The 264,250-nt window shown below is 39.0% G+C and overlaps 8 protein-coding genes, 1 long non-coding RNA gene and 1 pseudogene across 9 annotated transcripts; all 10 read right to left on the reverse strand.

The window, feature by feature from the left end:
• Positions 1-31,873: 31,873 nt before the first annotated feature.
• LOC127432963 (cell adhesion molecule DSCAM-like) lies at positions 31,874-154,459 on the reverse strand. Its single transcript, XM_051684509.1, has 33 exons — positions 153,839-154,459; positions 130,605-130,922; positions 129,960-130,106; positions 85,817-85,963; positions 85,326-85,604; positions 84,476-84,751; positions 83,472-83,768; positions 82,415-82,690; positions 80,958-81,236; positions 80,748-80,867; positions 77,686-77,865; positions 58,992-59,206; positions 58,554-58,650; positions 58,248-58,376; positions 54,751-54,918; positions 54,209-54,279; positions 53,133-53,373; positions 48,638-48,784; positions 46,588-46,743; positions 46,231-46,364; positions 44,899-45,052; positions 43,158-43,275; positions 42,537-42,697; positions 42,353-42,451; positions 40,860-41,048; positions 38,725-39,015; positions 38,414-38,590; positions 38,202-38,232; positions 37,449-37,564; positions 37,179-37,346; positions 36,218-36,415; positions 35,096-35,398; positions 31,874-33,581 (listed from the first exon to the last, which is right to left on the reverse strand). Exons 1-33 carry the CDS (start codon positions 153,879-153,881, stop codon positions 33,232-33,234), a joined length of 6,075 nt encoding a protein of 2,024 aa, XP_051540469.1. The 5' UTR covers positions 153,882-154,459; the 3' UTR covers positions 31,874-33,231.
• A 2,945-nt stretch (positions 154,460-157,404) lies between these two features.
• On the reverse strand, positions 157,405-165,320 carry LOC127432725 (uncharacterized). The gene is made up of 5 exons (XR_007895786.1): positions 165,027-165,320; positions 164,828-164,885; positions 164,294-164,635; positions 161,910-161,996; positions 157,405-158,785 (listed from the first exon to the last, which is right to left on the reverse strand). It is a non-coding gene; the product is annotated as an uncharacterized LOC127432725 (long non-coding RNA).
• A 7,007-nt stretch (positions 165,321-172,327) lies between these two features.
• On the reverse strand, positions 172,328-182,612 carry LOC127432997 (transmembrane protease serine 2-like). Its single transcript, XM_051684574.1, has 14 exons — positions 182,027-182,612; positions 181,094-181,148; positions 178,580-178,808; positions 177,880-177,972; positions 177,680-177,793; positions 177,355-177,484; positions 175,029-175,151; positions 174,739-174,782; positions 174,236-174,398; positions 173,983-174,152; positions 173,336-173,431; positions 173,061-173,203; positions 172,795-172,947; positions 172,328-172,634 (listed from the first exon to the last, which is right to left on the reverse strand). Exons 2-14 carry the CDS (start codon positions 181,106-181,108, stop codon positions 172,626-172,628), a joined length of 1,482 nt encoding a protein of 493 aa, XP_051540534.1. The 5' UTR covers positions 181,109-181,148; positions 182,027-182,612; the 3' UTR covers positions 172,328-172,625.
• Positions 182,613-185,764: 3,152 nt separating this feature from the next.
• Positions 185,765-194,667, reverse strand: LOC127432429 (acetyl-CoA acetyltransferase, mitochondrial). Its single transcript, XM_051683497.1, has 12 exons — positions 194,521-194,667; positions 194,205-194,252; positions 193,981-194,098; positions 193,518-193,613; positions 190,949-191,049; positions 190,701-190,844; positions 189,683-189,833; positions 188,807-188,902; positions 188,589-188,702; positions 186,544-186,608; positions 186,306-186,463; positions 185,765-186,203 (listed from the first exon to the last, which is right to left on the reverse strand). Exons 1-12 carry the CDS (start codon positions 194,569-194,571, stop codon positions 186,083-186,085), a joined length of 1,263 nt encoding a protein of 420 aa, XP_051539457.1. The 5' UTR covers positions 194,572-194,667; the 3' UTR covers positions 185,765-186,082.
• A 436-nt stretch (positions 194,668-195,103) lies between these two features.
• mmp30 (matrix metallopeptidase 30) lies at positions 195,104-199,262 on the reverse strand. Its single transcript, XM_051683495.1, has 10 exons — positions 198,762-199,262; positions 198,406-198,650; positions 197,926-198,074; positions 197,714-197,839; positions 197,439-197,600; positions 197,129-197,273; positions 196,604-196,731; positions 196,321-196,480; positions 196,116-196,219; positions 195,104-196,005 (listed from the first exon to the last, which is right to left on the reverse strand). The coding sequence occupies exons 1-10, from the start codon at positions 198,861-198,863 to the stop codon at positions 195,902-195,904; spliced, it is 1,425 nt and encodes a 474-aa protein (XP_051539455.1). The 5' UTR covers positions 198,864-199,262; the 3' UTR covers positions 195,104-195,901.
• Positions 199,263-199,397: 135 nt separating this feature from the next.
• On the reverse strand, positions 199,398-204,600 carry LOC127432428 (collagenase 3-like). Its single transcript, XM_051683496.1, has 10 exons — positions 204,436-204,600; positions 203,863-204,104; positions 203,616-203,764; positions 202,247-202,375; positions 201,989-202,150; positions 201,756-201,885; positions 201,503-201,630; positions 201,237-201,396; positions 201,021-201,124; positions 199,398-200,462 (listed from the first exon to the last, which is right to left on the reverse strand). The coding sequence occupies exons 1-10, from the start codon at positions 204,547-204,549 to the stop codon at positions 200,362-200,364; spliced, it is 1,419 nt and encodes a 472-aa protein (XP_051539456.1). The 5' UTR covers positions 204,550-204,600; the 3' UTR covers positions 199,398-200,361.
• Positions 204,601-205,760: 1,160 nt separating this feature from the next.
• Positions 205,761-209,434, reverse strand: mmp13a (matrix metallopeptidase 13a). The gene is made up of 10 exons (XM_051683494.1): positions 209,289-209,434; positions 208,923-209,164; positions 208,687-208,835; positions 208,140-208,268; positions 207,868-208,029; positions 207,565-207,694; positions 207,338-207,471; positions 206,557-206,716; positions 206,378-206,481; positions 205,761-206,269 (listed from the first exon to the last, which is right to left on the reverse strand). The coding sequence occupies exons 1-10, from the start codon at positions 209,391-209,393 to the stop codon at positions 206,157-206,159; spliced, it is 1,428 nt and encodes a 475-aa protein (XP_051539454.1). The 5' UTR covers positions 209,394-209,434; the 3' UTR covers positions 205,761-206,156.
• LOC127432270 (collagenase 3-like) lies at positions 209,396-227,191 on the reverse strand (annotated as a pseudogene).
• Positions 227,192-234,387: 7,196 nt separating this feature from the next.
• Positions 234,388-244,877, reverse strand: acer3 (alkaline ceramidase 3). Its single transcript, XM_051684289.1, has 11 exons — positions 244,749-244,877; positions 242,308-242,418; positions 240,870-240,922; positions 240,630-240,682; positions 240,258-240,339; positions 239,815-239,850; positions 238,440-238,498; positions 237,989-238,090; positions 237,791-237,895; positions 237,052-237,097; positions 234,388-236,960 (listed from the first exon to the last, which is right to left on the reverse strand). The coding sequence occupies exons 1-11, from the start codon at positions 244,849-244,851 to the stop codon at positions 236,907-236,909; spliced, it is 804 nt and encodes a 267-aa protein (XP_051540249.1). The 5' UTR covers positions 244,852-244,877; the 3' UTR covers positions 234,388-236,906.
• Positions 244,878-250,722: 5,845 nt separating this feature from the next.
• On the reverse strand, positions 250,723-258,107 carry LOC127433129 (serpin H1-like). Its single transcript, XM_051684804.1, has 5 exons — positions 257,996-258,107; positions 253,425-254,018; positions 253,241-253,339; positions 251,801-252,033; positions 250,723-251,716 (listed from the first exon to the last, which is right to left on the reverse strand). The coding sequence occupies exons 2-5, from the start codon at positions 253,999-254,001 to the stop codon at positions 251,414-251,416; spliced, it is 1,212 nt and encodes a 403-aa protein (XP_051540764.1). The 5' UTR covers positions 254,002-254,018; positions 257,996-258,107; the 3' UTR covers positions 250,723-251,413.
• Between the last annotated feature and the right edge of the window lie 6,143 nt (positions 258,108-264,250).

A 264,250-nucleotide genomic window follows, 5' to 3' on the forward strand; every position in this document is an offset into this window, starting at 1 on the left:
TGCCTTCATGTCCTCATGGGAGGTCTCTACTTATGAGTTCAGAAGTCGTAATTACAACAGGAATGTGCATGATTTTGGTCTGAATACAATGGATATGTTGGGCAAATTCATATTTCTTTCTCTCTTTTTTACTCTTTTTTTTTATGCTAATGAAACACAATGGACCCTTTTCACACTTCTAGGTTTTGGAACGTGGAAGTAAACGATTGCAGGGTAAACTTCGATAGCGCTGAATGGAAGTAAATGGGAGACCATGGCAAATACAATTTTTGCTTACACATTTGCTCTAACATCAAAAGAAAAATGCCACTACTACATTTTCTCAGTCAGAAGAGAGAAGATGGCAAATTTATTGTTTCTCTCTCAGCAGCTGTATTAGAAACCTGTGGTAGAAATCTGTGGTAACTCCTTTTTTTTTATTATTATTATTTTTTTTTTACTAATTCCAGGGTAAGATAATACAAAGTAAAATGTTTTAAATTTACACTAAATAATAAAAAAACATTTAGCTGCTTATAAGGCGAAAAAGCGTCATAACGGTCTGTGAAAATGGTCCATGAAGCACAAAGGATGCTGCTGCAGAAAATTTTGGAAGTGTAGAAAATTGTGGGAATTTTTTATAATTTTTTGGGATTGTTCAACCAAAAATGAAAATTCTGTCATCATTTACTCATCTTCATGTTGTTTTAAACTTAATTGACTTTCTTTCTTCCTTGGACTTCAAAAGTAAATGTTAGGCAGAATGTTTAATCTCAGTCACCATTCACTTTCATTGTATTGAAAAAACTTGCAATGGAAGTGAGTAGTGACTGAGGCTCTCAGTCCCCAACATTTTGCCTAACATTTTCTTTTTGTGTTCCATGGAAGAAAGAAAGTCATAAATGAGGGTAAGTTCATTTCCATTTTTGGGTGAACTAACCCCATACAACACAATAACTTGGTTACCCTTATCAGTCTAAATGCTGAGCTTGTGAACACCATCTGAGATAAACAGCTCCATGTGCTATGAACTTGATGGAGATCAAAAGCTACTTTTGGCCCTCGAGGTGCAAACACTGGATGTAATCAGGCCTGACAATTGATTTTTATACATTACGGCCCAGCGCGTCTGCATCTTCCACACGGATAAAGAGGAAATACACACTCGAATGTGTGCATGGGGGAACCAGACTGCAAGCGGACCACACGCATAAACAACATCCCCCCCGACTAGGGCACACAGTTCCTTTCCGTCTGCTCGTTTATGTCTTCATCCTTTTCTCGGCGCATTAAACATTTGGCAGTGCGGCATTAAATCTCAGATCCCGCATTGCACTGAGCAGATTTACTGTTTTATTTCCTTGGTCAGTTGCCCTCAGAAGACTCGACGCAAACTCGTTGGAGTTTCCTGCAACTCAGCACTGCCCTATTTCCCTGATGTATCAGCAATGTGTACACATTATTGAACCACCTGTCAGATCCTGAAGCTATGATCGACAGAAAGGATTTGTGCCACTCGCTACTCAGAAGTGTCTGAAGGGTTTGTTATTGATTTATGGGAAGTGGTGGTGTTCAAGAAAGCTCTATAAGAAAGAATGGTTGGCTGACTACGGCTATCTCAACGTTTTGATCCCCAGTCTCAAAACGTTGAGTCTATAGTAAATTACATCCAACCATGGAGAACAGCAATTTCCGGACGTAAAGACACATGCTAATTTGAGTTTTGGTTGGGACAAGAAGACAAACGAACAAGTTCTAAAAGGAATGTTTCGGGTTAAAGGGATACGTCACCCAAAAATGAAAATTCTGTCAACATTTAATCAGATGTTAGGTAGAATGTTAGTCTCAGTCACATTCACTTTCATTGCATATTTTTTTCCATACAGTGAAAGTGAATTGTGACTGTGGGTGATATTTTCTTCATATGTTGAACAATTATGTCAATTAGACTAAAGACTGAAAAATCATTGGAAAAATCTGTTAGTGGGGCACTAGCTTTAGTGACACCTCAAATGTCATTGCATGTGCCATCTTAGTGCAATGGGGTGTATAAGCACATCCCAACACTGTTAGACTGTATAGGCCGATTGTTAGATGTCATCTGTTCTGCTTTAAAACCCATGAAATTGTCCCTCTATCTTTATGCTGCTCTGTAATGGCAGGTGCATCACATGCATCCGCTCTGTGATGAATTACGTCCACTGCAATGTGCCTGCTGTTGATCACAGTCATGTTTGTGATTCATCCTCCTCTCAAACCATAATCATTCCGACAAACACACACAGATTCTGCTCGGATCTTCGGTAATCCTTCTAAACTGCCACAGCGAGTCTGACTCCAGTGCTCTGCCCAACCTCACCGGCTGAGCAGTAATCCCTGCAGCCGCTCTGAAAGGAAAATGTCACTGAACAGGATAGAAAGAGGGATGAATGAAAGAAAGAAGGCATATTAAGGCAAGAGGGGGATTAGATTGAGAGAAAATAGACCATTAAAGAGCCCATGAGGAAGATTTTACCCCACACATCTAATGATTTGACTCTAGACTCAAAGGAAAATTCGCTTTTGTGCAAGGTATTACAGTCTTATTTACTAACCAACCACACTCCAGTTTAACTGGACACTACCCATGCTGGTATAGTGCTGAACCATGCATATTTAAATTAAGCCATTGCCATTCTTTTTAGCACAAACACAGCACACTTTTGGCATTTTAAAGAGCCAATTCAAGCATCTCACATGTATCATTTGGAATTATCCGTCAGTGTTTTAAAAAAATAGGCAAATGACGGAGAATTATGTTAATGCAACCTCCGCTTATTGCATCTGGTGCGACTCAAAGTTTCAGGCATTGCCAGCTTTTGGGTGGGTTTATTGTTGTAACATTCATTTTCCAGTAATTTCTTAAGCCACCTATAGTTGTTATAACATCCTCTAACAGCACATATTCCTCAAGAGCCTCCGATGATTGGCATCACCAGTAACATTTGTCTAGCTGTAGCGTATAATAACAACAACTAAGCAAGAGCGGAGCATTCGAGAGGATGTAGCTCGCCGTAATGGCTGGATAAATGTGGATAGGAATAAATGCTGTACCTTTTCATATGAGGGTCATTGACAAATAAGGTTTTCTGAGGTGATACAAATTTGAAATCTTTCTAAAATCTAGTTTAAATGTGCACTCAGTAGTTTTTCTCCATTAAAAAAGTTTTACTCCTAAAATTGTAACTTTAAAACATGTATAAAAACATGACCACTCACATTATATGAAGACTTGAGTCATATCAGTAACCTTATAAAAGCTGTTTTATTCTACATGGAGAGGTTCCGCACATGGTGGCTGCCATTTTAGAATCACATGATCAGCTGAATACTACTCACTTAAACTCAGTGACCGTCTTGTTTTTGGACACTTTCACTCTTGGATTAAATTAATCATGGCTGATTGTAAATAGTGAATTTCTACAATGACATCTGTAACTGAAAACTATTGAATTCAAATGATGCTGCATCCACACCACTAGGTGTCACTGTAAGTCCAAGATGACATGAACAAAAAGGTACTGAATGCATCTTTAAAACACACACACACACACAAAATTTGTTTAATGACTTTAAAAATGTCATGTACTGTTACCATCAATTAAAAGGTATTAAAATACTTTCCTTGCTCCTTGAATACATGATAGTGTATACACAACTAAATAATTTATTTAAAAAAAGTTTTTAAACATATTTTTCAAGTTATTTTTTTTAACAAACATCATACATTTTTGAGTCAAGAAAATCAAGACATTTTCTCAGGGTTACTCTATAAGAACAGAACAAAATGTGCCTTGTCAAAATATCTGATATTTTTCTTAAGCAATCATGAGTTTGTGGTCACAAACCTACATGTTGGTTACACCACATTACTTTGATTTGATGGACAAAAGGTTTTTCTAATATTTGAAAATTTAAAACATTTTATTTTAACTGATTATTTTTGCTTTATAAATAATAATACTGCATTCTGCACTACTCATGACAACATTTCTTTTTTCAAGAATTATAGCTTTTAATGAGACTTTGATTTTTTTTTTCTGTCTCCAGAAGGTTACACCACATAATTTTTTTTAGTATAAGCCCCAGAAAAAATATGAAAATGACTCATTAATTGAAAACATCTTAATCGTAGAAAAGATGTATTCAAGTCATTGTTTTGTTTGAATTGAATTTTTTATGTTTTTTAAATAACTTAATAGATCCAGCCCAAAAAAAAATTAGTGTCATGTCATTGACCCATGAGCCAAGTCATTTGATATCTTACAATTTTGCCATCTCGTACGAATTATTACGAGTAGTCATGTTGGCCTATAGCACTTAAAACCAGCCTTGGGGATGGGGATTTGCAGCCCTTAAATTGCATAATTTTTTATTTGCATAATACATTTTGTGAATCAGGTGCTAAAACAACGCAGACAATGAGTGCAAATAAACCACGCAGTGACTTGTTTCTTAGTGAATTCCGCCCTCAATCTTTTCCAAACTTGTTCTCCAGGGTGAAAGAAGCTTACTGCCCACATGAAGCGTGATCTCTATGCATGAAGGGTGACCGGGGGGCTTTCATGTGTTGGTGGCAGAAGGAAATACCCCTGCAGTGGTGTCCTCCTCTGATGCAGGGAAAGGGAGGTGCGTGGTGGGAGGTGCCTGAAGGCAGGCTGCTGCCACCACTAATGTCATTAAATATTTGATGAGGAGTACATGCTCTCACTATCAGTCTTGCTTGGATTATCTCAGCAGGAAAAATAGACTAAAAAAAAAAAAAAAAACATGACGGGGGAAAAGGAAGTACGTTTATAAAACAGGATGTACATTAGGGCTGCACAATCATGACAAAAATCATAATTGTCAGACATGTCTTTTTTTTGTCTTTTTTTTTGGAATGGAAGTCAACCAAAATGGAATGTTGTAATCGGTACTTTCCATGATTAGTTAATCGTGGCAGTTGTGATCTTGATTATTTATTAGATTAACTGTGCAGCACTAATGTAGATTTAACAAGCTGGCCAATAAAGAGTCGATAAAAGCGTCTGTCTTTCATTTATACTCGTTTCCTTAAGTGTGATAAGATATTCCCCTTTCTGCGCTGTTTTCTCACTCTTTTTTTCTGTTAAAATGTTAATTTATAAGGTTTGTAGAACATAAATGAGGTGCAGCATTCTGGATCATTGTGTTACAGCAGCAAAAATTCCTGGAGATAATATTGTAAATCACTCAAATTCTTCGGCACTGTACAGTATATTATTTTAGTTGAGTCATAAATAACGTTCCAAAGAGGAAACAAGAATATCTGACCTTTCCGATATTAAATAAAGGAATTGTCATGAAAAATGGCCCTATCCTAAAAACAAAATAATAATAATAATAATAATAATAAAACAAAAAACAAACAGAATCTAGTACAAACTGTGATATTTGGCTGCTAGTTGAGGAAATGTGTGCTATTACTTTGTTAAGAGAATGGACTTACAACTTTTGTCATGGGAATGATAAAAAGGACAATAAATCCCATAGATTTACATGGATTAGGGCCATATCTAGGGGCTAGAATATCATCGAGACTTGGGGGTGGGGCTTTTTAACTTAGGGCCAGAAAGAAACACCCTAGCAACCACCCAGAAAACCCAGCTGTAGCAACTACATTAGCAGGGTGCTAAAAAATGCACAGAACAGCAACTGCATAACAATTCCCAGGAAACAACCCACAACACCATTCATGGCAAAAACTACTGAACGAGAATTGTATTTCTTTAGAATAGGTAAAAACGTTTATAAAGTCTATTCTAGAGTCCTATAGGATCCTTATGGAAATCGAATACTACATAAACTGAAATTCCTATTTTTCAGTTTAAGAATTTCAGTTTATTTAGTAAGATCTTTGATTATTGTAGGATCCTTTAGGATTGGTTTCAAATTATAATAAAAAATTCCCTTAGCAATACAATACACATTCCTTTAGGATTTTCTCGAGGTATGCATTTGATTATGAACGCTGAGCAATAAAAGAAATTTCTGCGGCATAAATATCTCACTATCTGATCCAACAGTGAGATCTGCCCGGAGATAATCATTTGTGGAATCATCCGCATGTGGTTTCACACTTTCATCAGTTCAGTATTTACGTCCTGCAGTGTTTTCTGGTGGTGTAGCGCTCAAATAAAAGCAGCCATTAGAGCTCCCATCCTCCTGTCTGTTTCCTACATTCAGCAGAGCATCTGTTAGCCTTCAAATATGACGCATGGAATCAGAGTTTTTTTCCCTTCTCTTTAGCCATCTGTGGCCTAGTTGTGTGTTTCTCCTTTAAATTCTTAATAGATGTTGAGAACAGCATGGAACACACTCAGAAAACTCGAGCTTCCAAAAAAAGAAACAAAAATAGCTCTCCAAATGGTTAAGAATAAAAAAGACAGAATACAGTATCTTTTTTCCCTAATAAGTCATTTAACACAACAGGATATTGAGGGAGGTGTAAAATTGTAATGCTGTTTTTTACGTGCCTGCGAGTAAATCATTGGTATGTGGGGTGTTGCATTTGCATTTTTACACAGCAAAAAATGATTTTCTTCAGTATTTTTGTCTTATTTTCCAGTAAAAATATACTGTATAAACATTCTTAAAACTATAGACACATTTACTTTAGAAGCAAAACTGCATAAAGATATGAATTAAATTTATTTTTCTTACTTCACTGAGAAATGGCCTTTTCTTGTTTTAAACATAAACCAGTAAAATATAGTAAAATGTGTAAAACAACAGTTTGCTTATTTTACACAATTCTGCTTCTCAAGTAAATTTATGCTGTTGTAACAGTGTTTAGATATATTTTTCTGGAAAACAAGACAAAAATACTTTATTTTTTGCAGTGTATTGATGAAAACTATGAGCTGCATGATTTGTACTTACTGTTGGTCTGAACCTCTCTGGATGTAAAGCTTTTTGGAGAAGATACTTTTTGGAAACCATGGGAATTTCCATAAATTAGCTTTATGGAAGCTGTCAGGTTTTAGTTCAATGATCTTCTCTAAATGGGTTTTAAATTCAGAAATAAAACATGCCACACGCTTCTGGTAATTAATGAATCCAGCTGTCAGTGCAGTAGAAAGTAATGCGGTTCTGCATTAGCATCTCAGCAGTGCATGCTCAAACTGCGAGACGCTGAGGATGTTGCTGTGGCATTGGATGGCAGTGCCAAACACTGCTCTGAAGGGCACTGGAGTGCTGAGCTCTGGGCATCTCTGTGGCATCAAGTTTAATGCACTGCATTGAACTGTAAAGCCTGGATCGGCATTGCATTTGCAGAAGTGAACAGGTCCAGAATGCATTGAAATAATACCTGAGTCATGGTTTGCATTGCCTCACATAGCCAGATTGTGACTATTGGTGTAAATTCTGGTCCACATTGCTGCTTATTCTTGCCAAGTACCACCCATTTAGATATCAAAAGACGGTCCGACTTGCATGTAAAGTGTCCAACCACAGTTTTTCCTGTTTTTACGTGCTGGTTAGGGGCGGGTAAATCTGAAAAAGATGACACCACAATAATAAACTGGGGCAGAAAAAACGGAAAATATTTCCTCCTGCCGTCACCATGTATAGAATAAGCGCAATTGAAGTCATGTGATTCGCAACTAGTCAACACTGGCCCAACTCGTCAGCTATTGCCAGACCTAATCGAGTAGTCGATGCAAGCCCTACAAGACACTCACTTGCTAGAGCTCAACTTGACAAAAGATTTCATCATACAAACTTGTGGCAGTCTGCCACATTAGAGAGCCAAGCAAAGGGGGATTTTTTTCCCCCACTTTCTGATGTGTTTGTGTTTTTATATGCTGCAGTTCTCTTCATCCTTTGCAGCCCTTTGGGTCTGAACGCTTCTGTCCACAGAGATACAGAAAACATCCTGTTCTCTTAAAATTTTAATTGCCCCGTGTTGTACACATGGGCTTCATTGCCAATCCTTGCAGCTAATGAAGTTTATGATTATGATCATCATTTTCATCATTGTTCATTATAAACACTCACAATATAAGGGAGACATATGGTGGAGGGACAGCGAGAGAAAGAGAGAGAGAATAAAGGGGATGAAAATGCTTAATCAAAACTGCTTATCTAAAAAAAAAAAAAAGCCAGCTTTAACCAGCCCAAACTGGCTTTAGATAGTTTTCCAACCTGGTCAGACTGTTATGGTTTGCTGGTTTTGAGCACTTGCCAGCTGGTCAGCCTGGGAGTCCAGCAAGACCAGCTGAAGGCCAGCTTGGCCAGATTGGGAGATCAGCTAGACCAGCTTAAACCAGCTGTGACCATCAAACCAACTTAGGCTGGTTTAAGCTTTTTAAGGGTTTTCTCTGCTTGCCACTTTGCCAGTCCTGAATGGATCCAGTGTTTGGACATAACTTATTAATGATTTTGCGTCCTTTCCTTTCTTTGTGAAATTGTCTTTTGCACTCTCACTGTACTGTCAGACAGTGGTCGAGTCTGAGAGTATTGTGACAGGAAGTGTGCATCCTGGCCCAGGGCTCATTTGGACCAACAAATTACTTCTGAGGTTGCTAATTTGATGTTCATTAAGGCATCATATCAAGGCTTTGATCAGAGTGAGAAAATCTAAATGGTTTTAGGTAGATGTTTGACTGTCCACGCCTGAAATCTAGTTAGGTAGTAGGGGTGGGAAAATGCATCGATGCGATTTTGATGCATCGATTATGAAATTTAAGAATCGATTATCATTATATATTAATACCCAATGTGACCGTCTCATATTACACGAACCTTCTCACAACAGACATGGAGTGGAGTATGCAAGATTAAAGGGAAAGAAAGTGCACTTTGAAATAAAGAAAGTTTATGCAGCCGAGTTTGCCCTGCGAACCTACATGTTTACATAAGATAGGATGGATGGATGGATGGATGCTTCCGAGTTCGGCTTTCTGTGTCATTATTCAAAATGGTTTGCATCCATTTGACCAACATAAGTTCATTTTTGTTGCCTTCTTCCCTGATTACGATATATATTATGTTAATATTGCTTTTGTATCTCCATAAAATGTGTCATTTCTCCATAAAACAGTTTAACCAAGAATAGAACTTGGCTTAAATAAATGTGACTGGTGGGCAGACATTGGCTGTGAATGAAAACACTCACTCGTTAATTCATTGTTTTTATAGTAAATGTTACAGAATAGGGAGCGATTTCAGACTGTTCTGAAGGGAACTAACCAGTTGATTACAGTCACCTGTGATTGGTCAATGACACATGGCAGCCGCGAAAAGATGATCATCTTTCTCAGTGTGTGCCGCAACAGTCCTGCATGAAAATGCGACTGCATTCTCTTGAATGGGCTTGACAAGTGGAGGCGTCTCTGTTTAGCCACCTGGCGCCTCTTTCCCTATCCCGAAATGAATAGGGAACTCACGGTTACTACATCCCATGTTACTGCCTTTACATGCTACTAACAGACAATTTTTCATTCTATGACCTAGCTGAGCCTGCTCGATCAAATCCTGGATCGTATCTGCCTGCACATGACATGTCATCTGTAATTACTGGTTTCAGATTTCAGATTTCAGATTTCATGATGCATCGTCATTTTTAGGTAGAGAATCGTAATCGAATCGAATCATTGTCAGAGCAAATCGTCCCACCCCTATTAGGTAGTGAAAGATATTGCTGTTCTCTAATAATCCTTGTTTTCACTCGAAATTATTCTGGGGCCTGGTACTAGGTTGGGGGATCCATAAGCTGGGGTTGGGGGCCCTTATTAGGGCTGTCGGTACACAAAAATAGCAGCCTGTGCTGTGACGTCATTATTTTCCGCATCATTGCTGGGATGGCTCACTTCGAGCGCTAATTTTTTACTGGAATACAAAGCAAAAATAATTTTTTTGCAGTGCACTGACTTAAGAGCCAAACGATGTTGTAAATGACAAAGTACAAAATTCTACGATAATAAAAACCTGCTTTGCAAATGTTTGCAGGTATAACAAGGGAAATTATGATTATTGTACAACTGCACAACAAATGCTAGCATTGTCCTTTTGTCTTTTTTCATCATCTTATACGCTTTGCACTACAGAACGCTATATATGATCAGAAGCTGGGGATACCAAGTAGAAATATCCCACATCCGACATTGATTGGAACACAGCATTATTGCTGGCTCTCTTAGGGGACTAATGGTCCATCGGATGAAGGATCGTTCTCCTCCACTTGCTGCTGTTTTCTGCTGATCGGGTGTTTCCTGGAGAATTATGACCTCATCTGCGACTTACTGCAGACCCCTGGCAGTCATAGCAGAACTGTCCCTGTCTTGCTCTCAGAGTGAGCTAAACAAACAGCCACACCTGCACAAGCCTTTGCCTTCACGATTCGCCATTGGCATCTCTTTGTAGTTTAGACATCATGTTCGCTATAATGCCAGAAATGTAGATGCAAATGCTTAGTCAGTGCATTGCAAGTGTGTGATTCCGTAAAATGTGCGTTCTTGCATTACTGTGACAGTAACATACAACAGTACTCAAGGAGGTGATAGAGTTACCTTCAAATGTCTGTCATTAAACCAGATGAGATATTATTCAAGTAGTTAGTTATAAACATGTCGACATTTTATCTAAGGCCAGAGACATACTTTATGCAACTAAGCAGGTTTTCAGTGCTGGCCGTTTTTGTGTTACTGTGGTGATAACAAACCTCAGTACTCAAGATGGCGATAGAGATACCTTCGAAAGTTTGTGGTATTATTCAGGTAAGTTGCTATAAATATATTTTAAATTACTTGCTCAGCAATATTCTCTTTAGACTGTTGCTCTGCCATTACAGTAGTTGACTTGAAAGAGAAAGCTCACCGTAGAAGTGGACAATTCACACCATTGTCTGCTATAGCACCCTTTGTGAAGACGTTGAAGATGCAACGCATACTTGCGTTGTGTTATGAATTGCGGTGTGACACATTTTGGAAAGCAACAAAACACGAAATTGAGCTTGTATAGCTAAAAGCATCTGAGTTCATGTACTTGCATAGAGTATGTTTTAGCCTTAAATTAGCTGTAAGCGATTTTAGCCATTCTAGAACTTTGTCCAGATTAGCCGTTGATTAGCCACGCCGCCTCTTTCCAAAACCTACACTCCAAATACACAAACAGATAGTATGCACACACACACACACACACAAACAGATCTTTGTGCTGAGTGTTTCACGGAAGCAGGACACTGTACCGGCACTTATAGAAGAAGAAGAAGAATCAGAAGAATCAGAAAGCGCTTTATTGCCAAGTATGCTTACACATACAAGGAATTTGTCTTGTGTACAACCATACAAAAACAATACAAAAACAGCAGCAAACCATAGATAATAATAAAAAACTAAAAACGAATTATACACATACGTACAGACACGCACACACATACACATGGGTAGTGCAAATCTAATACAATCTGTTATGTACAGTGGAAATGTTTTTTTTTTTTTTTTTCCAGAGGAATGAAATGGCAGAAGAGGTTGGATGTGTTGGATAAATATAAGAAGACTAAACTGTGTATTGCACATAGTTATTGCTCAGTGGGGCAATTTAACTGTTCATGAGATGGATAGCCTGAGGGAAAAAACTGTTCTCTGGTGCTCAGCGCTCTGAAGCGTCGGCCAGAAGGCAACAGTTCAAAAAGGTAGTGGGCAGGGTGAGTGGGGTCCAGAGTGATTTTTCCTCACTCTGGAAGTGTATAGTTCTTGAAGGGGGGGCAGGGGGCAACCAATAATCCTTTCAGCAGTCCGAACTGTCCTTTGTAGTCTTCTGATGTCTGATTTCGTAGCTGAACCAAACCAGACAGTTACTGAAGTGCAGAGGACAGACTCAATGACTGCTGAGTAGAACTGTATCAGCAGCACCTGTGGCAGGTTGAATTTCCTCAGCTTGCGAAGGAAGTACAACCTCTGCTGGGCCTCTCTGACTCAATGTGGGTCTCCCACTTCAGGTCCTGTGAGATGGTAGTGCCCAGGAACCTGAATGACACCACTGCTGCCACAGTGCTGTTTAGAATGGTGAGGGGGCTCAGTGTTGGGGTTGTTTTGACTGCACCAGACAGCCAGCTGTTTAACCTCCCTTCTGTATGCAGACTCATCGTCATCTCGGATGAGGCCGATGACAGTGGTGTCATCTGCAAACTTCAGGAGCTTGGCAGAGGGGTCCTTGGCGATGCAGTCATTGGTGTAGAGGGAGAAGAGTAGTGGGGAGAGCACACATCCCTGGGGGGCACCAGTGCTGATTGTACAGGTGCTGGAAGTGAGTTTCCCCTGTCTCACAAGCTGCTGCCTGTCCGTCAGAAAGCTGACAATCCACTGACAGATAGACAAGGGAACAGAGAGTTGGTGTAATTTATTCTGGAGTATAGCTGGGATGATGGTGTTGAAAGCCAAACTGAAGTCCACAAAAAGGATCCTTGCATATGTCCCTGGTCTGTCCAGATGTTGCAGGATATGATGCAATCCTGTGTTGACTGCATCATCCACAGACCTGTTTGCTCAATAAGCAAATTGAAGGGGATCTAAAAATGGTCCAGTGATGTTCTTCAGGTGGGCCAACACCAGTCTCTCAAATGATTTCATGACCACAAACGTCAGGGCGACAGGTCTGTAGTCATTAAGTCCTGTGATTTTTGGTGTCTTTGGGATGGGGATGATAGAGGAATGTTTGAAGCAGCATGGGACTTCACACTGCTCCAGTGATCTATTGAAGATCTGTGTGAAGATGGGGGCCAGCTGGTTAGCACAGGATCTAAGACATGCAGGTGAAACGCCATCTGGGCCCTGTGCTTTCCTTATCCTTTGTTGTCGAAAGACGCAGCTCACATCATCTTCACAAATCTTAAGTACAGGTTGACTAGCAGGAGGGGTGTGAGAATGGGCCTTTCAAATCTACAGTAGAACACATTCAGGTCGTCAGCCAGTTGTTGGTCCACCACAGGGTTGGGGGCTGGAGTCCTGTAATTTGTAAGTTGTTTCATGCCACTCCATACTGATGCAGGGTCATTAGCTGAAAACTTGTTTTTCAGCTTCTCAGAGTATCTTCTTTTAGCCAATCTGATTCCATTATTCAGTGTGTTCCTGGCCTGATTGTACAGGATTTTATCCCCACCCCTGTAAGCATCCTCTTTGGCCTGACGAAGCTGCCTGAGTTCCGCTGTAAACCATGGTTTGTCGTTGTTAAATGTTAAATAAGTCCTAGTAGGAATGCACATATCCTCACAAAAACTGATATATGATGTAACAGTATCTGTGAGCTCGTCCAGATTGGTGTCTGCAGCCTCAAAAACCCTCCAATCAGTGCAGTCAAAGCAGGCTTATAGTTCCAGCTCTGCTTTGTTGGTCCATCTCTTTACAGTCCTTAATACAGGCTTAGCAGATTCTGTCTGTAGGTTGGAAGAAGATGATCAGATAGTCCCAAAGCTGCTCTAGGGACAGAGGGATATGCACCCTTTATTGTTGTGTAGCAGTGATCCAGTATATTTCTGTCTCTGGTTGGGCATGTAATGTGCTGTTTGTATTTGGGCAGTTCACGTGTGAGGTTTGCTTTGTTAAAATCCCCAAGAATAATAATAACTGAGTCCGGGTATTGTTGTTCTGTGTCTGTGATTTGATCAGTCAGCTGTTGCAGCGCTGTGTTCAAACACGCGTTTGGCGCGATATACACACTCACCAGAATAAACGAGGAAAACTCCAGCGGCGAATAGAAAGGCTTACAGTTAATAAAGAGCGCTTCCAAATTAGGACAGCACATCCTCTTTAACGTTGTTACATCTGTTCACCAACTTTCATTGATGTAAAAGCATGTTCCACCGCCTCTCGTTTTCCCCGTTAACTCCGCGATGCGATCTGCTCTGAACAGCTGAAAGACCAGCAGATGTAACGTGCTGTCCGGAATGGCTTCACTCAGCCAGGTTTCTGTGAAGCACAAGGCAGCAGAGTTCTTGTTTGTGCGGGTGAGGAGATGTAGTTGAAAAGTCCTTGTTTGTGCGGGTGAGGAGATATAGTTCGTCCGTTTTGTTAGGGAGAGAGTGGAGATTTGCTAGATGAATGCTTGGTAGCGTTGTTCGAAAGCCGCGCCGATGGAGCCTGACCAGCGCGCCTGCTCATCTCCCTCGCCTGTGTCTCATAGCGCGTTTAAACAACACAGCCACGCCTCCGACTAGAATGTCAAACAAAACGTCCGAATATTCAAAATCCGGGAAAATATTGACTGGTGTATGCTGTCGAATGTTCAGCAGTTCTTCTCTGGTAAAACTGACTGAAAAAAGATTACTAAACACAGGACAAACAAACAAAAATTTTAAAACAATAGAAGCGCTCCACACCGAGGCGGCCTTCTGCGGCGCCATCATGATGTAATTTACAAGCATAAATGGGCTGCCCTCCTAACATGCACAATGATTGGCTAAACAAACGATCTAACCGTGGCCCACGGACACTTTCCCCCTGCTGTTTACCCAGCCCAGGGCTGTTACAGAGACGTGTGATCTTCATTTTAGAAAAAAATCACTTACACCTTTAACTATAAACTCTTGCACAGCAAGAAACTGTTCCTCTGCCATGACAGTATTTGACCTGACAGAGAAATGCTAATTATGCTAATTCCCCTATAGCGCCCCTTGTGGCAACCTTGCTTGAGTTGCACAATGAATTGCGTTCTGACACATTTCAGAATGACGCAAGATATTGTGCTTGTGTAGCTAAATAAACTGAATAAAATCTCTCTCTTACCCTTGTTTGTTTGACTAGAGTATGACAGCACACAACTCTTAACTCTAAGTGATGCTGCACAATTGACTGACGCTCCACTCCAATTAATGCATTTGTTTTTGCCTCCCTGGTGCCCAATATAGTTGTCTAAATTTAATGGCATTTGTTTTGAGGGTCTGTGGTTTGAGACTGACAGGATGCAAGGATGAAACAGTGCTGGTATTGATGCTGCTGGAAAACATCTCCCTCTGCTCTTCACTCTCGAGTTTCCTCACATAAACAAGATTAGAAACAGGAGAGCGTTCCTCTGCAGCGTGGCGATTTCTCTCATTTCACCCCTTTTCAAGCAGGAAGAGAGACGAGAAGGGTGTTTCTCTGTGGGTTAGTACCTTTAGTGAGGTTAGGTTTGTGTTAAAGGGATAGTTTACTCAAAAATGAAAATTTTGTCATCATTTATTCACCCTCATGTCATTTTTCTGTGTAACACAAAAGGTGAATTTTTGAAGAATATCCTGGCTACTCTTTTCCATAAAGTGAAAGGGGGATGTGGCTGTCAATCAGTGAATAATGACTTAAATTTTGGTCTTTCCCTAACAAAAATGTATCCTTTGGCTTCAGAAAATAGTGCATGATGGTGAGTAAATGATGACAGAATTTTCATTCTTGTGTAAACTTTTACTTGGAAAAAAATATATAGCTGCATAAAACGCCCTGGCATACATGAGTTTGTCCTGACCTATAGCCGCAGCATCTTTCATTTCACATCACATCCTTCCAAATGTCTTTTTTGCTTTTTTGAACTTTCTGTTGTTTCCTCTTGATTGGGAAAGTGCTTAAATTTGGTCTTGTGTTTTTAGCGTCTCAAGTAATTTGACAACGAGTGCTCTGTGCATTGGACTTTCCGCACTGTATGACATTTCAAATGACTGTAATTTATGCAGCAGCACCCTTCACCGTCCCCACGACACAAACTATATGCCACACAATCCAGCATGATGATTTCTTTGTGTCGCTTCTTAATGCGAAGCAATAACCGAGCGGTTTGTATATTAGACGCTTTGGCAACTCCGGCAACATGAAGCGCTCGCAGATTTTCCTCTGCCAAACATTCTTATGCAAATTACACAAGTTTATCAGAGCCTGTAAGACAAAGATAGAAGTGAATGCAAAAGAATTGATTGAGGTAGACAAAAAGAAAGAGAGAGAGAGACTAATATGATTAAATTGTGCCAGGGTATGTGTGGAATAATCCTCCTGCAAATTATGACACGCTTTCCACTGTAACCAGATACACACAGAGTGCCATCAGCAAAAAAAAAGCAGCACACACACACACACACACACACACACACACATGTGCACGGGGAGAGAAAGAGAGAGGAAGATTGCTTTAGTGTCAGAGCATCAAAGGTTTTCTAAAGTGTTTGAAATTCATTGAACACACTGAGTAGGTTGGCATGCTAAAATACTACTCATAATTAAAAGTAGTTAAACTATCATCAAGTTACTCTTTTGAAAATGTACTGTAGTTTGCTACAATAAAAGTAACTAACAAAAAGTAGCTAACTACTGTACATAGAATCTAATTAGATGGTATTGTCTTTTTATATATAGCTGTCCTTTGATATCATTAATAATTTCTTCAAAGCCTTATTTTTTTGCATAAAAATAAAGGGTTTTGAATGAATCAACTCAGGGTGACAGCTGACTACATTACACTTGATACATTTACAATAAATACAAAAAGAATTTGAACAATTAATCATGCCCCCAGACAGTAATAAGGAATTTTTATACCACTGGAGCTTGAAGTACTGTACCACCTTCATGTTTGATTGGTTGAGTCCCAGTCAGCAGGGGGCAGTAAGCACAACTGCAGCTGTACAGGCAACAAACCATACTTTACTGACAGCAGACAGGACAAGATGAGGACGCGCTTTTACGCTCAAATGCAGCTAGACGGAGCGCAACTCTAAATGCATGGGTCTCGAGATGTGTTTTTCTTAGATTCAAACTACGTTTGACTTGATACAGCATCCTAATAATGCTATTTATGATGCAACACCAAAGTGAGGCACTCCAAAAGCATCTGTCCGACACATAGACGCATTCTTAGAAGAGATTTATACCTCTGACATATTGATGATTTCAATGGCAAAATGATAGGCTTATGTTCAGTGATATGAATATAAACAACATATAGCCATCTAAAGCCACTTTTTGTATTGTCTTATTAAAGGTGCACTCAGTAACTTTTTGTTCGTGTCATCTTGGACTTACAGTGACACCTAGTGGTGTGGATGCAACATCATTCAAAATCAATAGTTTTCAGTTACAGATGCCATTGTAGAAATTCACTATTCACAATCAGCCATGATTAATTTAATCCAAGAGTGAAAGTGTCCAAAAACAAGATGGCTACTGAGATTAAGCAAGTAATATTCAGCTGGTCATGTGATTCTAAAATGTCAGCCCCCATGAGGGCACCCCTGCCCCATGTAGAATAAAACAGATTAAAAAAGGTTACTGAAATGACTAGTCCTCATCTCAAGTGAGTGGTCATGATTTTATACATATGTTTCAAAATAACAATTCATTTCTTTAGAAGTAAAACTTTTTTAATGGGGGAAAAATTACTGAGTGCACCTTTAAAGCTTTACTCATCTGCCACATTAATATAATGTATTTTAATTATTTAAATGATTGTATTTGTTAAAGATTATATTTAAAATTATTATTCTTTTTTCTTTTTTTCCCTTTTTCACCCAATTTGGAATGCCCAATTCCCAGTGCGCTTTTAAGTCCTCGTGGTTGTGTAGTGATTCGCCTCAGTCCGGGTGGCGGAGGATGAATCCCAGTTGCCTCCGTGTCTGAGACCATCAACCCGTGCATTTTATCACGTGGCTTGTTGAGCGTGTTGCCACTGAGACATAGTGCGTGTGGAGGCTTCACACCATCCACCGCGGCATCCGCGCTCAACTCACCACGCGCCCCACCAAGAACAAACCACATTATAGCAACCACGAAGAGGTTACCTCATGTGACACTACCCTCCCTAATAACTGGGCCAATTGGTTGCTTAGGAGACCTGGCTGGAGTCACTCAGCACGCCTTGGGATTCGAACTAGTGAACTCCAGGGGTGGTAGCCAGCGTCTCTTACCACTGAGCTACCCAAGCCCCCTATATTTAAAATTATTAAAATATAATTATATATAACAATTTTATATAATTATTTATAATATAATTATAAAATATTAATTAATAATTATATACTGAATTAGTTTTTTTGAATTAGGGGGCCTTTCTCAGCAAATTTTGATGTGTGCGAATAATTGCACTTAATTCTATAAATTAATCAGCATATCATGTAAATAACTCAATTAAAATTTTTTATTGATTTACAGCCCTACTAAAAATATATAATACACCCTATTTTAAATAACTAATTTGAAAACATTTAAATGCTACATATAAATGGGAAGAGAGTGTTTAGGAGAGCGTTTGATTATTGACTTAATTATGAACAATTCTGTAACGTTTTTTTTTGCGTTATAATGCTTATAAGTAGCTTGTTACTGGAAAATCTACACTGATTTGAAAACAGATTTACCAACACAGTCACATGACAATTCAACTCATTTGTAAGAGATTGTATGATATCAAGTCGTACAAAAACTCATGACTTTTAGACCAACCAATCACATATGCTTCTCTCTTCTCCTAAACCCTGATATTTCCTTTCTTTAGTTGTAAACAAAACATATTTTCCAATTAATATTATGGTAAGGGGCTTGACTTTATGGTAAGGTTTAGGTATGGGGTTTAGTTTAGGGGTTAAAATGAGGAAAAATCTCACAAACATGCATTCAAAACCTGGAAGTTTTTGTTTCTTCCATGGTAGACAACAGGGCTTTTTACATTATAATAATGGTTATTTTTACGGTCTGGGTAAGGTGTTAGACTTTATTGTTTGGTTTAGATTTGTACCCAAATACGTTTTGTACACCACGGAGGAAGTAAATTACTGTTCTTACTTTTTGTAAGATCAGATTTACTACTTTCATGCTTCTAAAAAAATGTGGGAAAGATAGTGTTGTAGTGCTACTAGTTACTGCTCAAAACTTGTATGCACAAATATTAATTTTCCATTTTTGTTTCTTTACAGAGACAAGAATCCGGATCAGCTGAAAACAGCAAACCCTCAGGTGGACAAGGTATTATTCACTACTTCACACTGCAATTGCACGAAGTATTTGAGTAGGTGGCACTTGGCTCTTTGTGCTGGTGACTTCCCGTTTGAAACATTTGAATGTGTGGGCACATTTCTATGATATTGAAACCTCAGGAAAAGACTCAACAGTAATCATTCACAGCTTTTTGTGCAATTAGATTTAGACTTCTATTCTAAAGTATTAGAAAAATGCTTGAGCTACAAGAGTCGCTGTGTCTGTATTTTTTTTTCCCTTTATACACAACTTTAAAGCAGAAGTTTATACACAAACTTAAAGCTTAAGCTGAACTTTTTTGGTGTTAAAATACTTCTCCTATCCCAGCTGAATTTGCAGAGACAACTACAAGTAAGCCAAAAGTAGGTTGATTTTCTTGAAAACTGTAAATACTGTGTATCTGTGGCGCTATAAAAATTCTTCTATTTTGAGCGACCTGTCCAGCTTGACAGAAGAACATTGACTCGACCGATAGCGTGTGTTTGGGGCGGGATTATCAGTTTGATCAACAGCAGATGGGCAGCATATTCAGAAAGCTGTTAAAAAACAATGTTTATTTTTGCAGTCCATTTGGTGGTGCAGCTTTAACGTGACACATTTTGCACACTTGTATTTCTCTTTTTTTTCTTTCTTTTACACAGTGAAAGTAATGTTTGTAGGCAATGCAATGATATGACTTTATGTTTGAAGGTAAGTGTAGATCAGTATAGAAAGCATGACCTAAAAAACACAGATTTGTTTAATGGAGAGCCCAATTAAAATAATAGTTCAATAAAAAATTATTGGTTAATGTTTGTTGACACTGACATCAAACGTGGTGCAACATGACTTGTGAATATGCGCAGGCATGAATGAGATTTGAGAGCTATGGCAGAGGGAAAGATTTTCAGCGAAAATAAATCCCTAACAGTATCTCCTTTTATGTTCCGTGAAAGAAAATCATACAGGTTTGAAACAATTTTTTTTGAAAAAGTGAGTAAATAATAACAAAATGTAAAATTTTGGGTGAACTATTCAATAAATTTTAGTAATGTACCTTTCTGTGTCATAAGGAGCACCAAAGGTTTAGCAATCAACCAAATAAAGTAGAAACAAGCCTGAAAAGTAGACATCTATATATAAAAAAACCAATTTGACTGAATTAATTTGGTTAAAACATTTCTCGATTCTGCCTCTTTGTACATTGTTTTATCAAAATGACAGTAACACAAATACATTGGCCAATTTCGTTTCAATACCCTGTGTCCTTCCTACAGACCCGTCCAAGAAGGACGTCCCCGCAGAGGACATCGACATCGACATGGGGGCCCCAGAGACAGAGAAGGCCGCCGTCGCCATCCAGTCTCAGTTCAGAAAGTTCCAGAAGAAGAAGCAAGTGGTGAAATCATAATAATGCCCATGCAGGGCAGCCCTGGCCCCACGTGGGCCCAATGGCACTATTAGGGCAGGGAGTTGCATGTCAGATAAACTGCACTGTTCTCGGGTGGGGTCATGGGGGTAGATTGGGGGTGGGGGAGGGGCCAGATGAGAGGCAAAGTGGCAAATTGTCTTTTGCCATCATCTGTCAGGAATAAAATGTGATCTTTTGGTGAATTGGTTCCCCTTAGTACATAGATTTTTTTCGATACAATACTCTTTCCTTTTAAAAGGCTTTTGTTATTTTTTTGATAAATACAAACAGATGTAAGAATTGTACCTCTCATCAACATTAAGGTGTTTGAAAATATCCACCCTGAAGTGTTAAACACTCGTGTGAACATATTTCCTGTGTTTAAGGCCAGATAACGGAGGTGTTTAATGTTTAATACAAATGCCATATAGAGAAGAATGTTGCTCAAGGAAAACATCCTGTTCGGCGCCATTAAGATACAAACCGCCTGCTTTTACCATTCACCCATGTTGAATTCCTCTATTGTCTAGATATATTCATTTATATTATGTTTGTGGATTATTGTTATCATTATATCCAAGTCAATGTTTTTGTCTGCAAACAGTGTTGTGTATTGTAATATTCCTGATAAACAGCTAGATATAATAATCATATGTGAACTGAATAAATATTGGGATGACCTAAACAATGCTGTCTCTAATATAATCTCTCCAGATTTTAATAGCACCTTCTTTTTTTACAATATTTTGCGTTGTTATCATTTAAAATGACTTTTAATCATTACTTTAATTGTATTATTATTTTTTTTTTTTTTTTACAGTTAATTGAATCAAGGCCATTTTTTTGCTTTTCAAATTATTTCTCAAATGGTCTCGCGGGCCTTATACGGCCCTGAGGCCTGATGTTCCCCACCCCTGTATTAAAGGAATATTCTGGGTTCAATACTAGTTAAAATCAATCAACAGGAAATGTGGCACAATGTTGATTACCAGAAAAAATCATATCAACCCGTCCCTCTTTTTCTTGTAAAAAAAGAGGAAGCAAAAATCAAGGTTACAGTAAGGCACTTACAATGGAATTGAATGGGGCCAATAGAAAAGTGAAGCTTGTAATTTTATTAAAGCACTTGCATGGATTTTTCTGTTAAAATCTGTGTATTATTTTGAGCTGCACACTTATTTAATTGCAGTTTTTACAGTCTTTTTAGGGTTGTGGTGTTACGTCGTCATGGCAATGAAGTTGTGTAAGCGATTTTATCACACTAAATTCATATTAATACAGTATGTATACAGTTTACATCTTGTGGCTATATTTTTGGAACAGCGAATTGGCCCCATTCACTTTCATTGAAAGAGACTCACTGTATTGTGCTTTTTTTTTTTTTAAAGAGGAGGGATGTGTCAATGTATTTTTGTGCTAACAACATTATGCCACAAATGCTATCATTTGTGCTAAACTTGTTTTGAAACCGGAATATTCCTTTAATTTATAAATGTCATTTTTTTTCCAGCGTTTCATTCTATTTCTATAGAAAAAAAATAAGCATTGTAGTCATTAAATATTTGCTTGGTTATATCTCATTCAAATTTTTTCTAATTCATTACACATGACCTTATGGTGCCTTAGAAGCCAGTCTACAACTAGTTTCCTTTTAGAGGTACCTTCATTCCAAATGCTGTCTGTTAAGTAATTAATTGGTTGCCTTTGGTTTCGAGCGCAGCCACTGCGATGAATTCACTCTGGATCCAGTCTTAGTATATTGATCTGTGAAAGAGATTTACTTAATTACTTTAATGAATTAACAAATACTAATTTAAAACAGAGAAAAGGTTCCAGACAGAAGCTCTCTAGTCGCAATAATCTGCTTCCAACCACAGCACCATCCCATTAAAAGATGCAGTATTTTACTGTATTTTGGTGTCATTGCATTTGCAGCATACCTTATACAGCAGACGCTGAGCTCTGTGAGTCTATAGTTTTCACAGAAGCTCAGAGAAAATCCCTCACATGGGTCTAATTATGGGATTTTCTGTACAGAACCACATGCTGAGCCCTGACAGGTTCAATAGGTCTCAGCTGGGTGGGGAATACAAAGAGACGTACCCAGTAAAGCAACAAAAACACTGAGGGATTCACATAGATCCACAAGCTATTGCTCACCAAAAGAAATCTGTGGAGGTATCTGTATTGCTCACTTTGCTAATCTCACACTTTGAAAATAACTTTTAGCATAGAAATGATGAAACATTCTGTGCATGCAAAAACAGATCACTATTTGCCACATCCAAATTCAAACAGTGGTCATGTTTGGAATAGCATACTACCATACTACTTTTACTAATTCTGTTTCTATTTCTTACGTTTTTACACAAAATTGGATGAAAAAATATGTGTTTTAATTAATTTCCAAGATAACAACTGGATGTCACTTGCTAAATAAAAGCCTTGAGGTCATGTGATGATAATGTAGCATCAGATTGTTTAAAACAAGGTGTTTGAAATGTTTATCCTTGCATAATCCATATTTAAATAATACATATTTAAAGGTGCATGCAGTAACTTTTGTCTTTGTGTCATCTTGGACTTACAGTGACACCTATCGGCTTGGATGCATTTATGAATCCAATTGGATGAATTTAAAATCAGTAGTTTTCTGTTTCAGATGCAACTGTAGAAATTTTGAAGTCAGCCATGATTACTCTAATAAATGACTAAAAGTGTCAAATAACAGGACGGTTACTGAGATTAAGTGAGTAGAGTTCGGCTGGTCATGTGATTCTAAAATGAGAGCCCCCATGTGTGGACCCTCTCCATGTAGAATGAAACAGTTTTTATAATGTTACTGACATGACTGGAGTCTTCATTTTAATGTGTGGTCAGTATTTGCTATATATATTACATAAAAATTACAATTCATGTTTTTAGGAGTTGAACTTTTGTAATTAGGAAAAATTAATGACTGCACCTTTAAATAATATATTTACATATTTAAATAATAACCAGTGTTTAATGTATACAGTGCAGTACACTAGCATTCCATTCCAAACAATAGCGTACTACTATTACTATTTCTGCCGTATACAGTATGCACTATTTCTGTATGAATGGACTAGTCAGAGCACCTACTTAATTTACCAAAATGTGCAGGATACAACAGAGCATCAGCTGTGACTTTTACTTAACTCGCTAATTGATCGGACTGCTAGAGTGAAAGGAAAGGTTCAGCCAAAAATGAAAATTCTCTCATCATTTACTCACCTACATACCATCCCAAATGTGTTTGACTTTTTTTCTTCTGCTGAACACAAACGAAGTTACTTGTTATATGATATGATGCATTGAGCACTGCCGCAGGTTATATAAAACACTCTCCTTTCCTGAATGTTCATCTTTAGAGGCAAGAGAACAGACTCCTTGTAAGTTTAGAATGATACCTTAGTTTTACCAACAGTCTCATCTGTAATAAGCATTCCAAAAGCTTCTATGGCCAGATGTGCAGTCCACCAATAATGTTAGAATGACATCAGTAGGAATACCCACTACTACCAATAGTGACTTCATAGTACAGAGACTAGCGACACCAAGCGACAATGTTGTTTGCAGTGCGAACTAGGAATGTGCACAGTCACTGTTTTTAACATTCAATTAACCGCAAGGTATCATGAACGCTTAATCAGCTTTTTGTCGGGAGTTGGGACGCGGGAATGAAGAATGAACAGTGAACTATGAACCAAAATAGCAAAATACGTAGATCTTCAAATGATAAAATCTCACTGTAGCAGGTTTGTTATCTCGGCAATGAAGGAGTCAGGAGGCAGCGAACTGTCAATGTGAGTATTTTTTTATTTCTCTTCAGCATCATTCACAAACCTAAAAAAAAAAATGGCACTCAGTAGCCAAGTAGTCACACACAGAAACGAGTAAGAGCTTCTTGTTGTGCACACAGAGGTACAGTCTCTCTCTAGTCTCTCTCTCCCATTCTGATGCCTCGTGCACCTTTTTATGTCTCCCTCCGCCATCACAACAACAAGAAATAGGTGTTAGAGATAATGATAACCCAGGTGATGAGCCTTACTGCTCTCTCTCTCTCCCGCAGACAGATACATGACCACACCCCATCACCACATATCCCCACCGCCCGACTCAGGCCAGGGCAACATCCAGCCTGCTAACTCCGCCCCCCCCCATTTCTGGAGAGAAAGTCAGCCACATCTGCGCCCCTGGTCTGTGGATCACCTCAAATTTGAACGGCTGAAGTGCCAGGTACCAACGGGTGATCTGCGCATTGGTATCCTTCATGCGGTGGAGCCACTGGAGTGGGGCATGATCTGAACAGAGGGTGAAGGCCTGTCCCAGCAGGTAGTAGTGGAGAGTGAGGATGGCCCACTAGATTGCTAGACACCCCTTCTCCACGGTGCTGTACTTAGTCTCTCTCAGCGAGAGCTTACAACTGAGGTACAGCACCGGTCGCTCCTCCCCTTCCACCTCCTTAGAGAGCACCACCCCCAGCCCTCTGTCTGATGCATCCGTCTGCAAAATAAAGGGGTGTGTGAAATTAGGAGCATGTAAAAGTGGCCCCCAACAAAGCGCAGATTTGATTTTTAGGAAAGCCCGTTGGCACGAATCGGGGGTCCCCTTTCTAGAAAGATCAGTTAGCGGGCTGGTGACATCAGAGTAACTAGGCACAAACCTTCAGTAGTAGCCAGCCAGCCCCAGAAACTGTCTCACTTCCTTTTTGGTCTTGGGCCTCAGACAGGCTGCGATTGCTGCGGTTTTGCTAACCTGGGGACACACCTGCCCATGGCCCGTGTGGAACCCCAGATACCGAACTTCCATCTGCACAATTGTGCACTTCTTTGGGTTGGTCGTGAGCCCCGCCTGTCGCAGTGACCTCAAGACAGATCTCAGATGTTGCATGTGCTACCTCCAGTCATTACTATAAATAATAATATTGTCTAAATACGCGGCGGCATATGCTGTATGTGGTCTGAGAACTTTATCCACGAGATGCTGGAACGTAGCGGGGGCCCCGAACAAACCAAACAGAAGGGTCACAAATTGGTGTAAGCCGAACGGTGTGGAAAAAGCCATTTTTTCTCAGAAGATTGGAGTTAAAGGGATCTGCCAATAACCCGCTGTTAAGTCCAGTGTCAAATAAAATTGAGCCGTGCCCAACCGATCGATCAACACGTCAATCCGAGGCACTGGGTACGCGTCAAATTTGGACAACGTGTTCACTTTGCAATAGTCTACACAGAACCAGACTGTCCCGTCACTCTTAGGTACCGAACCACCGGGCTGGCCCAATCGCTGTGCGACTCTTCTACTACGCCTATCTCAAGCATTGCCTCCAATTCTTCCTGAACAACCTTTTCTTGTGTTCAGGGGCGGCTACGAACTACCACCCCATCCGTGACTTCAACCATGGCAACGTCCGTGAGCTGCGACGGTGAGAGGTGGTCTACACATGGGACCGGGGTGAAAGAATTAGGTTTGAGAGTCACCTCCGGCCCGAGCTCCGCCGTCTCCGGGACTACCATCACTAAGGCCACAGGGACCACCTCCCACCATGATTTTAGGAGGTTGAGGTGGTAAATTTGACGAGCTCCACCCCTGTCCATTCACCTAACCTCATAATCGTAATTTAGATTTTGAGGTGGGCAGTAATTAAAGCACTTAATCTCCCGGTGCGAATTCCCGTAGTTGAGTGACCCTGTCATACAGTCACCTTTGATATTCCTGAGCTTGGAACAAATTCTCTTGTGTTAACTGACCCAAAGAGTGGAGTTTTGCTCTAATATCAAGAACATATTGAATTTCATTCTTACTGTTTGAAGGTCCCTCCTCCCAAGCTTCCTGTATGACATCGAGCACGCCACGTGGCTTACGCCCATACAGCAGCTCAAAGGGGAAAACCCTGTGGAGGCTTGTGGGACCTCACACACTGCAAATAACAGGGGATCGAGCCACTTATTCCAATTTCTAGCATCCTCATGTACAAACTTACGAATCATATTTTTTTATGTTTTTTTTTAATTGTTCCACAAACCCATCCGTTTGTGGGTGGTAAAGACTGGTGTGAATCGATTTAATACCTATTAATTCGAAGTGGGGGACACAGACAAAGGGAAGGACCCCCTAGATCGGGTAAGGGGTTTGGGTGGGGTTCCTCCCCACCTCCAGGGAGCCTGAACAGGATGGAAAGGGGGGGGGGGGGGGTTGAGATGCAGGGGAGAGAGAGAGAGAAGGGAGAGAAGGAAGAGCCTCTGGTTCACTGCCTCCCATAAACGCCGCCAGCTGGACGGCCTCCTCCAGTAATACCAGGCGGTGGCACTAGACCCACTCTGCCATCCCCCAAGGAAGCTGGGAGATGAATTGCTCCAGTGCCACCAGGTCGATGATCTCCACAGTGCTTCGGGCTCCCTCAGCCAGCAACCATTTCCGGCAGGCATTCCGGAGCTGTTGTGCAAAAGCAAACAGGCGGCTGTGTTTCCCAAACTTCAGGGACTTGAAATGCTGGTGGCTCTGTTCAGGACTAAGGCCAACCCATTGCACGATGGCCTTCTTCAAGTCTTTGTACTCGAGGAGGCTGGCGGCAGGAAGTTGGTGGGCCGCTAGCTGTGCTTCCAAGGAGAGTAGCGGTAACAGGCGGGCCGCCCACTGGTCAGGAGGCCACTTCCACACCTCAGCAGTCTTCTCAAAGAGGTTGAGATAGGTCTCGGGATCATCGCTTGGTCCCATTTTGACGAGGGTCACCGGTGATGTGGGCTCCGGGGTCATAGCATCAGCCCCCTCTCAGTCCATCAGGCTCCAGAATGCCTGTCGCTCCTCCACTTGAGCCTGGAGCAGGAGTTGCAAACACTGCTCCTGCTCCAGGTGTAACACCATGAGGGCCTGGTGTTGTGTTTGCTGGATGCTGGCGAGGGACTTGATGACTTCGCCCAGTGTTGAAGACTCCATGATGACGTTGTCCTCCAATAAATCCCGGGTTTCGGCACCACTGTAGCAGGTTCATTATCTGGGCAATGAAGGAGTCAGGAGGCAGCGAACTGTCAACATGAGTATTTTTATTACTCTTCAGTGTCGTTCACAAACCTAAACAAAAAGGGCACTCAGTGGCCAAGTAGTCACACACACAAACGAGTAAGTGCTTCTTGTCGCACACACAGGTACAGTCTCTCTCTGGTCTCTCTCTCCCACTCTGACACCTCTTGCGCCTTTTTATGTCTCCCTCCGCAATCACTACAGCAAGAAATAGGTGTTAGAGATAATGATAACCCAGGTGACGAGTCTTACCACTCTCTCTCTCCCGCAGACAGATACTCAACCATGCCCCCATCACCACACTCACATTAAACTTAAACAAAAATAATCAAATTGTCACTGCATGTAGTATGCGCTCTGCCAGGGCGGGCTGACATTTCCGTGAGGCAGTGAACACAAGTTTTATCATGTGCGTGCTGAGGTTAAATAGCCTCTTCGGGGTGCTTTGATTTTAAAATGGTTTAAAACAGTAGCGTAGCCAGAAGACAATATTTTTTTTACATCATGCAGAGTCACAGAATTAACAACTTAATGGCGTAAGCCTATAACACGTGTTATGAACAAACATCATGAGTAAAGGTGCGTTACTGTACCTTTTCATGTCTGTTCTCCAAAGATTCCATAAAATACATAATATATCATAACTGGGGAAGCAAAGAACAGTGTAACACAGTTCAATTGAAAGGAGGAGGCGAGAACTGGCTTGATAATATAAATATTAGTTTAATCAAGAACTAAACCAACATGGGTGTCGGGCAGCTGCCTGTAACTCTCTCTCTGTCGCACTGCCGTCTCCGGTCGCCTTTATCTCTCTCGGGCTTAATCAGCCTAATTAGGGGCCAGGTGTGCGGAATCACGACCCGGCCTTGTCCTCTGCCCTGCCACATTCCTCCCTCGTTCTCTCAGGCCGGGGAGCCCCGGCATGACGTACATCCCCCCCTCTTCCCTGTGTGTGTGTGTGTGTGGGGGGGCGTGCCTTCTGCCCCTCTGCCGTCTACCTGGATCAGGGAGGGGACAAGGGGAGGGAAACAATAACAATAAAAAAAAAACGTGGTACCCACACACTGTAACAGTGATGGTACCAACTAAAAAACACAATAATAATATTTAAAAGAGAGGGAAAGGCCAATGCGGAGCGGCAGCAGGAGAAAGAGAGAGAGAGAGAGAGAGAGGAAATTAATAAAAATGTACTCGCTGGTTCTCCGATACGCCATAGCCTGATCCTCGGCCACTCCTCCACCCTCTAGCGGACGACAGCCGCGCCTCCCCAGGTGAATCGGAGGAAGTCCTCCGGCCCCTGGTGAACGGAACACCCCGCCGCATTCTGGTGGAAGGAAGGGGTCTCTCCCGCCCTTGGCAGCGGTCCTCCCGCTCCAGGCGGTTGGCCAGGAGCCCCTCTGTGTTTCAGCGGCTGGTAGGGGACTCCTCCGCCCTGGCAGTGGCCCTGACCACTCCAGGCGGTCGGTTAGGAGCCCCTCCTCCCCTCGCGGTTGGCGGCCGTTCCTCTGCTCTCAGGCGGCCGGGCTCCTCCGTCCCCCAGCGGATGGCCGCAGCTGCTCCATTGGGGTGGATGGTAGTGGCGAGGACTCTACTCTGGGGCATCCCTCCTCCTTCCTGGGTTTTGGCACCAGTGTAACACAGTTCAATGGAAAGGAGGAGGCGAGAACTGACTTGATAATATAAATATTAGTTTAATCAAGAACTAAACCAAAAGACAGACAGACAGACAGACAGACACACACACACACGAGTGTCGGGAAGCTGCCTGTAACTCTCTCTCTGTCGCACTGCCATCTCCGGTCGCCTTTATACTTCTCAGGCTTAATCAGCCTAATTAGGGGCTGGGTGTGCGGAATCACGACCCGGCCCCACCCTCCGCCCTGCCACAAACAACAATTAATTTATTTTGCTCATATTGGGGCATGCAATTATGAATAATGAGGCAGAAATTCGAACTCAGTAGCATCTGTTGGGAGAGCACGCATGTAATCTGAGAAGGCCTCTGTTACACAATGGGTATTATTCTTGTCATTGCAATTGATTGCTAAATTCCGTAATTGATGCATCAAAGGTTGAGCATTATATCAATGGATTTGTACACCACTAAATACTATTATTAATCGTCAAAAAAGGTATTTCATTTGGGTGTGCAAGCTGATGTTTTGGATGGCATATGCACACCCTGGCATACCTGTACATAAATATGCGGTAACACTTTATTTTGATGGTCCCAATTAGATATTTAACTGACTATAAGTGACTTATCAACTGGCCTGCTATAGCTTGTAAACAGTGTTTCAACAAACATTCAGTAGACTTTCAGTAGCCTGTATATAGATCTCTATTAATGACCTACTTTTATCAACTGACTTGCTATAGCTAGTAAACAGTGTTTCAACAAACATTCAGTAGATTTTCAGTAGCCTGTATATAGATCTATTAATGACCTACTTACATTAATGTTGAGAACATCAGTTCATTAAAAGGTCATAAATAAAGATCTATATACAGGCTACTGAAAGTCTACTGAATGTTTGTTGAAACACTGTTTAATAGCTATAGCAAGTCAGTCAATAAGCTGTTATTTTGCTGCTGTTATACAGGCTATTGAAAGTCTACTGAATGTTTGTTGAAACACTGTTTATTAGCTATAGCAAGCCAGTTGATACAGTAAGTCACTTATAGTCAGTTAAATATCTATTTGGGACCATCAAAATAAAGTGTTACCAAATATGCACATTAGAGCAAAAGGAAAACACTGTTTTATCGTTTATAAAGCACTGAAACTTGAAAATCTAAAGTTTGCGTTCACCAGAAGAAAGAAAGTCATACACATTTGAGATGGCACGAGGGTGAGTAAATAAAATAATTTTCATTTTTGGGTGAACTATTCCTTTAAGTCTATTTTACACAAAAACTGAATTAAAACAGCAAAATTACCCTCTTATTTCCTAAATGTTATCTGGACACCCAAAATGCAAGGTTGTGGGACCGCATGTAGCACGCTTCTGATTGAAATTTTATGATAGATGAATAATGGATACTGTTTCACATACTATTTGTAATAGTATTAGGTTAGGCAGTGTACAGTGTCTACTGTGCAGTATGCTAGTAACACAGCCTGTTTTATTTACATATCTCAAGCAGAAGCAATAACAGTTAACAGAACTTAATATGAGAGGAAATCAGTCAGGTGTTCTTCATTGGCAAATGCAATCAGCGTTGGGCTGCTGATAGCCTTGTGTTCTGGGGTATAATTCAGCAGACTGCAGCTTTATTTATGACATCGGTTAATAACAGCTGAGTGAGACAGTTTATAAATATGTGCCAGCAACACTTAATTTGTTGTGCAGTATAGACGAAGATGGAGAATATAGTTGTCACGATGACTAACGTGTTCTCCTATTACCCACCGGGCTGACATGGCACCATAAAACCAATTTCTGTCCAAGCTCTCCGGCGGCCGGTGCTCTGAATCAATAGAGCAATTTAGCAGAGAGTCGCTCCCGCTTGTGCAGGGACTCACTCACTAGAGATAGACGCTGACGTGTACGGTGCTCTTTGGGGGAACAACATTACAAAACTAGCAAATGTTGAAAACAACAGAATTAACAGGAATACCTGAAACAAACTATTTGCCTCGCAAAAATTCACCATGGTAACCACCATATCTACCAAAATAGCACAGTTACTACAACTGTCAGCCACCAGCTGCCATTAAAAATGAATTAAAATGATGGAAAGATTCCGAAAGATTCTTACACTGTTTGAAGGAGCTCCCCATTTTCATTTATGATGGTTTTACAGGGAGGTAAACGGCGAAATCGTCAGGGTTCGAATGACTTTTCTAAATTTGGCTAATTTGTATGATACCGTGCGACTGCACGTGTTTGAATTCCTACAACTTTCACTACAACCAATGACGTCGCTGGACATCGTTTCCATCTAATATGCCACAATTACTTGCTTCTGTCACACACAACAGCTTCCTATCATGTTTACACACTCTACTGATTGGTTAAGTTTAGATAAGGGGTTTGGGTAAGGGCATAATATTAATAAGTATGTCCTTAACGCCTCATGTGCAGAACTCCCACTTACTTCCACATTAGACATCCGGGAATTTGCACGAAGTCCCACGAGTTTATGCAAACAACACTGGCAGTACATGATTTCGTATGCTGTGTTGGTGTTATTTTAATGAATTTCAATTATTCAATGACTCATAACGCACAAAAGGTGCTCATTTGTTGCCACCTATTGATGAGGAATTTAATCCCCAGAAATGGTGACTGGGGATTTTATATATATAGCAAGTTTGTCTCGTTGAAGGCAATCACACTCACCTCGGTTTGGATATTAAGCTGTTCAATTTCACAACACATCATGTCTGCTCACATCATTATATCCCTTTTAGATCCCAGAGTAAAATGAAATGTGTTAACCAAACCGCCAGATTCAGTAGGGGATCAACCTTTTATTAGTCGACAGGATTATCATGGAAAACCTTTTCTGGAGTGTCACAACCGTGAGCACCCTGTCCAAAAAAAAAAAAAAAAAGGTGAGAAACCAAAAACATTTCAAAAATGAGTATAGCGAGGACAATAGATTTATCTAATCAAATATAGTGAAATATTATCTCACAGAATTATTTTATCATAACTCTCCCTGCAAGACAGTTTGGTGCAGAGCGGCAACAATAACATATTGCTACCATACGGTCCATAATCATATAGAACTGGTAATGATTCTTTATTATTATCATCATAATTGTTATTCTTTTTTAGGGGATCTCTTTAGATTGTCACAGTTTTCCCTGTAGCAGAGCATTACTGCAATACGGCAAAAATAAATCTAGTTAAGACAACAGAGAGTGCGTGCCTTGAAGACACTTCCTAGTGCACTACATACTGTACAGGGGGTGGGGGTGGGGGGGGGTTGGCAAAGACTCCTACTGACAATGCAGTAGGAGGCAAAATCTCCCCCAACATGCTAAATCAACCTTTACTTGTACCACAGCTGTTTTACAATCTATAATTTCATTTGCTCAAGCTCTCTGATGTCATGGGCGAGATACAGTACAGTAGAAAGCAAATGTGTATTCATATTGCACCATTAGAGAATGGAACACAAATAATCATTAATCAAGATTTTTATAGGTTAAACAAGATATGTGCAAACATGACTAAAGGACTTTATTAACCAAATCAAAAAAGTTCCCTGTAATACCCACAAATAAATGTGATTTCTCATTTTATATATATCTTTTTTATATACTTCTACTCATAAGAATACGAAATCTTCACATTTGATTATTTTTCTGGTGAAAAAATTCTGGGCTGGACCCTCCAGCGGACTGTATTCATACTGTCATCTTTGTTTTAAATTGGTTTGTCCCCATGCACTCCCAGGAAACTGATTTGTCAACAGTCTGAGAACGGTGACAACTTTGGACCAGTGGTAATCACTCTCGCTCGCACACATTGTTATCTTAAACTAATTAAAAAAAGAAATTTCAAGTAGAAAATAAAAACATAACAGGCTCCCAGTCATTAGTTTGTGCACACTAACCGCTAATATAAATAAATTAGTAAATGATCATAGTCATTGTTAATAATAAGAATAATATAATAAAATCCTTTTGGCAATCTCTGCGTGTGGAGTCGTTTTGAAGAAGTGAATTCACCGTTTAAAAAAGCATGGAATAAAACTGTTAGGAGTAGAAGTGGCCCTTCCATACGGAACGGGAAACATATATACAACCGCGTGTGAAGAGTTGACTTTTTGCTCTTTTTTTTTTTTTTTTTGCATCTGTTCATTTTTTTGTTATACCAGTGTGTAGGACTTTGCGTATGGATTGTTGGTCTGTTTTAAGTGTCCTCTGGAGTCCAGTAGTGATTCCTGGGAAGTGCTGATTTTGGCAGCCTGTGCCAAGTCCAATCCGGCCTCTCTCTGTGGGAGCGTAGAGGCCGTGCCTGGCTGCCACTGCTGCACATCTCTGCTGGTTGGCACCTCCATGGGCGTCGGCTCCAGCAGGGTGGGGCGCTTTAGCGAGCGGGTCTTTTGCGGCTCCAAACAGGCCTGGCCTATCGCCGCTTCCCGAGACCCTCCGGAAACACCTCGGTTCAAAAGGAAGTCCATCCGCAAGTATGGAGGCAGGTGTACGAGCTCCCCTCCTGCAGGAAGAGAAAGGGACCGGTTTTCATCACTGACTACATATTAGCATTGGTGCTTGCAATTACTTTTGCTCAATACTTAGGCTTTTTTTAATTTGAAAAAACTCCTAACCCCAAGTATTAAGATTTGGCCTGTAACTTGTCATGCACCGTTTGTGCTACAGATGATTTTCACCTGACAAATTATAAAATAGGTGAAAAAAATCCCAACAAACCAAAACACTGGCTCCATCAATGTATTTTTGCAAAGACAGCATAATACAAGACCCCAGGAAATAACTTTACAAGCCCAGTTTTCTTTCTTTTTTAAGGCTGAAGTGTGTAATTTCTGCTCCACTAGCACCACTGAACAGAAATAAACAGAGTTTTAAAACAGCCTTCAGAATGCACCCCCCATCTGCTGTTGATCGAACAGACTGATAGTCCCGCCCACAACTCACGCCACTGGTTGTGTCAGTGTTGTTGTGTCGGGCAAGACAGGTCGCTCAAAACAAACAGTAATTTTTATAGCACCACAGAGACATGGTGTTTACAGTTTTCAAGAAAATTAACCTACTAATGGCTTGCTTATAGTTGTCTCTACATAAAGCTGGGATAGGAAAAAGTATTTTTAACACCGAAAAAGTTACACACTTCAGCTTAAAAAAAGCAAATAGTCTTTAGTTACATTCCAGCTGTGAACCATGATATGCTCATGTACTTGTGTAACAGGAGCCAGCTGGTACGTGATAGCTCTGCGGTATGTGTAAACCTCACTCCCCTGGCCTCAAGAGGCGCACTAATGACTGATGTTAGGGGCTGCAGCCTTAAGCCTCCTTGTTAGCGTGCCCGCCTCCCATGCCGGTTGACCCCAGTTCGAATCACGCTCGGAGTGGGTCGAGCAGGACCAGTTACAGTGGTGTCGTGCCCCGGATGGGAATGAGGTTTAGGGGGGTGAGTGTAATGGGAGCCGGCTGGTACATGATAGCTGTGCGGTATGTGTAAACCTCACTCCCCTGGCCTCAAGGGGTGCAATGGCGACTGACGCTAGAGGCTGTAGCCTTTAGCCTCCTCGTTAACACGTCCGCCTCCCATGCCAGCTGATGAAGATTCGAATCCCACTCTGAGCGGGTCGAGCAGGACCGTTTACACTTACTAGTCGGTGGCAGGTGGTAGAGAGCTTATTTTATCTTAATAGACAAAAATTTGAGTAGTGCAAGATAAGTCATCAATATTTTTGGTCGGTATACCCGGAAGAGAAAGAACGTAAATGTTGCATTTATCTATTAAAAATTAATTTGCTAACATTTAGTTGTATGTACACTAGCATACAGTTGACCTAAAAGCTATTAGACATGGACTAAAGCCACAAAACTCCAATTTTGATCTTCCTTTTCTGCATCCGCCATATTGGTCATGACAATTTCTCCTATTCATTGTAATCTGGTCTTTGGACCAGCCCTAATGCCAATCTAATGCAAAGCTATATTTAATGATTATTTTCCAGGCTGATTATTTTGTTCCAGCTCTCTCACCTGGTCTGTGGGCTTTGGGTACGGCCATGTTTATGACCCGGCAGATGTCCTGGGGTTTGGGCGGTGAGGCAGTGAACCTGCAGATGCCTGATTCTGATGGCGTACTGGAGGTCAGACTGTCCGTGTAGTCATTGGTACCAGCAGTCATCTGCTCAGAGGACGTGTCTGAGATGAAGCACTCAGTGATGGTGAACTTGGCGTGTCGCAGTTGTTCCTCCATCTTGGCATGTTCGTAGGCTCTGGCCAGCTCTTCGTACGTAGAAGAAGCGCTCTCTGTGGAGACCATGCTGCTGCGAGCACGGTCTGAACATAAGGCCAAACACAATGGGTCAGAACACAACAACATTGTACACTCTCTTCAAAGATCACTTCAGTATGCTAAATCTAAATATTCAGAACAAAGCATTACATCTAAACATTGTAAAAAAAAAACTTTGTAATTAAAGCAGTGTCTACAACGGAAGCACCAAACATTGTGTTATGCTGCTTAAAGCTGTCTACACTGGAAGTGTTGATGCACGTCACCTCATATTTCTTTATGGTTTTACATCATAACATTTTGTTGTTTTAAATTTTTCTAAATCCTAAAAGTTTCTGTTTATTTAAAGGTTTAAAGTTGATTTTGAAACCCAGATTTTCAATATTTTTGAAAAGAAAAACCATTGGTATAACAGCCAGAAGTTATTTAAAGGAATATTCCGGATTCGGAAGTTAAGCTCAGTCGACAGCATTTGTGGCAAAATATTGATTACCTCACTGTAACCCAGATTTCAGCTTTTTAAATAAAAAAATAAATAAAAAAAGGATGAACGAGCCAAAATGTAGTTTTGTGGTAATCAGTATCATCCCACAAATGCTGTCGATTGAGCTTAACTTATATTGAACCTGGAATATTCTTTTATATATATATAACATATACAATTCATAGTTATCAATTCTGTCAAATATCTGTCAATCCATAGATGATATTTTATAGGTAGTCCAGTGTAGAAATCTTCGTTGATTATAATGGGAGTGATTAAGTTGAGACACGTTGAAACACTTCCACTGTAGAAATGATGTAAGATTCAAAAGTCTAACATGTATTTCTTTGTAGACTGGTTGGGAGTATAGTAGGCTAACCTGTGTCCTGGGATGGACTGACGCTGTAGCTATCGCTCTCCTTGTCCACCGAGCCGGCCACTCTGGGTGTTCCTAGCCTCCAATCCGTGCTGAGTGTGTGGGTGGAGACGGGGGGATGGGGGCGGTTCAGTGTCCACTGACTGGCGTAGCGATTACGAGACGCAGGTCCAGCTTTAGCTGTACGGCGAGCGGTAGGATCTGGGTAAATTTATGAAAAGTTTTGTTTAATACCAAGATCAAATATTTAATACATCGTTTACATCGAAATAATTACATTGTAGGATTAGTATACCCAAAATTGAGAATTCTGTCATTCATTACTCACCCCATTCCATTTCAAACCCATAAAACTTTCGTTCATAGAACACAGAAGGAAAACTATCCTGACCAATCTTTTCTATAAAATGAGAGTGAACGAGGTCTGGGGATGTCAAAAAAAAAAAAAAGGCTCATACTCGAGCATTATATTCCAGGTCTTCTGAAGCCACATGAAAGATCTGCGTAAGGAACAGACTAAATTTAAATCGTTATTCACAGAAAACCTTGACCTCCTGCCTTTTTTTTCCTTCAAATGTTCATGAAGAAGTAGCAAGTTGAATCAGTTAAGCTAGTTCACAAAACCAATCTGAAAGATTCTTTCACGAATCGGACTGGTTCTCGGGTTCAACTCACTGACTCATGATCCAGTCACAACAGTTAATAGCCAACTAGAAGTGAAGATTATTAGTGAATAATGACTTAAATAATATGATTCAGAAGACTTGGAATATACAGCACAAGTCTTTTGAACCACTTTTATGGTACTTTTTTGTTATTTTGGAGCCATAGTCCTTCAATATGATTTTAGGGAAAAGAGAGATAAGAAAGAAAGTCAAATGGTTTTGAACAACATGAGGGTGAGTAAATGATGTCAGAAAATCTTTGGGAGAACTTTCCCTTTTAACCAGAATTTTTTTCTTACTTGAGAGACTGCTCTTACTCGTCCCAGGTCGTACATCAGAGACGTCCACCAGAGGACCAGTGGCCTGGGACAGTGACTGATAGTGGACAGAGTGTGTGACGGTGGCCGACTTCTGTTTGGCAGTTTCTCCGAAATCGTTATCGGTCAACAGCACTGTCGATCTGTCATCTAAAAGTGAGGGGAGAAATGGAACTATAAGAGTCTTCTATAGCATCACTGTTTCTCAGATAAACGTTTAGGTTGGTATACGGTTCAGTGAACACGACTCACCAACTGTTTCCATGGTGTCTCTCTCTTCGATGAGCAGCTGCGCTCGGGGAATGTCGATGTGCATGCGGAGGGTCTGCTGTTGTTTGTTCATGGTGTCTGAAGGCCTTGTGTTTTTACTGGAGGAAAACACAAACAAGCCTGTAAATAATATCTCAGCTTTCACAAGGTCAGCATGACACTTGAGCAACTGGGAGAATAATGCACAGCGCACACCACAGACAATAAAAATAAAATTAAGCATTAAAGGGATAGTTCGCCCAAAAATGAAAATTCTGTCATTATGTATTCATCCTCATTCATTCCAACACCGGATGGCTTTCTTTCTTCCGTGGAACACAAAAGGAGATATTTTGAAGAATCCCTGAACTATGAACTAATTTATTGTACAGACATCGCCACTTCTGTCATGGATGCACCAAGGAGAGCTACAGGGTGGATGTCAAGAATTTCAGCGAATATTGACTCAAATTTCGGTCTGTTCCTCACAGAAAACCATAATATAGCTTCAGAAGATTTAGAATACAATGCACAAGTCGCAAGACCGCACACCGCATGATCTTTTATGGTGCTTTTTTGTCATTTTGGAGCTTGACAGCCCCTGTCTCCATTCACTGTTATTATCTGGAGAATATTCTTCAAAACATCTCCTTTTGTTTTCCATGGAAGAAAGGCATACAGGTTTGGATGAGTAAATGATTACAGAATTCCCTTTTTTTTCTAAAACTATTCCTTTAAAAAGTAAAAAGTGTTTACCTCATAAGCATCTCAGCCAAACTTTTTGCATCTGTAGGACAAACAATAAGCTTTATTAACACATACACTAAATACTGAAGTAGTGTCGACACAAGTAAGGCTGACACAAGTAAGGTCTTAACTTGCAACATACGCTGTCTATATTTTATGGCTACAAATCTACAAGTTTTTTAAAACAGAAAAACAAATAAGAGCTGTGAAGAACATCTGACCCCTGAGCCTCTTCAGCCTTTGCTCTCTCCTCCTCCTCCTCAACACCATCAGCAGGACGAAGAGCAGCACCATTCCCACCAGGATGCAGGAGATGGTCACCATCATCTTCATCCCCTCGTTGCTGGTTTTCGTCACAGGGTCCTTCACTGCGGTCTTCACCAGTGGAGGAATTGTGCCTTTGCACACAGATAGCCATAATGAATTAATATATAGGTTAAAAAAAGAAAAAAAGAAAAGAAAATCTTGTCATTTTTGCATGCAATCAAAGCCCAATGTCAAACAAGAATGATTTTTAACCTGAGATACTTACTGCCATCGTAGTTTAGAGTGGCAAATTTGACGCGTTTCTCGGCCAGTCCGGCGCTGTTATAGACCTTCATCTGCAGTTCATACCAGGTGGCTTCCTGAAGGTCCAGCAGGTTGTAGCTCTTGGTAAGAGAAGTGCGCTTTGCCTTGGTCCACACAGGGCTGTCCATTGGCCGATATTCCAGAGTGAAAGAGGTGATTGGACAGCCACCATCGTTCCAGCCAATCAGGTTGAGTTTGACGCATGTGGTGTTAATGCTGGTAAACAGCTCCTGCTCTTTGGAGAACTGCGGCTCTGTGATGGATAAAGAGGATGATGAAGAGCAGGAAGTAGATGGATGACAAGATCAAGTGAGTGTTGAGGATTGTTATTTGTGCAAACCTCCAAAAAGTGCTCATTATTTTGACAGAACAATTACAAATCAATATTTGAAAACACTTATGAAATAAGCAAATAAGACCAGATAAAACCAGATTTTCCATGTAAGCACTACCAAAAGAGATGATTTGAAGGTGAAGGGTGTAATTTCTGCGGCACTAGCATCAACAAACAAAATTGCTAAAATAACTTACTGTTTTCAAACAGGTTTCCCAAACACTACCCTATCTGTCATTGTTCAGTAAGACATGCCAATGGTTAAGCCAAAGTTGTTATGTCAAGCTTGTTTAGATGCTTAAATATAAATCAGACTTCACGAATGGTTTACTTGCAGTTTCTGCATTTTAAAGGTGCACTCAGTAATATTTTTTACATGTTGTTTTGGACTTACAGTGACACCTAGTGGAGTGGATGCAGCATCATTCAAATGCAATAGTTTTTAATTCACTATTTACAGTCAGCCATGATCAAATTAAGGCAGATAAATTGATAGATGATCTTTGCACTAAGCGCAAGCCATGTTTGTTTTATTTATATATATATATTTTTTTACCATGTTTTTACTACAATAATCATAGTATCACCATGGTATTATATAGTAAAATCATAGTAACCACAAAAGTAAACATGTTTACTATATTAACACCATATAACTGCAGTAACACCATGGATAATTGCATTAAAACTATAGCTTCCATAACAAAAAAATGGTTACTACAATATTACGATAGTAAAACCATGGTTAATTGTACCCAGATCAAATCTTTCTCATACCTTTCTCCATGACCACATCACTGTGAGGAAATCAACCTTTATGTTAATTTGTATTTATTATTATAAGTATTATTAAAGGAAATATTAAGAGTGGAGACAGGAAACAGGATTGAAAAAAATGTGGCAAAGGGGAATCGAACTTGGGTTGATCGAAGGAGAAAAACACATCCACAGCATCTTTACACACCACACCACTGTAGCCAGAGCTGGTCCTAGCCTTTTGGGGGCCCTAAGCAAAATCTTGTTTGGGGGACCCCGACAGTATGTTCGTAACACTAATTATAATGTCTTTGACAGTGTGGGGGACCCCTGGCAGATTGGGGGCCCTAAGCAACTTGCTTAGTTTGCCTACAGGAAGGACTGGCACTGATTGTAGCGACACTTGGGGGTTCAGTTTGCCTTCAATTTCTGTATTTCCACCAGCCTATTTGAGTGCAAAAAGCCACGCTGTGTGGCAGGTACTATTTGCAACTAGTCACTCCATTAATTTAATCCATGAGTGAAAGTGTCCAATAACAGGGCAGTGAATCGTATTAAGTAAGTAATATTTGGCTGATCATGTGATCCTTGCATGGCAGACCCCACGAGGGGACCCTCTCCATATAGAAGTAAACAGCTTTTATAAGGTTACTAATATGACTTTAGTCTTCATCTTAGTGCTCATGATTTTATAAATATGTTTCAAAATTACAATTAATTTCTGAAAAGGTAAAACTTTTAAATGAGAAACAAATGACTGAGTGCACATTTAAGCTGCAATATGAGAAAGTATTTTAGTAGATAGGAAAAAATTGTTGAAGACAAACTTCGATGTTGTTTTGAAAAAAGCCTTGTCTGAAAGTTTAAACTTGTTTTAGATTTTGGAAAAACTCTAAACAAGGTCAGTAGTATAACAGTTCATTTGGCTTTGTCAAGCCAACATACCTAAACATTACACCTTTAATAATGATAAAAAAATAAAAAATAAAAAATAAGGGGCCCCATACCTTTTCCATGAGTCTTTGCTTCGATTATCTCACTGATTCGGCCCGGCCCGACGCCATTCTGAGCTGTTAGCGTGAACTTGTACCAGGTGCCACAACTGAGGTTTTCCAGACGGTAGGAACGCTCGCTTGGACTGATGGAAATACTTCCCCACTTCTCGCTGTTGTCTTCCGAGTACTGTAGAATATACCCTACATAACGACACATAGTGGAGGAAAACAGAAAGTTAGACACACATAATTAACACTTAAGTTTGTTCATACTGTGCTCAATATATGGTATATCAGCATTGGTTGCTATAGTGATTATTTAAGTGAGAGCACGATACTAAGTCTGTCTTCTACAGCAACTCAAGTGTAGTAAGCTGTGAGTATGGCATTAGAAGGACAATTAGAACTTATGCCTCTGTTCATATCCATCATGGCATCTTGCTGTCATGCAGATTGGCAACATTACTATATTTTATGCATTCATATATGTATTGTATCTGAAATCGCACACTTGTTAACTAATTTGCTATTCAATGAATAGTAAATTCCACATATGGTAAATTTCAATACATATCTAGAGACACTGCTATACACTTTGTGTCGTGTCGTTTCTAGAAATTCTGAGATTCTGAGTTTTATATATATATATATATATATATATATATATATATATATATATATATATATATATATATATATATACATATATCTATAAAACTGATTTCAACTATTTATTTTTGTTAAATGAAAGTTACATTAAAAATGACTTGAAACCTTTTAACCAGGACTTCACCATTTATTTTTGGTACTTTTCAAATTAAAGTAAAGATTTTACTGTTTTAGCCTTGTTCCAGACACAGACTTTCAATATTAAACAATGAAAATCCATTATAAAAATACAAATTATTACATTTAAAACTATTATAATCTAAACAAAGAGTGAAATAAACATAAACCAGTTTTTCTAAAAGTTTTTCCAAAATACGACTGTCCCAAATTGTGGCATAATTTTCACTACACCAAACATTTTTGCCCTAATAACATTTTATCCAAAACATTGTGTACTTGTTAACCGAGTCAACAAATGTGTCAGTGAAAGGCATGATTGAGATGAAAAATTAGACAAGAAAACAAAGAAAAATCAAGCTAAATGTCATTTATTGGCATCGTTTCCAACCAATCTGTAATTTTGCCAAATTATGCAAAAAGTGTGAAAATATTATTTAATTGTGTGTATTTAAGATACTGTACATAAAATGTTAGTTATTGAATTAGACTTAGCAAGACAAAAGAGTCAGAAATTTTATATATATATATATATATATATATTATATATATATATATATTAAAAAAAACTTCAAAATGTTCAAATTTCCATCAGGCCAACAGAAAAAAAAATCTCAGCCAAAATCATGATAAATTTATAAAATAAAATAAAATAAAAATAAAAACTGTTTTCAGGGTTTTTCCAGCAAGTACTAATGTGGAAATTGAAAATCGCTCACCTCTAATGGAGCTCCCGCCGTTGTCTCCTGGTATCCAGGACACAGTAATGGATGTGGTGGTTGTCTTGGTCACTGTGAGTCGAGGCTGGTCAGGGGGTACTGAAGATGAGATTACATAGTGAGAAATACTGTGCAATAACTTAAAGAGGATTATACAGAAAATTGACCACACTGCCTGACTCACCTTGGACCTGCAGGTTCAGAGTTATTTCGTCCGATCCCCAGTTATTGCTGGCAACACACGTGTAGTACCCAGAGTCCTCTGCTTTCACAGTCTTAATGACGAAGCTGCCGTTACCATGGATACTGCGTCTTCCATCAATGACCACAGGGGCTGGGCTCCCGCTGCCGAAAAACAGTGTGAATCGTCAATGAAGGGCACAGAGTTTGACATTTTACAGCGTTCCCCAATGACTGATATGACTCATAGGTATTCAGACGGTTATGTTTGCTCTTAGAATGAAAGGGTAACACTGCAGTTTGTTTTTCACTCTGAAAATAAATTCAGAAAGAAGGGCATATTAAAATATTTAGCATTTGCATAAATTCAGGGTTCCCATGGTCATGGAAAACCTGGAAAATCAGGGAATCTGAATGATTTTCAGGCCTGGAAACCTCATGGAAATTTATGAAATCTTAAAAAGTGTGATTCATTTTTCTGAATCTCCCCAAATGTATGTTGTCCTTGGTCTTTATTCATATGCTCATGTTTTATTCTGTCATTGGATACATTTGTCAATATTGTTTTTGAGAGTGTAAATTCCATGCATAATGCCTCTGGTGAACCTGACCCCGGTTTGTTTACCTTTCCTTCAGCCATTTGATAGCAGGAGGTGGGTCTCCAACTGCTCTGCAGGGTAAAACAACATCCCTCATCCATGGTGTTGTGACAGTGCCACTGAAAGTGAGGATCTTGGCAGGAGCTGTTGAGATATAAAAACAACAAAATGTAATGTGTTATTGATCTGCGAAAGCCTAATCTTTCACATACATCCATTCTAAATTTTACTGCAGAAAAGCAATATTGCACATGAGAAAATACATACTGAATGTATTTCGTTTAGTATACAGTGGCACAAAAAATTTATTTGTACACAAATCTACTGTATGAATGTCAATAGATATCAAACCAACCAACACTGATTTTAAAGAAGCATAGCACAAGTAGGGTTACTGATACAGATTTCCCGATTTGAATCTATTCTAATTCACAAGCTCTCGATTTGTTTCCAATTCCGATTCGATTCGATATGGGTATATTTCAGTTATAATGTCCACTTTGCTTACATATGAAAGAAATCGTCCCCTAGATAATACTTTTATTAATACAGGGGACCTTCTAACTAGTTGAATTTCAAAAAATAAATTTTACAAATTATATTTTATTAGTTATTCATCACTTTGGTCACATTTTAGCTTTGTAAAAATGAACAAATCCATGTAATCCATCAATAAATATGATATTATATTGCATATATAATATTTTTATTTACATGTTTATTGTTTACATGCATAATTTGTTCTCTTTACAAGGTTTTACATTGATTTGTTGAACACGTACTAAACACTGTTACTGTCTCTTTAAGAAAACCGGCAGTTTTGTAAAGAGCGTCTGTAAATGAACGCATGTTAACGAGAGAAACTCAACCAGCTTTACCTCATCTGTGCTATGCGTGATTAGAATTAAATGTTTCTATTTTTGCTGTTTTTTGATCAACAACTGAAATGGTATTAAAAGAAACTTTATTCAATGACAAATGAATTGCTTGGATCTTGTTTTTAGACACACACACACACATGGAACAAGTCAAACCAAACTTTTACTCTACACAATCACTGGTGAGTGAAATCTGAACATTTACAAGCCAGTGGCTTATCATAAACACTTTAGTCGCATACAGCATGAAATTCTGTTGCAAATGGGAGTGATTTCGACTCGTAGTAGAGGGTTGTGCATAGAGAAAAAGATAGATTTTGGGAATTAAGAATCGATATCGAGATTGTTCAAATGAGGATTGCGATGCATATTTTTATCCCAGTCCTAAACACAAGTATACTTCTAAGCAAAACATTTCACAAAAATAAGTTAGTTAGCTTTTAAATGATAAAACAATAGATATACTATTCATAATTAAGATAAAGTATTTGGACTCTCTCTGGTTGTCAAGCATTAAATGTTAGTGGGTTAAAAGTATTTGCAGAAATGGCTAAACAAAGTGAAGCTACTGGTTTGAAATTTGTTTTTTAATACAATGACATTCATACATTTTAAAGTGTTGCTTAAGTGTCCAAATACTTTTTGGGGCCACTATGTATTCTATGTTATGCATTTAAAATCAGCATATTTTTCACCATGGCATATTTTGTATTCTTAAGATCGCTGTTGGCTCATTGTTATGCTCCTAGTGTAAGAGCACAGAGAACTCAAAATACCTCCCCAGGGCTAATTACACCATGAAGTCAACTTACAAAATCACTGACTTGGGGGTTGACTAAAAACATTCCCCCATAACCACAGATCGGCTTGTTTTTCCCACTTCACTCACCTTTGGCCAGAGGTTCAACAGTGATGATGTCACTACTGTTGCCACGCCCAGCCGCAGTAACGGCCATCACCCAGATACTGTACTTCCTGTTGCGACTAAGATTCTGCACACGGTGCAGGAATTCATCTGGGGCCACTTCAAACTCACTGACCACCTGAACGACAAATTGAGAGACAAACTGCACTCTATATAGATTTTTCAATTAACATTTTTTTTTTTTTTTTTTTTTACTTTTACATTTATACATACATTTCTGGAATATTTGACTACATTCTTATAATTTCTGCTCGCTTTGTTACATAGATGAGGAATTAACTTCAAATAAATTGCACATGCTGATAGCGATCTTTATTTGCACATGCTATTTGTGCCAGTGGTAATAGCACAATGTTAATCAACCCAAGCAAATAGCACTGACTTTTGTGAATAAGGCAATTATCTGTATAATATGACTAAAGGGATAGTTCACCCCAAAATGAAAATTCTCTCATCATTTACTCACCCTCATGTCATCCCAGATGTGTATGACTTTCTTTCTTCAGCAGAACACAAACAAAGATTATTAGAAGAATAGTTCAGTACTGTTGGTCCATCCAATGCAAGTGAATGGAGATCAGACCTTTGTAGTTCAAAAATTACATAAAGGAAACAAAAGTAATCCATACGATTCCAGTGGTTAAATCCATATCTTCAGAAGAGTTATAATAGATGTGGGTGAGAAACAGATCAATAATTAAGTCCTTTTTTTAAAACTCTAAATCTCCACTTTCACTTTCACATCTGAGAGTCACATGTGGTGCCTGTTTAGTTTAACTTTCACATCTGAAATTGAAAGTTAAAGTGGAGATTAAGAGTAAAAAAAAATTAAATATTGTTTTTTTCTTACCCACACCTATTATAACTCTTCTGAAGATATAGATTTAAACATTGGAGTCATATTAATTACTTTTATGTTTCCTTTATGTGATTTTCAGAGCTACAAAGGTCTGATCACCATTCACTTGCATTGTATGGACCTACAGAGCTGGGATTTTCTTCTTAAAATCTTTGTTTGTGTTCTGCTGAACAAAGAAAGTCATACACATCTGTACAACAGCAGATAGCGTTGTTAATGAATACTGCACACAAGTGCCACAATTCATTTGTGAATGCGCCCAAGTATGTTTTAAAAATTGTGAACAGAGATGCAAATGGATTACATTTTGTCCTTAAGTTTGATGACACAGCATTGCTCCTGTGCTAAACTGCTTTGCACTTCCTCACCCTGCCTTAATTGCCAGCCTGATGCGCTTCTCTCCTGTAAGTTTGAGACCACAGTTGGCCAAGTCTTACCGTGGGATACGAGCTGGAACAGAACACTGTGTATTTTCTAATGATGCCATTGAGTTTCAGCGGAGGGAGCCAGGAAACATACACCACAGAGCTGGAGGCTGCAGCTGCTTTCACCCCGCCAGGCGGACCTGGCACTGCAGAGAAAAGAGTCAGGCTGTTTTAGGAACAGATAGCTAATTGTTTTAGCACATCCACATCTGGTTAAGTCACGATGTTAAAGACAACATAAAATCAAAATTGACCCTAATTCTTAATACACGTTCCTGGTGTTATTGTGAACAATTCATTAGTGCAGTATTTTGGACATTTATAATACTAGTGAAAGAGCTTAAAAGAATGGATATAGCAAGGCCATACCATCCTCTTTAGTGCGAATGTAGATCTGATCACTGCGTACTCCGTCTCCTGCTCTGGTGAAGGCCAACACCTGGATACTGTAATTGGTGTATTTCTCCAGACCCTCCAACTCCAGCGGGGTCTTCTGGGTAGTGACGTTTCTTATTTCTCCCAGTTCTGCAGGACCAAACAACAAATAACAAAGCCATTTAGAGGTATGAAATATTCCTCAAAGACCACAAATATATAACATTTCAGACATTGAAATTTACGTTTTCTAACGATGTTAAAATATCAGATACTGAACTCTTCCTTATTCTCTGCTGCTATCTAGCAAAGTTTGATTTCTTCACTTTATTTCTACTCCTTTCTCTCTTTTCTATTCTTCCCTATATATAATTCCTGGAGTGTTTCCACATGCCGTTGTAGTCTGGAAAGCAGCCACTGTCTTTGCTGCTTGGTGTTGAATTTTGTCCCAGAGTTGCCTGGCTTGAAATCTGCTGCTCGTAATAAGGCAATTTAAAAGCAAATAGCTCCTGGAAAGAGCGGTATGGAGATAATGTGTGCTGTGAGTTTGTTTTACTGAGCAGGACTTGATCCACAGCCATAAAGCAGCCAATTACACAGGTGTGTGGAATGTATAATATTGCTCTCTGGTTTGCGTGTAGTAGAGTTGAGTGATTGATTTACTAACGTCACAGTTTAAATCATGAGAGGCCTATCTCGACAATTCAGGTCTGTGTGTTGGCACAACACTTATGAAAAGAGACTATTGCTGATTGAATCCCAATTAGCATACTTGTAATAAATGCACATACTGTGCTGGTGATGGTGCAAGTATGTATTTATGAGTTTTGGCACAGTATTGGCACAGACTACCCTGCAATAAAAATGTGTCTTGACTCCATAGACACCTTTGTTCCATAGTTGCATGCATCCTTTTAAGAGAATAAATGCCTCCATTTATTTCCTGCAAGGGGTTGTTGGCAATCTTAGCTCAAAAAATATGCACGGATGCAGAATTTGAAATTCTGGATTTTTTTTTTTCAATGTACTATGATTTGCAACACACTATTCCTAATCAGACACAATATAGGCTATTGCTGTGTTCGGAATAGCATATTTCCATACTACTCTTGCTATGTCTGACTGTATATACAGCAGAAATAGTAAGAGTAGTATGATAGTATGCTATTGTGGACTTATCTACTGTATGTTCAGAATGGAATACTAGCTTACTGGAATAACTACTTACTGAATACTGTGCATTGTACAATGTTTACTAAAATAAGTAGGCATTATTTCATGCTAAGTGTTTCAAATAGTAGTAAAATTTTCACAATGTGCAGACTACACATACTATATACTGCAGAAATAGTAAAAGTACAATGTTAGTTCTGAACAGATGCTATAGCAAACAGTATGTTAGTAGTATGGTTATTGGTATTCAAGCTGTTTCTTTTGGCTTCTGAATGAAGAATTCCCAATTGAAAAGGTATATTCTGCCCCCTAGTGGTACATGGATGCAAAATATGAAGAGATGTGGTAATTTTAACATCATTGCATTCCCCATGCATTCTTAAGACACTAGAACATGAAAAGTGTTAACGTAAGCAACTTATATTTTATAGTTAACGTAAGCAACTTAAGTTTAATAAGCTCACTGAAGCAGATTAGAGGTAAAGATGTGAGCTGCTGAGACAAAATTGAATAGTTCGAATCCAGGAACGGGCACCCCATGAGCTGGAAGATACTGTCACTGGAGATGTTAGGCAGAATGTTAGTCTCTGTCACCATTTACTTTCATTGCATGTTTTTTCATTACTTACAAACTGCCTAACATCTCCTTTTGTGTTCCAATGAAGAAAGAAAGTCATATGGACTTGGAACAACATAAGAGTGAGTAAATGATGACAGATTTTTCATTTTTTTGGGTGAACTATTCCTTTAACATCTGGCTGCAGTTTGTGAACTATGAACTGCTTTGGATAAAAACAAATATGTAGAATGAAAGTGCTGATATTTGAAGGGATAGTACATGGTCTAAACTCAATTGGTGTCTGAACTGTACCTCCATCTGGTAAATTGGCCCAGTAGATGACGCGGAAGCCCTGTAAAACTCCATTGAGAGCTTCCCTGGGTGGAGTCTGCCAGGAGAGAGAGATGCTCTCAGGGGAGGAAGCAGTGGCCACAACCTTCTCTGGAGCTCTACTGGGTACTGAGAACATTAGGAAAAAAGAGAAATGTAATAAATAAATAAAAATTCAGTCAAAACCACATTTATGAAACCATCAGAACAGCACGATTACTTCAGTAGGTGAAACTGAAATGTAAAAATTGTCTTTGGTTAAATTTTGGAACATTCCTTGCAACAGTAATCCACTATTCCGGGGCTGTAAAAAGAACCCACTAGATGGCAACAAAGTAAGCAATACAGTCAATGTGCTTAGTATACTATGAAGAGAAAACACTTAAAGCTGCATTGTGTCATTTAAAAATTTAAAAATAGTAAAATATATTCTCCTATACCAGTTCAAAATGCAGCTGCCAGAGTGCTGACTAGAACCAAGAAATATGATCATATTAGCCCCATTTTATCATTGTTACATTATGGAATACAAAACTATGGATTAGTCTCCCTAACAATGTTCGAAATGCAGACACACTCACTCAGTTTAAGTCTAGACTAAAGGCTCATCTATTTAGCCAGGCATACACCTAATTTATCCATCAGCTCACAATTAGGCTGCTTTAGTTAGGTCTGCCGGAACCAGAAACATTTATCATTATCTATAACTCTGCAAAAAATTGAATGGCATCTACGCTGATATTATTCCTATCCCGAGGTTACCAGAGCCGGCTAGATCCAGCTCTGGTCCTGCTTGGTGTCAGACTCCACTGCTATGTATCGCTGAGTGATGATGACTAAATGCAGCCGGTGCCAGCCAGACATCACTTCAGTCTACTACCATGGAATTCAGAGGATGAACTGATGCCAGCTCTAACCATAAGACATGGGATACTTCATATGCCACTGTCTGAACCTTGGATTTAGGGTTGACCCTCACCGAAATGGCCTGCCGGTTGAACTGCCATGCACCTCACTGATCTCTGTCTGCATCACCTTGGTCTAATGATGGACTACACTCTTGAAATGGAATACATAGACTATGAATGAATTACCATCAAAAGCCTTCATCAGCCAACTAACAAAGGACAATGCATCAAAGTGAACTTCTGCAGTTAATCCAGGATGTACTTCAAAGACATTAGTCATTAATCTTACAGTTCATACAAAATCTTTGTATAAACACTGGCCCTTAAAACTTACTTAGTTTAATAATTTTAAACCATGACTTGCACTGCACATAAATAACTAATATTGGCATTATATTACATATGATACAGTGAGCCTCATTTCTCCCAATGTTATTTTTCTCCATTAACAAACATCTTATGGAGTTTTGTGTTCCTTGCCACAGTCGCCTTTGGGATGCTCACTGGGGTTCTAAATACAATTATTATTTAATGATTTATTTTTATACACAATTTACAATCATATTTAATCACACTACACAGTGATGACTCTAGGACTTTATAGATATTACAGTTTCATTTTCCGTTAATGCATGATTTTCTGTAAAGCTGCTTTGAAACGATGTGTGTTGTGAAAAGAACTTGACTTAAATGTTTAGAGACAACTCTAAGTAAGCCATTCATTTGTTTATTTCCCAGAAAAGTGTAAATATTGTGGCTATGTGGCACTTTCAACATTGCAGTCTTTGTAGCGGCCTGACATTGGCTCATTCAATGGTGTGAATTTAGGGTGGGACTATCATTTGTCCAAACAATGGCTGACGGGAAGAGCTTTTTGATCCTGTTAACACCTGGTATGTGTCTCAGGTGATCCGATCACATGTGGTCAGGTGACACAAATGACTGTTTAAACCTGGTCGTGTAAAGGAATATTCTGGATTAAATACAAATTAAGCTTAATCGACAGCATTTATGGCAAAATATTGATTGCCACAAAAATTAATTTCTTTTAAAAAAAGCAAAAATCGAGGTTACAGTGAGGCACTTACAATGTGAGTGTATGGGGCCAAATTTTTGTAGGGTTTAAAGGAAGAAATGTGGAGCTTATTATTTTATAAAAGCACTTAGAATACATTAATTCTTCTGTTAAAACTCATGCATTATTTGAGCTGTAAAATTGTTTAAATTGTAATTTTTACAGTCATTTTAGGGTTTTAGGATTTGTTATATCGTCATGGCAACAAAGTTGTAAAATTGGCTATAACTTTACACAGAAAGGGTTAGTAAGTGATTTTATCACACTAATATCATGTTTACACGCATATTGTTTATGTCTTATAGCTATACTTTTGAAAAAGTTAGTATTGTAACGTTAAGAATTGGCCCCTGTTCACTTCCATTGTAAGTGCCTCTTTTTAAAGAAAAGGAGGGACATGTCAAAATTAATGTTTGTGGTAATCAATATTATGCCACAAATGCTGTCGATTGGGCTTAACTTGAATTTAACCTGGAATATTCCTTTAAATGCGTCTCCTGTGACATCTTGTGTTAGGATTTTGAGGGTAGAGTCTCTGATTTGATGATGACATACATCAATCACTATGTCACTGTGTTACTATATCATAATAAACGGAAAATTAAAAAAAGACAAGGTCGGAAAGCGCGAACAAAACCAAATGAGGTTTAAATTCAATCTAAGTGCAAACGCAATGTTTCAAGCAGAATTATCCATTATTTTATTGGAGCACTTGTATTAAAGGATCTTCAGATGTTCTGTGTGTACAGTTGTTCTCAAAAATTTGCATACCCTGGCAGAAATCGTAAAATTGTGGCATTGATTTTCAAAATATGACCGATCATGCAAAAAAACTGTCTTTTATTTAAGGATAGTGATCATATGAAGCCATTTATTATCACATAGTTGTTTGGCTCCTTTTTAAATCATAATGATAACAGAAATCACCCAAATGGCCCTGATCAAAAGTTTACAAATACAGGCTGCCCTGGAAAAAGACGGTGTGGTTGTTTCAAGGAGCACAATACTTGTTGACCCCTCTCCAAACATAGCGCTTATGGTTGTGACCATAAAGCTCTATTTTGGTCTCGTCACTCCAAATTACAGTGTGCCAGAAGATGTGAGGCGTGTCAAGGTGTTGTCGGGCATATTGTAACCGGGCTTTTTTGTGGCATTGGCTTCTTTCTGGCAACTCGACCATGCAGCTCATTTTTGTTCAAGTATGGTCGTATTGTGCTCCTTTAAACAACCACACCATCTTTTTCCAGAGCAGCCTGTATTTCTCCTGAGGTTACCTGTGGGTTTTTCTTTGTATCCCGAACAATTCTTCTGGCAGTTGTGGCTGAAATCTTTCCTGGTCTACCTAACCTTGGCTTGGTATCAAGAGATCCCCGAATTTTCCACTTCTTAATAAGTGATTGAACAGTACTGACTGGCATTTTCAAGGCTTTGGATATCTTTTTATATCCTTTTCCATCTTTATAAAGTTCCAGTACCTTGTTACGCAGGTCTTTTGACAGTTCTTTTCTGCTCCCCATGGCTAAGTACCTACCCTGCTCAGTGCATCCACGTGAGAGCTAACAAACTCATTGACTATTTATACACAGACACTAATTGCAATTTAAAAAGCCACAGGTGTGGGAAATTAACCTTTAATTGTCATTTAAACCTGTGTGTGTCACCGTGTGTGTCACCTTGTGTGTCTGTAACAAGGCCAAACATTCAAGGGTATGTCAACTTTTGATCAGGGCCATTTGGGTGATTTCTGTTATCATTATGATTTAAAAAGGAGCCAAACAACTATGTGATGATAAATGGCTTCATATGATCACTATCCTTAAATAAAAGACAGTTTTTTTTTGCATGATCAGTCATATTTTCAAAATCAATGCCAAAATTTCACTTGAATATCCTTGAAGTTCCCGTGCTTGTGTATATATTTGCTTTTTTACATTTTCAGATCAGACGATTATTTCCTTTTAAAGCCATAAGTAACAGGCAAAGTTTAAACTCTTGTTTTAGTGCAGCGGTTGACACCTCAAATGTGATGTGGTCACGTGTGTTTGACTACGTGGTTTTTGTGATCCAATCACAAAACGTTTTGCACCCCGTTTACACCTGTATTTAACACTGACCACTTGTAATCGGATCACCCAAAATGCATCTCAATAACAGGTGTACAGTAAATGGGATCTTTGAGAAACCTGTTTGGAAACAGTCATTATTTTTTTCAAACCCTTCTAGTGGCACAAAAATTACACACTGCAGCTTTCAAAAACAGACAGAGGTTTTTCAAATTATTGTATTGGTTTTAAAAATGTATTTGAAAATATTTAAAAATAAAAATAATGTTTACTCTTGTGACTGCTCACCTCTCTAAATTCTCCACTATGAAACCAAATTAGCAATAATTCACTCCATGTTTACAATAAAAGGACTAAAATTTACAGCATCATTTATGGACCATTGAATACCTAATACCCCATTCAGCATTTGAAAGATAAAACTGGCTTACCATCCTCCATTGTAGTGGCACGGACCTCACTAGAAGCAGGTCCTGGACCGGCGCTGTTACTGGCCTGTGCCACCACCTCGTACTCTGTGTATTTCCTCAGGTTATTGAGGCTCAGGGTCTCCGTCTCCCCCGTAGCCTCGATACTGATGCAGATGAACTGGTGACTGCCGTTTACAGTGTGTTCTCGGTGGCACACCTGGTAACCCCTGATCATGCCATTTTGGAGGTGTTTCATTGGAGCCTATGGATGATGAAATGACATTTAGAATAACAAATATACAAAGCAAGACCTCAGTAAATATTGTAGGCCTATATATGTAACAGGAGCCAGCTGGTACATGATAGCTGTGCGATATGTGTAAACCTCACTTCCCTGGCCTCAAGAGGCACTAGACACTAGTGACTTTAGCCTTTAGCCTCTTTGTTAGCGCGCCCACCTCCCATGCTGGCTGACACCGGTTTGAATCTCGCTCAGAGCGGGTCGAGCAGGACCGGTTACATATATACAGTGGGCTTCTATTTTGCATTTTTCTGATTACAGCATTTCTGTATTACAGAGTTTAATTTGCATTTTTTGTTACAAATTATCTTATTGGCATAACAATCTGAAGTTGTCGAATTTATAAGTATTGGTATGTTGGCATGGAATCCACAAGTTTGTGCAGAACCTGATGATCCATGTTATCCTAGCATGACCTTTAGTACAAATGAGTTAGCATGGTCAATGTCAAATTTCCTTAATTGATTAGCGACCTAGAAATAGTGCAGTATTTCTAATCAATTTAACATCATAACATTTCTTTGTTTTAAAATTTTCAAAATATTACAACTTTCAGAACTTTCAGGTTTATATTGGATTTTGAATATATATATATATATATATATATATATATATATATATATATATATATATATATATATATATCTCTCTCTCTCTCTCTCTCTCTCTCTAAATATATTGTATAACATAATAAAAATGATATATATATATATATATATATATATATATATATATATATATATATATATATATAATTTAAATAAAACAGTCATGACTTCAATACATGGTGGCGTACCTTCCATGTAACTTTTATGCTTTGGGAGGAGATGGCTTCCAGCGTCACATCTTGGGGCGGCCCTTCGGGATCTAAAGTGGTGAAACGTTCACTCTGAGTGTTTGTGCTGGAGTATAACATTGGCCTGATATAATAATATATTTGGAGTCATTTCTCATAAACAGGCATTAGTGGTTTTCAGTCAATCTCTTGTAATGCTACTCATGACCAGCAATTGGCAGTACTGTAACATAATTCCTTGTGTGTGTTGCTCTCCTGTTCAACTCACAGAACAGTTTGACAGAAGTGAAACATTTACAACATCTTTACAATTGCCATTTGTTCTTTAAATTGGTCCTATTTCTGTGTTATACTAAAAGATGCCCATTTATAGAATACAGATGACAACTAAGGCTTCAAGAGAGATGACTGCTTCAACTTGGGCCTGGAATGAAAAATATGGAAAAATCTTCATTTCTTTATCAACATGCCCAATACATCTGAAGCATTAAAATTGTGTTAAGCATTTAGATGATGCTGCAGATATAGCGAGTTGATTGTACCTGCTTCATCTGTGGTTACGGTGAGTTCGTTGCTGGGTTCACTGTCCCCAATTTGGTTCTTAGCGAAAATACGGATATTGTAGGTGGAGGACGGATGGAGTTCTATGATGGTAGCCTGGTTAAGGGTGGGTGAAACATCTCTGGTCCTGCGAGCTCTTTCCCAAGTTTCTGTTCATGGGGAGGGAGAAGCAACTGGTTAAAAACACTGCTAGATGATGAAGAAGAAACAAAAAAAACAGCTTAAGATGGCTACACTGATGACACTCAACTTCATTTAATGATAATCATTTGGAATTTTAATTGTATTCATAAGCCATAAGAATCTTGTTTGGTCCCACCTTATCTATTTAGTTACTTATCGTGATATGAATGCGGTAAAAACGATCCTAGTTCAGTACTTATAACTGGTTTTTAAAGGTTTTAAAGGTATAGTTCACCCCAAAATGAAAATTCTGTAAAATCATTTACACACCTTCATGTTGTTCCAAACCCATATGACATTATTTTCTATGTGGAACACAAAAGGAGATGTTAAGCAGAAGGTCTCAGGTCTCAGTCACCATTCACTTTCATAGCTTCATTATTCTATACAATGAAAGTGAATGGTGACTGAGGCTAACATTCTGCCCAACATCTCCTTTTGTGTTCCACAAAAGAAACAAAGTCATACGAGTTTAAAAAAAAATGAGGGTGAGTAAATCATGACAGACTTTTCATTTTTGGGTGAACTATCCCTTTAAGGCAATTGATACCAGGGTTCCCACTCTTTTCAAGGCACAATTTTCCAGGACATTTAATGTACCACATGGTTGTAATATTTAAGAAAAACTACGGTGGCCGTGAAGTGTAAAACAAAACAACAAATCTAAAAACCCAATGGCAAACCTAAAGACAAAATAGCAATTCAGAAACACAACAAATAATAAAACACAATGGCATTTCAGTCTAAATGGAAAGGGCAGGTACCATAGCTTCTCACCTGATTGGTGTGAATGAGTCTTTGTTCTTTCTTCAGAACTGGTTCAATGAAATATCAAAATCCATGCCAAATGGTCACTGACTGAAAAACTAAATCATTTGGAGTGTTTCTTCCCTCGGGGAAACTGTAACAGGAAACTTTTGAACGCATAGAGTAAAAACAGTGAGTGAGAAAAGTTAGATTTAGGTACGACGTTCATCTATGGTCTTATGGTTCATCTAGTGCATAAGGGACCATCTTATAGTCCACAAACTGCACTAAAACGTTGGTGGCGTCCAAGCATTCATTCAACTTGCATGCTCTAACTTAAAAAACACTGTTGTTTAAAAAAAATTATAATAAAAATACTAATTAATAAAGGTTCCGGTTGCTGCCAGTGGATAGATTTTCCAAGTATATGCAATAATATGGATACAGTTTTCAATTATTTTAGAAAAAACACCACTAAAGTTCATCAAGATTTAATTTGTACATTACAAAGATTGTAGCAGGCTGCCAGTGGTGTGAATGACTAACTTACATTGTTTTGTTTTTTTTAAATAACTGAAAACAGTATATGTATAATTCCACATCCTGGGAAAATCTCACCTAAAGTAAGTCAGAATATCCAATAGCAGCCTTCTACAACCTTTACAATATGAAAATAATATCTTTGTAAAATTTCAGCAATTTTTTTTCTAAAATAATTGAAACTGTACTCATAATTGGACATTCTACTGCAACCTTTAGAATATGAAAATGCTTTTTAAATAACAGTGTTTGTTATGTTCATATATGCAAGTCAATTGTATGAATGCTTGGACACTGGCGTTTTAGTGCAGTTTGTGGAATTTTTAGACAGTCCCTTACACACTGTAAATGAACATCGTACCTGAAACTTTTCCCACTCGTTGTTTTTGTTCTCTGTGTTATAAAGTGTCCCATTACTGTTTTACTGAGTAACAAACCACTCACAATTTTCCGTAATAATTTTCCGTAATTGAGCATTTGGAATTAATTTTGAAATAATCGCGCAAGTGGGCAGAAAACCAGTCCTGAGGAAAGGACTAGGTATTCTCCACACAGCCAATCAGGTGAGAAGCAATGGGACCTACCCTTTCTGTTTCGACTGAATTGCTGTTGTGTTTTCTGAATTGCTGTTGTGTTTTTGGATTTGCCATTGTGTTTTATTATTTGTTGTTGTGTTTCTAAATTGTTATTTTGTCTTTGGATTTGCCGTTGTGTTTTCAGATTTGTTGTTTTGTTTTGCACTTCAAGGCCACAATAAAAAACCTACGAAAGTTAATTAAAATTGTGGTTATTGGAGGGTTATTTTTCCAAAATTCCATATTTGGCAGTTTAATTAAATTTCATCATTAAAATGGTTGCTAATCAAGTTAATTTGTAAAAAAATATATAAAATGAAAAGAGAATTATATTCATTTAATTTTTTACATAACATTGCATTATTTTTATCAAATGAAGTGCTTTTTCTACAAAATCCTCACAACACAATCCAAAACAACACTGAGGATATTTTTTGTCAAATAAAGTGCTACACAACAGAATATCACAGATGTGAGATATTGCATTAATACATTATTATTAATGTTCATGCATCCATTTAAATCAAACTTTTATTTTGGCGTATCTGTGTTTTTGATGGTAGTTTCTCACCTCTGGATAAGCAGTTTGTTACATGGCCCAGTGTGATTATAAAACCCCAAAAAGCTGTGATTTCATTAAAATATATATGTAGCCTGTATGTGCCGCATGCTTCAGAGCACTCTACTCACTGTCATCTACCAAATACATACGCACACCCAGACCACGCATGATGCTCATGATGAGGTGTTTTCAGTGTATGAGCAGCTGGCTTCACACATTCATTTTGAAGCACGCAGCACATGCAGATTTTATATTTATTTAATTAAATCACGGCCTTTTGCGGTTTAATAATCACACTTGGACATATCGAGATTTTAATTTGATTGTGCATTCAAACATTCATTTTCATCCCAAATATGTCAAATTCCATGATGTTACACATTTTATAGCTAATGCAATTTTTACTGCATTCAGTGATTCCATTCGTGTTTTCGCATATCAGAAATCATAGTGCCCTGCATGTGATACAGACGGTATAAACACACTCCAATCGTAGAATTATTGAAAAATAATTGTGGTCCAACCTTTGCTGTTATCTAAAATTTACAACTCAAATGGTTTTATAGTTAACACTACAGCAGCAATGGAAAAAATAAATAAATTGTACAATAATTGTACATGTAACAAAAACCTTGTCAGTGACACAATCAAACAGTTTTATTATACTAAAATATTTTCCAGGACAAATACAGTAATTATTTTCCAGGACATTTATAGAGGTATTTTTTCTCATTTTCCATGACTTTTCCATGTCTGGAAAACTGCACTGCAAAATTCCAGGTTTTCTAGGATTTCCAGGATGCGTGGGAGCCCTGGATACTGTTGTTTGCACTCATTTTGATCCAAAATATCAAGTGTAAAGACTGTGCACCTGTTTTATTTTTACACTCAATATCGTAGCCGGTAATGGGGCTGTTCCCGTCAAAACCCATTGTCCAGCGGAGGGCGATGGTTCTCTCCTTTACCTCACGAATTTCCACTTTCGGAGGCTCTGGTGGCTCTAAGAATTCAAGAATAGAGTGCTTAGATTCTCAGACGGGAATAGCAAGGCCATGAATCACTCACCACATTTAAATAATGCCATTTAAATCAGGGGATTTTTGAAGATCCTTGTTACAAATGGCTAACAAATCTCTAGGGTCTTGAGCCAAGCCCAGATGATTTTATGGGTGCTTACCTTGAACTGTTAGCTGAAGGATGCCTCTGTCTTCACCATAAGAGTTGATGGCATGACAGGAGAAAAATCCAGAATCCTCTCTCAATGTTGGATAGATCTGAATTCCAAAAGATTGTGTGTGAACGTGCACCCAGAAAAACCGTCAGATCATGCAATTCAAAGATATGTGTGTCCTAAATGAGCTCCTAATACCATCTGATGTGACTTAAAGGGATAGTTTACCCAAAAATTTAAATTCTGTCATCATTTACCCTCACCCTCCTGCATCCTGCCCAACATCTCCCTTTGTGCTCCATGTAAGCAAGAAAGTCATACAGGTTTGGAACAACATTAGGGTGAGTAAATGATGACAGAATTTTCATTGTTGGGTGAACTTTCCCTTTAACACAGCAGAAAGAATTGCATGTAAAACCACTTTGTTTAATTAGAGAAGCAGACCTGCAGGGTGGAAACAACCTCATCGCCGACCTTCTTGACCGTAACTGTGTGCCGCCACATGTCTGGATTGATCATGTGTGACTGCTTCTCCTTCTCCACTTCCTTCTCCCATCGAACCATGATGGGTTTCTCACCATGAGCCTTACAACTCATCTCTATCTTCTCTCCTTTTGTGGCCAGGGAGTTGTTGGGGTACGATGTGATCATGGCTGGAACTGAGAGAAAAAGACAGAAAAAGACAAAGAGATGCATTATGAAGAAGGGAAACTCAACTTGAGTCAAACTCAACTTGATAGTTCACCCAAAAATGAAAATTCTGTCATCATATACTCACACACATGTTGTTACAAACCTGTAAGACTTTATTTCTTCCATGGAACACAAAAGGAGATGTTAGGCAGAATGTTGGTCTTAGTCACCATTCACTGTCATTGTATATTTTTGCTATGTATGGTGACTATGATTGTCTTTCTGCCTAACATTTCCTTTTGTGTTCCATGCAAGTCATACAGGGTTGGAACAATATGAGAGTGAGTAAATAATGACAGAATTTTCATTTTTGGAGGAACTATCCCTTTTGGAAAAACAAACAAACAAAAAAACAACAAAAAACAAAAACTATTTGAAATGTGGACTCATCAGACCACAAAACACAATTCCACTGTTCTACTTTCCATCTCAGATGAGACTGAGTCCAGAGGTGTTGGCGGCGCTTCTGGACAGTGTTGATGTATGGCTTCTGCTTTACATAGTAAAGCCTTAACTTGCATCTGTGGATGCATCTGCGAATGGTATTGACTGACAAAGGTTTATTATAGAGCCAGATTTCTGCCAAAAGTAAACAAACAAATAGAATGTTTTGCATACAAACACAATCCACTTTGCAAAGGAAAACTCGACTCTCAAACAAACAGAAAGCAATTTGCAAATACAAAGGGCCTTTTGAGAGAAAATGAAGAGTAGTTGTCTGTACCACTGGCCTAACAAACAAATGTGCTGTGTTTTACAAATATAAAAAATGTGTTTCATATGAGCTTACATCATATGTATTTCATAAATAAATACAATCTTGTAAGGGGGTTCGAGGGAAAAGGAGGAGGCGAGAACCGGCTTGTGAACTTAAATAATAATTTAATGAACAACTTAAACAAAAACACACAACCATAAACACACACAGTACAGCTGCCTGTAGTTCTCTCTCAGTCGAACTGTCGTCGCCGGCCGCCTTTATCCCTCGCGCGCCCCATCAGGCTGATTGGGGACCGGGCATGCGTCATTCCAGCCCGGCCCTGCCCTCCTTGGCTCTACAAATCTATTCTACGAATTTTACAGGACTGTCGAACAAATACAAAATCCGATGTGAACAAATACATACCACTTGTGAGTCACGTGACTTTTGGCATAATTTTCTCAACTAAAGTCCAGATTTTCTCACAAATGCATCAATGACTTTTTCACAAAAGGGCTGAGCCACCTCCTCTTTTAAAACAGTAGATGGTGCAGTGCTGCCACATACTTTTACTCAGTTTTGTCATTTCTACATATTACATGGTAAAAAAACTTATTTTCTAGTAAAAATTAGATCATTTCTGGTAATAAGAAAATATGTCATAAATAACAATATTTTCTAGTAAAAAAAAGATATTTTATCCTTATATTTTTATCATTTTTCCTGATCAGGTAAAAACGAGAAATTTTCTACTAATAATGAGATTAAAACTTCCTGTCCCCGTCGGTAGTGTTCGTGGGCCGGGGCATCCCGCGATATTAATCTCTCCACCGGTAGTGATCTCCGGGGGGGGGGACTGCACCAGTTCTACTTTAAGACAGTAGAACCTATAGTCACGGTATCCCACCTAAGTGCGGGGCCTGGTGCAACCGCACCAGTTGCACCGCCCTATGGATGGCCCTGACGGGAACTGTCTTATACAATGGTGCAGAAAAACAGACAAAACTTTCTGCAATATGTCCAGGAGTTTGTCTCATCAACACGAAAATAATGTGAAATTGCTGGCATATCTGGAAATTGCATGTAACCTTGTCTACACACATATTAAAGTTATTGAACATTTATTTAATAAGGGAAACAATTATGGCTTTGGGAAGAACAGGTTTTAGAAGTACTGATGCTCAGCTTCTTAGAGATTTATAAAAGTGGCCCGAGATAAATGTATTTAGTGTGACACTCGATTTTATCATTATAATGGGCTCTTTTTTTATCAAACCACAGAATGAAGACTTTTTTCTCCTTCCCTTTTTCTCCCCAATTTGGAATGCCCAATTCCCACTACTTACTGGTGGCACAGTTACTCACCTCAATCCGGGGTGGCGGAGGACAAGTCTCAGCTGCCTCTGCTTCTGAGACCGTCAATCTGCGCATCTTATCACGCGTCTTGTTGTGCATGACACCGCGGAGACTCACAGCATGTGGAGGCTCATGCTACTTTTCGCAATCCACACACAACTTACCACACGCCCCATTGAGAGCGAGAACCCGTAATCACGACCATGAGGAGGTTGCCCCATGTGACTCTACCCTCCCTAGCAACCGGGCCAATTTGTTTGCTTAGGAGACCTGGCTGGAGTCACTCAGCACACCCTGGATTCGAACTCACGACTCCAGGGGTGGTAGTCAGCGTCAATACTCACTGAGCTACCCAGGCCCCCACAGAATGAAGACTTTAAGACATTACAGACAAAACAGCTTCTTTTTTGTTATAGCATAATTTTCTGTAAAAGTGCTTTGAAACGATGTGTGTTGTGAGAATTGTAATACAAATAAAAATGACTTGACTTGGCTCTGCAGTAACCACTCCTTTGGTTGAAAAAGATGCACACAGATATATAACAGCAGGCCTCAGCATTGTATTGAACTACATATCTCCATATTAATTCGTTCATTCATTAATCTTAGGTTTCAGGTCTAATCACTGTGTATCGTAAAATAATGTAGCCTACAATGTAAAATGATCTTTAAAGCATAAATTGCAACGTTGCCGGGAAACAGCCTTAGGCATAAAACTGTTAAAGTTTCTTTATGGTTAAAAGTGAGGATAAAGTATAAATAGATCAGTTAAATTAACTATGCTATGATGACTACAAATGCAATTCCTGTAGGTCATTTGTATCTCGTTATTAGTAGAAAATTTCTCGTTTTTACCTGATCAGCAAAAAAAATATATATATATATATATATATATATATATATATATATATATATATATATATACGGATAAAATATATTTGTTATTCATGACATATTTTCTAATTAACAGAAATGATCTAATTTTTACTAGAAAATAAGTCGTTTTTACCATGTAATATGTAGTAATGACAAAACTGAGTGAAAGTATGTGGCAGCACTGCACCATCTACTGTTTTAAAAGAGGACATGGCTCAGCCCATTTGTGAGAAAATCATTGATGCATTTGTGAGAAAATCAGGACTGTGGCTGAGAAAATTGTGCCAAAAGTCACATGACACAAGTGGCATGCATTTGTTCACATCGGGTTTTGTATTTGTTCGATAATCCTGCAGAATTTGTAGAATAGATTGTATTTATTTGTGAAATATGATGTAGGCTTATATGAAACACAATGTTTATATTTGTAAAACACAACACATTTGTTTGTTAAGATAATGGTACAGACAACTACTCTTCATTTTCTCTCAAATTGCCCTTTGTATTTGCAAATCGCTTTCTGTTTGTTTGAGAGTCGAGTTTTCCTTTGCAAAGCGGATTGTGTTTGTTTGCAAAATGTTCTATTTGTTCGTTTACTTTTGGCAGAAATTTGGCACCATGGTTTACCAAAGTACTCCCGAGCTGATGTCATGATATCCATTACAGACGAAAGACTGTTTTTAAGACAGTGATGTCTGAGGGATTGGAGATCACGCGCATAAGTATCATTAGAAGAAATGGTGATGTTACACAGTGGTAAACACTCGACTGTCCCAACATTTTGGAGCGAGTTGCAATCATCTGATTTCTATCAGTCCATTTAAGTGTATATTTTCAAAAAAGCAAAACAATTATATTCACAAGGTAAATCATCAAATAATGTGTTGTTGTAGTGCTTTCAATATAGCATAAGGTGAATAGAATGTACAAATCACGCCTTTTAGTTTTTATTAGCATTTTCCATACTGTCCCAACTTTTTCGGAATTGGGGTTGTAAAAAAATACAAAAATAATTGGTCTTAAAAAGCCTCATATTTTCTATAAGATACATTTGACTTGATCAACAAGGAAATCTACAGAAATAATAAATTTTTCAAAATATATGAAATTAATTGTACTGCAACAGGGTTTATAAAACTAATCTGCAGCATACATAACACTATGACCAAAAGGGATCTGAGAATTGACTTGGAGTTGTGACAAAAGACTAAGACTCTGTTTTAGAGACTTGTGAACATGTATGTTATGATTTAAACACTACATCACTGTGAATCAAACTGAATGACTCTCTCTTATGACATCAACGACTTTAAACGTACATTTGTATAAACGCAATGTAACGTTTCAAAGAGCGAGGATCAGAACACTTTATAGCCCAAACAAGATAAATATTTTAAAGCTCTATGACAAATACAAGATTAAATCTGATGCTTCATGCAGAGGCTCATTTAGTATCCTCCCCCCCACACACACACACACACACACACACACACAGCCCTGCACAGCGCACACTCATGTCCCGGTTCCTGAGAGGCATTTATTGGGGGAGCAGAGCACCAGGCGTGTACGTGGGAGCGCCGGTACAGCATGTGATATGATTGAATGTGTCAGGATGAAAGTCCCGACCGTTTACATTTCATCTCTTATTCACTCTAGCAATTCTCAGCTTAGCAGGAAAAAACAAACAAAAACGGTTTGACTGCATTATAATTTTATTTTACTAATCTGTCCATGAACGAGGAAAATCTTATATTTCTGTTTATACATAAACCTAAATACAGTGTTAAACATACCTTAATACTATGTACCCTGTGTATAGTATGCATGTTGATTATGTATATTGTACACCATTGTACATCCATCCATCCATCCAAATGATCTGAACATTGCTTTTTTTAGTTGCTTGCAAGCAAGGTTACTTTTAGTAACATGCGTGAAGTCAATAAAAGCTACTACAATTGATCAGCAGGTATAAATGAAGCTGTACAGTCCCCCGGTGAAAGACGCAAGCAGGTTAAACTGGTATATTATTTCTTATCGTGGCCGAGCGCTCTGTCGTTATGTGATTATCCAGTATAGAACACTAAAGGGGAAAGTAGTCTGTGTCTTGGAGGGGCAGCTGCATCATCCCCCAGGCTGCGAGCTGTCTTCATCATGGCTGCATAATTGCTGTGTTGATGTATTTCTTTAATATCCAGCAGAATTATAAGCAGCAGTTGGACTGAGAGTGGAGGTGCTAATTCTCCTTCTAAGATCCAGAGAGAGGAACAGAGTGTTACTGGGCAGGAACTTCCTCTCCGGCTGTAGGAGTGATTTACGTCTCTTCTCAAACCTCTCTGATTGATGCAGGGTCATTTTACTCATTCATTTAGAGGATGTAATCAGACAAAAATTATATTTGGTCGCTTTGTGCTTATGAGTGTGTGTATTATTTTAAGCCTGCCTTTGTGGAACTTGAGATACTATAAAATCCATTTAGTTGACCTTACATAAAAATAAAAAATAAAAACATGCAAATCAATTGCAGTACAGTACTACATCTAAGTAATCATACTTATTTGGAATAAGTGGACTAGGACTAGTGGACTAGGAGTTGAACCTGGAAGTAACACTAACTTAGTATTAAAATAGTAAGATTCTGTATGGATTATAGATAACAACAATAAAACACCGTTTGTCCTGAGGTCACCAGACAAAAATCTGACAAGCACTTAATGAAGCTGAGGAACAAGAAACCCAGAGTTTAAAAAATTATATACACCCAATAACACACCCTCTCTCAGGGTAGCTGTTTTTACCCCTTGACCTATCAGGGGCAGAGTAAGTGAGATTCACTTCTCTGCCCCTGAGATCTGTGTGATTTCTAAAGACTGTTCCTGTGACATATGGAAATAACTATTGTAATATGATCCTAGGAGAAAAACTACAAATAAATGTCTGTCTGTCTATCTATAAACAGAGCTAATTTTTTATATCTGTGTCCTTGTCAGGTCTAGCTGACTGAGATACAGTAGGAGTCTGTGATCTCTGGCTTATATCCAGCCCACGGGGAATCCTGAGTGTCTCTCCTCCCCTGCCTGCATCTCCCTTTCACCTGGACACGTTACCATGCCAACCAGCTCCAGCCTGCCTGCTCTCCCCCTGCTGTAAGAGGGTGCTGTCAATGGAGGACAAGAATAAAACAAACATCCAGAATTGATTTTCAGAGGAGAGCAGTTACCAGCCTGCATGTTTGTATCACGGATCTGAGCAGAATATCTGTCTCTGGGAAGATGACCTGCTAATCTTGCCTTTTTTACTTTTGAAAAAATTATTTTAAAAAAACAAATGGGAAAAATGCACAGAAAAGATTGTATTTCTTGAATGTCTTGATTTGTATAAGGCTGGAGGGGTTGTCAACTAATCAGTCTAATTAGGTCACAAAGGGTCAGCATTGACAACTGGCTTTGCGCAGCTCTGCGACATTTGACCCCAAACCATCAATCAGTGCATAAATAGAAAATTGGAGACACGTATGCCGCGTGTTTGAAAGAGACATACTTGATATGATTCAGTTTCCCTTATACTACATGACAGAATTGCAAAAAATGTCTCCAAAGCAAAACAAATAACATAAAATCAGGGAGACCAGGGCTAGTTGTCACGCTTTTTTATTCCAGTGAGTATTTCTACAGTCAATAAGTCAATTTCTGCAAAGATGAAGTCCTGCCTACAAAAAAGCTATTAAACATTTCCACCATTATTGCCCAGAAAAAAACACAGCTACTTGAACACACACTAAACTTTTGTGACAACATGCCCTGCTATATGGAGTAAGTTGTCACAGTCAAACCTGCCATTAAACAGTCAATATGAGCTTTTACTCAAAATTTAAACAGAACAACAATTATGAAACACAAAACAATTCATGAAACAATGCACATGTAAAAGACAATGTACAAAAATATCAAACCATTATTTTGGCCAACCAATACTGTAATTCATAAACTGTATAAATTAATAACATTTAAAACACATGTGACAACCTGCCCCAATAAAATGTGACAACTTGCCCCACCTGATTAATAAATGAAACCTTTCTAGAAAAATCTACATTCATTGAACAGGTGACCCTTGCATGAATGTATTCTTGTCTTGTTTTTTTTTTGTTTTGTTTTTTTACTAGTTTACTTGTTAACCCAAATGTAAACAAGCAAACATATGGTGATATTGAAATTCTTGTCTGGAGGACAGAATTAAAAAAAAAAGAATAATAATTTAAGAGTGGTTTGAACTAGGCATGTCAAACCAATATATACAGTATAGCCACTGCAAGAGAAAACACACATATGTGTAATTAGACTTGTGTCTCAAAATCCTGTAGTTACTAAGATTCCACCAATGTGACAACTTGCCCTGGTCTCCCATATTTTTACAATTATTTTATCTGCTTAATTTCTTTGCATTACAAATTGATCAGGAATAGGTTAAGATGGAGTCTATCCCCAGTGTGATGTCTTTTTCATCTTAGTCTCATGGCGACTCCTACTGTTGCTCCTTGCAGGCTTTGTGAGTGCACCCATCATCCCCTATCACGTCAGCGCTCTGGGCTGTGTGTGGGGGATGTAGGCCAAGACCCTTCGCCTCACTGGTCCGGCGGGCAGATGAGACGCATGTGTACAGCAGCCCCTGCTCCACGATGCATCGGGGTAAACAGAGAGTGGACTGGTTAAGTGGCCGTGTTCACTGCTGCCTGATATCCTCCTTTACTGCACCATTGGGCTTTGTGTGGAGAATGAGCCGCATCATGCTGCCGAAAATGGAAAAGCATGCAGCCAATCAGAGTGAAGGAATGGGAAGGATTATGTTAAAATGGCCAGTGATGTGATGCACCATTAAATCTCATTTTATTAAGTTTCTTGGGATCGCAGTTGTTCATTTATGAACAGTATTTAATTGCGGAAAACCAACTTTTTGATAAACAATTATTGTTAATCATCAATGTGTCTGCTTCGGTTTGGTTTAAGACTCAACTTAGCATATCGAAGTTTGGAATAGCATACTACAGTACTACTCTTACTATTTCTGCATTACATATCATGTGTAGTGTGCATAGTATGCATGAATTACAACATTTGCCCTTAATATGTTGTTTACAACAGAGCGCACTGCACGGAAAAAGCGCAAAAGTGCCCAGCCACTTTTTCAGCCATCTTGGTTCCCAAAGTATTTTTCCCATTACATTTTTTCCATAGGGATAACATAAAATCCTTCATAAAAGAGTTCTAAGCCATGAACCAACCCAACCAGCTCTGAGGTGAATCAAAACGTTACAAACTTTGATTTGATGCAAAAAAGCATTTAAAAATCTGACAAAGACAAGACTGTGTACTTAACGTCTTTCATGACTACAACAATCCCATGAAGCATTATGATTGATGTAATTGAATTAAAATAATAGAAACATAAACTACTGATTTAAAGTTGATGTTTATAAGTATAGAATCAATTTATTTAAAGTAAATTGCAAAATACTCAGATATATACAAATATATATTAGTGGTTTGAGGTTGTAGGGAGGCTGACTCGGTTGTGAAAATTGGTTTCTGCGATTTTCTGATTGGTGGATTTTCTCCTACAGGATCATGTGTAGTGCAGTTCTTCAGCAGGAATTCCACTATTAAACACTTTTTTTAATGAAGATGAAGTAATGCGGATGGCTTTCCAGTGTGATGAATGAACTAAAGTAACATCAGCCACAATTTAAAACATATTGACTCACACTGCCAAGATTTAAGATATTTTGACACAAAATTAGATTAAAAATTAAAATAACTATTTTTATTTCCAAAATTAATGAACTGAACACTGCATTAAACATGTAAATTCATGCGGTCATTTGAAAACAAAATAGCATGCTAATATTTGAAACTTATCGTTCCATACTGCGTTGTATTTCACATACTATTTTAATTAATAGTAAGCAGTATACTAAATAGCATAATATACTAAACGGTATGCAGTACGCAGTACGCAGTACACTAGTATTCCATTTCAAACATAGTGAGTGACCCAACGCAGTAAGCTTCGATAAATTAGCATGCTAATTTCTGCTGCTTTTACATCACTATACATAAAAATAAGCAGTTAACTATGATCTCTCTTAAAAGAAGTTCATAATCTCTTATTCCGAAAAATTAACTCAAACCTTATATTATGACAGTTGGACTTCATTTGGTTTGAAAGGCCTCAATATTAGGTAATACAGTTAATGTCAGAAGTTTACATACACAGGTTGAAGTCATTAAAACTTATTTTTTAACCACTCCACAGATTTAATATGAGCAATCTATAGTTCCCTATCTGTCACTCACTCGACATTGTGTCGATGTAGTGACACTAGGGGGTCACTCTTGGGAGCCCGAAACACCTCTGGTCTTTGAAAAAATGCCAATGGGAATTGGCGAGTGGTATTTGCATACCACTCCACTGAACATATGGGTATAAAAGGAGCTGGTATGCAACCACTCAATCAGATTTTCTCTTCGGAGCCGAACGGTCATGCTCACTGAGCTGAATTCTCAGGACTGTTCATTCACCTCTGCTGGATCTAACGGCGCATTTCAGCGGCTTCTCCCCCTCTGCACTGCTGCACTGCAGAGAACGCCCCTGGGTGCTTCGGCAGAAATAAAAGAGTATATTTCTCTAAAAGAGCGGCACACACAGAACATCGTTTTAAAGATGCCCTTCCATTTGTGTGTTATTCCTGGTTGCGGTCGTTATCTCTCGCCTTCTGAAAGTCTCGATCGCTGTCTTTCATGTCTGGGCACTGCCCACGCGGAGACAGCGTTCGTGGATGGGTCATGTACTCAATGCGAGAACATGACCATGGCAACATTGCGGTCGCGGCTGGCCTTTGTAAGAGAGCAAGCCACCCCAGCGGCTCCCTGCCTCGGTCCTTCTACCTACGGATATGAGGCCAGCGCTGGGGGTGATTTGGGGACCCCAATGGGACCACCTCCCATTCCCCAGCACGCTTGTCTGCCCCGATCGGGCTTCCGGATGAGTCCACTGGCTCGTCTGACGGCGAGTTCGACCTCTTGTTTGGAGCCCGCGAAGGTGATGAGCTCTCGAGCGCAGCATTGGAGAGCGGGCTCGTCCAGTCGTACGCTGACGTGGTATGGTCGCCCAGTCACAGGCTGACGCGGAGATGACGGACATGCTTTCCTGGGCAGCCGCAAGCGTCGGGCTAGAGTGGAACCCTCCGCTCTCCCCTGAACCCTCGCAGCTCGATGATTGGTTCCTGGGCCCGCGGTGCCCCTCACAGCCACGCCTCGCCCCAGTTCCTTTCTTCCCGGAAGTGCACGAGGAGCTGACAAGGTCGTGGGAGGCACCTTTTACTGCCCGGTCCCGATCTTTCAGCTCCCCCGCCCTCACTACCCTCGATGGTGGGGTGGCCAAGGGGTATTCGGTGATCCCCCAGGTGGATAAGGGCTCACGGTGCATCTATGCCCGCAGAGCGCCACCACCTGGCGCGGGTGCCCGAAGCTCCCGTCCAGGGCCTGTGGGTTTTCTACATCCCTGACGGCCAAGGCCTACAGTGCCGCTGGACAAGCTGCCTCCACCCTGCATGTCATGGCTCTCCTGCAAGTCCACCAAGCCAAGGCGCTAAAGGAACTGCACGAGGGTAGTTCCGCCCCGGGGTTGATGCAGGAACTGCGCTCGGCAACCGACCTCGCCCTCCGGGCGAAAAAGGTCACGGCGCGGTCTCTCGGGCGGGCGATGTCCACCTTGGTGGTCCAGGAGCGCCAGCTTTGGCTCAACCTGGGCGAAATGGGAGAGGCCGACAAGGCGCAGTTCCTTGGTGCCCCCATTTCGCAGGTTGGCCTTTTCGGCGACACCGTCAAGGACTTTGCCCAGCAGTTCTCGGCGGTGAAGCAGCAGACAGAAGATCCAACACATCCTGCCCCGGTGCAGTTCAAGATTCCGCACCCCGTCTGCTCGTCGCTAAGGGCGTCCTCCTGCGGTGACTTCACCGGCTCCGCCGCAGCCTGCCCCCATGGCCTGGCCCTGGTGTGGAGCCCACCGCAGGAAGCAGACGCCACCCGTCTCACGGCCGGCCGCCAAGAACCTGAGAAAGGCTTTGAGGAAACCCGCTGCTATGGAGTTGGTAAGCAGACTACTCCATCCCCCGGTGGAGGGCTGGGAGGAGAATCTTTTGTTACCTTTTCATTTAATTTCGCCGCATGCCCAAGTGGTTGCGTTACCAAGTTCAGCAAAAGAGCAGTTTCCTTGTTCCCTGGGTCACATACCCGGTTTGACGCTCCAGTGGCGGTCTCCCCGCCCCTGCGTGCCCAGATGTGGCACAAATCTGCCCCTGATGTGACGGTATACATGGGTCACGAGGACAGGCCTCTTCCTCCCCTGTCCCAGGCTGTTCCGGGGGTGGTCACAAGGAGCCAGGTAAGTGCTTCGATGACCCTGAACTCAGCACGGCCACAGCACGACGTGGCACTTCAGGTTCCGCCCCGCCACGAGGCCCCACCCGCCAATACGTCCGAAGAGATTGTCCCCTTGGTCCCCCTCGCCCGGAGCTTACACGCGTAGCTTGTGCTTTCCAACCCGTCACGATGGCTGGTCCGGACTGTCTGACTCGGCCACATGATTCAGTTCGCCAAGTGTCCACCCAGGTTCAGTGGCGTCCACTTCACCTCGATGAAGGGCAAGAACGTCGCTACCTTGCGTGCGGAAATCGCTACCCTCTTACAGAAGGTAGAGCCTGTCCCTCCAGCCGAGATGAAGAAGGGGTTTTTCAGCCCCTACTTCATTGTACCGAAGAAAGGTGGTGGGTTGCGGCCAATCTTGGACCTGCAAGTACTGAACCGGGCTTTACACAGACTCCCGTTCAAGATGCTGACGCAAAAATGCATTCTAGCGAGCGTCCGGCATCAAGATTGGTTCGCGGCGGTAGACCTGAAGGACACGTACTTCCACGTCTCGATTCTACCTCGACACAGACCCTTCTTGCGGTTTGCATCCGAGGGTCAGGCATATCAGTACAAGTTCCTCCCTTTCGGCCTGTCCTTGTCTCCTCGCGTCTTCACGAAGGTTGCAGAGGCAGCCCTTGCCCCGTTATGGGAAGTGGGCATTCACATCCTCAACTATCTCGATGACTGGCTAATCCTAGCTCACTCTCGGGATGTGTTGTGTACACACAGGGACCTGGTGCGCTCACACCTCAGCTGACTAGGGCTTCGGGTCAACTGGGAAAAGAGCAAGCTCCTCCTGGGACACATCGCGTGGCCATCACGCCGGCCTGTCACCGCCTCTTCAGCCCTTGGACCGACCTCATATTTCTACGGGCAGGCGTTCCCCTAAAGCAGGTCTCCAGGCGCATATTGGTTACAACAGAGACCTCCAAAATGGGCTGGGGCGCTGTATGCAACAGGTATGCAGCCGCCAGCTCCTGGATGGGCCCGCAGCTACGTTGGCACATCAACTGCCTCGAGTTGTTGGCAATTCTGCTCCCCCTGCGGAGGTTTCTGCCGTTGATCCAGGGCAAGCGAGTGTTACTTCGGACAGACAACACGGCAACGGTGGCATACATCAACTGTCAAGGCGGTTTACGCTCCCGTTGTATGTCACAACTCACCCGCTGTCTCCTCCTCTGGAGTCAGCAGCACCTCAAGTCGCTGCGAACCACTCACATCCTGGGCAACCTCAACACTGCAGCAGACGTGCTGACATGACAGGTTACCCTCAGGGGAGAGTGTAGACTCCACCCTCAGGTGGTCCAGCTGGTTTGGAGTTGATTCGGGCAGGCACAGGCAGACCTGTTCACTTCCCGAGAATTCTCCCACTGCCCGCTCTGGTACGCCCTGACCAAGGCACCTCTCGGTATAGACACGCTGGCACACAGCTGGCCCCCTGGACTACGCAAATATGTGTTTCCCCCACTAAGCCTACTTGCACAGACCCTGTGCAAGGTCAGGGAGGACGAGGAGCAGGTCATCCTAGTAGCACCTTACTGGCCCACCCAGACATGGTTCTCAACCTCACGCTCCTTGCGACAGACCCCCCCCCCCTCCCCGTGAATTTCCCTGAGGAAGGACCTTCTTTCTCAGGGATGGGGCACCATCTGGCACCCGCGACCAGACCTCTGGAATCTCCATGTCTGGTCCCTGGACAAGACATGGAAGACTTAAGTGGCCTACCACCCGCTGTGCTACATACGATCACTCAGGCTAGGGCCCCCTCTACAGGGCGCCTGTATGCCTTGAAGTGGCGTCTGTTCGCTAAGTGGTGTTCTTACCGATGCGAAGACCCCCAGAGATGTGCAGTCGGATCAGTGCTTTCCTTCCTGAAGGAGAGGTTGGAGGGGCGGCTGTCCCCCTCCACCTTGAAGGTGGATGTAGCCGCTATAGTGGCACACCATGACACAGTGGATGGTAAGTCCTTAGGGAAGCACGACCTGATCATCAGGTTCCTGAGAGGCGCCAGGAGGTCGAATCCCTCCAGACCACGCCTCATTCCCTCATGGTACCTCTCTGTAGTTCTTCAGGGTCACTTCGGGGAGCCCCCTGTGAGCCCCTGCAGTCAGCTGAGCTTAAGACACTCTCTTTAAAGACTGCCCTCCTGATTGCGCTCACTTACATCAAGAGGGTAGGAGACCTGCAAGCGTTCTCTGTCAGCGAAACGTGCCTGGAGTTCGGTCCGGGCTACTCTCATGTGATCCTGAGACCCCGACCGGGCTATGTGCCCAAGGTTCCCACGATCCCATTTAGGGATCAGGTGGTGAACCTGCAAGCGCTGCCCCAGGAGGAGGCAGACCCAGCCCTGATGTTGCTGTGTCCGGTGCGCACTTTACGCATCTATTTGGATCACATGCAGAGCTTTAGAGTCTCTGAGCAGCTCTTTGTCTGCTTTGGTGGACAGCAGAAAGGAAGCACTGTCTCCAAGCAGAGGACCGCCCACTGGGTTATTGACGCCATAGCAATGGTATACCACGCTCAGGACGTGCTGCCTCCTGCAGGGCTATGAGCCTACTCTACTAGGAGTGTGGCGGCCTCCTGGGCCTTGACGAGGGGTGCCTCTCTAACAGACATTTGCAGAGCAGTGGGCTGGGCAACACCCAACACCTTTGCGAGGTTCTACAATCTCCGGGTGGAGCCGGTTTCGTCCCATGTAATGGCAGGCACAAGCAGGTAAGTCCGGGACAGCTGGCTGGGTGAATCGCTTGCACATAGCGCCTTTCACCTCCCCTGAGCTGAAGACGTGCGCTGTTGACTCCCAGTAGTGTTCACAAACTGTGTTCCCTGGATGACTTCCTCCGAGCCCTGTGGCAGACGAGTTTGCGGAGAAACTCGCTGCCAGCTCAGTACATGTGCTAACTAAGCCCTGTACTGGGGTAGGTGCTCCACATGTGTTGGTTCCCCATAGGTAACCCCATTCGACATATATCTTCCGCTAATTCGTTTCCCTGTTGGTAAACTGCGTCTTCCCTGAGCAGAGGCCCCTCTACCCCAGTCACCATGTTTGTAGAAACTCCTCCCCCATAGGGTAAGACCTACCATGGGACTTCTCCATATAGCATACTTCTGACAAGGCTCGGCAAGACCATGTGACATATTTCCACTCAAAATACTCCCCCCTCTCTCTGGGCGGGGTGTGGTCTCCGTGGTGTCTTCCACTTGGGAGTGACCCCCCCCCCCCGACGTAGACACTGGTGGCCCCAGTCGGTTAACAAATTTCACTCTTTTTTTATTTTTTTTGGGGAGAGAAAATCATGAGGAAGGAAAATTATGTGGATATATTGAAGCAACATCTCAAGACATCAGCCAGCGAGTTAAAGGTCGGTCGCAAATGGGTCTTCCAAATGGACAATGACCCCAAGCATACCTCAGCAGTTGTGGCAAAATGGCTTAAGGACAACAAAGTCAAGTTATTGGAGTGGCCATCACAAAGCCCTGACCTCAATCTGATTGAAAATTTGTGAGCAGATCTGAAAAAGCATGTGCGAGCAAGGATGCCTACAAACCTGAATCAGTTACACCAGTTCTGTCTGGAGGAATGGCCCAAAATTCCAGCAACTTATTGTGAGAAGCTTGTGAAAGTCTACCCAAAACGTTTGACCCAAGTTAAACAATTTAAAGGCAATGCTAACAAATACTAACAAATTGTATGTAAACTTCTGACCCACTGGGAATTTGATGAAAGAAATAAAAGCTGAAATATATAAATCTCTCTACTATTATTCTGACATTTCACATTCTTAAAATAAAGTAGTGATCCTAACTGACCTAAGACGGGGGAATGTTTTCTATGATTAAATGTCAGGAATTGTGAAAAACTGAGTTTAAATGTATTTGGCTAAGGTGTATGTAAACATCTGACTTAAACTGTACTTTTGTTTTTGTTTTGTTTTGTTTTTCAGTTAAACTCCCCTGTTCTTTGGCTTTGAGGACATCTGAACTCTCTGTGCTGATTGCAGATGCTGTTAACGAGCAGCTATTTTGTGTAAACTGGAAAGTTCGCAATGGACTGGAGGACAAACCTCTCAGGGAGATTCATATTACCACAGCAAGCCACAACAATATACCTGTGCCTCCGGGAGCAGAGCTCTTCTCACAAAAACGAGTATATGATAGTATTTCACCCTGATCGATCTCCCTGAGAACACAGTTTTGTGTGTGTGCTGTTACACGACATGAGAAGGAGAGTGGTAAAGAGAATAGATGCGGAAGAGGTTGTATTGGGCAGAGAGAGAGAGCAACTCTGCGGGGAAGCACCTGCTGTGTGCTGATAAGAGCAGGGTGTGAAAATAAGCCTCTCTAACATCACACTCTGATCAAATGAGAATGCAGCCACCTTTGCATAGGAGCGGCAGACAGGGATTAGCTGGATAACCCGACATTAAAACACAGTTCATTTAGCCACTGTGCCACGAGTGGTTGAAAAACACACTGTTGAATCAAATTCATTTCAAGACTTATTTGTTTGCACAAGCGTATGTAGATTTAACTTATTTAAAAAATTAAGATTTACACTTTTAAAGTGAACGTGAAATTAAAATGGACCCTATATACTCACTTAAAGAGATAGTTCATCCAAAAATGAAAATTCTGTCATTATTTATTCTTGCACTCAAAAAATATTTTAGCCTATTTTTAAGAATTATGCATTTAAATTTCATTGCAAAATTACATAAAATTTATAATATATTTTTTTTTTTTTTTTTCAGTGAGTTGTTTCAAACCTGTACTACTTTATTTCTTCCATGGATTTTAAAGATTTTGAAGAATGTTGAAGCCACTTTTTTTCATGCCATTAAAGTGACTTGTTACTGAAGCTGTCAGTCCCTAATATTCTGCCAAACATCTCCATTTTCCGTGTCCCACGGAAGAAAGAAAGTCATACAGGTTTTGAAGATGAGTAAATGATGACAGAATTTTCAATTTTGGGTGAACTATCCCTTTAAGTGTGTAATTTCAGTGGCACTAGTGGCACCAAATGGAATTGTAAAAAAATATGAATTTAAATAAAATAATGTATGAAAATTATAAATCGAGCAAGGTATTCCAAAAAGTAATCTATTATTAATCTAAAACAAACAACTTTCCTTTACAGCTGATGTCACCAAGCCTTTGTATTAAACATCTCCCTTCTAACCACCTAACATAAACACCCAAAATGACATACATTTTGAAGGGAAAACAATCATAATAGACAAGATTTACTTTCGTATATACTGACATATAAGAGGTCATTGTACTATAAAAACATCCTGTAAGTTTCAGAACTCAAAACTTCCTCAATAGTCTAAAAACAGCTTATTTTGAAGCCAATCTGCCAAAACGACAGGATGTGGAATGTGCCACTTTATTACGTAATAGTGTGGCTAAACACCGTCTCCGCAGAAGAAGATCAACGCCTGCTTCTACATCACTGCCTGTTTAGCCCCGCCCACTGATTCATGCATGTAGTAGGTAAATAACGAGAGAGGCAAACGCAGGTCTACGCAGAAACCAAAGGATAAAGATGGCTCCAAAGACAACAAGATGCTGTGCATTGCCAAGTTGTGGAAAAACACGGTCTTTGCATTGCCTTCCTTCTGATCCCAACATTAGGAAAGACTGGATGAACTTTATTTTTAATGAAGTTACAGACCACGTCAGTAAGAACTTGGTCCTTTGTTCACTTCATTTTACTGCGGATTCGTTTACAAACAAGGCACAATTCGACGCAGGATTTTCAGAAAGATTGAAACTAAAAGACGATGCTGTGCCGACTACATTGGATTCGACAGTAATGTCACACCACACAAGTGTGAGTAACTGTTTTTATTACGTGGTCACTATTGCTTTGTTTGTTATTACAGATCGTTTGATATGTACTGTGTATTTATGCGTTTTAAACCTAAATCACAGCAGCGTCCATCTATGTAGGATTTTTAAATACTCAAAACTGTTAGCCAATCACACCAGTGGGCGTTTACTTCCGAGTCTACAATCCGCCATGCCTATTCAAACAGTGTGTTACGATGAGGGGGGTCAAAACAGGACAGAAATTAGTCTATTACTTCTAAATTATGATGTTTTTTGATGTAAAAATCTTGATAACATTATAAGTGGACTTCAGAGAACAGTGAAAAAAAAAAAGATAAAAAAAAAAAAAAAAGGCAGTTCATGACCCCTTTAAAAAGTGAGCTCTGGATGATTGTTATTTTTGAGACTCACACCTTTCAGTCATCCGAAGCTCTTTCAGTGGAGGGTAAAGTCTTCCAAGGGAACAGTGCATATAGGGGTGAACACTTCTGAATTGAACACACCCATTGAAACAACTTTTCACAACCCAGTCAGTTCCAGATCTATAAAATCAAGCCAATTTACAAACATGAAATCTACTTTGGATTGTTTGTCATTTTATTACCTCTCACATGATAATCATGAATGACTTTCTGAATATCTGAATACATGTATATAATCGGAAGTATAATCTCTCTCCCCCTGCATGTGTGTGTGTGTGTGCGTGTGGTTTGAAGGAGTGAGGCAGAGAGGGGGTGGAAACAGAAAAGGAATCAGATTTACACACATGCACACACACATTTAGCACATTGAAAGCACACACTTTTCCACATGTCAGCTCCTGCAGGAGTTCACAGTGTAATGAGGGGGAAAAAGGTTTTTGGCTACTCGTGGATAAACACCCACATGTGTCTGAGACAGACAACACTGTTTCAGCAGAAACCCTGTTACAATGAACTCTTATTAAGTCTAACAATATTTACTCTTTTTGATATAAAGATCAGTTCCAAGTTCTCTGAAAGGTGACCCAAAGACAGCTTTGCTTTGAAATATCAGGTTCAGCTTTTAGTGTTTGGGGGTAAACTATCCCTTTAAGTTGCTTTCAAGAAAAGTGACAGCTAAATGGCTTCTCTCAATTAACCACTAAATTTTCAGGACAGCTGAGAGTTCAGAATTTGATCAGAATCGTCAAAACAACCAGCCAAGATCTCAGTACAATAAGCCTTCTTACTTTTCACGTTGAGGTACATGGACTTGCTGACATCGGCTCCCACGTCATTGCTGACCTTGCACAGGTAATATCCTGCGTCCTCCTCAAGAACATGCTTAATCAGCAGCGAGCCGTTCCCGAGCAGCTGGACCCTGAAGCCTGAGTTTAGAGCGATAGGTTGAAACTGGGGCACCCCAGCACCTGGCAAAGAAGAAAATGTCTAGTTAAACAGCTGAAAATATTTTAGGTGGCATCGATGTTAGTAGTTGGGTGATTCTCACGATACCTGCCAACAAAATGTCTTGGTCATATTTAAACCAAAATATAAAAATAAAGAATTTTGCATTAAGAAAAAAGAAGCCTACATTTAGGGGCATTAAGATTTTTTGCATTGTGAGATTATTTTCAGGACACTGAAGCACATTTAACCCCCCAATTCTCATGACCATAATTCATTGGGGAGTTTCACTTTTACTATTCCAATTGTTTTCCATGATTTTCATTACCTTTCCACAGCAATCCTTTTTTTTTTTTTTTTTTTTTTTTTTACAGTATTGCAGTAATAAAGATGAAACAAGAGGACCATTATGATTGTTTGCATTGTGACATTATTTTCAGTACACTTAAGCACATTTTACCTCAATTCTTATGACTGCAACACATTCAGAGGTTGTAACTTAACTAATCCCAATGTTTTCAATGATGATTCTCATTACCATAACAGTAATTCTTTTTGGTATTATAGTTAAAAAGTTGCATATGATGATTCATCAGTATGATTCACAAATGAGTGATTTGTAAATTATATTCATCCTTTGCTATGTTGACAGCACTACAACTACAAATTATATTATGTTTTAACCTGTGAATTTCATTGTTTTTTTTTTATTAATGTACAGTAATTTCCAATCAGATGATTGCAACACACTCAAAAAAAGTTGGGACAGTTGAGTGTTTACCACTGTGAAACATCACAATTTCTTCTAATTAAGTTAACTTAATTTTTAACTTAATTGTACAAGGTCTTCATAGCCGGATGGTGTGCTTCATAATGCGCCACGCATTCTCAATTGGAGACAGGTCAGGACTGCAGGCAGGCCAATCTAGTACCCACACTCTCTGCTTACACAGCCATGCACTTGAAATCCGGGCAGTATGTGGTTTGAAGTTGTCCTGCTGGAAAATGCAGGGACGTCCCTGGAAAAGACGGTGCTGGATGGCAGTATATGTTGCTCCAAAATTTTTACATATCTGTCTGCATTCATGGTGTTCTCACAGATGTTCGAGTTACCCATACCATGGGCACTAACACACCCCTGGCCCATACAGACACTGGCTTTTGGACCTGACACTAGTAACAGCTTGGATGGCCCTTTTCCTCTTTGACCCAGATAACACAAAGGCTGTGTTTTTCAAAACCTTTTTTAAATGTGGACTCTTCGGACCAAAAAAACACAGTTCCACTGTTCTACTTTCCATCTAAGATGAGACCGAGCCCAGAGAAGCCAGCAGCGCTTCAAGACAGTGTTGATGTAGGGCTTCTGCTTTGCATAGTAAAGTCTTAACTTGCATCTGTGGATGCAGCAGCGAGTGGTGTTGACTACCAAAGGTTTACTGAAGTAATTCCAAGCCCATGTTCATGATATCCATTACAGATGAATGATGTTTTTTAAGACAGCGTCGTCTGAGGGCTCAGAGATCACGTGCATTCAGAAGTGGTTTTCGTTTTGCCCTTTACGCACCGAGATTTGACCAGATTCCTTCAATCTTTTAACTATATTGTGCACTGTAGAGGGTGAAATGGCCAAATTCCTTCCAATTTGTCTATGGGGAACATTGTTCTCAAAGTGCTGGATTATTTGCTGAAGAATCTCTTGGCAAATTGACAAGTCTTGAACGATCCTTGCTCTTGAAGGATTAGGCTGTTTTCGGAGGCTCCTTATACAGTATACAATTCTATGACACAATTTCCTCACCTTTTTGACATCTCCTGTTTTGAATTGCCTTGTTATTTCAACTCATCAAATTGCTATTAGTCTTAAAAAAAAAAAAAATCTATGAAATTCACAAGGTAAAACATCATGTAATGTGTAGTTGTAGTGCTTTCAATATAGCAAATGGTGAATATAATTTACAAATCACTCCTTTTTGTTTTCATACTGTCTCAAATTTTTTTGGAATTGGGGTTGTATACAGTACATATATACACTACAGGCCAAAAGTTTTGAAACACGACTGAAATGTTTCTCGTGATCTTAAAAATCTTTTGATCTGAAGGCGTATGCTTAAATGTTTGAAATTAGTTTTGTAGACAAAAATATAATTGTGCCACCATATTAATTTATTTCATTATAAAACTACAATTATTTAAAAAAAAAAAGTTTTTGAAATTTATGACTTGGACCAAATAATAAAGAAAAGCAGCCAATAAGTGCCCAACATAGATGGGAACTCCTTCAATACTGTTTAAAAAGCATCCCAGGGTGATACCTCAAGAAGTTGGTTGAGAAAATGTCAAGAGTACATGTCTGCAAATTCTAGGCAAAGGGTGACTACTTTGAAGAAGCTAAAATATAACATAGTTTTTATTTATTTTGGAATTTGTTTAGTCACAACATAATTCCCATAGTTCCATTTATGTTATTCCATAGTTTTGATGACTTTACAATTATTCTAAAATGTGAAAAAACAAAAAACAAAAAACAAAAAAAAATTATAATAAAGAATGAGTAAGTGTTTCAAAACATTTATATATATGTGTGTGCGTGCGTGTGTGTATATATATTCACATTACGGTAATGAGAATGTAATAATGACCATCTTTTTTACACTGCACTGATGAGAATTGGGGGGTGGGGTTAAAATGTGTGCAACTGTCATGAAAATAATGTCACAATGTAAAAAAATCCCTAAAATTCAAAAATAAATAAATAAATAAATAAAATACTTAAAAATAGTTTGAATTTTCCCTCTGCAAAATATAATTTCTTATTTGTTTCTTTTGATTTGGAGTAAAAAAGGACCAGGACATTTTAATCGACACATTTTGTGAAAATCACCCAGTTGGGGGTGAAGCCATGTACCTTTAGAGTATTTCCACTCGATAGTCGGGCGTGGCTCACCATCCGCAGAGCAGTTTAGGATGACCGATTTACCATAGATTCCATCCTGGTCTTGAGGCTGGACTTTGAACCTTGGCGGAACTATACAATTTCAAAATAAATTGTTTACAATGTGTTTACAATTGGGTCTTGGAGAAATGGTTTGAATTTTGTTCAAAATCCGAGTCTTACCTCTCACAATGAGCTGACTCTGGTATTTGACAACGGCAGCATCGTTTTGGGCAATGCAGGTGTAGGTGCCGTTGTGCACTCGCTGGAGGTTGGAAATTCGCATTGAGCTGGTGAAGTCGATGTTGTCGATGGTCACGCCCAGGCTGGCGTTGATGGGTTTTCCGTCCTTCTCCCAGGTGATAGAGATGGGGAGGTCACCTGACCGCACAACGCAAGGTACGAAGACGCGATGTCCAATGGAATACCGTGGGAACTCGAAAGGTTGGATGAAGGGAGGCACTGAAAACAATCAGAGATGCAATGCTGTCAAGGCAAATTAAAAGGGCTCTAGATTTTATGAACAGGGTTCCCACAGTCATGGAAAACCTTGAAATGTCAGGGAATTTTTAAAATGGTGTTTTCCAGGCCTGGAAATGTCATGAAAATGTATATAATCTTAAAAGTCCTGTAGAAGTCATAGTAAAAATATTTTCTAGTCATTCTCTGCTGTAAAACATTATATCGCCGAAATTTCGGTGTTGTGTAGAGCCAAACTTGCTAGCAAACCACACCAGTGTCTGATTTGTGAGTGAATTGTTCTCTTCAGTCCATTCTTTTCAATGAATTGGTCAAAGTGGCTCATAAATCTGTCTGAATGATAAAAAAAAAAAAAAAAAAAATCCATATCCAGTATTCAAAAACGACAAAAAAATGGTGGGAAAATCATGGAAATTCAATTGTTCAAATTCAAATTCGAATGGAATTCCTGTACAAAGATTTTACAATATGCGATTTTACAAATTTGAGTTTGTTTAAGTATTTATGTATTTAAATGGACAACGTATTTATGTAATAAAAATTTGTGTAGAGTCAAACTTGCTCGCAAAACACAGTAATCCATGATTTGTGTGTGACTTGTTCTCTTCAGTCCATTCTTTTTAATGAATTGGTCAAACTAGTTCACAAATCATTCTGAATGATTCATTAGCGGAACAGGATCAAAATGATTTTCAAAAATCCATATCCAGTAATCACAAACAACTACAAATGTCATGGAAATGTCATGGAAAATCATTGGTAAAAAAAAAAATATGGAAACCCTGTACACAGATTTTACAAGATAAGATTTTACAAAGTAGATTTCTTATTTATTTATTTAACCAGGCATTTATGTCCTCAACTGGAGTATACATTAATGTTTCTTTGATTGATTGCTTTTTTTAAGTGTTAAAGAGAAAGTGTTAGAAAAAGTCGCTAACTTTATTTATATTACTTTGCAGAACATCCAAAAACCTATCAGACCAGATGGAGTCAGGATTGCAGTCAAGGCCACTTCAGTTGACACCAAGACGAGACCAGCATCAAGAGTGGCCAAGACCAAGCTCAAGATCAGTAGCAGGTAAGTGGGTAAAATAGATTGCTTTTCATTTGAATTTGTCCCTGTTCACAAGATTTCCACCACTAAACATCTCCACTACCTTTCACAGTGACGTGGACACTCTGGTTCTTGAACAGCTGTGGCTGAACTAGTACGTGGCAGCTGTACTCGCCCTCGTCTAGCTCTTTCTGCACGTTCAGCAGCTTCAGCGTGCCATTGTTCTCGAATGCCCGCTGACGGTCATTAAAAGGAAGAAGGTTGGAGTTCTTGAACCATTTGATGGAGTAGTACGGGTAACCAATCACATGGCAGTGAATGTACATGTCCCGACCAGCTATAGCTGTGAGGTTTTTCATTGGTCGGATGTCAGCGGCACCTTTGAAGAACACAAAAAGGAAACACTTCTCTTTAAAAGAATATTGATGTTGCAATGAAAGTCAGATCAGTTGATTTGCACTAAATGTAGCAAAAAGAAAGAAAATATTGATTTATGGTTTATGGATGAGGGCATTTCTAAGATCAAAATAAATAAAAACGCACAAAACTAATTTAAAGACTAGAATTCATGCAGCTTTTTGACTCCTAAATGGATGCTCTTTTCACCCATTGCTTCGCTTTATCAAATTTTAAAACCAAATTCTCTGGACACATCACATTATATCTGGAAATATACAGTATGCTTGAAAAGATGATGTCACCATTCACTTTCATCACATTGCATCTTTTTGCTCATTCAATGAAAGTGAAAAGTGACTGAGCTAAACATAAATTTAAATATCTCCTTTTTTGTTACAGGCAAGAAAGTCATATGGGTTTGGAACAACAAGACGATGAGTTTTCATTTTTGGTCTCCATTTATGTTTTCAAGACTGAGACAACATCAAGATCAAATGAAACGGGTCTTGGGAACTACAACTCTCAATGTAGCTGAGAAACAACCAAAACTGGAGGAAAACCTTTAGTCACACAGAGGAAAAAACAACTAGAACATAGTAAGAAATGTAATGTTAAGAAAAGGTAAAGCAACTAAAAGACCAAAGCTCTCAAGAGAACTGAAATAACCCCTGATGTTAGTCAGGCCCTAGTCTCATGCAGGAAGTTCAGATGAGCAGAATGAAATAGGTGTGTGCTTTTAAAAGAGCTGATCTGACAAGCACCTCTTACGTTTATTCGAGCCTGGTAGGAGACCGTCCCCGCCGAGTTGTTGCAGGTGCAACGATAGACCCCACTGTCACGGACCTGGGTGTGGGAGATGTTCAGGTAGCTGGCCACATTGCCCTCCGTGGTTATGCTGTGACCCAAGCGGTGCCGACTGTCCTTCATGACCATGTCATCATCTAGAGTCCATGTTACCGCTGGCTGTGGAGTTCCCTTTACGTGACACATCAGAGAGACAAACTCGTTCGGGTTGACGACTTTCTCACTGAAGGCGGACAGGATCTTAGGGGTTCCATCTGTAGAGAGGAAGGTTTTGTTAAGCTCTAAAACATCAAGAGTTCGATATGTACATACATTAAAAGCACAACAACTTTAATGATATAACTTATGCTTTCTAATAATCCAACATGATCTTTCCAATATTCTCTCATAAACTTCATATGGTCTTCTCAGTATGGATCCAGCAACTTCCCATATCATTTTTATGAATCAACTGCCCCTAATGACAGTGTACAAAGATCTTTACAGACACATGCTCTCACATTATATGTGCAAATATCATACGCTGCCTACCCTGCCCTGTTTTTTTGTTTGTTTGTTTATTAGAGTATAGAGTCGTTAGCTTTGCAACAAGCTAACATCAATTGCGGCCTTAAAGTAGATTCGGAAATGTTCCGAGTACGTGAATGATAAAGCAAAGTTGTATTCAAAGTTGAATGAGATGCGGCACAATGGTCAAAGACTTTCATCTAGTGCATGTTTACATAGAGAAACAATTGAAAAACAGCTCAGACGGATTTAAAAAGCCCATACGGTGAGAACGGCCCTATGGAAAGTAGCTGCCTATGTAGACAGTAAACAGCAAGACATCTCACTACAGTTCATCACAGAGCCAAATGCCTCCTTCCTAATCAGGATATTTGAGAAGAGCTTAAAGTTCTGCTTTAAAGTTCTAATCTTAATCGAATGCCTACAGAAAATAAAAGACTGAGAAGATACTGACCTTCTAAAATGACTTGCACAAAATCCTGAGCTGACATCTTGCCCTTCCTGGCAAAGCACTGGTACGCTCCTCCATCACTCTTTGCCATTCCGTCCATCACCAGATTTTCCTTATTGATTCCATTCATTCGCACATTAGCGCCAGTGTTGATCTTGTCGCCGTTGCGATACCACGAAAGCTCGTACTCATCTGAGCCAGTCACGCTGCAGGTGAGCGACACCTGGCTACCCACACTTCCTTTAACCTTTCGCGGGTTGACCACCACCTTCAGAGGTTCTGGAACAACACATACACTCAGAACAAGCATTTTGAGCAAGACTACAATACACTGACAGTACAGTGTTTATATTGAAATTAAGAGATAGATCGGGGTCTGGGTAGCTCAGCGAGTGTTGACGATGACTACCACCCCTGGAGTCGCGAGTTTGAATCCAGGGTGTGCTGAGTGACTCCAGCCAGGTCTCCTAAGCAACCAAAATTGCTAGGGAGAGTAGAGTCACATGGGGTAACCTCCTCGTGGTCACGATTAGTGGTTCTCGCTCTCAATGGGTCACGTGGTAAGTTGTGCGTGGATCGCGGAGAGTAGCATGAGCCTACACGTGCTGTGAGTCTCAGCGATGTCATGTTCAACAAGCCACGTGATAAGATGCACGGATTGACGGTCTAAGAAGCAGAGGCAACTGAGACTTTTCCTCTGCCACCCGGATTGAGGTGAGTAACCGTGCCACCACGAGGACCTACTAAGTAGTGGGAATTGGGCATTCCAAATTGGGAGAAAAGGGGATAAAAAAATAAAAAATACAATAAAAAAAAAGAAACTAAGGGATAGATCACCTAAAAATAAACATACCTTTTACTGCGAGGCGACCTATGACCTCTGCATTTCCATAGCTGTTCCACACCTCACACATGTAGCTGCCAGTGTCACTGGGCTGGGCTCTCTCGATCAGCAGGCCTGTTACGCTCTGACGGAAACGAGGGTCCGGTTCTAATGGTCTGTTGTTTCTCAGCCAGCGGTATTTTGGTGCCGGGTGTCCGGAGGACTTGCATGGGAGCTCCACCCTGTGTGATGCCATGACCTCCCGTTTCTCAAACCCATCGAGGATCACAGGTGCAGAGTTTGTGGGATCTTTTGAAGTGAAAATATTTAGGTTAATTTATTTTAAAATTTCATTTTAAACTGCTAAAATATTTTAAGTTTGAGTAGACATAGATCTTTCTTTCTTTCTTTCTTTCTTTCTTTCTTTCTTTCTTCCTATCTATCTGTGGTACTTTTTTGTACTTTTGTAAAGGGAGAACACAATGTCTCAGCTAATTGAATACATCATTTAACTCCTTCACCTGGTACAAAGAGCCGTGCACTGTTGCTCTGTCTGGTCTCAGATGTGTAGCGATGCCTCGTCATGCAGCGATAGTTGAATAATTCGTCCTCCTTCTGAACATCCAGGATATACAGGGCTCCCGTGGACGTTATGAGGAATCGAGCCCCTGAAACCACAAAATATGATGCATCAATGTATAAAAACACCAGAATTTGCCTCAGTCTGCAAAGAAATGAGCACTCTGCACTGGAATAGTTCACCCAAAAATTATATTTTTACTCAGACTCATGCCATCCCAGATGTATGACTTTCTTTCTTCTGCTGAACACAAATGAAGATTTTTAGAAGAATATCTCAGCTCTGTAGGTCCATGCAATGCAAGTGAAGAAATTTGAAGGACCAAAAAGCATATAAAGGCAGCAATAAAGTAACCCATACGACTCCAGTGGTTAAATCCATGTCTTCAGAAGCGATATAATAGGTGTGGGAGAGAAACAGATCAATCATTCAGTAATTCAGATCAGTAATTTTTTATTGTTAATCTCCACTTTTACTTTCGCTTCCACAAGCTGGTGTGGAAGTGACTTTCACATTCAGCCACCTACCTACTGGTTGGGTCTGGCCAAAGGTGAAGATTTATAGTAAAAAAAGGACTTAAATATTGATCTGTTTCTCACCTCAGTGGAGTGTTGTGGACTTTAGAAATGAGGAGGTAGAGTGCCATCTCAGCGTTCATTTATTTATTTATTTATTTTACAAGTCCAATATAAATTCCTGTTTCAGTCCCACATTTAAATAGCTTTCAGGTTAAACCCCCTACAAATCTGAAATCTGATTTATCACAACATATGATGTGAAAAAGTAGGCCTGCATAAAAATATAATATAAAATGTCACATATTGTGCTTATAAATGCAACAACATAATAACAAAATACTAAAAATGGCTGTTGTTCTATATGTAAAATATACAGTATTTTCTTTAAATTAGTTTATTATCATCAAATTTGTATAGGCTTTGTACATATATGCCCCCAAACAATTTATATTATATATGTTAATTGCCATATAACAGATTTCTGTACAGGAAGGCATATGAAATACCCTTTAACTTACACACTGAAAAATAACCATGAAATTCTTATTGCTGTAAGTTGATATTAACACTATTAAATCAAGTGTATGCATTGTTTAATAATTATTCATTTTTAATTACCTCAAATTCATTTACAGTCATTCAATTTCAAGTACAAATTCATATTATTTTTATAGTCATGTTATTTTTGGACCAGAAGTTATCTACTCCTTTGTAAACAGGGTTCGTGATGTCACGGATCTGCACCTTTAAGAGCGAGTGCTTACTAAAAAGTGAATCACACACATACCATTTCAGATTTCAAGTAATTTTAAGCTTATATTGATTTGGACGTGACCAAAAATGCAGTTGTCCAAATAGCTTCTGCACTTCCATCAGTTCGTCCCACTCATAGCAATCTGCAGAGACACACTGTGAGCGCAAGGGCATGAGAGGCGGGAACTATCGCACTGATCGATTGACAGCGTATTGAATGAATCAGCGCTAACTGGAGCCAATGTCTTCCCTCACATGACTTTTTGAAGTATTCTGTGGTAACCCCCCCCCCCCCCCACACACACACACACAATCACACCACAATATAGGTGCTGAATGAGATCGCAATGAGCTGAAGGAAACTTGAAACTCCCACTGAAACTTTATCTGCTGGGCGTCGCTGTTTGACATAGTGACTTTAGAAAGATATACACATTGTTTGAGCTCACATTTCGTAATATTTTATTTGTTTTATTTATGTACAGTTGTTTATTTTGATCACCCAAATTTTTGAGGAGACATTGCCTCCCTTGCCTACTCTGAGAAATCGCCACTGCCTCACCTATCATATCGCTTCAGAAGGTATGGATTTAACTACTGGAGTCGTATGTATTTCTTTTATGAATACATACTGTACTGCTGTTCTGGTCACCATTCATTTGCATTGTGAGGACCAACAGAGCTGAGATATTCTTCTAAAAATCTTCATTTGTGTTCTGCAGAAGAAAGAAAGTCATAGACATTTGGGATGGCATGAGGGTGAGTAAATGATGAGAGAATTTCCATTTTTGGGAGAACAATGGCTTTAATTGGTGTACATCAATCAGGTAATCTGAAGTATCTGTATGTCATAATGAGACAATATGGATCTTGTTAACAGAAGCTTGTTTTCCCATCAGCCTCTGCACAGGAACCCACTCTGATTTAGTACAGACACCCCGGCTCACATGTGCGGTTTTGACTGGCCCACCGCTCACATACGCCTAAATGCTGATTTTATGCTAATGGTTTGATCACTCAGAATATGCAGGTCGTAAAAGTTTATGAGGAATAATGTCGGTCAACGCTGCCACACGCTTTGCCGGGCCTCTCAGAGGAGATGTCTGTGCCAGATTTGATTGAGAATGCCATTTGCTGTCCTTCCAAAGCAATGACTAAAACTGGGGGGCTGAATATGTCTCACTTCCTGTAATAAGAACATATCACAGGGCACTCGACGGGGAAGGTAATTCCACTATGTCATTTAAAGCAAAAGTGATACTCAGTTTCCATACTTTCTCGAACAGAGGCACAGAAATGTTTTATTATAGCCTACTAGTCTGAAAAGCAAATTAAGGCACCAATGATTTAAAATTAGAAATCCATCACAGTAAAAACAAAACAAAAACAAAGGCATGCTTGTCTATTAACAGAAAAAACCTTCCTTAAAACATGTGTTCTGTATGAGCCGGTTTATTATTTTAGTTTCTTTCTGCTGTTGAAAACAAAAAGATATATTTTACAAAATGTTCTTGTAATTCTTTACCATACAAGGAGAGTGAATTAGAACAGGGGCTCTTGAGTGCCAATATTGACAAAAAAGCAAAAAACGTATCATAAAAGTATCATAAAAGTAGTGCATGCAACTAGTGAGCTATTTTCCAAGTCTTTGTGTGGGAAACAGACTGAAAGTTTATATTTGCTGAAAATCTTCCCCTTCATGATAGTTGTCAAATCTCATTCGCTTTCACACATACATTCAAATATGACGTGTTAAGCCCCATTCACACTGCAAACGACATCGTCGCTTGGTGTCGCTAGACTCTGCAATCTGTTTTGCAGGTGGGCGTTCCTACTGCTGTCGTTTTTGTGTGAACGAGGCTTAAAACGTGAAACCTTATTTATACCGTATTTCAATGTATGCGAAATGTAAGATTTGAGAGCTAAAGGGGGAAGATTTTCAGTGGATAACCTTCACACTAAACTTTAGTATGGCTTTAGAAGGCGTCATCCCAATTCAATTTTTATTGTATGGGGGAATTTCTTTTTTTTTTTTTGAAGGATATTCTTCAAAATACTGTATCTCCTTTTGTGATCCACAATAGAAAGAAAGTCAGTTTGATAAGACATAAAGGTGAGTAAATAATAATAACAGAATTGTTATTTCTGAGTGAACTATCCCTTTAATTCAGAATCATAGCCTGTTCTCTCTGTTCTCTTCATCCTGTGTGCTTTTTTCTAGAAAGCATCTCTATTTTATTACAAAATGTCTGTGTGTGTGAGTCTGTTACTTTCTGTGTGTTAAATCAAGGACCATAAGTAAATAGTTTAGCAATGAATAAAAGAAGCTACAGCGAGCCAAACGGCGAGATGTAGCTATTGTAAATTCTGACCCAGATAGAGATGACACACCGCAAATCTGAGGTCCTGCAGGCATTGCCAGTCGTGGTCGTAATGTGGAGTGTGACAAGCTACAATTTACACAACGAGTGGGTGGAGAGAAAGAGAGAGAGAGACATAGAGAGAGAGAGAGAGAGAGAGAGAGAGAGAGAGAGAGAGAGAGAGAGAGAGAGAGAGAGAGAGAAAGAGAAAGAGAGAGCACACATTTAGTCTAAACAGATTAATGAGCTGTCTGATTTTTAAACCACTAGCATGAGGAAGCAAGCGTCCAAATTTAAATATAGTTTATTAAATTAGATTTAAATTAGGATTACATTATCACTTTCTAATGTGTTAAGATTATTTTTTTATATTGTATTATTTCACATATTATAATATTTATTTTTTTGATGCTCAGTGGGAGTAGCCTATTATATATTGTAAAACAATACATATATTGTAAAACAATAAACAATAAACACATAATTTTATTTATAGTTATTATTTCTGATAATTAATGGTGCAGGTGTCCCAATATCCTTAATATAATTTTATTCTCGCATTTAAACTAGAAATAGAGCATTTAAACTAGAAATATGTGAAAATTTTCACATCCTAATTTCGCTCTTGTTTTCTCACATTATTTTACACCCCTTCAGTCCGAATTCAGCGAGACACATCACATTGAAGTACATGTTTATTTGTACCCTTTGCATGCGAAGAGAGCTGGTATATGCAGTAAGTAGACAGCTTGTCTTCCATGACAAAAAGAATATAACTTAGGGTGTGGAGATCAGCATAGCTTTAGTATGCTGCAGTTGACAGCAGACATAAACACAGGCACGCACGCACACACAGGCACACACAGGCACACAGGCACACACACACACACACACACACACACACACACATGGTGCGGCTATCCTTATGAGGACTCTTCATAGACATAATGATTTTTATACTATGCGAACTATAGATTCTATCCCCTAACCCTATCCCTAAACCTAACCCTCAAAAAAAAAAAAAAAAAAAACGTTCTGCATATTGACATTTTCAAAAAACATCGTTTAGTATGTTTTTTAAGCGTTTTGAATAATGGGGACACTAGAAATGTCCTCATAAACCACATTTATAGCATAATACCCTTGTAATTACCAGTTGATAACCTAAAAAAATGTCCTCGTAAACCACCCAAACCCGCACACACACACATCTCTGCAGCTACTATATCTTCCTTTTACTCAAACATACACTTGAGCAGGAGCAAATTAAATTTCTACTAACAGTCACACTTAATGTGCTGCTGTATTTGTCTTGAGAATGAGGAGAAGCCGTTTCAGGTTATTTCGAATGAGATTATTACTGTAACTCAGCAGCATTTCTATGCCATGCTATTTAATATTGGAGACGGTGGAATAAAAAGGGCCAGGAATTGAAGAATGTACTTACAGAAGAGTCGATAGGGGGGTCGTGTGTCCCAGTTTCTTAATCTTATAGCGGGAGCTTTTGAGGTGCGTTAACTGTTTAGAAATGACAGGTTACTGGTTTCCTTTCTCCTTCTGTAAAAGCAGATTTCTCTGTTTCTTACTTTCTCTCTCTTCTTTACATACTGTAGTACACCCAACCCACACTCCTTGACCTTTAGTATGAACAACACAATGACATTTTAACCAATTTTTTCCCCCTGCAATGATCCGTCTGGAGCTTAAAGTCAACATGAAATCAAAATGGATCCTATTTACTTTCTTAATGCATGTTCATGGTCTTATTGTGCACAATTCATTGATGCACTTTATTCCACAAGAAAAGCCCTCTTATTTTTCAACCTGTATCTTCCAACCACTAGCCATATTCTGGCTTGTTATGCCCACTTTTCATTACTGAATCAATTCCAGATGGATAAAATCAGATAAAAGTCTGATTCCTCATTGAATGTCCTGTTTCACTAAAAACGTCAGATTGCAATGGCAAAATTGGTTGTTTACAATACTGACTTTTAAGGGGCCATATTTTTCACTTTTGCAGTATTTTCTGCAAGTCCATTTATAATGTTTATAAAGGTATCTTGCATAAAAACATAAGAAGTCCACATGCAGCATTTTGCGGCTTTTTTTAAGTTTTACTATAAATCTCTACTTTTTTTGGGGGGTGTTTTTTGGGTAATTCGCGTTCTTTGTGCATATCGCAGGACCTACGTATTGATCTGTTTCTCACCAAACCTATCAAGTCACTTCTGAAAACATGAATCAAATCACTGGAGTCTTATGGACTACTTTTATGCTGCATTTATGTGCTTTTTCGAGCTTCAGAGTTCTGGCCCAACATGTATGGACCAACAGGGCTGAGATATTCTTTTAAAAATCTTCATTTGTGTTCTGCAGAAGAAAGAAAGTCATACACATCTGGTATGGCATGAGGGTGAGTAAATGATGACAGCATTTACATTTTTGGGAGAACTATCCCTTTAAATATGAAGTGTGTAATTTTTTTAATTTGACAATACTTTCTCCTATCCCAGTTTAAAGCTAGGGTGTGCAATCTTTTCCAGAATTTTTTTTTTTTTGTTATACTGGTTGAAAGTCTCTTCACATCCTGATAGCAATCAATAATTTAAGAGGTCTAAATGTAAAAAAATAAAATAAATAAAAATAAAATAAAATTATATATATATATATATATATATATATATATATATATATATATATATATATATATATATATATATATATATATATTCTGTGGAAGGGACAGGACTAAAAATGATCGACCAATCATTGCATTCGGTCCGAATGTAATGATAGGATGTCTTTCCTGTCTGTCAATCTATATTTGCATACCGCCGCGCAACTTGTTCGCGCAGACAATCACACGTCATCAGTGCGGGTTCCTTGACGCTGTGCAGAGCGAGCGCGAGAATGGAAGGCGAACCGCAGCTACCTTATGTTCCTCCTGAACCACCAGTAAAAGGAAACAAGAAAAGAAAGACCATGTTAGAAACTTCTACAACGTAAAAATGTCTGGATCAAGAGCGTGCTAAAAGCAGAATAAACTCTGCTCTGTGTGTGTGCGTGTGTTCATGTGTGATAGAGGAGGTGTGGCTTTGGAGACACCTCTAAAGGGAAGGCAGGCTCTATGCTTTCAAAGCTATCTTCCTAATTGCTAGCCTATCTGGAATACACACCCTAGCTTTAATATGCAGATAAAACTATAAGTAAGCCATTAGTAGGTTGATTTCCCCAAACAAGAATAAGATAAATTTATATGATAATATAATAAGTGAACAGTATTAGGCACTCTCTAAAATCTCTTCTATACATGCAAAAGCATATTCCTACATTTTAAATAGTCATTTCTCTCCTTTAGTTAATTTGAATAAAACTTTGGTTCCATTATCCTTTACTCTTTCAAGTGAGCAATAAAATAAATAAATCATTAGTAAACCATACTGCAGGTTCTCTTATGATGCTACATTCTAAGAGATAAAGCGGGGGAGAGATAAAGCTTAATCATGCTAATAACTGAGCTTCTGTCTGATCAGTTTCTTTATCGGAGAGAGAGAGAGAGAGAGAGAGAGAGAGAGAGAGAGAGAGAGAGAGAGGGATGGAATACAATTAACACGGCTGTAAAAAGCATCATTTGTCAGAGAGTGAGATGGTGACAGCAGCTGCTGTTGTCAGGGTAATGTGGTCCATCCTGCTACTGTACACACACTCCTCTCTTCTCTCTACATTTGAGGAGGACTGATCTTAAAGCCAGCTGTATATATATATATATATATATATATATATATATATATATATATATATATATATATATATATATATATATATATATATATAAATATTCAAACAGTCTGTAATATTTTAGAACACGGCACCAGTTTAATTCAAGAGAATTTCTTTAAAGGAATTTTCCATGTTCAACACAATTAAAGCTCAATCAACAGCATTTGGAGCATAATGTTAATTACCACAAAAATACATTTTGACTCGTCCATCCTTTTCTTTAAATAAAAGCGCTAAAATCTGAGTTAGAGTGAGGCACTTACAATTGAGGTGAATGGGGTCAAGCCGTCAACGTTAATATACTCGCTTTTCAAAAGTATAGCCACAAAATGTACACATTATACATGTTAACATGACTTCCCTATCTGTCACTCACTCGACGTTGTGTCGATGTAGTGACACTAGGGGTCACTCTTGGGAGCCCGAGACACCTCTGGTCTTTGATAAAAGGCCAATGAAAATTGGCGAGTGGTATTTGCATGCCACTCCCCCAGACATACGGGTTTAAAAGAAGCTGGTATGCAACCACTCAATCAGATTTTCTCTTCGAAGCCGAACGGTCATGCACACTGAGCTGAATTCCCACGATTGTTCATTCACCTCTGCTGGATCTGACGGCGCATTTCAGCGGCTTCTCCCCCCTCTGCACTGGTGCAATGCAGAGAATGCCCCTGGGCGCTTCGGCAGAAATAAAAGAGTATATTTCTCTAAAAGAGTATATTTCTCTAAAAGAGTGGCACACACGGAACGTCTTTTTAAAGACTCGTCTTTCTAAAGATGCTTTTCTGATTGTGTGTTATTCCTGGTTGCGCTCGTTATCTCTCGCCTTCTGACGGTCATGATGACTGTCTTTCGTGTCTGGGCACTGCTCACGTGGAGACAGCGTTCATGGATGGTCATGTTCTCATTGTGAGGACATGTCCATGGCAACAATGCGGTCGTGGCTCGCCTTCGTAAGAAAGCAAGCCACCCCAGAGGCTCCCCGCCTAGGTCCTTTTATCCACGGGTATGAGGCCAGCGCGGCTAGCACTGGGGGCGATTTGGGGACCCCAATGGGACCACCTCCGCCGGGTATCCCCCCATGGACCTCCCATTCCCCAGCACGCTCGTCTGCCCCGATCGGGCTTCCGGATGTGTCCGCCGGCTCGTCTCACGGCGAGTTCGACCTCTTATTCGGAGCCCGCAAAAGTGATGAGCTCTCGAGCGCAGCATCGGAGAGCGGGCTCGTCCAGTCGGAAGCCTCAGCTGGGCTCCTCCCTTCGGGGACGATTGCCCAGTCACAGGCTGACGCGGAGATGACGACATGCTTTCCCGGGCAGCCGCAAGCGTTGGCTAGAGTGGAACCCTCTGTTCTGCCCTGAACCCTCACGGCTTGATGATTGGTTCCTGGGCTCGCGGCACCGCTCAAAGCCACGCCCCGCCCCTGTTCCTTTCTTCCCGGAAGTGCATGAAGAGCTGACAAGGTCGTGGGAGGCACTTTTTACTGCCCGGTCCCGATCTTTTCAGCTTCCCCGCCCTCACTACCCTCGATGGTGGGGCGGCCAAGGGCTATTCGGCAATCCCCCGGTGGATAAAGGCACTCACGGTGCACTTATGCCCGCAGAGTGCTGCCACCTGGCACGGGTGCCCAAAGCCCCCGTCCAAGGCCTGTAGGTTCACGTCGTCTCTGACGGCCAAGGCCTACGGTGCCGCTGGACAAGCCACCTCCGCCCTGCACGCCATGGCTCTCCTGCAAGTCTGCCAAGACGCTAAAGGAACTGCACGAGGGTAGTTCCGCCCCGGGATTGATGCAGGAACTGCGCTCGGAGACCGACCTCTCTCTCTGAGCGACGGAGGTCATGGCGCTGTCTCTCAGGTGGACAATGTCCACATTAGTGGTCCAGGAGCGCCACCTTTGGCTCAACCTGGTCGAGATGGGTGAGGCCGACAGGACACGATTCCTTGCTGCCCCCATCTCCCAGGCTGGCCTATTCGGCGACACCGTCAAGGACTTTGCCCAGCAGTTCTCGACGGTGAAGCAGTAGACGGATGCTAGCTGGCATATCCTGCCCCGTTGCGGCTCAAGATCCCGCACCCCGTCTACTCATTGCCAAGGGCGTCCCCTGCGGTGACTGCACCAGCTCCGCCGCAGCCCGCCCCTTCGGCCCGGCCCCGGAGTGGAGCCCACCACAGGAAGCAGACGCCACCCGTCTCGCGGCCGCCCAGAACCCGTGAAAGGCTTCAAAGCACCCTTGAGACGGGCGACCCAGGGACGACGAAACCCGCTGCTCTGGAGCTGCAAAGCAGATCTCTCCATCTTTTTGTTACCTTTTGCATTTAATTGCGCTGCATGCCCAAGTGGCTGCAGTACTCAAGAGTTCAGCAAGAGTGGTTTCCTTGTTCCCTGGGTCACGTATCCGGTGTGCACGGTCGTCATCACGACCACCGTCCACCACTCTATTTGACGGGTTTGGTGCTCCAGCGGCGGCCTCCCGCCCCTGAGCGCCCAGCTGTGGCACAAATCTGCCCCCGATGTGACAGTCTCCACGGGTCACGAGGACAGGCCTCATCCTCCCCGTCTCAGGCTGTTCCGGGGGTGGTCACAAGGAGCCAGGTAAGTGCTTCGATGTCCTTAGACTCAGCACGGCCACAACGTGGTGTGGCACCTCGAGCTCCGCCCAGCCTCGAGGCCCCACCTGCCGGTACGTCTGATGACATTGTCCCTTTGGTCCCCCTTGCACGGAACTTGGACGTGTGGCTTGCGCTTTCAAATCCGTCGCAATGGCTGCGCGATTCACTTCGTCGGGCATCCGCCCAGGTTCAGTGGTGTCCACTTCACCTTGGTGAAGGATGAAAATGCTGCTACCTTGCACGGAGATCGCTACCCTCCTACGGAAGGGCGCGATAGAACCTGTCCCTCCAGCCAAGATGAAGAAGGGGTTTTACAGCCCCTACTTCATCGTACTGAAAAAAGGCGGTGGGTTGCGGCCAATCTTGGACCTGTGACTACTGAACTTGGTATTGAACCGTTCAAGATGCTGACGCAAAAACGCATTCTGGCGAGAGTCTGGCATCAAGAATGGTTCGCGGTGGTAGACCTGAAGGATGCATACTTCCACGTCTCGATCCTTCCTCAACACAGACCCTTCCTGCAGTTTGCGCTCGAGAGTCAGGCGTATCAGTACAAAGTCCTCCCTTTCAGCCTGTCCCTGTCTCGTCGCGTCTTTACGAAGGTTGCAGAGGCTGCCCTTGCCCCGTTAAGTGAGGTGGGCATTCGCATTCTCAACTATCTTGACGACTGGCTAATCCTAGCTCATTCTCGAGACATGTTGTGCACACACAGGGACCTGGTGCTCTCACACCTCTGCCGACTAGGGCTTCGGGTCAACTGGGAAAAGAGCAAGCTCCTCCCGGTTCAGAGCATCTCTTTTCTCGATTTGGAGTTGGACTCAGTCTCCTTGACGGCACGCCTTACGAATGAGCATGCCCATCGGTGCTGGCCTGTTTGAAGGCGTTCAAACAGAAAACAGCGGTTCCACTGAAACTTTTTCAGAGGCTCCTGGGGCATATGGCATCCTCGGCAGTGGCCACCCCGCTCGGGTTGATGCATATGAGGCCGCTTCAGCACTGGCTCCAGACTTGAGTCCCGAGATGGGCATGGCGCCACGGGACACATCGCGTGGTCATCACGCCGGTCTGTCACCATCTTTTCAGCCCTTGGACTGACCTCTTGTTTCTACAGGCATGCGTTCCTCTAGAACTGGTCTCCAGGCACGTCATGGTCACGACAGATGCCTCCAAAACGGGCTGGGACACTGTTTGCAACAGGCACGCAGCCGCCGGCCTCTGGACGGGTTCGTGACTGCATTGGCACATAAACTGCCTCGAGTTGTTGGCAATTCTGCTCGCCCTGCAGAGGTTTCGGCCATCAAGCACGTGTTAGTTCAGACAGACAACACGACAACGGTAGCATATGTCAACAACCAATGCGGTCTGCGCTCTTGTTGTATGTCACAAATTGCCCGCCGTCTCCTCCTCTGGAGTCAGCAGCACTTCAAGTCGCTGCAAGCCACTCACATCCCGGGCAACCTCAACACTACAGCGGACGTGCTGTCATGACAGGTTACCCTTAGGGGAGAGTGGAGACTCCACCCTCAGGTGATCCAGCTGATTTGGAGTCGAATCGACAGGCACAGGTGCACCTGTTCGCCTCCCAAGAATCCTCCCCACTGCCCACTCTTGTACACCCTGACCGAGGCCCCCCTCGGCATAAACGCGCTGGCACACAGCTGGCCCCCTGGCATGCGCAAATATACATTTTAACCCAGTGAGCCTACTTGCACAGACCCTGTGCAAGGTCAGGGAGGACGAGGAGCAGGTCATCCTGGTAGCACCCTACTGGCCCACCCAGGCGTGGTCCTCAGACCTCACGCTCCTCACGACAGCCCCCCCCCCCCCGGCAAATTCCCCTGAGGAAGGATCTTCTTTCTCAGGGACGGGGCACCATCTGGCACCCTCGACCAGACCTCTGGAATCTCCATGTCTGGCCCCTGGACGGGATGCGGAAGACCTAAGCGGTGATAGACATGATCACTCAGGCTAGGGCCCCCTCTATGAGGTGCCTGTATGCCTTTAAGTGGCGTCTGTTCACTAAGTGGTGTTCTACCCTTTGGAAAGACCCCCAGAGATGCGCAGTCGGATCAGTGCTTTCCTTCCTGCAGGAGAGGTTGGAAGGGAGGCTGTCCCCATTGCCGCCATAGCAGCACACCACAACGCAGCTGACGGTAAGTCCTTAGGGAAGCACGACCTGATCATCAGGTTCCTAAGAGTAACCAGGAGGCTGAATCCCTCCAGACCGCGCCTCGTTCCCTCATCGGACCTCTCTGTAGTTCTTCAGGGTCTACAGAGAGCCCCCTTTTGAGCCTTTGCAGTCAGCCGATCTTAAGGCACTCTTCTTGAAGACTGCCCTCCTGACCGCACTCACTTCCATCAAGAGGGTAGGTGACCTGCAAGCGTTCTCTGTCAGCGAAACGTTACTCTCACGTGATCCTGAGACCCCGAACGGGCTATGTGCCCAAGGTTCCCACCACCCCTTTAGGGACCAGGTGGTGAACCTGCAAGCGCTGCCCCAGGAGGAGGCAGACCCAGCCCTGTCATCGCTGTGTCCGGTGCACGCTTTACGCATCTATTTGGATCGCACTTAGAGCTTTAGAATCTCTGAGCAGCTCTTTGTCTGCTTTGGTGCACAGCGGAAAGGAAGCACTGTCTCCAAGCAGAGGATCGCCCACTGGCTCATTGACGCCATAACTATGGCATATGTCGCCCAGGACATGCCGCCCCGGTAGGGCTACGAGCCCATTCTACCAGGGGTGTAGCGGCTCCCTGGGCCCTGGCCAGGGGTGCCTCTCTAACAGACATTTGCAGAGCAGCGGGCTAGGCAACATCCAACACCTGTGCAAGGTTCTACAACCTCCGAGTGGAACCGGTTTCATCCCAGGTAGTGGCATGCAACACAAGCGGATAAGCCCGAGATAGCCGGCCGGGTGTATCGCTTGCACACAGCGCCTTCCACCTCCTTTTGAGCTGAAGACGTGCACCATTAATTCCCAGTATTGTTCACAAGTTTGTTCCCTGGTTGACTTCCTCCGAGCCCTGTGGCAGTCAAGTTTTCGGAGAGATTCGCTGCAGGCCCAGTACACGCGCTAACTAAGAGCCCTGTTCTGGGGTTTGTGCTCCGCATGTGGCGGTTCCCTGTAAGGCTAACCCCATGTGATATATATCTTCCGCTAGTTCGTTTCCCTGTTGGCAAACTGCGTCTTCCTTGGGCAGAGCCCCTCTGCCCTAGTCTCCATGTTTGTGGTAACTCCTCCCCCATTGGGCAGGATCTACCTTGAAGACTCTCCACATGGATGGAAAGAACATGTGACGTATTTTTCCACTTAAATATCCCAACCCCCCCCCCCCCACTTTGGGCGAGGTGTGGTCTCCACTGTGTCTTTCCCTTGGGAGGGACACCCCCCGACTAGACCTGGCGGCCCAGTCGGATCATCCCCCTTCTTTTTTAGGGAGTGGGAAAAAAAAGAAGGGGAAAAGAGGCCAAGACTGGGTTAAGCCTGTCTCTATCTTTTGGGTAGTTGACTTGTCCCCAAAAAGGGCTGTTCGACACTCATAACTATGTTGGGGGAGGTTACGTGTCGACCTGGTGTGCTGGCTATGAGGCACACAGTAGTCTGCCCACCACACACCGCCAGTTCACGTAACACAGTTCAGCCAATTGTGGCGTTTCGTATAGGGACCCCTAGTGTCACTACATCAACATAACGTTGAGTGAGTGACAGATAGGGAACGTCATGGTTACTTGTGTAACCTCCGTTCCCTGATGGAGGGAACGAGAAGTTGTGTCCCTCCTGCCACAACGCTGAACTACCCGCTGAAATGGCTGGACCTTATATTGGCTCCTCAGCATAAAACCTGAATGAGTGGTTGCATACCAGCTCCTTTTATACCCGTATGTCCGGGGGAGTGGCATGCAAATACCACTCGCCTATTTTCATTGGCCTTTTATCAAAGACCAGTGGTGTCTCGGGCTCCCAAGAGTGACCCCTAGTGTCACTACATCGACACAACGTCTCGTTCCCTCCATCAGGGAACGGAGGTTACACAAGTAACCATGACGTTTAGTGTGATAAAGTTGCTTTCTAACATTTTCAGTGTCCAGTTCTATCCTATTTAACAACTTTGTTGCCATGACGATGTAAAGCTGGTAACCATAAAACAACCATAAAAATGTTGATTTAAACAACTTTTCAACTTTTTCAGTTTTAACAGAAGAATTAATGTAAGTGTTTTTATAAAATTATAAGCTTCACATTTCTGCCTTTTAAAACCCTCCATTGTAAGTGCCTCACTAACTACGTTTCCATCCAAAGATATTTTTCCGTTTAACTCTAGCGCATAAACTCTATTTTGATACTTCAAATGTCGTGAAAAACTGGTTTGAAAACACTTTTTGTCGAGAAAACTGGCATTAATGCAAAAATGTAGTGTCACAAAGTGTTTTTTTAAGCATGACGTCATCACACACACCATTTTTATCGATAAAAGGCCATTTATATGGAAACAGGCAGAAGACGCCAAACTTTTTTTTTCGCATTTTCTCTTTGTCGATAACAATATAGTGCGAAAAGTGGATGGAAACTAGGCTAATGTAACCTCGATTTTTGCTTTTTTTTTTAAGAATAGGACGGACCAGTTGAAATTATTTTTTTGTGGTAATCACCATTATGTCACAAATGCAGTTGACTGACCTTAACTTGTATTGAACGTGGAATATTTCTTTAAATCACAGTAATTTTTTTAATTACCTTAAATAGTAAAGCTACAATAAAAGACAGGTTTTACATTAATTTGTCTGTAAATCTTTGTACTGAGTTGAACAGTATTTCAAATGCTGAACATTCCCATGATGCCTAACCATTGTTATATATAAAGGTTTATTACTGTTGTGGCAGAACGACCCGCCCCTCCCTCTCATCATCATCACCCTGCCACTGAGGGACATCGTTAGACTCACAACAGGAGTGGGCAGGACAGAGGAGAGGTGCAATTTAATAAACCTCTTTTGGGCAGCGGATGATGAGGTGCACCTAATTTTAATATAGCCTCATCATGATGCCATAAAAACTCCTTGTGTGCACATACTGGTGTCCAAGCAGGTCCTGGAACGGAGCAGGCAGGGTCCAGCCCGAATTAGATGCAACACCAGGGACTGGAGCATGCGTCGTGGCCGACGGGCCAGGATGCAGGGTTGCCCTTCCCCTGGCACAGCATGGCCCCAGGAAAGCCGAGCCACTCCTAGGAAGCTGCCGCCCCTCATGCCCGGATCCAGGAGGGGAACGTATCGCGGTCACCGGACCCCGCCGATTATACCTAGACCTTACTCTCTCTTCACTCCCCGCCTTCACACAGCCCCATTCATCGCGAGGGCACCAGATCCCCCTTTATATTGGAGACTTTCCACACGGACATTACATTCCCCCTTTTAAAAACATTTTATGTTTATTATTTCCAATAAATGCCTCTCCAAAGCAAGAAACCACACCCACTGTGTCGGTCTCTTGCTCACCCAACCACAAAGTTTATTTTAAATCAAAAGAAACATTTCTCTAAAATAAATGTTTATACTCTAAATAAATATATTTATGGTCAATTACTCAAACAAATACAGTAGAAAAAATATCTGATGAACTTCAGTATTTTGGACGCCTGTATAAAATGTCTGTATAATGTAGGATATATAATACATCATAAAGGTATTAATAAAGGTACATAATGGATGCAATATGATGCGAGCAAGAATAACTAAATAATATACTATTCTACTATAGCCTAAAACTGTATATTAAATACTTTACTATATAGAATTCTTGGAGTGCCATTAATCCAATCAGATTAGAGGACAAGAACTACTGAAATACCTTGTAATAAAATAAAATAAAATGCTTTGTTATTTACATTGTAATGGATTATACATTTTCATAAATAATCGTAACTAGAGCAATAATACAGTATAGAGTAATATTTATTCACCTTTAAACAGGATGATGTATTCTAGCACAGCAGGATACGTAAAATAACACATGAAATTAGTTGTTGATCATGTGTTTCAATGCATTATCCTAATTAAAGGTTAATGGGTAAGTATTTTAATGTGTTATAAATGTGGTAACAATTATTTACAGCTGATTATAAAGTGCACTAAGAATATGTTTATGATGCATTATACAAGCTCCAAGTTTTACCAATTAGTGTATATCTGTCATTTATTTCTTTTAAATTACAATTAACTTCCTAGCAGTGTAATGTTTTATTTTTGCTTCTCATCTTAGTGATTAGTGGCAGCTGACAGAACTTCACTGCGCTGAGTCAGAGAACACACAGTAGCCATGGAGACTAAATCTGAATTAGATATTCAAACAAACCTGACCCTTAAAATCATTTAGCCGCTCAGCTGCGATACGAGTGATTGAAAACAGAAGCTCCATTTGTCTGATATCTCTTCATTATGGATGAGAGGCACTATAATTCAAAGGCATTAAATAGTCAGCACAGAGGCAGAGCATGAGAAAGAGAGAGAGAGAGAGAGAGAGAGAGAGAGAGAGAGAGAGAGAGAGTGTGTGTGTGTGACAAATGGTAGACAAATGAATGATAGATGGACAGATGAAAGCTTGTGAGAACATGTGTCCTTGCTGTTGTTCTCAGTTCATTAAACTCCTGGAGAGAAAAAAATGCAGTGATCTGAAGCCTATAAAGTCAAATCATGTGCTAAATTAGATCCTGTTAATCTTTGATAATGCTGCTTACTGGGAAACAAGTTTTATTTACAGTGAGCAGTTGATGGCAATGAGACAAGACAGATGTATGGATAGAATTAAAGCACAGAAATATATTAGTCTGTTTTTGGAGGAAATTTTACATGTAGGACAAACAAAAATGTATTTACATAAAACTGGAGATTTGATATTTGTCTCATGAGTGTAACATACTGTAACATATGAGAGAAATTACACATTTAATTTCTGTTTTCCTCATTTCCTATGGCTCAACTGGTAGAGTAAGGCACCAGCAACACCAAGGACATGGGTTTGATTACCAGTGAACAAACAAACTAAAAAAAATACCTAGACTTATACCTTGAATCCACTGTATGGCTCTGTGGATAAAGACGTCAACCAAATAAAATGAAAAAAAAAACAAAAAAAAACGCTCACTTTTCCATTTGATGCTCACACAATACGAGGTGCAATCCAAATGTCTAGATTGTTAAAGAAGTCAGTGCCCTGCCAATGTGTTCTTTGCAAAATGGATATTTGATGACCAGGTTTATTTGCAAATAATTTCCATGCACCTCTGTCTCTGTGAGTCAGTGGAGAGATGAGGTGTGATAACACCCTGTCAATTATCCTCAGGTTTTAATTGCTCCAGGGGGGAAGTTTGCATCCCCTCATGACTGCTGGCACAACTGCCATCCCTGTCAGAGTAAACAGGAACAGACGGTAACGTGCATCCTGGGACTCCCGGACAACACTTCTCCATGTCAACTTGACACACTCATCTGCATACAAAATCACTGGATTTTATCAACAAAGACAAAGCAGCTTGACTGCTTTGTCCATTTTTTAAACAACTGACTTTTTATTCTCATTAATATATTGTCAATAATCAGATCCAAAGTAAAAAAAAATCTTAAAACGATATTTTCCAAACAATAAAAAAAAGAAAAAAAAAAAAAAGATTTTGGTGTGTGAGCAGTATGCAAGATTTGTCTTTTCCCTTATTTGATTTTTGGAGCCTACGCAACTAATTAATGTAGATATAAACATTTTTCAATGTTTGGTGCAGAATTTGTAATTAAATTTTTTACATTTCTGGTGAAAATGTGAGTGATGCTTTTCCATGGTTGCTAAAGTGTTGTGGGTGTTTCCAAGGCATTGCCATACAGTTGCTAAGGTGTCCTCAATGGTTTTTATCCACTTTTCTCCCAATTTGGAATGCCCAGTTCCTATTACTTAGTAGGTCCTCGTGGTGCCGCGGTTACTCACCTCAATCCGGGTGGTGGAGGACAAGTCTCAGTTGCCTCCTCTTCTGAGACAGTCAATCCACGCATCTTATCACGTGGCTCATTGTGCATGACACCGCGGAGACTCCGCATGTGGAGGCTCATGCTACTCTCCATGATCCACGCACAACTTACCACGCACCCCATTGAGAGCGAGAACCACTAATCGCAACCACGAGGAGGTTACTCCATATGACTCTACCCTCCCTTGCAACCGGGCCAATCTGGTTACTTAGGAGACCTGGCTGCAGTCACTCTGCACACACTGGATTTAAACTCATGACTCCAGGGGTGGTAGTCAGTGTCAATACTCGCTGAGCTACCCAGGCCCCATTGCTATGGTATTCTTGGTGGTTGCTGGGGAGTTGCTAGGTTGTTGCTGTGGTGTTCTGGGTGGGTGCCTACAGGCCAAAGCCAAGAGGCCATCCCCAAGTTTCTATATTCTGATATCTTGACATAGTCAACGTGATCACACAGGAAATCGACATGTTGCAACTAAAAGTTCATGCACCCTGAAATCAATCACATTCAGCCGAATTACAGACAAGCATCATCCTCCATCAGACATTTTTGCAACAATTCAAGCATGAACGCATTGCCCCCTAGCGCTAATTATCAATCTCCGAAAATCTCTGGTTCTTATCCCATGGAAACCAGGAAGTAATTGGATTCACATAATCAGTGGTGAGTGCAATTCCGGGTCAATACAAGTTAAGTTTAATTAACAGTATTTGTAGAATAATATTTATTACAACAAAATTTATTTCGACTTGCCACTCCTTTTCTTTAAAAAAAGCAAAGATCAGGGTTACAGTGAGGCACTTTCAATGGAAGTGAATGGGGCCATTTTTGAACGTAAATATACTCACTTTTTCAAAAATATAGCCACAAGACATAAACAATATGCATGTAAACATGATTTTAGTGTGATAAAATCGCTTACTAACCTTTTCTGTGTTATGGCGAATTTTACAACTTCGTTGCCATGATGATGTAATGTCAACAAACCCTAAAACCTTGAAATGACTGTAAAAATTACAATTTAAACAACTTTACATCTCAAATAATACATGCGTTTTAACAGAAGAATTAATGTAAGTGCTTTTATAAAATTATAAGCTTCGGATTTCTGCCTTTAAATCCTCCAAAGATTGGCCCCATTCATTTCCATTGTATTTGCCTCACTGTAACCTCAATTTTTGCTTTTATTTTATTTTTTTTAAAGAAAAGGAGGGATGAGTCTAAATAAATTTTTGTGGTAATCAACATTATGCCACAAATGCAGACGATTGAGCTTAACTTGTATCAAACCCAGAACATTTTTTAATTCATATGCATTCCTGTTGACTGTATTATTTAATTTACAACTAAAAATACAAGCTGCTTTTGGCGCCACTCTGTGGACATTTTGCCCATACACTGGAACTTCCACATGCCAATACATTCAAAAAACACTTCCAGCTTTAGCCACTGGGGGCAGTGATTCGAATTTCAGCAAGCACACGCCGATTTCAGAAGCAAAACTTCAGACCTACTGTTGCTGAATTCACAGTGTGATCGGTCTTATTTATTTAGGTTAGAGTTGTTAACTGTCTTGTTTTAGACTGGATGTCCTGTATTTTGGCCAAAATGAAGGCAAAAGTATGCTTGTTGTCCCACATTTTAGAAGGAAGACCCGGATGGATGGCGAAAAGTCTCGAGAGGGAAACCCCCTGATCAGACGGCAAAAGGTGAAAAGCTGGGATTCAGGTGCCTCCATTGAGAGTAAAGTGTGGGAGTTATATCAGCCAATATGTCCATATTACAATTGGTAAAGGACAAGTTACGCACCAACGTTTAACATTTAAGATTTGGATTTGTTTAAACAATCTTAAGTATGAGCAATAGTAATAGTGATGCTTGACTTAACACACACAAATAATTAAACAGTGGTTTTTTATATTCAACTTTCCCCAGAGCTCTGACTGCCACTTTGATGTCGTGAAAATCACGCCAGAGGCCAGATTTTCTTTTTTATAGCACAACAAATTTCAAACCTTCCAATTTCAAACAGCTGTGTCCACCAAATGACCTCCACGTAAAACATGTATAATGCATAATAAATTAGAGTAAGACATTGTTGGGAGCTTGACGTCCTTTGAGGCAGGACCCAAAAAAAAGGAATTCTTTTTTTCTTCCAGAGCTTATTCCTGTGCGAAGGAGACAGGGAGAATGTCTTGGTGCAGTAGCCCACTGACACATTGCTGTGATCTGCCTCCAGCAATACCACTCCCCACCCCTCGTCTCCACCCGTTTCCTCTCTGCGCTAATGTCACAGCCTACGAGTCGCTCCGCTGGTTGCCACAGTAACCAACTCACCTTCTTCTTCCTGTCACATCACACCTTAAGCGGGCAATACATCTAGTAGAGTAGTAGAAAATGCAAAACGCAAGGAAAATAGGCTTTACGACTCTTTTTTTATCGCTAGAAAAGAACAGCTGTCAAGGAAAGAGAGAAAGAGACAGAGAAAGACAACTGCAGTCTTGCGCGAGAGAGGCTTTGGTCGATCGGGGGTAAAGTGGGTGTTTCAGACATGACAACCGACTTTTGCAAATTTGCAAGCTTCACAGGACAGCTGTATGCAGCAAAAGCCCCCGTCACATACTGACTGTCTCTCTCACACTACTGTCTGTCTGCTACACAACACTGCGGGCGGCAGGCACTGAGGAAACGCAGCCTTTTGGCACCTGGGCGTTTAACCTGCATTTTACTGCATGTGCTGACAGGCAATTAAAGCGTAGCCAGGGGCTAATTACCTCAGATAGCAGCAGCTGTGGCGGGGATGCAAGGTAAAATTTGAGCACACCAAAAATGCCGTTGTTCGCTTAAAATATGAAGACTAGTTTTAGGATGTTATGATGTCGAACACCATAAGCCAAAAGATCTGTGATTAGATGATTTATATAATGTATGTTCAGGAAACTTTAACACGTTTTTGCTTGAGGGCAAATGTAATTTTTCCAAAGGAGGATGTTGAGAGTTAAAAGAACAATGTCAACTCGACAAAAGTGTAATGGAGTAATTGTCTGTCTCCAAGGTAACATTCAATGCACATTGTTCAGGTGGAGCAGCTGACAGAAAGACCATTACATACTAACCCTGAGAGAGAGAGAGAGAGAGAGAGAGAGAGAGAGAGAGAGAGAGAGAGAGAGAGAGAGAGAGAGAGAGAGTCTTGCTGTTAATACCATTATTGTTAAATTTTTTAATCACATGTAGTTCACAACAGAAATATAAATTTTGCTATAGAAATAAATTGTCTGATAATTGTGTGCTAAGCATCACTGTAACTATTGCTCATATTCAGGGTTAGGAATTTGAACAAACACCATCCCTCCTCTAACCCTAACTCATCTCACACGTTTGTGCTACATGAATGATACCTAAAATTGTATGACCTTTTGAGATGATGTGTACAATTACTTTTCTAAGCAATTGGGCTTGTAATTTTCACCTGCCAGATGAAAAAGGAAATATCTCATAGATTTACACTGAAGGAGGGTCCCATGCATTATCTAGAGATCAGGTTATAACAGATACTTGGGAACGGGCTCTTCTAACTTGGGTCAAACTAGCAACAATCTTCCAACCAGCCAGAATACCCTAGCAACCACCTAACAATGTCCAGCTACCGCAGAGTAACACCCTGGCATAGTGACGGCAACCGGAAAAGAAAAAAGATTTAATTTATGCTTCAAAATGTAGTTAAATATAAGAATAAAATAAAGAAATAATACATCATTTTTAAATGCAAATTTTTAATTTGTTTAAAATAAAAAAATAAAATCCATTTGCCAATTGCTTTTTTTTTTTGTTTTTGTTTTTTGTGTCCTTTTGCCAAATGCTTTTCTTTACCCATTTTCCAAATCAAGTTAAAAAAAAAAAAAGCCATTGGACAGTTCTCTTATGGCAGCAACCAATCAACTTTTGACTAGTTACATCTTGTGCTCTATTGACACAACCGAAAATAAATGTTACTTACATTGTATGTGCATTATTGTAAACACGTTGAAATTTGTTTTTGCAAACTATTTTTTGGAAAGCCCCGTCTGCCATTGGTCGGAAAACCGATTACCCACCCCAAACTCACGCCACTGGATGTGCCAATGTTGCTGTGAAAGAGACATTAATTTTGGGGAAATCAACCTCGGCATATTTATAGTTGTCTGTGCAGATTAAATAGGAGAAAGTATTTAAAAAGTATTTAAAAAAAAAAAATTCTCTTTGTGAAATTTAATTAACTTGTACATGATGAGAAAACACCTCAGAATGTAATTTATCCTGTCAGTCTCCTCACAAATGCAGACGAGAGACACAATTTCCACCTTTTTGTGTGAACCGTTAGTCAACAGGAGTTCCAAACTCACAGGTGTCTGCTATGGATCCATGCACTTGCTACATCTCCCAGAGATCAATCTGAGAAGCAGCTGACTTTGCATGATCAGAGCAGTTCTCCACATTATGCAGACGAGAAGTGACAGATCTTTGATCATGACAACAGACTCCAAAAAACAAAAACAAAAAACTCCCCTGTTTCTCTGCACATCGGCTTTCATGTCTGCTGAGGTTCTAGTGCTCTGGGCATATGGTGCCTGGATCTTCTGTGATGACAAGTGACAGGTTAACAGAGCCACCCGTGGGGGGCACCGCGCTGCGGCGGGGGAGTGAGGTGGGTTTTGAGTTTGCTAAACACTCCCATCTGTTCATATCCTGAGGCGCTACTGTATCATCTTATGCAGATGAACTTGTGCGAGAGGCGCACTCTAACGCAGATGCAGTCAAGTTCAGAAGAGAGCATTTGGATGTGAAATGCAGGAGTACAGGGTCAGCTTCTTCCTGCCAGCAAACATTGTTTTCTGAATTAGATTAATTTTAGGATGTACATGTAATCCTGCCAAGCCAGTTTTACTCATTAACTACAGCTAGGCTACAGGCTGCTGTGTCTCTAAGGGGAACAGAGCTGTTTTGGGAGGGACCTCTGATTAGCATCATGTGCAAACCAGCAGCATAAACCTCTTCAAAAATAACGGATATACAGTGTTAAAGAAAGGTATTGACACTTTTATTTAGGTTTAGCAACACTGCCTCACAACACACTAGTTATACAGTATAAAGGTTATTAGATTCTATTTTTGTTTCATTAGAAGTATAATTTAAATTTAGAAATACATTTGGTTAAATTTTAATATTTAATACTAAATTACATTTTTCAAAAACAAAATCGACCAGTTGAAGTGAAGAGCATGCAGATACAATCACTGTTAATAATAGCCATGATCTGTGTGTCAGATATATGAAAATGAGAGATGAAAATGATGGTTGCACTTTATTTTACAGTACATGTACTTTCAGTATATTTACAGTCAGGGGCGTAACTAGAAGGAGGGCAAGGTGGGCAGCCGCCCTTGGGCCCAGGGTGAGAGGGCGCCAGCAACGGTCGACAAAAAGAAACAACAGTGGGCCCGAGGGGTAAGGAAAAACGACCAAGGCCTCACAAGGAGGGGGCCCGATAGTTTCTTTGCACTGGGGCTCGCAAGATCCAAGTTACACCACTGCTTACAGTGTACTTACCCAAGAAATTACTGAGTAGTATTAGGTAACTACATGTACTTAATATAGGTTAAGGTTAGGATTGGGGTTAGTTTTAGGGTTGGTACCCTGTAATTACTGTAATTGTTGTAATTATATAGTACATAAATGTAGAACAGTGCTGTAAAGAAAGTGCTACCAAAATGATTAATAATACTTACATTCCCTATAATTTAATGGAGCCTACATCCAAATCCTGAACCCCATTTTCAATGGATATAAAAGGAGCGTGTCACTGTCATAGATATACGCCTGACAGAGCTCAGGGATAACATGTGCGGTTAGTAGCTCTACATACATCCTGAGGCCACTTCTTTAAATCGTCCTCCCAAACCTCTATTAAAGATGGAACGACTATCCGTATATTGTCCTTATTAAGCTGCACCAAACTGTGCTGCTCACACATCTAGAAGTATGAATGAATGATCAACACCGCAACGAAAAAATTAATGAACGTACGATGCAACTACAACTGTGTATACTTCTAAGCGGAAGTACGTCCCACATTTCGCACAAAGCATCACGGGGAGTAGGAATAAGATGGATACACTAGAGTTGTATAAATCCTCAAGTAGTACATAAACCAAAATCTGTACAGCAGTTGAATTCAGTTCAGTTAATCCTCCAGAGAGATTTAGGTATTATTGTAGGTTTTTTTGTTAAAGCAGATGACATTTTTTTTTAAAATCTTTAAAAATAGTCAGATTAGTGGCTCAAGAACATTGAAACAGATGTGATTATATGATTGGCAGATGCAAATACAGAGATACAGAGATAGCTTGATCTCTATAATCCTGTAGCACGTAACTAGATACATGTATTATATTTGCTTCGGCTCAGAAACAAGTTTAAAATAAACATAAGGAGCATTTGAGAGGAAAGAAAAATATTTCAAACAAATCCAACACACTCTCACGCCTTACGGTGAAATCGTAAGGATTCGTACAACTTTTCTAAATTTGGCTAATTCGTATGATATCGTGCGACTGCACTCGTTTGAATTCCTACGACTTTCACTTCAGCCAATGATGTCGCTGGACATCGTTTACATCTAATATGTGACACTTGCTTATGTCACACACAACAGCTTTCTATCATGTTTACACACTCTACAGATTGGTTAAGTTTAGATAAGGGGTTTGGGTAAGGGCATAATATTAATAAGTATTTCCTTAACACCTCATGTGCAGAATTCATGCTTAATTCCGCGTTAGACATCCGGGAATTTGCACGTGATGAAGTCGTACGAGTTTATGCGAACACCATCGTGCGAGACTATAAGAAATAGCCAACTCGTAAATTATATACAACTTTTCATGAGATCGGGTTGAACAAATCCCCCAAATGCATGTAAAACTGATTTAATTATAACTAATGTAGCTCAACTAGAGCATTGCATTAACTAACAACACCAAGGTTGTGGGTTCGATTCCCAGGAAACACAAACTGATAAAACATGTATACCTTGAATGTACTGCAAGTTAATTTGCATAAAAGCTTCTAACAAATGCATACATGTACTTGTTCCCTACCCTCTGTTTTGCATGCAAGTTACAAGCTTGTGAATTAATAGTTGATAACAATATTCAGTCTTTTATCATCCTGATCGGGCTGATTAAAATCATGCAACAACCTGATCGTTTAAAGAGTTTAAAGATGAACTGAGGCTTTTCAGATGAACACAGTCATGATGTTGTGGGCACTGAAGAGGTAATGAGAGCGAATTTCAGAGACTGTCAGAGCACAGTCCCTCATTAGCTGCCAATTAGACATTAACAGCCTGACTTACTGCCATGAAGAGAAGTGATCTGTCTCTGCCCACTCTCTGTCACCACACACAAGTGAAGGGATTTCTTAACACAAAACACATGGATCATGGACCTCATTAATTATGATGAAAAGACCAGCATAAATGACCATGCTGGTCCAGGCTGGTTAGTGTTGGTTTAGTGCTGGTCTAGCTGGTGAACCAGGATGGTTTTCTGGTAATGTTTGCAACCAGCATTCAAAACCAATCAGCTATGCTTTGCTTGTTTTTCCATCAGGGTAGTTTGAAAATCTCAAAATGAACCCCAGAATATTCCCTTAATAAAAACTTGATACTGTTTTAGATTGTTTTATATCAATTGAAGCAACAAATAGGGCACAGCGCCCAACCCTAAGAGAAGCCACTTGTGCTCTGGGTCAGTGAGTATGACGGCAAGCTGCTGTCTGAACTGCTTCAGCTCAGCAGAGAATCCTGACAAGTCACCAAAAACCAAATATTTGCTCTTAAGCTTCTGGCCGCTTTAATTCATTTGTTTTGGTCTCTGCGTTAATTCTGTTCATCTCCATATGCCAGGCGGATTACCACACACCAACAGATCTGCTGTCTGGATGTGGACACTTTAATTACTCTGCGTGGCCCCTGTCTGTGTGGCCTTAGATTGCATCCCAGGGGTCCATTTTTCTGCTTATCAGACAAGTGGCATCACCCTCACAGAGGAAGACTAAACAGTGCCATCTTCAAATGACCAAAGATAAGAGCAAAGATAAAAAAACAAGTGGAATTGATAAGACAAAAGGAATTTTTCAGGTTAAATCCAAGATAAGCTCTGTTACAGCATGTGTGGAATGCTGCTGATTACCACAGAATAAAAATATAGACTCAGTTGTGAATCAGTTTGTAAAAACAAGGTTGCAAAACACAATGAAAACCTGGAAATATAAGGGAATTTTCATTATTGTGAACTCTTCAAAAGTCATGAAAAAGCTATCTAATTTTCTATAATGACAATACATTTTTCTAGTTATGCTCAGCTCTAAAATACTGATTTTTAAAAATCCTTAACCAGTGTTCATGAATGACTAGAAAACACATGGAAATTAATTGGTCAAAAGGTTCAGGAATTCTGAAACTAAGTAAATGCGTTGACAGTTGTGCTCACATTAGAAGTCAGAAATGTGCTTACAGTTGAAGTCTATGGGGTAAACCATTGCCCCATAGACTTACACTGTAAGTGCATTTCTATACAAACATTTGTTTTTGTTTATTTTTTCTTTAAAACAGACATAAGGTATTATGTCTATAAGGTAAAATATGGATAAATGTACTAAACAATATTCCAATTTGAAAACAACATGCATATTTTGCATTAGCTTTACCATTTAATGGTTAAGTCATAATTAACTTCCTATAAAAAGACAGTAAACAATTGGAGAAATGTGTGTACAGAAATGTGCTTCCAATAAAAGTCTTTGGGGGTAACCTGCTTGCTCCATAGACTTTCACTGTAAGTGTATTTCTGTACACACATTTCTTTTTGTTTTTTGTTTTCTTTTACAAACTGAGGTCAATAGATTTAACCCAGTATATTCTTTTTATACCTGATAAGTAGATGATAGGGATTTCCTTTATTTCAAAAACAAACATAGGGCATTCTCTCATTCAGGTAGGTTGTCTTTGATCAAATTTCCTCAAATGTGCTGATCCAATTTGAAAACATGCATATTCTAATATACTACTTGTTAACATCTGTTAATTGTCTATTCTGTTGTAAATTATTCTATTTACGCAGGTTACTGAAGCTTTGTATTAAGCGTAGTTGGTGCAATGTCTTCCTTTTTCCTCTAAATCTTAGATCTCAAGGGTCAGCTTGTTGAGGTCACCACCTAAACCCCCACTTCCTTTCATCTGTCCGTCTAATCTGCCGAGCCCCATCTGCTCGATACACCCCACGCAGAACACCAGGCAAACAAGCCATGACAGCAGCAACACAAGCTGTTTGAAGTGCGGACACTCACCAATATTTGCCAGGTGTCTAAAAGCTGACATTAGAGATTACAGAGCAGTTGTTTCCATTCACAAAAAAATCTGATTGGTTATATAGGAAGAGGTTACTTTTAGCCAGATGGCACAGTTGTCCATGTTATTATTTCCCAGAAAACAAATAAATATGCCTGCTCTTATGCCGCAAAAGATGTTCAGCCCTCGAAAAAATTATAAAAATGGATGCTCAGATGTCATCAATGATAGATATAGGTTGAAAAGAGAAAAAATTGATACATTTTAACACATTTTAAAAAGTGTTGTGTCTGGTGTCAGTCATTCATAAATTATTTACCATGCATATGGTTATGATATTCATACCATGATTCATTTCTGTGGAAAGGAACTGGGGTCGGTTGCACCAGCTACACGTACATTACAACTTAGCCTAGTTGTGGCGTAAATGGGCACTAAGTCACAATTTACACACTACTAAGTATTTGAGCGTTGCACCATTAAATTTAGGTAGGATGTAACCCTACGTATAAACTAAATATTTATGGAAGCCTCCAACCAGGAGTAACGGATGGAATAAAGAGGCAGACTCACTTAATGACATCAATGAGCTCATGTTTTGGTTGACAGGCTTCAGTCCTTTCGACATATATGATGATGTTGGCATTTACACTCGTTTACATTTACAGGAGAAAACATTATGTAAAAAAACATACTTCTTCTGCATGATTCAACCAATCTAATGGTGCACTTTCCTGTGTACTCCGCCTGGTGTCAAGTTTCAACATATGCGAAATATATAAAATATTAAAATGAATAAATGTCTATTTTTCCAGCCTGTTGTATTAGTATTTATTTATTATCCCTTATTCATTTTAGATACAGTTGTTGAATATTGTTATTTACATAGGCTAAATAGCCTATATCATTAATTAATTCTTGTTCCCCTTCTGTCACTCACTCGACGTTGTGTCGATGTAGTGACACTAGAGGTCGCTCTTGAGAGCCCCGAACACCTCAGTTTTTTGAGAAAAGTCCAATGAGAATTGGCGAGTGGAATTTGCATGCCACTCCCCCGGACATATGGGTATAAAAGGAGCTGGCTCGCAACCACTCATTCAGATTTTTTCTTCAGAACCAAGTGGTTGTACTATCAGCGAGCTGAATACTACTGCTGTTCCATTCACCTCTTAAGAAGCGTATGCTGTTGGATATACGGCACATTTCCAGCGGCTTTCTCTCCTTCTGCACGACGAGTGCAGATTTCACCCCTGGGCGCTTCAACAGCGCTAAGAGAGTGTATATTCCTGCTAAAGAGTATATTTTCTCTATTAGAGCACACACATTGACTTTGAACGTCTTTTTAAAGACGCTCTCACTACCCTCAATGGCGAGGTGGCCCATGGGTATACGGAGGTCCCTCAGGTGGATAAGGCATTTGCGGTGCACCTGTGCCCACAAAGCGCAGCCACCTGGCGGGATCACCCGGCACTCCCTTCCAAGGCCTGTAGGATGACGTCGTCTCTGACGGCCAAAGCCTACAGCGCCGCTGGTCAGGCTGCCTCTGCCCTGCATGTCATGGCCCTCCTGCAAGTACACCAGGCCAAGGCACTAAAGGAACTGCACGTGGGTAGTCCTGATCCCGATGTGATGCAGGAGCTGCACTCAGCGACTGACCTCACCCTCCGGGCGACGAAGGTCACGGTGCGAGCACTCGGGCAGGCGATGTCCGCCCTCGTGGTCCAGGAATGCCACCTGTGGCTGAATCTGGTCGAGATGAGGGACACGGACAAGGTTAGCTTTCTCAACGCCCTCATCTCCCAGATCGGCCTATTCGGCGACACCGTCGAGGACTTAGCCCAGCAGTTCTTGGTGGTGAGGAAGCAGACGGGGGCTTTTCAACACATCTTGCCCCAGCGTGGTTCAAGATTCTGTATCCTGTCTGCTTGCCGAGGGCGTCCTCCTGCGGCGGCAAAAGCCCAGGCTGCTCCGCCTCAGCCCGAGCCCAGTTCTCAGCCCCAGCGTAGAGCTCCCCGCAAGAAGCTGATGCCCCCCCGCCTCACGGGCCGGCACGAGGACCTGGAAGGCTCCTAAGCGCCCCTGAAACGGACGGCCCAGGGAGCGAGATGTCAGCTGCAAACCCGGAGCTGGTATCCAGACCACTCCATCCCCCGGTGGAGGGCCGGGAGGTAAATCCTTGGTTTCCTTTACTTTTATGTTCGCTGCACCCCGAACGTACCCACATTCTCAATAAAAGAGCAGTTTCCTCACTCCCTGGGTCACATAGCCAGTGTTTACGACCGGCGTTATCACGGCAACCGGGCACTGAGCACCTGCGACTTAGACGCCGTGAACGCGGGCCCCCCGCCTTCACGTGTCCGGTCGCACCACACTCACACCAACGGGCATGTGGTTGTGACAGACTACGAGGACGGTCAAAAAGTCCCTCCTCCCCCGTCACCGACCCCCCTGATGCCGGGTTCATGGAGAAAGGTAAGTGCTTCGAGGGTCCCCTCAGCGCAGCCATGAGTTCGAGACGAAGCGAGGCTCCTCGACGTGGCATCCCCTGCCCCCTCCCGCCGTGAGGCCCCACCCACAGGTACATTAAACGTGATCGTCCTCTTAGTGCCCCTCTCCCGGAGCTTGGACGAAGCGCTTGGCTAGCGCTTTCCAACCCGTCGCGGTGGTTGGCCAGGACCATCCGACTCGGCTACGCAATTCAGTTCACTTCAGTGAGGGGTGAGAATGCCGCCACCTTGCGTGCGGAGATCACGACCCTTCTGCGCAAGGGCTCCAGCTGAGATGAAGAAAAGGTTTTACAGCCCTTACTTCATCGTACCGAAGAAAGGCTGTGGGTTGTGGCCAATCTTGGACCTGCGAGTTGTGAACCGGGTTTTGCACAGACTCCCGTTCAAGATGCTGATGCCAAAGCACATTTTGGTGTGTGTCCGGCATCAAGATTGGTTCGCGGCGGTAGACTTGAAGGATGCAAACTTTCACGTCTCGGATCTACCTCGACACAGACCCTTCCTACGGTTTGCTTTTGATGGCCAGGCGTATCAGTACAAGGTCCTCCCCTTCGGCCTGTCCCTGTGCCCTCGCGTCTTCACGAAAGTCACAGAGGCAGCTCTTGCCCCGTTTAGGGATGTGGGTGTCCACGTACTCAACTACCTCAATGACTGGCTGATTCTAGCTCACTCTCAAGAGTTGCTATGTGCACACAGGGACCTCATGCTCAGGCAACTCAGCCAGCTAGGGCTTCGGGTCAACTGGGAAAAGAGCAACCTTTCCCCGGTTCAGAGCATCTCTTTTCTTGGCATGGAGTTAGGCTCCGTCTCAATGATAGCACGCCTCACAAGCAAACGCATCCTCGGCGCCGGTCACGCCACTAGGGTTGAGGGTTGAGGGTAGGGATGAGACCACTTCAGCACTGGCTTCAGACTCGTGTCCCGAGATGGGCATGGCGCCACGGCACACATCGCATGGCCATCACGCCGATCTGCCGCTACTTGTTCAGCCCTTGGACAAACCTTGCATTTCTACAGGCAGGAGTTCCCCTACAGCAAGTGTCCAGGCATTTCGTCATTACGACAGATGGCTCAAAGCGAGGCAGGGACGCCGTGTGCAATGGGCACGCAGCCGCTGGCTCCTGGACAGGACTGCAACTGTGTTGGCATATCAACTGCCTCAAATTGCTGGCAGTATTGCTCGCCCTGTGGAGGCTTTTGCCATTGATCCAGGGCAAGAATGTGTTGGTCCGGACAGACAACACAGTGACAGTAGCATATATAAACCGCTCTTAAAACTCCTCCTATGGAGTCAGCGGCGACTGAGATCACTGCGGGCCACTCACATCCCAGGCAACCTCAATGCCACAGCGGACGCACTGTTGTGGCAGGTGATGCTCAGGGGAGAGTGGAGACTCCACCCCCAGGTGGTCCAGCTGATTTGGAGTCGGTTTGGCAAAGCACAAGTAGACCTATTTGCCTCCCAAGAAACCTCCCACTGCCTGCTCTGGTATTCTCCGACGGGGGCCCCCCTCAGCCCAGATGCGCTGGCACACAGCTGGCCCCGGGGGCTGTGCAAGTATGCATTCCCCCCAGTGAGCCTACTTGCACAGACCCTGTGCAAGGTCAGGTCACCATCGTGGCCCCGTATTGGCCCACCCAGACTTGGTTCTCAGACCTCAAGCTCCTTGCAACAATCTCTCCCTGGCAAATTCCCCTGAGGAAGGACCTTCTTTCTCAGGGACGGGGCACCATCTGGCACCCGCACCCAGACCTCTGGAACCTCCACGTTTGGCCCTTGGATGGGACACGGAAGACCTATGTGGCCTACCACCAGCAGTGGTAGACACGATCACTCAGGCCAGAGCTCCCTCCACGAGGCAGTTTTATACCCTGAAGTGGTGTCGGTTCGTGAATTGGGGTCCTTCCCGAGCTGAAGACCCTCAGAGATGTGCAGTCGGGTCAGTGCTTTCCTTCCTGCAGGAAAGACTGGAGGAATGGCTGTTCCCCTCCACCTTGAAGGTGTATGTGGCCGCCATAGCGGCACACCTTGATACAGTGGACGGTAAGTCCTTAGGGAAGCACGACCTGATCATCGGGTTCCTGAGAGGCGCCCGGAGGCTGAATCCTCCTAGGCCACGCCTGTTCCCCTCATGGGATCTCTCCGTGGTCCTCCTGGGCCTTCGCGGAGCCCCTTTTGAGCCACTAGAGTCAGTCGAGTTGAAAGCCCTCTCCTTGAAGACGGCCCTCCTGATTGCGCTCACCTCCATCAAGAGGGTTGGGGACCTGCAAGTGTTCTCTGTCAGCGATACCTGCCTGGAGTTCGGTCTGGGTGACTTTCACGTAATCCTGAGACCCCGGCCAGGCTATGTGGCCAAGGTTCCCACAACCCCTTCAAGGATCAGGTGGTGAACCTGCAAGCGCTGCCCCAGGAGGAGGCAGACCCAGCCCTGTTGTTGCTGTGTCCGGTGCGTACTGTGTGAATCTACTTGGATCGTACGCAGAGCTTTAGACGCTCTGAGCAGCTCTTTGTCTGCTTTGGCGGACAGCGGAAAGAGAACACTGTCTCCAAACAGAGGCTTGCCCACTGGATCGTGGATGCCATCGCTATGGCATACCAGGCCCAGGCCGTGCCCGCCCCTTTGGGAATATGAGCACACTCCACAAGGAGTCTGGCATCCTCGTGGGCACTGGCCCATGGCACCTCTCTAGAAAATCTGAGGTGTTCGGGGCTCTCAAGAGCGACCTCTAGTGTCACTACATCAACACAGTGTCTCGTTCCCTCCATCAGGGAACGGAGGTTAAGACAGTAACCGAGACGTTTTATTACGTATCGTATTTTAAGGGGATATAATTTATTACAGCTGACAGTTACATGAGCAAAGGTTTGAACATGAAACAAGATCAAACTGAAGTTCACAGTTTTTTAACACTTCTGTGTCAAATTTGAAGACTGTTTATTGGATCAGTACAGGTAAACATCATATTATGCGACTACGCATTACTTTATGGAGAGCTTACGACCTACTAGTTAAGTCTTGCCTTAAGAACAGGTGGTGCAACCAAATTAAGCACTGACTTAGTTACAAACTAACTAGTAGTTACTAAGCCCTTAGTGTGAACTTTACGTCTCAACTTAAGTGAGACCTTACACAAACCTGGTGCAACCCTACCCTGGTGTCTAGTGCCTCTTGCTTCAATTGATGCTGCAACAAGCCAGTGCAGATCAGCTGAGCGCATTGAGAAACACTAAGGGCTCTGTTTTCGTAAGTGCGCAAAGTGCAGCACTACGACCATGTGCAGCGTCTTATCCAATTTTCATGAGAGTGCTTATTCTAAGTGCAATTTTCGTGCCAGCACAAAGCGCAAATGGGCGTGGGTGGGAGTGTTTGCGCTATTGTGGGTGCAGGCATGCAAACTGTGGGTGTATTGTATGTTTTGTATTGTGTGGTGTATTTGCTATTTTCCTGAGAAACAATTGTGCTAAGATATTTTAATACAACCTCTTAACTCAGCGTTAAGTTCAAAAGTTCAAATTCAGTTCCTGCATTATTCATATAATATAATTCATATAACTTAGCCCATTTGTGCGTTGCACAGGCGATTTCGCCAAACCTACTTGCACCTAGACTTATTGCATGCTTGCACGAAAATACCAAAATTTCATGGCCATGCCCACTGACTTTGCGCTTATGACTTTTGGCATAGTGTTGTGCTTAACACTAGCGCTCTAAAAATAGGGCCCCAAATCTACTGAGGGCCATTTTTCGGCAATACTTTCCCCCTGGAATTGATTTTCAGCTACATTTTTATCCTTAATGAGGATAAATATTTTTCTAACCATAGAAAAACACACAACATGCCAATCATTTATGTCAGTTACTTTAGCTGAATCAATTAATTAAAATAAATTTGTCAATCAGAACATTTATGGCTGTTAATTATTAAATCAAATCAAGATAAAAAACAAATATCTAAATGAAACACTGCAAAAAGAGTAATTTTCTAAATCAGTATTTTTGTCTTGTTTTCTAGTACAAATATTGATATCCTTAAAATTGCATAATCAAAATTGCTTAAAAAAAATAAAAAAAAGAAGAATATATCTTGAACAAGACAATGATTTGTTGCAGTGTACAGGCCACTATGGTGTCTGCATAGGCCATGAAATCCACAGTAGAAAAACAAATATCAAATGTTCAGTAAAAAAAATTCCCTGATATTCGCAATATCTGGAGCATTTTTGCCACTTTCTGTGGCATTTTGCCTCAAGCCCTGGTTCATTTCTTAACCTGGAGTTGACTGGATTATGTTGGTCTATCTGGTAGAATGCCAATTAATCCATAATTTTCTACATCTACAAATTTCTTGCCCAAAAACACTTTGTTCAGCAGTGTAAATGAAAAGCCTTGTCTTGAGTCAAACTTGACTGTGCATTCACACAGAAGATGGCTGCTCATAGTCACATGATTTGGCCTCCATTTTGAAGTTTGCATATTTTGAGCAGTTTCACTAGCGGCAAAAGCTTTACTGGCGGGAGGAAGAGAGAGATAGCAGGCCTGAAAGCACAGAGTGCATGAGAAAGGATGAAACATACTTACAAACAGAGTGAGTAATAACTGTTAAGAGAACAAGGCTTATCTTCTCCGCACAGATAATTTGAAGCTCTCAATTAGATGAAATGCAACCCCCCTCCCCTTTCAGTTATTTTGTACTTTCTCCAGGCAGTTTACTAAAAAAAAAAAAGGTGTAGATGATTTTACTGGCAACAAATAGAAGAGGCATGCACCATTTTTAGCCAATCATTTACCTGCGTAGCTATTAGCTGAGAACCCTATCAACAGCACTTCTATTTATTGAGAAACACAGAAGTTTTAACATAGTCCCAAAATACAAATGGTTCTGTCGTATGCTATTAATGATTTTGTGATCATTTATAACCTCATTGTAAAGTATTAATTGAATGGAGGCACTGCACTTCCAGTCTGCAATAAACATTGTTCACCTTCCTCACTAATGAGTCCAAATAAAAAAGTGGCTCCTCAAAAGTGGTAAAAAAAAAAAAACATTTTCCTGTATTTTTCTGTCTTTGGCAGTTGGTATTGTAGTTTAAAAACACAGCAAAATGTGTCATGCATATGTGTATTGTTTCTGTGGGTCATTTTATGAAAAGGGAACCTTTAAAAAGTAAAAGGTCATTTTTAAAGTAGATTTTTGTAAGGTTTTTCGTATTCTATCAGACAAATAATGTTAACGGAATAGTTCACCCAAAAATGAAAATTCTCTCATCATTTACTCACCTTCATGCCATCCCAGATGTGTATGACTTTCTTTCTTCTGTAATACACAAATGAATATTTTTAGAGGAATATTTCAGCTCTGTAGGTCCATACAATGCAAGGAAATGGTGACCAAAATTTTGAAGCTCCAAAAAGCAACTCAAGGCATCATAAAATTAATCCATATGACTCCAGAGGTTTAATCGATATCTTCTGAAGCGATTCAGTAGGTTTTGGGTGAGAACAGACCAATATATAACTTACTTTTTCACTGTATATCTTGCCACTGCAATATCTTGGCACAATCATGATTTCAAGCTCGATTACACTTCCTAGTGCTTGGCGCATATGCAGAGTGCTAGATAGCACCAGGAAGTGTTATCAAGCTTGAATTCATGATTGCAAGGAGACTGCTGATGTTGAGATTTATATTGAAAAAGGAGATATATTTTGGTCTGTTCTCACCCAAAACCGATTGGATTGCTTCAGAAGATATGGATTAAACCACTGGAGTCTTATGGATTACTTTTATGCTGCCTTTATGTGATTTTTGGAACTTCAAAGTTTTGGTCATCATTCACTTGCATTGTATGGACCTACAGAACTGAGATATTCTTCTAAAAATCTTAATTTGTGTTCTGCATATGAAAGAAAGTCAGACACATCTGGGATGGCATGAGGGTGAGTAAATGATGAGAGAATTCTTTTAATTTTGGGTGAACTATTCCATTAATAAATCACATTGTCCCATATCAAGCATAATTAATACATTTTTAATAAATGTATCATATGTATCACCAGAAAGGTAACACTGTTGATGCAGTTTAAATCATTTCAATAATACATTGCCATTTAAAATCTAAAAATATTTAGAAACAAATGAAGACAAAATGATTAAAAATGATATACTACTTTAGGTAAAGCATAAAAAACTAAAATAAAAACCTAGATTTTTGCTGAGGTGTTGTCTATAGTAACACATTATCAAGCCAGGCATCAGCTTTACATTGTTAGTTTTACACGTATGAATATGAGGAACAGAAATTGCACCTGTTTTGTAGAATGACCCTTGTACTGCATATATCCACTGTATGGTGGACTGTCACTGATTTGCTTAAAACAAAATTGGTATCTAAACATAAATTCGTAAGTAAACATACTTCAAATGAAAGCTTAACACAATAACATTGACAAAGTCATTGTCACAGCAGCTGTTCATTTTATTTGCTTCAAATACTACGTTGTTGCCACACAAACAACCTTGAATGTTTTACTCTTCCTTTACTGAGCGTTCTATTGACGAGCGTTCTTCTATCCTCTTCTATTGACGAACGTTTTAAAGATTATCATGAAAGCTGCTGCCAGGTTTCCCCCCCCTTTTCTCTCAGTAAACAATAGCGGAGAAGCGGTATGTTAGGCGGCTGTTGTCATGAGTACAATGAATGGTGAACAAACGTAGGCACCATTCAAACGCTGTACGGCAGCTGCCCGCTGATGATAAGGGCTCATGGACACGCTCCTCAGGAGCAATTAGTTGCTGCTGTGGGGAAGCTGATTTACAGATGCAGGATACACAATTAGGAGTCAAAGGTCAAACGCTAGATACCCTGTGATTATGACATCACAATAATTAACCAGATTGGGTATTTTAAAGTATGTTCACAATAAAAATAATATGTGGGACAGATTTTAATACTCCAACATTAGTCTTTTTTATGCACTTTTGTAGCATTTATAATGTGCTGTGGTTGTGCTCATAATCAGGGATTCATTATTATTATTTTTATATCAGTCTTTGCTTTGTGCTTATTGTTAGTCTGTGCATTTTATAAGCTGGATACGATCCAGTATCAGGCTGAGCTAAAATCGTCTAGGTGAGAAAAATAGGTCTACGTGTGTATAAAGAACTAGTGATAAATAAATAGTGATTAATAGGCTGATACAACCGGTCTCACGGCAAGTTGGCTCATACAAAATCGTACAACATGCACTCCAATAGAGAGCAATAAACTAACCAATGAACAATGTTGTTACAATTTTTAATCACAAGTTTTAGCCCAAACCTAAACTTGACCATGAAGTCTAACCCCTTACCCAAAACCCAAAAATTTTAATAGTAACATAAATTTAGTGTACCACAGAATAAAGAAAACATTTTGGAACAAGACAAGGGAAGCATATTGCAGGTTATTGACATACATCAGTCATTTGTAAATAATTAAAGATGAAGTTAATAACCAAATTTATTCATTGATGTTTACTCCTTAAAGTAAGTGTTGGAAAGCAGACTAGATCAAATTTGATGCCAGTATTGTATCAATTTGAAATTCTGTTTGTTGATATCAGTCGACCACCTATGAAGAACTAAACAGAGCACCAGCATAAATTAGATTAGACTGAAACTTGTAAAGCCAAATCTTGAATCAAATTTGGTCCAATGACCAAGAATAAACTGAATAGCAATTTGCTGTCTTGTCGTCCATAGACTGTGCTGGAGAGATGTAGCTGAGCCAACATTATAGAATAAAATGACCCTACCATTTAAAAAAATATTACAATCTCCTTCTTTTAATTTAAAATTGCTTAGCTTTTTCCATTAAAAACCATCAGCCTAGGCTGATCAGTTTATGAAGCACCATCTCTGAAACAAAAATATCAAACATCAGTTTACTGATGATCTCTTGCAGAGAAAAATATTACAACAGCCAGTATTAATATCCATCCATCCATTCATCCATCTTCTATAGCCACTTGTCCTATGTAGGGTTGCGGGTCAGTATTAATATATATATATATGCAATATGCAAAAATGAATGAAATTATACCTAATTGCTCAGAAACACCACTGTCTGAGAAAACTGTAAGCCTTTGCCTGAGAAACCAAAAGCACACATGCACCTCTCCCTCTGTGTAGCCATAATTCTCTCTGGCACCCGCAGCATGATTAATGCAAACTGATATTGATTTTCCTCCACTCCTTTCAGAGTATCCCTTTTATTTATCCAGCTAAGCCTCTCTCGTCTCTGTCTGAGTGGGAAAAGACACAGGGATTCGATGCTCACTGAGCATTGACGTACAGAAAATGTTTTTAACAGTTTTGGCTGAAGAGAGCATCACACACCAGCCCAGAGCAAGTTCCTCTCTGGTTTGCCTGTTTACACATTCTGTCCTCTGCGGAATGGCTGACCCATTTTTCCTCCGGATAACAATACTTCAACCAATCGTAGGGAAAAACCAAGGACAAGAGTCCCCAATCCTGCCTGTCATGCACAGAAACACGGTGCACGTCTGCGGAGGAGAAAGCTCAGCCTTACCAAGCTCTGAAAAAATCCACAGTGGGACCAGTTAAAAACATTATCCTTTTGCTACAAATGGTTTGAATCCAAAATTAGCTTTTTTTTCTACATTCCCAAGCGTGGACATGTATAAAAACCAGTTTAAATGGTTAGTTGCTTTACTATTTATATCAACCGTGGTAGATATATTCGCAAGGCTTTAAGAGTGCAGGACACGTTATGTTGACAATGAAGAAACATGGAGTTATGTGAAAATTCAGATTCAAACATGTTCCAAACAGGTCACGACGAATGTTTAGTTGTTTTCAGTTTGCGAGCAATATCGCAACTTGCTACATTAATATAGAATTCAGCTGATGTGCGGTCACAGGTGTGTATCTTTATAAGGATCACCTGTACACCTACTCATTCATGCGATTATCTAATCAGCCAATCGTGTGGCAGCAGTGCAATGCATAAAATCATGCAGATACAGGTCAGGAGCTTCAGTTAATGTTCACTTCAACCATCAGAATGGAGAAAAAAATTTGATCTCAGCAATTTCGACCGTGGCATGATTGCTGGTGCCAGACGTGCTAGTTTGAGTATTTCTGTAACTGCTGATCTCCTGGGATTTTCACACACAACAGTCTCTAGAGTTTATCCAGAATGGTGCCAAAAAAACAAAACAACAACAACAAAAACATCCAGTGAGTGGCAGTTCTGTGGACAGAAACACCTTGTTGATGAGAGAGGTCAACGGAGAATGGCCAGACTGTTTGGAGCTGACAGAAAGGCTACGGTAACTCAGATAACCACAGTGTTCCTAATAAAGTGCTTGGTGAGTGTATATAGGCTATTTTACAACAGCTGTGAATGTGGCTTATCCAATCAGAATTTAAAATCAGAACAATCCATTTAATAATATTACTGTTTCTGTTAAAATAATGTTCACCCAAAAATGAAAATTCTCTCATGATTTACTCACCGTCATGCCATCCAAGAAGTGTATGACTTTCTTTTTTCCGCAGAACACAAATCAAGATATTTAGAAGAATATTTCAGCTCTATAGGTCCTCACAATGCAAGTGAACGGGTGCCAAAATTTTGAAACTCCAAAATCCACATAAAGGCATCATAAAAGTAATCCATATGACTCCAGTGTTCAGACATGATATGATAGTAGTGGGTGAGAAACAGATCAATATTTAAGTCATTTTTTGTCATAAATTCTCCTCCCTGCCCATTAGGGGGCGATATGCAAGAAAGATGTGAATCACCAAAAACAGAAGGAGAACGAGAAAGTGAAAGTGGAGATTGACTGAGCTGGGAGGAAAATTTATAGTAAAAAAAAGGACTTAAATATTGATCTGTTTCTCACCCACACCTATCAAATTGCTTCAGAAGACATGGAGTTAACCACCAGAGTCGTCTGGAGTACTTTTATTTTGCCCTTATGTGGATTTTGGAGCTTATTTTACTTACACCCATTTACTTACATTATAAGGACCTATAGAGCTGAGAAATTCTTTTAAAAATCTTCATTTGAGTTCAGCAGATGAAAGAAAGTCACACATCTGGGATGACATGAGGGTGAGTATGAGGAGAAAACTGTCATTGTTGGGTGAACTAACCCTTTAAGAGTCTTATGTAATATAATGTAAAACCGTTCTTGCACTGATGCCATACTTATTCATTTTGGTATGAATTATCTTTTGGTTTGCGTAATTAAATAAGATGAAGCATCTTTCATCTTTATATCAAGTATTTAATTTACTTGATTATAAAATAAATAAATAAATAGCCATTAGCACATGGTTGTTAAAATACAAACCGTTTTTCTTTTAATTCCTTAGCAAAAATAACTGTATTGTTACATTGAAATACTGTAATATAGCCTAACTCATACCATGAAATAAGATTTTGGTCATACCGCCCACCCCTACTTAGAATTTGTATTGATTGCTCTCAGCCCCACTGCATCTCTTTTTTTATGGAGCAGATTAGCACTAATGAATCCATTCGTTACTTCTGGGCCATGTTAGATTCACCCCATTAAATGGGAGTTGGGTTAAACGTGCGCTTACCCCCGCAACGGGCTTGATTTGTGATTTTCAGACAACGGTCAGCTTGCTGCTCAATGGTTTTCAAAATGTCAACAAAACAAACTGGGAAACATGGGAATTCTCAGGCATGGCACCAGCTTCAGTTAACACACAAGCCTCAAGGTGGGATTTGCTCACTCGAAAAGAAACAGCAATAGCTGGCATTGTTTACTACATCTAGTGTCTATCGAAACATGTTGTACACGGCAAAAAATACTTTTCTTTCCCAGTGTTTTTGTCTTGTTTTCCAGTAAAAACGTCTTAACGTCCTTAAAACAAGATGGATTTTCTTGAGAAGTAAATTAGCGTATAATAAAATAGATAGCGTATGTTTTAGAGAATATATCTTGAATTAAGTTTATTTTTCTCACCCTATTGGCATTTATTTTCTTATTTTAAGCAGACATTTAACACAATTTACTGAGGTTTATACTTAAAATAAGAATCAGTAGCCTAAGGGAAATAAATAAATAAATAAATAAATAGCAAATAAATCCTGTAAATGGAACCATTTTTTTTAAGTGTAACCGATTTGAAAACATCTTAGACAATTTTGCTTTTCAAGTAAAGCTATTTGTTTTAAGGATGTTTTAATGAAAACCCAGGCAAAAATTTTGATTGAGAAAGTGATGTTTTGCAGAGAGGGCAGAACATATTTTCATTATTTTTATTTATTCACTGCATGCACATACTATAAAGTATCTTTTCTGACCCACAGATCATGTGATTCACCGAATCCTGCACCAACATGCATTTGTCTGTCAGAGAGACAGAACTGCTGAATCTGAGCAGGGTGGAATCAGGAAAAATGAAGAGGAAAAATGGAACAGAAAGTCTCTGTCTCTCTCTCTTTAGTGGTTTCTCTGGCCAGAGGTCTCAGTGTGAGAGATGGTGTGTGTGGAATGCTAAGGACCCTCTAAAGTGCCTGTAGCGGTTTGTTCTGTGGCTCACTGCTGCATAACACAGCCGCCTGCATCCAGATCTTCCCAGCATCCCTTGCGACTAGAACACCTGTGCTGTACCAAACAATACTGAATGTATTTCAGCCATTAGAGGAGCTTGCTAAGGCAAGCTTTACCATACAGTGCAACAGGCTCCGGAATTACAAATCCCATTTGTTTTCCCTATTAATAATAACTTAACTTTGACTATAATGATCTGAATATTTTGCATACCTAAAATATATTGTTTTTATACCTACAATCAGTGACTATATATCAGTAGTTCTATTATGTTTTGATTGCATCATTTCAAAAATATTTAAGTGCACAGTCTTGTACTTTTGTCTGTTTTCAGATCCAAATATAAAAAAAAAAATTCAAAATATATAAAATATATTTTCACTTCAATTCAAATTTTTTAATGTTTTTTTATTCCTCTTGGAGCTGGTTGATATTGTTTACAGCTTAGAACTCTCTTTATTGAAGAATGTTAGGAAATTCCTGTGGAGAATCGCTTTTGGCGCCCCTCCGTGGACATTTCAACTGGACAATTGAGCTCACATATGCCAATATGTCCAACAACACTTAGACTTACGATTTTCACATGACATAAGTACCGTGGATGTACAAGGAGGGATCCGAGCCATATTTAGGGACCAGGATATCATAAAGACATAGGGATGCTCTTTTGACTTGTGCCAGAAAGTAACTTGAACACCCAACTTGCATTCAGCGCACCTTAGCAACTGCATAGCAACACCCTGGTAACACCCATAGCAACTGTAATGTTGTTATATCCATTTTACATGATACAAGCCTCAATTATGTGGAATTCTAACATTTGAAAACAAACAGTTTAGCAAAAATATGTCGCTACCTGATTGCCAAAAGTCCACCAAACACAAATACGGATCTATACATGAATATTTTATTACAAAAGAAGAATAGCTTCACTCCATCTAATGTGTGATTGCTTAGAAAGCTTAGAAAGCGTATTTATATATAAGACATCACAGAAGAATAGGTCTTTGAAAATTTTAAAGGGGCCATCAGGAAATGTATGCCACACATACACACACACACACACACACACGATTCCTCCAAAGTGCTCTCAACAGCCTATGTTGAAAAGTGCAAATGTTCCACATGCACTGAACTGTGTTTAAACTCTGTTTGTTTGCAGAAATATTGCTTTCCTTATGAAATATTTAGCATGGAAAAGGGGCGCAGACAACCGCAAGCAAATGTTTTGTGACAGCCTCTATTAAATGACAGACATCTGTCAAATTCATTGCCTCTCTGGTCATAATCTACATAAAAATACACCCATCTCCAGTAAAAATGAGCTCTGACATTCATACATGAATGAAATGTGCATACAAATTGAGATGGAGCATTAGACATAAGATGTTTGAAGAATTTAAAGATGATATTTCAACAAAACCATCCCCTCTATCAGCTCTGGGCGAACATTTGTCACATTACACTCTAAAGATGAATAAAAGATTCATATATCTCATCAGTATCTTTTCCTGTACAGAAAAATGTGGCACGTCGATGGAAAAATGTCCTCGCTCGCTCCCAGTCTAAACGACTTTTGATTCTTTATTGAATTTGCCAAATGCCCCATAAAAAGAGCCGCCAGCCCTGAGGGGGGGAAACAGTTGTGTAGACGAGTGTTCCATTTAACTGATACGGATTTTCAAAGCTTGTTCTCACTGGCTGCCGCTGGAAGGGAAGTGGGTCAGTACAGTGAAGCTCAGTGACACGACTGCCACCGTCCACTTCTTCAGGATTAGACAACCGAAAGAGGAACTCTTTATAATGTTTCTGTGACAGCATGCCAAGTTAGTGACTAATAAATCTTGCGTTGTCACCAACAGAAGAAGAAATGACTTAAAGATGTGGATGCGTTCTCTAGAGCAGGCTTGGGCTTGTTAAACTGATGGGGAACAGAGAAAATCATAGAGTCAGGGAGCTCTAATTGGCTGAATATTGCTTAAGAACATCAAAACTGCACCAATCCCCAGGGATGTCTGCACACATTTTAACATCACGCCACATTATGGTGCGCACTTACATATTAAAATCCATAAGGTAAGAAGATTCTGCTGCATCATTGTGTTTGGTTGTTGCTTGATTTTCAGTGTCAGACCACAATTCATAACAACTAGCAAGAATTTGTGGTATTCACAGCTCTTCCACAAGGGGCACTCTAGCGAGCAATAAATGCGTAAACCATGTTTCTTTTGGTCAGTTTTCCCTTTTGAGCCAAATACTGTCTTTGTGGAGGAACAATTTGAAGAAAATCTTGCCAAGCAAGTTAGTTAAAGTTAACAAGTTTTTATCTAGCAACTTGGTTATAACACATTTGAAGGCACATTTGAAAACATTTGTAGTTAACTGTTTGGCCCATTGAATACTGAGGTTTGTTGCCACCACAGCACTGCAGGAGCAAATATTAAGTATGTTCAACAAGATTCACAAAGCATTAGCTAAGGAATTGTGTTTTGCGTACTTGCATAAATTATGTTTCTGTCCTTAGAGCTAAAATGCGAGAGAATGCCCAGCGTCCTACCTGAGACGAGTGGTACGGTGTCTCTCTCCCATGACACAACAGTGATGTAGTTCTCCACTGAGGAAGGAATAATGCACTTGAAGACCGCTACACTGCCTCTCATTGCGGTCTGGTCCGCCACACGGACCGTATAGGGTTCTCGTAAGACTAGAGAGAAGAAAAATGACATGAGACATTTTAGGTGAAATGTACAATTTCTGCCTCACTATAATCACCAAACGGAATTGCTAAAATAATGGTTTTGAAACAGGTTTCCCCGAACACTCCCCTGTGTTTTTCATTGGTTGGCCAAACACATACAGTAGTCCCTCCCCAAACTCACAATATTGGTTGAGACAATGGTTGCTATGTTGGGCTGATCGGAATTCCTCAAATAAAATATGTTCATACTTTTGTTTTCAGAAATGCATCTACTATAGACGTGTATTTTATCTTTTTCCATTGACAGATATTGTATTTTCACTTATTTTAGACATAAACTTCACTGAATTTATTACGTTTTCTTATTTTCTTCAGTGTATAAATAATCTGGCCATACATTTTAAAACAACTGAACAATTGATACAGTCTATATATATATATATATATATATATATATATATATATATATATATATATATATATATATATATATTAAACACTCACCGGCTTTAATATGAACATCTTGGCTTCTGATTTTCCCTGAAGGATTTTCCGCTGTGCAATAGTAAGTGTTGTCGTGGATCACTTTGCTAAAGCTGGACGGAGGAAAGTGGAAGATCTGGAGAGTGCCGTTTGGGTGGACATGGCGGATCCCTGGGACATTGTAGCTCTCCTCGCCGGTGGCCAGATACCAGCGCAGGGTGGCAGGCGGCACCGCTGCTGCAGGACAGGGAACCAGAGTCCCCGTGGTGCTGGCGAACACTACCTCTTGCAGAGATGCATTGACAAAATACAAGCTGGAATGTAGGTCTTCACTGAGAACTGCATAAGAGAAGACATGGGGTTAGCTTCCAGCAGATCTATTAACGTTTTTATTAAATTAGCATTTTTGCGTACATCCACACTGTTTTTGCAATTGTTTTCCTATGTAAACATACACTAGACAGTTATCTTTGGCAGTTACTTTGCGTCACAAGGTTTGCGCTGCGTCACAACTCACAATTAGTGTAAATGAACGCATTCAATAAACGATTCATCGATTCCAGCCTCTGGTTTTAGGTCTTCATTTAAAGCACAATATTTAGTTAAATGCTACTTTTAATAATAAATAATATATATACAGTATTGTGCAAAAGTTTTAGGCAATTAAGATGTTTCACAAAAACATTTGTCTTAAGATGGTTATTTATATCTTCAGCTTTAGTGCATCAATAGGTAAAACACATTTTAGACTCCCAAATATTTGCAAAATAAGATTAGGATACAAGAACAGGGCGCTCTGCAAGAGATGGCATTGCCCCCACAGAGCCCCCCACTGAACATTGAGTCAGTCTGGTATTACATGAAGAGACAGAAGCAATTGAGACAGCCTAAATAGATAGAAGAACTGTGGTGAATTCTCCAAGAAGCTTGGAACATCCTATCTGTCAACAACCAAGAAAAACTGTGTTCAGGTGTACCTAGGAGAATTGGTGCTGTTTTAAAGGCAAAGGTGGTCACACCAAATATTGATTTAACTTTTTTATGTTTACTGGACTTTGTATGATGTTAATTGATAAATGAAAACTATTTATGGCATTATTTTTGAAGAAATCCTCACTATGCAACATTTTTCACCAGTGCCTAAAACTTTTGCACAGTACTGTATATATATATATATATATATATATATATATATATATATATATATATATATATATATATATATATATATATATATATATATATATATATATATATATATATATATATATATATATATATATATATATATATATATATATATATATATATATATATATATATATTTATATATAAATATATATATATATATATATATATATATATATATATATATATATATATATATATTTGTTTTTTTTTTTTTTTAAATTATAGCTTGTCAGCACTAGCACCTTGTTTGTCACAGCTGAACTTCTTATCTCCAGGGACACAAGGCTTTAACAGCTCATAAATTAATTTATATCTTAAGGTCTTGGCACTATCTATTAATCCATTCCATTAATCTCAGGGTTCAAGATCATACTTGCGTACAGTACATAAACACACAAACTTCTCAAATTTGGAGATTAAATACATGCAGCAGATTAGACATTCACAGCATAACTCACACATTATAAATATAAAATATTACTTGATAAAGTATGTCCAGCAGGGACAATTGAGTTTACAGACCACATAACTTCACTTGACAGGTGCAGATTTTTGTCCTGTGTTGACATATATTGAAGTGGAAGTTTGGGTGGGGCATATTGAAGGCCTATAATTTGTCTTGTCATATATCTGTAAGACTTTCATTGTATTTATAGTAATGGCCATTGCTTTGGCAAAACTGTTCCACAGTCATGTCAATACAGCTTGTTTGAATTTGAATTGATTTGCTCGCTTACAAATGAAAATTTCAGAGGTCACAAAATTATTTCAATGCACTCTGATATTGTATAATGGAGCTGAGTTGTGTGTCATAGTAAAGCTAGTATTGACTAAAAGCACATAATATATATATATATATATAAATTGTATACCCATTCTCAGGGTAGTTAATTCCACAAGATGGCAAAACACAGATGAAGGGGCACACAGCACAGCTTTTCAAAGGGAGATAAAACACAGTTTTTGTTCTTCTGTTTTTCAGAGAATGTCAGTGCCACACAGTGCTGCAGAGCTCTGAGCCAATAAGGTGCAAACCAGGAAGACAATGCATTCATGGAAAAAGCCATGGACTGTCACTCACACCGTTTTCTGTCCTTTTTAAGATTAGATGGACTTTTAAGTGTAAGATTTTTTTTTAATTACCATTAATTGCAAATGCCTTTCTACTTTTTATTCAGCATTTTAAAAAATCAATACAATAAAACACTGCATACAGTATGTTAGTGTTTTTTTTATGCTTTTGTGTGCACAGAGTAGTTTCAGACTCTATTGATAATACAGAGCCAAGCATCAGTGAAAGATCAAAAGAACTTTGAATCTTAAGAATCATTAAATATTTAAAGAATTTATGTCAATACTGAGAATCGACAGTGATACACTGTGGCATTTTAACAAATATTGTATGAACTGCAACAGTTCCATAAACAGAACTGAATACATTTTGATCTGATAGTGTTTTATGTTATTATTCTTATATTATTTAGCATTTTAGTTATGCTCTTGTTAATGTGACATATTGTATTTTATTATTTGACTACATAGACTTGTTTTAGAAGTTGAGAAAAAAAAATTAAAAGGTGAATATTTCACATCTATTGTATTTATATATAGTATTATTTATGATATACTGTATAAATACATGCATACTATTCTACTGTTATGAATTCTAATAATCTATTACATTCAAGATATTGATATATATATATATATATATATATATATATATATATATATATATATATATATATATATATACAGGGTTGGGAGCAGGGGCGGACAGGCCGTCGGGAGACCTGGGACTTTTCCCAAACAGGGCCGAATGGTCCACGACAAGCTGAAATGGGCCGCCGCATTATGCAGAACAGGCCACAAAACGGCACCGCGATATGCCGAAGGGGGCAGCGATATGCAGAAAAGGACAGCGACACCTCATCCTCGTTCAACAACATTTGGGCCAGTTTCTATGTAAAATCCCAGGCCGATTTCTCTTCCCAGTCTGCCCCTGGTTGGGAGGGTTACTTTTAAAATGTATTCCACTACAGATTACAGAACACATGCTGTAAAATGTAATTTGTAACGTATTCCGTTAGATTACTCAAGGTCAGTAACGTATTCTAAATACTTTGGATTACTTCTTCAGCACTGGTAGATTTTTTTCACTTGTTTTGACTATAAAAACTCTGCCAGTACAGTAAGACTTTTAACACATGTTAAAAATACATTCTCTGAAAAACCTAAATATCTTATGCAGTGTTGTTTCTAAAACAAGATAAATCAAACTGATCTTGTTTTAAGGATTTTTTTACAGGAAAACAATACAAAAATTATGATCAAGAATACGATTTTTGCCCTAATATCAAAGGTCTTACTAGAAAAAAAGAAATTATGATCTAACGTGAATTTACTTGATAAAAAAAAAATATGATTGTGCCAGGTAACGTGCATGTAAAATGGCTAGAAATAGCATTTTAGCTTAGCGTAAAGCTGACAATTTACACAAGGTTTATTTCTATTTCTTCTGCTCCAAACTTACTTCAAACTTACTTCTCTGTCTGCTCGTATGAATGTAACACATCATAAGAAAGTGTTTCACCACTGTTCAAATGCACTTTGGATCACATCATTTATATGTATAAATGTTTTCCATCTGAAAGGACTAAATATTAAATGAAACAAATGACAATAAAATGCAAAGTAATCTCTTCAGTAATCAAAATACTTTTTGAATGTAACTGTAACTGTAAGTGGCAGTTCTGTGGAAAGAAATGCCTTGTTGATGAGAGAGGTCAACGGAGAATGGCCAGAGTGGTTCGAAGTGACAAAGTCTACGGTAACATACTTATGTTCTATCCACCTTATCTTTACAAATCTGCACGGTCAGCATCTGTCAGTCTTATTCAAATTTAGATTCTAAATACCACCACATGCTTAGTGACACCGTCAAAATCATTCCACTCTCTATTATCTAAACGATAGAAATGAGCAGACAAGACTCTTCAAATATGTATTGAATGAATTAATTATTAATCTAGCTTTTTCAGAGAGCGGAATCTGGCCCTGCATGCTGTTTGATTAAAAGCGATCCTTATCTGACTGAAATAATGGATGGAGCATTTTCTTTGTCACTGCATGTTGCTGTTTTTTTTAAAGGCTGATTGTTGTAAATTCTTAGTGAGAGAGACTAACACACTGGCCCTCTGTGGCCCTGCCTGGGCTTGACTCAGGGTGATATTTATGGGGTAAGCATGTGACAGCTCAAGGGCAGAGACCATCTTAAAGTCAAGCTGATCAAGGGGGCAGGGTGGTCGTGCAAGCACACATTTTCTCCAGTGAAGCTGAATGTCTGGTTAACATTTAACTGCAGATTTTATTTTTTAATTTTTTTCAAAATCTACAATAAATATAGTTTCAAATATACAGTAGAAAGGTTCTGCTGGAAATATTAACATTGAGGTGTATAGATGATTTCATGTTTCAATGTAACCAATGTAATATTGATTAATTGGATGTTATTTGGCAATATTGATATTATTACCAGAGGCGTTTGCTCCCCTTGTGTCAGTCCCAAAATTTGTCAACAGCTGTGTTGTTGAAATATTTTTGAGTGAATTTTAATAAATTTGAAAAGTAGTGTTTCAGCAATTATTATTATTATTATTAATTTTATTTTTTGGGGCACATTTAATGTCAACAAATTATTGTATGGCTCATTTGCTATAATTCCATTATATTATCTGTACAATGGTACTGTACGTATATACAGCATATCAGCATTTTGGTCATTTACCAGCCTTTTTTCTAGATATCAGCATTGCCATAAAAACCCCATATCTGTTAATAAACTAGTCATGAGGTAATGTACAATCAGACAATTTGAGTGATTATTTTAAGTGGTTTTTGTATCATATTCCAATGGATTTGTGAACTGAATCAATTGTTTCAAGAAGCTTTAAGCTTCAAATCTATTTTATAGCTTTGATTTGAGTCAAATCACACTGTAAGAATGTTTCTTTTTTAAATGAACTAAATCCAAGTCAAAATATTATTTAATATACTAGCTTAATACAAAGAAAGACTTTTTCAGATAAAATTAGGAAGAAATTGCACCTTACAAGTGCACATTTTAATTTTATATACAGTGCAGTTTTTTTTTTATATAGCACTTTACAACACATAAAGCAAGTTTCAAAGCAACTTTATAAAAATAATGCCTTAACACCTTAAACATAGTGCCTTTATACTAATAAATTTATCTCTCTCTCTCTCTCTCTCTCTGACACTTTTTTCATGATTAAAAAGTCTGTTAAAAAAATGAAATCAGTCTTTGAAAACAAAAAGAAATGTTCATTGTATTTGAATGTGATGGGTCTGATTGGGCATCTGTAATGAAGAGCAGTCGAGTGGAATGACAGTTGCATTTACAATGAGCAGAAATATGGATTTGTCTTTTACATTGTACACATTAGCATTTGTCCACTGATAGTGTGTAAGCAGCCATCACAAGACCCTTTTCAAAACAAGCCAGGCGATTTAAGTAATGTGCAATCAATATTTACCCGGCAAACTGCACGCTCTGCTCTGGTTTTAACACTTAGAAATCTGGAACAGGAACATCTGGCTTAAAGGTGATCAGGGCAAACCATAATACAATGATGGTATCGGAGGGTAAAACCATGGTACTTTGATAAAAAATCATGGTACTGAATGATTAGCATATTTATTTACAATAGTATTTAAATTACCATGGTACATCTCTAAAAAACAAGTTTTTACCAAGGTTAAGGTAACATGGTAATATTATGTTTCTTTTTGTTTGTAAAATATGCTGCCTCTGTCCCTTTCAAATTGGCACAATCGCCTAAATCTAATTTTTTTAGATGATTTGAATATTTCCATGATGTAAAACAACTTATCAAAAACATAACTTAGCAAAAACATAACTTAGCAAAATAAACAAATGCCTATGGTACTCACAAATATATTTTAGTCAATTTGTAATATTTATACATTTCATTTTCATAACAACATTTTATTAAAAATTTAACTGAGTAATCTTTAACAAAATTAAGTTAATAAACTTAACATTTTATTAATTTAATTTTGTTAAAGATTACTCAATTCAATTTGATAGATTTTTTTTATTAAAATTGAAATATGCATTTGATTTTAAAATTAAAAAATTTAAATTAAATGAATTAAATTAAATCTAAAAAAAAGAGGCTAAAATGTATTTTTATACATGTATATGAAACATGCTAAATCTTTCCTGTTAAACCAGCACTATTGCCAAAATCAGATATTTTGAATGATTTCAATATTTCTGTAATTATTTGTTAATTTCTAAAAATATAAAACAATTGTCCAAAATCATGGTATTACCATGTTCCCGTGTTTAAAATAACATGCTTCCTCTGCCCCTGTTAAACAGCACTGTTGACTAAATAAAATATTTGGTATTATTTAAATATTTTCATGATTAATTGATAATTTATAATTTCCAAAACATTATAAAGTCCCAAAACATGTTACAGCCATGTTAAAAAATGTTCAAAATAACATGATAGTACCATGTAAGTAAAATATGCTTTCTCTTGGCATTTTAAACCTGCACTGTTATCAAATATTTTTGAAATGGTTTGAATATTTTCATGATTAAATGTTAATGTATGATTCCTTAAAATATTTATCCTCAAAACATGGTATTACCATGTCCAAACAACATAATACTATGGTACTTTCTTAGGTTAAATATACTGTAGATTAAATATGCTGTAGGTCAAATATGCTGTTCTTTTTAAATAGTGCACTGCCACTATTGCCTAATAATCAAATATTTCTGGATTTCTTGAATATTTCCCTGATGAACTGCTTGTGTACAATTCATAAAACAAACAAATGCTTGTTAAAATCACAGTGCAAACACTCAAATAAGCACACAAGCTCTCTAAGGATGAAATCTAGGCCCTGGTGTGTCTGGATGGGTCACTCTGTTGGCTGCTGGCCAACTGTGTCTGCGCTGTGGTCTGTGTAGCAGATAGGAGGGGTGGTTTCCACCCACGGGCTGCAGAACCTTGACAGAACATCACAGGCTCAAGGTAATTAAGACAGCGGGCGTGTGGAAAGCCGGAGAGTACAGGGGAGAGCCCGGAACAGCAGCCGGATGAGTTTGAATTCATGTCTCTGCCTCGGGGCTACAGCGAGCCCGACGTCAGGGAGCTGTACCGGAGCGCCGCAATTTAACCAGCTTGCAATTTGCTCTCATGAATATTAAGCACAACCCAGCGCGTCTGGGTTAATGGACCAGCGCTCACTGCCAATATGTAAAGCTGACGATATCTTCAGATGCAGAGAAGGGTGAGAGAGTGGGAGCAGCACAAGTCCCACTGGAAAAGTATTATTTTTTATCATGTCTTAAGTGAACTGATTTAAATATCATCTGAATAATATCAGAGCAAACATTCGTTTAGAGCTTCCCCCATGGTGGGAAGGAGATCAAACGGCCTCCGTGGATCTACATCAATTTAAGGAGCCGACGCCACTGATGTCTGAATCTAAAGAGCCGCTGACTCGGATGATGAGTGAACACGAGCTAAATGAGTCTCTGCTGCTCACACTGGGTTGACGTCTCCTCCCAGAGACACATGTAATACAACAACTCATATTCTCAATACTGACTGCATATTCTGAACTGAGCAAAACTATATACAGTGTGTTTAATATTTAAGTAAGCCTATTTAATTTGTTTGTGCGACAAAGCAAATCTTTACTATCATGTTTATGTACAGTGCAATGTTTTAGAGGTAAATAAACATTTATCTCTTATTTAAGTAGGAAAAATGTAAGTTAAAATTCTTCCTTCTGAGTGTAATGCAAAGACAAGTAAGCCATTCGTACACTACTTTCTCCAAAAAGTGTGCCAACACACTGAGTGCGTTTACATGCAAAAGTGTGCCAACACACTGAGTGCGTTTACATGCAAAAGTGTGCCAACACATTGAGTGCGTTTACATGCAAACCAATAAGCTGATATACAGTAAATCTCCACCTTTGAGTAGCCCCGACCAGTAAGTGGCAATATGCACTAAGACTGCGAATCACCAGAAAACAAAAGATGAAGAATGTGGAAGTGAAAGAGGAGATTTATAGTAAAAAAAAAAGTCCTTAAATATTGATCTGTTTCTCACCCACACCTATTATATTGCTTCTGAAGACGTGGATTAAACCACTGGAGTCATTTGGATTACTTTTATGCTGCCTTTTTGTGTTTTTTTTTTTTTTTTTTTTTTTTGGAGCTTCAAAGTTCTGGTCATCATTCACTTGCAATGTATGACCCTACAGAGCTGAGATATTCTTAAAAAAAAATCTTTGTGTTCTGCAGAAGAAAGAAATCTGAGATGGCATGAGCAAATGATGAATTTTCATTTTAGAGTGAACTATTCCTTTAAAAGCAGAGAGGAAGAAGGCATTTTCTGATTGGCTAAAAAGTGTGGGCTGCTCTCCAGACACTTTATTGCTGTTTACAGAGCATAGTGCAGTCAGCCAGTCACAAAGACAGGTGGTATTTCTCAGGACACCTATTGCAGTGAATCCTATCAAGTTTTAGACACAAAATTTGAGGTATTAAAAAAACAAAAATGCATCTTTAAATGTTTTTATAGGTTAGTTGACTAAACGATTGCTCTGTGTTAATGTTTACAGCTCTCTCTCTCTCTCTCTTCCTCTCTTCTAAAGAGAGATGCACAAATTAGGTGTCTGAACCTCTGCAGTAGACTTTTCTTCCTGCATCACAGCCAAGATCCAATATGCCTGTCCATGGATATTATACGGAGGCTGAACTCATGTACAGTACATCATTTCACACATACGCTAAAACAAAGAGCAAATCCGCTTAATTTTGAGACGTTCATAGAGAAAGTAAGAGTCAGAGCTGAATTAGTGATATGCCAGCTCTCTTCAGCCTCCTTTTAAAATACAGGCGCTGTCGGGCCTTCTTTACTAAGGAGGTGTTCAATGACCATTTGAGGTTGTTGGAGATGTGCAGGTCCAGGAATTTGTGCCATTGATGAATAATAGCTGATGAGGAGCTTTGGTGCATCTGAAGTCAACAATCATCTCTTTTGTCTTGTTGACATTCAGGGAGGAATTGTTGAAATCACACCAGGCTATGAGTTGGTTCACCCCATCCCTGTATGCTGTCTTGTCATTGTTGCAGATGAGCCCCACAACTGTGGTGTCATCTGCAAACTTTATGATGCTATTGCTTTGGTGTTTTGCATTGCAGTCATAAGTCAGAAGGGTGTATAACAGTGGACTCATTATACAGCCCTGTGGTGCACCGGTGCTCAGTGTGATGGGTTGAGAGGTCTGTGTGTTGATTCTGACAACCTGTTGTTGGTTGCTCAGGAAGTCAAGTATCCAGTTGCACATTGATGCGCTTAGTCCAAGTGCTGACAGTTTTTCAATTAGCATGTGGGATGATTGTGTTGAATGCTGAGCTGAAGTCAATGAACAGCATTCTAACATATGAGTCTTTGTTTTCCAAGTGTGAGATGGTTAGGTGAATTGTGGATGCAATTGCATCATCTGTGGAGTGGTTGTGTCTGTTGTGTCTGTATGCATATTGTTGAAGGTCTAGTGTAGGTGGGATGAGTGCTTTGAGGTGAGCCATGACCAGTCTTTCAAAACACATGGGTGAGTGCAACAGGACGGTGGTCATTGAGGCATGACACCGTAGACTTCTTAGTAGAGGTCGACCGATAAATCTGTTTTGCTGATTAATTGGCACCGATAACAGATTTCTGGAACTATCGGTTATCGGCAAAAATCCACACCAATTGTTTTCCCTGTTGCTTCCGGTGCTGGAGTGGCTGGGAAGGGTCCGCTGTAGTTATACAGTATGAGATCGCCCTCTAGAGGCGATCACTTCACTGATGCCTTGTGTTGTTTGTTTTGACACGTGAGACTACACCCTGCATGGAGCAGAACACTTCAGATTCGGATTCAAAACATCAAGAACGAAAAGGTATGTATACAGTACACTACAGTACACGTTGTCATATCATTATAAAGTAATAAATTTTTTGACTAGATGCTGCATTAGAAGAGAACATCAGTATGTTTGCAGACAAGGCTGAGAGGACGTTAACATTAAAGCTAACCACAAGCGGTTAGAACAATGTGAAAAAATACAAAGTCCTACCCAAATGTTTAAATGTCAAGATTGTTACCATCTATTACCATCTATTTGCATTCGTTCATATCCAGCTGGTCACGTTTATGCATTCGTTAGCCAGCATATTTAAAGCTAGTGACATGAGAAAGCAAATTAATGTCTTCATGCAGCCGAGAGAAACATATAAACAAATCAGAAACGCATCTGATCTAAATTCAAAAATGTTTTATCCTCACTGTAAAACGATGACTTCAGATTGATCACATTCTTGCCCTACAAAAGGCTAGACACCACACAACAAACACAGTTTAAGAGAAAGCAGGTGTCTCAAAATGCTTTTAAAGTTCTTTTTAATTAGACACATCATCTAAAAAACAGCACTCCTGCACGAGATGCTGAATAAACAAAAGCAAAGGGAAACAAAGACGTTCGTCTAGCATGCGCTTACATAGAAAAACACATGGATGGTTGCAAAAGCGTTCTGTGTGAACAGCCCCTTACAGTTTGTGGAGGTCTTTGGTACCACAATGTGGTATTTCGCTGTTATTATTAAGTTTGAGTCTGGAGTAGTAGGAATCAGTGCAAGTGTAACACCATGTGAACTGTCTATTGAAGCATTTTCCCCTCTCATTTTACTTTTGACTTAATATTTGAGAATATGGAACGACTAAAACTTTTTCATGGTTCAGTCAGTACTGTTTATTTTTGTAAAAAATTTCAGCACTATTTTAATTTGAGTGTTAATTTTTCATTCAGTATCAATTTTAAAAAATATCAGTTGATAAATCGGTTATAGGTACTGCCCAACAATCGTATCGGTAAAATCCACTATCTGTCAACCTCTGCTTCTTAGGTACTGGGGTGATGGAGGTAGATTTAAAGCACACAGGGACAACCACCTTCGCAAGGGAGATGTTGAAGATGTCAGTGAAAACATCTGGTAGTTGGTGGGCATATTCCTTGAGCACGCGGCTTGGGATGCCATCTGGTCTGCTGGCTTTGCGGGGGTTTACCCTGAGGAGGGTCCTCCTAACATCACTCGTAGAAACAGACAGCACTTGGTCACCTGGTGGAGGGGTAGTCTTGACCACCTTCCTGGAGTTAGTTGCTTCAAATCGTGCTTAGAATTAATTCAGTGTGTCTGGTAGAGATGTGTCATTCGTACAGGCGAGGTGGTCCTTCTGCCTGTAGTCACACACATCCCCTGTGGGTCATTTTTATTGAAGTGTTTTTTTATTCTGGTGGCATATGAGTCCTTGGCTTCTTTGATGCTGCAGGTGTGATTAATCCTGGCTGCTCTGAATGCCACTCTATCACCCGATCTGAAAGCATCATCACGGGCTCTGAGCAGTGAGAGGATTTTAGCATTTAGCCAGGGCCTCTGGTTGGGATGTATAGTGATTATCTTAGTGACTACAACATCATCCACACACTTACTAATGAATCCAGTGAGGGATGCTGCATATTCCTCTAGATCAGTGTGGCCGCTGTGTGTTGCAGCTTTGACTGTTCCAGTCAGTACAGTCAAAGCAGTCTTGAAGAGCTGAGCTTGCTTCCTCTGGCCATACTTTGATGTTCTTGGTGGTCGGTTTCTCACATTTCTGCACTGGTTTGCATGTGGGGATTAGCAGCACAGAGATGTGATCTGAATGGCCGAGGTCGGGGTGGGGAACAGCTTTGTAGGCGCTGCGCATGTTAGTGTAAACATGGTTCAGTGTGTTCTCCCCCCTCGTCGGTACAGTTATGTGCTGGTGAAACTTTGGTAGCATGTCCCTGAGATTTGCTTGATTGAAATCCCCAGCAATGATGAAAAATCCTTCGGGGTGGCTGTTCTGAGTGCAGCTGATGGTGTTGTGTAACTCTCCCAGTGCGTCCTTTACGTTTGCGCTCGGCGGAATGTACACAGCCGCGATAATGATGACAGTAAACTCCCTCGGCAGGTAGCGTGGTCGACACTTGATCAATAAATATTTCACATTCGCAGAACAGTAACTATTAATGATCTGAGTGTTTGTGATCCTCATTTGATCTTCCCAGACGTGGAGGTTCTGTCTGCACGTAAACAAATGAGCCCGTCCAGTTGAACAGCTGAGTCAGGAATGTTGTTATGAAGCCACATTTCAGTCAAAATCAGAGTGCAGCATTCCCTTATTTCCCTTTGAGCGTTCAGCCTGAGTCTTAGTAAATCCATTTTATTGTCCAGTGACCTGACATTGGATAAGAAAAGTGATGGGACAGCTGGTTTGGTGGGATTATCTTTTAGCCTGGCCTGGGTGCCACCTCGCTTACAGCGTTTCTACTTCCGGGCGCACCGCTTGCGCTGTCCACTTAAACAGAGTGTATGCTCAGGTGAGCCCACGGACCCAGGGCCTGCTGGTTGCTGGATGCCATGCATGGCTAGCTCCGGTATCAGTGCTGATGCCTGTTTAACGAGTAGCAAACTGCAGTTCTTGCCGATTTTGTACAAGGTTTCCATGCTGTATGTAGCCATTGTGATGGTTGTTTAAAAAAAAAGAGAGCAGAGAAAAACAGCAAACAGTAAACAAAACAAAGGAAACGCACAGTTTTGCACTGTTAGTGTCCCAAAGAGGTCGCTGTGTTCATGTGCACCGCCATCTTGCTATTTTTTATTTATTTTTTTTTTTTATATAGTGCTAGCAATGCTAAGGTCATGGGTTTGATTACTAGGAAACTGATTACATGCATAGCTTGAATGCACTGTAAGCCACTTTGGATAAAAGCGTCTGTCAAATGCATAAGATTTCAATTTAAAAATCAAGCTCTCTTGATATTGTCATCAGACATTGACTGAAAGTGGTTGACTACAAGTATAAATAATATTTTTATTTTTTATAAATAGTTAACAGTATCCAAATGTCCTGGGTTCTGCCCTAAACATGTGCATATGCTAATATATGGTTGTGAGTCCCAGGTCAGCCGCTCTCCACGCTGGCTGCACAGCAGAAAGCTTGCGCCCCTGCACACTGACGCAGCCAAGCAGATGTAAATATATTCAGAGCATTTAGTGCTCAGGATTAATCGAATTATAATTTAATCATCTGATCAAACAGCAATTAGCATAATCACTTCTGGGGACGGGCCGATAGAGAGCGGAATAGAAACAGAACAGACCTTAGGCCAGAGCAGCTTTAATGAGACATTCTCTGGAATCTCTGCAAATGTTACACATTTCTGGGTGTTGAAATGCTGCCCAGGTTTTTTTTTTTTTTTTTTTTTTTGTTTTTTTTTTTTGGTTAAGTTCAGAGAAATTTCATGGACAAAAATGTACTAAAATTCCTTTAAGGTTGTATTTTAGCAATAAATAAATAAATCAATGAATAAATAAATCATAGTGAATGTTATTCCAAAGAAAAAAACATGGCCTGGTAATCTTTGATCAAAATTTAAAAAGTTGCTCCACCTCTGAAATGACCGTTCTTTTTTGCTGATGTCACCAATCCCTCTTATTTTTCAGTCCACTTTTTATGATCTAACCAATTCCAAATGGATAAAATAAAGCCCAGCCTGCATGTTTCGTTAAATATCCTGTTTCACCTCGAAATGCGGCAGATTTAGGGAGAAGGATGTAGCTGCAGGCTGAGCTCTGAAAAGGGGCGGGAGCTCCAAACCACCAGCAAAAAGCCCTTAACCTAAACCTTTCCCTAACCCTAACTGTGTGTAGAGGTATCTTTTGGAGATTCCAGTCCTGTTTAGCAAGTGTTTCTCTCTGCATCCAGTAACACTACAAGAAACACCACCAACACGATACACCCACTCCAAGTAATGCCCCTTTTGATCATAAAGTGATTCTAATGGCTTAAAGAACTATTAAAATCCAATGCAATTGCTGAATGATTCATGATGTCTTAATTGTGTAAATATAACAAAGCACAACTTTTAAATTGTATGTCACATATCATATTATTAAACCATAGATAAATTAAAAAATTAAACATTTCTCTGTTCTGTTTTCTCCAGCTAGCTCACAAGCTAAATGGTTAACCAGTTAGCATAGCATACCGCTAACTTCTCTTAATTTTTAACACATTTCTCCTCACTGCTGCTACCTAGTGATACGGCGGTATGATTGTATTCATTAACTTTTAAGTTGGGGGTATTTTTAATAATTTTGCAAACTTTTCATTTTTTTTATCTTTGTGGTTAGCATTAGGTTTAGGGGGTATGGATATGTGAAGGCATAGGGGTACTCCAGATAAACACAACAAACACAGTGTATGAATGTGACATCCAACTATTGTTAGACTTAAGCATTTCGATGGTTATTTGAAGGGGGCGTTACTTGTAGTGGGCGTGCCTTGTAGTGGGCATGTCTTGTAGTAGTCTTGTAGGACGCAGACAGACCCTTCTCCCATTTAGAGATCTCCGGGCTGCAGCAATACTGATTTAGAAAGTACAATGTGCTAACATGTATCTTCTTTCAAGTTCCTTTTTTTCTAAAGTGACAAAGTGCAAAAATGATGTATCGGTAATTGGCAATTACCTGGCAAGGTAACAAGAGCACACATCATATTGTAACGCCACACAGATTTTAGGGTTCAATAAAATCTCCTTTATTGATGTCACCAAAATGGAATACAAGCAGACATGATTAAAACACAGGCACTTTTACATCTGTAACATAACACAGATCAAACTTAATACACACAACTCACAAAAGCACCTAACAAAAAGCACCACACTTCTACTGGATGGTGAGAGAAAAATAGTAAGTACCCCTAATCCTTTGCAAGGTGTACAGCCAATCAGAACTAAGAACAAAGTTATGCTGGGATGCTACACTGCCCCCACCTGAAGAGGCTGCCGTCCCCGTTAGCTCTTATTAATTTAGTCCTCTGATGTGATGTAGTCCTGTAGGAATCCAGGCCATCGCTGTGCACGCCGTGGATGTTGCAACACGTTCGTAATCTGTCCATGCGGGGAAAGAGTTGCAGGTGACAGCAGCCCCTTTATGTCCATCGATGGCGCAGGGCTCGACGGGTATACAAGGTCCTCAGAGCCCTCAGTTTTCAAGACCTCCACCCATGGTTGGTACGGTGCTAAGCGGTCCCTATGCAGCACCACTGTCCAGTGCTGCCGAGGTCCCATATGACCCCTGTATACAACGTCTGAGGTCTTTTTCAACACCTCACAGGGTCCCAGCCAATGACTATCCAATTTAAGAGAATGCCCTTTTTTCCTGATAGGCAGTAAACCCAAACCTGATCTCCAGTGCCAAAGTCCTGGCTGTTTGTCTGTGCATCATAAGCACGCTTCTGCTTGCCAGCAGCCGCATCTTGTTGCTCTCTAGCCAGGGCGTGAACTACCCGCAACCGGTCCCACAGCCAACGAAGGTAATCCATACAGGAGCCACCAGGAATTTACAGCTCCAGAGATGTCTCAAAAATTAAATCTGCGGGTGTTCGTAGCTCGTGCCCAACCATGAGTCCTGCAGGAGTACATCCAGTCAACTCCTGCACTGCTGTCTGGTATGTCCACTGGATCAAAGCTAGGAGTTGGTCCCAATCATGCTGATTCTTGCTAGTGAATATGGCAAGCTGAGTGGCTAGGGTGCAATTGAAATGCTCAACTAGACCGTCACTCTGTGGTTGAAGAGGGGTGGTATGGGTTTTTCATACCCCCAACCACTGACAGACCACCGTGAACACCTCCAACTCAAAGTTCTGCCCTTGATCGCTTTGGATCTCCTCAGGTACCCCGAACTGGCAGAACATCTCCTCCACCAACTTCCCTGCAGTCGTAATGGCACTTTGGTCAGGAATCACATACGCCTTCGGCCACTTCATGAAATAATCCATGGCCAAAGAATGTAGCAATTCCCAGCCTCCGAGGTGGGAAATGGCCTAAGTATGCCCACCCCAACTTGTTCCATGGGTGCCCCCACCATGTACTGCTGCAGGGGGGCATTGGTCTTGAGGATGGCCCTTTTTGGGCAGTGCACACATAACAGCAATGCACATACTGTTCCACATCTTGTCGGCAACCAGCCCAGTGGAAATGAGTCCGCAACCATTTCAGGGCCTTTGTTATCCCAAAATGACCCGCCCCCACCGAGCCATGCACCACTTTTAGTACTTGTGGCTGGAGGGACCGTGGAACCAACAACTGGAACTGGAAAGTTCCATCCACTGGTGACTGCCAGCACCAATACACCAAGCCATCCTGCAGAGCCAGAGTGTACCATTGCGAGTAGTAGGCTTTTGCCTCATGGTCCAGCTATGCTACTACCTCCCACTCTGGTCACTGCCCATACTCCAGCCAAGCCCGCATCCACACCAGTACAGGGTCCCCATCCTGGTGCTGCCACAGTTGTTGGTGGTCAAAGGCGAGTTGGTCCTCCTCAACATCAGGGCTAGCTGATGTTTGCTTCTCCAAACGCTGACAGTAGCGGCATTCCCCTGCCTTGCAGGGGCGACAGGAAATAACGTCAGCGTTGCCATGCTGCCGACCAGGCCGATGCTGAATTTCAAAGTTGTAATCCTGCAGTGCCTCCAGCCACCTGGCCCTCCGGATCCTTAAGATTAAGTGATGCATGGTCTGTCTGCAAAAGTAATTTCTGTCTGTACAAATATGGCCAGAAGTGGCATAGAGTCTGTACACCGCAAGTAGCTCCCTGCACGTTAAACAGTAATTCCTTTCAGGATGGCTAAGTGTCCGGCTGTAGTAAGCAATGACTCTCTCTTCATCCTCCCTGACCTGGGAGAGCACAGCGCCAATACATTCGTTGCTGCCATCAGTGTCCACAATGAAGGGCTGGCCTTTACATGGGTATGGCAGCACTGAAGCTTGGATCCAAATAGATCAGACAGTGGCTGTGAGGAATGTCCTGGAGCACTCGCTCCATCAGTCGCTCGAATGTGGCTGGGGCATTGCACAGCCCAAACGGCATAACCCAAAACTGCCATAGCCCCTGCCCAATGGTAAATACAGTCTTTGGTTTAGCATCTGGGGATTGCTCTACCTGCCAGTAGCCACTACGAGGGTCAAGGGAGCTAAACCAACTGGACCCAGCGATATAGTCCAGGGTGTCGTCTGTCCGGGGCAATGGGTACAAGTCCTTCCTCGTGACAGCTTTGAGGCATCAGTAGTCCACACAGAACTGCCACGGTTTTATGTTTTTATGTCACTTTTATCTATTCTTATATATTCTAAATATTCTGACTAAAACTTTTCTGTACTATTATTATATTTGTTTGTATTTTTATTTATTTTATACTTTATCTGCTATATATTTTTAATTGCCAGTATAGCACTTTGAATGACTTCTGTGTGTGATAAGGTGCTATATAAAGTTGCACTTGCATGATGAGTCTTTCTTTTTGACCAGCACTGCCAGTACTACCCACGGGCTGTCCATGTTCAATACCTTCCACCTGCTACATTTTCTGTATTTTCTGTTCCGCCGCCAGCTGCTTGGTCAACACCAGATGGTGTGGTCGCAGATGGATGGACTGTGCAGTGCCCATATCAATGTCATCTGCACTAGCCCTGTATGCCAACACTCCTTGTCCCGGGCAGTGAAAATGTCCAAATATGCCTCCAATTATCCCTTGAGCTTCACCCGTTGCCATGTTGTCAACCCCTCACCACTGTGTTGACATAACTCCTGCACAGCTGGTTTCTGTTGATGGAGACTCAGTGGAGACAGGCAGTGTGGGAGAAGAAGTTTCAGCTAGCTCGTGCTGGCATGCCACAGTGGACATGCTCTGGCGCAACATGCTCAGACTCCATCACTCAGCCAATTGCCACCCCCCCCCCTCCAGCGGTACAACCTCTGTGCGTAACTGGAGTGTAGTACCCAGCACATCAATGCATGCTCCAAGGCAGTGCAAGAGATCCAGCCCCATTATGCATTCGTCCTCCATGTTAGCCAGCCAAACATCATGCTTAACATTTTCGGTGCCTATCTCCACTTGAACGGTCTTTTTCCCTTGGAGCATTGCTCTCACACCAGTCACTGTCCACATGCACTATGGTGTGGAAGCCCAGCCAGCAATGGTGCCCGGTAGGACACCTGTGCAGACAAGAGAGATGGTAGAGCCGGTATCCATGAGGGTTTAGCAGAGGTAACTGCTAAACCCTAGTGCATGAAATGTAGAGGCCGCAATCCTGACCCGCCATCATGCATTTCCCATGGTGGCACCGGGCTGTTCCATGCCACATGTCCCAACTCACAGCAATGACAGCAGGGCTCCAGCCGTGTGTCTCGCCTCTTCGGCCCAAAGGAAGGTGGTGGAAGTTCCGTCGGCATAGCCGCTGTGTTGACCTGGTGGACCTCCTCGGTTCCTCCATTGCCATCCATGCTGGAGTACCCAGCTTGATGCACCCTTGCATGGGAGGGGCGAGCCACACCGTGCTGAAGACGTCCTCCGCATGCTCCACCACCTGGAGCACCTGCGTTAGGGAATTGGGCATGGCCAGGCAGACGTGCTGCGGGAGACTTGCAGGCAGGAGCGCCTGTAGAAGCGTGGAGGGCTAACTCCCACTGTGCCCCAACCATACACTGTGTGTACCCTCGTGGGGCGTAGAATTGGACATCCACCGCGAGGGACCCCAGGCCTTCACCCTCCTTCCTCTGACGGGTAGCCAACTTATCCCGCCATTGCTCCGGGGTATGCCACTCCTGTGCTGCCACGAGGGTACCATAATGCCGCTGCTCAGCAGGTGCAAGATTAAGAAGGTTCTGCAGGGCCGGACTCCTCAAACGCCAACACCAGGTGGGCTGACGCATCTTCTTGGCTCCACCTACCACACCAGGCTGCCAGCTGGACCTGTGCAAGGTATGACTCAGGTGGCGCCAACCCGTCATACCATGGCAGTTTCGCCAGGGCCTGATCTGGGAAGATTGAGGCCTGCATGCTCACTCTTGTCCGATAGGAAACCATCCTCTTCCCGGTTCTGGCTACAGGAACGATCTCCTGGAACCCAGTGTGTCTCACGCTAGCTTTGACCACCCCTCTCTGGGCAGGTGTCACAACATCCTCTCCCAGTGTTCTCAACCCAGCAGCAACAGCACTATCTTGAGCCTGGGGCTGAAAACCTTGACGCAGCTCTGCCACGAGGCTGTCCAGATCCCATAGGTTCTGTGTTAATCTGTGCTGTCCCACTTCTGACACCAGTGTAATGCCACACAGATTTTGGGGTGCATCAAAATCTCTTTTATTGACATCAACAAGATGGAATACAGGCAGACATGATTAACACACGGGTGCTTTTACATCTGTAACATAACTCAGATCAAGCTTAGTGCATACAGCTCACAAAAACACCTATCAAAAATCACTACACTTCTACCAGATGGTGAGAGAAAAGTACCCATAATCCTTTACAACATGAACGGCCAATCAGAACTAAGAACAAAGTTACGTTGGGATGCTACAATATGTTAGGCCTATGTCTAAAAAAAAATTAAAACCCAGAGATCTATCCACACATGTGGCCTATGCTGAAGACTCTTCCCAAGTACTCTCAATAAAGACTCACCAGAAATAACCCTTTTCTACTAATTTTCTTCACAACATCAAAGACCAAAAGCATTAGTATCCTCTAAGTTCCTTTCAGCCACAGGACAACTAGTCATAGTGTACATAGAAACACAGTAGCTTGTGCTAAAGTCATCAAGCTTCCTTACCAAAAAATACTAGGTGCTTTTTCTGCCAAGTCATCAAAGCAGGAGATAAATACACTTTACTGCTGCGAGCACAGGGCCATCTGTCAGCCTGTTATGGAGTCAGGCATATTTTCTGCAGTCTGACAGTATAAGCTGTGCTGATGTAAAATAGGAACACTGATCAGACTTAGTTCTTACTAAACAGTTAACAAAGCTGGTCATCAAAATGCCATTATGCCAAATGACTTCCAGAATTACTGATATGCTGGAGTAAGAACTACTCACTTGTGTAGAGCTGTATAAATCAATGTAGAGTTTGACACAGACAACATATGTCTCTTTATAAGAGATTTGCATTTATTTCTAAAATAAATGTTGCTTTCCTGATGCATTGAAAAATGCAAGTAGTATCTTAATAATAAGAACTAGATCAATATTAAAATGCAATCCTATTGTAACATGGCCTTGATTTCTCTAGCACACCACAGTACACTGTGTTTTCAAAGGCATGTGTATAGCTCAGGAAAACAAATAGATATGCCCACACACTTTTGTCTGTTTGATATGGACCATCTCGGGTAACGCGACAGCTGATTGAGCACTTTGCTCTACACTGTACTGTTTACTCATGTCCATTTGTGTGTATGTTAGAATCAGCCCCTAGCATCAGTTTACAAAAACAACATCACTCCTACTTGCTGCTTGGTCTGTGCGAGGACGGTTCTGCTGTTCCAATTACATTTGTGTGTTAATATGCACACGGTCTCGAGTGCTCTTCAAAAACACAAGAGCCACTGATAACAAATCAGCATGATTTTATATGCAAAAACATTAGTTGTTCAATAGCAGGGAGCCGAGCTCAGAAAAACGGACATAATAACAGCATTAAACTAGTTTATGAAATAATTGCATTTATTGAAAAACTGTTAGTTTATCTGAAAAATGAAAATTCTGTCATCATTTACTCTTCCTCATAGTGTTCCAAACCAGTATGACTTTCTTTATTTTTTAGAAAACAATGGAGATGTTAGGCAGAATGCTTGCCTCGTTCACCATTCACTGTCAATGAAAAATATGCAATGAACATAAATAATGATTGAGGCTGTTAGTAGTTAGGAAGAAAGAAATGCATATGTGTTTAAAGCAACATGAGAAAGAGTAAATGAAAGAATTTTCATTTTTAGGTGAATAATCCCTTAAATCTACTAAATACTGTATTAACAAGAATTGTAAAATCTAGATGCAGAAACATTTGTTTTTATTTAATTGTTCCACACAAGGACACTGCATTCCTGTGAAAGGGTGTCCATGTGTCCAAAAATCATTTCAGAACAACAAGAGAAAAAAAAAAATCTCTGTAGGGATGTTTAAGAGTCTGGGGAATTCATTTATCCTTAACACCCGGATAAAGATCCCGAACGGCTTTACAAACAAGCACGCAATGTTTTCCTCTGTTTATCTGGTAGTCATTATATGGAACACTTCCGGGGTCACCTGTGCAGGAAGCTCCAAGGCCACTGCACCAACATACATTTGAGGGGTTTCCATAGAGACCAGCAGAGAACTGGGCTGTGAGCTTAACCAAATCATGAAAGGCTCATTTTGTATGGCTCCCAACCCACACACACACACACACAGACACACACACACTCTCGCAAGGAACATGCTACACTGCCCAAAGAGAGAGAGCGAGCTGCATTGACAGCAATGGCACTGCATCAGACAACTGATCAATTTAGCCTCGGAGAGAGACCCACATATACTAGAACAAACACAACAGCACAAATGAGAACATATTGATAAAAAACAAACACTTAAAATCCTTTTAAGAAATGCTCGTTTAAACACAGTTCAGTAGGCATGTACCATTCAATTCTGCAAAAAAGAAATGATAATCAATTGCATCGATATACCATTAATTATGGTTAAATGACTGTGTCCATTCTGGTTGCATCCCTACCCTGCAGAAAATTTGACATTTTTCATTAAAGCTCATGAAAAGGATATTCAAAATACTAAAAACCACAGGTTTTTTTTGGTCGGTTTGAGTGATTTGAGTGATTCCCTTTGTGCTAAAGCATCGCTGTGTCCTCTAATATTTTTATCATTCTTTCAGAATGTATATGCTTTCATACCAACATTTGCCTCGTTCACTGCTATCACTGGTTAGTTTGTGTGGAGCGACCCTGGTCTGATTTTAACGCTCCACAATGTTGCACTATCAAAGCCACCTAAATGCCCCTATTCCTCCCCCCTTTTCAATCTCTCTCTCTCTCTCTGCCTTCTACCACAAACACACCCATCCAGTTTTAGCCCAGCAACCAGCACCCACTCACTGTCTCTCCATTTTAAAGCCATCAACACACTTGCCTCATGACGAGCATTTGCGGTAGAATTTTAGAGGTCATAAGATTTGGACACCCAAACAAAAAAATGCATATGTGCAATAAAACATTTGAAAATGGTTACAGTTAAATTGTTTAAATAAAGTGGCAACTGAGTGACTGAGAGTTTGTTTTGTTTTTTGTTTTTTCATTCAATGCTCCACTGCTTCCTCTTGAAACATGGCGGCTGTGCCACTATGCCACAATAAAACAAACTGTCTTGTTTTCATATAGGGTTTTAAGAGAATATGTTTTATTGAGCTTTCTTTCAAAATGTATCCTGCATTTAACCTACATTAATATTTCTATCATTACATTTCTTTCTTTTTTTCTTCCCCCCCCTTTGAGATTTGTTTTTTTTTATTTAAGCAAATCTGTTAAAACATCAGCTTTAGGTCTCATAGGGACAGCAAGATTCATAATACACATTCATAATACACTTTATCATATTTGCATACTTATGCATGCATGTTTAATATTATGAACTGTGAAAGTAATAAAGTGACAGCTGATTTAAGTTCCTCACAAAACAAACGATTTAAATGCTCTTTTGTGTGTCCATCATGAGCATGAGCAAATACATTTTGTGTTTTTTATTTATTTATTGGGAACATTAAGCATGCATGTTCTAATATTTGTTAAAATTGTAACAATTTGTAAATTATTTCAAAGAATGTTGAAATGGTGCTGTGAAATGTGTGTAGAGTTGAATAGAATTAACCTGCGGATGTGACATGAGAGACAAACTCGAGCTGTGCTGAAATGGACCAGAATGCATCATCTATTGCAAACATCACGAAATGGTTAATTGTTTGCTCAATTCGATGTTTATTTATTTTCCAAGAATCAGACCGCATAACAGTTGAAAAAGACTACTCACCATTCAAAATGCACTGGAAAAAGATGATGGCCAATATCCACATGCCCCGTTCCTTTCAATCTCCAAACTAAGATTTGTCTTTGCCCACTGCACACTTTTCCACCAAAAAAAAAAAAACTCTTGCGGAAAAATATTAATTATCTTGCATTGGTAGTTCCAGCAGAAGAGATGCATATGAACCAGAGCTCGCTATCCCTCTCTCTCCCTCGAACGCAAGCACGCACGCACGCTCGCACGCGTGTATGAGGTGTGCGCTCCCGGCTGATTTTCTCCGTTAAAAGCCGAGCTGAGATCCAGCTGTGGCGCGAGACTATGAGCGGCAGGCAGGTGCAATGCTGAGTCAGAGCGCGCGCTTACTGAGAGCACTACACAGGTGTAGTTTCACGCACAATAGAGGGCCTAATTAACGTTTTAAGCTGAAATAAAACGCGCAAACGTAAATCCACTTCTATTAATCATGTTTCAAAATCATATTAGAAACTTTACAGAAAAGAAAAAAAAATCATAAAAAGGAACGAAAAAATAAAGAAAAGAAAAAGCCCTGAAACTCCAGCTCGTGACGGTTGTTAGCTGTACTCAGAGCAAAATCCCTCTTCACCACCTCGCGCCGTCCAGCAGTCAGCAAGCACGCGCATCTTCCCCTGCTGCACTGATCACACCAGAGCTCAGTCTCAGCACCAGAGCATCAGAGAACATAACTACCCCCCCCCCCCCCCCCCAACCCACTCTCTCTCTCTCTCTCTCTCTCTCTCTCTCTCTCTCAGCCTTAAAGGTGCAGGGGTACTGCTCTTAAAGAAAGAGTCCAAGCACACCAAACAGGCTAACTTCATTATCATTGTCACATGAAGTATGCTACAGAGAATTCTCATAGGCCTGCTAAGTAAAAAGATTTAATTATAGAAATTTACTCAAGTAAAAGTTAAAGTAGCTAATGAGAAAAATACTTACGTAAATGTATTAAAGTAACTGATGTTACATATAGGCTATTTAAGTATAAATAGTACAAGTAAATGATATAAAGCGAGACATGCATTGTCCAGGGTTTTCTCTTGTGATTTTGTTAAAGATTCGCAAATCGGTTCACAAAAAGATTCATCCAGATAGTTTTCAAATCAATTTGACCGATTCAAAACAATCAGATTGATCAAAAGTTTAAAATGCTTTGTTTGCAAAATGGAACATAGGCTAACTATCACTGAGCCACCTGCAGTTTACATTTCCAACTGTGTTATTTTTTTACAGTGTTTATTCTTAAAAGTAATGGGTCTGGAGATATTAGAGCAAAGTAGCCTATATACATTTTCTTTTTAAAACGTAGTAAAGAAAAACTGAAAATCAATAGAAATATTTACACCCGATCAGGGATTAAAAACAGTTCAAGGAATGAAAACCACAAAAAAAAAAAAAAAAAAAAAAAAGACCAAAATGTTTTACAGAATGTTATCGAAAAACAGAATGGGAACCGGGTTTCGACTGAGAAGCAGATCTGTAATTAAAATGTAATTGTCCATTATACAGTTAATTGTTCTATTTAGGTCTTACTTTGTGATGATGTTCGGTTTCATATGGCCTATTACTGCTAAAGATGAGTGTGTGCACCCTTCTCGTTTACCCCAATGTTGGTTGTTAAATCAGAATAAAGCTCTAGAAGAACATGGTCTGTGCATGCACTCTCTATGGGTACACCAAGGTTTTAAAAATTATAATAATTTGGCCATCCGAAGGTCACATTTAGTTCAAATGTGCCCATGCAGTGTGTGCGGGCATGCAGGAAAAAGAGATATAAGCTATTTATTGATCTGGCCATGTGCATATTTGAAATAATTTGTGGGATATAATTAATATTAAGAATTCATTTATTGCAAATACTTTATTTTATAAAGGCTACTGCATACTACACTTATGATTTCTATGCTGATGATTCCTCCATGTAGGAAAAAATTGAATTGCATATTTTCGCTTATTTTGTCCCTTTTTTTTTGAGCCTGTTTTTCCAAACCAGGTCTTGACGAGATGAGATCTGGCAACAACTGCAACTGGCTTATCATTCACCCTTACCACAGAGTACTGTAATTTTAAAAAGAACGCTTTTTATTTATTTTATTTCGTTCTAACTGGTTACCATTTGGAAAGACGCCTGTGGAACACTGAAACCAAAACTGAAAAAAATACAGTTTCTGTTCAGAATCAACCGAAATTCAAAACATTTCATTTTTAGTCCCTGCACCTGAGTAAAGCAGAAATATTCAAAAACTATACTTGAGTACTTTAACAAAGAATTTGTACATTCTTACTTTACACCTCTGAGGATTATAAGTTAGACTTTAAGGACTTCACCTTTGCAACATACACTGAAAAATTATAATAATAATAAAAAATCTATTTACTGGTTAGCCTTCCTTACCATTTACAGTGAAAAATATATGTGCAATACAACAATACCTGTATTTTACAGTTAAATTGGCCTATTGTCAAAATTGTAAAAAAAAAAATTACATTCAACAATGAAAATTGATTCTGATTATGTTTAACAAGACAACCCGTGCATACATGTACATTTACAGTACACTACTGTAAAGTTTATAATGAAAAAGTATAATCGGGTGTCTTTTGATGAAGGGCCACTTTTGATTACTTTTAAGTCATCATGTAATTTTCTCTTTTACCACCTTCATTATTAAGTATTACATTTTTAAGTACAATGCATTTTTTTTGTAGTTCCAGAAGGTGGTATATTTACATTTTGTGATGATATACTGTTTATAAACTGTACAGTCACCAAAATGCCATCACGTCATGCCTGAGACATTGTCGCTGTATTTTTTGCTTTAAAGTTCTGGCAACCACAGCTGCAAGTTTTTATTGTCAATTTAAAATAATATATATATATATATATATATATATATATATATATATATATTTTTTTTTTTTTTTTTTTTTTTTTTTTTTACATAGATTTCCATTTAAAGCAATTGTACATGAGGCACTCTACAGTGCACTGTAATCTATCTATCTATCTATCTATCTATCTATCTATCTATATATATATATATATATATATATATATATATATATATATATATATATATAAATAAAGCAAACAGTGACATCACAATTGTGTATGACAGCTTCTTCTAAATGATCTTAACTGGAAGACATGGATTCATGTCATTTAATGTGGTGTCTGTTATAGGATTCAGGACCCCTGAGGGCATGTGAGTTTTTTTTTCATCTTGTCCCTGAAGCTGCTTTCATTAATTGACCTTGACAAATCAGAGCATTTGCCTCCTGTGCAGTGAGGCATCTCACTGCGTTTTCATGAAAAACATTAACCTTTAATTAGATTTGAGTAGCCTATGCTCTATATTATAATAACAGAATAAACTTATTTTTAAAACGTTTTTTTCATTTTTAATGATAATAATAATATTGTATTAAATTTGATCTATAATATAAATTAAACACTGACAGGATGATCAGGACTTCTATAACTTACCAATTAACCACTACTTATCAAATAAATAATTTACTTAAACTGAATAATATACCTAATACTTCATGTCCAATTAAGTTTAATTTTATGGAATGATACAAGCGATCGAAGGGACAACAATCAATTATATACAGTCTAGCATTTATTATACAAAAATATTTGACTGCAGAATGCCACGATTGAACAATCAGAATTAAGTATTCCATTGAGCTGTGTGATAAAAAATAAATAAAAAAAAGATTATAATAATATTTATATATTTCTTTAGCCATTACACATTCTATTTCAACTGTGATTTGTCGACAAAATGCCCCTGTCCTGTCTTTGCAGGCTCTTGTCTGTAACTTCCAGCATAGATCCATGCATGCTGCAGTATACAGTAGCTGTCACTCGTCACTGCCAAAAACCACAGCACATCATTAGAGTCAGTCAGCGGAACACAGCTAACCCCTCTGCTCCAGTCTGCTTTCTTGAGGCCTGCTCACTCATTTATCCTGATACATTTGCAATGCATTTACAGAAAGACAGATGCAACTTACTAGAAAGTGCCTGCACTGTGCTGTTATGATTAACTCAACTGGCAGCATAACATACAATTCGAATGGCCAATAAAACCAAGAACCAGAAATGCAAGGACAGGCACATGTTTTAACAATGAATTTCGAGGCACACGTTTTGTTTCTTTTCTCAGTATTCAGTAATGTTATCAGTGCTGCCTGCCTTCTTCACGTGAGCTGCACAAGTCATTTCTTTCCCTCCAGATCATCCTATAACCCCCCACCCACCCTCCACCACGCACAACCGCTGCACCATTTCCTGAATTACAGAGCCTTGCTCCCAGGTTTCCTTTCTCTCGTCTGGTTTTGCCTGAAAGAAACACATCCATGTCATTTTATTGTGTCTTATCTATTTCAAATCAGATTGATATCATTTACCAATTTACAGTATTTCATCCATTAATCACATCAGTGACTGTGATTTTAACCTGTACTCCACCTGTGCTCATGGGTTCGCTTCATGCATGAGCTGTTTTACTGCAGCAAAACCGAGTTTTCACATGCACGTTTTGCACTGTAAGCTTGTGTTTAAAGCAACCATTGATTCCCAAAGCTTCTGCTCAGACCAGACAGGCTGATTTCACAAGAAGCAAATAAAGAAATGGAGAAAAAGATGGGTTTGCAGCCAATAACAATGTTTATGCTCAGCTCTGTGCAGATTACGAGAGGCAGAGAGCAAAAGCTACTGTTCATCTGTGGAGTTTAGGAGAGAGCAGCTTGTTGGTGACTATTACAGAGCAGATATCAGGGTGGCACTGGGTGTTCTTTCTCAGGAGGGCAAGTCATGTGCACCAGGCATGCTGAGGATGTTGTGTCCATAGATAGGCGTTGCCCATGGACACGTCTCCTGTGGTTTGCTCTCTCGGAGTGATTCCAGCCTAGAGGATGGGAGAAAACCTAAGGGAATGGATTAAAACACAGAGCAGTTAATTATAAGCAGTACAAGCAGGAGTCTGCAGGGATGTGGGTTGATGTTTGAGTTTGTTTTAAATGCTAAAACCATTTTATTCTTGAATATTTACTTACATTAAAAGTGCTGCACTGTAACCTTGATTCTTTTTTTTTTCTTTTTTTTGTTCTTTTTTTTTGTGGTAATTAACATTATGCCACAAAAGCTGTCGACTGATCTTAACTTGTATTGCACTCGGAATATTCTTTTAATACTGCAATTTTGCATATTGTTGGAACTCTGCAGTTCATGGTTATATTAATTTTAGGACATTTTTGTTACTTTTGTATGATAAACAATTTCAGTACTTGGTTGGGTCATCAAGTGTTGTCCAGTGTAAAATCTGGTTCCTTAAAGTGTTAGTTCACCCAAAAATCTCATCATTTACTCACCCTCATGCCATCCCAGATTTCTATGACTTTCTTTCATCTGCTGAACACAAACAAAGATTTTTTTAGAAGAATTTCTCAGCTCTGAAGGTCCATACAATGCAAGTGAATGGGTGCCAAACTTTTGAAGCTCCAAAATCCACATAAGGGCAACATAAAAGTACTCCAGACGACTCTGGTTGTTAAATCCATATCTTCTGAAGCGATATGATAGGTGTGGGTGAGAAACCTTTTTTGTGTATCGAGTTTCAGTTTTTTAACTAAATTCTCCTCCCTGCTCAGTCAGTCTATACTTTACTTTCACATTTCCCTTCTTGGGTTTTTGGTGATTCACATTATTCGTGCATATCGCCCCCTACTGGGCAGTGAGGAGAATTTATGATACAAATGACTTAAATATTGATCTGTTTCTCACTCACACCTATCATATTGTGTCTGAACACACTGATTTAACCACTGGAGTCATATGGATTGCTTTTATGCTGCCTTTATGTGGATTTTGAAGCTTCAAAATTTTGGCACCCATTCACTTGCATTGTGATGACCTACAGAGCTGAAATATTCTTCTAAAAATCTTTATTTGTGTTCTGCAGAAGAAAGAAAGTCATACACATCTGGGATGCCAGGAGGGTGAGTAAATCATGAGAGAATTTTTATTTTTGGTTGAACTATCCCTTTAAGCAAAACCAGTTTAGAACCACTGGTCTATAGTGGTGCTTTTGGACAGCAGAAAAACCAGTTCAAAATATTTGATACAATAAAAATTTCAATAAATTTGTGTTGTCAGCACATCTCTCTCTCTCTCTCTCTCTCTCTCTCTTTTACACCAGCCTTTTTTGTTGATGTTGTTGATACCCATTACAGTTATGAATAGTCACTGTGTCTGGCTGGTCCCTGGAGCTCTGGCTATATTCTGCCCTAACAAGCATTTCTCTGCCGGAGCATCAGCACAGGAACTGCCTTTCCTGCAGCTGTTGCAGCCGTTGGGCTGGAGAATGCCTTACAAAAGCACACATGCCTACAGCTCTCTCTGAACCCTTCTCACATGCTCCTTCATTTCATATATTCTGTAAAAATAAATGAAATTATCTTACTGGATGTCCAGAAGTCTTCGGTCTTCCTCTGGATGTGAAATGGATATTATTTGTGGCATTAAAAAGATGAGGAAGGTCAACAACCTCATGTAGTGTTACTATCTATCTTTCTGTCTGTCGGTCAGTCGGTCGGTTGGTCCCTCCCTCCATCCATCCATCTATCTGTATATCTATCTGTCTATCTATGTAAACAGTGAGAGGTAAAGTTTGGCTTTCAGACACGGAAATACCACGGTGCACGGCCAGCGCTGAATAAGCTGATCAGCGGGAGAGCAAGATAAAGCCAGTTCGAGAGAGAGGGAGACACACGCGGCCGTGCTGCATGTGTGTGTGTTTGTTTATGTTTGTTTTATGTTGAGTTTTACATTAAAAGTTACATTGACTGTTCAGACAGTTCCGTCTCCTCCTTGCCCGTCCTTATACTGTTACAGTGGTGCCGAAACCGAGGAGGGAGGTGTCTCTGCCTTTTCCTCTCCCCACGCCTCCCCTCGTCTCTCCCCCAGGTTCACAGGAGGTGGGGTGGACCACCGGCTGACAGAACGGCCGAAAGGGCAGCGTCTCCCCTCCAGAGGTGGAGGGGGAGTAAGTCAGTCCGGTGGCGCCCCGGCCTGAACCGGGCGGGGGTGGAGTGTGACGAGGAGGAGGGTGTGACTGGGCCGTGATGGTGCATGGTCAGCACTGAATCAGTTGATCAGCACCGGCCGTGCACCATCATGGCCCGGCCACGCCCTCCTCCTCGTCACAATCTTGTTTAAAATGCTTACGATTTGATCTATGTCTGATTTGATTAATCCCAGCAGCCGTGTGATCAAGCGAATGAGCTTGTTTTACAGGAGGGCCCTGCTTAATAAGGTAACTCTCATGAATCACTGGGAGCTAAATGAAACGGTGAATCTCTCTCACACAGGAGAATAAGCGCTTGATTGGGCTGAACAGTCTTAATGACCTGCTGTAGGGAATCCATGTATTGATCATATATATTGAATGCTCAGAGTCTAAAGGCTCTATACAGCAGTACCGTCATTCACATGTCAAGAAACATGTCCTTTTCATAATGTCTACTTTTATCTGTTTAATAAAACCTCTTCTGATCTCTGCTCAAAAGAAACATGCAAAAAAAAACAAAAAAAAAACACTATTCCAACCCCAATAAACCCCAAGTCAACAAGAACAGGCATTTTTAAATTTCTACAACACATTCTACTTTTAATGTGTTTTTAACTAAAACAGGATATTCAGTTAGTATAATTTTTTATATTTATAATTGTATTAATCAGGGATTGATTGGATCATGAAAAGTGACCATTCCCAAATTTAAAATGTCAAAATTCACTTTTATCAGATATACAAATATTCTATTTTGTATGTCTAATATTCAAAATGTACAACCTTTCTCTTCCGGGAAAACTGACCAAAAATACTGATGACTTATACTGTACTCATTGTTCAATCAAATGTACTGTAGAATTAGATTTTTTTTTTTTTTTTATTATTTCTGTGTTTTCTGTGCATGAATAAAGAACAGCTGACCCTTTTCTTTTATTCTGATTATTACACTGTAACCCCACCCTGCCTTATTGGCCACTGACCTCCACCTGCCTGCTGGTTTGCCATTGGCTCTCTGCACGATCCATGCCCAGCAGGACACTACAGGCGCAATGCAATAATACAGCACTCTGTAGGAAAGAGAGAGAGAGGGAGAGATATAGACGGACAGAGGAAAATGAAAGGAAATTAAAGAGGAATTTGAGAAGCATCATGAAATTGCACCTTTCATACGTCATTACAGCTGAAATTTCGGCTCATCGTTCCAATACTAATTCATGTGCAGAATTATAAGCAAAACAGAAACACTGAAATTAGAATTTAAAACAGGAAACAGGGTCTGAAATAAGGAAAAAGGTAGCAAACAGCCTGGATATCTTCCATGGTGTAAATATAAATGAATGTTATGTTTAAAAAACATATTTAAAGTTTTCAATGAAGTGTGCATTCAATCTATTCTATTCCAATCTACTGTATGTACTTACTGGGCAATATACTTACAGTATATATAATATTTGCTATGTTCACTTTCCCCTAATAATCTGTGAGCATGAGGTAGATTTATATATAGCTTAGCTCATGTGCAGCTGCAGTGGGCTTTGAGGCTGCACAGTAATCAAAGCCTGATTGTCACTCTCACAGCTGTAAAAACACATCTGAGTCAACTTCTGACAAACCCTCAGACCCAGGCTTGCAGTGTTGCTTAGTAACGAAAGCACATGGCTGACCTTACATGTGTGGTCATAAAAATGTATGAAGTTCTTTTTATTTATTTCTTTTTCTTTTTTGTTATTGTTGTTCATTCTCTCTCACACACTTTCTATAGTTCTCTATAGACCAGTGGCATATTTTGAGCTGTGTGCAGTGACTATTTTGTTGGACATAGTTTTTACATTTTTTACGTCTAAACATCAGCATATTATGTTGCAGTGTAGTTTCTCAGAAAGGGATAATAAATGTGGATTTATTTAAACCTGAAGGGAATCGAACTCATTTTCCAAAAAGTGCTTTGGCTATTCTGTTCTATTCATCTTTACCCTACCCTATCCAACCACATTCTATTCTATTCTGTTCTATTCTATTCTATTCTATTCTATTTATCTTTACCCTACCCTATCCAACCACATTCTATTCTATTCTATTCATCTTTACCCTACCCTATCCAACCACATTCTATTCTATTCTATTCTATTCTATTCTATTCATCTTTACCCTACGCAGTCCTACCACATTCTATTCTATTCTATTCTATTCTATTCTATTCTGTTGTATTCTATTCTATTCTATTCTATTCTATTCTATTCTTTTCTATTCTATTTATCTTTACCCTACCCTATCCAACCACATTCTATTCTATTCTATTCTATTCATCTTTACCCTATCCAACCACATTCTATTCTATTCATCTTTACCCTACCCTGTCCTACCACATTCTATTCTATTCTATTCTATTCATCTTTACCTTACCCTGTCCTACCACATTCTATTCTATTCTATTCTATTCATCTTTACCCTACCCGATCCAACCACATTCTATTATATTATATTCTGTTCTATTCTATTTTATTCTATTCTATTTATCTTTACCCTACCCTATCCAAGCACATTCTATTCTATTCTATTCTATTCTATTCTATTCTATTCTATTCTATTCTATTCATCTTTACCCTACCCTATCCAACCACATTCTATTCTATTCTATTCTATTCTATTCTATTCTATTCTATTCATCTTTACCCTACCCTATCCAACCACATTCTATTCTATTCTATTCTATTCCTTTTTACCCTACTATATTCTATTCTATTCCTCTTTACCCTACCGTATTCTATTCTATTATGTTCTATTCTATGATGTTTTATCCTACCCTATTATATTATATTCATCTTTAGCCTATCCTATGCTACCACATTCTATTCTATTCATCTTTACCCTACCATATTCTATTCTATACATCTTTAGCCTATCCTACGCTACCATATTCTATTCTATTCTATTCTATTCTATTCTATTCTATTCTATTCTATTCCTCTTTACCCTACCATATTCTATTCTATACATCTTTAGCCTATCCTACACTACCATTTTCTATTCTGTTCTATTCTATTCTATTCTATTCCTCTTTACCCTACCATATTCTATTCTATTATGTTCTATTAAATGATGTTCGTCTTTAACCTATCCTATCATATTCTATTCTATTTGTCTTTAACCTACCCTATCCTACCATATTCTATTCTATTCTTTTCTATTCTACTACATTCTTTTTGTCTTTACGCTATTCTATTCTATTCTATGGTGGCCTGCTCCTGAATATGACTTTTGAAATTTCTTGCAATTCTTGTGTTTTTACATTGTAGATTTTTGGAGGTTAAAGCAGTCCAGTAAGAAATACTGGACAGGGAACTCCTTTCAATTCAGCACCTACCGACTTGGCAAAATCTCAGCCAGAGAATTGGCTCATAGCTGTGCTTAAGGCCGACTGCAGCTGATTAGATCAGCGGGACATTCCCCCCGTCTGTCTCACAGGACACACAGATGTTGTGCTGGCTGTCTGCACAGCTGCAGGTCTGCCACGCACGGCGGAACCTGTAACTGTCTGATGGAGAGACGGCAGGTTGGCACAGATGGAGTGTAGAGAAGGTGTACTGGGGGGGCTGGAGTAAATACGCTGGCAGTGGCAAGGGAAGAGCAGGTACCAGCATATTCTCCATCTGGACTCATCGCTGGAGAACAGCCATGGGATGTTAATATTGTTTTAGCAGAAGAGCTGTCAACATGACAGACAGATGAATGAACAGGGTTGCATTTTATGCATGCAGATGTTACATGTGCTGCTGAGAGAGTTAAAAGTCTCTGCTGTGCACTTGAGTAGAAGAAATAATGCTCTTATCATCAGCATATCATGGACATAATTATGAGCTCTACAATTTGAGATTTTTCTGTTTGGTTGCATACTTACAGGAATAGTTCATCCAAAAATGGAAATTCTGTCATCGTTTACTTCCATCTTTGGAAACCTGTATGTATTTTTTTTCCCCCATTGAACACAAAATTAATTAGTTATAGCAAAATGCCCATGCTGTTTTCTTCCAAATTCAGTCTATTTTTTTTAAATATAAAAACTCATTATATTATATATTACATAATATTATACATACATATTGTGATCAATACCAGCCAATTTCCACATAAAGCACTGAATGAATAAATGAGACGAGGGTAGAGCATCAGTGTGCAGCTCTGGTCTATTATTGTGGCTGGAGCTCAGAGAAGCTGGAAACTTCATTCACTATCAGAGAAGGTGTCAATCACTCCTGTAGAGGACGTGCTTTACTGCAGCCTGAGGCCTCCTGTGTGACCTAAATACAAAACTGTCAACAGAAAGACTGACCAACACAGAACAGGCTAAGGAGAAGTCTACATCTACATATAAAGATGTACATATAGATGGATGATCCAACGTATATCTACTGATTAGTTTATAGTTTATTTTTAAATAGTTAAATAGTTTATTTTTAATATTTAAAAATTTTAAAGCCATTTTGTTGTGATGAATTTTATGATGTTTGTGAATCTTAGGGATTTCCCTATTTTTAAAAGAAGATTTGTGAAAGAAAATGAAGAAAAACCCACAATAAAAAAAAAGTTTATTTATCCTGACAGTGACGACCTCTTCTGTTTGCCAAGGGAGCTACATTAATACACGAACATTGCAATACTGTGGAGGGTGTGGTAAGGGACTGTCTGAAATGTCCACAAATGGTGGTAAAACTGTGGAGTTTTTTCTATATAAATGTTCAATAAGATCAAACAATGAATACAATCATAAAGACAAGTACAGGTGAAGGAAAATAATAATAATAATAATACAAAAATTACAAAACATGTATAAACCATCCAAAATGTATACATAAATAAGATAAAGAAGACAAATAATTGGAAAAATTTAAATAAATATATTTTTTATAACATAAATGATGTATAAGTCATGGGTCAGGAAAGTTCTCATTTTAGCATATAAGAAAGGATATAACATTTTTATTAATAACGCATATTAACTCAACACATTTATTGCTAAAACTTCAAAAGTGGCAACCCTAATCTTAACCATAACCATAACCCCATACCCTGTCAGGGCTAGGGGAAAACAGATTCCAATGGGGAACACAATTCGATACAACACCGGTGCAAAAGTGAACAAGAAAGGAATAAAAAGGTTGACATATCATTTGACATTTCCAGTATACAGACATAATTTGATGTCAGCAAGAAGTGTTCCTCTAATAAGACTAATATTGTGTGTTGCTGAGGTGAGCTGATAGTTGATGTTATTAGCTGATCTTAAAAGCTGCACAGACTGCTGATGTTCAGTAGAATTGCACACAGCTAGCACAGGGAATCTATGAACGCTGATGTATGACATCGACCTCAAGAAGAGAGAGAGACTAAACCCATAACTGCCCAGTAACAAGCCCCCCTCCCCCCCAATTGGCTGCAGAGGCAAGTGTATTTGATCAGGCCCTCACACTAAATGACACTCTGTTTGATCGGCAGACACACAAAATGCACGTGAGCGCTAAAGCTGATGGAAGACTAAAGGGATGACCTCAGCATCTGTCCTCTCTGAAGAAAATTTGACCTACTCACACCTGGATGACTCCTTAAAGGGAGAGTTCACCCTAAAATGAAAATTCTGTCATCATTTACTCACCCTCACGTTGTTCCAAACCTGTATGATTTGGAACAAAATGTACCACAAAAGCAGCTAATACATATGACTCATTTGCTATGTGAAGACATAAGATTTAAGACTTTACTGTTATTCAATATTTCCCTCCGTCAGCGCTCTCAAATCTCATTTACGCTTGTAGTTAGTTAAAAATGGCACATTTAGGGGCCGTTCACACCTAACATGTTTTTACATCTCGCGCAGGAGTGCCGTATTTTTTTATAGACGTCACTTCAAGATAAAACGTGTCTTTAAACAACCGTGTTCTGTCATATTAATTGCACTGCGTCTAGCTACACTGCCTGACCAAAAAAGTCACCTTTTGGATTTAAATAAGAGCCTATGTTTGGATCATTATTGCAGTGATTAATATGTTTCAGCTGGCAACAATTATTTTAACCCTAACTGATGCAGTTTGTAGCTTCTCATTTCTTAAACAACATGCCGGAATACGTATCCCATGGTCGTAGAAAAAATGTTACTGTGTTTCAGAAGGGGCAAATTATTAGCCTGCATCAAGCAAAGAAAGCAACTGAAATTTCACACATGAATTGGCCACCAGAGTCCTGACCTTAACCCCATTGAAAGTCTTTGGGATATGTTGGAAGACTTTACGGAGTGGTTCGATGTTCCCGTCATCAATACAATATCTCGGCCAAAAATTAATGCAACTCTGGATGGAAAAAATTTTTTGTGACATTGGGGGTATGGGTAGCTCAGCGAGTATTGATGCTGACTACCACCCCTGGAATCGCGAGATCGAATCCAGGGTGTGCTGAGTGACTCCAGCCAGGTCTCCTAAGCAACCAAATTGGCCCGGTTGCTAGGGTAGGTAGAGTCACATGGTGTAACCTCCTTGTGGTCGCTATAATATGGTTCTCGGTGGGGCCATGGTGAGTTGTGCATCAACAAGCCATGTGATGATAAGATGCATGGATTGACGGTCTCAGACGCGGAGGCAACTGAGAATCGTCCTCCGCCACCCAGATTAGAGTGCATTGGGAATTGGGCATTCCAAGTTGGGGAGAAAAGGGGAGAAAAAAAAGTTGTGACGTTGCATAAGTTTGTCGAAACAATGCCATGACAGACGCACGCCGTATTCAAAGCTAAAGGCGTGATTGATCATATTTTTTGCATGATCAGTCATATTTTCAAAATCAATGCTAAAATTTCACAATTTCTGCCATCAGGGCCATTTGGGTGATTTCTGTTATCATTATGATTTAAAAAGGAGCCAAACAACTATGTGATAATAAATGGCTTCATATGATCACTACCCTTAAATACCCTTTTTTGCATGATCAGTCATATTTTCAAAATCAATGCTAAAATTTCACAATTTCTGCCAGGGTATGCAAACTTTTGAGCACAACTGTACTTGACTCTATGTCAAGTCATGTCTAGTTAAAAAGAACTGTAACATTTAAGAATGCATCTCAAGGCCAGGGGAGCGTTAAGGTACCTCAGGGCCAATGGGTTGAACGATCCATGGTGCCCCTCTGCCAGTTGCCAACGGTGGGGGTGGGGGTTTGCTACATGGACGTCTTTCACTGTTGCGCTCCATCTCAATGTTTATATCAGCATCCCCCGTTGGACACGTTTAGATGCGTGCTTTCTCAGTGAAATGTCGATGGGGGAGAATAGGGTGACGGACGGCCCCCCCTGGAAGTTATGGGCCCTTGGGCTTCAGCAATTCATGTTTTTAAAACAAGAACCTGTGTATTAATGTGTCCCTGTTCGAGACACCTGCATTCTGTTATATCCGTTGCTCTGCGTCTAGCTTTTTTAAAGCAAGAACATGTTTCATCTAAACGGCCGCCCCCTGATGTGTTTGTGCAAGGTTTTAATTGGGGCCAAATGCCATTGGTTATTGTGTGTCACGAAACCAATCGTGATGTAGCAAGTTCGAATATACTCAACCATGTGTCTCAAGTCTCAAGTCGTGTCAAGTTAAAAAGAACTTCAACTATTAAAAAGGCATTTCGAGACACCTCATTACGTTCTGTTATATTCTTTGTGCTGTGTCTGATTTTTTTAGCCCCAGAACGCATTCGGTCTGAACAGCCTCTTAGATATTTTAATCGGTGCCAAACACCATTAGTTTTCGCATGTCACGAAACCAATTGCGATGTGGCAAGTTTGAATATACTTCATCGTGTGAAGGCACGTCAAGTTAAAAGGGGTCATGAGGAATATTTTAACATATTAAAGGTCATTGTACTATAAAAACACACTGTAAGTTTCAGAACTAAAAACTTCCTCCTCACTGCAAAAAGAGCATTTGTTGAAACCAAGCTGCCAAAACAACTCGTTCTCTACTTCTTCCATATTGTGATATCCAGTGGCGATTTTTCAGGGCATAACATGCCTTATAAATAAATATTTTTTCATCCTTTCATTCTCATTGACCTTTTTGCCTATGTATTTTCAGTCGCTTTCCAATCCTAATTCATCTACAAATGAATAGAGAAAAACAAAAAGTTTATCCAATCAGAATTTATTCCTCGATGCTTACAAGTGTGACAACTGTTTCACAAATCGCATGCCTGAAGCCATTTTCCTTTGCCGAAGCAGTGCGTGAGTCTGAGCTCCACCCCATCAGGCCTTCAGAATTTCCACAGAATCCCTCAACAGTGCAGTGAATAGGCATCTTAAGTTAGATTGTCAGATTCATCAGCCAATCAGATTGATTTATTTGTTCTTGGTGGGTGTGGTCTTTAGGATTTGTCCCAGTCCAGGCCTTCCAGCTGGCCTTGAGTGACGTAATCAAGCTTTAAGTGATGTACGTAATTTGAAAGTCGGCTGTCATCACTGCTGTTATTGCCATTGAGAAAGAGATCCTTATGGATTTAAAAACCTGAGATGTTCTGCATGATCGTGCGATTGATTAATTAAACAGAAAATGAGGGTTGATTTTCACTTGAAGCAAATTGGTAAGTGCCTTTTGCATTGTTTTAGCAACATCAGGAGTTTTCTAAGTGTAAATTAGGCTGCTTGAGCATTCAGTGTTGGATCAAGTTTTGAAAAGTAACCATGTATCCTGACGAAGCAAAATTTATTGCAAGCAAAATTTAAATCGCAAATATTATTCGAGAGATTTTTCTTGGTATTAGACCTCCTTTGTTCTGGCTTTTGTGCGTGGACGTGTTTTTAAAATGTAAATTGGTATTATTAGTTGACTGCCACATAAAAGTATGATAGGCATACGGTGTCTTATTCATTGTGAAACTGTTTTCTTAAAGGAATAGTTCACCCAAAAATGAAAATTTGCTGATAATTTACTCACCCTCAGGCCATCCAAGATGTATCTGAGTTTCTTTCTTCATCAAAACAGAATTTAAGACTTTTAGGATTTCATTTCAGGCCTCCTCCTCTAAACAATGCAAGTGAATGTCCTACATTTTTTGATGGTCCAAAATGTATATTTAGGGTGCATCAAAATAATCCACACGACTCCATTCGACAAATAAAGTTCTTCTGAACCCAAACGATTGATTATTTTTAGAAACAAAATAATACTTATATACTTTTTAACTACAAATGTTCGCTTCCGTACATCTCTGTGACCTGCGCTCATGAGAGGGATGACATAAGCTCGTTGGTAAGGTCACGCGTCACGTGGAGGAGTCAGGAAGCGCGTCGTTGTTTACATTGTTGTTGTTTTTTGTTTTTTTTATATTGTTTTGAAATTGTTTTGGACTGTTTTGGTTTGTGAAGGGCACAAGTTTCTCTTGTAAACAATGACGCACTGGGCCGCCACTGTTGATGTCACACTGTAGTAGACACATGCATCTCACCGCCTCAACAAAAATACATCAACGCCTAATATTTATGTTATCACTTCCGTAGCCTCACCCAGTAGTGGTGAACAGTGAGATGGTCAGTCAAGAGCAGAGAGCCAATCATTAAAGTGGGCATTTACTGTCAAGTCTTAAAGGAGAAGCAGCACCAAAATCGAAAAGCGTTTCTGACAGAGGGTCAGAATAAGGGTGGAAAATGATTATGTTTTCAAATATATTACTGTTTTTTGTGCAAAGAGCTTCACTAATATTATAAGTGAAACTCAAGGAACATATTAGAATAATAAAAAAGGTCATGACCTCTTTAAAAAGAACTTTAACCTTTTTAAAAAGCATGTCTTGAGACAACTACGTTCTGTTACATTTGCTATGTCTAGCTTTTTTAGCATATACAGCACTCAACCACAAATGAGATTTGAGAACAATTCTGTATGATCGATTGAGCAAATGATGCCAGAATTAAAATTGAGTGAACTATCCCTTTAACCTCAACTGATATCATGGCAACACAGAAATAACTGTGACTGAAATAGCTTTGAAACAAACATTTCAATGAATAAAACCATCTCAAGTGTAAAAATGTATTCATTAAAATCTCTTTCAGTCATTTTTATAAATGAACTCTCCAGCCAGAGCAGCCAGAGTGGACTAAATCTAACTGACATTTTGGGGTTTTCTGACCTCTCAGCATATTTCTACTCAGAGTGGAAAAATATCCCAGCAAGCACATTTGTTTGTCAACACACTGTGGGTTCCCTGCCAACACTTCGCTCTCACAGAGACTGAGAATAAAGCTGAAGTTGAAATGGGTTCCCAGACTGCTGTGTAATTGCGCAGCCCTTATGTTGAACCCCTTGAGCATTCATTCAAATGAGTCCCTAATTGCCACATCTGTTAACCCTCTGAAGAGCCGTCAGCCGAGTTTCACGCATCTGCTAATTGGTACAAACAGGTAGCAGACGTTGATCTCCTCCGCTGAGCATCTGCCGATTAGAGTCGCAAATTCAATGAGTGGTGATTAAAGGTCCCACTAAAATGGCAAAGGAGTGGTTTAAAAACTGCCAGTGAATATGCTATAACACTTCATAATGGTAATTAACTGTGAGCCAGGAATGGCGGTGCTCCGTGGGTTGGTGTGAATTCATATTTTTAGGTGTGAACAAAAGTCAAGGAAAATTGGACCATGAGAGTTTTACAGACTCCTGTGGATTGGTCGGCTGATTCTGAGCCATAATGTTCCATAAAGCCATACAGATATATCCATAGGAGGTTCTGATCCATTTCTTTTATTCTCCTGGAGATATGATTTTCAACCAGTCCAGGAGATCTGATCCATTACGGTGGCATAAAATATATATCAAATATAATCCATTATAGTGGCAAAATAAAGTCCATATACTGTATATTTTCCCCTCGGAATGTGATGTCAAAGTCTACAAAAACTATCTTCCAATTTGAAGACAAATTTCATATATAAAATGTCAAATGTATATTAATATCTGACTGTATACACATAAATTCACCTAAAACTTTGTATTTGATTCATTTATATATTAGCATTTAGAATGGCAAGAATGCACTGTTCAGACAGTTACCTTGCATTTATGAAGCTTGTTTATGGGTAGTGGACATGAAATACCTTTTGAAAAAGTGTGACATGCTACTCCACTTCTTTAGCATTTTTCTGAGTCTTTTATAATTATTATGCATACAGCTTTTATGACCTCACATTAATTGAAAGACTACATTAAATGTTTGTACTTTTAAAAATTCTTACTAATAGTGAAGTCAAAAAAGATGATTAAAAATGGTTTAAAACGTGAAATGGTGAACAGTTACAGGACCTAGGTTAAATGTTAACCAAAAGTCTTGATGTTGATAAGAAAAAATGTTACCAGAGAAACCCAGAAACATGTCAGTGACGTCAGTGTCGGTTCTAGGTTTTTATTAAATCATTTGTTCAATCGTGTTCTTAATACAAAATATACATAAAAACAAGGTGCATATTGTAGAAAACTGTGCAATTCACAAAAATGAATGGTACTAGTGAAAATAAATCCTTGGTTATTTTAGATTTATATTCATGAAGAAAACAATAATAAAATAAAATAAAATAAACAAGAAAGAGCACCAAAGAAAATCTCAGGTGACATTAAAAATCCTCTTTTAGAATCCCCGAGTGTCAGTAGTTTGGAACAGTCGCTCTTCAATATATATATATTATTATACTAATATTTCTGAAAAAAATACCAAATACAAAAGGTGACTTCTCTTGCACGAATGATAATAATAATTATGATAATGACAATAATAACATATAAGAAACGCATTCTAATTAATAATGATAATAATAATAATTTTCTGAGTCGCTGTTTAGAATTTTATTTTAAATCTTACCCGCATCTGTACATATATCCAGTCAAGGAAGTAGGTCACATTTCCGTAGACTCCGGGCTTATTTCTGAAAGCACATCCATCACCCCAGCTAGTGTCCCCAAGCAGCCACCATAGAGAATTCTCTTTTATAACCAGAGGACCCCCACTGTCCCCCTGTGTGGAACAGCAGTCGTTTTATTTGTCCTTTATAATGCATTTAACATTTAGTTACTCTTTAAAATGATGGAGGAACTTCTAATTGCATTTTTAAAGTGAATGTTTCTAACCTGACAGGAGTCCACGCCACCTGCCAGCTTGCCAGCACAGATCATGTTGTCTGTGATTTGTCCATTATACACCGGCCGGCTGTTACAGGTTGTACTATCAATCAGCTCGATTTTGGCTTCTTGGAGAGTTTCTGGAGCAGGTCCTTTAGGAAAATTCAAAATTAAATTTAAAGTCATTGTCATTCTTTTCAACACAAACTTGCCTCCTTTCTGTAAATTATACCTAATTATAGAATTATGATTATCATAGGTTACTCTTCAAAAAAGTTTCATACCTCCACTAAACAGTGCCCCCCATCCTGTAATATAACACTCTCTCGGAGCAGAGAAGTACATGCCCGCATTGGGTAAACACACTGGCCTGACGCTTGCTGAAACAAACAAAGTGTTAGAGGGATAGTTTGCCCAAAAAAATAATAAAAAATAAAAAAAATATCTGAATTAGTTTTTTTCTTCTTTGGAACACAAAAAGGGATATTTAGTGAAAAGTTCAAGCTGCTCTTTTCCACACAATGAAAATGGACAGTTATTCACACTGTCAAGCTCCAAAAAGGAAAAAAGTAACATAAAAGAATCTTACGACTCCACAATATTCCATATCACAGTCATCTTCCAAGTCTTCTGAAGCCCAACAATAGCTTGTGTGAAGGACAAACTGAAATTAAATCTATATTCACTAAAAATATCTCCTTATTGTGTTCCACAGAAGAAAGTCATCCCTTTAAGGGATGAACCAAGTTAAATAAAATCTAAATCATCCTTTAACCTAAAAACTCAGCTTTGAAGAAGTTCTCCATATCAAGACCATTTTCGAAGCAACCATGGTACCAGATCAAATATACTGATTTATCACATATTATCAAATAATGAAAAATGGAGGGTTTTTTTATGAACAAGAAAAACTTGTATTGCTGAATCTTACATGTAATCGTTAGTGGACTCTTAAGCTTCATCAGAGCAATGTCATTGTTATTGGTTTTCGGGTCAAATTGGTGCATAACAATTTGGCGTACAGAATTGCCAGTGGCGGACCCCATCTCCTGACGAGTCAGATATCCAGCGTACACAGTCCAGTCCCTTGGATCTGAATACCTACACAGGGAAAGTTCATCATTTCCTTTATTAGAGTTCATCATAATCTCATTATATGAGGTGGACTAAATGAGAGCACTTACTCATAAACACAGTGAGCTGCTGTGAGGATCCAGTACGGCGTGATAACAGACCCTCCACACAAATGTATTCTTGCAATTTGCAGGCTAACCTGCCATGGCCACACCCCCTTAGAGGTCACTGTGGTTCCGCCCACAATACGACTCTCACGCTTGTGTCCACAATCTAGAGGTGAGTTCTGTAATTAGCACTTAAACTAGTTTAGCAAAAGTTAAGCTACTCTTTTGATAAAATAATACTGATTGTACAACTGATGTAGTTAATATAGTAACTACTAATGTTGTTCCATTAGTATGGAGCTCCTTCCCAATGCAAAATTCAAAATTATGAGTTTCTGTCTATTATGTCTAAAGCTCTGATACTCTATAGAGCTCAGTTGTCTAGACTTCTAGAGATTCAGACCTTAAAACTTTTTTTCTGGTGACACATAAACAGAATGCTACGCATGCTTAAGTAAAAAACCTCTCTGGTGGACACAAAGAAATAGAAAAATAAATTCTCTTACCAATACATTTGAGTGCCACTACACTGTTAGATGGGCAGTCTGAACTGGAATGACAAAACAGAAATTAAAATATATGAATGTTTAAACAAGCTGATTCTATAAAGGCAGCACTTACAAAAAGCAATGATATTATCATGTTTTTGGACATGGTTCCATGGTAATATCTTATTATTTTGCCCGCAATTCAAAAAAAAACAAAAAAAACAAACAAACAAACAAACAAAAAAAAAAACTGTATGAAGCGTTTAGGACACACTTAAGAATTCTTCAGAAAAAGAACTGTAATGTACCTTTTAATCAGAAAAAATTGTGTAGACATATTCAGATTGGAAGAGCTGAGAAAATCTGTCTTAACCATCGTGTTGTCCAGTAATGCTCTTGAGGAAATCTTTTCGTAGCCTACATAGGTATCCCTGTGAGAGAAGCACATATTTCAGGGCAAATAACGGTTAACGGGGTCATGTCATGAGGAATCAAATGTTCCTTGATATTTTGACATATAAAAGGTCTTTCTACTATAAAACATACTGTAAATTTCAGAACTCATAACTTAATCCCCAATGCAATAAAAGCATTTATTGAAACCAAGCTGCCAAATCGCCTCGTTCTCTACATATGTATATTAGTGATGTCACAAAGGGTACTCATTAATTCATGACCATCTCTACAGCAAAAACATCAATGCCTACTTTACATCATCGCACGCTTGGCCCTGCCAACTGGGGGGTCAGTTCTTAAAGAGAGAGTCAGAGAGCAGGATATAGGCCTACTGCTCTGCCTCTTGTTTTGTGCATAAACTGCTCAACAAACTGTTCTTTCGCCCATCTGTGCTATTTTTAATTGTTGGTGTATGTAAAAACATACTAGATGGATGTCTTTGACCATTTTGATGTGTTTCCGGCAATGTGTGCCTCAGTGCAGAATGATACTGGAAACTGGATGTGTGCGTCTTCAGATTGCTTTGAACTATGTATGTGCGTAATGTGTCATCGGCGTACAGGGTTGGGGAGTAACAGAATACATGTAACGGGATTACGTATTTAAAATACAAAATATAAGTAACTGTATTCCACTACAGTTACAGTTTAAATCATTGGTAATTAGAATACAGTTACATTCAAAAAGTATTTTGATTAATGAAGAGATTACTTTGCATTTTATTGTCATTTGTTTCATTTAATATTTAGTCCTTTCAGATGGAAAACATTTATACATATAAATGATGTGATCCAAAGTGCGTTTGAACAGCGGTGAAACCCTTTCTTATGATGTGTTACATTCATACGAGCAGACAGAGAAGTAGGTTTGAAGTAAGTTTGGAGCAGAAAAAATAGAAATAAACCTTGTGTAAATTGTCAGTTTTATGCTAAGCTAAAAAGCTATTTCTAGCCATTTTACATGCACATGTAAATCACGATCATATTTTTTTATCAAGAAAATTCACGTTAGATCATAATTTCTTTTTTTCTAGTAAGACTTTTGATATTAGGGCAAAAATTGTATTCTTGATAATAATTTTTGTATTGTTTTCCTGTAAAAATATCTAAAAATCCTTAAAACAAGATCAACTTGATTTATCTTGTTTTAGAAACAACACTGCATAAGATATTTAGGTTTTTCAGAGAATGTATTTTTAACATGTGTATTTTGTCTTACTGTACTGGCAGAGTTTTTATAGTCAAAACAAGTGAAAAAATCTACTAGTACTGAAGAAGTAATCCAAAGTATTTAGAATACATTACTGACCTTGAGTAATTTAACGGAATACATTACAAATTACATTTTACAGCATGTATTCTGTAATCTGTAGTGGAATACATTTCAAAAGTAACCCTCCCAACCCTGTCGGCCTATTTCAATGTGGATTGCATGTTTTGTCTACTGATATCAGCTTTGAATACTTGTGATGTACTTGAATCATTGAGTCATTGAAGGATGGGGCAGTTAAAAACCCTTGTGAACCTGATCAAAAACATAAGTTAACAGTTCCATTCAGGAATATTTCAAACGTCATGACTGTTTGATAGTTGACACAAACTTTCTAAACCGTTTATTTGTGTTGTTGGCAGTAGTAGCACCAGCGCAAAATGGAACGGGACACGTGTTTACTGTTGGCGTGATGCGCTGCAACTGACGCTTTCATGGTAGACAGCATCATTGATAATAATGGGTTCTATTGCTTTTGACGCAACGTGACGCGCCTCTCGCATGCAATGTGCTGAATGTGCATTATTTGTAAACCCTGAAATGTTGTGATTGGCTGCATGATGTTAGCCAATCACAACAGTGGGCGTTTACGTTGACGTTTAAAGGAGGAGCTAAGGTCAAAACCGAGCGATCAGATAGAGGGCCAGAAAGAAGGTGGAAAATGTTAATATATTACTAAAAAACTTCACTAACATTATCAGTGGACCTCAGGGAAGATAATAAAACTATAACAAAAGAGCACTTCATATGACTAAATTTTCAAAACTAATACTGAAATCTGCAACAAATGAGTCAAAATATGACTCTCAGTGACAGAAAAAGGGTTTCATCCTTTATATGTCTTTGATTAATCTATGAATCTCATTTTACAACAGACTTCCTTAGAGACATAAATCAAGCTAATGTTACCTGCTGTATCCGATCTCCTCACAAGCTTGTCTTCCAAGGTTGTTGTTCCATCCAGAAGAACACACGTTCTCCCAGTTACGGCTTTCATATGAGTACATCTGAAGAATGAAATTAGATCCATACAGACGAACTACAAACAATGAAATACAGTAGTCAAACATTCAACCATACTTTTATGTTAGGGGAGTAAAGACATTACAGGAAATGATTGGTAAAAAGAGAGGGCAATTGGGATGTGTTGCGAGCCGGATTTGAAACCACTATACCTTTACTAGTCCACGGCTCTGATACTAAAGCTTTGTTTGATGCTGGTGTGAAGACTTACAGCAGTGAGCTTCATCTTCTCCTGATAGACAGTCTGGAATGCCGTTACACCACTGTGAGTGGCTGATGCATTGCATATCTGATGTACAGCGCCGCCCTTGACAATTGAACACACCTGTCAAAGTCAGCGCATTAGAAAGACAAAGGCATAATGGTGTGGATAAATCACAGTATTTGACATCCAATAAGTGGGATTCTTACCGAAATACCAAAGCAATGCAGCTATAACCGCGGCAATGACAAGGAGGGTGATGACAGTGCCTACGACATACGGCCATATTCTTTTCCTGGGAACTGCCAGAGAGTCAGAGTGTCACAATATGAAAATCTGCAACATGATCACAGGGGAAATCGACATGCTGCTTCCGAAAGTTTATGTACCCTTAAATCAACCTAATTCAGTTATTGACGAGCCCCATCCCCCATCAGACATTTTTTGCATCAGTTCAAGCATTAGCACAGTTCTCTCTTGAGCTGCATTCTCCAAAACAATGGCTCTGGTCATGCGGGAACCAGGAAGTAATTGCGTTTACAAAAACAAGTGAGTGCACTTTGGAGGATGCATGTTTGTTCTAAAATTACATGTTTACTCCATTGATGGTTAGGTTTAGGGTTGGGGTTGGGTTAGGGAGTATGGTCAATAATATGTGCACTGTTGACTGTACTGCATCATTTGCCACTTAAAAAATCTATGTGCTTTTGGCGCCACTCTGTGGACATTTCAGTGGGAAACTGGAACTCACACGTGCCAATGTGTTCAATAGCACTTCCAGTTTAAGACACTGGGGGCAGCAATTCAAAGTTCGGTAAGCACAGACCGATTTCAGCAGCAAAACTTTCAACCTACTGTCTGAAATTTGAAACTTAGAACATGAAAAGTGTTGGAAGAAGAATTGAGTACCTTTGTTAACGACATGGTGGAATCCCAGTGTGGTAGTGGAGTGGGTCTTTACAGGTGCTGTTTGAGGTATATACTGATTTAGGCTCTGAGCAGGTGAGTATCTGTCTGATGGATTTGAGGGAGAGGTATTCTGGTATTGAGGAGGTAAAGCAGATGAATGGGCATATGGAGGAGGCCGCTGTTCCTCGTGTTGGAACCCATAGTTCACATGAGCAACATTGTCATAGATCTGAAAGAAATTAGCAGGGTTTGGTCTGTTTCTCAGGTTGCTTTTAAAGTCAACATGACACAGCATTTACAACCCATTTTACTGCAATAATGTGACATAAATTCGAGTTGAACTCGATATTCGATGGGAAATTGTTTTTTTTTATTTTAATTTTGACCATTAGCAATTCATTGGATTATGGAAAGTGGCCATTCCATTCTAGAATGGAGCTGCGGAGGACAACTCTCTTACGCCACTGGCATCCACTTTTGTATAGGCTTTTTGACTAGAATGTGGAGGCTGAAGGTCCAATTCCCTTTCTATATATCTCAATAGTAATGCTTATTTTTCAAATCTACAAAGCCAACATAAGCCCCAGTCAAACTGCACTTTGCGTTTAATTCACTCCCATTCAAATGCATCAGAACGCGGGAGACCAGAAATGCAAGCTAATGCAAAGAAATATTGCGTTTCGCAGTGGACGAAAGCTCAAGTTTGGTGAACTCTGACGTGCGAATCATATGACAAGAGGATCCATGACCAACAAGGGATCAAAACGTCACTTGCTCACCTCTTGGCTCAATACAAATACAGTATATTATGCAATATATATGGTATATTACGCAAATACAATATATTTTGACATTTTGAACACCAGTATAATATTAATTGGTAATTGTGATGTATTATTTACTAAAACCAGAAGCCCTACCACGTGACATCATATCCTGGTCCACAATCAAGTTTCCAAAAAAAATTTACTTGCTCAAAGCCTAGTGTGACCGCCACTATACTGTCACTCTACAGAATTGCATTTCTGACTGTAAATTGTCCTAGAGCTTTCAAGCTACATGCCCCAAACTCTGCAAAGTCCTTCAGGCAGGTTGTGCTGTAATAAAGATGCTTCCGCTTAAATCTCTGTGCTTTTAAAGGCACCTCCGTGCTCTTAAAGGCACCTCCGTTTAAAGGGCACCTTTAGATTTGTTAACAAAAGGGGCAGGGGCTTGCACCCTTGTAGCCCCCGTTCTGTGCACGTCAGTGATCCAATATCCCAAAAACTCCATAGACATAGGCCATGTCCACACTAATTTGATTAAGTTTAAAAACCTTATTTTTTTTGTTTCCTAATGTAATCATTTTCCAAAGTATTCAGTTGAGAGACAACATAAAATTTCTCCCAACAAACTTAACCCATTTATAGTTTACTATTATTGTTGTAACCTTTATTACATTAATGTTAACCAACATTCAATTATTGCAAACAGTAGCATAAATCAGTGCTTAAATAACTATTTGGCTATTGGTTAACATTAACCATAATTGCCTGCGTGGCCTCAGTGACAATCTGAAAAGTTGTTTTAAACATTAAACAATTTTTTTTAATGAAAGCAAAAACCTTTTTTTCCTTTGTAATAATGTTCAGGGTTGAATTGTGCACAATAAAACTAGGAATGTTTATTGTAAAAATAAATTGGGTCTGATTTAATTTCTTGTTGACTTCCAAGCAGAATTGTTCTGGCCACGATTATAAAGCTTGCTGTAGCTTATTCAGCAAATACTTCCTTATGAAAATGACTTGTGAAACAGCACACTGCTGCCTCACACCAAACAGAAACAAATTAAACAATGTCACATGGTCAAACACAGGAATCAGGCCATCAGCAGTTCCGTCGATAATACATTATAATGTTATCTTAGTTATTCACAGTGTAATGTTTTCTGATGGCCATATCTAATTTACTTTTCTCTGTTTTTAAAGATCAAATGTCCCAGCCGATGAATCATTCATGAAGAGTTCAGTTTGTCATCTTCAGGTTGGTTAATGCTTTATAAATATATATTGCATTTCTCTGAAACTATTCCTGTGGTGATCGACAGACAGTATCCGAAAACTGGTTCATAAAATCAACGAAAATTAATTTAATTGGTGACTAACAGATCAAAATGTGTAAGACAAGGATAAATAGTAACTCTAGTTTCTATACATTAACATAAGTTGAAGCATTTAATAATCTTGGTTAATGTTAATTGATCAAAATATTATTGTTCATTGTTTATTCTTGTTCATAATGCATAAACTATTGTTAACATAAACACATTTAATTTTAAAAATGTATATGTAGAAATAAAAATTAACCAAGATCAATAAAAGTTGTATAAGTATTGTTCAATGTAAGTTCATATTAACTATTACGTTAATTAATGTTACACAGTGTTAACATATACAACCTTCTTGAAAAGTGTTAACGGATAAACATGGTCAGAAAGATGGATGGAGCAGAAAAACAACTGGATAAAGTTATTACCGTATTGTTATTCATCTTCTGCCCTCAATTTCTTGAACACCTGAAGTTCTGTAGACTGAACATACAGTAAAATAAGCATTATTAGACTAGTTTACTGTAAAACGCAAACACGCACGCACACACACACACACACACAGACACACACACACATTAAAACTCCCTGAAAATTGACATACATGCAGTAGACATACTATACTGTATAATATGTATTACATCGATATATATATATATATATATATATATATATATATATATATATATATATATATATATATACACACACACACACAACCGGTCAAATGTTTTGAAACACTTACTCATTCTTTATTATATATATATATATTTTTTTCACATTTAGAATAATAGTAAAGTCATCAAAACTATGGAATAACATATATGGAACTATGGGAATTATGTTGTGATTAAACAAAATCCAAAATAAATCAAAACTGTGTTATATTTTAGCATCTTCAAAGTAGTCACCCTTTGCCTAGAATTTGCAGACATGTACTCTCGACATTTTCTCAACCAACTTCTTGAGGTATCACCCTGGGATGATTTTTAAACAGTATTGAAGGAGTTCCCATCTATGTTGGGCACTTAGTGGCTGCTTTTCTTTATTATTTGGTCCAAGTCATCAATTTCAAAAACTTTTTTTTTAATTACATTTTAGTTTTATAATGAAATAAATTAATATGGTGGCACAATTATATTTTTGTCTACAAAACTAATTTCAAACATTTAAGCATACGCCTTCAGATCAAAAGATTTTTAAGATCATGAAAAACATTTCAGTCAAGTGTTTCAAAACTTTTGACTGGTAGTGTGTATATATATATATATATATATATATATATATATATATATATATATATATATATATATATATATATATAATATGTATATATAATATGTATTTCTGTTCAAACTTACCTCACAGAACCCTTTTCCTTGTATCTGAGTGTTAGCGGAGTGTCTTGCTCTCTGTCTGCTCTCTGTACATGTAATGAGCCAACGCCACACCTTTGCTTGTTGAACTAGCTGAAACTTTACCGGTCAGGTGAATGTAAATATGCAAATATATAATATCACCTAGTGACCTGCACTCAGAATGTATTACTCTGGGCATTCCAGTGTCTAATTTTACTATGGTAACCTGACTTTAATGTTCTCATTCAGATCATATGGATCACTTTTTGCATTGACATTTACTTACAAAATAAGGTGTGATATAAACAGAAATACTGTAGGAGAAAATGGAAATCAGCAAAACTTTGTTCCTCTTGAAAAGAGAACAAGGTTCTTCATTGCCTGATTCGTTTCATGAGAAAGTTTTGATAATCAAGTAGAGATATGATATTACTGTATATGAGAGTTTCATTTTGTGTTTGTTATTTAAATAAACATTGTTTTTTTGTGCTTGCATATAAAAACATGCTTTTTGTCTACTTCCCTGTTACTAAAATAAAGTTGGCCCAAAAATATATATTTTTTAAAAGTCACCTTTTAAAATATATGAATATCATTGCATTAGATAAGAAAATATCAAACCAATTGACATTTATTATAAACTAATATACCACAAACACACTTTTCAAGCAAAACATTTCACAAAACTAAGTTTGTTAAGTTTTTAAATGATAAAACACTATATATATATATATATATATATATATATATATATATATATATATATATATATTGTTCATAATTTATAAAATATATTAGGACACATTCTGGTAGTCAAACTTTGTGGAACATGTCCATAGTTTATGTAATGAACTAAACCTGTCTTGTCATGTAATACATGGATTTTTAGGCTTGATTTAAAGAAATATTCCGCTTGACAGCATTTATGGCATAATGTTGATTACCACACAAAATAATTTACATTTGTCCATCCTTTATCAATAATATAAAATAAAAATTCTGGGTTAAAATGAGGCACTGAAGTGAATGGAACGTTAAAATACCACCTGTTCCAAAAGCATACAAGACTTAATACGCATGTTAACATTATTTTAGTATGATAAAATCACGTAATAACATTTTCAAGTTATATACAAGTTATGTCCAATTTTGCAACTTTGGTTCCATGACGAAGTAACAGCATAAACCCAAAATGACCTAAAAACCACAATTTAAACAACTTTACATCTCAGACAATACACAAGTTATAACAGAAGAATTAATAGTGCTTTTATAAAAAAAATTAGAAGCTTCACATATCATCCTTTAAACCCCCCAAAAAATTGACCCCATTCACTTACATTACAAGTGCCTCACTGTAATCCAGATTTTTTTCCTTCTTTTTTTTTTTAAGAAACAAGGGCAAGTCTAAATAAATATTTTGTATTAATCAACATTATGCCACAAATGCTGTAGACTTGTATTGAACCCAGAATATTCCTTTAAATGTCCAAATACTTTTTTATTTTTTTGGTATTTCAATCCCACTTTAAGTCACTGCAAATAACACATTAAACACTCTCCCCCATTTGTGTCAACAGATACGACCTCTGCACGACCTTTTTACCTTGCGTATCAGAGTGAGAGCATTAAAAAAAAAAAAAAACTTCATTATTTTACACAGTAGTGTCATTGTTTTTAACAAAAGCTTCAGAACTATTCAAATATGACATGAAAATATGACAGTTTTGTTTTACAAGTTAGTCATACAGATGCAAAGCAAGGACAAACAAGCATCTGCACAGACAACAAAAATCAACAAAAGCAAGCAAAGACGAGACATTCATAAAAGGTTTCCTTAGTATTTTTCAACCACAATAACAACAACAGCCATAAACTGCAGGAAATTATTTGACATACATCCAGGAATCACCTGAATAATAGAAAGCTATAAAACCATTAAAAAAAAACTTCATGTCACTTATCTCTTATCACATGTTATTTGGCTTCCTGTTTAATTTCTCAACAAGCTGTTCACACAAGGAGTTAAACAGCATCGGCCCTAATAAAACTTATCTATTTTTCCCAAACTAAGCTCAGGGGTCAATGGTGGCCCTGCTGTTACTCAGTAACTGAGTCATTAGGGCGATATTTGGCATCCATGACATTGCGAGCATTCCCACAATGTTCAGTTAATATTTGGCTTGTTGTTCAACACTGTGATGTAGAAACACAATACCCTTTTAATGAAATAAGGAAGAAACTGAAAATTACGAACTGTTAAAACATTGTTTGACGAGACAAGTGTGACGTTGGGCAATGATGATGGTGGAGCCATTTTTTATTTTTTTTGGTCTACATGCAAGTGGTGGATTGTTTATAGGTATCCGGAAAATAACCTGCTCAGTCAGGATGACTAGAAAAACCAAATGTTCCCTTTCTCTTGCAGAAATCCAGCTTTCACCACAGAGAATAGTAAACACATCTATTGCTTGTTACACAGTTAACAGTGGTGCTGTAACTTAAAGGAATAGTTCTTCCAAAAAATGTGTGAACTATTTATTTTTTTTTACTATCGTTGTTCCAAAGATGTCATCCTTTCTTCTGTGGAACACAGAAAGACAAGTTTTAATAACGTTCATGCAGCATCCTTATCCATGAGTGAACGTGGATGGGGGCTGCCAGGCTCCAAAAAGGCTAATAAAAGCATCATAAAAGTAGTCTTCATATAATCGCTTTGTTAGAGGGACAGACCAAAATGTAAGTCTTTATTAACTGAAAATCTTGCCCTCTGTTGTAGCCTTCAGATCTCAGTACCACCTCCATTTCATTCAGTAATTTTTTGAGCTCGACAGCACATGCATCCATAACTTTTATTGTATGGAATAAAGTATACACTATGCTTAACATCTCCTTTTGTGTTCTATAGAAGAAACTAAGGTATACTGTTTGGAACAACAGAGTGACTAAATCATGTAAGAATTTTCATTTTTGGGTAACTATTCCTTTAATGATCTCTGATGAAGTGCTAGAAATTCCAGGTTTTGGCCTAAAGAAACATTATTCGTAACATAAGTGTTTACGTGCACAGAATACGCTCATAACTACCAAAAATCTGCTTATTCAAAAAATCCCACAATAAAACGTTTACATGAGATGTGAAATAATCAGGCTATTCTCAGCTTTTGACGTCAAAACGTTAACACTAATGCGTGCAACATTTGCACACATTGGATAAGCCGACAAGAATGCCGGTTATGCAACACAAAATCAGGGTAATGGGCAAAAATCTACCCGTGTCGATCATTTATTGCTTAAATTGCGGCATTTAAAAAAAAAAAAAAATCTAATTTAAGACAAATAAAATCTATACAAGTTCACACCAATACACATTACTTTAAATCCTGTGTCACTTTGAAGCGCGCAGCAGAGGCAGACTAAGTATTTATATAATTAAATCGTAGCCTTTTGCAGTTTAATAATAATAGTAGACCATATCGTGATTCCTATCTTTCTGTCCCCAAATCTTAAGGCCTCTTTAAATAATAATGAAGAATTGTATTATACCATTTAAGATTTTTAAACCTTTTTATGACCTTAATTTGAGAAAACTGAATATAAGACATTTAAAGGACCCGCGGTAACCCTGAAAATAATGTTGCTTAAGTCTTATTATTGCTAAAGCATTTTAAGCATCTCAAATTGAAAGATTCATCAGCTTGGTTTTTAGTATAATAAAATAAATTACATTCAACAGCAACATAAAACCAAAACAATCAACAATCTATTTTATTTCAGTTACAGATTTTACCAATCTAAATCCTTTCATCAAAACAATATTATGAAAAAGACACCACATAAAGAGATATGAGAGTTTGAAATAAATACTTCTATTTGAGAACACTACATGTCCAGTGATCATTGAGTGAGCCTTAACGATTTAGTCTTTAGTAAAAAACAGGAGTGACCATGTCTGGAGAGAACAAGAGCTCACAGTAAGGCTATAGGCATGGAGATATTTATGGTGTATTTAAAAATTGCTACATCATACATTCTGTTAACGTCATGAGATTAACAGTCCTAATATTTCTGGATCAGAATAGAGGAGGCGCCACCTCCTCCGTTGCAGATTCCAGCAAGTCCGTACTGCCCCGATTTCAGATTGTGCACCATGTGTCCTACGATTCTTGCCCCCGACATCCTAGAAAATCACAGCATCAGCATATGAATCAAAGTGCAAATGTTATTACAGTTTGTCAATGTAAACAACAGTGATGCATTAGAAGAATGTTGCTTATATTACCCAATTGGATGTCCGAGGGAAACTGCTCCGCCATTGATATTGACTCTGTTGGGGTCGATGTCTAACATCTTTATGTTGGCCAGAACCACGACACTAAATGCTTCATTGATCTCCCACATGGCAATGTCTTCTTTCTGCACACCTGCTGCCTTCAGGACCTGTGCAAAACAGACATTAATACAGTGAATGACTTCAGAAACACTTCAGCTTAGCAATAAACACACAAACATAAGCTCACCTTGGGGACGGCAAAGGCTGGAGCGATAGGGAAATCGATGGGGGCGACGGCGGCATCAGCAAAAGCTGGAAATTGAGATAAAAAGGTGATCTAGAGGTATAAAAAAGCAAACATGCTTTGCTGGAAAAATAGACCCAATATGGCTTGCTTTTAACACAGGACACTACATTCACACTGTGAATGGCACAGCCATACTTACCGTAACTAGTGAAGCTTTTCCAGTTACAAACTATTGTTTCCAGCAGTGTAGTGTGACAAAATTCAATCAGTGTAAATCTCGCAAAAACATGTCATGTCAAAACATAACAGCTCACATTTCACCCAATATTCAAAATAAAATAAACAAGAAATTATATTTTGAATAAAGAAATGCGTAAAGAAAACGAGGCCTGTTTTTTTTTTTTTTTTTTGGACCATTAAGATTCTTTGCACTGTGACATTATTTTCATGACCATGAATGTTCAGGGTTTAATACAAGTTGAGCTCAATTAACAGCATTTGAGGCATAATGCTGATTTCCAAAAAAAACAAAAAAAATCCCATGTTGCCATGACAAAGACTGGCCCCATTCACTTCCACTGTAAGCACCATACTGTAACTTCTTTTTAAATGATAAAAAAGGGACGAGTTAATTTTTGTGTTATTCAACATTATGCCACAAATGCTGTTGATTGAGCTCAACTTGTATTGAACCAAGAACATTTCTTTATGGTCCTAAAAAGGGCTTATTTCTTTTCTTTGGTTTTAGGTTTAGGTTTGGTTTCAGGTTCTGTGAGATTCAACTATCCAGAAAATATTCTTCCTTAAATAGCTTCAGTAGTTAGCTATCAAAAATACAGTTTGACCACAGAGCAGAGTGAAAGGAATAGTTCATCCAAAATTGAAAATTCTCTAATCATTTACTCACCCCCTCATGCCATCCCAGATGTGTATGACTTTCTTTCTTCTGCAGAAGTCAAACTAAGGCTTTTAGAAAAATATTTCAGCTCTGTTGGTCCATTCAATCCAAATGAATGGTGGCCAGAACTTTGAAGCTCCAAAAAGCACATAAAGGAAATATCCTAGTAATCCATACAATTCCAGTGGTAAAATCCTGAAGAAATATGATAGGTGTGGGTGAAAACTGAGACTATTTCGCAGTGACGGGTCACTTCTATTAAAAGGAATGGGAGAAAGCGGAACGCCAACAGTTAACAGATATAGAAAGGAAGTCCTGCCTTACAGGTGAAAGATCCTGTTTTCCAACTTGAAAACACGCATGCAAATTAGCTATACAAGCTGGGAATGGTTTTTTTTTTAAATTTTTTTTTTTTTTGTAATCTGAGGTAAAGAATCACAATTTATGATACCAGTGTTGTCAGATTTTGCTGCGGATTTGAAATATGTTCTTTGATCGTAATCTTGACCAACCATTTTGGAGATTTCAGTCTTTCACCATTCAAGTAGACAGAATCACTTGTATGTCACTTGTTTACATAGAAAAGAGCTGCTTGTAAATTTCACATATTTCTTTTATTTTTGGCGATTCACATTCTTCGTGCATATCGCCACCTACTGGACAGGGAGGATAATTTATAGTAAAAAAGGACTTTGATCTGTTACTCACCCACACCTATCATATCGCTTCTGAAGACATTGATTAAAACACTGGAGTCATATGGATTACTTTTATGCTGCCTTTATGTGCTTTTTGGAGCTTCAAAGTTCTGGTCACCATTCACTTGCACGAAATGGTCCACCAGAGCAGAGATATTCTTCTAGAAATCTTTGTTTATGTTCTGCAGAAGAAAGAAACTCATACACATCTGGGATGGCATGAGGGTGAGTAAATGATGAGAGAATTTTCATTTTTGGGTGAACTATTCTATGAAGTTAGTCAGGTAAAACTTCTGGCAGATGTACCTGATGTAACTTAAGCTAACAGCTAAAGCAACCATTATAAATACAATCTGTCTTTGATAATGGAAATGTTGTTGACAGCAGTACCATCTTTAAATAAACTGCTTAAGCCATACAATTGTTTAAATGGGTCTGAATCGCCTCACCAGCGATCCTTGCAAGTGGTGTTAAGTTTAGCCTCTTTGCTGCATCCGCTGTCATTAGAACAAGTGCAGCTGCGCCATCATTTAGGGTGCTAGCATTAGCGGCCGTCACAGTGCCTGCAAACACATGGACCCATTAGCTAGCTTGAATCATATTTGGACTTTTACAATTATTTCCAACTTAGAGTAACAATCAGTTTAATAAAGTGATAAGCATGTACCATTCTCTTTCTGGAACACAGCCTTCAGTTTGGGGACTTTGCTGAAGTCGACCTTTCTATACTCTTCATCTTCCTTCACAACAATGTCTGGTTTCCCTGTGAAGAAAGAGAAAGACGACTCAATGGACCAGCAGGCATTATTTTTTTTAAACCTTCCAATCAACCTTTTTCAATTTATTAAACCATTTTAACTTTCACTTTCATATGTGAAAGTGAAACTAACAGTTACCACATGTGACTTTCAGATGTAAAAGTGAAAAGAGAGATTTAGAGTGAAAAAAGGAATTAAATTTGTATTTGTTTCTCATCCACACCTATTATATCGCTTTTGAAGATATGGATTTTACCACTGGAGTCTTATGGATTACTTCTGTGTTTCCTTTATGTGATTTTTGGAGCTACAAATGTATGATCACCATTCACTTGCATTGTATGGTCCTACAGAGCTGAGATATTCTTCTAAAAAGCTTTGTTTGTGTTCTGCTGAACAAAGAAAGTCATACACATCTGGGATGGCATGAGGGTGAGTAAATGATGAGAGAATTTTCATTTTTGGGTGAACTATCCATTTAAACCACACTTACAATTTTTTTACATTTCATTACATAAGATGACAAAATATAGTAAATTAAAGTGAGTTTGTGCTTTATTTATTAAAAATTGCACAAAGACTAACTGATGTAATATTCTACACAAAAATAAAATTGCAAATACATCCACATATTTTTAAGTGTAGCTTAAATGTCCAAATAATTTTTGGGGCCAATGTACATCCTAATTCAATTATTCCAATGATATATTTTTGCTTATAATGAGGGAGGCCTGTAAGTCTTTATGTTTGACATGGAATCAAATGGCTACAGCAGAGAAACCAACCTCTCTGAGGGATGCTCACAGAAACGACTTCCTTGGCCAGGATACCAGATTCCCATGCTGCTTTGCTGCGGCTGTAAGAGTTAATGGCAAACGCATCCTGCTCCTCTCTGGAGATGCAGCTGTTTTTGGCTGTGTTTTCGGCACAGTTGCCCTAAGAATGGGGAAATATCTAGGTGTTTTACACAATCATGGTTTCTCCAGTGTTGCCTTGTATTACACTACTATTTGTTGTACAATGTTTCTACGCTACCACACAGGCTTTACTCATTTCCTTTTGTCTGTGAAACCTTTGCACCCTTGTATTTGTAAATGTTTAATTTTGGCAGATGTCACACTTTATTATAACAATAGTTTATTATAAAACTAAACTGGAAGGTCATTATATAAAATGACCTAAAAAGCACAGCTATCTCTTCTACAAAAGGTAAAATGTGTCATTTCTGCGCCACGAGATAGAAAGTATTTTGACTTCCCAAAAAAAAAATTAAAAAAAAAATAAAAAATTATGACCAACTTCACCTTTAACTTCCTTTTCTCCATGAAACCTTTGTGCTATTTAATGTATTTGTAAATGTTTAATTTGGGGTCAAGCGGCGTCACTCTTTTCTAAAACAAAGGCCTATTATCGAACTAACAGGGCCTGAAATTAATTTCTGAAAATGAGGGGGAATTCCCCCCTTACAAGGCTCATATGGGGGGGGCTGACAGCTGCACGTAAGAGAGAGGGAGAGAGACACACATCTTCTAGAGTTACAGTTTGATGCATATACAAGTTCATTGATTTGATTTGTTCATCTGTATCTATTGGTTTGATAATTCGCAGCTGCACTGTAATGTGAGTAAGTGTGAGGGAATTTCCCGCGCTATATGAACGTGGAACTTGCGGGAATTATTAAAATTGTGCGCTATACCCGCAATCCCACGCTGAATTTCAGGCCCTGACTAAAATGTGCAGGATGTAACAAAAAGCACAGATCTCTTTCTTAGGATCTTACTGGAGAATCATAAAAGTAATTACCATGTGGAATTTGTTATAGACATCTGTCAACCCATCCTTCACAATCAGATCCTCCATCTTCACTCCTCCATAAGGAGGCGTTTCTCTGGCCATAACATAGGGAACCTGAGACATGCTTTCCATTCCGCCAGCAACCATGACATCCTGAAGAAACAGAGATTTACCAACTTTGCTTTGTAATGTAATCAGGTATATAAAAATAAAATAAAAAGTAGTTTGAGAGTCTAGGGAGACTCGTCTCTGATTACCTGATGTCCACACATGAGACTTTGAGCGGCCATCATGATGGACTTCATCCCAGAGGCACAGACTTTGTTGATCGTCGTTGCTGGAGTGGACAGTGGGAGGCCTACAAGAGGAAGACCATAAACATAACATGTACTAAGCAGCATACCTGAAACCCTTTTGATCTACACAGATAGCCTAAATCAATGCCTTTGGCAAATAATCCAGCTTTATGATTTTTATGAATATAATGTAATTTCAGACACTCAGTAAACATATCATGCAGAAAATGTTGATGCTCTGAAAAAAAAAATACTAGGAAAACATACTGTACCTTTAAGAACTCAAAACGTACTCTTTTATTTTTAAGTGTCAGAGAGAGGGTAAAAAATGATTGTGTTTCTGGCATAAAAAACTTGTTTGAACTAAGAGGTAGACCGATATATCGGTTCTACGATTAATCTGTGCCAATAGTTACTCTTTGGAACTATCGGTTCTCGGGAAAAATATCTAAGCCAAAAGATGCCATACTGCTTAACCTCAATTTTTTAATCATTATTATTCTTCCATAGTCCTCTGTGGCAGGTGCTGGAGGATTCTACAGTTAGAATGGCTTGGATCTACGAATAACAGCGGCCTCTAGTGGTGAAATAAAAACAACCACTGACACTATACGTGGACTTGCTGCATCTAAATATTTCATCATTGTCAGTATTCCGCTTATTTTTACCCTCACATTAATGCATATTTTGATTAGATAATCAAGTGAACTAAATTGAAGTGAAGGCATGCAAAGAAAAATGTGAGTATATGGAAACGTGTTCCATCAGCACATTCATTATGTCTCCAACTAATATCTTGAGAATAACAATAAACCTTATTCCTCACTAAACCTCATATGATAAATTATATTTACAAACCCCTTCATCTGGTGAATATATACACTTTAAAAAGCTTAATTTGGTAAATACTTGCATGTAGAGCATTGTAACGAAGCCAAGTCTCTGTCATTTCAAAATAAAAGTCCCCAGTGTATTTTTGGCTTTTTCATAGTGAAAAGTCCAGCGTTTCGCACCCAATTTTTTTTCAGGTTATTTTTGGTATTTTGGTTGCACAATAAACCGCATCTGAGATTTTATTCATTTTGGACTCTTGTTAGCTCTATGTCTGTTGCCATCATAGTAAGGAAAGACTAATACATTTTGATAACATTCCATTATCAGCCTATTCCACCATCTTAGTTATCGGTATCGGCAAATCCACTATCGGTTGACCTCCATTGGAAATTACCTTTTTATTTTTTCCTCCCCTTTTTCCTTCCCCAATGCGCTCTAGGTCCTTGCGGTGGCATAGTGACTCGCCTCAATCCGGGTGGCGGAGGACGAGTCAATTCGCGCATCTTATCACGTGGCTGGTTGAGCGCGTTACTGCAGAGACGTAGCGCGTGTGGAGGCTTCACGCTATTCTCCGCAGCATCCACGCATAACTCACCAAGCACCCCAGCGAGAGCGAGAACCACACATTATAGCGACCACGAGGAGGTTACCCCATGTGACTCTACCCTCCCTAGCAAGTGGGCCAATTTGGTTGCTTAGGAGATCTGGCTGGAGTCACTCAGCACGCCCTGGATTTGAACTCGTGACTCCAGGTGTGATAGTCAGCATCAATACTCGCTGAGCTACCCAGGCCTCTGATACAGTATGCTTTTGAACTCAAGCTAGGGCTGCGCAATTAATTGAACAAATTACTGACATTACAATTAAAGCTGTCGCAATTATATACTCGTGAAAAGTGTCAATTACTTCATTCCATTTATGTGTACTCCAACTGCGCCAAAAGTTCCATTTACAACATATTTTTTGGGCTGTTGAGTGCACAAATGCAAAGGCAAATTTGTGGCGATTAAGTAAGTCTAAAGTCATATCAGTAATGCTCACTATCTAAATCATTCTGTGTACGATTTATAAAAAATGTGAATAAAACTTTGTTTTTCATGCAATTAAAATATTAAAGCAATTCAGGAACACAGTTGTTTTGATGCATAGCCTACATACAGAATATGGCATGCAACTGCCCCACCCAAAATAAGTATTTTAATGTAAATTCTATTAATCGAAATGAATAATCGCAATGACAATATCAAAGGAAATAATCAGCAATTATGATTTTCGTCATAATCGTGCAGCCCTAACTCAAGCCACGCATAGGAATGATAGATGACTGGGGTCTGTCCATTCTTGCTGTGTTAGTCAAGTCATTTTTATATGTATAGTGCTTTTCACAATACAAATACCTTCAAAGCAGCTTTACAGAAGTTCATGCCTTAATGGTCCCAGTGAACAGTTTAAAGAAAATCATGTCATAATGTCTTTAAGTCCCCATTGAGCAAGCCAAAGGCGACTATGGTAAGGAAAAATCTCCATAAGATGTTAGTTAGTGAGAAGAAAAAACCTTGAGCGGAACCAGAATCAGCTGGGGGAGTCAGTCCTTCTCTGGCTTATTCTTGTTAGCTACAAGATTAAATGTTGCTTCAATGTGCATAATATTTTCTGAGACACAGTACTGCACTTCATTTTACAATGTCAAACTCACCTGCACCCAGAAGAGCTTGTCGGGTTGGTGCTTGTCCTTCACCTGCCTGCAACACATTTCCCATGTACACTTCCTTCACCTCCTCCACAGGGATTCCTGATATGGGCGAAGGACACACACATTTCCACAAATAAGGCCTCTTATCTGAGACAGTCAGATCGTGTGTATGCATCCTTTAAAATGAGCATTAGATGACTAAAACTTATGAGCTCATTTGACATGTGTGGCCTATTACTGAGTTTATTCATCCACTAAAATTATCTTAGGACCAGGTGGTTAGAAAAGGTAATTAAAAAACAGCAAAGAAAAGTTTATTCTGGAGAAGAAAAAAAAAGTCTAGCATCATTTGTTTATAGATGTCACTGTAACAAACCATCTACTCTGTGGACATATCAAGCCGTACAACCTCACCAACATGTATTTCACATCCAGATTAAACAAGAACTCTCTCTAAGTTCTCCACCTGCTTGCTCAATGGCTCCTTTTATGGCTATGGATCCCAGCTTGGTTGCAGGAATGGTGGAGAGGCTTCCTCTGAAAGACCCCATTGGGGTTCTGACAGCACTGACAATGACAACTTCCTGTCCAGAGAAAGATGAGAGAGGAAGACAACATTGCTTCAATGCACACCTAACAGAAACCGCTCTAGATCTATGCGTTGATAAATGCACGTAATACTGTACTCACATTTAGAGATGGTCGTGTGGTGTAGGTCCTGCACAGATATTTATGTGCCTGCAAGGGCAGATTCAAAACTTGGTTTGCTGGTATAAACATTGGCTGTTAATATGTAAACGCGTTATACAAGTAGTTTATATTCTGAACAGCTATACAAACATTTAATGAATTCTAATGCAAGGTCTTTAAAAGGTAAACATTGAAACAGGCCTGCAACCAAACTGCAACATGTGCTGTCACTCTATGATCCAATGAAATAGTACGAAGCAAAGTTCAACTATCGATTTTGGCTTTATTTAGTTAAATCTCAAATCTCACATCTCACCAGTTGTCTGCACAGATGTGTGCGCGTGCTGTAGAGGGCACAGGTTGACATAATCGCGATGGAAAACCGCAGACACCGTAGGACAAATTTCACCTTCAACCCTCGGATCGAGTGGAGTGCAGCGAACAACCAATCGCAGAGAGAGGTGTATCTGCATCACGTGTTGACGCCTTAATGCATTATGGGTAGTGTAGTTTATGTCGTATTTTTTTTTTATCGTAGTCGGACTTAAAATAGGAAAAGTGGGGCATTGGCAGCCAAACAATGATTCTTTTGAAAACAGTTTTGAGGGAACAAATACTGCGCCTCAATAAAACATTAATACATGAACAAAATAAAACAGTTTATTTCTGATAATAGATCGTAACAGTCTGGTTTCGAAAGTAAAAATCCAAATAATTTTCTCCATAGGCAAATTGATTTATAACTTATAAACATTTAAAGACAGACCTACTGTGAGCTCCAAAGTTGTTAAATCAGTTATATGCTTCTGTTGAAGCAATCAGTCCACCTTATTTCAACTTTAACATTTTATTTCTTTATTTCTTTCTTTCTTTATTTCTTTATTTGACAAAAAAAAAAAAAAAAAAAAAAAAAAAAAAAATCATGTTTAATAGTAGAATTTCTTTTAAAAAAAACTACAATACCCATAATTCAGCAGAGGAAGATTGACCAATCAGAGAATTGTGGCCAACAAAAAACACCAAAGGAACCCAGCAGTGACCACCCACTTCCATGATGCACTGTAAATGATGCTATCCAGTCATGTCTCTCAACACTCTCAAATTACTTTTATTTTTGTATATATCTGATTATTTTGCAATGTACTTTAAATATATTGTTTCTGCACTTATAATTGACAACTTTAAATAAATAGCTTAATTTTTTTCCATTCTTTTTAATTCGATTGTCATTCACAATGCTTCATGGGATTGTAGTTCATTCCTCTTGAAGACGGTAAGTACATAGTCTTGTACCTTTGTCTTTTTGTCCAATTTTCCAATACTTTTTTGCTTCAAATCAAAATTTGTAATGTTGTGATTCACGTCGGAGATGGTTGGTTTGGTTCATGGCTTAGAACTCTTTTATGAAGTCCCTATGGAAAAAATGAATTGGAAAAATACTTTCAGAACCAAGACGGCTAAAAAAGTGGGTGAGCACTGTTGCGCTCTTTAGTTTAGTTTAAATTAAATGCATTGGTGTTTTTTGTTTTTTTTTTGCCTTTTATGTCAGGATCTGAGTCAGGTTTTTGTCCAAAAAAAAAGAATTTTATTAATTTGAGAGAATGTTTCATACATTTTTGATATTCTTGTCTACAATGGATATAAAAAATAGAGGTACTTTATTAGAAAGCATGTAAAGGAAAAATGTTCACAAATGTTTAGTAACAATCCAGCCATCCATAATTCAACAGAACACGATTCACTCTTTTTGAGCCAAAGTCATACTCAGTTTGCTGTGCACCATCTGAGAAATACAGGTAACCTAAAGAGAAAGTAGCAAAAAAAAAAAAAAAAAACACAAGCATTAATTCACTAAAATTCCTAAATCTTTGCGAAATATTACTGTTTTTGTTTTGCCATTTTCAAACTCACCATAATTTTCAAAAGCAGCATCCACCTTTGACCCAATGCCAGGGATATTATGCCAAATAGTTTTAGGAAAGCCTGCGTCCATTTTAGCTGTCCTTTCATTGAAGCTGCACCAGTATTTAAATGTGTTAATTTTAATGTTATTTTGACAACAAAATATATGGTATAAATAAGAAATATCTGAATATTTCTTCTCTTTTCTTCTCACCTCCAATATTTACTTCCAACAAAGAACAAAGTGCGGCCAGTCGATGCCACATATACAGCTGCATCAATCTTTTTAACAGTAGAAGGGAATCCGAATTTGGATATGGGTTTGGGATATCCAGTCAAAGTAGTGCTGCCTCTTATGGCCCAGTACTGTTTACCTGTATAGGGATGACCACACAATTGTATATTTACTGGAGTCTTTTATGCACACATAATCTATATATATATATAAGTGCTATCTTATCAAAAGGAGTGATGGACCATACAGACAGTGAATTTACCTTTGAAGAGGAAGGTTATGTCTCTGCCCTTGAACTCATAAGCAGCATCAACAGAATCAATGGACCGCCATGTAGATTTTATTTTATGTGTTGAAAGTCCACTGTAGAAGCCCTTTTTCCAGTAATGCCTGATGCAGAAAGACACTAAATGAAAAGCTGATCAAGGAAACATTGTATGTTAAGACTTAAATTTCATGTTTAATAAATTTTTTGTTCTATTTTCACAGTTTATATTTATTTATTTTGCAGACGCTTTTATCCAAAGCGACTGGACTACATTAGATGCATTCAAGGTATACATTTTATCACTGTACAGTAAATTCTCTGTGGGATTCGAACCCATGACCTTGGCATTGCCATGCTTTACATACAGTAATTAAAGTTTATAGTTTTTGACTCCTATCACATTTATATTTATTTATGGAATTTAAAATATATATTCTATATTACTATTCTATAAAATATATAATATAGTTAAATATATATATATATATATATATATATATATATTCTATTTATTCTTACTCATTTTTGAAGAAATACAGTTCTCCACGAATACTGGTTGCTGCATCAAACACCAGGTCACGGTTACATGGTTCTGGCGGGCTCGGTCCGGGATCTGGTTTTGGCTCAGGCTTTGGGTCAGGCTTAACTGTAGGTGTTCGAACACCTTGAACATAATACAAAAAGGGGGGAAATACATATTTGTTAGCAATTATATGATTGACAATGAACTCCTGTGACCAGATATATGATCTGTTATCTTTCATAAATGATATTGTACTACATCTAATTAACCTATTAATGTAAAAAAAAAAAAAAACTACACATTTACCATACAAGGCCTGGACCCCAAGTCGGTCATCCTGGGGCAGTTTATAGCCATTCGTGTTGATGTATTGGTAAGTTGGATACATGAGAGCAGATCGGTCTTGGGAGTGGTCTAGTCCTAGCGCATGGCCAAATTCATGAGCAGCCACCAAAAGCAGATTCACACCTATATCAGATTTACAAAGTTTAATAAAACTCATTGTCATACTGTAAAAATAAAATAAAAATAATAATCTACATACTGCAAGAAAACCACCTCTATGTTATGTGGGTTTTCACCTTGTGGTCTTAGGGTCCATTTCTCATCCTCATCAAAGTGTGTGTCTCCTCCCTGTTCTGGTCCAGGGGAGTTGGCATGGGCCAGAACCCCACTAGGTCCATCAAACGGGTAAAAATCTCCATGATCTAGAAGGAAACACATTGTTTTTGGGAATGAGTGCATGTGCGGTGCAAGCATGTATGAAACAAATTCGCTGATGCACCAAACTCACATCCAGCTTTGAAAAGAATCATGATATCAGCTGTACCGCTGTAGATCTGTTTGAAATCGAGTGGAATAACATCACTGTAGAGCTGAAAAGCTTTAGCGATCGTGGCGTCCACCTCTCTTTGGCTCAATTGCGATGTGTATTCAGTTATTCTAAGATAAAAAATAAAAAAAATAAATACAAATAATTCATACATTGGATCCACTCTGAGACTCTTAAAAAAGAACTAAACAAATTGTCAGGCTCATTTATGACATGTGTAGCCTCTCAATACACATGAAGTGGCTGCTTTTAAAGCTTGAATGATTTCCCATGTATTCTGGGCACTTGTTGCTGGCTTTTTGCCTACAAAAGTAATTTTAAGGATTAAAACATATGCCTTTCAAAAGGTTTTTAAGATCACAATAAACATACATTCAGTCAAATGTGTCCAAACTTTTGACTGATAGTGTATCTAATTTGTTATATAGGAGCTCTAGATACCTGTATGTCACAACACTCTGCTTCCACTTGGGCTTCCCTTGGAAGTGGCCAAATCTTGCAACATCAGTGACTCCACAACGTGGCTGCTTCATCACCTCCAGAGTATTTTTGTCCATCTTTCCTGTGACTTCAAGCCCAAAAAACTCCTGCATGGCTTTTAGATCATTCTCAAAATCGGGCAGGTTCACCCTTCTGCCGCGGGATTCAGTTGTGTTGGGGTCCCTGTAGAACTGAGACAAATAAGCCTGTGGAAAAAGAGAAAGAAAAGTTGCTACACTGAACAATAATGCACAAAGATCAGGTGTGAATTATACTTTTATCACAGAATACATAAAAGAAGACATATGGGTATTCACCTCTGCTATCTGATGGTCATCTGACGATGGCGTTGTGGGGGCAGCATCACAAAGACCCAAACACACCACTAGTGTCAAGGCAAAGGCTGCCGGGTGCTCCATACTTCTCTTCCTCAGCAGGGAAGGAAAGTGATCTGACCTCTGCACACTCTGTTTGTGTCTTTTATCAGACTTTCTAGTCTAAAAAGGGGCTTGTCAAGTGCTTACCATTTCCAATCAGGACTCAGCAGCGATAAGAGTAGGGGTGAGAGTGGGAAGACAGCTTATATCAGGGCTTGGGGGGGTTTCGGCCTGTGTCTGAACATGTTGGACAGGAGTTTTTGTTGCCAATTACTTCAACTCTGATGTTACTCCCTTTCAGGAGGATTTCAGATTGCCATAGAAGAATTGTCTGTTTCCAAAAAAAACCCCAAAAAAACAAAAACAAAACCTCTGCACGTACAACCATTTTACGGAATATCCCCCAGGGCACATCAAGCGCCTACGCACATTTTCCCAGTAGAGATTTTCCTAAATCCTGACATGAATGAAAGGTAAATATAAAAAACAAAAAATTACATTCCAGCACTTGCCCTGAGATGTTACGACAGGAAGTTCGTTCATTTATGTCTGAGGAACCAATAAGTCACAACAATATTAAAAATACTTTTTTATATTTGACAAACAATAGGTCATGGCAAGACATATAGAAAATCAGCCATTTCAAAGCTCATATGGAGAAACATTTCATACAATATCAACCGTAACATACAGCTCTTTCTTATATTGTGAGTTTTTTTACCTTCTTTTTACACTTCTCCACTGTAATACAGTTGGAATCTAAGCAATTTTTGATAATAATAATAACAATAATAATAAATCCCTTAGTTTTCCATTTGTGTGATTAAAATCGCTTACTAACTTCAATTTGTGTCAAGTTATATAAAATATAACAACTTTGTTGTCATGACGACATAATGCCTGTAAACCCTGCAATCCCGTAATCCCTCCTATCACAATAAAACACAAGAAAATAATGTAAAAGTAGAATGCTTATGTTTTGTAGCTATACATTTGAAACAGAGTGTATTTTAATATTTATGTACTGGCCCCATTCACTTCCATTGTAAGTGGCTTGCTGTAACTGCGATCTTTGCACTTTTTTTTAAATAAAAATAAACTAGGCACAAATCCATATTTTGCCACAAATGCTGTTGATTGATCTTAACTTGTACTGAACCCGGAACATTCCTTTTAAGGCAAAAAAATGTAAAAAAAAATTTTTTTAAGAAAAAGTATCTCCCCAAAATCCATTCTTAATTTTCATAATTAACATATTGTCATAGACTCTTAAATTTATTAGGGACTTATTTTAATCAAAAATAGTCAACAATATAAAACCATTCTGTAAATATACATCCTTCTTCTTCTTCTTCTTATTATTATTATTAGCTAATACAAAAAAAAATGTTCAGTGACAACTTTGAAAAGCAGGTTGAAGAGATACACAGAACAATTAATTGGTATAAAAACACTTTATGTGCACATACATTTAAATAAGTGCTTCAGTTTTAAAATACTTAATTTACATTCCACATTATTGGTTTTCATAGAAGCTGTCCTAACAGGGCAGGAAGTAATTGTTTTTAAGCACACGGAAGAGCCTCCTCCGCCTGCTGATGAATTCATATATGTTTGTCCCACTGTAGAGATAAATTGAACCTGGAAGAAAAAAAAAAATCAATCAACTTTATTATACATAATCACTTTACTTTAAAGCTAACTTTGAACTGTTATACTGTAGATCTAGAGGAAAAGGGTGTAATAAATTACAGTATTCTGCCCTAAAATATGACAACCTGATCTCAGAATGACCGCATCACCTAAATGGCTTGATTATTATGAAAACAAACTAATTGTCACACCGCTGGGAATCCCATAATGACCAAATGGTCATCAATTGTAGAATGAGCGTGGGAATGGTTGGGCCACCAAGAATCTTCTGAGACAATGGAGTGCCCGAGCTTCATTAACATAAAGACAATATCGTTTAGGGTTCTTAATTTACATGAATAGCACAGATTCATTTGCATTTTGGCCAGCAAACTGTTAAATGGTTTGAGTTTAGAATGTTTGTTGTACAGTCTGACTACAATGAATCTAAAGTGCTTCATGTACTTTGCCACTGTACACTGCAAGACAGACTTCACCATCTTCAACTCAAGACCAAGACGCCTGTCCTTCCTTTATGCATTATTTCAAGGGGTTTTAAACACCTACTTCTGAACTGATGGGCTGCAGTAACCTCTCCAATCATCCCTGGAAATCCATCTTCCACTCGCTGAGGATACCCTGGGTCCATCCTCCTTGTTTTCTCATCATAACTACAAAAATAATAGAAGCATAACATTACAAAATGCTCTCAGAGCAAGCAGCAAGGTTTCATTTCCAATTTCAGGGCTTTTATTTGTTTGTGACATGCAGAACTTGACCCACCTGTAGTAATATCTACCAACGAAGAGCAATGTTTTCCCAGAGTTTTGGTCGTAGACGGCAGCACTAAGTCTTCTCACAGATGATGGCAGACCCATGATGCTGAGAGTCTTGGGATACCCAGCTTTGACACTGTTGCCCAGAAAGGCCCAGAATTGTCTACCTGCAAACAAAGACAGCCCATAAGACTATAGAATATAGTAAGTATAGATACAAAGATTGTAGGTTGTAAAATGGTTTCAGCATTCACAAATTCTTTGAATACATACCTTTGAATAGGAAAACTGTATTCTGCAATGGGCTTTCATAAGCTGCATCTATATTATCTGGGACTTTGGGCCAGAAACTCTTGATTTGATTTTTCTCAACTCTGCCCTGAGAACTACGCCAGAAGAAACTGCACAGAGAGACATAAAGTCATGAGATGGTTCAGTTAAAACAATTTAACAAGTAGGCATCAACGTATCCTGGAAAATGCAGCTGCTTTTTAGGAAATGTGGATTATCTTTTTTCACATCTAACCTGTCCTTGAAGAACATCATTTCTCCCCTCATTGTTGTAACTGCATCCAAGATCAAGTTAGAGTCACAAGCGTCAGGAGTTGTGGGTGGTTTTGGATCAGGTTTGTCTGGGGTTCCATCTTTGTTCGGGCCTGACAGAATTGTCACATGGTGAATAAAGGACTGGGTATGTTTGAAAGAAAGACTTTGGATGTACTGTGTGCTTCTTTTAACTTCTGAAGATCATAGACTTACCATAGAGAGACTGGATTCCTCTGATGTCATCGGAGGGCAGAGAGAAGGTCTCAACATTCCTGAAGCTGTATGTGGGATACATCAGAGCCCCGGGAATGTTGGAATGAGAAAGTCCCAAAGAGTGACCAAACTCATGGGCAGCAACCAAGAACAGGACAAACCCTGCAGAGAAATTACACAACACAGTTTAGGTGTAGAAACGTTTACAGTATGTTCATAAAATAGTTATACAATCTGAATATGTTTAGCAAAAATCACCTCGTGATGAACGGAAGGTGAAAAACTCATCATCATCGAAATGTGCATCTCCGCCAATTCCAGGAGAGGGAGCGAAAGCATGGGCCAGAGTGCCTTGTGGTCCATCAAATGGGAAAGAGTCACCATGAACTGGAGGAAAGAGTTTGGTTTTACATTTGGTGTTCTAAAGTTTTTTATATATATATATATATATATATATATATATATATATATATATATATATATATATATATATATATATATCATTTATTTCCAAAATCACTTGTTCTGTTCTAATGCAGAGTACGTATAAGAGCTTTTAAAGTATTTACACTACCTGGAATCATTACCTCAAGGATATTTTTCTACTTAATCTAACTCATAAAAATGACTTTCACTGGTGTAGCCTATTTTTTTGAGGCTGATTTAGTAGCTGATTAAATCATTTTTTTGACTTAACTAACCTTGGTTGAAATATAACATGACCATGAACTTTTACTGTAAGATTTAAGGTTAAAATTTACATGTACGTGTAAGGGAAAGTGTATATATTTTAAGATTTTTTTTTCTTTCTTTGACATTTTAAATCGCCATTTCGCTTTCACTGGTTAATATTAAAGTACAAATATTCCATGTAGTGCCTTAATTAACATGGTTAAAAACAGCACATGTAAAGTAATAATATAAAATAAAAAAATAAAAAAAATAAGTTACCAACAAAAAGTAGATAACTACATTGAGGGTATTTAAAAATATGTATTTTTAAATATACTGCTTAAGACAATCATGAAGTTATGTTGTATATTAAATGAGGTTATATAATAGTTAAGGTGACATTGAACAATTAGGGTTTTTACAACATTAAATTGAACATAATTTAACATAAAACTATACTATACATTTTTTCTTACATAAACTGGTAAAACTCAAAAACAGTTGAAATCGTAAAATAAATAAACAGCAGCAATTAATGAAACACTGTATTTTGCATAAAATAGAAGACATTGACTTCTGACAAAGTCCTTTTAAGGCTGCATAGGGGCTCAAGTGTGTTAGTGAATCAATTATGTGATCTAGTTCATTTACATGAACCATTAGAACAAACTGAATCACTAAAATGAATTGGAGTTACGAACTCTCAATATAAAGTAAATTAATAGTTTATTTTAACCGGTTCATTTGTACAAACTGTCCGAAAGAACCGATTCACTTAAATAGTTAAAATATCCCAGCAGTTCATATGAGAGCTACAGTGCTACTCGCTGGTAAATGTAGTTTGTTACTGGAAAAGCTACACTGTTGTGAAAATAGCTGAGCTGCTGTCATGCTACTGAAAATGTCCCCCAACACTGATAGGCAAACAGAAAGAGATACAGTAAATTAAACTTACATCTTGTTCCAAAGGAGATCCTAATGTCAGCTATGCCGCTGTTGATACGGGTGAATCTCAGAGGAGTGACTTTGGCCCAGACCAGCAGGGCTTTCTCCATGGATTCATCTACCTCAGCTACTGACAGATCAGGGGTGTAGTTCTCAATCCTGAGGAAATGGAGGGCCGTGGTTTTTATATGTTTCTTTTCTTTTTCAACCTGCATTTATTTTTTCATTTATACAAACAGTACTGTTATTATACACACCTGTAGGTGAGCTTGTTGGTGTGCCATTTGAGGCCGTCTCCGAACGTGGAGTATGCAGCAACATCTGGTACTCCACAGCGAGGCTTCTTCATCATCTCAAGCGTCTCTTTGTCCACCGTCCCACTCACATTCATCCCAAAAAACTTCTGCATTTCTCTCAACTTCTCACTCATTTGACTGCCTCCTCGCCAGAAGGTACCAGGAACCTCATCTGTGAGATTGTAGAACTGCTTCAGGTAGTTCTAAAGAATAAGGAATATAAATTGGATCCATGCCAATGTTTTCCTATTTTTTTGTCTTATGTACTCCCACACCCCATCAGTAGGGCACTAGTACTAGTAGTTAAACATTCTTTAACCTATCCCTAATTAATCTAACCCTAGCCCTTATACTTACAATAACCCTAACCCTTAAAACATCTATCTGTTTCATAGGTTTATCAAAGCAAAATCTAAATCTTCCCAAGTACCCCTTGATCTATGAGCTCTATGAACATTATTAAAAATACCTAAATGCCAACAAACAAAAAAGCCAACATGTATCATTACAGAAATCAATGCCACCAAACCATACCTCTACAGTGACTTCATCTGTAGCAGTGAGCTGTGATATTGGTCCTGCGTGAACTGCAAGCACCAGACCTGTAAAAAAACACAGTTGGCAAGGAATTTTCATGATGTGATCCATTCCTCGTTTTCCTCTTGTTTGACAAGGGTCCAGTTGGTAGCTTTTATATGGTTAAGACAGTGAGGTGTTGAGCAACACATGAAATCACCAACCGCAAGTTTCTGTGAGTTAACCATAAAACTGACAGACAAGCCAATAATTAGCTGGTTTTTCAGCTTCCTTGTGTGTCAAGAAAGCTGGTTTTTCAGCTTTTTTGTGTGTCAAGGAAGCTGAAAAACCTTTAATTATTGGCTTGTCTGTCAGACCTCTTCCTTTTCTCCCAGATATTCCAATTATGTCTCTTCCTCACACTTTTATAAAACTAGTATATTTGTAGAGAGTTATTTTTAATGTAAACAACACAAACATGGGTTACAGTTATGACAGTAAGTGATTGTTTACAGATAAACCTCAAAAGCAGAACTGAAGGATGTTACTATTTTAGCCTATCTACACTCATTCCGTCAAAATCATGCAATCATTGTTCCCTTATGAGCGTGAGAACAGCAAAAATCTATAGACGAATATGGTCATGTTGGACACTGGTCTAAGACACATTTTTGTCTGACTCAACTTCACCTCTGTTTGTGATTCATTGCTGTGCCATTCACCACCCAAATAACATGAGTGTGTGTATTTATGTGTGTGTGTGCATAAAAGACTAACTACTGGGCACTTCCTTAAAACGACAAACGGTGTCTTTATTCACTTAAAAACTGGCACAAAAAAATTAAAAATAAAATAAAAATAAATAAATATATATATATATATACAGTAGTTAGTGTTTGTGTTAGAGTAAGTTTGTGCATTTATGGGGAATAATGCGGAGATTTTCATGCATCAGTAAATAAAGGTTACAATCACTTTAAAGACTGAAGGAACTCACCCCTAAAAAACAGATGACAACTTAAGTTGATGTCTCCCTTCAAACATGGCAGTTTTGCCCTTTTTAGGCATTAAGGAAATGTTTTGTGTCTTTAGCAAGTAGTTTGGTTGACAAATAACGTGGACATGAGCTTTCAACACCAACTGCCTATTTCAGATTGATATACATAGCCTACATTGAAGGAAAGTGATAGGTTTAGTTTTCCACTATTTTAAATCACATTTTGTAGATCACTTAAATGGTCCTGTGCCCTGTGGTATGACCAATGAATTCATGTTTTATTCATTCTTAAAAGGTAAAAATGATCCAATGTAGTCTCACAGTTAATATAAGGTCATGAACTATGCATGTATAATAATTATTTATTAGTCTCAGATGAAGTGTACAGTAAATGCAGGATATTGTTGACACTGCTTTGTCATGTTAACCAAGTCTTTGACACATATAGGCCATATTTGGTTCACAGGTGTCAGGCAGTTTAAAAAAATAATAGGCCTAACAATAATGATGATAAAAAATAAATAAATAAAAAAACATTAATAAACTGTTAAAGTCTAGTCTTTATTTTAAAACATCACCTGACATACAACACAATGTTTTGTTTAGGCTACTGGCTACCTACAAATCAGTCTTTGGTAAAATACATACCCTTAAGTTAAATCCTCAGTAATTTACATTCAAATACTGGCAGGTTCAGATTTTTCTTCAGGCAGGCATTTCATTGTTGTGCTTTAAAGATAAACTAAACAACAGATAGACAGGGCAGAAAGTAATTGTTGTTGAGAACACGGAACAGCCTCTTGTTATAGGAACCAAACTCCAACATTTTAGATCTGCTGAAAAGATAGTTGAAACCTAATAATGATAAAAGACAGAATGTAAATACAGGTTTAGACATGTAGGATTATATTAAATATTTTATTTGCAGCTTTTTATTTCTTTCATTTTTTCAAAATCCCATACCTTTGTACTGGAAGGCTGCTGTCACCTTCCCTGTCATTCCAGGAAATACTTCATCCACCAGTTTAGGATAACCTTTCTCAATTCTCCGTCTATCCTCGTTGTAACTGCATAAAATAAGCCTCTTGTTACTTCAAAATTCTTTTTCAGACTAACTCCATCCCAATTTGTGATTTAATTACCTATAAATCTGATCGTCAACGAAAAACAGGATTTTGAAGGTACTTTCATCGTACAGGACTGCACTGATTTTCTTCACTGTTTTTGGCAAACCGAAGATGCTGAGACTTTTGGGATATCCGCGTACCATGTCGTAGCCATGGAGAGCCCAGACCTTTTCACCTGAGGAATGACAATACTTCCAAATTATGTTTCATATGACATATTTGATTTTGTTTTTTCTTCAATGAAATGTTTTTGACCAGCCAAATAGTGCTCGCTTAATCTTAGTAACCACCCTGTTATTAGACACTTTTACTCATGGTTTTAATTACTCATAGCTGACTGTGAATATTGAATTTCTACAATGGCATTGGTAACTAAAAACTATTGTGTTAGAATGATGCTGCACCCATGCCCCTAGGTGTCAGTGTAAGTCCAAGACGACATGAACAAAATAAATAGTGCACTTAGTGCACCTTTAAAGTAGTCAAGTTAGTTTAAAAAAAAGGAGATATCTACAAACTACTATCAAAATTTAATTACTTGTTAATTGAAACTTTTTGTAAAAGTATAACTAGTACCCTACAATATAATTTGCAATTTAATCATAGCTGTATTTTTCTGGCACAAACAAAAGAAATACTTTTGATATTAGGGTCAGAATATAAAACTTAAATAGATATATGAACACTAGATCAAAAAGTAATGTCATGCTACTGTAAAATGTAGGTATGTTAGTGGTATTGCTTCTTTTTGTTAGTTACTCCTCAACATTGGTCATCATAGAAATATGGGTTTTACCTTTGAAAAGGAAGACTTTGTCCTCGAATGGGCTCTCGAATGCTGCATCAATATTGTCTGGAATCTCAGGCCAGAAGCTTTTAATGAGATGTTGTTCTGCTGTTCTACTCAAGGGGTAATTGCGCCAGAAGAAGCTGCAAATAAAGCCCAACATCTGGCGGTCAGATCCATCTTTTCAGCCCTCACAGGGTAAGGCTGACATTGGAATACATTTATTCTCTATATACCTGCCCTTGAAGAACATGATCTCTCCACGAAGCATGGTGACAGCATCCAAAACCAGATTAGGATCGCATGTATTTGGGGTAACTGGTGGTGTGGGTTTTGGTTTATTGGGGTCAACATCAGGGTTAGGGCCTATTCATCAAAGATCACCATCATGAGCATTAGAAATGTTACATGGGCTATATACAGTGTATGACTGTGATTGCATTTGTTAAATAGAAAACATCAACCCAAGTGGCATTTGTGGCACGGCATTTCAGGATCTTTTTCATCATCGCCAATGTTTGTAATTTGTGAAAGTGTACCATAAAGAAACTGGATTCCATTGACATCATCTTGAGGGAGGGAGAAGGTATCGACATCTCTGTAGACGTAGTTGGGATACATCAGTGCACCTGGATCCCGGGAATGTTCAAGCCCCAGAGAGTGTCCAAACTCATGGGCAGCAACCAAGAACAAATTGTATCCTAAAAATAAAAAAGATGTAATGTGAATACATTTGTTTTGGGGTTTCTTTCTATATAGGTTTGCATATTGGCACAAATTGAAGCTTTTTCTTAAATTAAACTCTACTCACCTTGAGGAGATCGGTAGAAAAAATCCTCTTCATCATCAAAATGGGCATCACCACCAATACCCTCAAAAGGAGGGAAGGCATGAGCCAGAAAACCATTTGGTCCATCAAAGGGGTAACCATCAGCATGATCTGGGAATAAGCAGAGATTTGGTTTGAACCATAATCATGCCAGTGCTCTGAAAAATGAACATTTACTGTGAACTGATAATAATAAAATACTTGAAATTTCTCTAAAAGCTTAACAAAAACGTTTCGTCATATAGGCAGCAGACATGAAATACTTTGGTAAGTTGACAGTCCTGTGATGTGACATGCTATACTCATCTAAAACATGTTTAAACAGCATTTTCTGATTCTTTTATAATTACTATGCATTATTATGTTCTGTATGAGTCTAACACACATTTAGGCCAGTGAATTTCAACCTGATAATTTTGAAGGTAGCAAATTGTCTAGTCTGCAGTATGAACCATTATATTACATATGAAGTACAGACATTGCAGTTGTTGTTGTTGTTTTTTTGTTTTTTTTAGTTAAAGAAACTGACCTTTAACTACAAAGGAGATCATGATGTCAGCTGTGCCGCTGTAGATGCGAGTGAATGTCAGTGGAGTAACATCTGCCCACACCTGCAGGGCTCTTTTAATGGAATCATCCACCTCGGCTACTGACATATCAGGTGTGTAGTTCTCAATCCTGGAATAAAGAAAGTCAAATTTAAATGTTAATTTTAAGTTCTTTAAAGTTAGTTTTGTCTCAAACAAGTATGTTAGCAGTTTTTACCTGTAGGTTAGATCCTTTTTTTTCCACTTGTAGTCCCCTTCAAAAGTTGAGTATGCTGCTACGTCTGGAACCCCGCAGCGTGGCTTCTTCATCACTTCCAGGGTCTCTTTATTCAGCTTTCCTGTTACTGTAAGTCCGAAAAATGTCTGCATCTCTTTCAACCTTAGATTCATAGCATTAGAGCTTCGATGTTCAGTGGTAGGACTATGCGCTGGCAGTCCATACAACTTGGTCAGGTAATTCTATAAAAATAGATAAAAGTTAGTTCGCAAACTGAATGAAATCAACTGTTTTATACGCAAGAATCTAACAGTCTCATAAAGTTTCATAAAGCCAGCTATAGGAAATTCATGGTGTGCACATTACTTCTGCTATCTTCTCTTGGTCTTCATCAATAGGTGGTGCTATTGGGCTGGTGTTACCAATGGCCACCAAAGTCAGTAGAACCCACAGCTTGCAGTAGCTCTTCATGTTGCTTCCTCTTCAAGAAACTGATGCAGGTTGTGTTTGGTCCCATCTTAAATACATAACAGAATGAGTGATTGGGCAATACAAGACTGAGTCACAATCCCACCTTCTGGCGTAGTGAAGGAAATCAGGCAATGACATAGCACCAAACATAGATATGCCAATAAATAAATACAGGCAATAAGATTTTAATGATCGATGAAGTCAATTGAACAGAAATCAGTTATGCTAAAAATGAAGATTTGCAGTGCTATAATGACATAACACTGTGGCATATACTGTATTAAACCATAACTTACAGCAGGGGTGGTCAGCCTTTTCCAACCCAGAGACCCTCCCCACCCAGACTCTCAGACAACCCAGTATAAAAATGCTAGATTTTCTCAGCAAAATTGTATAATAACTTTCATTAATAACATTAACAAACATTAAATATATTTTGCTAAAATGATTTTGGCCTAGTTTCCCAATTAACTATAACTTTATGTCCTTTACTTATGTCCAGGACTCATTCTACACTGTACAAAAGATGAAATAAGAGGTTGTTTTTTTGACGATTAAGCAAATATCAAATAAATCTAATAACATTTAGAAATAAACGTAGACATGTAAAAAATATATTTATAAATGTTTATATCTTATAAATAAATAAATAAATGTTTTTATCTTTATCGTTTTATGTATCTGTCCATGGACCTCCTGCAGTGGACCCCTGGTTTACAGAATGTCAAAAATGTATTAGCTTTATTCACTGTAAAAAGTGGGAACCTGCAATTGAGCTATTTCTGCCTTATCCAACCCTTGAAATCAGTTTGTTGGTGTAACCTAATGTATTCAGATTGACTAATTGATGTAAAATAATATTTTATTTTATATTTCTTTTATTTTTGACTTCTTTTTCTTTTTTTTGTCCATGGTTAGTTTAGGGTTAAGGTTAAGTTAATTTAGATGTTACATCATGAAGCATGTTTAAGGTTAACTTTTTCTTTTTTTTTTTTTTTCAGAGTAAGCTCCAAAGATTATATATATATATATATATATATATATATATATATATACATACATAGGGTTTAAAAATCAACATAGGCTAAATGCTCTGTGGGGTAAAAGGCGCCATTGATTTTATTTTCTCCTAAAACACTAAATAGCAACAAAAACTACCATGGCACGTTCCTAAACACATGTTTGACACTATGCACTGCAAAATATTCCTGATCCATGAGATCTTTGTGTGTGGTGTCTAAAGGTTGATTTTGAGAAAATGTTATCAAATTTTGTATATATATATATATATATATATATATTTAAACATTGCAGATTTTTCTAGCTAATGAATATCCTGGAAATTATCAAAAAAAAAAAATTTTTGAGACAAAATACTTATTTATCTTTTTCAGTTTTGTTTAAGGTCTTTAAATCAAAAAATTTTCAATAACTGTTGAATAAGTGAAAGGATATTGTTTAGGGTAAAAAGGCCCCCTGTTGCAGGGCTGAAGGCTCCTATAAAACACATTGGTTTTGATTTGTTTTGTTTAATGGGGCAAATTTGTTATGAAAAATGTTCAAAGGGGGCTCACATTGACTCATCCAACCATAATAGAGATTAGTATGTTTATAGAATACTTGAGATGTAATAAAATGCCAAATGTGTTTGAAATTACCAGGAAATGGATAACTTTTTTTCTGAAGTAGTTATTTTGACGAAGCATCATCTTAATTTTTTTCTCAAAATGCATCTTGGTGTCTCAAAATTGTTTGCATCAGTTGACAAATTTTGCACTATAACTATTGTCAGGGCCGTTTCAAAGCATAGATGAACTAGGTGGTCGCCTATAGGGCGTGCCAAAGAGGACGCCACCGCCATGCACTCCAATAACACCACACCCATTCCCCCCACCCCCAACGGTGCGCAATTGGAATCTCGCCTGGGGCACCAGAATGGTCAGAAACGGCCCCGGCTATTGCCCCGGTATCTATACGATATCAATTTAAACCTCCTAGAGGCCTTTTACCCCAAGTGAGGGAGCATTTTACCCCAGGTATGGGATAAAAAGCTCCCTTACCACCTTTTTTTAAAAACTGAATTTTAATCGAAACACCCTTCCGTTGTTATTTCTTTTCACACAAATTATATTGCTCAATCAATATTCAATAAAAATGTTTTTTTTTTTTTTTTTACTTTGATTAATTTTGCATACAGAAAAAAAGCACATTTTCCTTAAGGGGTGCCTTTAGCCCAGTTGTACCCTATTATTTTGCACGAATCTACATTTATTCTTAAATACTAAATACTTTTACTAAAATCTAATAAAATCATGGTAAATGTCCATAAAGTCTGATGACTGATTTGTTCACTTATATTTTTGCATAGTCACTTAAGTAATATAGTCAAACTGAAATGTATTTTTAATTCAGATTTATTTAAATGCAACTTTTAGTCTATTATTTACAGAAGATTTGCTAAAACATCCTGCTTTTCTTCCATTTCCTTATGATTAGGGAAACCCCAATTAATTCAAATAATCCCTTTACATCCTGACAGTCAGCTGCGCTATTCTAATGAAACGCATTGCATGATGGGTTAGGATATTTGTGTGTTAGTCATTTGTAAGGGGGCCAGAATAGACTGTTTGAAACTGTTTCTTGAGGGGTTTACTTGTCACTTAAGTTTCTCAATGATCCAGGACATCATTTGATTTTGTTATGAACTGAAAATGTTTCGTCACTGATCTCTTCTTCAAGTCATTATTAAATGTTGAAAATTACACTTTATATGTTTTTCCAAGCACTTTCTTTCCAGTTAAACCAAAAATAGATTACAGCCAAATGTAATTCTATTTCTTTAGAAATATTGTATGGACCAATGCTTTAATAAACCCAAGAAACCAATACACTGATCTTATGTGCCTAATGTAACTTTTTTGATCTTCAAAGATGCATATGACCAACTCAAGAATATTGTACAGAAAAAAATGGTTCTTTATAAGAAGCTGAACCTAAAATGCTGCAAAGAAACATTGAACAACCTTTGTTTTTGAGAGTGTTAGCTTGTTGAAATGGTACTAATAAACTGTTTGTATTGTTCTGAGCAGATTTATTCACAAAAGAAGAGAGAACTGCATCACTTTCTCCAGGCAAAAATCTAAAGATGATTAATCTCCGAAGACAGCATGCTGACACAATGAGGACTTTAATAGCATCATTTTTTGTTACAGCATAATTATCTGTAAAGCTGCTTTGAAACGATGTGTGTTGTGAAAAGTGCTATACACATACATATGACTTGAATTGACCAATAGAGGTATTAACTCATTTGAAGTTTGAATACAATGCTTTATTTATAAATTACCAATTAAAGAAAGACAACACTGTGCTTTCAGACAGTGTGTAAATTTGCATGCAGAAAGGTAACATTTTCTGTGCTTCCACCACCAATGAGGCAATTTATTTTTATTAATCGCTATTAAAAAATGTTATCATTTGACAGCCCTAATTTAAACACTGGAGTCATATGGATTACTTTTGTAATGCTTTTATGTGCTTTTTGGAGCTTCAAAATTTTGGCACCCATTCACTTTCAATGTATGGGCAAAAAGAGCTGAGAAATTCTTCTAAAAATCTTCATGTGTGTTCAGCAGAAGAAAGGCATACACATCTGGGATGACATGAGGGTGAGTAAATGATGAGAGAATTTAAATTTTTGGGTGAACTATTCCTTTAATGCTTCAGTATACAATGGCATTCTAGACAATTATGTACTTCCAACTTTGTGGCAAAAGTCTGGAGAGGGTTGTTTTCTATTCCAGAATGCCTATACCCTTGTGCACAAAATGAGGTCCATAAATAAATGGTTTACTGAGCCTGGTATTTAAGAAGTTGAGTGGCCTGCACAAAACCCAGACCTGAACCTGCAGCCATGCCTAACATAAAGTAGAAAGCCTTCTCAGAGGCGTGGAAGCTGTTAGGGAGGACCAACTCTCTAATAATGCCAATGGTTTTGAAATTATTAAATGTTCTACAAGCACATACAGTATAGGTGTGGAGCTTAATAATTTGGGCAATATTTTCCAAAACTTAGACTAAATTATTTTTGTTGTTGTTGCCTAGGATCTGTTTATTTCTTCTTAGGACCTCAACAACTGGAGTTTGACCCCAAAATCAGACAAGTAATCAAGAGAACTACAGCAAACCATGGCTTCAGTGTGGAAAAACAACTGGCAATTAATTAGTATCATACCATCTTTAGTGCTGGGAACCAAACTGCACAGTTGTCTGTTGCATCCACATCTTCTGGCTTTATGGTTTCCTGTAACATGATTCCCACTAATTTCTCATTAAATGCTTTTGAAATAAATTGCCTCATTGGTGGTGGAAGCACACAAAAAGGAAACTCAGTGTGGGATGATGAAATTGTGTTTTGACATATTTGGTCTAATGTTACCTTTCTGCATGCAAATTTACACACTGTCTGACTCCAACTTCCTCAAAGCACAGTGTTGTCTTTCTTTAATTGGTACATGCAGTAATTTATAAATAAAGCATTGTATTCAAACTTCAAATGAGTTAATACCTCCACTGGTGTAATTCAAAGAGTGCTGTAAAGTCAATTCAAGTCATATTTATAATTATGATTATGATAATTATGCTGTAACAAAAAATGAAGCTATTAAAGTCCTCATTGTGTCAGCATGCTGTCTTCGGAGATTAATCATCTTTAGATTTTTGCCTGGAGAAAGTGATGCAGTTCTCTCTCCTTTTGTGAATAAATCTGCTCAGAACAATACAAACAGTTTATTAGTACCATTTCAACAAGCTAACACTCTCAAAAACAAAGGTTCCTCAATGTTTCTTTGCAGCATTTTAGGTTCAGCTTCTTATAAAGAACCATTTTTTTCTGTACAATATTCTTGTGTTGTTATATGCTTTTTTGGAGATCAAAAAACGAATAACGCAAGCTGCTTTTGAACTTCGTAAACTGTCAGGAAAGTCTACCGTGGCAGCACAGCGCAAACAAATTTTTAATTTGTCGGACACTTCCAGCTAACAAAAACCCTGCTGCACACAGTCTCCAATGTCTCTGCATAATAGTGCATTTGATAGTACACTAGCCACTGTAGAACAGCATAAGATGCTGGAACCCTGCAGGTAATCTACACTGTTATTTTTCTTATTTTTTATTTTTACATATTTTGAATTGTGCTATGTTTATTTTTTGTTGTACCAACTCTGTTGGTAGGGTAAGCTGTGTGTTAATGACTGAAAAACAATAAATACATCTAAATGAAGCATATTTTGTCCACTCATGAGATATAGCGATTAATCGCGATTAACTACAAGAAAACATGCTATTAATCGCGATTAAAAAATATATATAATTTGACAGTCCTAATTTAAACACTGGAGTCATATGGATTACTTTTATGATGTCTTTATGTGCTTTTTGGAGCGTCAAAATTTTGCCACCCATTCAATTGCACTGTATGGACCTACAGAGATCAAATATTCTTCTAAAAATCACAATTTGTGTTTCTGCAGAAAAGAAAGTCATACACATCTGGGATGGCATGAGGGTGAGTAAATGATGAGAGAATTTAAATTTTTGTGTAAACAATCTCTTTGAGATTTGACTTCAGAATGGAGGGGCCAATCCATACCCGTTAATTAGAAGGGGCATCTGCATACTTTTCGCCATGTTATGTAAATTTTGGTATACTGTGTTTTATTACGAAAAACATCAGTGTCTGAGAAAGTACAGCAATTTATTTCCTGAAAAAAGGGATGCACTGTCTCACGACTCATCATTGGCTAATTTGGGTCACTGAAGAAAAGTTTTAAATTGTGTAGTTATGCTGTAGTATATTTTAAGTATACAGTACCATGCATGTTTTGTGAATTGATTATAAACATGGTTTAAAACTTGCTAATTGAATTTAATGTCCAGTTTCTTTTTAATGTACATTATCAACCACAAATAGCAATCAGAATAAAGGTGAAGTTGCATAAGAGTGAGCTCTGTAGGTGTTACAAACCATTATGGGCTACTGCGGCATCCACGGGCCAGTCAATTCCTGGCCACTCATGAGCGAAAGGTTTGGGAAAGCCTTTCATCATCTGCCCTGCTTCTTCATTAAACCTTTATAAATTACAAAACACAGCAACATCCCTCAGAGAAAGATTTCAGTGCTTGGCAACATGTCATATTATTTCTAAACATTGAAATAACTTTCTCAAGCTGTTAGTGGGAATTTGGAGAGAAGTTGTTTTCTTGTACCTCCAGCACTCTCCTCCAATGAAGAAATCTGCGAGACGTGTTTCCCAGAAATACAAAGAATCCAAATTTAGACATGTTTTTTGGAAAGCCTCCTTTTAAAGACACTGTGCTTCGAGGGTGTTGGAGTCAGACAGTGTGTAAATTTGCACGCAGAAAGGTAACATTAGACCAAATATGTCCATACACACTTTCAGAACCTGTATGAGACATGTAGTATTGGTATTCATAGATATAAATGCATTCAGTATATGTATACAATATAGACCTTACCTTTAAAAAATAACATGCTGTTGCTGTTTGTGTTTTCATAGGCAGCATCTATGTGAGCTGGGACGTCAGACCACACACTTGTTAGTAGTGTGATTCCTATGTGTTCAAAGCTTGGATGTACCCTCCAAATTAACCTACAATATGCATCTTTAAAGATTAGATATTTTAGAGCAGTAATCAGTGGGTTGCATGCACTAATTGTGCAATAAGACAATAAGCCTTACTTATTTCTATAGATCTGAGATCAGTTCCGATCATGTGTAGTATAAGCCTATTTAAAAGGTTTTTATTATGTTTTTCATTTAGTATAATTCTAATTTATCAACAATACAAGGATAAGAACAAATTTATGTGCGTAGTACACAACTATTCTGAATCCAGAGACTGTTTTGTGGGAAACTTGTCTGTGAACAATTTTATACGCAATTATAAGTCAATGACAACCACTGAGAGCACAAGGAATTTCTGAGGTTACACATCTGTAAGAGGAGCCAGACTACATGTCTTTAAAGAAAACTAACTCCTGTTGCATTCCTGTCACTGCATCAAATAACAGCATACTATCACACTTATCTGGTGTTTTTGGAGGAGGTCTGTCCAGGCTTGTTTCCCCCTTGCCTTTGGTAGAAAAAGACATAATAATCTATATGCATATTCTTGGAAGTCTCTGATAACATAAAATAATTGTGCCAGAATAGTCATGGACATACCATACATTTCCTGAATATATTGACGTCCTGAAAAGACAGTTGCAAATCAGTGTGCGTGCCAATATTATAGGCAGGGAACATGATGGCTCCAGGATTTAATGAGTGAGGAAGTCCGAGAGCATGTCCAAACTCATACACTGCCCCAGCGAAGAGGTTGTAGCCTTTAGGAGAAGCACAGGTGTCATCACCTGTCATGTGTTAGGTGTCATTTCAGCACAAAGAGCACAATACAGTAGCCCCTAAAATATATTAGCATACTTACGCCAGACTTTCAGTAATGCATTACACAACAAAATATCAAACCAAGGTGCATTTAATTAAAAGATAATACAAAAAACATTGAACAAAAATAAGTTTTCAAATAAAAAAACAAAACAAAAAAACAATAGATATATTGTTCACATTTAAGATAAAAAGTAACTGGACAAACTTAGTAGAACTTTCCTATTGTTAATGTGATGAACTACATGTGGTTTCTCTGCTTAAACACCTGTGCGAACTTGAGTTGAACAGACTTCTTGCATGCACTAAAAATCGCCTTGATACCCATTTGTTTAAAGTCACTGCAAAAATGGCCCTGAAAAGTGGAGTATAGCATCTTTTGTTTGCTGATTCCACTTGCTTTGATATTTTGTTATCTAATAGAATGAAATTCCTAATTTTTAAAGTGTTGCTTAAGCAAAGTGTCGATTGAAAACTTTAAAAGCAATTTTGCATGGCTTGTGTCAAAGTTTCAATTTTATGAGGTTTTAGGCTAATTGTATGACATTGCTACTGTAAGTAGCAAGAAAGCTTTAGCAAGTGTATACAGTTTATTTATGAATTTTGTTGGTACCTGTGGCATTAGTTGTCCAGGCCTCATCAAAGTGCACGTCACCACTGATTCCAGGCCCTGGGAAAAAAGCGTGTGCCAGAATGCCCCCTTCTCCATCAAACGGAGACCCGTCCTCGTGATCTACCATACAGTAGTGTTAGCAAATGAAGTGACAGCCTACACTTCGTGAACTGAACTTTGGACATGTTTCACTCATGTTTTCCAAACAGAAAGTGTTGGAATATTTTTTGACATTCACAGATTATTAGGTGTGGTTTTTGTTTCCATATACTTTTTAGGGCTGATTTAAAACCCCTCCATAGACATTATTCATGCTAGCGCCATCTTTGATTTTTAATGAGAATGAAATGAGGCTGTGAGGGATAGACTTACAGTCTCTTCAACAGGCTGTACTGCAGTTTAAAGTGTTTTTAAATTGCTAAAATATCTGTCCAAGAACATTCAGTATATGAACTCCAGACAACATAAGTTGTGAAAAATCAGATGTGATCTAGGAGCTTTATACAGCTTTATACCGTTCGTGCCATTGAAGACATTCAGCTTCATCATACCATGTTGGTGGAACGACCTTCCCAACTCCATCCGTGAAGCTGACTCACTCTCTGTCTTCAAAAAACGACTAAAAACACATCTTTTCCATGAGCACTTAACCAGTCATAAAAAAATAAAAAAAATAAAAAAAAAATTCTGTTGCACTTTATTCTGTTTTGAATACTATTATGATGCTAGTGATACTTTGTAATACAGCACTTTTCATACCACTGTCTCCTAAGATGATTCGCTTATGTTTTCCTCTCTTGTAAGTCGCTTTGGATAAAAGCGTCTGCCAAATGAATAAATGTAAATGTAAATGTAAATGTAAAATATGGTAAGTCTATCCCTCACAGCCTCATTGTCATTCCCATTAAAAATAAAAGATGGTGCAAGCCAGGGCCGTAACCACAATATACAGTACTGTGCAAAAGTTTTAGGCACTTGTGAAAAATGTTGCATAGTGAGGATGTCTTCAAAAATAATGCCATAAATAGTTTTAATTTATCAATTAACATCATGCAAAGTCCAGTAAACATAAAAATGCTAAATCAATATTTTGGATCCCCAATTCTCCTAGGTACACCTGGACACAGTTTTTCTTGGTTGTTGGCAGATAGGATGTTCCAAGCTTCTTGGAGAATTCACCACAGTTCTTCTATCTATTTAGGCTGTCTCAATTGCTTCTGTCTCTTCATGTAAAACCAGACTGATACAATGTTCAGTGGGGGGCTTTGTGGGGGGCATGACATCTGTTGCAGGACTCCCTCTTCTATTCTAATCTTTTCTATTTGTAAAAGTAATGTTTGGGAGTCTAAAATGTATTTTTCCTATTGACACACTAAAGCTGAAGATATAAATAATCATCTTATGATAAATGTTTTTGTGAAACATCTTAAGTGCCTAAACCTTTTGCACAGTACTGTACACTGAGGTGGACAAGTTCCCCCCAGTAATCAGATATGGCCAAATTGTCCCAAATTGGTTTAGAGTGTTAGTGCCACGTAAAATGTAAATATCTAACTAAACATGCAATGTTTGCCCACTGTTTTATGATTGAAATGTAGTACCGACGACATTAATTCCAAGGCTGCAAACTATTCACGTACAAAATATGTCACGTACAGTTCGTGATTCATATGTCATTCATAATTGTGAATGTGAAAATATTAACATGAGTCATTTTCAGTGTATCAGGCTTAAGACAAACAGAGAATGTGTGTATATTATGAATGAATTGAATGAATGTGGTAATCTGGCAAGCTTTTGAAGTAGCTTTTTTAGAAAATTCACTTGACCTTGTCCAGTGGTGATTTCTCAGGGCCAGCAAAGCCTTCTCTGCTGGCCTAACATGCCAAATAAATAAATATTTTTCATCCTTTCGTTCTCAATCACCTTTTTGGTTTTTAATCGCTTTCCTCTGTTCATTAATCTACAAACACATAGAGAAAAACTAAAAATGTATCCAGTCAGAATTTATTCCTTGATGCTTACAAGCAAAGTGTGACAACTGTTTCATAAATCACAGATTCATCAGCCAATCAGATTGATTTATTTGTTCTTGGTGGGTGTGATCTTTAGGATATGTCCCAGTCGAGGCCTTCTAGCTGGCTTGAGTGATGCAATCATGCTTTAAGTGATGTACTTAATTCAAGAGCGAAAAAGCGCCAGATCTTGCTGACGAGTCGGCTGTCATCACTGCTGGGATTGCCGTTGAGAAACAGATCCTTATGGATTTAAAAACACGAGATTTTCTGCATGACGTGTGATTGCTTAATTTATTAAACGGGAAAGGAGGACTGATTTTCACTTCAAGTAAATTGGTAAGTGCTTTTTGCATAGTTATAGCAACATCAGGAGTTTTCTAAGTGTAAATTAGGCTGCTTGAACATTCAGTGTCGGATCAAGTTTTGAAAAGTAGTGCTGCGTTTCATTCAACTCAGAAAGTCAGATTTTCCAACTTCCTACTAGGAAAAGTGCAATGGAATGCATTTTTAAGTCAGAATTACTACTTGTAGGCTTGTGCAGAAATTCTCAACTCCGATGTCACCGAGATGCAGGGGCACGATGTCACACAAACATGTCGACACTCAGGGAGATATACAAAGTAAGTGATAAACATTCACTTTATTAAGTTGAATAAATGAGTTCAAGTTTCCACATTACATGACATTAAAGCTTGTTTAAAAAACGCCTGCAGAAACAGGTGTATAAAACATGGTAAATTATTATCTCTTTTGATAATCGTACACCTGACGCACAAATGCTAGCACTGCAGCATTGTTTATCAGTTGGGTTGCTAGGAGACTAGTAATGAGAGTCAAACCCCTGCTAAGCTAACGGGAGCATTGCAGTTCCAAATATCGGGGAATGCAATGCATTTATGGTCGGAGATATCAAGTACGAATATCCCACATCCAACCGTGCAGCATAACCGTGTACCCTGATGAAACAAAATTTATTGCAAGCAACATTTAAATCACAGATATTATTAGATAGATTTTTCCAGGTATTATAGACCTCCTTGGTAGAGTCATATGAAAAATTATGATTTTGAATGTCTGTTCGGGAGACGTTCATTTCACAAACAGTCACACTGCAGTTAAAATTAGGCTTGCTAGAGCATTAAGTGTCATTTCAAGTTCTGGCTTTCGTGCGTGGACTTGTTTTTGAAATGTCAATTGGTATTACTTGTTAGCTGCGACATGATGTATGATGCCCAAAGGCATAGGGTGTCTTATTCATAGTGAAACTGTGTTTTTTTAATGGCATGAATCACACTGAAAGCCTAGACTTTAAATGCACAGCCTGCCACTGACCTTGTCTAAGAAACACAAAGTAGAGCATTATCAGCCACAGATTAGAACTAGAACATGGTAAGACTTGTGACTTTTGGCTTCCGTTGAGTTTTTTGGTTGTAGCAAGGATAATGCCATGTATTTTTAATGCAAATATTATTAGGTAATAATTTACAATCAATTTAAGATTTTCTAAATAATTTCTTTGTCTTTAATAAATTCTGAATTTTGTACAGTATCTCATAAGAGTCTTCTTTTAAAAAAGACCATTTTATTTTGAGGATGAGCCACCCGTGAAAGGAGTAGTTCACCTAAAAATGGAAATTTATTTTTACTCACTCATTTACTCACCCTTATGTTGTTTAAAACTCATGTGCTGTTACTTTTTCTTGGAACATGAACATATATATTTTAAGCAGCTCTATTCCATAGAATAACAGTTTATAGTGAGCAGGAGCTGTCAAGCTTCAAAAAGGACAAATGCTATAAAGCACTATTAAATGTTCAGTATAAAGACATCATAACAGTAGTCCATATGATTTGTGCACTTTATTCCAAGTATTCTGGGGCTATACAACAGCTTTGTGTTGTGTGGACTACTTTTATGGTATTTTAATTATGATATTTTTTTCTCTCTTTGGACCTTGACAGCAGTGGTCAATATGAACTGTTTTTGTATGGAAAAGAGCAGCGTTAGGATTTTTGAAGAAAATATTGTGTTAAGATTCTACTGGTGGAAAAAACACAATGAGGGACAACTTGAGGGCAGTAAATAATTTTGTGTACTTTCTTTTTGCTAGCCATCTGACACAGTCAGTTCTTTTTACAGATACATTATTGATGAAAAGAAATTCAAATTATATTAATCTTTTCTTTGAGACAGCCCGAAAAAGAAATAAAAGATGACTGAAACAGGCAAATTGCTAGCAATGCAGACACAGAGTTTGTCCTGTCCTTAAAAAAACTTCAACTTAAAAAAATTATATACAATTTTGCGCCTTTTATCGCATTTAAAGCCTTTGTTCTGAAAATTATTCCATTCAGTGCCTTTACTATTTTAGAGAACCAAATAGGACCATTATATTTGTGACCTCAACACCCACGACCCCCCCACCCTCCAAAATGTTTTGTCCCCCCAATGTTCAAGACATGGTTACGCCCTTGGCGCAAGTGTGAATAAGGTCTATACTAGCATATCTAGGGCCTCTATCCTTACAACAGTTTACCATGTTAATCTTCTGCCAAAATACCACAATAAAACTGCAATATTACTATAAAAACTGTTATAATTTGGTATTAGCCAACTGAAACGTTTCTGTAATACATGAGTGATTCCACACACACATATACACACACACAAACACACACACCACTTAATAGTCAGCAGACAGCTATCACCCTCACCTTTGTTATTGAAGGAAATGATGATGTCAACAGACATACACACACACACACACACCACTTATTAGTCAGCAGACAGCTATCACCATTACCTTTGTTATTGAAGGAAATGACAATGTCAGCATCACTCCTTTTCCTTCGCTGGAATTTTATGAGCACTGCTTGAGCCCAAAGTTTCCATGCCTGTCAAATGGCTGTCCTGACCTTAGCAGGTGTGATTTTTAAGCTGTACCTTGAGATTCTGAGCATAAAGACAAAGATAAGTGAGCCACCATGCTTTAAATTCTGCTGGCCAGGGCAGATCACTACAGCTTGGTTCTCAGTCCATGAGAAGATCTTATTTTCTGTTACACGGACACACAACCCATTCTACTTCTAAATGAGTTGATGCGTTCATCAATCCTTGATCAGTCATGTATAAACTATACACGACTACTGTATAACCTTTAACAACATTTAATTTCTCAAAATGAAAGTGACAACAAGAACAATGAGAGCGTACATTTTAAAAAATTTATGTTTTGACATTTTTTTAAATGGTGGGGCTCAAAAACCCACAGCTCAGCCCTGCTGTTAGCGGCAATGTGCTAAGGCCTCACCTGTATGTTAGGGTTCTGTTCGTCCATCGCATAGTGTCTCTGAACTGCTCAACGTCAGAGAGACCACAGCGAGATCTCCTCATAGCTGCTATAGTCTGAGGGTCCAGATCTCCACTCTCCTCTAAGCCAAAGAAGTGCTGCATCTCTCTCAGATTGGTCTGAAACGAGTCGGCTCCTGCTGTGAGCTTCCGTTGGCCAGCTAAAGGCTTATAGCTGTAGAAGGTAACCCTGTTTTATCCAAACCCATTTCAGTGAATAGATACCACTAAACCAACTGCACAAAATCCAAGACACATTTCACAATAAACGAATTAGCAGAACGTGCTAAGGAAAACATCACTAATATTATTTCTCATATTTATGGTTAGAAGTGTGGTCTTACTGTACCTTTCTAAGTATTTAAATTTACTATTTCACCTGGTGGATCATAAAAGAGGCGAAAAAAAATCCATAAACTTACTTTGAAGGAGGAATAAATCCGACCATATCTAGGGACCATAATATTATAGGGACCTCTGGGTTGGACTATTTTGACTTGAGCAAGTAAGCAATTTCATAGCAACCACCCAGAACACACTATCAACCACTTAGCAATGTCCTTGAAACCCAGAATGTTCTAAACAACACTCAGAACACCTTAGCAACACCCTAGCATACCACTTTTGCATGGAATCATTATTCACATTTTCTTCAGATAATGTTGAAATCTAGTTCTCTACCTTAAAGTTAATTTTTAAATGTTGCCATGTTTTAAAGCTTGGCTCTCAGTGCAAGAAGTACACAAATGTCTATGAAACATACAAAACATTTTCCTAAACTTATCGCTGCTATGGAGCTGGTCTATCAGTGTCAATACAGAGTGTACATAAGTACATGTGAAGGCTAATACCACATTTCTACCACACGGATCGATCCTTTCTAGGGTTTGAACCTTTTAGTTACCAGCCAAGATGTTTAACCACACACAGCATCCTCATAAGGGCTCATTGCACAGACTGAGCTATATGTAAAGTGTGTAAAAATGTTTGTGGTTTCTGTTAAGTCCCTAAATGACAGTTTAAAGGATTTAAAAATGTTTGAATGACGGAATATCACACTGAAAAAGAGTGCGTTGCCCAGAGGGCTGTTTACTGTAACTATTTCAAGAATTCCACCACTGTTATGACTGTCATCTGTTGAGAGAGAGAGAGACACCCCCATTCACAGGTGCTGCCTTTATTTTCAGACCATTTGCCTTACAGCTAAACAAAATTTATAGACTTGAAAATTATCTAAAGAAAAGACCATGGAATTTTTCCAGATATAACATGCATACTGTACTACTGGATCAGCTTGCATTGAATCATACTCTTTGTGCAATTATACATAAAAAGTCACAATCATAACCAGCTGAATGACGCAAAAAACACCACGTGAAATGCAGGGATAGTAACTGTGAGCTGCTGTATACAAATAGATCTACTTGAATAGTGGAAGTTCCCTGTGATTTCACAGTAGTGACTTCCCTTTTGGTGTAATTGATGTTGCTGTAGTTATGTGGTAAGTGTGAAGCTGTGAAGGCATGAATAACTTCTCGTGAAATGTTTTGAAACATAATGTGACATCATATTCAGCTTCTTGCATTTCATGGGATGTTATAGATCATGATTTTATGGATGAAATTGTTTGATGGAAATGGATCAATAAGGCTTGATCTGAAAAATTAAGCTATATTACACTAATTCCATATGAAGATCCAAATCAATATGAAGACTGAATAAAATGAAAAAAGAAAATCAGTAGCTTACTCTGAAAGCTATATTTCATGTACAACTATTCATCAATATTCAAATGAAGAAATTAAATAGAATTCATGCAACATTCACACTTTATGTGACACAATAAGCTAAGAAGAAACATTGGAACATCAAATCAATATAAAAACGTATTCTAATTATTTCATACATAATTCCTGTATACATACACGTTTTGGCAAAGCAGCTTCAATTACCTGCACATACTATATATATGCAACGTATGACTTCATGAAAATATACCAAAAGCTCCAAAATATCCAGTTCAGGAGAAATCAATGATAATTCATAGGTCTCTAGCTCAGAGGTTTGAAGAAACCCCTAAACAAAAGTATTCAAATTTAAAGTGTAACCCATCCTGCACCATTTGACGATGGACATAAATGTAGGGCTTTACTGGTTGTTTAGATCAGTGTTACTATCAGAAATAATTTATAATTATTTCTTTAGTTATTAATTAATATTTTAATTAATTAATTTAATCTAACTCATTAAAACCTCATATGGGGCTCCAGTAAATGTAGTGTGCTACGTTTAGGAGTGGGTTTGGTTATTAGCAATAATTAATAATTATCAAAGATAATTATTAATTATTAAAATCAATAGAACATTGATGAGAATCAATGCTAGCTTTTTTAATCCTATAAATCAACAATTATCAAAGATAATCTTTAATGGTTAACATCGATGAAACATTAATTAAAATTAACACTAGCTTATTGATCATTCAAAATTCAACAATCATCAAAGATAATTATCAATTATCAAAAATCAAAAATCAACAGAATATTAATAAGGATTAACATTGACGGGGCACCACCTTGGAATCAGGGACTAATAACCAGATAGTATAACAGTCTCAATATTAGATTGTTTTCTTAGGAAAATCGACATCCGAAGAATATCGATTTTCGGGAAAAAAAACAATGAATGAAGGCTTGAATCTGAGCACTGACATCCCGTCAGCATGACACAGGCGTATGCAAAACAAACCAAAACACTTCTCTTTGTAATATAACAAAGTTTATTTATGCAGTAATATCAATTAATAATTAATACAATGCAGTCAATAAACTTCGACATACAGCTACAAACTAAACAGTGATATGATTAGATATGGAAATCAAAAATAATCCTATAACACATGAGGGTGTGTGTGTGTGTGTGTGTGTGAGAGCGAGCGTGTGTGTGTGTGTGTGTGTGTGGTCAGTACTAGAGCGAGAGAATTAAGTGACGGCCCTAAAGCCGATTTCACGATCGTGGGAGAGACAGCAGCTGTTAGTTTATCGCTCAGAGACGCGGTGGACGGCTCGTAAACAGTCCCGCGTTCTTTGACTCTTTAATGGATAAACTCAGTTTGCCGGTCTCACCCGCGATGGCGAAAATGCACAACAGTCCAATTTGGTTGGACCACAATACAGCAAAATAAATTAGTGATAATTAATACCCTGAGTATTAATAATGAACGGACATGGCGGTCCGTAAACTGTACAAGCAAAAACCTTGAAACACAAGAATAACAGACTATAATATTCTATCTCTGCCCAGACGTAAACCTCTTACTTGAATCGCATGAGGATGCAGAATGTGTGTTCCTCCGTCCTTTAACTCCGGCTCGGTTCCTCGAGACTCAGGTGATGACGGGAGGCCGTTTCCTCGCTCTGTTGGCGGGCACGGCTGCTGATTCTCGGCGGGCTGGCAGAGAACTCAGAAATGTCGACTTGATTGAAGATGGAAGAGAAATCTTTAATCTCTTCACTTCTGCAGGCAAACGGATGAAGATGCGGATTTCTCGGCGGTCTCCTTCGGATCCGTTAGAGTGTTCGGTTGAACACAGAGTAATCTCAACTCGTCCAGCGAGATGGAGATTGTATGGCCACAGTTTCAAGTCGGACGTTACTTCCTTGTGCCACGAAGCTGCACCTGAGAGCGGCGATGAGCTGCGTCTACACCCGACAAGCAAAGTTGCTGGAAGCAAATCCCAGAAGCATTCCAGAGGTATTTCTACTCCTGATAATGTCATGGTTTGAGGGACGTTCTGTTGTGTGCCTCATCCAATAGGAGTTGAGAGTTCAATCCTTTAGTGAGCAAGGCTTCATGGGATTTGTAGTCTGTTTTGGACTCCCTTGGATTTGGTTTTGGATTTTGGTGCGATTTTTATCAGTAAGATTTACGACCTGGTATGTGGGGGCTGAGTTAGGTTTTACGACTGTTAGGCCTGCCTTTGTCTTCTATCTGAATACATGAGGCCCAACATAAATGAAACCTCAAATCGTTGTTGAAAATAAAACAGGCAAAAAGTTATCCAGTACACTTTTATTGAAGAAAAGACCTACACAGCAACAACAGAACACCCTAGTAACCATATAGTAACACACTAACCATTACTCAGAACATCTTAGAAAGTTTTGCATGGGCAAGAACAAACCTTTTCTTAAAAATGGATCTATCTGTTGTAATGCATCTATTGCCTTATAAATACCATTGCAAAATCCAGATTGCCATCACTGGATATGTCAATGGTCCGCAGCAGGGAGGCACACATAACGGCAGGCTGCAGCAGTGTGAAGATGCCCAGCTGAAGATTCCCCATATCTGCTGTACACTAAATGCTCTCAGCTCTCTATAAACTGACTCCTTGACATCCAAACCTGAAGTATAGACTACCTGGAACACATCTTTAATTAAATGCATGCTCAAGTTGAAACAAGCAGCACAAAGTGGTTTTTAACATTGGTTATATATTTTTGTTGAACGAATCAAAAGTTCAACCAATAATTGAGCCAAAATTTTAAAGTAAAGATTTGGCCCTGTGGTGTTACGTGGTACAAAGGTCTTAGTTTTTACAAGCATACAGGGAAGAATCAATCTCTGTCTACACACTGTTTGCATAAACTGAGGTTTGTGTCATTGTGCAATCTAATAGCCAGTTTATTTTTTCATTGTTGTGCACATTTCTCATAAAGCACATAATCAGAATTAGATCTTAAAGCACTATTATGTTTATAATGTCATAATTCTTAATGATCAGTGCCATAAAAGAGGGAGTTTACATGTCTGTAGATATGAGACAGAAATACCAGTTATTGAAGACAAACTGGGTGAGGAAATAATCTCTAGATTCTTTCAGATACTGATATGAAATATGTGAACTTTCAAAATCGAAACTTGCATAAAACACTAAACGAGATTATATTGCATCTTGCTGCAAAACTTTTTTCCCCAATAAAAATGTCCTTTTACAAAAATTATAAAAATGTTCACCTGTACAACAAACATGCACAAACATTTATGGGGAAAGGAAAAAAGTGATTTCATTGAAGTAGAGCTATAGGGCAGACTCATCTCACTGTGAATCCGGCGACAGTGTCGAAAGTTCTTCAGCTGAAATTGGTCTGTTTCCCACAATTTGAATCACTGCCCCCAGTGGCTGAAGCTGGAAGTGCAGATATGGCACATGTGAGTTCCAGTTTCCAGGTGAAATGTCCAGAGCAAGTTGTAAAGTGAGTGTTTTAAATATATATATATATATTGTAAATGATGTAATACAGTAAATAGGAATGCATATTTTATTAACCATATGCCCTAACCCAAACCCCAACCCTAAACCAAACCATCAGTGGAGTAAAAATATTTAGGAGAAAATGCAACCTCCATAACACGCTCAACATTGATTATGTGAACACGATTACTGCCTGGTTTCCATTGGACCAAAACCTGTGTCTCTGAAGCTGCTCGTACAACATACTATCAGTAGTGCCACAGAAAAGGTAAACATAATTGATTTGATGCAAAGATGTTGCTTATCAATAACTCGGCATAATAGACCTTATTCACAGCAGATTTTTGATGGGAATGACAATGAGGCTTTGAGGAATAAACATACAGTATCTTCAATGGGCTGTACTGCAGTTTAAAGTGTTTTTGTATCATTCTGCAGACAAACCATTGAAAAAATATATTTCCAAGCGTAACCGGTCCTGTTCGACCCACTCCGAGTGGGATTCTAACCGGCATCAGCCAGCATGGGAGGCGGTTGTGCTAACGAGGACGCTAAAGGCTACAGCCTCTAGCGTCAGCCACTATTGCACCTCTTGAGGCCAAGGGAGTGAGGTTTACAAATACTGCACAGCTATCCCGTACCAGCTGGCTCCCGTTACACTCACCCCACTAAACCTCACTCCCATCCTGGTCACAGCACCACTGCAACTGGTCCTGTTTGACCCGCTCCAAGCAGGATTCGAACCGGCGTGAGCTGGCATGGGAGGCAGGCATGCTAACAAGGAAGCTGAAGGTTACAGCCCCAAGCATCAGTCGCTAGTGCGCCACTGGAGGCCAGGGGAGTGAGGTTTACACATACCGCACAGCTTTTACGTACCAGCTGGCTCCCATTACACAAGAACATTTAGTAGACAAAAAACTCCAGACAGCATGAGTTGTGGAAAATCAGATAGGATCTAGGAGCCTAATACAGCTTTATAGTGTGCATGCCATTGAAGAGACTTTTTGTCTATCCCTCACAGCCTCATTTTCATTCTCTTTAAAAATTAAAGATGGCGCTACTGTGAATAAGTTCTATGGGTTCGATGCCAGGATACCGCAACATTGGATAGCAACATGTCGAATTCCCGTGTGCCAAACACTAATAAACCTAAAAGCAACTTAGTGAAAAAACACACCTAAAGTCACTATTAATAAGCTGACATGGCAACACTGCTCCTCAATTGTGTCTGTGTTCTGGAGCCACATCTTATTTTAGCCCTCATCTATGCCAGCTACATATAGGGTACACAGTGTTTTTTACCTTCTGCATCCCTCCAATGATCAACCTGGTCTATACATAGACTCTGGACTGACAAGCCTGTCTAGATATTCAGTAAGCTTGTCCTCTTTGATTTACCGCTGACTGTTAATCAATTATCGCATGACTAATGTTACAGTTATTATATGGCAGTTTGATAATCGTCAAATGGGCAGTAGTACGTGCCAGCCATATCACCCTTCTGAGTCTTAGTTCCTCCCAAAATTTATTCTTGACATTATTATCCTAGGACATTTTTCTTTCAAACTATAGACCACTGACAGGTCTAACTATAGGCCACCGATACCAAAATCTTGAAATCTGTTTCAATGCACAGTAGATATAAAATAATATTGAATTGATTATAATATGACAGTGGTTATTCTGATGACAAACAGATAGTCCAGCCCAAAGCTCACATCAAGCTTCAGTTGAAATTTTGATTGTAACTTTAAAAAGACAAGGTAAGTGATTCCTTGCCCCTAGTCTCATGTTAAAACTTATAATGTTAAAGTATTGTGGCTATACTTCTTTGTGTATTTTAATGTGCAGTGCCTTACCTCATAGGCTTCCATTGTAAGTGCATGGCTATAAATGCAATTTTGGCTGGTTTTCAACAAACTGAGGGATGAGTTGAAGTTAGTTTCTGTGGAAATGGACTGCATGCACAAAACATTAAAACAGGACAGAGATAAAACTGTTTGTTTTTCATTTATATTAACAGGTTCAGCTGACTCAGAGATTCTAGAGAATAAGTACTGTTTATCCGTACATTCAAACACAGGCCCTCTCAAGATCCACTGTTTGCCTAAATCACCACAGAGATTGAAAATACATTTCTTCTCTGTAATAAAATGATCATCACTTCCTTTCCACCTCCAGGACCGGTTTACATCCATGTAGTTAGTCAGAGTTATCAATAGCCTAGTGTTGGTGACACATAAAGACAGTCTGTAGGTTCAGGGTGTAAATTCTGAGATTTATTTAACTTATACTGTGGTGTTTTCCCATTAGGGATTGTTCATCTAAAAGGGCTGAGACTTGCTGATATCATATACAGATTAACTTGGTAGATAACAGTATCCTGTCCCAGTTTAGAAGCTGACTGATTCAAATTTTTTTTTTTTTTTTTTTTGCAGAAGTTCTTGACTTGCCTATTTTAATTTCTAATGTTATATTCACAGTTATTATTACAATTATTATAATATGACATAAGATGTATAAGCTTTATTGTTTAAATTCATCCATATAACAAATGTTATTTTCTCTCTGGCAGCTTCAGAGTTTGGTGTTTATTTGAAATACTGGATATATGCATTGTTTTGTATTTAATCCCCACTAAACTAGTTGTCCCATATTGTAATCGACCATTGTAGGATGCATAACGATAAACATTTTCTTCTTTTTATTCTTGTCATCATAAGTAAATAAGACATTTTATAATAAGATTTTAATCCCAAATCAAATTAATGAAGAAATAGGACTGTATATTTTTTTGAAACAGAGTTTGTTTTCCCATGTTGCCAAGTCAGAGGCCATTTAAGCAATTCAAGACTTCAAGAAACCTCTGATGTAGAGGAGAATTCCCCTGCTTACCAGTGTCACTGAATTGTAGTCGTTCAAACATGCTAACAGGGTGGGAAATTAGTCAGTTTCATCTCTGTCTGACATGACTCAATGACAGCTGTAGGTGTGCACAGGTGTTTGCACAGGTGGGATTGAGTTCACAATAGTGGCACCCTCTACTGTTGATCTGCAGCCAGTGGCCATGCCTTTTGCCAGACATGTTAACTGAGTTGTTTCCAGCTGTTATTTTTATCAAACGGTTGTTGTTAGAAACTATATAAAACAGCTATATGAGAGAAGACATCAATGTTCCATAATCAATTAATTAATTAATTATTAATTAATTATTAATCTGATTATTATTATTCTAACTAATTATTTCACAATAATGTCTTTTATCATATTGATGTAGTCGCCATTTTATAAAAGCATTAAATCACTTGAAGCTGTGTGCAACAGTGATTTAACCGTGGCTAAGTGACGTTAGACACAATGTTAAGAAAACATTTTACAAAGGTAAAAAAAATAAATAAATAAAGTGTTACAAAAGTGATGCTGGCATTTCTTAAAAGGTTTGCTTACAAAAATCATATATTCATGTTCATTAAAAGAAGAACATGCACAAACTGATTAAAATAAAGCAAAATAGTATTAACATTACTGTTTTGGCAACATATTTTAATGATACAAAAAACACCACAAAAAAAAAAAAAAACAATAAATCGTTACATACAGTAGCCATTACATGATAATATTTGGAGGGTTAGGTACTACTATATCTGACTATTTCATAAGCAAGAACAGAGGACTGAAAATGAGTGCCTATATCTAAATAAGAAATGCGTCAATGGATTTAGGCATCCTACAGAAATTGCATTGGCAGTGGCATTAATTTAGCTGTAGGTACTCTTAACGTAAAGTTAATGCTGACCACATTAGTTTGCGTTATTAGGTATATGGGATGCATTGTGTATTTTACACATATTTATTTGATATAATGGACATCAAGGCAACATGGAATACACTACAGTAGTTACAACGCCCCCTGCTCCAAATTAACAGCAGCATTTTAACTGGAACATAAAATCATTTAGAAATCTGTCATGGTCCTTTCTGTTTTTTGCCCTCTTTTTATGTTTTTACATTTTTGCCTGTGTGTGCTTACATTTTGTCTTTATTTTTTTTTGTCTGGATGGATTGTGTAACATGCGTTTATGCGCTCCACCACACCCCTAGTCCTCATTTGTTAATGGTTCCCACCTGTTGCCCATTAAACATTGTGTATTTATTTCTGCCTTGTTCCTGTGTTCACCTGTTAAATTGTCTTGTGATGTCACCTGTCTCAATGTGGTTTTGTTTCTTGTTTGTTCAGTTTTGTCAGTTTCTTTGTTTTTCCTTTTGTTTTGTTCTTATTTACTTTTTCCCTTTTGTTATCATTAAATAATATTTTATCATCCCAGCCCTGCATTTGAGTCCTTATCTTCCTCGTGCCCTGACATTGCAATTCAGCCAGTTTGACTCAGCAGGCATGGGCATTTTTTCCCACCTAACTCCCGTCCTGCAGTAGTCATCTCCCTTTTGTGTGATCCTCATGGAACATCTTTTTCTTGCTGGACTTGACAAGCTACTCAGCTTGGAGGAACTGGGTGAGAATTCTTTGTTGGCTCTATTAGAGATTGGTGGACCATATCTGCCAGATCAGAGAGATGGAGGCCCTGCTCAGGTGAAGGACCTCGACACCTGAGAACTCCTTTCTGCCAGTGCTCTTCACAGGGCAAGCGGCGTAGGAGGACGACCGCTGCAGTCCCTCTGAAGGTGCTTGCCTATCCTTCTCCCTTGCAACCACTACCGACCACTCTTCTTTTCCTGTGGTGGCCACAAACCCATCCTTCTCCCCCAGTGGTTGCCACCAATCTATCCCTGTCTCCACCGACAAGTCTCTATCTCCAGGGGCAGTTCTCTTAGATGTCGCTCCCCAGTCTGCCCTGACAAACCTTGCTCCCCTGCCTACCCTGCTAGACTTCACTCCCGTCTGCCCTGCTTAGGTCTGTTCTTGTCCCTGAGCTCCTGTGGTCTTCCCCATCTGATGCCCCTTTGCTGGAACCATCAGAGTTCAATTCCGCTTCAGAGCTACCCAACTCTATTCCCGTACTGGTGCCACCAGACCTCATCCCCGCTCCAGAGCCCCTTAAGCTGTCCCTACACCGGAGTTGCTTAACCCCATCCCCAGCTCTGAGCTACCACCCGCATGGTCTCCTGCTCTGCCGGCACCCCCCTGAACCATTCCGCTGCTCTGGTGCCACCAGGCCTCATCCCCGCTCCGGTGCCCCTTAAGCTGTCCCTACCCCGAAGTTGCTTAACCCCATCCCCACCTCTGAGCTACCACCCGCATGGTCTCCTGCTCTGCCGGCACCCCCCTGAACCATTCCGCTGCTCTGGTGCCACCAGGCCTCATCCCCGCTCCGGAGCCCCTTAAGCTGTCCCTACCCCGAAGTTGCTTAACCCCATCCCCACCTCTGAGCTACCACCCGCATGGTCTCCTGCTCTGCCGGCACACCCCTGAACCATTCCGCCACTCTGGTGCCACCAGACCTCATCCCCGCTCCGGAACCCCTTAAGCTGTCCCTACCCCGGAGTTGCTTAACCCCATCCCCACCTCTGAGCTACCACCCTCATGGTCTCATGCTATGCCGGCACCCCCCTGGACCATTCCGCACACACCCTCCTGCTTCGCCAAGTTTGGATGCCAGGAGGCATGCATTAGAAGGACTAGTAATGTCAGGGTCCTGTTTGTTTCATGCTCTGTTTTTGCCATTGTCTGTGTGCACTCCCATTTGTTCTTTGTTTTTGTTTGGTTGGATTCTGTGCCCCGCTTGCTTGTTTGCCCCCTAGCCACACCCTTGTTAGTCCTCATTTGTTAATCATTCTCATCTGTTCCCCATTACCCCTTGTGTATTTATTCCTTCCTTGTTCCTGTATTTTCTGAATTGTCTTGTGATGTTAACTGTCTCAAGGTATTCAGTTTCCTGTTTATTCTGTCGTCATTTTTTCCATTGTTTTGTATTTTGTTAATATTTTATTATCTCAGCCCTGCATTTGAGTCCTTATCTTCTTCGTTGCCTGACAGAAATCTATATCCAATATTGTACCTCACATCTCACTTGATTAAGATTTTCTTTTATATCAACTGTGCTTCACATAGATATAACTGTGTTATCACTGAACCACAGGAACTTGGCATAATACATAAAACAAGTGACAAGTCAATGTTAATATACACCTTCATTGATAACTATGACACTGCTCCTTTTCTGACAGCGTGCGCAGTCAGTGGCAGTTCAAGTAGTCAATATTAGAACACTTCTATATCAAACCAAAGACAAGATGACAGTAAAATTGATCTCTACTTTCTGAAACATTAATTTACTCATGATAATAAGGTTTTTATTTAAATGCATGCACTTTTAAATGAGCAACACCAATTAAAGCATTTGAGTATCTTGTTATCTCAGCAGCTCAGTGTTAATTTACACACATGATAACTCCTTCATAAAAGGACAAAAACCTGTTCCTGTTAACACTTTTGTCATATCACAACCAATATCCCTTAATTTAGAATAAATAAAATAATCCCATTGCATATTGATGGCACGAGTGGCTTCAAATGTTTAAGGGGCAAATACTGGGTCACACTTAACAATAGTGTTCATGTTACAATGTATGTACTGAGCAGTTATTTATGAACAAGATGTACTTTAGATTATGGAACTGTTTGCGGCTATTGTTAATTAACCCTGCTGTAACTAATTATATTAAAGAGCACCTATTATGGTTTTTCAAATATTACCTTTCATGTAGTGTGTTATATAGCTGTTTGTGAATGTAAAAAAGTCTGCAAAGTTTCAAAAATCAAAGTGCACAACAAATGGAGTTATTCGCTGTGTCTCGTTTGGAAGGATGCAACCTCTGGAGGTCACATTTGTCGGTCGCATTAGTAATCGAGACTGTCTCGTTTCATAAAAGCGAGTAGGACACTTCGAATGCAGCCTTCGAATGCGACCTTCTTTCACGGGAATTCGAAGGATGCATGAGGTGTATCCTTCGTGGGCACTCACAACCCACAATTCTTTGCTTCAACAGAAATGTCTAAAGAAATGACGCCAATTTGCTCGTAAATATTATGTTCAAATGCAAGGAATGTTAATTCCCAAGTTGAAGTACCTCAGTAGATGGGTGCAGAGTATATAATATATATAATTATTTTCATATATAATTAAAATAAAGTATTAGACTAAAAGTACAACTGTAAAATCTATTTTCTTTTCTCTTTACATCATAACTCTCCTAAAATGTACCTCATGCATTCCCTTCTAAAGGGACTTTGTTCCCTTCTCACTCAAAGCGTTCGCGCTTGTTAAAGAGTGGCGTGCTGTCATAGCAACCACGATACGTTCCGTTTGTCCTATGGAGGCCGTCTCGTTTAAACGAGGCTTGTTTAAAAGAGGACACTCTGTATACTGCAGTCTTCACAGGACGCGTCCTACCTAGCATGCAGCCTTCCAAACGAGACACAGCCATTGACTCCCAAAAGAATGAACCGATTCTGAACACCTGAAACGAGTCGTTAGTAATTCCAGACTTACTTCCTGTACTAACCTACGTAATTTGGTAACAAAAAACCCACCTCTGGTCTTCACTGGCTGCTCGCGAACAGCTTTGACCCGCCCTCAAACACTACACTAAGCGGTAGACCAATCACAACAGATTAGGACATCTGACCAATCAGAGCAGAGTAGGCTCTCTGAAAGGAGGAGTTTAGAATGAATCCTTTAGAACGAGTCATTTTTGACACTGGGGAAAAAAAGTAATGCTGCAATTTAAATTATGAGCAGATTAAAGTGTTTTTTGACCTTGGATGCATGTAAATCTATTGTATGAGACCTTTAAAACAAAATTAGGCACGTTTAAAAACCATAATAGCTGCTCTTTAATATGTACTTTATGTAACATGGACACTTATGTAACATGCTACCAAATGTTGTTGCTTGTTTAAAGAAACAGGACATAAAACACATGCTATCTCTGAAAACACACAATAAAATTACCATATGTCATTAACATTACTGCATGAAACTCATTGCCAAAAATTCCAGTGGATTTTCCAGGATGAAATGAGGATCGCACTCTTGTCCAAATGCATTACCTCCCATTACATTTTCTGATCTGTTTAAACTGGCCATCATCATCTATAAATGTAGAGTGACATATATAGTTTACGCTACCATTATGTAGTATAATTTCACCACCTTAGTGTTAATACATTCAGTACAGAATATGAATTTGTGTAATAACTGATATGATAAGGTTGCTAAACTTACCACCTCGTTTTTGGTCATGTCCACACTAATCCATCTCCTTTGAAAACTCAATTTTCCATTTCCTTACATGATTGTTTTTCAAAGTAAAAAAACACTAATAGAGAGTGTTCAAATCTCAGGTCTAAGTTATATGACAGAGAAAGGACTGACTAGACATCATTCATCAAAACCATAATGCTGTAAAATTATATTATATCCCTCAAATTTTTCAGCAAAAATCATAATGTTGGCCACAATTTTTGGCTTCATTCCTGCTAATTAGACCCTCTTATTTATAGGACAATTATATAATTGTTGCATTGTGCAAAAATCACAAGACCACTACAAACCTCTCACTTAATCTATAATAATAATAAAAAAACAAACAAACAAAAAAACCCTTTCCTTCATTTGGCAGCTTTTTAATAAATGCAGTTGGCAAACAGAGCCGGTAGGGGAACGAGGGCATGGGGGAACCAAACCGACAGCCACTGGTTACTTCCTGTTGCCGTTGAAGCTACTTGGCCAGACCTCTTTCTGTATGAGGTCTGTGATTGGTCCATCTTCCTCCTCTCTTTTCCCTTTCAACTCGCCTTCTGAGATTCAATGTGCAGCATGGGCCAAATGCCACATAAAAACTAAACACATGATCAAAAATCAATACATGACCAGAAGATCTGATTATATGTGATATCTAAAGAAATTAAAACCAAATTCAAATGCACTCACCTTCACTTTTGGTCTGTGCTTGAGGTAGGTTGACCGAATCTGAAGGCTATGGCAAAAATAAATTAATAAATGAATCATTATTGTTTCCATACTAGTGGTAACCTGCAATTGTTACCTTAAGAAACTATATCTACCTTATCTAACTATTAAAATATAGTTTTGTCTGTGTAACCTGATTAATCGAGTTGAATCAGTGACATAAAAGGTGCACTCAGTAACTTTTTGTTTGTGTCATCTTGGACTTACAGTGACACCTAGTGGTGTGGATGCAGCATCATACAAAATGAATAGTTTTCAGTTACAGATGTCATTGTAGAAATTCACTATTCATAATCAGTCATGATTAATTTAATTCAAGACTGAAAGTGTCCAATAACAAGACGGTTACTGAGATTAAGTGAGCAGTATTCAGCTGGTGATTCTAAAATGTTAGCCCCCATGAGGGCGCCCCTGCCCCATGTAGAATAAAACAGCTTTTATAAGGTTACTGATATGACTAGAGTCTTCATCTTGTGTGAGCGGTCATGATTTTATACATACGTTTCAAAATTACAGTTCATTTCTTTAGGAGTAAAACTTTTTTAACTGGGAAAAAATTACTGAGTACAGATTTAAGTAATATGTTTGACTTGAATTAAACCAGTTAATGAAGATGTTTCCACATGAAGCACATTTTAAGGTTACAATTTCTTTCAGTGTGGTATCATCTCTCCAAATGGCTTCATTTAAGGCTATGTACCTGAGAAGTATGTGTAAATATGACCCCAGGCCTGTTAGAATGTGCCACCAGGCATGAAGCTGTGTAACTGCCCCAATCGCAGGGGGCAGCCGTTGTCGTGTGGCTCTGAATGAGACAAAAAAGAAACAAATAATGAACAACTGTCAACACAGTTGCTATGTTCTGACTATTTATGTGTTTTCAATACAGCATATCTACCTTAGAGAGTCACAAAGGATATTATCGATGTTCCATAACAAAAATCCTAACAGAAAGACACTTAAAGATGTAAAGCAGAGCCCTCTAAGCCACGGATAGACCCTGCAGAGCACACAGATGATGTTTAAGTCAACAAAGCACAGAATAAAAAGTTAAGAACACAGGCTAGGAAGTGATAAAGAAGAAGAAAGCCTTTATTATTGTCACACATTATACATTTTTGCATATATACAGTGAAATTCTTTTTTTTCACATATCCCAGCTATGCTGGGGTCAAAGTGCAGGGTCAGCCATGATACACCACCCCTTGAGCAGATAGGGTTAAGGGCCTTGCTCAAGGGCCCAACAATGGGATCTTGGTAGTGCTGGGGCTTGAACCCCTGACCTTCTGGTCAGTAACCCAGAGCCTTAACCACTGCCCAACCACTGCCCCAAAGCTCCATTCACTTACCATGTGACTATGAAAACAGACCGAATCACCAAGAAAGCCACCAGTAAAGCGTACATGACCTAGGGAAAATGATACAGCTGCTTTTAAAATGTGTATTAAACCAACCTATTCTCATAGAATGAATGTTAATATAACTACATTTTTGCAAACTGAGTATTATGTGCTGCATTCTACATTTTGCCGCAGTTTCCTGGTGAAATTAACAATAGAGGCACTACAACAACTGTGTGTTTTATTCCCTTTCAGACAAATCAAGAGTGCAATGGCTGATTTTGGCCTTATAAACACAAATTTTTTGCTCTATTACTCACATACTGCTATGCTATGATCTTGAAACACTTTACTCTAATGCATCATTTGAAAAACTATCCATTTTAATGCTTGTATTACAGACCCACCTACATTTACACACTTATTCCAGCATGATTAGCTTTCGCTGTAGCTCACCTGACAGAGTGTTGGGTTTTAGAATTGGAAACACTGAGGTTCAAGCCCAGCCATTCACACAAGCTGACAAGTGAGACAAAAGTGTCATATAAGTGAGTGCACTTTCATGTCACATTTGCTTTTAGGACACTATCAGTTAGGTGTTGGTTTAGGGTAAGGATGTCTGTCTTGTTCATCTCTCATTTGCTTTTGGAACACTATTGGTTAGGTTTAGGTTAAAGTTTTAGGTTAGGGAGATGCGTTTTAATCATTAAAACCTCCATCAAACATTCAAATTAAAAACCTTTTCTGATTACAACACCATTGCCACTTGCTTGTGGTGTACCTCGCTATTTTCACTGGGAAACTGCAGCGAAACCTTTAATGAAGCACGTAATTTCATTTTGCAAAAAAGTTGCCTCGGTAATGTAATTTTTATGAGATCAGGTTGTATTAAACTGTACAGCACCACTATCTGATATTTAAACAACATGACTGTTTGAATAGTGATCCTTTCAGGATAGTGTTGTGTGCGGATTGCTAACTGTCTTAAAGATATCACAGCAACGTGTTTACAGAAGCTCATTTGCCTTGAATGATTGCCAGCTACCCCAGCTGTCATGCCCTTAACAATAGAGACATACAACAAACACTGCCAGAGGACATGTTTACACACAACATTGTCTAACATGCTTACAAAGGCACCTGTAGGAGTCACAAACTCTAGGAGCAACCATACCAGAAAGGTTTGAAAAAACACAAAGAAGAGAAATATCTATTTCTGAAATAACACCACATACTTAAAAGCTAAAGTTTAATTACTCAGGAAACTGTAATGTTCATATAGTTGACAAACAAATGCAGCATATGGGGTTTTTCTGTTTGAAAAAGATTTATAAAGATGTAGAGTTAATCTAGAACTTTCACTTGGAAAAGAGTCAGACCTCACCTGATGAAAGACAGGCTCTTTCCACAAGAGGTAAATCTACAAAAGACACACACAATGAGACAAAAAATAAAGAAAATTATGCATTTATTACACAGCTCTCTGAAATACTTGATTCTGATTGGTCAGTCGATGCATTCTATTGTATTTTTGTATAATGACTGCTAAATTGTAATATAATTTTTACATCGAATAGATTTTTAATGTAACACTCCACAGTCACTTTCATCTCACATAATGAAATAATAATATTATTTATTTACATGTTAGTCATGTAATAAGCAAAATTTGTACATTAAGCCAGTCCTTATTGCAAAACAAACCCCTTAAGGGTGATGATAAAAACATGTATAATAAGTCCTGTCCTGATCACCCTGTCAGGGTTTATTTTTTGTGACTGTTCATTATTCCTTTTAGAGAATGTAGAACAGTAAAGAAAAACTTACCACACTAACAATAATACTGAAGGTCAGCAAAAGTGTTATTGAGAAATAGTTAACTGCACGTTCTTGCTTGAAGCATTCGTACCTGTAATATTTGCATTCAGATCAGTCACATGACAGAATACGGTGAGGGTAAATTATACCAGACCCACACGTGAAATATCAGTGTGAAAAAAAATTCAATTTACGATCATACAACACTTCATAAACCAATGCAACAGCTTACTGATAAAAAAAATAAAAAATACATAAAACCCATAGTAAATATCTGATCTTCTGTGTTTGTTTAGCTCATAAATAATTTTCAGACGTTAAAGGTGAAAGCATACGGTCTGACCTCAGTGCCCTTTGCAGATGTAAAAAAGGTGAACTTACAGACAGTAGACAAAGATGCAGCAGCTGTAGATCATTGGAAGCTCATCCAGTAGCTAAAAGCAAAAGACAATGCAGAGACTACCAGCATTTGTGTCTCACTTGTGTGAATTATTGCTATTGCTCTGGGCATGTACCGTTAGATAAGCAGCCTTGTGGCTATGAAAATGAAAGTGAAAATAAGCTTTTAATGTGCTTCTGAACAACATGCATAATACACATTTCACGAAAACTCAAGTGTACCTGCATTTCGTACTGTAGTGTCATGTGAAAGCTCCATGAACCAATGCCAACAGCTGCACCAAAACAAGAATACATGTGTGTCATGTGAGATGCAGTGTGTAGAGTTATAAAAATTGTGTTAACTAGTTCAGCTTTTACATGATTGTAACTAATGACATTTTTTAAAGAACATATAATCCATGAAGTATCTCAATTAGATATGAAAATAACTTTGAATTCAGATTGGCAAAGCCTTGTCTGAAAGTTTAAACTAGTTTTAAAAGTATGAAGTATTATGGTTATACTGACATTACAGTAAGACAAACCGCCAGCTAGCTAGCAAGAGAGACAGAGAGAGAGAGAGAGAGAGAGAGAGAGAGAGAGAGTAACTTAAAGTAGATTAAAGGCCCTTTGTGGGTTTATTTACATTATAATTTTTGACAGATGGAGTTTGAATTAACAAGCATTCCATTGGCCTATTTCAACATTCTGTCAATGAAAGTTGGGGATTTTCCCATTTTTGATCATCCGCTGTGCAAAAACCATAAGTCCAATCAGTTAGAAATTACATGGCACACTATTTCAGAACGATCCGAAGGTAAGTTTGGTGTACGTAGCTTGAAAGCTCTAGGAGGAGTTAGTGTTAGAAAATTTGGTCTCAGTTTAGGGAGTTTGAAAAAAACCCCAAACCAAGTTTGTAGAATAACAGTAAAGTATGTTGGCTTTGTCAAGCCAACATAATGAGGTCATAAAAGCTGCATGCATAATAATTAAGGTATAGCAAAGTTCAGTTTAAAATCATTTTAGATGGAGTATACACTACCGTTCAAAAGTTTGGGGTCACTTGCCTGAAATGTTTCTCATGATCTTAAAAACCTTTTGATCTGAAGGCGTATGTTTAAATGTCTGAAATTAGTTTTGTAGACAAAAATATAATTGTGCCAACATATTAATTTATTTCATTGCAACACTAAATTATTTTATTTTTTTTAAGTTTTTGAAATGGATGACTTGGACTGAATAATTAAGAAAAGCAGCCACTAAGTGCCCAGCATATAGATGGGAACTCCTTCAATACTGTTTAAAAAGCATCCCAGGGTGATACCTCAAGAAGTTGGTTGAGAAAATGTCAAGAGTACATGTCTGCAAAATCTAGGCAAAGTGTGGCTACTTTGAAGATGCTAAAATATAACATAGTTTTGATTTATTTTGGATTTTTTAGTCACAACATAATTTCCATATTTCCATTTCTATTATTCCATAGTTGTGATGACTTTACTATTATTCTAAAATGTGAAAAAAAAAAAATCTTTTTTTTTAATAAATAAAGAATGAGTAAGTGACCCTAAACTTTTGAACGGTAGTGTATATAGCATGTCACAACACAAGATGTCAACTTAACAAAGGTATATCAACTAAACAAAATCATGAGTGAAAGATATACTTTGTCTGTTCTTACCAGCAAGTCCTAAAAATGACCACACATAGCGTACTTCCGAACCATCTTTACATGTCTGAATGGCTCCATAAATAGGAGGGAGGATCATTATCAGGTTACTGACCGTGTTCCCTAGAGAGAGAAAAGAAAACAAGACAATACTGTTGAAACTTCAACACAAAACATTCTACAAAGCAGGAGTTCTCAAATATATTTCTTGAAGAGAGGGGTAATTAAGTGCGAATGGACAATACTTTCATGTCATGATTAATTGTATTGCACTGAAATAGCATTTTATTTTTGGTCATATTATTGAGCTTCATGGACATTAATATGGTGCAATATTTAAGCTGCACATTCAAAATTCCACTTGAATGGGCATGAGCAATAGTTGTGTGAACTTCATCCAAACTGGCATCTTAGCACAACCAGCAGCTGCCAGACTGCTATTGTGTCTCTTTGCTGAGTCCAAGAAAACTAAATCTATGTCAGAATGAGTTAACACAGTGTATGCAGGCCTTTTGTGTCATTGTTTGGATACATGGCTTGTTATCCTGAACATGGCACATTCCTTCACAAGGCTACAAGTTCCCAGTGGACCAATAGCAAAGAGCCCTCTGATCTGGATGGGTCTAAAATTCTTGCTGTTTCATTGTCAATATACTTGTGGCATCATTTGGGGTTCCTCAGATGCAACATTTGCGGAACCCTCTGGAGAACCACTCGGCACCTCAAGGAACTTCCATCTATTTTAAGTTCCACTATAATGGGGTACCTGAAGAAAACATTGATTCACAGAAAAAATGTAAAAAGCTTTTTCTGAGAACTGAAAGGGACTATAGTCCCTCCAGCATTTAGAACTAATTCTAACAGCTGTCTGCAGCAAACACTTTTGACACAGGAAACTAACTCAGGGACAATTAAAACGTTGAACCACTGACCAGTTCACAGCATACAAATGTGTCTGACACTCAGTGCACTTTGGCCAACTTATCAGATTTTGTGTACTTCAGCAAAACACATGGGAATCTATTGACTTGCCTACTCTGTGTCTTTCCATATTCCGTATTTTTCTAAATTTCAGAAACTGTATAATCAGCAGTCAAGCAAAACGTTTGTGTATTAACCACTTCATTGAAACAATTACGGGCTATTTGTAATAAAAGTGCTAGTTTATAAGGTCAATCGTAAACCCTTGTTAATTTTACTTGTGTAATCTGTAAATTAATATTATATTGTCCTTACAAAAACGTGCTATGGTAAAACCATGGTATAGCTATGGTAACATATGTTAAAACCATGGTAATGACTGATTACCATATTTAAACAGCATGTCCATATAACACATGTACATCTTAGAAATGCCTGTTTCAGAGCATCTGGAAAACATCACAATCTAATTAACATATGCTTAAAATCTTAAAAAGATTATATTTACAACATTCTAAATCATAAACGTCTCAAAGATAACTGCTGAATGTCTTATTGACACCCGAGACATACTTATTGACATACTTTTTACACGTACATTTTACGGTACATTAATAGACGTATTGCAGATGTGCAAACAACCTAAAAAAATGTCTTCCAGATGTAAACACACACATCAAATAGATGTATGGTTGATATATGTGTAATTTCAAGGTGGTGTTTACATATTATGGTATTTTAATTGATCCCATGCGATTACCATGCTACATGTTTACGAAAAAGCCATGTGATAACCATGCTAATTTTTGTCCCTGTAATACTGCATTAATAATTCTGGCATGTGTGTTTCAAAGTATGTGCTTAAGAGTAGCATTCTTTGTTTATAACCACGTTACAGACAACCTCTGAAAAGAGGTTCCGCTCACATTGGAAAGGGTCTACGTGGTGTGAGACAAACTAATTTCTTATGATACTCTTTGATTTCGCTAGAAGTCAGTATCGTCGGCATGAGCTCGTCCCCAAATACAGCCACACGTTGGATTTCATTCATGCCCTCTACCTGTCATTTATGCTATTTTAATTTGTTATTAGATTTTATGATTTGAGTTCAACATGCACTGTAGCGGACGGACTGGTCTCTGCTGGCCTCTTAAAGCTGCCAAGGTACGAATCCACTATGGTACAGGCTTAACTCATGAATATGAATTACATTACGCTGACGTTGCCTCATAAATTTCCGATGAACAACGTGAACAAGGCTTGGCTTTTTAATATTAATTACGCCATGTTGACGCTGCTCCGTAGCCTTCCAATGGCGAAGAACTGACTTTTGAATCTTAATTAGGATATGCTGACGTCACGCGGTAACCATCCAATAGCAAATGCTTGCCTCATGAATATTAAGCACCACGCCTTCTCTATGGTATGATTCGAAAACTCTCCACTTTCCCCGTTTAACATCCGTGTTTACTATCGTACACAACCACGAACCGCGTGTCCCGGAAACAAACGCACCGTTCAAGCGTACTTACAGAATTCTGCGATGTAATACGAGACCACATAATTCTCTTCACACCAGTCGAGAGTTGAGGTCGGTGTTCCCCAGTAGCCCGGCCTGTCCGCTGCCGGAGCCATGATGACAGAGAGCGTGAACAGATAGGTCGGATGGGGGGAGGGAGGGAGGAGTTGCTCGTATGGTAACGGACTCCGTGCTCCATCCAATCTGAACGGGCCTACGTGCGATAGCAGTTTCATTGCAAACAAAAGCCTACTGTACCGCGCTATAATGAAGTGATCGTTGCTCCCGTGCATTTTGAAGGACAGTGTAGTATACTATATAGACTGTGCAATTCAGCTTATAGTATGGAACTGTATTATTTTACTTTTTATATACATAAAGTCAGCAGTGTATATTGATTTATTTTCCTGTTCAAAGTGGCTGACCACAAAAGGTCATGCTCAATGTCACTACACAGGAAACAATGAAGTTGTTCCCACCTCTAAACAATAACCAAATATAACAACAAACTACAAGTGTTCACCCGAAGAAAAAACAATTGTCATTAGATCACATTTTGATCATGATGCTTTGTTCCACAGGTAATGGTAAGACTTTAACTGGCTTGTTGCATTATATAATGCTTACAGGAATAGTTCACACAAAAAGGAAAATTCTCTCATCATTTATTCACCCTCATGCCATCCCTTCTTCTCCAGAACACAAACGAATATTTTTAGAAGAATATCTCAGCTCTGTAGGTACATTCAATGCAAGTGAATGGGAACCAACACTTTGAAGCACCAAAAAGCATATAAAGGCACAATAAAAGTAATCCACAAGACTCCAGTGGAATAATCAATGTCTTCTGAAGTGATCAAATCAGTTTTGAGTAATAACAGACCAAAATGTAACTACTTTTTCACTGGACATCTTGCCATTGCAGTCTCTAGGCATGATCATGATTTTAAGCTTGATTACATTTCCTCGCACACACAGAGTGCTAGCTGGCACTATAGGAAGCGTAATCAAGCTTGATTGCCAGGGAGACTGCCGATGTCAAGATTTTTAGTGAAAAATGAGTTATATTTTGGTCTGCTCTCAAAGCATATGGATCGCTTCAGAAGAGATGGATTAAACCACTGGAGTCGTATAGATTACTTTTATAATGCCTTTATGTACTTTTTGGAGCTTCATGTTTTGGTCACTACTTGCATTTTATGGACCTACAGAACTGAGATATTCTTAAAAAAAAAATCTTTGAATGTTCTTCAGAAGAAAGTAAGTCTGAGATGGCATGAGGGTGAATCAATGATGAAAGAATTTTCATTTTTGGAAGAACTATTTCTTTAACAGATTGTTCATGTACACTACAATAGTCCCATTATACTTTGATTAACATTTATTTGTACACTGTATGTTCATATTTGAATGTACATGAAGTACTAATTTAAGCATTATAAAATGTTACCAAGTTCAAGGTCAACTTCTAAAATAAAGAAACCAATTTTATAGCCTGACAGCAAATTTATGTTAATATTTATGAAATCATGTTTATTGCCTTTCAGAAAGACATTAAAGGTAAGATTTCTGTGCAAAGACACAAGTCTTTTCCATTTTCACCCACAATGACATTTTCATCATGACTTTTTTGTCGGTTGAAGGTTAAATATCCTGATGTGCAGTGAAAAGCATTCTACATCTGATGAGATAACAGAGTTCACACTTGTGACAGACAGACAAACCTGTTTCTTTTGAATACCTAGTCTTATCAAAGATTTAAACACAGATGAAAAAATGATACATTTCCGTCGTGTTATACAGCTCTCAATACACTCGCTTTCTCACCAGATAAATTCACAACGCGTGCAGTGATTCTTGCTGCTGCACAGTTCATGGCAAGTCGACGTTAATGCAGTTTTAGTGGTGCCCACTAGATGTCGCCAAAGGTTCACCGTCTTATATGGCAAGCCGATTGTGCTTTTAATGCACCCAGCGTTACTCGTTGTAGTTGTAATTTTACTAGTAATATTTCAATTAAAGAGCTGTACAATATATTTTCTACTAGAAAGAATTCCAATTACAGAGCTCCCTATTTGCATTTCTACCAGTAAGAATGCAATTAAGAGCTCTTCAATTGAATTACAGAGCTCTGCAATGGCATTTCACTAGTAAAAACTCCAAATAAACAGATCTACAATTGATTTTTTTTACTAGTAGTAAGAATTATAATTACAGAGCTCTGTGATGACATCGTTACTAGTAAGAGTGCAATTGCAGAGCTCTACAATTGAATTACAGAGCTCTTCAATTGCCTTTTTACTAGTAACAATTCCAGTTAAAGAGCTCTACAATTGCATTCTTACTTGTAAAATTATTTTATTCATTAGATGCAAAAAAGAAGCAATTATAATATGTTTATTGTAATGAAATATGTTTACAAGCTTATTTAGCAAACATATTGATTGCGTTCACATAGTGTCAGAATTAACGATAATATTGAGATAAAAATAAAAATATGCTTTGTTATTGAAGGACAGTATTTAATCACTATATAAATTCACCTCTATATACTCTTGAAAAAAGTTCAAAGACGTTTTTCGCATGTCAGAAACTGATACGGTCCACTGTGGTCTGCAGCATCTACAGTATAGTTTTTACAAGCCTGCCAGTCAGAAACTAGTGGATTTTGTCCCAAAAATGATAAAAACTCTATTAATATTTTTTTTATCAAAATGGTTTGAATGTAAATGTGTAGATTGTGTAAAGGTTTGCAAAGAATAATGTATGTGCAAAACAGTAGAAAGACAAGTAGATTTAATGTGTAAAGGTGCAATATGTAAAATTGTTCATGTAATATTAGCCTTTTTTTGCCAATGTGTGAACGGCTTGTAACGCAACTTAAAAAATTAGCCCTTCCCGGACTTACTAGGTTGCCTATTAAAGCCTGTAGACTGATTTTCATGCGAAGGGAGCGGGTCGCTTTTGCCAGGAAAATCCAAAGGATGTGACGTCTTGCGCATTCCCGAGAGCCTTGCCTCAGTGCTTCCGCTATTTAACAGCGTCAACAGACAGTCTGCAACACTAGGTAATGTTATCTTTGAGATGGAATCCAGCAAACGGCCAGCTCCAAACACAACACCGACTCCTACACAAACTCAGATTAAGCCAAAAAAAACATTTATTGAATCCCGTCTGGATAAGTGGGAACGTGATCGTGGTCGAGCGAAAACTAGAGTGAACATCGGCAGGACATTTGATTCCTGGAGGGACCTTCGTTCGGTTTTGGGGAACAAAACCAACCCCGAATTGGCATTCTTATTGGACAGGTAAGCTTACATAACTGCAAAGCATGTGAAATATAATGCCATAAGGATTGATCTGTGTAATTTTAGCTAACTTGATCTTGCCAGTTAACGCTGATGAATTGCAAGCTACCTTGCTTCGTAACTTTCAAATAATTTCAACGATCTTCTCTTTATACTAAAAGTCAGGTATGCTGATTCACAGTAACTGACAAAATGTTAATCTGTAATTATTCAGCAAGGTAAACTACAATAACACATGAAATGAATGCTAGACAATGTTCGAGATAATGCAAAAAGCTCCATTCATTAGTGTAACGTAACTTGGTTATACAGAAAATATATACAGGTGCATCTCAATAAATTAGAATGTCTTGGAAAAGTTCATTTATTTCAGTAATTCAACTCAAATTGTGAAACTCGTGTATTAAATAAATTCAATGCACACAGACTGAAGTAGTTTAAGTCTTTGGTTCTTTTAATTGTGATGATTTTGGCTCACATTTAACAAAAACCCACCAATTCACTATCTCAACAAATTAGAATATGGTGACATGCCAATCAGCTAATCAACTCAAAACACCTGCAAAGGTTTCCTGAGCCTTCAAAATGGTCTCTCAGTTTGGTTCACTAGGCTACACAATCATGGGGAAGACTGCTGATCTGACAGTTGTCCAGAAGACAATCATTGACACCCTTCACAAGGAGGGTAAGCCACAAACATTCATTGCCAAAGAAGCTGGCTGTTCACAGAGTGCTGTATCCAAGCATGTTAACAGAAAGTTGAGTGGAAGGAAAAAGTGTGGAAGAAAAAGATGCACAACCAACCGAGAGAACCGCAGCGTTATGAGGATTGTCAAGCAAAATCGATTCAAGAATTTGGGTGAACTTCACAAGGAATGGACTGAGGCTGGGGTCATGGCATCAAGAGCCACCACACACAGACGTGTCAAGGAATTTGGCTACAGTTGTCGTATTCCACTCCTGAACCACAGACAACATCAGAGGCGTCTTACCTGGGCTAAGGAGAAGAAGAACTGGACTGTTGCCCAGTGGTCCAAAGTCCTCTTTTCAGATGAGAGCAAGTTTTGTATTTCATTTGGACCCAAGGTCCTAGAGTCTGGAGGAAGGGTGGAGAAGCTCATAGCCCAAGTTGCTTGAAGTCCAGTGTTAAGTTTTTTACAGTCTGTGATGATTTGGGGTGCAGTGTCATCTGCTGGTGTTGGTCCATTGTGTTTTTTGAAAACCAAAGTCACTGCACCCGTTTACCAAGACATTTTGGAGCACTTCATGCTTCCTTCTGCTGACCAGCTTTTTAAAGATGCTGATTTCATTTTCCAGCAGGATTTGGCACCTGCCCACACTGCCAAAAGCACCAAAAGTTGGTTAAATGACCATGGTGTTGGTGTGCTTGACTGGCCAGCAAACTCACCAGACCTGAACCCCATAGAGAATCTATGGGGTATTGTCAAGAGGAAAATGAGAAACAAGAGACCAAAAAATGCAGATGAGCTGAAGGCCACTGTCAAAGAAACCTGGGCTTCCATACCACCTCAGCAGTGCTACAAACTGATCACCTCCATGCCACGCCGAACTGAGGCAGTAATTAAAGCAAAAGGAGCCCCTACCAAGTATTGAGTACATATACAGTAAATGAACATACTTTCCAGAAGGCCAACAATTCACTAAAAATGTTTTTTTTATTGGTCTTATGATGTATTCTAATTTTTTGAGATAGTGAATTGGTGGGTTTTTGTTAAATGTGAGCCAAAATCATCACAATTAAAAGAACCAAAGACTTAAACTACTTTAGTCTGTGTGCATTGAATTTATTTAATACACGAGTTTCACAATTTGAATTGAATTACTGAAATACATGAATTTTTCCACGACATTCTAATTTATTGAGATGCACCTGTACATTCTATTATTATAAAACAATAGCGCATCGATATATTCAATTGTAGAGCTCTGTAATTGGAATTCTTACTAGTAAAATGCAAATAGAGAGTTCTGTTATTGGAATTCTTACTAGTGAAAATTAAATTATAGAGATCTGTAATTGGAATTCTTACTAGTGAAAATTTAATTATAGAGCTCTGTGATTGGAATTCTTACTAGTGAAAATTAAATTGTAGAGCTCTGTAATTGAAATTCTTCCTAGTGAAAATGCATTTATGACAAGTAACGTGTTGTGTATTTAATCCTTTGGTTTGTCTGTGTTCTTTGTCAGTTGTTTTTCATTTATGGTTGTAATTTCTTTCTTTTTTTTTTTTTTATTTATTTATTTCTAATGTTTCCTGTGTTTGAAGATTTTCTGATTTTTGCTTTGTGTACCTTCATTAAAAGCTGCATTTAGATCTTGAACTTTCGCCTCACTGAACATTACACAGTCCAAGTAAATAATGAGTTTCAGATATTACTTCTGATTCATTCATCACACTGGAAATGGATGGTCAACATTGTATTGTGGGATACATTGTTCCACTCATTGTGCACTGTTGTATACTTCACATTTTGGCAAATGTACGGAAGTAGGTCATCCGGGAATTCTGTTCATGTAGATTCTTTTAAATTTATTATTTATTTTATTTACTACAGAAATAGAGTAACATTGTAGTATGCCATTCTGAATATATGCTAGTCATAGACCTTTTTCCTTTCAAAAAGTACGACATAAATAAAAACCCATAAAGATTTCTCATTATTGCTGATTTTATTGAAAAAAGGAGGAACAATTGAACAATTAGACAACCATGTTTTGGTATTGGTACAGTATGAAAACAAGCTTTAAAATGTTCAGTGAGAAGCCATGTACAGATGTGGGCTCATGTCACATGCTCTCTAGTGCAGACACGATATTCAGTGCAGACACAAGTGTGCACTTCTAAGGGGAATGTTGCAGAATGGCATGGTGAAGTTTTAGGCACTTTGTGTAACACCCACATACTGTATGTGACGAATCAAACATTGGCATAGTATGTTAAGTGCTCAACAAACCATCAAAATGCAAAGAAAATAGATAAACCCCTGAGTAGAATGTTGTTCATGCTGATTTTAGACCAATTTTGTGGAAATCATACTTAATATAAGCATGCTGTCCATACTCAGGTGAGCTTGATGACTAGTGTGCATTATTTGTGATGCTTTGCCGAGTAGCTTTGCATTGTTTATGAACAAAAGCATCTTAGCAGACACCTTAAAATCATGTTTTAAGTGAATATCAAGGTCCACACATTAAATGGTACGAACTCCTGTGTATCAGTCTAACCATTCACTTTCCTGCCCTCTTTAAATGCTAACAGACATCCACAAATTTGCACACACACACACACACACACACACACACACAATAATCCATACACTCACATTTAAATTAGAGCTTGGATATGAATTACAATTCATCCCTCATTTTATCACCCTTCGGCCGGACCAGCCTGCCAATGAAAAGGATGGAGTTTGTCTTATTGTCCTTTACCAGGAAGATGAAAGGATGGTCAGCATAAAACAGTATGGGGTTCTTGAGCTTGTCAGTACCAGATTTGCTGGTGTCAGGTGGATTTCCGTCTGTATCCCATTCCAAGGCTGAAGCATGGAACACATTGGAGAGATAGAGGTCTTTTTTCCCTGAGATGTTAGACAGATCAGCTTTGGCTTTATCCACAGCTTCAGTCAGACCTAGATCAGCAAAATGTTTCTGCAAGACAGTGTTGAATACACAAGGTGGGTTCATAGCGAGTCTTCAGAAAACGTTAGTTGAAACTGCAGACTTTGCTCTTACCTGCAGATTGTGGCTGACCTCCATGCTAACCTTCGGTAGTGACACTGCAACGGCTCTCTGTTCCAGTTTACTAATCCAAGTGTCTAGTTGTTTTCGTGTCAATAGTTTCTCTAATCTCTCAAGGGATTCTACATGGTACGGCATGATGAACACCATAGTCGACATCTTATGGGCCAGCGGCATGTCCAGAACATAAAGGTTGTTGGTTGTGTCGTCATAGAAGCCATAAACACCTCGAAGACAAAGTCAGTCTCAAGTTTACAACAGAGTAGTCTTCGTTTTTTTCAAAATTGGGGTAAGCGGAATGGAGCAACTTGAATTTAAAGGGTTCACCCAAAAATGAATGTTCTGTTGTCATTTATTCCCCCTCATGTTGTTCCAAACTCGTATCACTTTCTTCAGTGAACACCAAAAGGAAAAATGTAAATGCACTACACTACCGGTCAAAAGTTATGAAACACTTGACTGAAATGTTTCTCATGATCTTAAAAATCTTTTGATCTGAAGGCGTATGCTTAAATGTTTGAAATTAGTTTTGTAGACAAAAATATAATTGTGCCACCATATTAATTTCTTTCATTAAAAAAACTTAAATGTAATAAAAATAAATAAAAATGTTTTTGAAATTGATGACCAAATAATAAAGAAAAGCAGCCAATAAGTGCCCAACATAGATGATCAATACTGTTTAAAAAGCATCCCAGGTTGATACCTCAAGAAGTTGGTTGAGAAAATGTCAAGAGTACATGTCTGCAAATTCTTTTGGATTTATTTTGGATTTTGTTTAGTCACAACATAATTCCCATAGTTCCATTTATGTTATTCCATAGTTTTGATGACTTTACTATTATTCTAAAATGTGAAAAAAATAAATAAATTATATATATATTTATATGTAAGTGTTTCAAAACTTTTGACCGGTAATGTATATTCTGAGTCTTCTGAACCAATACAATAACTTAGCGTGAACAGAACAAAATTTAGGTTGATATTCACTCTCAAATCAAGTCATTGATGTGCTGTGCTGTGCTACAACGTTCAAATCAAATATATCAACTGTGGCACAGAATGGACATCAATAACATCAAACCTCATTGGTTCTTGCTTGTCTTATGCTTGACTAAACATCATGATGTCAAACCTTCGCATAGTCACCATATTGGTTTTGGATGGTGTATACACAATCCATAATTTGATCTGAGAGTGAATAGCGACTTTCAGTCTGTTCCTCAAACAAAGTAATCAGTTAGCTTCAGAAGACTTGGATTAGGTTCATTAGGGTTGTATATGTCATTTTTGGGAGAACTATCCCTTTAAGTGCCTTTCTAAAGGGCTTAATGGTGATGATTCATTTATTGCCATTTTCTGGGTTTGAACCTACAACCTTTCAATCACCAGCCCAAGTGTTTCAGGACAGGGATGGTTTTTCCATGGCCTCACCTGTGCGATGCATCATGGGTACAGAGACAGTGTAGGAGCGATGGACTAAGAAACCACGACTATCCACCATCTTATGATGGAACTGCTCATCCCAGTGTGCTGGAGAGAGATTTGAGAACCAAACATTACTTTTCTGAAGGATTAAAAAGTTCTTGCTTATTTTAAAATGTTGATATAGATGTACGTTTATAGAACATGGCATTGATGATCATGGCTCCATCTGTCTTCTCCACGTCTTTGGTCACCTCGGACAGCTTGCCGTCTGTGGACTTTGATGCCCAATCGTTGATCGCTTTTACCGCACTACGCTTGTCACGGAAGTTTATTTTGGAGTGGCCATACTTATAATGCTTCTTGCTGTTCTTCACAAAGTCGTCAACGAAGCTAACAGAGCTGGGCCCGTACAGCCGGTTACTGATCTTCCAAGTGACATTGCGTGCTGTAGAGTTGCTGACCTCGGTGAGAAGCTCAGACAGTCCTAAGTGCAGCTGGTCATCTTTCACCGTAGTGGCACTGAGGACAGTTTTCACCTGGGAAGCAGTGTTTGATTTCCCTCCAAGAGCTACAAGACCCAAAGAAGAAGCCACTACAACAGGGGAGATCAGGATATTCTCCATGTCCTTCTCTTTTGCCATGTTGTGGTACAGATTAAAGGCCAAATTGGCACTGTTGTCTGCCAGGATGGTGGCATGGCTGCTGAGGGTCTTGTTCGCACTCACGGTGGCCAACAGGCACAGGAGAACCACCTTTGTCATCAACATGATGGTACGTTTGCAGCCTGTTAGGGATGATAATGATATAGAAATAGTTACTGAGGTGCAAAGTTCATTAGTTATGGACAAAAACAACATTTAGAGATTATCATTATTGCCAGATACACAGTGGCCCCAAAATCTATTTGGACAATTAAACCGCACTTAAAAAGTGAAAAAATGTTTTTGCATTATATTACAAAATATAAAACCAAGTGGTATATTATATATATATATATAAGATAAATCTTATAAATATATTATGCAGTGTTGTTTCTAAAACAAGAGAAATAAAACTGATCTTGTTTTAAGGATTTTTTTTAGATATTTTTACAGGAAAACAAAACAAAAATTATCAAGAATAAGATTTTTGCCTTAATATCAAAGGCCTTACTAGAAAAAAAGAAATTATGATCCAACATGAATTTTCTTGATAAAAAAATATGATCGTGTCTGGTAACATGTGAATGTAAAATGGCTGGAAATAGCATTTTAGCATAGCGTAAAGCTGACAATTTACACAAGGTTTATTTCTATTTCTTCTGCTCCAAACTTCAAACTTACTTCTCTGTCTGCTCGTATGAATGTACTACATCATAAGAAAGTGTTTCACCGCTGTTCAAATACACTTTGGATCGCATCATTTATATGTATAAATGTTTTCCATCTGAAAGGACTAAATATTAAATGAAACAAATGACAATAAAATTGAAGAGTAATCTCTTCAATTATCAAAATACTTTTTGAATGTAACTGTATTCTAATTACCAATTATTTAAATTGTAACTGTAGTGGAATATACATAATCCCATTACATGTATTCCATTACTCCACAAACCCTGTACATCCATTAAAAATGACTTTGACACCAGTTGATATAAATTCATGTATATTTGAGCTTTCCCCCTCATCCTTCCTAACATCTTGAGAAGTTTTTTCATGCCATTGTCGCCTTTAGCTCACTATGGTTTTGTAAGACACTTTATTTTGTAAAGCTGCTTTGGAACCATATGAATTGTGAAGAAATGCCATACAAATACTGTAAACTGAAATAGACCATCCTCTGTGGAGTTGCTGACTGTGTCTTTAATTCCTGACCACAACAGAACGGAGAGTTGTGCCAAGATGTATTACTGCCACAATTTCAGATTCCTACAGGCTCCAAATAACAGGCCTGCTGTGCTAAAGTAAAGATTCCAGCAGACATTTAAGGCAGAAAAGTTACATAAGTGCCACATGCACAGCTGTATCCTCACCATACCTCTCAGAAAATCAGGGATCCTTCATCACAACATCATTTTGCTTGAGAAATATTCCACACAGATCCAAGTTTAGATAAAGACAATACTTAAAAACAGTCAAATCTGTTTAAGACCGAAAGTTTTCTTGTTTTTCTTCTTTTTATTAATGGGATGCATCCAGTATCTTACACAAGATACATACTATAGCAAAACATCAAGTCTGAGGATCTTTACATGTAGGATGAAGATCTCATTATTCAGACAGTCAGCTTATGCAGGATAACTGATATCCAATCAGCACTACTACTTTGGCAGGAAGTTCTGACAATGGTGTGGGAAGATTTAGACAATAGGCATGTTTCAGTCTGCAGTTTTCCCCCTTCCCTCTACCAATGAGCAGTCAAAAAAGAGTGCCTTCAGCCATGCCAAATGCACCATTCCCCTCACCCTCTCACTGAATGAGCTTATTATAAACCATACAGCCATTCAGAGGGCAGGTCAGAGCCTGAAGGAGCAAATGACAACATCAGGGTGGGACTTTCACAGAATAATGCAAAAAAAAACACACAACTTTATCATTGAGTATACAAAAAAACAATAAAATTACCGAAGTCTCATGCATGCATTCATTTTACGTTCCAAAGTTTGAAATGAAGGGTTCTTCTATGGAATATGTTTCAGTGCATGTGATAGAGTAGTGTAAATCCTCTGATCATCATGATGGCACCACGGATGGCAGCCTCGGTGAGGAGCGCTCCTATCTGAAAAACACGTTTTCAGCTAACGACCCTGCATCAGTGTGGAGTGGCATGAAACAACTCACAAATTACAGGACTCCTACCCCCAACCCTTTGGTGGACCAACAACTGGCTGACAACCTGAATGTGTTCTACATCAGATTTGAAAGGCCCAATCTCACACCCCACACCCACTCTGACCTTCACTTCACACAAACACCAACACCTCCTGCAACCCCCCTCCTCCCCCCTCCTGCTACTCAACCTGCATTTAAGATCTGTGAAGATGATGTGAGTCGCGTCTTTGGAAACAAAAGACGAGGAAACCTTCAGTCCCAGATGGCGTCTCACCAGCGTGTCTTCGATCCTGTGCTAACCAGCTGGCCCCCATCTTCACACAGATCTTCAATAGATCACTGGAGCAGTGTGAAGTCCCATGCTGCTTCAAACGCTCAATCATTATTCCTGTCTCTAAGAAACCAAAAATCACAGGACTTAATGACTACAGACCTGTCGCCCTGACGTCTGTGGTCATGAAATCATTTGATAGATTGGTGTTGGCCCACCTGAAGAACATCACTGGACCCTTTCTAGATCCCCTTCAATTTGCTTATGCAAACAGGTCTGTGGATGATGCAGTCAACATAGGATTGCATCATATCCTGCAACATCTGCAAGGACATATGCAAGGATCCTTTTTGTGGACTTCAGTTCGGCTTTCAACACCATCATCCCAGCTATACTCCAGAATAAATTACACCAACTCTCTTTTCCCATGTCTATCTGTTAGTGGATTACCAGCTTTCTGATGGACAGGCAGCAGCTTGTGAGATAGGGGAAACTCACTTCCAGCACCTGTACAATCAGCACTGGTACCCCCCAGGGATGTGTGCTCTCCCCACTACTCGTCTCCCTCTACACCAATGACTGCATCGCCAAGGACCCCTCTGTCAAGCTCCTGAAGTTTGCAGATGATACCACTGTCATCGGCCACATCTGAGATGACGATGAGTCTGCATACAGAAGGGAGGTTGAACAGCTGGCTGTCTGGTGCAGTCAAAACAACCTTGAGCTGAACACGCTCAAAACAGTGGAGATGATTGCGGACTTTAGGAGGAACACCCCAACACTGACCCCCCTCACCATTCTAAACAGCACTGTGGCAGCAGTGGAGTCATTCAGATTCCTGGGCACTAACATCTCACAGGACCTGAAGTGGGAGACCCACATTGACTCCATTGTGAAAAAGGCCCAGCAGAGATTGTACTTCCTTCGCCAGCTGAGGAAGTTCAACCTGCCACAGGTGCTGCTGATACAGTTCTACTCAGCGGTCATTGAGTCTGTCCTCTGCACTTCAATAACTGTCTGGTTTGGTTCAGCTACGAAATCAGACATCAGAAGACTACAAAGGACAATTCGGACTGCTGAGAGGATTATTGGTTGCCCCCTGCAACCCCTTCAAGAACTATACACTTCCAGAATGAGGAAAAAGGCTGGAAAAATCACTCTGGACCCCATTCACCCTGCCCACTACCTTTTTGAACTGTTGCCTTCTGGCCAACACTTCAGAGCTCTGAGCACCAGAAGCGTCTGGCACAGGAACAGTTTTTTCCCTCAGGCTATCCATCTCATCAACAGTTAAATTGCCCCATTGATCAATAACTATGTGCAATACACAGTTTAGTCTTTCTTATATTTATCTAACACATCCAACCTCTTCTGCCATTTCATTCCTCTGGGAAAAAAAAAAAAAAGACATTTGCACTGTACATAACAGATAACAGATTTGTATTAGATTGCACTACGTATGTGTATGTGTGTATGTATTTTTTATTATTATCTATGTCTTGCTGCTGTTTTTGTATTGTTGTACACTGGAAGCTCCTGTCACCAAGACAAATTCCTTGTATGTGTAAGCATACTTGGCAATAAAGCTGCTTCTGACTCTGATTCCCTATTCTGTAAAATTTTTGTATGCTACAAATGAAGCCCCAATTCAAAATGTTTGTTTGATGTGTTACTCACCCTTTAGAGTTCCTGAAAAACTTTCAAAACCTCCCTTGTCTGTCAGCTTCCCCTGACAACAAATCCTGCGGACTTTATAGAAATTTCTGGATATTTGTAATGGTCCCGTTGTCTTTGGGACCTCCCCTATAGATCCAGTTACAGCTAGTGCTGTGGGAACTGGACTCTTTCCTCAAGGTCCTAAAGGCAGCAGGAACTGACCCCTTTCCTGCTTACATCTAAGCTCTAAATGAGAATTAATCCAGATTCACAAATGCTTTTTATGCAATTTAAAATTGTGAATATGATTCTATACAGCAGTTTGGACATTACGTGACTTGTGAATGACATCAGATCAAAGTTAAGGACATCCTAGCAAGAAACAAAATGTAATTTGGGCTGAATAATTGATGTTATTTTGATATAATAAGGGGTGAAGAGAGTGCAACATGTATACTAACAGAATAACAGGAAAAAGCATGTTTTATCTGTGAGATTAATAAGTGATTGCTTTACTTCCACCCTTGCACTCCCACCCCTGTCTGTCTTTTCCTCCTTTTTTCTCTCTTCTATGTGCTACGTTTGTTGTGGTTGTGTCTGGGCCTGCAAGCGCACAGCAGACATAACAAGACAGAGATTGTGTCTCTCTCTTCCTGTGTGTTAAACATACTTTGTCATTCCCACTTCGAAAGATTACATGATCATACCATTTTAAAAGATCTTCTTAATGCTCTAAATTATTCAGAGACTAGTTCAGAAATGCACTGAAATGCAGGAAACAATTTATTGCTAAGGTATTGTTTTTGTCATATGTGAGGAGTGTTCTAAGTTGTTTCATTTAAGTATCAAGCTTTGTTTCAGATGTTTCTCTGAATATTTTTACATAAAAAAAAAAAAAAAAAAAAAAAAAAACATTTTTGACACATCAAGAGTAAAGAGCTATAAAATTAATGTATAAATAGTTTGGATTATTTAGACTTGGAAGGATTTGATGAGAAATGTTTGAGTTCCTTTAAAAAAAAAAAAAAAATCTTTGACTTTTGTTTGCAGACTTTGGTATCTTTAGCAAATCTGAGCAAAGTTTGTGAAAGTGTTAAGATCTAGTCTGTGTACTCTGTGCCTTGATCCTGCCACAGAAACTATAATAATAATTTAGAGAAATAAAGTTGTAATTTCAACCCAATCTCACAAATATTGATACATATTTTATGATTTGGCTATTTCGTATGATTTTGTAAAATTTTGTTCGTATGAATTCGTTTTCATCACGTGCAAATGCCCAGAGGTGTAATGCGGAAATAAGCGCGAGTTCGGCGTGCAAGGTGTCAAGGACATGCTTATTAATATTATGGCCTTACCCAAACCACATTTGTAAACGTAACTGATCAGTAGAGTGTGTAAACATGACAGGAAGATGTTATGTGTGACAGAAGCAAGTAATTGTCACATATTAGATGAAAACAATGTCCAGCGACATCATTGGCTGTAGTGAAGGTCGTACGATATCATACGAATTAGCCAAATTTAGAAAAGTCATAGGAATCCTTACGATTTCGCTGTGAGAGTGTGTTGATCCAAAATATGCTATTTACATTCATTTATACAGCTAAAGTCGCACTTGCGAGATATAAAGTTGCACTTGTGTGATATTAATTAGCAATTACAAGGAATAAAGTTGCATTATGAGAAGTAATGTCTCACTTGCGAGATATAGCGATAATTAAAAAAAAAAAAGTAGCAATTGTGACATAAAAAGCGGCAATTACGAGAAGTTGCAATTGCGAAATATAAACTCACTATTATGAAAAATAAAGTTGCAATTTGCAAATTGCAAGATATAAAGTCGATATTATGAGAAGTTAAGTCACAATTGTAAGACAAAAAGTCGCAATTATGAAAAGTAGCCACATTTGCAATATATCAAGTTATGATTACAAGAAATAGTCGCAATTGTGAGTTATAAAGAAGTAAAGTCGCACTTGCAAGATTTTCAAGTTGCAGTTACAAGAAATAAATTCGCAACTGCGAGATCTAAAGTCACAATTACAAGAACTTAAGTCACAATTGCGACTGCGAGATATAGCTAAGGTCGCAAATGTGAGATATAAACTCCCAATTGCAAGAAATAAAGTCTCTATTACGAGAAGTCGTACTTGTGAGATATAGAGCCACAGTATAAAGTAAAAATTACCATTTTTATTTTATTCCATGGTGGGATCAAGGCTCCATACATCTGAAATTCTAAAGGAGACACAATGAGATTACTAAGGTCTATTTCTCAGGAGAAAATCTCAGAAGATGGAGACTTAACTGTAAGCAAAAGTAATTATTTGTTCTCCATTTCACCTCATTGCTCTCCAGGAGAAAAAACTAAGAAAATCACTAATCTCTGATTTTAATTTCCTGCAGATTGCAACAAAAACTCAGTATGCACAGTAGACAAATTTATGTCATCATAAAACGAAGAAGTATCATTAGCTGCAGAAAGCTGCATGAGGGCTGAATGAGCAGCTCCTAGTGACTAAAGACAAACTATTAACAGATCAGCTTTCAAAGTACATACCTCCAGGCCACTTTCTAAAGATCAGTGAAAACACAGCTGATGGCAGTGGCATTCTTCAGTATTCAGAATGTTGAAAGAATGTTGCTCGGTTCAGTGAGCAAACAATTTCTTTCTGCTTTGCTTATGTGGTTGTGCTGTTAGATCTGTATATTTCATGATTTGACCCAGACTCACAGTCACTGATTAACTGCCATGAACAAAAGGGAAAGTGAGTCACTGAATCACTATGAATCTTAAAACAACCAGTTCTAGGAGACCTTATTTCAGTCTTTCTGGATGCTTTTATTTGCATACAATATATCAGTCCAAAGTGCTGTTCCTGTCTGAAAAGAATGACATCCATTTGTGGTGTTTGCTAAGGCAAGCATCAATCTTACTATTGCCTATTCTGTAGGGTTAGTTAAACCCCAAACTACATTTTAGACTTTGGTGTGTAACATGTCTCGCACAACTTGTGCTACAGCCTTAAATGATACCCCAAATCATGTTGCTTGTTGAGGAGAGGTGTGGTATTACTTTCTAAATGATCTGAATTAAGATTTATTACTCGACAGATGTTAAAATGTAAAAAAAAAAAAATTTTTTTTATAAATAAATAGACCCGAGCCATATTTAGAGATCAGGATATCATAAAGACTTTGGAGTAACTTATTTTGACTTTGGCCGGTAAGCAAGCACTGAGCAACCACTTAGCACCCTAGCAACACTCAAAACACTTTGGCAACCACACAGCAACACCCTAGAATCGTGGCTTGTGTTGGATTGGCAAGCGCCACTTATTTTCTTTAGAAAACATACAAGTCTAGTTTTTCATTCAGTTTAATTTCTAATGTCTACAACACTGAGATTGTATTTCTATATACAGTATAAACAAATGTAGAACACACAGATACACAGTAAGGTTTGGGAAAATGGCAGGATGCTCTTCCTTTAGTTCTTTGTCCTGCTTACATACAGTGTATCCATAAATAACCTGCTGTATTACTAATGGAAAAAGGAATTGGGAAATTAAATATCCTTATGCTGTACAAGACAGACACAAGTCTGCCAAAGTCTAACAATGTGATTAAAACAAATCTTAATTTTACATAGGCATGATCTAATATTTCAGTTGGGTTTTTGTTTTTTGTAACCATAGTACTAGTATGCCTGAATAAGTCTGATAGGTTTGATATTTATTATTATTTTGAATGTCCCATGGTCTGTCATGTAGGTCTTCACCTAATTTGTGGTTCTTTATCATAGGTTTAAATCAATGGTAACCTGCCCAACTGTTGTAAGCTATCCCGTCACATAGACGGTGAAGGAATTTCGCCCTCAGCACAACAAAGATGTCTGTTCCTTTGTGTTCTGCAGGCAGAGCAAATCCAAAGCAGATATGATCACTATGTCACGATAGAGTCTTGTCTGTGTCTTGACTGTAAACTTAAACTGTGTCCTTTACAGAATCTCTCCTTACTCAATGTTGTCAATAACCTCTATAATATATTTTCTAACCATCGTCAGTTATTGTGAGCAGGAATTGGAACCTTATACTCCATTGTGACTAGTCTCTACAGTATTTTGTAAAAGCGGTTTGCTCTAAAGGCAACAACGTTCCCTCTTTCTCCTGGCACAGGAGGAGGAAGGCACGTAGCCATATAATGAGTTCCTCCTCCATGCGTGGGAATGCTGTGTGGTTCCTCCTAATGCTGGAAGAATACTCAGTCTCACCCATTAACATAATGTTCATATTCACTTATAAAGGCTTAAACTCAGAAGCAAGACTAATTTTAAAAGTTTGACTAAACTGCCAGGCCTTTTCTAAATCACAGTAAACTCTCTTTCCCAAAGTTTTCCAATGAGCTTCTCAAGACAGTCACTGTGATTTTGATTTCTTGTGCAAAAATGACAATGTCTTGATGTTACATGTGAGAGACACTAAATATGTGGTGTTTCAAATCCATTTTTTAAGACTTTTATTACTGGAAGAAAGAAGATTAGAAAGACAGGGAGCAAAAGGTGAGAGTGAGTGACGATGGTGTCATCTTGTGGACTAAAATGAATATTACACTTCTCTTGGCATCTGTTTCCTGCTTTTTCGTGACTGTATTATGCCATACAGTATGTGGCAAATATATGACCCATATATGAATTATAATGAAAGCCTATGCAACATCACATTGCATGCACACTGTTTATAGTCTGAAATAGTTATGTTTAGATATTTGTTTATATATTTCTACTATAATCTTTTTTTAATTCAGAGAAATTGGTGCTTTACAAGCATTTTCCTTTGCACAAGCATGCACAGGAGTACAAGTGTGGTTACAAGGTGCTGGTGTTTAATACAATTGGCCACCAGGTGCTGCTAATGTCATACACATGTATACTATACCTGTGCATTACCTCTCTTTAGCACAGGGCCCAGATGTCGTTTCACCTGCATGTCTTAGATCCTGTGCAAACCAGCTGGCCCCCATCTTCACACAGATTTTCAATAGATCACTGGAGCAGTGTGAAGTCCCATGCTGCTTCAAACGTTCCACTATCATCCCCATCCCAAAGAAACCAAAAATCACAGGACATAATGACTACAGACCTGTCGCCCTGATGTCTGTGGTCATGAAATCATTTGAGAGACATCACTGGACCCTTTCTAGATCCCCTTCAATTTGCTTATCAAGCAAACAGGTCTGTGGATGATGCAGTCAACATTGGATTGCATCATATCCTGCAACATCTGGACAGACCAGGGACATATGCAAGGATCCTTTTTGTGGACTTCAGTTCGGCTTTCAACACCATCATCCCAGCTATACTCCAGAATAAATGACACCAACTCTCTGTTCCCATGTCTATCTGTCAGTGGATTACCAGCTTTCTGACGGACAGGCAGCAGCTTGTGAGATAAGGGAAATTCACTTCCAGCACCTGTACAATCAGCACTGGTGCCCTCCAGGGATGTGTGCTCTCCCCACTACTCGTCTCCCTCTACACCAATGACTGCATCGCCAAGGACCCCTCTGTCAAGCTCCTGAAGTTTGCAGATGACACCACTGTCATCGGCCTCATTCGAGATGACGATGAGTCTACATACAGAAGGGAGGTTGAACAGCTGGCTGTCTGGTGCAGTCAAAACAACCTGGAGCTGAACACGCTCAAAACGGTGGAGATGATTGTGGACTTTAGGAGGAACACCCCAACACTGACCCCCCTCACCATTCTAAACAGCACTGTGGCAGCAGTGGAGTCATTCAGGTTCCTGGGCACTAACATCTCACAGGACCTGAAGTGGGAGACCCACATTGACTCCATTGTGAAAAAGGCCCAGCAGAGGTTGTACTTCCTTCACCAGCTGAGGAAATTCAACCTGCCACAGACACTGCTGATACAGTTCTACTCAGCGGTCATTGCGTCTGTCCTCTGCACTTCAATAACTGTCTGGTTTGGTTCAGCTACGAAATCAGACATCAGAAGACTATAAAAGGACAATTCAGACTGCTGAGAGGATTATTGGTTGCCCCCTGCCCCCCCTTCAAGACCCATACACTTCCAGAGTGTGGAAAAATCACTCTGGACCCCATTCACCCTGCCCACTACCTTTTTGAACTATTGCTTTCTGGCCGACGCTTCAGAGCTCTGAGCACCAGAACCGTCAGGCACAGGAACAGTTTTTTCCCTCAGGCTATCCATCTCATGAACAGTTAAATTGCCCCATTGAGCAATAACTA

Source organism: Myxocyprinus asiaticus, chromosome 42 (assembly GCF_019703515.2).
Source record: "Myxocyprinus asiaticus isolate MX2 ecotype Aquarium Trade chromosome 42, UBuf_Myxa_2, whole genome shotgun sequence".
NCBI lineage: Eukaryota > Metazoa > Chordata > Actinopteri > Cypriniformes > Catostomidae > Myxocyprinus > Myxocyprinus asiaticus.

What these genes read in the sequence shown, in the direction of transcription:
- LOC127432963 (XM_051684509.1), bottom strand. Translation starts at nt 153,881, where the DNA reads ATGTGGATATTGGCCATCATCTTTTTCCAGTGCATTTTGAATG. An exon ending in GTTCCAGCTCGTATCCCACG is followed by an intron (nt 45,053 to 46,230) that starts GTAAGACTTGGC and finishes TTTGTCGTTCAG; the next exon opens with GTGGTCAGTGAGTTTGAAGT. An exon ending in CACTCTAAACTACGATGGCA is followed by an intron (nt 38,591 to 38,724) that starts GTAAGTATCTCA and finishes CTGTGTGCAAAG; the next exon opens with GCACAATTCCTCCACTGGTG.
- LOC127432997 (XM_051684574.1), bottom strand. An exon ending in CAATTTTTTCTGATTAAAAG is followed by an intron (nt 174,783 to 175,028) that starts GTACATTACAGT and finishes TTGTCATTCCAG; the next exon opens with TTCAGACTGCCCATCTAACA. An exon ending in GCAGCTCACTGTGTTTATGA is followed by an intron (nt 174,153 to 174,235) that starts GTAAGTGCTCTC and finishes TTCCCTGTGTAG; the next exon opens with GTATTCAGATCCAAGGGACT.
- LOC127432429 (XM_051683497.1), bottom strand. Translation starts at nt 194,571, where the DNA reads ATGTCAACCTGTGCCCTCTACAGCACGCGCACACATCTGTGCAGACAA. An exon ending in TGTGTTCCAGAAAGAGAATG is followed by an intron (nt 188,703 to 188,806) that starts GTACATGCTTAT and finishes ATGTGTTTGCAG; the next exon opens with GCACTGTGACGGCCGCTAAT. An exon ending in CAGCCTTTGCCGTCCCCAAG is followed by an intron (nt 186,464 to 186,543) that starts GTGAGCTTATGT and finishes TGTTTTGCACAG; the next exon opens with GTCCTGAAGGCAGCAGGTGT.
- mmp30 (XM_051683495.1), bottom strand. Translation starts at nt 198,863, where the DNA reads ATGGAGCACCCGGCAGCCTTTGCCTTGACACTAGTGGTGTGTTTGGGT. An exon ending in TGGGGTCCAGGCCTTGTATG is followed by an intron (nt 197,274 to 197,438) that starts GTAAATGTGTAG and finishes ATTATGTTCAAG; the next exon opens with GTGTTCGAACACCTACAGTT. An exon ending in CTGTATTTCTTCAAAAATGA is followed by an intron (nt 196,732 to 197,128) that starts GTAAGAATAAAT and finishes TTTCTGCATCAG; the next exon opens with GCATTACTGGAAAAAGGGCT.
- LOC127432428 (XM_051683496.1), bottom strand. Translation starts at nt 204,549, where the DNA reads ATGGATCACATCATGAAAATTCCTTGCCAACTGTGTTTTTTTACAGGT. An exon ending in TACAGTTTTCCTATTCAAAG is followed by an intron (nt 201,397 to 201,502) that starts GTATGTATTCAA and finishes CTTTGTTTGCAG; the next exon opens with GTAGACAATTCTGGGCCTTT. An exon ending in GTTGGTAGATATTACTACAG is followed by an intron (nt 201,125 to 201,236) that starts GTGGGTCAAGTT and finishes TTATTTTTGTAG; the next exon opens with TTATGATGAGAAAACAAGGA.
- mmp13a (XM_051683494.1), bottom strand. Translation starts at nt 209,393, where the DNA reads ATGAAGAGCTACTGCAAGCTGTGGGTTCTACTGACTTTGGTGGCCATT. An exon ending in GATCTCCTTTGTAGTTAAAG is followed by an intron (nt 208,269 to 208,686) that starts GTCAGTTTCTTT and finishes GCTTATTCCCAG; the next exon opens with ATCATGCTGATGGTTACCCC. An exon ending in GTTGACGATCAGATTTATAG is followed by an intron (nt 206,482 to 206,556) that starts GTAATTAAATCA and finishes TATTTTATGCAG; the next exon opens with TTACAACGAGGATAGACGGA.
- acer3 (XM_051684289.1), bottom strand. Translation starts at nt 244,851, where the DNA reads ATGGCTCCGGCAGCGGACAGGCCGGGCTACTGGGGAACACCGACCTCA. An exon ending in GTATTACATCGCAGAATTCT is followed by an intron (nt 242,419 to 244,748) that starts GTAAGTACGCTT and finishes TTCTCTCTCTAG; the next exon opens with GGAACACGGTCAGTAACCTG. An exon ending in TCTGTTTTCATAGTCACATG is followed by an intron (nt 238,091 to 238,439) that starts GTAAGTGAATGG and finishes TGTGCTCTGCAG; the next exon opens with GGTCTATCCGTGGCTTAGAG.
- LOC127433129 (XM_051684804.1), bottom strand. Translation starts at nt 254,001, where the DNA reads ATGTTGATGACAAAGGTGGTTCTCCTGTGCCTGTTGGCCACCGTGAGT. An exon ending in CAATGCCATGTTCTATAAAC is followed by an intron (nt 253,340 to 253,424) that starts GTACATCTATAT and finishes ATCTCTCTCCAG; the next exon opens with CACACTGGGATGAGCAGTTC. An exon ending in ACCCATGATGCATCGCACAG is followed by an intron (nt 252,034 to 253,240) that starts GTGAGGCCATGG and finishes TTTGTCTTCGAG; the next exon opens with GTGTTTATGGCTTCTATGAC.